General features: G+C 40.4%; 3 protein-coding genes and 1 long non-coding RNA gene across 11 annotated transcripts; 2 read left to right on the forward strand and 2 right to left on the reverse strand.

The window, feature by feature from the left end:
* Positions 1-25,033: 25,033 nt before the first annotated feature.
* On the forward strand, positions 25,034-52,303 carry LOC309662239 (uncharacterized protein; the record flags this gene model as incomplete). The annotated part of the gene is made up of 3 exons (XM_082464713.1): positions 25,034-25,100; positions 41,798-46,682; positions 48,396-52,303. The coding sequence occupies 2 exons, from the start codon at positions 25,034-25,036 to the stop codon at positions 42,703-42,705; spliced, it is 975 nt and encodes a 324-aa protein (XP_082320839.1). The 3' UTR covers positions 42,706-46,682; positions 48,396-52,303.
* Positions 41,112-209,260, forward strand: SPATS2L (spermatogenesis associated serine rich 2 like). 6 transcript variants are annotated; one of them, XM_082467156.1, is made up of 13 exons: positions 41,112-41,340; positions 63,698-63,746; positions 124,306-124,366; positions 148,060-148,168; positions 151,379-151,428; positions 153,842-154,088; positions 171,630-171,836; positions 173,182-173,317; positions 192,875-192,933; positions 199,503-199,612; positions 202,275-202,377; positions 205,059-205,279; positions 208,356-209,260. In XM_082467156.1, the coding sequence occupies exons 3-13, from the start codon at positions 124,328-124,330 to the stop codon at positions 208,749-208,751; spliced, it is 1,677 nt and encodes a 558-aa protein (XP_082323282.1). In that variant the 5' UTR covers positions 41,112-41,340; positions 63,698-63,746; positions 124,306-124,327; the 3' UTR covers positions 208,752-209,260. The 6 variants fall into 6 exon arrangements, with proteins under 6 accessions (XP_082323282.1, XP_082323286.1, XP_082323281.1 ...); XM_082467155.1 differs by lacking the exon at positions 41,112-41,340 and adding an exon at positions 41,575-41,667; XM_082467158.1 differs by lacking the exon at positions 41,112-41,340 and adding an exon at positions 134,064-134,259.
* Positions 98,775-140,361, reverse strand: LOC309663381 (uncharacterized protein; the record flags this gene model as incomplete). Of its 3 annotated transcripts, none has more annotated exons than XR_014265220.1 (3): positions 98,775-113,229; positions 114,195-114,336; positions 114,645-114,998. XR_014265220.1 is itself a non-coding variant. In XM_082467377.1 (3 exons), 3 exons carry the CDS (start codon positions 135,357-135,359, stop codon positions 113,189-113,191), a joined length of 288 nt encoding a protein of 95 aa, XP_082323503.1. In that variant the 3' UTR covers positions 98,775-113,188. The 3 variants fall into 3 exon arrangements, 2 of the variants coding, with proteins under 2 accessions (XP_082323503.1, XP_082323502.1); XM_082467377.1 differs by lacking the exon at positions 114,645-114,998 and adding an exon at positions 135,255-140,361; XM_082467376.1 differs by lacking the exon at positions 114,645-114,998 and adding an exon at positions 114,478-114,639.
* LOC309663440 lies at positions 205,706-208,365 on the reverse strand. Its single transcript, XR_014265276.1, has 2 exons — positions 207,571-208,365; positions 205,706-206,100 (listed from the first exon to the last, which is right to left on the reverse strand). It is a non-coding gene; the product is annotated as an uncharacterized lncRNA (long non-coding RNA).
* Positions 209,261-217,377: the final 8,117 nt, after the last annotated feature.

Here is a 217,377-nt window from a genome sequence, read left to right on the forward strand (position 1 = left end):
CCTTGTGGGATAGTTACTGAAGGTAAACTCTTCAGTCTCATCTCATCTTTATGCCTTGCACAGTCCTCAGCACCCTACTTTGCTTCTGGTAAGTTCTTTATAAATATAAACAATATAATGAGAATGTGTATTTGCCATGCAAAAGCCAACTAACACTTACTAAGCAACTACTAAGTAACCAGCACTGTGCTATCCCTCTGAAAGGACATGATCTCCAACAAGGAGGGATTTATTTAAACGTTAGAGAAATGAGAGTTACTTATACCTGGGGCAACCAGATATTTTGCATAGAGGCCATTAGTGAGCTACCTTCAGCTTCTGTTAGTGTCTTCTCCAGCTTAGTGCAAAGACAAATACTAGAAATTGTTCAAAATAAGGGATACAATATTATGTAATACATGGTTTTTATAAATATCACTGCAGTGTACTGAGAAATATTGATTTATGTATAGGCAAGTAAGACAGTAAATATAACTTAACTAACAAAATACTTCTGTTTTAGTAAAAACCATATCTATTAAGAATGAGGGCTTTAAGCTGATTTTAAAGTTCATTTGTAAAAAAATAAGCAAGAATAGCAGGGGAAAATCTTTTAAAAAGGATCAGTTGTAGGGGAGCTGTAGTTGAATCAGTTATTAAAATATGTTACCAAGCCTCTATAATTAAAATTGCGTGGTATTGGCACATGAAAAGAGGGAAAAACCCATGGAAAGGAATAGAAAATGCAGAAATAGACTCAATTGCATATGAGATTATAATGTATGATAAACTTGACGTCTTAAATCAGTGAGGGGAAAATGTATGTTTTAGTCAACGGTTAGGAATAATTGGAGAATTACAAGGAATAATGTAAAATTGGATCCATTCCTCATACCAAACACCAGGATAAATTTCAGATGGATAGGAGACTTAAATGTAAAAAAGTAAAGAGAGTTCCCTGACAGTCCATTGGTTAGGACTCAGCACTTTCACTGCCATGGCCCGGGTTCAGTCCCTAGTCGGGGAACTAAGATCCTGCAAGCCGTGCCACACAGCCAAAATAAATAAATTTTTTAAAATGGTAAAATTTATTTTAAAAAGTAAAGCCGTATAATAACTAGAAGAAAACAACATGAGTGAATTTAAAATCTGGGGGTGGGGAAAACTTTCTTAACTGGAACTCAAATAACCAGAGCAGTAGGGAAAGATTGATGTATTTGACTATATAAAACAAAAATAACTTTTAAATGGCAAAAATACACTGTAAGCAAAGTATGAAGACAAATGACAAAGTTGGAAAAAAATTTGATATCACAAAGGGTTAATATCCCTACTACATTTGATGACATAAAGGAATCATTGTCAAATCTCTAGGTGGTTATGTTTTTGAAAAATAGTCTTTATTGTTTAGAGATACTTATTCAAATATTTATGGATAAATTATAGGCTGTCTTGGATTTGCTTCAGAATAATCAAGAGGAAGGAGGACAGCATAGATGAAATTAGTCTGGCCATGAATTGAAAATTGTTGAAGTTGGATGAAAAAGTACATAAAGGCTTATTCTACCATGATCTCTCCTTTTGTAGACATTTCAAATTTTCCATACTTAAAAGATAAAATATTTTCCAGAAAATATTTATCTAAAGCACACAGTTAGCTTCAAAAAACTTTTATCAGAGTCATGCTCGATTACATGTGTGTAAACATGTATGGAGTAAAAGAACAGGGTCTCGCACATTTGGCCTAATAAATCCTTGTCTATTGTATTTTTAAAACAAAGGTCATCACTTTCATCACTATGGCTAACTAGATGCTCTGAGGGACCCTCTTGCTGCTAAATCCTCTTGAAAGCACACTGAGACATGACTGGCTTCACAAGAGACAGGGGATATGTTCAGAGATCTTTCTCCCCCCAGATCACCTGAGAGTAGAAGTAGCAGGAGCTGGGGCAGCTGGAAGGGACAGGGTTACTGAGGCTGGTTGGACAAAACATGGCCCACTGTGGCAAGAGTAAAAGGAACTTGAGACTCCTTGTGCTAGCCAAGACCCCCAGGGAGGCTGAAGTGGTCCCCTGCACAGAGCCCGAGGCCACCAGCAGAAGTGAACCATATCTGGGGAAACACAGCCATGCCCATTTGTTTATATATTGCCTGTGGCTACTTTTTGCTACAAGAGCAACTTTTAATAGTTACAACAGAGACCATTAAGCCCACAAAACCTTAAACATTTGTCATCTGGCCCTTCAAGAGGAAGTTTCCCAAGCTGCTTTAGATCCTTAAAAGTGACATCAATCTCTACTACCACCCCCAGAGAAGCAGTTTCAGAGGCCTCCACTTTGCCTTCCCCACAGGCAAAAGATCCAATATGGGAAGTATCGTAATTGCCATGCATAGGAATTCTAACTATACATTCTGAGACCAAAGAAATGACTATGGACAGGTGAGTCCATGGACCCAGGAGACCCGCTGTAAGTTGACTTTGGCCAGGGCTTCATTCATTACCTGGCCTTACTGTTCTCCATGCTAATAGGCCATGATGACACCTATCCAATAGTCCTAGGAATATTTGGGTACTGCCCTTTCCCAAATATACAGTTACCAGAGTAAATGGCCATAGGTCCCTGTGGGGAAGCTCTGGGCTAGTCACTACCACGTATACTCGCCATGGCGTACTTAGTTCTTCCTCCTGGAGACCTGGTCTTCTCGTCACTTTCTAGGTTCTAAGTTTGAAAACTGGTGCACGTACAGAAATTAAGCAAAAGATTATGACTTTTTACTGGGGCTACTACCCTTAGTCTTTTGTTCCTTTATCTTTGTTTATTTTCTGACAGTAAAAACTGAGTAGTACCCTTGTCAGCTGCCCATCTATTTCGCGTCTAAGAATGCCATGTTCTATTACCCTTCTCTGTAAGTCTTTGTAGGGTAGTCTCCTTTGGCTGTCCCTCCAATCTAGCCAGTCATTACAATAATTGTGTCCATCTGGCTTCTTTTATGAGAGCCCTTCGTCAGCTACCAGGGAAGCCCTCTGTTTTCATACCAAGCTTTTCAAATTACTTGTTCATCACTTACAGTGTTTCATCACTTTTTTCTAGGGCATCAACAGTAGCAATAGCCATCCAATCTCATTGCCCTTAAAGTTACCATTTCCCCACATACTTCTCAGCTGCCTGTTATGTCACACCAGCTAATGTTCTACACCCCACCAGTACACCATCCCAATTCACCTCTGGTGAGAATGTTAACCATGGCTCGCCACCTTGGGCCAGGTACTGTATTTACTCCTCCTACCTCAGTGATGGGGACCTCATCGCCAGTAAGTAGGTTATGATCCAGCTTCAAAATCTCATCTTATCATCCATTTTCTCCAACCACTCCTGGTACCACAGCTGTCTCAGATTGGGTTACCTTTGCAGGAGAAATGGGAGCTATATAGGAAAGGAACAAACAGATATATGGAAATTATAGCTAGTGTTCCTGTTCTTGAGTGGGTGGCAGATTTCTGTTGTTTATCGTATTATCTGGTAATTTACATATATTCACATACAAACTTTTGGGTATATCTAACAACATTTTTTAATGGTAAGAAGGCAAAAAAATGCATTGCTTATTAATTGTTTATATTGCATAACATGTCATGCTACCATAATTAGAAAATTATGAAAAAACATTACTGTATTTAAAATTTTTCTTTTAGGCTTCCAAACACTTTAAAACAGTATATGTGTTATTCTGTTGTTGTTCAAAGTATATATGGTCTGTTGGAATTAACTAAGAATAGTGGTAGTTCATTATCTTTGTCACTTTTTAATGTAATTTTGGTAATTAATTTGAATAGAAAAATGACTCAACTTTTAATAATATAGTCTGCTTAGCTTTTAACTGATTAATGTTTTAAGTCTCCATTTTGAGGTACAGATAGAGATTGATATATCTCTATAAGAAGTCATGATCTTAACAGGATTCTGATATAACTCTCAATGTAATAAAGGACAGTTTCCTAGGCTAAGTTCTAATAAATTGTGCTGATCTTGCTTCACTAAGTTTCACTTATCTATAAACTTTGTTGCAATATTAATGTAATGATTCTCAATTCTTTCTTAAATATTGAAAAGATTTTGCATGGACCAAAGTTATCAACAAAAATCTTGGATAACTGTCTTTTGTTTTTTAAGCAAGGAGGTAAATGATTATATCTATGTTTTGTAAAAATAACCTTTCTGTTCCATGGATAATAAATGGGAAAGAAGAGTGTAGGGAAGGAAGGAGAGAAGCCATGGAGAACCCTTACCAAAGTCAAAGTGAAAAACAGTTGTGTCTAAATCAGACGGTGACAGTGATAATGGAACCAAGAAACCATTTGGATATATCCTGGGGAAGTACTTGGTGGTCAATTTGATATAGAGATAAAGGACAAGGACTAGTCAAAGGTGACTCAAGCTTCTAGTCAGGTGGACTGGGTGGAAATAGTGCCATCAGCACAGTTTGGTAATCAATGATGAATTGATAGGTTTGGCAAGGAAAAGATTAACTCGAGTTTTAGCCATATTGATTGTGAGAAGTCTATCAGGCATAGAGGAAGAGCCAACAGGAATTATCAAGCAAGGACATTTGCCAAAGGAATGTAAGATTTTTTAACCCTTTAAAAAATTTTTCTCTGCCATTACCTGAGTTATGCCTTTCTTATTTCCCTAGAGGAAACCAGACAGATCTCTTAGACCTGTAGGAAGGAAGAATAGACAGCCATACAGGTAGCCTGAGCTAGAAGCAGCCCTAAGCCAATCCTAGTACCATGTGCAGGTCCATAGAGGTCTAATATGGGACTGAATTTTTTCGATACTATTTTAGACTTTACTCTTTTTAAAATCATAGTACAAAACACTTTCAAAATTAGGAAAATTCCAAATTTTTATAAGTTTTTATTACATAGCTCCTACTAAAAACAAATGATTATGTACTGAAAACCACACAACCCATAATTTCCAGTTGGGCCGATACAGAAATAATCAACATATAACAACAGGCCTACCAGTTATCAATATACAACATCATACCAACCAGTCCTTTTATAAATGGGATGTATAAAGCATTAGCAGCAGGCCTACACTGGGATTTCTTTTTTTTTTTTTTTTTTTTTTTTTAGTTGAGCTTAGCTTACCTTTAAATAGATTTGCATTGGGAGAAAGGTAAAACTTTCTCAAGTATAACACTACTTAATTCAACACAAGTCATTAGTGGTGGGAGGTTTCTCTGGAGAGACTTTTTATATTCCAGTAACACATTAAAAAAAAAAGTTTAATACTAAGCTATTTCTCTGAAATTTTCATATTCTAGTAAAGTTTTTAATGTGTCTTTGGGTTTAATAAAAATGTCACTGAATGGTGTTGCCTCCTCAGAGCTGTTCTCACCTCTGGGATTAGTTTTTCGTCATCTACTCTCAGGTGATGGTGTTTCACTTTGATAGCTATCCCTGCAATTTTGTTATGATACCACCAGATGGTGATAAAAATAATATTGTGACCAAAGGTAGGGGCTGCACCCCAAGGATGCAAGATGGGCAGGAAATTAATTGATTAAGAGACACATCCTCTCCACCAGTGATTTTAGCTATTGTAGTCACCACAACACAAATACATTGTTGTGGGCAAGTCTTAAGTGAATGAATTTTTTCTTCTGGACCTTCAACTTTCTCATCCAACCTTTTACCACCCTAAGTACTTCTTCCATCTTCTGGCCCATCTATCAGTACCTGTCTCTGTTCCCTCAACAGCAACCACAATATCTGTCCATTTGTTAGGTACCAGATTTCTCAAATATTATTTCCATTATTCCACATATCAATCTGTGAGGTAAGTATTGTTATCACCCTTTCACTGATGATAATAATGAGGGGAAACTGAGGATCCAAGAGATTAAATAACTTGTTCATGGTAGTCCAACTTACTGGAAATTTTATTAAAATTGGAAATTTTTTATTGAGGTATAATTGACATATTATATCAGTTTCAGGTATATAACATAATTTGATTTGATATTTGTATATATTGCAAAATGATCACCATAATAAATCTAATTAACATCCATCACCACACATACTTAGAAAAATTTTTTCTTGTGATGAAAACTTTTAAGATCTATTCTCTCAGCAACTTCAAATATGCAATACAGTGTTATTAACTATAGTCTCCATGCTGTACATTACATTCTCAGGATTTATTTTACTTTATAACTGGAAATTTGTATGTTTTGACCCCCTTTATCCATTTTTCCCACCTCCCCTCTCCCTACGTCTAACAACCACCAGCCTGTTCTCGGAATATATCTATGAGCTCAGTGCCTTTTATATTTTTTATTTTGTTTTAGATTCCACATATAAGTGCAATCATACAGTATTTGTCTCTCTCTCTCTGTCTGACTTATTTCACTTAGCGTAATGCCCTCAAGGTCCATCCATGTTGTCACAAATGACAGGATTTCATTCTTTTTACAGCTGAATATATTCCATTGTGTGTACATATCACATTTTCTTTATCCATTCATCCATCGATGGACATTTAGGTTGTTTCCATGTGTTGGTTATTGGAAATAATGCTCCAATGAACATGGGGGGTGGGTGCATATATCTTTTCAAACAAAATTTCAAATTTTGTTTTCTTCAAATAAATATCCAGAAGTGTAATGCTGAGTCATATGATAGTTCTATTTTTAATGTTTTGAGAAACCTCTATACTCCAAGACATTGGAAATTTTAAAACCAGGTCTAACTCTAAAAATTCAGCTATTGCAATACGTTGACCTCATATGTTATCTGCTTAGACTCTTCGAAGGTCTTTAGCTAAAGGGAATCTTTTTGAAAAAAATCAAATTTTTGATATGGAAGAGTTTGGGGGAACTAGAAGTTCTCAGAGGATGTAGGTTCTTTAGCTATTGGACCTATTAAACCCCCAGACAACATGTTTGCCTACTTGATTCAATTCAGCAAACAGTGATGTGAGGCCTCTATGTGCTAGACACAGTGCTCATTGTTATAGGAGAAACAAAGATAAAATGAAACCAAGTTCTATCTCCCAAGAAGCTCATATTTCTCTCTATCTTGGTCTATCAAACATCACTGGATGACATGCTATCGTAACAGAAGAATTAGGTTTAATGAAAGTAGCAACAACCTATGGTTTATCAGTTGTAGGCTAATACATAGCACAGGACTTGTTTGGACCTATTCCAAGTCTATACATTTAACATAGCATCAAGGACTGCCTTGAATGGCAGAGGAAGCGCATGAGTGAGAAGGAGGAACAGTTGGCAATCTCCTATTTATTTTTAAGACCATTAGAGTTTTATGGATCACTTATCTGTTGTAGTAGACATTTTTAAAATTTATCGTCATCCCTTCCTTGAAGAATCTACCCCTTCCTTACACGGTGAGATCCCAATGGAGTTATTAATCTCAACACAGCCCTGTCTCCATTGCCCATAGGAATAAGTGCATGACTCCTCAGATCATCCAATCATGTCCCTTAAGGCATTGTGATTGGGCCAGAGATGTGCCTGTGCCCCAAGTAGAGCCTATCAGAATCCATTTTTGGGGATTGATACATGGACAGCAGGAGAAGCTATTTTTTCCACTGTGATTTCTAACCACAGACTGAAATTGCCCACCATGTGGAAAGAGTGTACAAGTGGCATAAAGCCAGGCAAAGACAAGCAGTGCGAAGACATGGAGAGAGTAACAGGACCCTGATGACATCATTTGAATTCTTGGATATATTTCTTAAACTTTCAGTTATAGGAAACAAACACACATAGACATAAGCAAAACATATTGTAGGTACTCATTTTTTCAGGGTTTTGTTTGTTTGATGTAACTGCAAGTTTAAGAAGCAGTATGAGAAGTTAGGTTGAAAGTATAAGAAGTTAGATTGAGTATCTGTTTCTTGGACCCAAGAGTCCTGACTTTAAAAAGAGAAAAAATCTATAATATCCTTAAACCCTGCAGTGAGTGGCGCTGCAGCCTTAAATCTCTGAGGGTAACGAGATGCAAAGTAGAGGGCCTGGTGTAGATGCCCTGCTCTTCATTTGCTGTGCCCAGAAGAACACCTCTCTTGGGTATGAGTTCACTGTGTTTCCCAGGTCTCTTCCAAACAGATCTGGAGCAATCCCTGCCACTCTCCTTCAGTATCAAGGATGTTACTGAAAGCAGCATCTTGGAATCCTAAGCAACCAAGGCAGCCTTCCCCTCCCTATTAGCAATTTGAACGGTTTGCCCTCAGGTCTTGGGACTTGACCATTTTTCTTTGCTCTGACTCCCTGCAGGTGCTGAGCAATGAATTGAGATCACTGATCTAAGGTTTCTACCTCCACAAAGAGAAATATTTTCTCATTCCTCTTTGTGATGAATAAATAGACTTCCAACTATGAATAATCTGAAAATAAGCATTTTACGGGCCCTCACTGACCATTGTTAAATTGGTAAGTGATTAATCAATTTCAGTTACCTGGCAAGATGGGAGGATGAGGTCTGGAAATCATCGTCATGGCTGATAGGTGGTCTGTTGGGCTCTGGTCTGGAATTCAGCTACTGAAAACGCATGCAAAAAGTAGCTGAGGTTTCAGCCTCACAAGCTCTGATAATTTACCGCTAAAAATAAACATGTGCTCAAGAGACAAATACTATGTCAACACTCCCAGAAAGATTTTTCAGCATCTGCATACAGAAGCTGCCATCCAATACCCAGGGAAGCTGAGGGCACAGCACACAAAGAATGCTTTATCTTTGGGGGGAGCCAGCATCTGCTGAGCTTGAAGGAAAGGCAGGACAAAGAGTTGCTTCTCTTGTTCAGGCAGGGAAATGAAACGTGATTCATTGTTCTGTCTTAAGCAGTCGCACGTTTACTGTTCCATAACCGTGCTAAATATTGTAGTTTGCCTTTCATCAGAAACATGTCCATCCTCAGCATTGGTGTCAGGCTGCAAAATACTTCTTGGAAGCAGAGTCATCAACACACCTCGTTCTCACTGAGTGTGCCATGTCCAGCATATTACCTGGCACTTAGTGTGTGCTTAATAATTTGTATTTTCCCCCCAGTTTTCCATTAATACTGTCTACTTTATGTAAATATGATTTGTGAAAATCAGAACCTCGTAGGCTGCTAAATTAGGACACGAATACTGTAAAATCAAAGGACTCTTTACTGCAGGATGATTTTAAACTGAAAGTTGCCTCTTTTGGGGTGCATTTAAAATGCACAGTTCATATACAACTTTTCAGTGATACTTTGAGGATGTAAGAAACAGGGCACACATTTGTGTGGGCCATTTTGCTTCCATTTGGATTTGTGAAGGAAGGGCTAGAAGGGAGAACTGACCAAAAGAACAGCCGTTTCTTGAAATAGGAAGTTGAAAACTTAAAAAGCTTTTAACTTAAAATTAGGTTTGGGGATTATCTGAGGTCTTCAAATATTCATACAAATTGTATTCTTCATTATCACAGGTCATAGGAGAGAATGTGCAGTGCATAAGAATTTACTGCCCAGCGTTGTGACAGGAAAACCTCCAGAATCATCAATTCATAGGTGTATGGGGTTTGAATATGAATTTTTGCCATAGATCACACACTCATCGTGATGGGGAGTTCCTCTGGCTGAGCTGTGTGAGACACAGAGACCCCTGCCAACATGAGGAGGGCTGGGGAGTCATATGTGGAAGGGAAAGAACTGTGTGCTACTTGATATCCTGCTTTCTTCACTTGTCTGGTAGTCTGGAAGCCTAAACTTGCGCCCCAATGTAGATCAGCCTTCCTGGGATAGACTAGCCTCCCAGTTGAGCCCAGTTCCTTGTCAGCCCACCCCTGCCCTAGGCCGTGGTTATTCACATCTGTACTAGACATCATCATAATGAAATCCTCACTCCAGACCTAGACTTGTGTCTCTATGCGTGTCTTTCTAAATTTAGCAGATGGTTTAGTTTCTTTTCTCTTGCTTTGAGTTTGTTTATGATTCTGTGATTTTATACTGTTCCACATAACATTATTTGAGGAAGACTGAGGTTTTTCATGGTTTCTGACGACCTGAGGTCTGATTCTTGCTTTCAGCAGTTACTGAGTAACTAATATTTCTGACTACCAGCTAGCTCCTTCCCATTCTTGCTTCCCACATCAGAATTAATGAAAAACCATCACCTAATTCTAGTGTTCAGTAAGTCTCTCATGGGGACTAAATGTCAGAAGCCCAGAATTTTAGAAACAATCCTGACTAATTAAATCCATAGGCTTGAGCAAGTCCTGGAGTCTAGGACTCTTGTGATGGTTAATTTTATGTATCAACTTGGCTGGGCCACAATGTCCAGATAGGTGGTCAAATGTTACTCTGGATGCTTCTGTGAAAGTGCTTTTGCACTTTGTACTTGTGGACTTTGTACTTGTGGACTTGTGGACTTTGTATAAAGCAGATTGCCCTCTGTAGTGTAGGTGGGCCTCATCCAATCAGTTGAAGTCCTGAATAGAACAAAAAGACTTGCTCCCTGGAGCAAAAAAGAGTTCTGCAGCAGACAGACAGCCTTTAGATTTGAAATGCAACATCAGCTCATATCTGGGTCTCCAGTCTGCTGGGACTTGCCAGCCTCTATACTCATGTCCTTAATCTCTCTCGCTCGCGCGCCCTCTCTCTCTCTCTCTTTTTAAGTTTATTGGTTCTGTTTCTCTGGAAAACACTGACTAATACAACATTCTTTTTTTCCATTTTACATTATGGAAAAAATTGAATCCATTCTACAGACATCATGGCTGCTATGATGAGCTAAAGAAATAATATGTGCAAAAGAGATTTGGAATAAATAAAGCACTGAACAAACACAGGATTTTTTTCAGTACACCTTGAACTCAAGAATTTATAGTAAATCAGCAATTTACTTAAAGATGAGCACCAGAAATTTCTTCTGCAAACAGCCCTTGCATGAATTTCTAACCTTGGATCAGGTCTCCACCAGCAGGCTCAGACAAGTCTGACCCAAGTATGGCCTCAAGGGCCTCAAAAAAAGTGGTGCTGTTTTAAGGTGAAAGTCAAGGTTGTTCTCCCTGTGTCATTAACCCAGTTCTTAGTGGGAGGGTGGTCCTAACTTGTCTCTAACAGGTCCTCACTCGCTTTACCAGGGTACACAGAAGTTTTCCCGGTGACCTCTGATTTCATGTACACTTTACTCACTAAGACCAGACTGATGACACAGTGACCTCTTTGTTCATTCATTTTTTTAAAAAAACTATTCCTCCAACAAGGCTTTATAGAAAATCCATCATGTGCCACACACTGAGCGTCCAAAGATGATGAAGACAAGATCCCTGTCTAAAACAATGTCGGAGAACCTCCCAATATTTTCACACCACAAGTAAACCACTTTTTCAACTTCAAGCTTAATATCTTTTATAAGGCGGTCATTTTTTCCTTATGCATGGAAGCAATTGCTGTGTTTGTTATATGTTTGCTCCTTTTACCAGGGACATAAGATAATCGGCGATGAGCAGAGGACTAGTATAATTAATGGGTCAACAGTTTCATCCATTTACCTGATAACCAGCCTTGGACCCAAAATCCAATCTCATAATTCAAACAACTGAGCTGATGCCTCAAGTCTACATATTGACATTTTTCAGTCCCATAGTTGACAAAGTATGTGTTAAACGCTTGCATGCCATGAGTAGACCACAAAATACATCTTTGTTCTCCCGCCCAACTTGGCTCTCTGGGTGCTAATGCCTTTCTGTCCTCTGGGATCCCACACCTTGCCTGGTCATTCTTCGTGGTGACCTTTGCCCTCACCCATCACCACTGGTCTCCATTTATAGGTCCCGCTTCCCACCCACCCTGCCTCCGCCCCCAGCTGAGAAACTTTACAGATTTGCCAGATTCTGCCGGCTTGTTCCCTGTCCTAGTCTACACTGTTCCATTTTAATTCAATTTCAAGCCCTGACAAGAAGCTAGGCCAACTGTTTTCTTTTTATTATATTTGAAGTAAATATTTGATTTTCCAGCAAATTCTTTGTTATTGTCTACTGTATTAAAATCTTCAATATTATTTTTCTTTTCAGCTTAGTGAGCAATCTTTTTATTTCATCCTTTGACGTTAATATTACACAATATAGAAAAATACCCAATCATAAGTGTTAGCTCAATGAATTTTCAAAATGTGAACATATCTGGTGTGTAGCCAGCACCCAGATTAAAAGATAAAACATTATCAGCACCCCAGAAGAAGTCCCCCTTGTATCCCATTCCAGTCACTACCTCTCCCTAAAAGTAACCACTATCTTGGCTTGTCTGTTTTTTTTAATTGTATGTAAACAGACTCAAATAATATTACAATGGCCTTGGACATGTGCCACTCAGATCTCCCTTTAGGAGAGAACCTGCAGGGAGGAGTGCAGTGAGCCGAATTTACACCAAGACCATGCTTTCCCTAGGCTGCACCCAGCCAATGACTTAGCAGGGTGGGAGTACCAGAGCCAAGCTATTTCTGCTCAAAGCAGGACCCTCTCATGGCAAGCTGTACTCTAGGGAGCCCTATCTGCCTGGCAGTCTTACAGTCTGAGTCTCTTCTTACCAATCCTCCTTCCTTCCCCTCTCCTTTCACAGGTGTCACAGGTGTCATTGTACCATGACAGCTCACCCTGCCTATATTTCCACCCTCTCTTCCCTTTATTTCACACATTGTATCTCTTGGACTTTGATTCCATTTTGGCATCTGCTTCCTAGAGGACCTGAACTGACACGTTTTTGTGTCTGGCTTCTTTCACTTAACATTATATATGCTGATTCACCCATGAGCAATCTTTTTTAAAAAACCTAATTATGTACCAACAAGGCTATTAAAATTATATATATACATATCGTATAACTCGCTGTAGTCTCTTTCTCATCTTTGTGATTGAATCTACTCTCCCAACTGCCAGTCTCCTTGAAACTCAGTCAAATCTCACTGCAGCTCTAACACAGCCTGAAGTGCACCTCTGATAAGAACATGTCCCAGAATCAGCTCACAGATTACTAACGACTCATTCATTCATATAACAAATATACATTAATACCTACACTGTGCTAGACACCAGGAGAGGTACTCCTTGACAGGTCAAATAAATTTCAAGTTCAGTAGCCTGGCATTTGAGGGCCCTACAGTGTGGTTCCAGCCTCCTTTTCAGGTGTATCTTCACATACCACACACTCACCCTCAAAGACATTATTTTCCACGTTCCAAGGATTCCTTAGGACTTCTCACTTGGACCAGTCTCAACCTCCAGGCGGGTACGGGCAGGACTGGAATCCCTCCCTGTTTGCAACACCAAAGGGAGAGACAAGCTTTGACTTCAGCCCTCAGGCAGCACTTGTGATGCTGATAATATTGGAAAAAGGCCTTGGGAAAGAATGGGGAAAGCTCTGGGCTGAGAACAGAGAGAGCAGAGTTCAAGACCCTATTCTTCCTATTATTGCCTTTGTGATTTGAACTAGTCACTTAATCTTTCTGAGCCTCATTTGTATAATAAAGAGATCAAACTAGATTGATCTAAAATCCCTTATGGCCCTAGTGAAGACTCCAACCTAAATGATTAAAGAGAGAAGATGACGAGACAGTACTGGTACGTTAGACTGCATAATGAACTACAGCATTTACTGAATGGTTCAGTTAACTTTCATTTTGTCACTTACTTGGATATAATCTTCTGCACTGCCTTGCCCCAAATACTTGGTAACCCTGATCTCCATCTGGTACCTATTCTGTGGGCATTTCAGGAACTTTCATTTCCTGTATTCAAGTCTGGACTCTTTGAGAGCCCTAATTTCACTTTGGAAGGGAGTAAAACTGGCCCAACATTTCTGAACTTAGAAAAGCTGAACATTCTATGATCCATTTGTGTCATAAACATGTTCACACACAAACACCCATAAAGTCCAATTTCATTAATATGTAACAGCTGTTCTGCGTAGTAATAACTTTGATTTTTTTTAACTTGTAGGTTTATGCAATTGAATCTTTATACCATTTTGTATGAGTCTAACATTTTTAATTGGAAGAAGCAAATATTCATAATTCCAAGACTGCAAGGTTAATCATTTTAATAATATTCTTTTGGTTAGAATTTCTGCCAATGATCTAAAAATAGTTAAAGAAGTTCTTTTACTTTTATTTTAAATATGAATTCCTTTTGACTTAATCATCTGTCATCTAAGGCTCCTAGCTTCTCTCTGAATTGAATTCTATGCATGGATTTGCAATGCCTGAAAATAGTAGTAGTTAAAATTGTGAATATCAACAACATACACACAACTATGCTCAAGTTAAAATGCCTACCATTAATGCATGTGATTATGTAATATTTTAAGCACTTAATAGCACTTAAAAGATTTTGTCTTCATATAGCTCTAATTTTCCCTTGAGTTTTAATTCCGTTTTCCAAGCATATTTACTTACTCTTTTAAAAATGGCTAGAGAAAGCCAAGATAAATATGTGACCAGAAATTTAATAAGTTTCTTTAAGTTTATTATACAACAGGGAAAGAAAGGAAACAAACATTTATTATGTGTATATACGCTAACTTTTATGCTAGGTACTTTCATACATTTTCTCTCTTTTAATTATAGATAACAGCTTATAGTAAAACAAAGGAAAAGTAATGAACTTTGAGGATATAACAGAAGTCTGATGATTCTTCATGAATTCATGAAGATTTTTTTTTTTTTTTTAAAGGTTTGCATTTTTTTTTTAAATTTATTTATCTATGGCTGTGCTGGATCTTCGTTTCTGCGCGAGGGCCTTCTCCAGTTGCGGCAAGCGGGGGCCACTCTTCATCGCGGTGGGCGGGCCTCTCACTATCGTGGCCTCTCTTGTTGCGGAGCACAGGCTCCAGACGCGCAGGCTCAGTAGTTGTGGCTCACGGGCCCAGTTGCTCCGCGGCATGTGGGATCTTCCCAGACCAGGGCTCGAACCCGTGTCCCCTGCATTGGCAGGCAGACTCTCAACCACTGTGTCACCAGGGAAGCCCCCATGAAGATTTTTTTAAGGCCTTATTCACTTATTTATTTATAATTGAAGTATAGTTGTACAATATTATGTTAGTTTCAGGTGTATAACATAATGATTTGACACTTAAATATATTACAAAATGATCACCGTAAGTCTAGTAACCATTGGTCACCATACAAAGTTATTACAGTATTATCGACTGTATTCTTCATGCTCAATATTACATCCCTGTGACTCATTCATTTTGTAACTGGAAGTTTGCACCGCTTAATCTTTCTCATCTATTTTTCCCCTCTCAAGTTCTCTCTGGCAAACACCAAATTACTCTCTTTATCTATGAGTCTGTTTCTGTTTTGTTTTGTTTGTTCATTTGTTTTGTGTTTTAGATACCACATATAAGGGAAATCATATGGTATTTGTCTTTTTCTGCCTCTTTTCACTTAGCATAATATACTCTAGATCCATCCATGTTGTTGCAAATGACAAGATTTCATTCCTTTTTATGACTGAGTAATATTCTATTGTGTGTCTGTATACAAACTATATATATATACACACACACACTATATATATATATATATATACACTCTATATACTATATATATTATATATATCAGATCTTCTTTATCCATTCATCTGTCAATAGACATGTTGCTTCCATATCTTGGCTATGATAAACAATATTGCAATGAACATAGGAATGCATAAGTCTTTTCAAATTAGTGTTTTTGTTTCTTTGAGTAAATACCCAGAAGTGGAATTGCTAGACTGTATGGTGGTTCTATTTTTAATTTTTTGAGGAATCTCCATACTGCTTTCCACAGTGGCTGCACCAATATATATTCCCACCAAGAGTGCACAAGGGTTCCTTTTCTCCACATCCTTGCCAACACTTATTTGTTGTCTTTTTTTTTTTAATTAATTAATCAATTTATTTATTTTTGTCTGCATTGGGTCTTTGTTGTGGTGTGCGGGCTTCTCATTGTTGTGGCTTCTCTTGTTGTGGAGCACGGGTTCTAGGCACGTGGACTTCAGTAGTTGTGGCACGTGGGCTCAGTAGTTGTGGCTTGCAGGCTCTAGAGCACAGGCTCAGTAGTTGTGGCGCACGGACTTAGTTGCTCCGCGGCATGTGGGATCTTCGCAGACCAGGGCTCGAACCCATGTCCCCTGCATTGGCAGGCAGATTCTTAACCACTGTGCCACCAGGGAAGCCCTGTTGTCTTTTCGATAATAGCAATTCTGACAGGTTTGAGGTGATATCTCACTATGGTTTTGATTTGCATTTCCTTGATGATTAGTGAAGTTGAGCATCTTCTCATGTGTCTGTTAGCTATCTTTATGTCTTCTTTGGAAAAAGTCTATTCAGGTTGTCTACCCACTTTCTAATTGGAATTATTTGGTTTTTTGATATTGAGTTCTATGAGTTCCTTACACATTTTAGGTATTAACCCTGTATGGAATATATAATTTGCAAATATCTTTTCCCATTCAGTAGGCTACCTTTTCATTTTGTTGGATGGTTTCCTTCCCTTTGCAGAAGGTTTTCAATGCCTAATTAAAGGTCAAGTTGAATGATGAGTATTTATTTGAACTCCCTAAAAACATTACCTCTAGTGTATAATTAAAATAAAACCTCCTGGGCTACCCTGGATAACTAAAAATGTGTTCAGCATTTTGACTCTCTATTTCTCCTATTCTGTCATGTTAATTCAATATTAAAATTACATTTTATTTAGTCCTCCCTTTGTTCAGCTTATTTTCTAGGAAACCTGAGAACAGATTTGCATTAGGTGTGATATGTTCTTCTTTGAGTGTTACAAAAATGGATTTCATTTCATTGATATCTAATAGACTCCATTGACATAAAGTAAGACATTTTTAGGTTCCTTCCAATTCAAGTTTTGAATTCTTAATGAGTCTGTAGCAAAAATAGCAATTAAAAAAGTAATAGCACTTTGAAAATAAAAACAAAAATAAACAAATGGGACCTGATTAAACTTAAAAGCTTTTGCATAGCAAAGGAAACCGTAAATGAGATGAAAACACAACCCTCAGAATGGGAGAAAATATTTGCAAATGAAGCAATGGACAAAGTATTAATCTCCAAAATATACGAACAGCTCATGGAGCTCAATATCAAAAAAAAAAAACCCAATTAAAAAATGGGCGGAAGACCTAAATAGACATTTCACCAAAGAAGACATATGGATGGCCAAGAGGCACATGAAAAGATGCTCAGCATCACTAATTATTAGAGAAATATAAATCAAAACTACAATGAAGTATCACCTCACACTGGTCAGAATGGCCATTATCAAAAAATCTACAAACAATAAATGCTGGAGAGGTGTGGAGAAAAGGGAACGCTCTTGCACTGCTGGTGGGAATGTAAATTGATACAGCCACTATAGAGAACACTATGGAAGTTCCTTAAAAAACTAAAAATAGAACTACCATATGACCCAGCAATCCCACTACTGGGCATATACCCTGAGAAAACCATAATTCAAAAGGACACATGCACCACAATGTTCATTGCAGCACTATTTACAATAGCCAGGACATGGAAACAGCCGAAATGTCCAATGACAGACAAATGGATAAAGAAGATGTGGTACATATATACAATGGAATATTACTCAGCCATAAAAAGTAACGAAATTGGGTCATTTGTAGAGATGTGGATGGACCTAGAGTCTGTCATACAGAGTGAAGTAAGCCAGAAAGAGAAAAACAAATATCATATATTAATGCATATATGTGGAATCTAGAAAAATGGTACAGATGAACCTATTTGCAGGGCAGGAATAGAGACATAGATGTAGAGAATGGACATGTGCACACAGCACGGGGGGGACGGGGAGGATGGGACGAATTGGGAGATTAGGTTTGACATAAATACACTACCATGTGTAAAATAGATAGCTAGTGAGAACCTGTTGTACAGTACAGGGAGCTCAGCTCTGTGCTCTGTGATGACCTAGATGAGTGGGATGGGAGGGTAGGAGGGGGGTCCAAGAGGGAGGGGATATAGGTATACATATAGCTGATTCACTTCATTGTACAGCAGAAACGAACACAACATTGTAAAGCAATTATACTCCAATAAAAAAAAAATTGATCATCAGAATTTGAAACTCAAAAAAATAAAATAAAATAAAATTATCTGTGTAAGTGATGTTCCCCCCCCCAAAAATAGAAAACACAGATAAGCCAAGAGGAGAAAACAAAAATCATCTGTTAACCTCTTGGCAAATATCTTTTTTCTATGATTAGATACATAGAGAATACTTTTGTTTTATTAATAAAATGTTCTCTTACTGTAAAAAAAAAAGTAATAGCACTTAAGTAGATCCATTTGTACCTTAAAATTGTGCTGAAATTGACCAAGCATGTCACCATAAAATAGAAATTATTAGTGGGTTAAAACCTCTTTTATCCTGATTGGCAATGAATAGTTACCAAGATAAAAGACTTTTTTTTTTTTTTAATTTTTATTTATTTATTTATTCATTGATGGCTGTGTTGGGTCTTCGTTTCTGTGCAAGGGCTTTCTCTAGTTGCAGCAAGCGGGGGCCACTCTTCATTGCGGTGCGCGGGCCTCTCTCTATCGCGGCCTCTCTTGTTGCGGAGCACAGGCTCCAGACGCGCAGGCTCAGTAATTGTGGCTCACGGGCCCAGTTGCTCCGCGGTATGTGGGATCTTCCCAGACCAGGGCTCGAACCCGTGTCCCCTGCATTGGCAGGCAGATTCTCAACCACTGCGCCACCAGGGAAGCCCGAGATAAAAGACTTTTAAAAATCCTTCCTTGTAAGGAAAAAACAAAACAAACCCTGCCCCTTCTAGGAGCAATTTGTGGAAGGCATAGTATAAGAAGGTATTCTTTAATTATCCATAAATAGAAAAACATGGATAAAAGATGAATAAATATTTTCAAATATTAAAATATACAATAGCAATGTCAGTGGCTTTTTTATTGATTGAAAGTTGGCATTATGAGAAATTGATGCATACCGTTTAGTTTACTAAAGTGGAAATTTAATAAATGGGATTCAAGTGACTCATAAGATTTATGTTATTAATAACAGTTATTGACATTTGGGAGGAAAGAACCATCACATTAGTTTCTCATTTGATTTTCCAAGAGCCCAGTAAGTTCTCTATCATCATCACCATTCCCTTTTTACAGTTGATACTGATGTTAGAGGCAGGCCAAGAAAAGAGTGGCTGGTAACTGATTTTAAACTCCCTGTTGGCCCCATTTTCCAAGAGGTTTAATTGGGGGCATCAGATGGACACGATTATATACTTTTGTTATATCTCACCTACATTCAACTCCTGTTAGCTTAACCAAACTGAAGAAATTGTGTAGATTATAGGCCAGTGCTTCTCAAACTTTAATCCACATAAAAATCACCTAGAAAGCTTGCTAAAACACAGACTCTCAGGCCCAAACTCCAAAGATTCTGATTCAGTAGGTCTAGGTGAGACCTGAGAACCTACATTTTAACAAGTTCTCAGGTGACGCTCTTGCTGTCAGTCCATGGTCCACTATTTTTTTTTTTTTTTGAAGTATAGTTGATTTACAATGTTGTGTTAGTTTCTGGTGTACAGCAAAGTGATTCAGTTATATATATATATATACTTTTTCATATTCTTTTCCATTATGGTTTATTATAGGATATTGAATATAGTCCCCTGTGCTATACAGTAGGACCTTGTTGCTTATCTATTTTATACATAGTAGTTTGTATCTACTAATCCCAAACTCCTAATTTATCACCTCCGACTCCCTTTCCCCTTTGGTAACCATAAGTTTGTTTTCTATGTCTGTGAGTCTGTTTCTGTTTTGTAAATAAGTTAATCTGTGTCATACTTTAGATTCCACATGTAAGTGATATCATTGTATTTGTCTTTCTCTTTCTGACTTACTTCACTTAGTATGATAATCTCTAGGTCCAACCATGTTGCTGCAAATGGCATTATTTCATTCTTTTTTATGGCCGAATAGTATTCCATTGTATATATGTACCACATCTTCTTTATTCATTCATCTACTGATGGATATTTAGGTTGCTTCCATATCTTGGCTATTGTAAATAGTGCTGCTATGAACATTGTGGTGTATGTATCTTTTTGAATTATAGTTTTCTCCAGATATATGCCCAGAAATGGGATTGCTGGATCATATGGCAACTCTAATCTTAGTTTTTTAAGGAATGGCCATACTGTTTTTCATAGAGACTGTACCAATTTATGTTCCCACCAACAGTGCAGGAGGGTTCCCTTTTCCCATGGTCCACTCTTTGAGTTATACTGTTATATGCTACTGGTTTTATTTAATGTAGTGCCTAATAAAGGAATAGATTGCTAGAGCCATAAGGAGATATCCAACAGGTCAGCAATAATGGCTTTAATGCTAACAGGGCCATTTGGTGTGAGTGTGAGCTGCACAACTCTAAAGTGTGTGACTTACACAGGCTACAATCTGTACAACTGTCAACCTCATCCTTAAGTACTAAATGTATGTGTTCTAGAAGGAAGAGTGGGAATGGAAGAGGAAGGAAAGAAACAGTATTGTTTTGACCATTGGGTTTTTGCAATCTCCCAGATCCAGGAATATTATCATAACCTGTCCAATCAGGCTGCTTCAGGGGCAGAAAGTTTATCTAAGGAGAAAATCTTGGATCAGCTTTGGAAGCCAGGTACTAGACATTAAATGTTTGTGTCCCCCCACAAACTCATATGTTGAAACCTAGTTCCCAATGTGATGGTATTAGGCGGTGGAGCTTTTGGGAGATGCTTAGGTCATGAGGGTGGAGCTCTCATGAATGGGATTTGTGCCCTTATAAGAAGTGACTTGTAAGAGCTCCCTAGCCCCTTCTGCTATGTGAAGACATAGCAAAAAGACAGCCATCTATGAACCAGAAAGCAGGCTCTCATCAGACATCAAATCTGCTGGCACATTGATCTTAGACTTCCAGCCTCCAGAAACTATGAGAAATAAATTTCTGTTGTTTATCAGCCACTCGGTCTATGGTATTTTGTTTAGTGGCGAAAGAATCTGGGGAGTCTTGAAGTTCATGTAGTACTATTTGGAGTCCAGAGGACAAAAGCCATCAAAAAGATGGGAAGAAGATCATTCAACCCATTTTTTTTCCCCCGGAGCACCTGGTTACTTCGGTGGCACGGGGACCCTGAAAGCATTGGGAGACAGTATCAAGGCGCCGTCAGCAAGGACACCAGCAGCAGAAGCAGTGAAAACCTGTCTCCTCCAAGTGGCTGGCAAACAAATGCCTCCCTCACCAACCTCACAAAGGCAGGGTCAGAAGAACTGAGCAACTCTGAGATACCACCCAAGGACTCCCAGGAAGGGGCAGGGGGAGTTCAGGGAGATTCCATTGGAGGATGGGGCTGAGATCTGGGAGCAGTGCAAGTGGGGACTCAAAAGCTTGACAAATATTATTAATAAATGCAGTTTCCCTCGTGCTCACAGGCTAGTGAGTTCCAAGGACATTCAAAGGAAAGAAATTTAAAAATTACAGTAATCGTAAGAATACAGATCACAAGCATTCCCTCTTGTGATGGGAGTAACTTTATTATTTTACTATTAGTCACACACCATGAGTAATTCGCTTTTCTAATTGATCTCTGCTGCATGTAAACTGGCAATTCAACTACCACTTCCCTTTGCTACCAGGTTTTGACACCGGATACAAACCCACATCTCTGAGTATGAAAGCATCAGATGAGCAGGTTTTGCTGAACTCAAATTCACTGACTTGTCGGAACCATCCTCTCTTCCTCCTCCCAGCATTCATTCCTTGGCCCATAAAGTCCACTTCTTTGAAAGTAATGGGAAGAGAATGTCTGTCTTCATTTCACCTCAAGGAAGGAGGAGTGATGTATCTAACTGATGAATTTGGGGAAAGGAACAGAACTGTTCTTAACTTAGTTCTTTCTGCTTTTGGTATGGTGAGTCCGCAGGAAAAACAAATTATCCTCTTCTGCCAAGAAGGGGCTTGCCTTCCATGGGGGAGAATCTTATACTTGTGTCGGGGAGCTGAGTAGGTAGTCTAGTTCAAAACCGCTCAGCTGCTGTTTCAAACCACATTCTCCCATCGGGGTCCCAAAACAAAAAAACAGATGGCACGGTCAAATGAGGATAATTTGAAGAGGGTATATTTACAAAGGGACAATGTACAAAGATGGGAGCAGAGTATAGGAAAAGTGCAAGGGATTGTGCCAGCACAGAGCTCCCCAACGTGGGTGGCCATCCTCCAATCTGTTGAGGGGCTGAAGAGAACAATAAGACAAAATGTTGAATTTGCTCTCTGCATGAGCTGAACATTGGTCTTCTCTTGCCCTTGGTGTTCCTGGTTCTCAGGCCTTCAGACCCAGACTGGAATCTACCACATTGGTTCTCCAGCTCTCAGGCCTTAAAACAACACCACTGGCTTTCCTGGTTCTCCAGCTTGCAGACAGCAGATTGTGGGATTTCTCAGGCTCCATAATCACATGAGACCATACCTTATAATAAATCCCACCCCCACCCCCCATCTATTGGTTTTGTCTCTTTAGAGAATTCCGACTGATACAAATATGCTAGGGGAGTCCCACTCACATCATCTTGCCATTTTGGCGCTGCCCATTTCAAGGCGTGCTACTCAATGGCATCTAACTGAAAGAAATTGCAACTCTTTGATGGATTTCTCAGACCAATAGAATCTACTTGACTTGCATACTGAGTCGCTGAAAGTGCAGACAGATAGTGGGTTCTGCTTGAACCCCTCAGTCAATGACTGATAGAGTTGAAGGACAACTGTCTCAGCCCCTTGCTCCTCAGGAATAATTCCAAGGCATCTTCTACACTATCTCCCAGAGTTCCCCAGTAGGATTGAGTCCTAGGTGTCCACGATGGCAATATGCTTGATAGTACACACTTTATTAGGCTCCTTGCCCTTCCTCGTCTCATTTCCCCATTGTTCTACCTGTACTTCTAAGGATTACCTCCCAATAAACTATTTTACTCAAGTCTTTGATTCAGGTCTGCTCTGGGTGCACCCAAACTACACCAGTAGTACATACAGGGTGAAAAGAATCAATAAATAACTGACTATGGGAGTCTAAGCATACTATTTAGAAACATAGAGGACAGCACCAGAAGAAAGAAGTAAAACGATTCAAAGTGATTGCTCTGGGGAGGGGTTTTGGGAAAAGGCTTGGGAAACAGGTGGGTAAGAAACAGCTGGTGTTTGTTAAAACTTTGTAATATTATTTGACTATTTGATACATGTACAAGTATCTCTTTTATGAAGATAAAAGATAATATTAAAACATGCTTTTGACTTACTATCTGAATAGAGCAGCAGGGGAGTAAAAGAAAAATAAAGAAATATAGGCTGATTAAGCTGGAGGAAGAAAGAAATTTCCTTGGGAAAAATGGGATCTTAGTAGTCAGGCTAGAAAGATATGAAGAGAAAAATAATACACTAGAGGCCAGACAATCTATAAAGTATGGAAAGTCTAACCTGTTATAAATATGGGAGTATAAAACAAGGTGATGTTTTAGTCATGGCTAGCCCTTGAGAGGCTGATGGGATCCAAAAGAAATGTGAAAGATAAAGACTCAAGATTTCAGGGAGCAAACTAGAATGGCATTCCTTGAGAGAATTCAGATGCAAGAAGTACTGAACAGCATTCCCTTAAAGCCATAAATAGGATGCCCATAAAAATGCAAACTGGGAAGTACCCCTTGGAGAATGAAATGGCTCTACCAAGTGGTAACAGAAAACTTGGACAACTTGGAGAGAAAATGTGTGAGAAAATCAACATAGAATATACAAAACATTGTTAGGTAGGTGAATTTCACAGTGATCCAGTTATTGCAGCATGAATCCAGAAACTGCCTGTTTTATGAGAGAACACATTCCAAAAATTCAAGAAGTAAGAGGTTCTGCTTCTAGAAATAGGTGAGTAAGCCCCTATGAGACCATAGATGATAATTATAAACTCCAGGAAAAATATAATAAATAACAATCTGAAGGTTAGAGAGTGAATAAAAGAAGATAGATTTTGGAAGGGAGAAAATGCTTGGAAGAAGAGAATGGAATACGGTGAATTTTCCATTGTTATGGCTTTTAGCCCAGGGATAGGCTGCAGTTGGCACCTTGCAGAGCAGCTAGAACTCTGATAGAAAACTCAAAGTTATTCTGCCCTAAAGAACCAGAAAACAGAGTGTAGAGAAATACAGCTGCAAGAAAATAACAGAATTATCCCAGAAAGTGTTTAGATAGATGGAGTTAATACTCTACACACATCTCTGCCAGGCCCCTCAAGTCTAGATAACAATAAAAGAACTGAACTGAGAATTGAACTGCCACCGAAGGAACAGAGTTTGAACTTTGAGTCTAGCCAAGTCAATTGCCTGATAAACCAAACCCAGATGAGCAAAAACAAAAGAGTCAACACTCTTCAGAAGAATTATTACAATCTAGTCTCTACAATGTAATACTCACAATGTCTAGGATACAGCCAAATACACCCAACATATAAAAACCAGGAAATTGTGACTCAGTCTCAAGAGGAAACAACAATCAATACAGACCAAACCCAAAATGATTCAGAAATTAGAATTAGGAGACAAGAGTTTTAAAGCAGCGATTAAACTATTTACAGATTGAAGAAGCTCAGCAAAGTCAAGCAAAATAAATATAAGGAAAACCATACCCAGATGAGAAAACCCACACCCAGCACATGATAATCAAACTGCTAAAAAGTAGAAAATAAAAGTCTCAAAAGCAGCCTGAGATAATTACCACATTTCATCTAGATTATTGCTAACTTTGTATCTGAAACAATGCAGGACAGAATACAGTGGAGTGACATATTTAAGGTGCTGAAAAAAAATTTATATCCAGTGGAAATATCCTTCAAGAATAAAGATGAAATCAAAACATTTTCAGATTTAAGAAAAGGAAGCTAAAACGATTCATCATCAGAAGTCCTGTACTACAAGAAATACAAAGAACATTCTTCAGGCTGAAGGAAATGATACTAGATGGAAACTTGGATCCTCAGGAAGGAATAAAGAGCATTGGAAATAGCAAAGAGCTGGGTAATTATAAAATCCTATTTTTTCTTCAACCTTTAAGAATTCATACAGTTTAGAGCAAAAGTTACAACACTGTCTTGCGGGACTTATACTATATGGAGATGCAATAAATAGGGCCATTATAGCATAAGGAAAAAGGGGGTAAATGCAAGCTCTATGATTGCACAGTTTCCTCATTTTACATAAAATAATAAAGAATAACCTAAGAGGGTCATAAAAAGTTAAGAATGATATTGTAATTGCTAGAGAAATTAGTTAAAACATTTAATGCAAAGAAGTATAGCGAAACAGCCAGTAGATAGATTAAAATGGAATTCTAAAATATATGTGATTCATCCAAAAGAAGGCATAAAAGGACAAATGGAGGAACAAATCAACCACAAGAACAAACATAAAATGAATAACAAAATGGTAGCATAAATCCAACCATATCAATATAAGCAATTCAATGGAGAAAGGAGTCTTTTCAATAAAAGACACTGGAATAACTGCATTATCCATATGCGGAAAAAATTGACCCTTAGCTCACACTGTACACAATTATTAATTTGCAATGGATCATAGATGTAAATATATAAGCTAAAATCATAATGCTTTAGAAGAGAATCCAGGAAACTGGATCCATGATTTGGGGAGAGGCAACATTTTCTTAGGATGCGAAAACAATCACTGCTTTGGAAAAATGATAAATTAGACTTCACCAAAAACAAAGACTTCTGCTCATTAGAAGACAGTGTTAAGGAAAAGAATAGATAAGCCACAAACTAGGACAAAACTGAGATTTATTTAGCAGAGGACTATTTATAAGGGTGTAATAAGGATATAGAGGAACCAAGAGAGATAGTGCCAGACCAGAGCTGGTAACAACAGACGGCAGGGGACAGTTACCAGAAACCACAAAAAGAGACTCATATAGAAAAGGTCGCCTTGAGAGGAGCTGTGATCTTCAGAATGCAGAGCAGTGACCTTTGGTCGAGGGACACAGCCAGCCTAAGGCAGTCCCATAGGATGGGAGCCAGGGGCATAAATAGCCTAATATTACTCTCCTCCATCTCTTCCACCTTTCACGATGGTTCCTTCTTGACCGAACCCAATCAGAAGACAAGGACAGGAAAGCTGATTGATAGAATCATAGAGACACTGTCAGGACCCTGCCCACATCACCTTGGCATCTACATTCCCATGTGATTTTTGTCAAAATCACATTTCATCATTTTTATCATATGATTACATAGGAATTGCCAACAAGACCATTCCAGAAGTTCCTACACACACGGTCAGATCCCTGGCAACTCTCACCTCCCTGGCTCCTTCAGCTCTCTCACAGTACCCATCACAAGTGTAGGGATTCCAGAAAGCACACTGTCTGGCACAGCCCATGCATGGTGCCTAACAAGACTCCCTCCTGAGAAAGCTTGGAGTGACTTCCACACCCACAGCCTACAGCTGAAGATTTCCTTACCCCTCCTCACCATGCTTTTTAACCCTCCACCTGATTATCTGCCAGGGTGGAGTGGACCAAGCAGATATCTATGTTTGCCAGTGATGTTTGAGAGGGGTTCTGGAATTGTAACCAACTGACTGGACTCAAATATGAATGTGAAATAGAGTAGAAGAGAATCAGGTAACTGGTAGTATTTGGACCGGAAAGCAGCTAAATCACCAACATAATAGAGCATCAGAATAAGGTTAGATACTAATTTCTGAGGAGATTTAAAAAAATTAGATTTGCTCAAGGTCATCTGTTTCTTGAACCAATTTTTAGTTTTTCAGGAGACCTGCTGAGGCGTTGTGCTTTATCCTCATAACCCTGAGGAAACCTGAGCAGATCTCAGTTCCTTGCAGCCTTAAGCTACCCCATTGTATCTTTCTTTCAGTTAAGTGACAGCCATAAAAGAAAAAGGAAACGTATTTCCTCACACAGTGGAACAGTCTTGAAGTAATCAAGTGAAGTTTGGTCCAGCAGCTCAATTACATCACCAAGAACTTTTCTCATTGAATATCCCTTCGGCCATCTACAGTGTTGGCTTCATTTCCAAGTTTCAGATAGAAGTTTTCCTCTCCTGGTGGCAGCAAGTTCAGTCCTTACAATTTTACAATCCAGTGCTTGGAGGAATAGAGAAGAAACTTCTGGTAGTTTCCACACGTCTTGAGAGTCACTCTCACTGAACCAACTCGTGCAATATTCCCATCTGTGAACCAATCTCAAGGGCCAGGAGCATTGAAAGAGCTAATTGGTCAATGTTCTACAGCTGAAGTTAGAGGTGGGCTCAGTTTTTATGGAACTTCATGACTTCCCAAAGACACTGGGGGCTATGAAGAAAGGGATAGCAGAAAATGAATGCTTGGAAGTAACACAATATCTACATATGTCCACTACCTAGCCTAAACGGCTACCCAAATATATACCTCTTCTATTGGCTTATTGAGCCCTAGCATTCCAACCTTAAAAAGTCCTTTGGTTAAGGCTTGGTCCTCTGCTAATGTGCAAGTATCCCTGCTAACATAATACATTCAGGCATAATCATCAATCATGAGCAGGTTTAGATTTGTGGAAGGGAGAGAGCACTCGAAAGCATGAGAGGCTTCAATACCTAAAAAGGAGAAGAAACTACCAGAAGGAGAAGTGAAGAAGAAACTTAGGATGCTAATGACAAATTGTGTCTCATTTTTTAAAAGTGGATACTTTTTTAATGGTCAAAATTATTTCCCAATACCCACAATAAGGTTCCTCGCAGCTTCACTGAGCAGGTTGAGGATGTCCATTTGTCATCTCCAGCCCGAGAATGGCTTTAGGAATTCACAGACCACTCTAGATATTTGAGTCATTTTTTATTAAACTCTGGTGGGCCATTCCAAAGAAGGAAGATGGGTTTGTCCCAGGACTTCTCTCTATTAAACTGAAATAAACAAGATCTGTAATCAGCCATCTTCTTCCTGCCTCCTAATAAAATACACAGACATACACATACTGTTAAAAGTATTCCATTCTCTCCTGGGTCAAAATCCATACAGAAAAGATGCTTCATGCAATAATCCTGGAGGCCCCCTAATGTGCCAGTTCAGAGTTATGAGCGTTTTAATGAGGCACCAATGAGGTACATTTATCCCTAGTTCCTGCCTACCCTGCTTCCCATTACTCTTCTCCCACCCTGAAAGGCCTAGGAACAATCTGGATCAAAGCAAGCTAATAGAACTCAAACTTGATAAGCTGATAAGCCAATAGGACACAAGACATAAATGTCGACTTATTCCTTTACTATAAAAATTTAAAAGTTGGTCCTACTGTATAGCACAGGGAACTCTATTCAATATCCTGTGATAAACCATAATGGAAAAGAATATGAAAAGAGTGTATATATATATATATGTGTATATATATATATATGTATAACTGAATCACTTTGCTGTACAGTAGAAATTAGCACCACACTGTAAATCAACTATACTTCAATAAAATAAATTTTTAAAAATTTAAAAGTTGAGATACCTTGAAAATAGAATAAGTAAAGAGTATGTTTTTAAAAACTAGGCAAACAGTTTGGGCTGTTGGCACATTATTATTATTATTATTATTATTATTATTATTATTATTATTATTATTATTTTGGTTGCAGGGGTTCTTAGTTGCAGCTTGCGGGCTTCTTAGATGTGGCTCATGGGCTCCTTAGTCGTGGCATGAGAACTCCTAGTCTCGGCCTGCATGTGGGATCTAGTTCCCTGACCAGGGATCGACCCCCCATCTCCCGCACTGGAAGGCAGATTTCCTAACCACTGCAACACCAGGGAAGTCCCTGGCACATTATTTTTGATTTAAAAATTTTAAAGTATAGGCTTCCACTGATTTACAATAAGGACAGACTGCCTTATAGTTTGTTTAAATGTATATGTGTTTCAACAAATTAAATATCCACATGGAAAACAATGAACTTCAATTCATAGCTCCCACCATATACAAAAATTAACTCAAGATGGATCATAGACCTAATTATAAAATCTAAAATTATAAAATTTCTGGAAGAAAATATAAGCTATTTTTGTGACTACTGTTTAGGCAAAGATTTCTTGAATGTGATACCAAATGCACACTCCATAAAAGAACAAAATGAACTTCACCAAAATTAAACATTTCTGCTCTTCAAAAGACACAGTTAAGGGAATAAACAGACAAGCCATGGACTGGGAGAAAATATTTGCAAACTATATATATATATGATAAAGAACTTATATTCAGAATATATAAAGAACTCACAATAACACATTTTTCAAATGGGCAAAGGAAGTGAACACTTTACCAAAGAAGATATATGGATGGCAAATAAGCTCATGAAAAGATACTCAACATCATTAGTCAATAGGAAAATGCAAATTAAGACCACGGTGAGATACCACTTCACATTTATCAGAATGGCTAAAATTAAAGCCACTGACCATACCAAATGTTACTGAGGATGTGGAAGAATTAGAACATCACAGACTGCTAGTGGGAAAGTAAAATAGTACAAAACATTAGGAAAAGTTTGGCAGTTTCTTATAAAGTCAAACATATACCTACTATATAATATAGTTATTCCATTCTTATTTATTTACCCAAAGGAAATGAAAGGATATGCCATATGAAGACTTTCCCACAAATGATTCATAGCAGCTTTATTTGTAATAGCTAAAAATATAAACAACACAAAGGTCCATCAACAGGTAATAAACAAATGGTGATATACCAACATAACAGAATACTATTTAGCAATAAAAGGGTATGAACTATTGATACATGAGGCATAAGAACAATTAAAATAATTATGCTGAGCAAAATAAGCCAGCCCAAAAAAAGAGCATATAAAATATGAGATAATTTACATAAAATTATAGAAAATGGAAACTAGTATAGTGACAGAAATTGGATCACTGGTTGTCTGGCAGTGGGAAGGGGTAGGGAAGACAGAAGGAGGGTTCACAGAGGGGCACAAAGAAGAAAAATTTGGGGGTTATGCCTTTGTTCTGCATCTTGACTGTGGTAAAAAGTATACGCATGTTAAAACATCAAATTGTACACTTTAAATATGTGCAATTTACTGTATACCAATTGTACCTCAGTAATATATTAAATAAATAAATGAAATTTAAATATACGTTTGTTGAAAATATCCAGCCATATTGTCATTTGACAATATTTGCTGAACCCTCCATGCACTGAGGCTATAAAAATAGGCATGAGTTGTAACTCCTATACTCTAAAGGCTTTTGAAGTTGTTGGAGAGTTCTAATTTTGGACTTGTGGAATGGAATTGTTTGTGGGACATAATTACATAGATTTAGGATCTAGAAGTCTAGAGCCAAGGACAGAGCTGTGAGCCGAAGATAAAGATACTGGAGTTATTATTTGTACAGAGCAAATGAAATTACTTATATGGAGGAGGTCATCTAGAAATAGAGTAGAGACTCAGGAGTGAAAATACTGAGGACAGAACACTGGGAGTACCAACATTTAAGAGGCAGGAGAAGGAAGATGCCCTAGTGTGAGACCGGACAGAGACCATCCCAGAGCTTGAATGAGCTCAGAGTGATAGCACAGGGAAGTAGAGTGTTCACACAAGGAGGACAGTGTCAGATCACTCGAGGAGGCCAGGGAAGATAAGGAGTAGACACTGTCAACTGATTTTGGCAAATAGAAAGTCTCTAGTGACCTTGCTGGAGAGAGACACTCCGTGTGTCATTGCAGAGAAAAAGTCAGACACCAGTGCTGTAATAGTCTCACCTTTCAGTTTGGTTATTATAAAGGAGGCAGAAAAGAAGCAGTTGGACATTTGAATCGTCCCTTCTCAGGATGTTACAGCACACTGGGGCACTGGAGCACTGAAAAGATGACGTCTGTATGTCTAGACTTCTAGCTTTTATTTCTCTGCTTTTTCTTTTCCCCAGATAAACACAGTCATACTCCTAATTTTGATCAGAATTCATGGCAGTCATCACTTCATTATTCTTTTTCCCCTTCACTCAAACCCCTAGGTCACTTATTTCTTTCTAGCTCCGTCTCTCTACTTCATGCTGTTAGAAACAGTGGTCCATGTCCACCATTGCCACTTCCTCACACTCCCTCTGCTTCTCACCATCTTCAGGCATCCAGAAATTTGGTTCTGATATGATGGGGGGTGGGCAGGGAATGGGTTGTCCTGTCAGATCAGGGGTAGCCTAGAGAGTTTGGTCGCCAAGCTGTGAGAAGCTAAATGTGGTTTGATTTTCCAGCCGAGAACTATACTGAAATGTCTGAACTCTTCACAACCAATGCTCTTTACTCTTTAGTACAATGACCTACCTGTTCCCTTGCCCTGAGATGGCCCTTTTCTGCTCACAGCTGCAAGCACTTGATCACTATCTGTAGACCATCTGTTCTCCTGCTCGTGGCTTACGGGCAAAAGGGGATCCTTGGTGGAAGCCTTTCAGATTTGGATTTAAGTAGCTCTCTTTCAGAGAAGTTGACTTTGAGTAGGGTTGTTAGTTTAGGTTTTTTTTTTTTTTTAAAATTAATTAATTAATTAATTAATTAGTTTATTTTTGGCTGCGTAGGGTCTTCATTGCTGCGCACGGGCTTCTCATTGCGGTGGTTTCTCTTGTTGCGGAGCACAGGCTCTAGGCGTGTGGGGTTCAGTAGTTGTGGCACATGGGCTCAGTAGTTGTGGCACACGGGCTTAGTTGCTCCGCGGCATGTGGGATCTTCCCGGACCAGAGATTGAACCCGTGTCCCCTGCACTGGCAGGCGGATTCCTAACCACTGAGCCACCAGGGAAGTCCCATTAGTTTAGGTTTTATCTTATGTCCTAGTCTCAGGAACTGTGCTTCCTCACCTTGTACTAGAATTTTTGGAACAAAATCCCCTCTGCTTCCTATTCCTGAGTACCTGGCTTATTAGCTGGCTATATCAGACAGGATTTCAATCGGTACGGAAACACATCTGGTCTGAGGTGAGCGGATCGTCACCTTACTTATACTGCAGCATCTTCCCCCCTTCTCCTCCTTGTCCAATCAGTCATCATCTCTGGGATATGCCCCTGCATCCAAGCCTTTCATCCCCAGTTTGGTAACTAGATTGGTACCTTCCAGAATTTCTCCTCTTTGTGGCCTCCTTGGCTCAGAATCATTTCTGGCTATAAGTCTTCAGTCTTAGACTTCATCTTAGAAAATCTGTTTTCTTGACTTTCTCCTTCACCTGCCCTGTCAGGCACTCATTCTCATTAGTAGCATCTGCAGGCTCCATCCTGAGACTACTCATAAACAAGCTTGTTTATCTCCAGGGATTTGATGGAGCAAGCTTATGCTGGCTTGATAGAGCCAACTGTAAAATATAAATATATATTAAGATCAAATAAACATAAATATAAATATATAATGTTGTCAAACTGTTGGTACCTTGAAATTGGCCATGGTAGGAGTATTTGTAATATGGAAATTGGCAAATGCTACAATTGGGGCCTTTTCCCCTTCTTAAAGGTGGTTTACTAGCACACCATTGCTTGTTCCTCCCCATAATTGCCCCTGCAGAATTGCGCACGCGTATGCACACACGCACGCACGCAGTGGACAGCTCTAGTTCCAGATCCGCCAGATTTCAGTCTACCTTAGCCTCCAGCTGCAGAGAACCCTTTCATACCCACCTACATCCAGGGATTTGACTTTTTTTTTGCTACTTTAAAACATTCACTTTTAACATTTAATAATGGAATATATATTTTGAAAATACCTTCGGGACCTTAAACTAGACGTATCCAAAACTACTGACCACACTATTTGAGAATGCTAATGTAGTACATCTGTGTCTTCAGAATGCATTTAATCACATGGAGGAGTCATTTGTGGGGGGAACCTACCTACTATGATGTTTCAGTATAGGGAATTCATATATCAGTATCATAGATGACTCATCACAGAATATTAACGTCTGTGAACTTCATAGTGGAAGAAAGAGGACCAGTTAATTATTACAGTTATTTCAGAGAGGCTGGTACAAACTGTGCGGCGATAAAACTGCATGAGCCAACCAAAATATCAAGTTGTCTGCCTTTGACAAGATTCTTGTAAGATCATGCTGTTACTTCATATTGATCTGGGGTTCTGTTACATATTTCTTCCATTAATAGCAATGAAAAATAAATTATTACTTATCATTGCAGTATTGTAGTAAATAAAACCATTCAAAACACGGGAGGAAAACAATAATAAAAAGGATGTTGAAAGGCTGGGGACCACTAGACTATGAATTTTTAAAGAGCATGCCAATTTTTTATTTTAAAAGAGCTAATATTTAGTTGCTATAAACACAGAGAGGTTGCTAGTTTAGTGGCTAGACACACAGGCTCTGGAGACAGACTGCCTGGATTTGTATTGGAGCTTTGTCACTTACTATATGATTTGGGGCAAGTTACTATCTTTGTGCCTCAAGTTTCTCACCTGTAAAATGGAAATAAAAGCACCTACCTCACATGATCGTTGTGAAACCAAAATGAAATAGCACATAAGGTGCTTAGAATGGTGTCTGACATGTAGTAATTAATTAATTAATTAATATTTGCTCCGTGTTCATTATTTATGCTATTTCTGGAGTGCTTACAATGTGCCAGGAGCTGTACTGCATGCTTCATATTCAATCTCCTATAACCCTTTGAGGTAAAACTTAAACCCATTGTATGAGTAAGGAAGCAGACTCTCAGCGAAATGATGTAACTTTTCCAAGGTCTCGTGGCCAGTAAGTGAAAGACCTTGGCTTGATGTATTTTAGGAGTTTTCATTTAAATGATAGAAAGATGTAAAACCACAGCTTGTATTGGAATCCAAGCCACCCGGATATTTAGTATTCTATTGGGAAATGCTTCCTTCATAGTCAACCAAACCCTTGCATGCTGTGGCATAAACTATTCTGGTTCTGTCTTCAGCAGAGACAGGAAAGTTCATGGACATCCCTGTGTTTCCACTTGAAGACTGTTACTAAGTTGCCCTTCTGACTTGGTTCTGTGTTCTCTTGGTTTTAAAAACACACAACTCCCATAGGCCTTCCTCATGAACTCTATTTATTAACCATAGAATAATCTCCACAGAAGTATTTCCATTTTCTCTAACTGTAATTTTTAACTTAGACTTTAAATCTAAAGTTCATTATTAATGTAAGTAGGGCGCAGTATCCTCTGGCTGAACTTGCTTCACTCATGAAGTAGCTGCATGTAAGGACTCCCCCATTTTGGACTTCCTTATTCCACCATCCCATCTGTAAGCTTCTATCCACAATGTGTCACAATATACTTAATAAGGATTTTAAAATGTTTCAAGTTTTCATGTCACTTTGTTTCACAGGGCTGAGTCTATATTCACTTATACTTAGTTGTGCAATCAGGAAGACGAATGGCAGTGTGGACCGGCGCTCTTTACAAGATAGATGTTGTTATTCATTCAGTCACCTTGTCTGGGTCAGGCACTGTGCTAGACACAGGAACAAAAGACATGGTCCCTGCTCACAGCTAGTGCTGAAGTCTCATCAGGGAGATAAATGCCCAATTACCTAATTATTACATTAGAGAAATGCACAGGAATCAACAGGAACCCAGGGAAAAGGGCAGGAAGACAGCATGGAATGCAGAGGTGCGGAGTCTGATAAAAAAATCCTAGGTAACTAGTCAGAGAGCCAGGCTCTGACCCCACTTTTACTATTAACTTCATTATTATGCCATCAGTTGTTGTTGAATTGTCCTTGCTGCCCTGCCCTGAAAAAAAAAAAAAGAAAGAAAAAAGAGAAAAAAGATACGTTGGGGTCATAAGCCCCAGTAGCTCAGGATGTGATCTCATTTGGAGATAGGGTCTTTAATATGAGGTCAGTAGGGTGAGTCCTAATCCAATATGGTTGGTGTCCTTCTAAAAAGGGGAAATTTGGACATAAAGACAGATGCATATGGAGGGAAGCCAATGTGAAGAGACACAGGGAGAAGTCAGCCATCTATAAGCCAAAGAGAAAGGCCTGGAACAGATCCTTCCCTCACAGCCCTCGGAGGAATCAACGCTGCTGACACCATGATTTCAGACTTTTAGCCTCTGGAGTGTGAGACAATAAATTCCTGTTGTAAGCCACCCACCTCGTCTGTGCTACTTTGTTATGGAAGTCCTAGCAAACTAATGCACCATTTCCTTGTTACCAGCATACCCCCACGTCTCAGGTTCCACGCCAGGCAAGGCCAGTCCCACATGTGTGAAGATCTGGGCAAAAGTGCTCAGAGTACAACCAACAAGAAAAATGCCTGAATCTGCCTTTGGCTCATTCCTATGCTGTGACCCAGAGGAATCGCGAGATTTCTTTAAATAGTGTGTTTGGGTTTACAACAAGTTTCCTTTGTCCTCTCTGGTGTGGTATCCAAAAGCGGCACCGGTGGGCTTTTGTTTATAAGGTAAGTAATATACAATAATATGGGGAATTTTAGAGTGCAAGCTATATCCGAGAAATAAAATAAAACTTTCAAGTAACACATCAACAAGGCATTACTTAAAATAAATGGTTAACAGACATACAAGATGTTCCATCACTACTAATCAAACTTGTGACAGAACTACTCTTGGTCAACAGAAAATGCTAATACACATCAGAGAACGAATGAATGAAGGCATCCTGAATTAGTGACAGCCTGTACACCTGTAACACACACTGGGGCCATTTGTCTTCCTGCTGGCACAACTAAGGTTGAATGAACCTCAAATTATCTTCCTAGAATACACAGTGACATGTAACCTTTAAAACCAAAAAAAAAAAAAAAAAAAAAAAAAGAACCCCTTCTATTAGGTATATATTCATTTCAGCTTCTGAGAAGAGAAGGTTTTTAACCTAAAAAAAATCTGAAGAAGTGAAAAGATTACCTAATATTTAGCGCCTGTATAGACTGAGAAAGTTCAGCCAAGGGACATTATTTGTTTTTTGTGTTTCCAACATGTTTTGCCCTCAGGCTGGCAAGGTTATCCTTTCTCTTCTCACCCCAAGTTTTCCTCTTTCCTGGAAAATTTCCAAGCAGAACCCTGGTTCCAGATCATAACCACTCAATCTGCTGCCATTGGAACTCCACGGGAGTGACTCATGCCTTTGGATTTGCCTCAGCAAGTCTTCAACAAGTCTTTGTTCCTCTGCCCATCCATCTCTCAACCTCTCGGCGTTGGCCAGGGTCCACAATGGGCTTTTTTTTCAGTCTCTCTTGACTTCTGTCCTTGTACTTTTCAAAGAAATTGTAATTATAAAAATGATATACAAAGGGAAAAAGAGAAGTATACAAAGTTAAAAATGGAAGAGCCCTACCCCAGCGGTTACCAATGTCAACAGTGTGCATATCCTTTAAGATACGTAGATTTCCACCCTCCTTCCCCTCTTTTTAGAGTACGTACTGTACATATTGTTCTGACTTGCTGTTATCACGCAAAAATATATCATGAACATTATTCCATGTCAACACATGCATAGCTCCCTGGTTTTTAAGTTATTTATTATTCCACAGTGTACATACACTCCATTTTTTTAACAATTCCTCTATTCATAAATGTTGAGGTGGAGTCTAACTTTTTTTCCTCCTGCAAATAATACTATAATATTTGTATTATAGTATTTACATGTATATAGACATACATGTAAATATATTTCTGCACACTTAGTATTTCTGTAGGATAGACTACTTGTAGTGGAAATGCATGGTCAGAATATATATGCATTTTTAATATTTACAGATACTGCAAATTGCTTTCCAGAAATGTTTATCAATTCATACTATAGTCAGTTGAGTATGAGAGTTGTTATTTTTTTATACACACTCACAAACACCTTATAGTAAAACACTTCTTTGCCAATCTAACAAGTAAAAACTGCTGTCTTGTTCTTATTTACACTCTGATCATTGATGAGGTTGAATATGTTTCCATATGCTTATTGGCACCTATTCCTTCTTTTGAAAAATTACCTCTTCATATCCTGTGTTCATTTTCTTATTTTGCTGCTTCTCTTTTTTGTATTGATTTCTAGAAGCTATTTGTTATTTCGCAAATTAACTCTTTCCTATTGTGTATATATGTTGCATATATTTTCTCCCATTAGTTAATATTGTTTATGGTACCCGTCACTGTATAGAAATGTTTGGGTTGTTTATTTGTTTTGTAGTCAAATCTGTTTAATCTTTTCTGGGGTTTTCATCATGATATTTCTAACTAGTTTTATTAAGATAACCAATACTGTAAAAGAGTTTCCTACATTTTCTTCTAGTATTTTATAGTTTCCTTTGTTTAGGTTATTAATCCATCGGGAATGTTTTCTGGAATCTGGAATAAGATAGCATATTAGTTATGCTTAACTCATCAGAAGGCTGCTTTTTTCACTCAGATAACATTTCAATGTGTGTGTTCAACAAGTAAATACCATAGAGTGACTCAGAGATTCAGGCTCCCTCCATCCTGTGTTTCTACCCTCCTCTAGGTAAGGAGTCAGCAAATTACCACCCCCAGGACACGTACACCCACTGCCTGTTTTTGTAAATAAAGTGTTATTGGAACACAACCATGTCCATTTGTTTACAAAGTGCTTATGACTACTTTAAAACAGCAGATAGTTATGACAGAGACCTCATGATCCACAAAACCTAAAATATTCACCATATGGCCCTTTATAGAAAAAGTTTGCTGACTCCTGCTCTGGAGTCTCAGAACCCTTCGTTTCCATATGGCAGACGGAGACTGAGAGATCATGCAGGAGGTTTTCCACGGTTGGGGACTGACGGTGGAGCACAAAACTTTCATCTACATTACACTGGGCGCAATTCAGTCTCACGGCCTCACCTCACTACACAGGAGGTTGAGAAATGTGAATGAGTCGTGCACCAGGGAGAAAAGAGGAACAGAGTTGTGGAATTATTAGCCATTCTCTGCCACAGTATGCCCTGCAATTATTTGTTTCTTTTTTCCTCCCTACTTGTTATCAGAATAGGCTAGATTATACTGCAGAAACAAACAACCCCTAAATCTCAGTGGCTTAAAACAACAAGGTTTATTTCTCACTCGTACTCCTGTCCAGGAAGGGAAGGTCAGCAGGGGTGGCATTGCTCATTATCGTCACGCACTGCAGTCCAGTGGAGCAGTCACTCCCCGGCACCTTGCTGATTGCAGTGCTACAGGGGAAAATAGAACGTGGTGATACACACACTAGCTGTTAACGTCTGCCCAGAGCTGATTTCATTGGCCGAAGCAAGTCGCAGAGCTACCCTGTACTTCAGTATGCTGGGGACACGCAATCCTACCATACGCTTTCAAGAAAGCAGAGCTGGAATATTTGTAAACAGCTCTAATGAACACCACGCTCACACACACAGAACACATTCAACTCCTCCCAAAGGGAGATCCCCCAGATTGTACCCAGTCCCTGCACCTAGCCAAAGTCAAGGATCTCTAGATGAAAGGCCTTCCAGTAGGTCTGGATAGCGGCCTGGAGCCCAGCGGTCAGTGGTCCAGAGCCTAGCAACTAAGAATCACTCTCTGTCTCCATCCTTATTCGGATGCCAAAATTCTGATGCAGACAATTGACCATGGCCTAAAACTGGCTTCTGGGATCTGAGCTGCTTCCATGAATGTGAACCCTGCTCTGAATGGCCATGGCTAGAGAATCAGGACAATCTAGGAGATGGAAAATAGGAAATATGGCATTTTGCTGAAATCTTTCAAGGAAGAGGTCAGCCTCATTGCAGGATATGCATTGTTCCCCCATGCTTACAATTAAGCACATCAGATAAAGGGTGTAAGTGACAATATGGAGGAAAGCAGTAGACACAGATTAAAAATACCTATATGGAAATATTATAATATACAAACTAACATACTTTTTTCATCTCTCAGAAAATGTCTACTCTTACGATTCTTGTTTGTTTGCTGAAGAAAAGACGTTCACTTTTCCATTTAGCTTAGAAAATGGTAAAATGAGATTCACGGATTATAATCATAGAGAATCATTTTGAAAAAGAGTCACATTAGCATTATACAGATAACCTTCTGATCAAAATTTCAAATAACGTAATTTTTTGAATAAATTCTCAATATCTGGTGCCAGCACCAATACATATTTTTTTCATATTTTATTTCTTTGGATTTTTATATCTCCATGTAATTATAGGAATGTAATTCATATATTTTAAAAATCCTTTATGCTTAACGCATCAAAATACTGCTTTGTTAGTTATTTGATGTCCAAGAAATTTTTACATGCTTATTGAATAAACCCTCTCTCCGAGAAAGTTTTCACTTTTTTTTCCCTAAGAGTAAATTAATTTGAACAGCAAAAGGTTTAAGTTTTATTTGAAACTCACTGTGTATAAACTTTTAAAAGTCTGATTTCTTTTGCTAGGTCCCTTAATAACCCTTGAAAGTTGTAATTATTTTCTTTAGTTACTTTATAATTGTCTTTTCCTGGACTGGGCCTCCACTCCATTCCCAGTAGAAAATTAGTTTTAGTCTAGTTTGTGGTACAGTGGCTACTACTATACATCCATTCTCCATTTATTTATTTTTCATCAAATTCAATGCTTTAATATTTTCACTCTCAATGTACACACCAGTTATTCTTGTGGTTACTACCTACTTACTGGGAAGTAGCCCTTAAAGGTAAAAGGCCATGTATGGGCTTCTGAAAACCCTTTCTTCCCTCTGGGCATATTCAGGTCTTGAAGGCTTTCTTCTTTCAGTCTTTACTAAACAAATTAGATTTGGAGTCCTAGGAAGTAATGAAGTGGTAGAAGAAAGGAACGAAGAATGAGTTCCATGTTCTTTCCAAAGCCCTTCCTAGGAAAACAATAATTTATTACTCATTTTGGAATTCTGATTATGAGGAGAAACTCCCCAAAACTTAAGTGAATTATTTTGCCAGAGGACCTAAAAAGTGCATCAAATTCCAAGTCAAATTGTTACAAGTTTGTTACAGATTGTGTAGGTTCAAACCCTCCCTCTAACATTTCTCCTCTCCGTGCCTCAGTTTCTTTATCTATAAAAAAAGTTCAAAAATACTACCTACCTGATTGGACTGTTTAAAGGATTAAATAAGTTAATACTTATAAAGCACTTACAAATATTTTAAAATAAATTATATGACCCATACACCCATCCAGTGCAACAAGAACCGCCACCACAAGTCACAAAAGAAAATAGGTTCCCTGGCTTTCGGCTCCTTTATCCCTTATTAGGGCTGTGCTTTGTCCACAGGGGCACACTATGTTAGAACATTTGAACTTTACCAGAAAGGTGTTTGTATCTAATTTCAAATTATGAATTCCTGAACATCGGATGATATACCATTCTGCTATACACTCAGGGGCCCCTTAGAGTTTGGAGCGTGAGAGGCGTTAAGTAACTCCGTCCTGCGTATTTGCAAGGGGCTTTGACATCCAAGGAGCCGCTGAGAAACAGTTATTGGTATTGAGAAAAAGGGAGGTTAAGTCACCCTGAAAAAAAACAAAACAAAACTGGAGAGCTGCCTGCATTTCACTCTACTGCCTCTGGAAGAGGTGTGTTATCTAAAGTGCTTCCATCATGAATAATGATTGAGAAACTGCCTTTACTCTCCCGACTACTGTACTCCCAGGCAGAAATCCATGGGCTGGTGCCCACGGTGTCTATCTGGAACTTGGTTATCACACACGTTTAGAGCAACCCGTCCTGCAGCCTGAAAGGCAGCGAAAGGGAGGAGCCGGAATACTCCCGGTTAGCCGCGTTTCTAAGGTCAGACCCAACCAAACCCAGTACTTTTTCCGCGTCTGGTTCTTCAGGTCATTTCGGAATCGGCTACCTTTGTTTACATTTTGAGCTTGGCTCAGCACCAGAAAGCATCCGTGCTTTCTAAAAATAGAAGCATCTTGCATTTGTAGACGGTGCTGGGGGGAGCAAAGTTCATTCTCCTGGGTACGGGAGGACGCCTCTCCTGCAACACGTGCGGGGCGTGGCAAAACCTTTGAATAACAGGGGCCGTTTAAGTGAGGCGGGGGTTCGGGGAAAGGCGAGGAGGTTGGTGTGGGGCAAGCAAAGCGCGGAAGCAGTACGGGGATTCTTCTAGAAAGTGGGGTGGGAAAGGAGCTAGGGAGGGCGTGTGGAGGGAAGGGATCTGTGTCAGAACGTGCGTGTGAGCGGATACAAAACCCGAGAGAGGCGTGAGCAGCGCTGTGTGTGCGAGCGGGAGCGAGGGGCGCCGGCTCGGGGTGTGTGCGCCTGGGTGAGTGACACCGAGGGGCGGGCTGGCCGGCCGGCCGGCGGGTGGGGGCAGCCTACGAGGGGCGGGAGTGTCCCTGCGTGGAGCGGGCCGACCCGGAGTTGTGTCAGTGAAGGAATCTAGCCCGGGGGCCGAACCGGCTGCGCCCTCCGCCGCGAGCGCCGGCTGCGCGGGGCGAGCTCCGGCCGGCGCGCGGCCCAGGCAGCGGCTCCTGCTCCGCCCGCCCTCCGCGCCGCAGGGGCCGCCACCGTCGCCGCGCCTCCACCGGCGACCGCGCCCCCGATCCCTGTTCCCCTGCCCGGGACGGAGCGGCCGGCGCTCGGCACAGAGGTAAGCCCGGAATCCCCGGCCGCCGCCGCCGCCTCCTGGGACACCCTCCCCGCCAGCCCGCCGGGCCCGGGCCGGGACGCGGGGCTCGGGCGGACGCGGCGGGGCCTGCGCGGCCGGGACGGTGGCTGAGCCCGGGCCGCGCGATCCGCAGCCTGGGCCGCCCAGCCCCAGCCGCCTCCCGAGGCGCTGGGTGTGGCCCCCCGCTCGGCGCCGACGCGGGCTGGCCGCGCGGACCGGACGCGGAGGTCGCCGTCCTTCCTTTCTCGGGCCGGCGCGGGCGAGCTAGCCGGCGGGCGGGAGGAGGCGCCGGGTGCGGCGCACATTCGCGCGCCCGGGGCGAGCGTGTGGCCGCCGCGCTCCGACGTGGACCCGCCCGCCCCGGATCTGAATCGGCCGCGGTCCCTCGCCTGCCCTCCCCCGCGCGAGCGTCCCCTTCCACCCGCCTGGCGGACGGAGACCCACCCCTTCCCGCCGCCCTCCCGCTCCGAGCCGCCTCCGCCGGCAGCGTCTCGCCCTCGATCGCCGCCCGGCCCGGGGGCCGCGGGTCCGGGGAAACCCGCGCCCCTTGGGCGCCAGGCGGGAGCAGGATGCGGCGACCCCCGGTGCCGGCAAAGTCGCTGCAGTTGCCCGCGGCGTGACAGGAGTAGATGCCGAGCGACCCGGCCGCGGGACGAAGCGGTCGCGCTGCCGCGTCTGGGCGGGCGGACCCGGAGTCGGCCGACAGCGGCCCGAGCCCAAGACAGCGGTGGCTCCGGAGATGCGAGAGGGTCTTCCCGCTCTCTCCACACGCTCGACTTTTCCGAGTCTTGGAAGATCGGCCCCGCTCTCTCCCACTCTGTTCGGCAGTTAATACTTACTGCAGACGTAGGAGGTGAAGGGCTGAGACTTTACCTGGACGGGGATGCGACTGAAACCTCCCATCTTCTCAACTGGAGGTTTCCACCTCTTGGGGGTTTGGTGTGTGTGTTTGTGAACTTCCTGAGCCTTCAATTCCCAGCAGTCCGGGTTTTAGCAGATGCCAAGCTTTTGGAGACCTGACATGTAAAGATTCTTTCTGTGCAGCATTTTCCTTTGAGTGTATTACAGAATCTGTAGCTTGAGAGCTAGTGAAAAACCTTGAACTTCAAACACAGTCTCTTTCTTTACATAAAATATTATGTGTAATATTTTTCACTTGCTTATTTACATTTAAAAAAATGTTACATGAAAAACTTTTACCAATCCTCTTGCAAGTAAGAAAAGAACGACTCTGAAATTTTAGAACCTATGCAGAGGAAGAGGCTTTATGCCAGTATTTAAAAGAGTAAGGTCGTGTAACCTTTATGACCGGTTTAGTTTGCCTTCAAGGAACGATTCATTGCCATTATGATTGATTTTGTTATCTAGAGATAAAGCAGATGTGCAATATGGCAGGGAAAAGAAGGGACAGGAAGTCAGAAATTGCTTCATTCTGGAAAAGAAATAAAGAATATTCAAGTAACAAATACAGTGACTTTGAAAGATACTCTGAAAGTGAAGTCTACAGTTGCTTTCTGGATAAAGTATTTGATTGGCCTTATAAAATTGTATCAACCAGAAAGCAGTGTGTTGTATGGGTGGGGGCAGTTTTTATCAAGTAATTGTAGTGTTTTTAAAAAATCTGTGTATGAAAATATTTGTTGGAGCTCTAAGTGAGGAAGAATCAACTTTGGGAATGATTTTCTATTTGGACAAGGCAAATACTGCTGCAGTCTCTAATTAGAGTTTTGGATTAAACTCAAGCTTTGTTAAAATCTATTTTATGGGGCAGCAGAACAAAAAATATGTCCGATTCTTTGTGTGGCTTTAAAAATACACACACACACACACACACACACACACACACACACACACACGACTAGCTCCAAAGGGTAATTTGCATAAAAATACAATCACTTGAATGCAGGGAATATTTAAGAGGATAGTAAAAAAAACTCCACATCTGGGGAAGGAGTATATTAATTGGAAATTTTCTTTCTTTCTTTAATCCTTGCCTCTGAAAATATTAAATAATTTTCTAGGAATCAACTTAGTTTAAAGTACTTACTTAGGCAAAATGATCAAGACTCCTTTTGTATTCATTTTGTTTTAGGGAGCCCCTTAATGAAAGCCTTCAGTTGACTGTTTCTGTGCTTGCACTTATTTTCAAGTGGCCTTTGTGGGGATAGGTGTCTGTGGGCTTGTGAGGCTGCTTGGGCAACCTCTGTAATGACCAGGAAAAGAAAATGCTTAGGCCACACCATTTCAGTCTTTGATGCGCTGCCAATAGGAAGCATCTCAAAGACCTGCTTTGCCGTGCAAATGGAAATACTTTCCATCAGAAGTTAAGCTTTAGAAATGTTTCATTTTTGGTTCTAAGTTTTATCAGTTTCTCAGCCTCTGATCATAGAGTTGTGCTGTTGTTATCAATGAACATTCATTTATGGCTTTTGTGTTGAAGGCACCTAGGTGGTCTTCTTTTCATCCTGTTTACCTTTACACAGCTTTAATCAGTGTCTTATGAGGCAGGACAAGAACTTTTGGTTACAGTTTGATAAATGGAAGAAGTTGAGGTTGCTCATGGTAAGATCTAAGCTGCTACCACCTGTCTCGCCATGTGATTAGAGTGGAGTGGGTTTTGTATTAGACAGATACTGCTTACTCACTGCTCCCTTGTGCTTCTTTCCCAGTCATCTTCTGTAGACCCTTTACTGTTACTTGACTGTGATAATTGAATCAGATGGCTGTTATAATTTTTGTACACAGAACAGTTGCTTTCACAAGCATGACATAGGACATGAGGGCAGATACATAATATGGGCAGATTTAAGTGATGGAGTCTATTTATTGATCTCTGAATGATCGTGCATAATTCAGCCAATCAATTCATTCCATCACTGTTCTGTCTTAGAGTGTAATCACACAATTAGAATGTGATTTTCACGATAGAAACAGTTAAAAACCCGGTACACATAATTATAGAAGAAAAACAAACTTTTCTTTTTTCTTCCATTTTTTTGAAGTAGTCTGCTATGAAGGTGTTATTTCCTTGACACATCAAAATGGCTAATTTGGAGTTGTGATGCTTGTTATGTAAATAGGCCATATGTTGAATTTCTATAGAAGTTTATTCGTTCAGTGTTGTGATAATGGATAGGATTCCCTAAGTACCATAACTAAGAAAAATAATCTGTGAGGATGCGTTTCTGTCTACTATTTATATTCTTCCCATTATTTTTGTTTAACAGCTAGAGTTTTTATTTTCTAATAAAAATATTCTTAAATGTGATGGTGTTATTTACCCTTATACATACAAATCTTTCTCTCTAGTCCTGACACAAACTCTATTCTCATTTATGCACCTGTTTAATAGTTTTCACGGTTGATGTCCTGTTGTTAGGCCAGCGGCTGCATGCCTATCAACTTTTTATATCCTCTGCTAAACCTCTTCCTTTCACACTGAAAAGACTTTTCTTTCCTTCATACTGTTAGCGTTCTCTTCATCACCCAGACTGCAGACCTAGGAACCATCCCTGACTCTTCTCTCTCTCTCGTTCATTCCATTAGTAAAATCGGGCACGAAGTCCTGTTAACTCTTCCTTTGTAAGAGTTTTTCCGAGCCAGCTCCCACATTTCCTTGGCATTCCTCACTCCCCACACCCCGATAGCCCAGGCCCTCGGCCCTCCCTATTCTAGGATGATTATAATCTGCTACATCCCGTCTCTCTGTAATTGAGTTCTCCCCATGCTTCGCACTTCATCATATCAACCTTCCTAAAGTCTCTTCTCCTTAGAATTCTTATCCAAGGATTGTCTCACAGGAAGTCTGAGTTGTACTCAGATTTGTCTGATTCCAAAGCTAGTGCTCTTTCCACTAGTTCAAATTCTTTTTATGCCCCCTCCCCCTCCCACCACCTTTGGTCCAACGTCTCAACCTGGTTTTTATTTTTTTTTAATTAATTAATTTATTTATTTTTGGCTGCGTTGGGTCTTCGTTGCTGCGCGCAGGCTTTCTCTAGTTGCAGTGAGCGGGGGCTACTCTGCATTGCTGTGCGCGGGCTTCTCATTGCGGTGGCTTCTCCTGTTGTGAAGCATGGGCTCTAGGCGCACAGGCTTCAGCAGTTGTGGTGCACAGGCTCAGTAGTTGTGGCTCGCGGCCTCTAGAGCACAGGCTCAGTAGTTGGGGTGCACGAGCTTAGTTGCTCTGCGACATGTGGGATCTTCCCGGGCCAGGGCTCGAACCTGTGTCCCCTGCATTGGCAGGCGGATTCTTAACCACTGTGCCACCAGGGAAGCCCCTCAACCTGGTTTGAATATACCTCACTCTTGCCCAAATTTTACTTACCAACCTTATTTTCTACTTTTCTAACGTGAACCTTCTATTCCTACTAATTGGATCTCACTGTCCTTCTAAGATGACTTTGTACCCTTTTGTTCATGCTCTCCCTTTTAGAATGTCTTTTCCTTTTTCCTCTGACCTAAGCACAATCTCCAAGTTAAGTCTGCTTGCCCTAATCATGTTACTCTCATTGGATTCTTCCTCTTCTGCCCTTTTGTCTACATCATTCTTTAGACCAATAGATACTCTCTTATACGATTGTGTTCACAATTCTTGCTTTCCCAACAAGATTGCAAGTCCCTGGAGGGCACTGATGTACCTTGTATGCTATCTTTGAACCATCTACAAGCTTTGGGCATAGCAAGCCCTTGATAAGTAGACCTATAGAATCAATAAACTAGAAAGGTGAATTTGTTTTTTTAAAGATGGGCTTTGATATTGCCTGTGTACTGCTCATCGTCATGTCTTCAGAGCCTAGCTTGCAGCTTGACACCTAGTCATGACCTCAATAAATATTTGTTAACAGAGAAATTAATGTTGACATTGGATGAAAGGGACAAGAGTTTGAAGGAGGTGCCTGTCGAGGAGTTTTTCCCCCATTTTTCTTCAGTGGTTCTAATCAGCCTCTCCATTCATCAGCTGTGAGGATTCTGAGGCCTTGGCATTTTCCAGAGTTGAGGTACTGATGGAGGCTGGCAGTTGTGAGTTAGAATTAAGGAGGCTGTCATTATTTTAAGGTGGAGTAATGGGTCCCATTAGTTAGCAAAAATGAAAGGATTGAGGCCTTATGCCAGTATTTTATACGTAAAACAATTAGAGTTATCAGTTTTATAAATATTCAACTTATCGGCTCCAAAATCCAAGACTGTATTGCAGAGCTACCCAACTTTTTCATTTAAAAGCTTCTTGTACATTAAAAAAATAAATCATCTGGGGATCCATCTAGGGATGAAAAGTGAGGTAGGGAAAAATTGCCACACCCATCCTATTGTATTCAGGACAAAATTCAGTTCTTTCAACTTTTAATAAGTCTCACTTTGTACAAGGCACTGTTTCTGCCGGGAAGGAGTTTATAGTCCAGCAGGAGAAATAACACATGTATCTCAGAAACAAAGGTCTAAGAGAGCTCAGAAGGGAAAATTTCCTTCAGGTTGGAGGGCGATGGGGACCTTCCTAGAGTGACAGTTATTTGAGCTGATTATTGAAAGGCTTTGGGTCAGATTTCAATAGCTATTATTGGGAATATAGAGATGAGGGAAGGGCAGCAGGGTTGGGAGGAACACAGGCGAGGCATTCCACGGTGTTTTGACTCTAACATCAGTCCTCTAATATACTACCACTGCTTCAAAAGCTGAAATACCACTAGGACTCTCCTGGGTACTGGTGGTCTGCAATGTTCAGTAATGAAACTTAAAGGAGATACGGAGACCTGAAATAGGTACTTTGGTGCCAAGTGCTGAACTGACCATGACATAAAGTGCAAAATAAGTCTTGTAAGCAGTATAACTGGTGCGTTTCTGGGTAGCATCCAACTGGCTTAGAATGCTTGAAGAGGTCTCGTGCAGTATGGAAACACCACTGAAGATGGAAACTTTCATAGTAATGTAAATAGGAAGAGGTCAGCACTGATTGTGGTCCCAAGTAGCCAGCCATCTGTGGGACACTGCCCAGTGATCCTAGCAGAGCTCAGTAAATGAGTAAACATACTGTTATGGTTCCCAGATTCTGATTCTGTGTAACTACTCCATGGATTGTAAAACTAGGACCGATGGGTGTGAGTTTCAGGGAGACAGATTTGGGGTCAGTATAAGGCAGGTGGTCCTGTTATGAATTGTGCTAGTTCACGAGGTGGTAAGACCCCATGATTAAATGTATTTAATGTCTCAATACATGCATCGTCTCTGTTCTTCCTCAAAGCAGTGCTACTGCCCCCCTCCCCCCCATTTTAACGACAGGCAATACTGAAGCCTAGGAAGGTTGAGTAGTGAGTACATTGTACAGCAGGTGTCAGCCCAGGCAGTTTGAGGGCAGCGACTGAATATGTACTGGATGAAGAAAGGAGGCAAACGTCAGATGGCCATTAGGATTTTTAAGGGCCCTTCCTAACGCTAGAATTGAGTCTTTAGTTCTCCTTTCGGGATCAAGACGCTAATTGTTGCCAAGCACTAATTCATTAACAGCAGCACCCAATTCCTAGAAATTCAGAACAAAGTGAATACAATCATCGTCATCACCATGATGGCCACCACTTAGTGATCATCTCATTTAAACCTAACAGCTATCTTGCAAGGTAGGGATTATGTATCCTTTTAAGGAGGGGGCTCTAGGAAGTTACATAGCTTGATCAATCTGCAGAGTTGATCGGTGGCTTTTTTCTTACACCACCCTTTAGGGTAATTCGTGGTGATACGGGAAATATTTACCTATCAGTTAGGCACAGACACCGACCAATCAGAGAGACCACCAGCTATATACCACGCTGTGGCTCTTCCCAGTGATGAACGTCCCCTGAGGTGATGTTGAGGCCAAGTCCAAAGGGATGTGAAAGATTTGGTAATATACCAAGACCACACGTCTGGAGCTCCAGAAAACTAGTGACTTTTTTCTGTGTTCAGCGTTTATCCGATTTTATACATGATGTGTAGTACTATTAAAGAAAAAAAGCCTTCACCTGTAATTATATTTCACATATATTTCTAAATAAAGAAAAGTAGTTTTGCAATGGTCACGTTGTATCTTCCTTATAAATGGCAGGGCCTTCTTCCTCATTCCTTTTCTACCTTTTACTTTCCTCCAGTCAGAGGCTCATCTGTCTGGACACCATCCCCTCTTGCTTCCTCAGGCATCTTGCTCCGTGATCTCGCTTTCCTTCAGGGTCTCAACCAGCCTTCTCCCTCGTCGCATAAGCATTCATAAGCCTTTTCGTTCTTTAATAACAAGAGAAGTCAAACAAAACCCCTGCGGCCCCTTCCCTGTCGGTCTGGTCACGTTGCATCTCCCTCCTGGGCTGAGAAGGCAGCTCCTTGAAGAACAGGTCTTCACACTACACCCCCACCTCCCCAGCCCTCTACAGCCCTGTCCTCTCGTAATGGCCACGTCTGTCCTGCAGACCGCCAGATTCATTGGCCAGGAGTCTCTGGTGTTACTGACCACTACTCCTTGAAACCTTGCCCACCTGTTTTCTGAGTCATTCCTTTCCTGATGTCTTTCCTGTTGCCCAACTGCTCTGCATTAGACTTCTCTGCTGGTTCCTCTCCTCCTCCCAGACCTCGGTACCCTCTAGGGTTCCCCTTTCAACACTCTGCTCACCTCTTCTTTTCTTCTGCTACCACCTATATGCCATCAATTCCTAAATCTGCAACTCTGAACTCTTCTGACATCTGCTGCAGGTGTCTTAAACTCAGGGAGTTCAGAACTCTACTTCTGCAGCCAGCATATTCCTTCTGGGTTCTCTACCTCAATTGATGAAACCCACTTGACCAAGTTTAAACTCCGGGAGCTGTTCTAGGATCTCACTCTTTCTCAACCCTTACTTTTCATTGATGACTAAGCTGTGTAAAAACTGTCTTCTCAAACCCTTGAATCTGCGCTCACCTCTCTAGGCCATTACCACCACGACTGCCTAGGTTCAGGCCCTCATCACTCTCTTGAGGGTTACTGCAGTAGCCTTGTAACTAGTCTCCCTGCCTTCTGCCTGGCCTGCTTCCAACCCCTTCCCCACACTGCCGCCTTTCTAAAAGGCAAATTTGATCATGGACTCTCTGCTGCTTCAAATCTTTCAGCGGAGTCACTGTTTCTCCAGGATAAAACCTAAGCTCCCTAGCCTGGCACAAAAGCTCCTTTGTGATGTGGGCTCTCCCCTCGGGTGTGTATCAGAGTCTTCTCTGATGACCCTGGTCCCCACTGACTACCTCTGCCCACAGCAGCCCTACTAAAGGAAATGAGTTGTTACAGGAGAGAAACGAGAGGAGGGATGGGAGCAGAGAAGAGATTGAAGAACTGTGCTGTCCAGTACCATGGCCACTAGCTGCCTGTGGCTGCCGAGCACTTGAGATGCTCCTAGTCCAAACTGAGATGTGTTATGAGTGTGAAATACACCACGGGTTCAGACTTGGTATGCAAAGAGGAATGCCAAATAGCTCGTGAACAAATTTTATTGATTACATGCTGAGACAGTAACATTTTGGATATAATGGGTTAAATAAAATATATTATTACAAGTAATTTCACGTTTCTCTTTATCTTATTTTTTTTTAACATGGCTACTAGGAAATTTTGAACTACCTGTGTGGCTCGCATAATAGTCGTATTGGACAGCATCGTTATAGAACATCTCCTTGTTCCCAGGAGATGCATCCTGTGTGAGCCAAGCCCAGGAGCTTTTTGAATGACTAAGTCAGCCCTACAGGTATAGAGAAGCAGCAGCTGCTCAGTTTCTTAAATCCACAGATATTAAAGTGCTTTAGATAAGATTCAGAATCAGAGAGACAGATTGTGAAAACTACAACCAGGAGTCCTTCATACGGTGTGCGCGGGGCTAAAATCACGAGTCTGGCACATCTGTCTTGCCAGGCCCACCCAGTCACCATCAGGAGAGGGAAACAGGGATACTGTGTGCTACAGGGAGGACTTGAGGTAGACGGGAGGAGCAAGGGCAGGGCGAGTGGAGTCCCGGGAAGCCTCTTGCTTGTGAGGTACAGACAAAACACCAAGAGCCACGCCTAGGTCTCTGAGATTCCCCCATCCTGCCACGGACCCTTTCCCAGTGGGAGAAGTCCCAGGTCCTCCACTGTCTTGAGCCTCAATAATATGTACACGATAAAGCCATTGTGCATCAAACAAAATGACGTGCCCAACAACTAGTACTCCTCAGTTATGCCTTAAGATACTGAGGACAGCAGTCTGTGGATCATTTGGCCCAGAAGGCTTGAGGAAGGTACACGGGCTGTCACAAGGACCCAGAAGATAATATGTCCTAAGAGATATGCAGACCTTTGTTTTCAAGTGGAAAAGCCAACCAGTGATGGGAAAGCAGAGCTTACCAGGATGGGGCAGGAGGGAGAAACCTGGAGGTGAGGGGAAGAAACCATGACTATCACGGGAAAAATTCAGCGGAATCAGGTGCCGGTGACTCTGATAGGCAGTGGGACTCAGCGCCTCTCTCCTGGTGGTTTATGTGCTGTGTCCTGTTGAGCCCTTTGGTTCTGAGAAGAATGCCCCTGGGCAGTTGTTTTGATTTGCTTTTACATATTAGGCATTAGTATAAGATTCTGGTAGGAGGAAAGGTTCTTATGCTAAAAATAAAAGTTTGAAAGTCATACCTGTACAGAGACTGGCCTGAGAAAGTGGTGACCACCCTGCTGTGGTGATTGCTCCCCCAGTTGCAGGATCTGGGACCAGTTCGGGCGCTTGGCAGGAGCTACAACTCCTTTCCACCTGCACCCGAGTGACTCTCCATTGGGTTGACCATGCAGTCTGTCTGGCCTTACCTGGGAAGCCAGAACTGTCTCATTCTTGGGTACCACATTTTCACTTTGTGCCCCAGGTTCTCTCTCACATTTCCAAGTCCCTGATTTGAGGTCTTGTGTAGGAATCTCACATTGCCTTGGGTAAGGATCCCATCACATATCTCCAAGCCTTCTTAAGCCAGTAGTCTTGCCTCTGAGCTACAAGCCCTAGAGTAAGCGTTTTGCTGGTCCCTTTCGAGCTTCTACTAACACCTGCCAGCAATGGGCAGGAAACTCAGCTAGTTTAATAGGTATTTGTGGAATTGAAGAGCTTGCCTGGATACTGGCTGTTCCCTGATTCCAGACCCCTGACACCAGACACTGTTTGGCTGCCCCACTGGTCTCTGGGTCCCATTTGTACCACATGTGCAACTTGGGAGGGGAAGGGGAAGGCAAGTATAGGGCTGATTTTCCTAAATGATGGTACATCCGCTTCTTTGTTCCCTGTGAGAAGGCTGGTCTTAAGTGTGGGCAAGAAAGGTGGCTGCCTTTATGGTGTGATTTCAGAATTCATTCTATTCAAAAGGGCTTTGCAAATATCAACACTCTCTCTTTCCTGCTCTCTAATATGCAAAAGCCTACATGATAAGAACTCTATTCTCTTTCCTAAGACCAGTATGGTTTAGAAGAGAAGGAAAACAGATTTGATTTGATAGTTGAAAAGCCTGGTTCTGACTCATGTAATTGGCTGGCTGTAATGAACTTGAGCCAATTATTTAATCTTCCTGAACCTCAGTTTTCTCATTTATGGAGTGAAATTAATAATACCTACTTGCCTTGTTATGATTTTTTTTTTAATTTGTTTTATTTATTTATTTTTGGCTGCATTGGGTCTTCGTTGCTGCGCGCGGGCTTTTCTCTAGTTGCGGCGAGCGGGGGCTACTCTTCGTTGCAGGGCGCGGGCTTCCCGTTGCGGTGGCTTCTCTTGTTGCCGAGCACGGGCTCTAGGCGTGCGGGCTTCAGTAGTTGTGGCACGTGGGATCAGTAGTTGTGGCTTGCGGGTTCAGTAGTTGTGGCTTGCGGGCTCTAGAGCACAGGCTCAGTAGTTGTGGCTCACGGGCTTAGTTGCTCCGCGGCATGTGGGATCTTCTCGGACCAGGGCTCGAACCCGTGTTCCCTGCATTGGCAGGCAGATTCTTAACCACTGCGCCACCAGGGAAGCCCTGTTATGATTTTTTACGACTAAATAAAACAAGGTATAAAGTGCCCAGCATCAGGGCCTAAAATGCAATGCTATGAAAGTGGTAACTTAAACTGGTCAGACATGTGCTCCTTAGACTGAATGATTTTATAGACCCTTCCCTGCGACTGATAAGAAGGAGATAAGAAACCTGGGCCAGGAGGGCCAGAATTCAGCCATCCCTGGGTGAAAAAGGACCAGAAGGAAGTTGCCTTCACATTCTGCTTAAGGCCCATCCTGCCTAATGGTTTGCATTTGTGAAAATATTCGTCTGGGATTATGAATACAACATGAAGCCATGGAAAAAAAGGCATGTTTACATCCTCTGCCAGGGTAATATAAGAATAAACAAAGCAAGTTTTTGAGTCTCTGAATAGTCAGGTGCACTGCCATCAAAATAAACTTTTTTTTTTTTTTAAAGAAATTCACGTTCTTTTATTTATTTATTTATTTATTTATGGCTGTGTTGGGTCTTCGTTTCTGTGTGAGGGCTTTCTCTAGTTGCGGCAAGTGGGGGCCACTCTTCATCGTGGTGCGCGGGCCTCTCACTGTCGCGGCCTCTCCCGTTGTGGAGCACAGGCTCCAGACGCGCAGGCTCAGTAATTGTGGCTCACGGGCCCAGTTGCTCCGTGGCATGTGGGATCTTCCCAGACCAGGGCTCGAACCCGTGTCCCCTGCATTGGCAGGCAGATTCTCAACCACTGCGCCACCAGGGAAGCCCAAAATAAACTTTTATTTCTATTCTTTGCTGATAAATTATAGATAAAGGAAGCCACTCAAATACCCTGAAAAGGAAGATTCATATACAAATTAGATACCAGGGACAGATTTCACACTTACTTTGTAGGAGCCATTCTTTCCTTAACTGTGGGTGTTTGGGAAGTTCTTTTATTGTAGCCTTTGTTGCTTACAAGAAAGGGGGAAAAGCTTTAGTATACTCAGGAGAGAATGGTTTTGATTGGAGGCAGTGTTGTTCTCAGTGAGGGCTCACTTTCCTATATTGTAGTGCTTGCTAATACATAACCGAGAAAACCCATAAACAGCAGTAAGATAGTCTGATCTGACATACTGCCACTTATGATCGACCTGTGTTTATTACAGGAACGTGGGCAGTCCTATAATTTTTAAAGGGGAAAGTGGAAGATGTTATGCTGGCTACTGTGACTGCTACTGTCCTGATCTAGAAGGTCTTTGTCCTTTCTCATTCATTTCTCCTGTGACGTCTGAATGGTGGACTGGATTCAGTACATGCAGGGGGCTGCCAGTGACTTCCTGGGCTCTTGATGTAATCTCGATCGCCCCACTGCAATACCACAGCCTCAGTATAGTGTCATATTCAACCTGAGAATACTCAAGGAGAGAGTATAAACCTACTACCTCTAAAATTAAAAATAAAAGCATGAAAAATAGTATTTAGTGCTGGTTTGTGGCACTGAATATATAAACTCATTTATTGTTCTGGTAGTCCCAGAGCAAGAACTGTTGCAGTTGCAATGGGCGATATCAACTAAGGTTGTCATGACAACATTAATTTATCATTTCCAAACTTTGGTAGGATTTCACCTTCTGAATCTCCTGGATTGTCTTTAAATTTATAGTTATTTCTCATTTATTAAGGCGAGGCATATTTAGCTATTGCTTACATAAATGCACTGAGTATCTTCATGAAATTTACTGATGTGAAATTAGAAGCATAGAAGGTGGGCACTGGAAAGAGATAGTGGATGCTGTGGTCTGATGGTCCCCCCAGAAGCAGGAATCCCTTCCACAGTATCCCAGTCAGCCAGCTGCCGTTCGAACCCTGCCAGGAATGAGGTGGTCACAGTTTTGTGACACTGAGGACCGCTGCCCACGGTAGCCTGCAGTGCTCCTAGATCTTGAGCCCCTTTAGATTTGGACCTTGTCTCACTTGTGGTTGGACCAATACTCATTATCACGCACATCAGATACTGAAATCTGCCTCCCTGTAGCTTCCCTGTTCATCTCCTATCGCCCTTCGGAGTGCCACAGGATAGTCACGCACCTGAGTGTGGTAGGTCTTCACATATTTGACCATCGCTATTGTATCTCTTGTTCGAAGTCTTCTCTTTTCAGGCTTACGTGGTCCCAGTTCTTTTGGCTGAGATTCGCCATCCTGTTAACACTCTGGTCGCCCGCCACTCTGCCTGTGCCATTTTAGAAGCGAGGCATCTTGAACTCAACACCCTGCTCCTGAGTTCTCTGAGTGGCGGAGGACACACGGCTACAGCTAACTCCCCATCCAGGGCACCTCCTTTTGCTGATCTAGTCAGATCCTGTGTTGGCCTCCATTTTAAATGAGGGGCAGCACGTTGTTAGTTTATATCCAAAGTCAAATAAAACTTCCCAGTCTCTTTCTGGACAACCCCTACAAAGCCAGCTCTCCCGTATTCTGTATCCGTGCAGTTAACCTTGGGAACACACGTAGGGGACTTTACCTTTATTCTCGTTACATTTTGTCCCTTTTCGGCAAATCATTTTTCCTCTCCATCAAGACAATTTTGAATTCTAATTTCTAAAAGTTCAGTATCTCAGTGGTACATTTTTCACTTATTTGTCAATTACACTTTTTGAGAAAGGTACTTCCTCTGTCATTGATAAAATGTGGACCAAGACAGGCCAAAGAGAGAGCCCTGTGACTTTCTACAAGAGACTTCTTGACATCCATACATGAATTTTGTTAGCTGTTTTTTGTTGTTTGAACTAGTTTGATCATCTCGCACTCGTGTTTACTTTCTTGCCCCCAAGCTGTCTAAGAGGATACAGTTAGGAAAGACTTAGTCAGATGCCTTAGTGACACTATCCTTATTGATCCACTTATTGCCAATCATAGAACTATATTACGAAATGAAACGAGATGAATTGGAGTAACTTTTAGATTGCATTCATTTTTCTTTTGAAAAGTTTACTAAAAAACATATGTAAATATTTTTAATTTATTAAGAAATAATTTTGTAAAGTAAATTCATACTTCACCTATAATTTCAATTCACATGAACTTGTTTGGTTCAAAGGAATTGCTTTTTTGTGTATCATTCAGTTCTCTTTATGGAATCATTGCTTTGGAAACTAATTGGTGGTGGGATAGGAAATCACTCCTTAGGTGATACTAGGTGTCACTCCAGCACATCATTATACTCACATCTCCTGGGACAGACAGTAATCAGGCTGAATCATGTCCAAATAGCATGCTGGAGTCTATGTAAATGGCTCCATGACAGTTTCACTAACTGTGACCATGACAGAGAATGCACTGATGGCATCGTGTCACTAATGGATGTGTTTTCTCTAAATGGAAAATCCTGTATTATTCAAAGAGGGTTTTTTTCCTTCTCACACAAACTCTTTGACTTTTATATTAATATCAAATGTCTGTAACTTATACATATGGTGTTTGTGTACTATGTTTTGTTTTACTAATGTACAAAATAGTCTTTTACACGCTTTTTACCTTGGACTCGATGGAAAGAAAAAATAATTTGAAAGAATAGTAGCACGAGGAACTCAAATCTGTAATAAGTCAAGGAATAAACTCTTGCTTCATGAAAATACTACTCTTTGGTACTGCTTTAGATTTTACAAAATACTCTCACAAGTTTTTTTTTGAAAAACGTTTTTGCTGACTGTAAAAATAATTGCATACTCGTTGAATTTGGAAAAAAATACTGAAATGGATAAAAGAGAGTTAAAAGTCAGCTAAAATTTCACCACCCAGAGATTGTCATTGTTAGTATCTGGTGTGTTTTCCTTCCAGACATGGATGTATGTGCGATTGTGAGTATGTGCATACGTGTGTGTGTGTGTGTGTGTGTGTGTGTGTGTGTGTGTGTGTTTAAACTAGCTTCATGGTGGACCTAGGCAGTTTGTACTGAGCAATCAGTGTGACATAGTAGTTAAAAGTGCTTTGGAATCAGACACTTGGAGATTTCAGTCCTGGCTATGCTACTCATGTAGTGACTGTAAATTGCTTAAACTATCAAAACTTCAATTTCTACTTCTATAAAATAGGGATAATAATAGTATGTATCTAGTAGGTTTATTGTAAGAATTAATAAAATAATGAATGTAAAGTACATAGCATGGTGCATGCCTCATAGTAAATGCTCAGTAAATGTGAGCTATTATTGTTATTATACAGGTTTTCTTGTCTGTTTTCCTCACTTAAATTCTAGGGTAGCAATTTCTCTTGTCAAAAAACATTATTTGAGAAATATTTGGAATGACTGCATACATTTCAATATATGAATATACCTTAATGTAATCATTTCCCTATGCTTAGACCATTTCCAGTTCTTTGCTGTCATAAAGAGCACCACAGTTAATGTCCTTTACATTTTTTTTGTGCGTAGACAACAAAATGAATTACTAATGGCATTTTACAGAGAGGCAGAAATAAATGATCAATTCTTTAGTATCTCCTTAATATGCCAGGTTATATGCTTGGTTTTTTAATCTCAAAATTCTCATTTAACTCTTCCACAACCCCGTTGAGGTACATCTGTTACCCCTATTTTTGGATGAAAAAGCTCTGAGGGGAGACAAGTAGTTTGCCCAAGGTCACAGAGATAGTGGTGGTAGAGATGGTATTTGAAGCCAGCTGTCTGATTTCAAAGCTTAAGCTTTTCCATTCTGGCAGGCAGTTCATGCCTATCTTTTTAAGGCTGGCGGAATGAATAGTTACCATTGTGCTTTTCACAAAATGTCACTTGGTGCCACATAAAAGATAGGACACTTGGCTGGAACTTTTGGCTTACTCAATATAGTACCTCTTGTGTGCGTATGTTCTTATATGTTTTGGAATCAAGCCTCATTAAAATAAGGTGCTAACTAAAGGAAATCAAACATTGGTATGATTATTTAATGAAAGCAAACCTCAGGGAAGAAAACATTTATTTAGTCAAAAACACAAAAGTCATCTTTGTTTTAGTTGGAGGGACTAGGCCAGAATTACTTATCTCCCTAGGAATCAGAGTATTTCACACAAATCAGTATAGGAATTAAACAATAACAGCCAAAGTAAATTGATGCTGTCAAAAGGGATTATAAGTTTCATTACTTGTATATTAGGGGTTGAAAGGAAAAATCTTTAGCCTTAGTTGTAAGATGCTACATCAGGAAAGGGCTGTAACAATTGCTGTAGGTATAAGTATAGGTATAGGGGAGACATAACATTTACTGGGACAAACCCCCAAAGAATTATTTGGTGAACTGACAGGTTGTCTTTAAAAAGTCAGCCATTCGGAACATTTATCTTGGCAGCTCTCAAATCTGACTCACAGCGTGTAGTGTGGCAGTCAATTTTTGAAGGAAAAACGCATAATTAATATGAAAATCAAGGTATAAGGTATTGCCAGTCAGTACCCAACACACAGTTTCTTAGAACAAAGGAGCAATTGAAGTTGTCTTTTAATAGGGTAATCCTGGTTTGTCATTTTGTAGGTTTCAGTTCTTAGTAAAAATGAAAGAAAAAAAAAACCCTAGTAGTAATATTTCCCATCCAAGAGCTACTTTGTTGCAGAGCTTATACCCAACTCTTGTCTAGTCAAGAAAGTTATCTTTGGTTTTTGAGTTCTTGAATTTTCATAGCCCTTGAGCTTACACATTTGCCTTAGAAGTGTCCCAATTTTCCTTCAGTCATTTTAGTTCTTACAAGGGAGAAACGGTGTCCGTCGTAGCCCAATGACTAAGAAGGTTTGTATCGACACAGCACGCCCACCAGCTTGGCCCGTGGAGAGTATGTGCCCCAACGTGGTTTGCAGGTGGGAAGGGCCCAGCGAGTTCAGTTTGGGCTTGCTGCACAGCTAGTGAGTAGCTAGAACTGTGCACAAGACGATGGGCTGTGAATCTGTGGATTGGATCCGAGATGTGGCTCCATCCAGCGCTCGCTCCGTAGCTGTCTAACGCTGGGCAAAGTGCTTTACTGTCTCTGAGCCTCGGCTCGCTCTGCTCTCACACAGAGATAATGACTCCTGCACAAAGGTCATAGGGAGGATTAAATGCATTGAGCAAACCGGTGGGTGAACTCAAAAGTGCTTTCATGGTTAGCTCCCAAGTTATTAATTAATGGCCACAGGTCATGCCTCCCAAGGAGAAGCCGATTTACCATTTAAAATATTTTCAAATGAATAATGGGAATATTTGTAAAATATATGTAAAAAGACACCACTCCTGGGGCTAACCTCACCAGACCCTCCCTCCTAACTCTTTGCTTATACTCTATCCAATAATAAAGGGACAGGCCCTTTCTCTGCCCAGGAAGCCCCCAGTGCCCAGCGAGCTTGGCATCTCTCAGAGCTTAACTACTCACTCCCGTGGCACATCCCTCGATGAGGGAAGGAAGCCCTTGGCATCAGTAGGTGGTTCCTTTGAACACAGTACAGACCTTTATAAAAATAGCCATTTAGGTCTATTTTGTTGTTCCAAGATAGAAGCAAAACTTGTATATTTGATGCATTATTTTAGCTTTCAACTAAAAAAAGGCTCACAATGAAAGACTATCAGATAGAAAAGCATATTCCAACAGGATTGCATTATAAACAATTATAGGAAACTCTTTGATTATTAAAGCAATCATTTTGCCAAAGGGGAGAATGAAAGAGAAGACGTTAGGAATTTTGACACTGGACATCACGCATACTTTTCTGAAGTCTCCTGTGGTTTCCCCCCAGCCCTGGTAATGTAGGCAAGGGCTCAGAAACTGCTTTTAAGTCTGGCTGCCAGAGAGTCAATCCCACCCCAGGGGCTGCGCTCATTCCCTTTCCCCCGGGGCTGCTGCCGGCTAAACTTCCTGCCCTTTCTTGCCTCCCAGGTGGTCGTGGTGGCCCTTTCTCTCTGTCCTTTAAAAGGACAGGATTTGTTCATTGGCCACCCCAGCTTGGGCTCACAGTAGGACCCTTATGAAGGTGCTTCAGGTACTTAATGACTGAAATGTCTCCGTGGCATTCCTCGGAGATTGGCGGGGTGTGGGTAAACCAAGTGCTGGATGTTTTATACAAACCTCCACGAACACTTAGCAGTAGGGAGCCAACAGAGGGCCCGCGGAGCCCTGGACTCCTTGAGCCGGCTAGCTGGGAATGCTAACACTGCTTGCCATACTCATCTTGAATCAATTTCTAAATTTTGTTTCTCCTTCTATGCAGGAAACTATTCTGAATTTCCCTTATTTGCTTTGGTACCGCATTTCATTTAGCTCATTTCTTTATCAGCTATTTTTTGAGCGTCTGCTCTGTACTAGGCAAAGTGAGAGGAACGAAAAGCAATCAAACATTGAAAAGGAGAGAACAGTTCACACCTCAGGTAGAAAGCAAGATATGCCTCCAGGGTTGAGAGAGAGGGAGAGGTTAAGTACGTAATGATTTTTTTTTTTTTTTGAGCTGTACTTTCTACAATAAATTGTACTGCCTAAAAATCTATACCAGTATTCATTTATGTAGCAAATCCCATTGTAATGAGAAGTCCTGTTATCTATGACTGGGACAAGCATCATTTAGAACACAATTTCAGGGCAGCAGAAGACTTTGGACAGTCCCTTGGAGTGAGTTGAAATGGAATTTGACCTATATATCAAGCTTTTCCTTGATATTTTTCATTTCCATGTGTCAACAAATACTTGCCTTGATATTAAAGCCAGTTGAATCCATATTTCTTGCTGTAGTCAGGTACAGCAACATATAACCAAGGGCAACATACCCCCACCAGCCATATTTTGTTAAGTACATGTATTTTATCATAAACCTACTTGACTGAACTACTTGCACATGAATAGGATGAAAATATCAACATAACTACCATTAAAAAAAAAGAAAAGCCAGAGAATCTCTGATCTAGTCCCTTGCCCTTCCTTTAAGCAATCCCATAATTTATTTTGCTCACTTTCATCATAAGGAATGACAATATGGAAAAGATCTTGATTGTGGTAGCTGTGGTTTCTTTCTCTTTTCTCTAAAGGGTTCACTGTAACCCATTCTCCCAACTCCCATGCCAACTGGAGGATTTCTGAACACAGCCTCAAAGTGGCAAATACCAGTAAACCCAAGAGTCTCAGACTGTAGGAATCTAATCAATGGATGAAAGGGAGAGTGAGGTGGAAGCCTCTTACTTACTCTTTTTCTGAACTTTTAATTGTTAGAAAATTTCTGAAAATTACGTAGTAAAACCTCAGTGTTTCCGTAAACAAATGGCCTGAAGCATCAATTTATAAACACCAACAAATTTATTTACTGTTATCAGAAGAGCCTAACTTCTCTTGACTGTGTACTATAAATGGAAGAGTGACTGTCATTTAGTGGGCTCCTACTCTGTGCTAAGCATTTACAATATCTCACCTCTAGTAGTCAAAATGATGCTTTAAGCATGTATTATTATTTCCATTTCATGTTCAACTTCGGCCGCTGAGTAACTTATCTGAGGGCACCAAGCTAGAAAGGGTATAAGCAGGGATTTGAACCCAAGTTTGTCTGATTCCAAAGCCTTTTCACTTTTTACATCAGGTATCTTGAGAGTGTCAAAAGATTTTTTTTTTTCAAATTGTTAAAGTTACACGTTCTCATTATAGGAAGTTTGGAAAGCAGACAGAATTATAAAGAAGAAAAAAATCACTCATAATTCTTCACCCCGGCGATGATCGCTACTAAAATTTTATTTTATTTTTCTTTCTAGGCTTAAGAAAGCTATAATTTATAATTTATATATCCAAGAGTTCCTCAGAGTGGTCATCCTTGAAGTTTATTCATGTTTTCTAACAGTGTTGCCATTGCTTAAAACATTTTTGGAGCCAATTTAGGAACTAAATTCTCTGTAGACGCCCATGCACTGGGTACTTTGGTAGAGACATAGCAAAGAGGGTGTATCCGTTACCTAAATACCTGTCAAAATAATACATTTTTATGTTCTACCTTTTTGTGCCTTCTAAAATTATATGCTGCAAATATCTGACCATCCTGTAAAGAATACCGTCATTGCCCTCTCTAAGAACCATAAACATCTTCTGTGACTTCAATTGTGGTAGGAGATGGAATTTACCAAAATGCTACTTCCTCCCATGTCAAAGATTGATGGACATTTTGGGTTATGTTTAAAAGTCTTTATTAAAAATTAAATCAATAAATGTTTAATGTCTCATTTGACAACTCATGTTATTTGTTACATTGTCCACACAACAATGTTTCCTTTTTGTGGTACATACAGAAAATCAAAGAATTGTTTTTGTCAAAAGTTTGAAAAGCACATTTTAAAATCAATTTCTTTTTAATGGAAGTATTATACTCACTGAATTATTTCCCTCCAAGGAGTTTCTGTAAAAGCAAATATATCTTAAGTGTGATGTAAAGTCGGTAGCATCTTCTGTCGAAGTGCTTCGCAAAGAAGCAGGCACGCATGCGCACTCACACACACATACATAAAAGATCGCTATCAAAATGGCCATTGGTATACTTTATCAAAGTGAAGAAAGTCAAGTAATTAAGTGCCAGCTGAGTTCTCATCTCTTTGGTTTATTGCACACGACACTATTACTTTCAGAAAACAAACCTAACCCTCAGCTCAAGCATCTCCCTGGTTGTCTGGCTTCTGCCTTATTTTTCACAGACATTCTTATCTGCCCCATAAGGTTAGCATGGCACCCCCTTCCCAGATTGCTGGGCACCTGGGACACCGGGACCCTGGGTCCTAAGATTGGTGCAGAGTTCTTCGGGGCCACACCCAGGGCTCCGATGGCGGCCCACCGGGCATGCGCAGGTGTCCTAAGGGCTGCCGTCTTCCCTGGTCTTCCGATTGCCGAGATTTCCTGTGGCAAGACTTCATCGTGCTCTCAGAGCTCATTACAAAGTGTAGGCTTTGTCTTGTGTTTTAATCCTGGGCACTATTCACAGTGCCTGGCATTGTGTTCAGTCAGTGTGTTAGAGTAATGAAGGGTTACAATATATTCTCGCAAAAATGGACTGTTCGGAGGAAAGGTAGTCTGATTACAAGAGAGTCAGAATAGAATGGTGGATTCGAATCTCAGGGCTTAAGAGCCTCTAGGTCAGTCCTCTCACTTAAAGATGAAAACCGGAGAGGTCAGCTGACTTGGAAAAGGTCACCTAGAGAGGTGGCGCCAAGCCAGGCACAGCATCCAGCGTCCTGAGGTCCTGTCCCGTCCTTCCCGGTGCTCCCTCCTTCCCTCGTTCCCCGGTTGTTTCCTGGAGGTTGAGCTGACTTTGCAGGATCAGTGACCAGAGCATTTGAAGCCCCACGCGGTGTTTAACAGAGCAACGGATGCAGAGGGATTCTCAGGGAACACTTGAAGAGATTGTTGACTTACTGAGTGATTGCCTGGTTGACTTAGGAGCCCAGCACCTGTCTCTGTGCCTAAGTGGTTACTAGCTGAATGGTGAGTTCCCTGGGCTTGTGTGGATATTACAGGCTATGTTTTGGAAAGGAGATCATTACAGAAACAATAATAATAATAATAACAGTAACATTTATTTGTGATAAATTAGGCAGGATATCCCTGTGGTTTAGAGTCTAGGCCCTGTGGTCAGATGGTCACAGAATCCCAGCTCCATCACTTGCCTTGTATATTTTTATGAGACAGGTGCTTTCACCTTTTGGTGCCTCATTTGCTATATCTGCAAAATGCCAGTGGTAATAGTGCCTACCTCAGAGTATCGAAGAGTTACCCCTTTGAAGCCCTAGAACAACGCCAAGCACTTTATAAGAAAGTAATAAATGTTAGCTGTTGTGGTTATTAAAATATCACTACTGTGTGTGCCAAATTCATTGCACAAATTATATACTATCCAGTCTTCCCAACATCTCTGTGAGGAAGCTACTATTATTGATATTGTCCCCCATTTTACAGTTGAGTAAACTGAGGCTTTAAGTCACAGGTAAGACCCAATTCCTTGTCTGCCTGACTCCAGAGCCTGTGCTTGGGTGTGGGTGTGAGGGAGATGAGTGGTGTGGCTTTGAAATGTGAGATCTGACTTCCCAAATTTCTTTTTTTCCTAGAGCACTCCAGACCCTGACCACTGTCAGGAATATCTCCGCGGATTCCCAGGTAAGTAGAGATGATCCCTCCCTTCTCTGTGTCCTCCTGCTGCCCACATGGCTGGCTGCCCCTGCGCCTGCAGCTGACTCCCACGGGTCTTGTCACAGTCTGTCAGCCTTTCAGGATTTTAGCACCAGAGTGCTCCTGTATAGGTGTACAGACCGAAGAGACAAGTCGCTTATGATGGGGTGGGGGACGGGGGATGAGGGATGGGGGATGGAGGCAAGGAGCAGAGGACTGAAAGCAATCCTCCCCCACCCACCTGTGCCTTCTCCACCTACATCACCTACATCGACGTTTCTATGGATTTCTGTAGTTTTATGCATGCGAAATACCTCAAAGTACCAGCGGAAAAAAGCCTTTATTTCTAGAGATCGTTGTGTTGTAGAAAGGAATTATGGTTAAGAGTGGTGGGCTCTGGGGCCAGACTACTTGGCTTTCCCTCCTTGAAGTGATAACCATTTTTGCTGCTGTTGGAGAACTTGGGCCAGTGAATCTGGAAGTCTGGCTCGCAGTTGTCAGTGCTCACTCAGCGTTGAGTGGGAGTGGAAGGACACAGACTTTTGAGCCAGGCAGCCTGGCTTTGCATCTTGCTTCTGCTGCCTAGTAATTGTACGGTGTCTGCATGTCACCTGCCTCTCTGAGCCTCAGTTTCCTTCCCTTTATTATGGGGATGATTATACCCATCTTGCAGAGTTGTTGGGATATTTCTAGCTCATGTATGTAAAGTGGACTATGTAAGATTGACATTCAGTTAAATGGTAATTATTATTGTTATCAGTTATTGGTATTTGACTGGGTTCATCACAAGTATTTGTTGGAGGGGAAGCATGTTGTTCTTTTTCATTCCTCATACTTTACAAAAATATTTTTATTTTTATTTTTTCCCCCCAGCAGTCTTGCTTGTTTAAAGTAATTTGCTTAGCAAGCCATTTTTCACTGTGAAAAGATCATCTCTGGTCTAGATCCTGTCAAATGATTGTAAATTCCAAATTGAAGTAGTCCAAAATAATGAGGTCTTATTGCACCTGGATGTTTCCATGAATGTTTAAACTTGATTCTTTTTACATAACCCTGAAACTTCAGTAGTAAGATGACTGTAACTTTTTGAAAAGAGCCATTAACGTTGGTGGGAGTTGGTTGTTTTCCGTGAATGCAATAGAATACTTTACTTCCTCATATCTGAAATCTGAATCACCACGAAAACATTTTCTTTATTGTTGTTCAAAGAGAATTATTATGGCAACTACTGGTGGATTCCTCCTCTCTCTGTCTCTCTCTGTCTCTGTCTCTGTCTCTCTCTCTCTCTCACACACACACACCCCTTAGTTTTTCTTTCACACACACACACACACACACACAGCTTAGTTTTTCTTTCCATTAGGCAACTGAAGAGTTACTATGTAAATTCTGGCAGCCTTCTCCCCATCAGACAAGCAAGGGCACAATCAATTCCTGTTTTCTTGGAACGTACCAGATAATCAGAAACTCTGATTATTCTGCTGGAAGGCAACAAACAGCTTGATGGAAAGATGTACCAACTGAAAACAATTCTGATCATATTTTTGTCAGGAGAATGAGATGCCTCCAGCTGTCTGTCACTAATTATATTAGAGGTAGAAAGCAGGAATGTTTTGGCCTGCGAAAGATTACGGTTGTCTCATGCTGGAACACCAGTTTTACTGGCTGCTTATCCCAGAACAGTGACATTGGACGTCCATTCTGTAACTCATCTTGCCAGTCAGTCATAGTCTCAAACACATGTCACGTGAGCACACTTAAGGAATTTTCTAATTATAGTTCAAAGGCTTTACTTTTATCTTTTTACGCTCATTCTGCAGACATCACTGATTGAAATGATTTCTCCCTCAGCATAATCCTATTGCCGGCAGTCACAAAAGAACAGGGAGATGGCAAATGAAACCCACAGTAACTGAAGAGGTGTCCGAATTCAATTAGGAAGCGACCTCTCCCATGTGGACGCATAAGGCATATAAATCCATTTTAATTGTGAGCTGTGGTACTTATCTGGTCATGTTTATTTTGGATGCAAGTGCCAAAGCTGGATTTAGACCAGAACTCCAGATCTTCAAGCTCTAATGACTAATTTGGGTATCCATCGAATCCCTTAATTCATTTCTTAATTAGTTCTCCCAGAATTAGAGTTGCTTGGTTACAATCATTTCCACAAAATTTTCCAATAAAAACAAACCGTACGTAGATTTTTTTCCCCCTTTGGTTCACACATTTGCCCTGGTCTTAAAGAACTATTCTTCTTGTTATCGAAATTATAACAACGACAACAACAAAACTAACATGTTGCCAGGCAGTAGAGTGTGAACTGAGGCACCAGGAACCGGTTTGATTCCCAACTCAACTACTTACAGCCATGGAACCTGGGTCAAGTTACTTTCCCTCTCTGGGCTTCAGTTTCCTTTTGTAAAATGGGAAGGATAATAGTACCTATCTCATAGGGTTGTTTTAAGGATTAAAAAGGCATTGCATGTAAGAACTAATATGTAGACAGTGCCTGGCATTATAATAGATGCTAGTTGTTATGTTTTTTGTCAATAAGACAGTGGGAGACTGAGGAGCAGATTTGCTGGTGCCACAATGTTGTCATCTAAGTATGTCCCATTTATGTAGTCCATTTGGAGGTCACTCATGATGGTAGTGAAACATTGGAGACTCTGAGGTTGGAATTAATCTCTATTGTTTGTATTTGTACTCCTCAGTTTAGCTCAGGATTAACATTTTTGGCTTTCCATGCTTGATCAATATGAGTGCTAACTTGAAACCTTTTGGCGCAAAGTTGCTTTAAAATTTGAATGAACATTTTGTTCTCGCAGTAGACACAATATTGGCCCTCATTAAAAGGAAAAATGCAATTACAATATGTAAAAAATATATATGTGGCGGGGAGAGGAGATTTGGGGGTATTGGCTTCAGTTAATTCATTGGAAATTTTCAAACTATTTTTTAACAGAGTTAAATGCATTTAATGTCTTGGTTCAAATTTAGTCAGTGTGCAGGAGTGAAAGTCTAGGGAAAGATAAATCTAGTAACTTAATGAACTTTCCTCATGGCTACATAAGAGTTAGTTTATATTAAAATTGATTTCCAAGTGATTCACTAGAATTACCTTTCTTAACTTTTTTTTTTTTTTTAGAAACTAAGGTCCGATCCAGCAATTCCACTCTCATGCGTGCACAGGTGTGCACTTGTCTGTGTATTCAAGAGAAATATACACTTGTGTACATCCAGAGATGTGTAAATTTATTTGTATTCATCTCAAATTAGAAACACAGACTATCCATCAATAGTAGAATGGATGAATGAACTGTGGTGTAATCATAAGGAATTATGATTTCTATAACTATAGAGTGGAATATTATACAGCAATGAAAAAAGAATAAATTAGTGCTACACACAAGAAGAGGGATACATCTTAAGACATAATGTTAAAAGAAAGAAGATACAAAGTATACATAGTAATCTTATTTCATTTATGTAAAGTGTGAAAACAGACAAAACTAAACTCTGTTGCTAAGGGTTACAGACATAAGTGGCCAGGAATTTATTACTAAAAGAATCAGGATAGTGGTTCCCTCTAAGGGGCATGCTGGGGGAGAGAGAGGAGTGGCGGGGCTCCTGTGAGTGCTGGCAATGTTTGGTTTTTGACAGGGGCTGGCAGTTGCATGGGTAATATACAGTATATACATCAAACATTAATGTTTCATGTGCTTTTCTGGTTGTGGGTTAGAGTTCATAATTTTAAAAGTTTTTAAAAAGGCAAAATAAACTCTTTCCAACCCAGGTTGGTTTATCCTTGTCCTGCATAGTTTTAGGCCAAGAGATTCCTGTGATTATAAGTGGCTCTAGAAGTAAACTACTGCCTCACTGCCTGGCAAAGTGGCCTCCAAAATAGGATATGCACCCACAGGGAGCTCTTGAGAAGATTCATTTGGTTGAGAAAGACTTTGATTAGAATTTTCATTTACATTCATTTTATTATCATGAAACATTATTATAACAGATGGTGACTATATTGGCACTGGCATCATTCCTGGGTCCACGTGTCAAATGGTCGAGTATCACCTGGAGGGAGGGAGGTGAGGCCTCCTCTTCACAGTGGCTTCCCCTCTGGCTCATCTGCTTTGGTTATTTTGTGGAATATATCATGCCTGGCCAACTGTATTTACAAATTCCATGTTTTAGTTTTAACAAACCCTCACAGAGTCTTAAAAGGATTCTACAAAGAATTCCCATAAATTGAAGATAATTTTAATATTGCAAGCAACAAGAAAATGTCGAAGTTTAACATGAACTCTGTCAGCCCTGTTATGAGGTAATGACAGTGCTCGTCTAATCCGATCTTGCAAGAAGCTGGCCACCAAAATTCTAAATTATCTGGAAGACGTACAGATTTATATCCACTGTGGTTAATTAGTCATGAATCTCGTCCTGGGTGTATTTGACTTGAGACATCATGGTTAGCAAAATAGTACATCAATTCTGTCATTCTTTTCTATCTTTTTATGTTTTATAACGTGTATACAATAATACATGTATATGAATCGTAACAAACGATTATATATAGTTAGTACAATAATACATATATATGAATCGTAAACAGCCAAACTTTTTTTGTTCAAACATGTAAGATGAAAATACCTTGGACACCACTGCCTTGTAGTTCAAAGGCTACTCCCTGCTAATAGTTAAAATGTGTAGAAGGTAAACTTACTATCCGTGTCAAAAAGAGGCACTTCTTTGTCTTAATGTTTTTATTGCCAAATATCATCATAAGGCAATAGTTTATATTTTTTACTTTGTTAAGGCTTTCCCCAAGCCCTTGGTTTGGAGTTGGGTAGGAAAAAATGAAAAGATGTATATACTCAGAATAGCTCTGTTTTTCTGTTTTGCTTATATTCCCTGTAAGATTCCTTTATGATTACATATATACATACACACCGAGGTGCAGTGGGAAGGGTGCTTGACCGGCATTCAGGAGACCTGGTTCTAAGCCTAGCTCTGCCACTTGCCAGCAATCAGGCCACAGCACAGAGGCAGTACCCTCTCTGAGCTGTCCTTGCCTTTTCTCTCTCCTGAGGGGATAATAGCAACCCTTCCCTGACCCTGACAGTGATCACATGGGAGAGCATCTGTAAAATGGAGTTTCCTACAAACAGAAGGAATTAAGGTCCTGTCCCTTCTACTTCACCTTTAACAAAACGTAGCTTCTTATTAAAGTACTAACGTCCTTAACCTACAAGGCTCTTTTGATTGGAAGCTACAGAAACTGACTGGCTAGCTTAAACCAAAACAGAATTATGTTTGAATTGTTTTATTGGCAGGATCCTGGGGCATCTATAGCATTGAAGGGATGGTAGAACCTTCAAACTGCACGAAGGGCCACCACCAGGGAAGGCCTTGCAGACTCGACATAGGGCATTGTGGTCTCTTCTCTAAGGCATTGCTGTCAGTGTGATGGAGCGCTGATGATGTCTACCTGCTGGGGTTCATAGTTCAAAGTCTGAGGCTCCAAGAAGAGGGAACCTAATTTATCCAACTTAGGTTGATGACCGCCTTTTGACCAGTCAGCCTCAGGTGAGGGGAAAAGGTCACATAGGATAGACAAGCTTCCTGGGAGCTCTAGCCCTGCATGTCTGGGCCATCTCAGGAAATCAGGCATCCCTGTGAGCTTCTGCCTACCGCTGGTATTAATGTTTCTATAGTTGCTAATGACTCAACTCTCTTTAAGGGGTTTGAATAAAAGGAATCAAAGAAATTTAAATACGGAAGTATATATGAGCATTTTCTTCAGTAAATGTCAATGCACCTAACTGAGTCTGGGCTTCTCATAGTTTTCTTGAGGTGAACACTGAAGTTGAAATCACTTTCATTAGATGTTGAAAATTCTCTGTAGGTCCTAAGGGGTCCTTCTGCCCAGGCTGCTTCTCTAAGGTTTGACTCCACTTCTACCTTTAGCTACTGCTTTACCTCTGGTTAGAAAGAAGGCATTAAATGAATTTTAGGATTCCTAATGCCAATGCTGTCTTCACTGACAGCCTGACTTGACCTAAAATTTTATGCCAATGTGGAAAGAAAGTAAGAGAGGTACACAAGAGACTGTGTACCACAGGCAAGTCATCATACCACTAAAGGACCTTAATTTTCTCTTGTGACCCTATTAAAGTATATTTGAATATATCACAGCCATTTCTAGACAGACGTATCCAGCTGTTCCTCACACCAGCGGGTATTTGATACATAGCATTTGTTCTACCAGGGCTCAAGCAATTACTTATAATATTTTAATAATGGAAATGATGAAAATGTTTATATCCCTGAAAAATCGATGCATATCTTCCAAAACAAGTTAAATATTGCTGTCAAATATTGGCCTGGCAAGTCCTAAATAGAGTATCGTCCCGTTTGGAACATTCACTATATAGCTATAACGAGTGCAGAAATTCTTTGTTTTTAAAGCACATACACATAATGTGATAACCAAATTTTATGTTGTTAACAGACAGTGAAGTATCTTTATGTAAAAAGAAAAGTTCTTTCTTAGAGAAAGAGTACCACCGAAGAAAGAGAAGTGGTAACAACAATCATTATTTTACCCAGTCTCCATTTTCCCAAGTGCTGAGTTGTAATGTAATCTGTGGTTTATACTTTTTAAACCAACTCTCAATAGATTGCCAACCTAGTGCCTCACACTGGTTAGGTTATAAGGATGATTTATTATTTGTCAGATTTTAAGTGCTGACCCATGAAATGTTAAACTTGTATTGGCAGCTGTTGTCCAAAGGTTTCCAGGTGTCCTGACTAATGTTTTGAAAGACCAGCATTAGCAATAAATCACAGCATACATAATTTTTCAATAAAGTAGTGGAAAGGATTTTGCCTTCTAGGTCCTCTAAGCTTTGGTATTTGGAAGTTACTTAAATGGGAAATTAAAGTAAAGGGGTAAAACATTCTCAGGCTTTAACTCTTGAATTTTGGGCCAGCCATAGTCAATAGCTAAAGCATCTTGGTAGCTTTGTTCTCCTAACCCTGAGATCTCTTGGCTCTGGGAACTAACGAAGTGCCAAGCATAGGCCTAATTGCATTCCTAGTTACTGAGACAAAAATCTCAAAGGAATTTTCCTTTTCTTTCAAAGGAGTACCTTGAGCATGAACATTTTCTGGAATAGCAAAATTGTTTATAAGACTTCTGCAAAGCTTTCTGAAAAGAGAGCTTGAAGAGGGCTCTGGCAGCCAGTTAAGAGGCGTGCAGTTGCTCACCTAGAGCGACAAAGAGTTAGGGAGAGGAAATCAACAAGTAGGAGAGGGGGCTTCCCTGGTGGCGCAGTGGTTGAGAGTCTGCCTGCCAATGCAGGGGACGCGGGTTCGAGCCCTGGTCTGGGAAGATCCCACATGCCACGGAGCAACTGGGCCTGTGAGCCACAACTACTGAGTCTGCGCGTCTGGAGCCTGTGCTCCGCAACAAGAGAGGCCGCGACAGTGAGAAGCCTGCGCACCGCGATGAAGAGTGGCCCCCGCTTGCCACAACTAGAGAAAGCCCTCGCACAGAAACGAAGACCCAACACAGCCAAAAATAAATAAATAAATAAATAAATAAATTAATTAATTAAAAAAAAAAAAAAAAAAAAACAAGTAGGAGAGGGCTTCCCTGGTGGCACAGTGGTTGAGAATCTGCCTGCTAATGCAGGGGACACGGGTTCGAGCCCTGGTCTGGGAGGATCCCACATGCCGCGGAGCAACTAGGCCCATGAGCCACAGTTACTGAGCCTGCGCGTCTGGAGCCTGTGATCTGCAACAAGAGAGGCCGCGATGGTGAGAGGCCCGCGCACCGCGATGAAGAGTGGCCCCTGCTCGCCACAACTAGAGAAAGCCCTGGCACACAAACGAAGACCCAACACAGCCATAAACAAATAAATAAATAAATAAATAAAATTTAAAAAAAGAGTTCAGAATTTAGCAAGTTCATTTAAAAAAAAAAAAGAAAAACAAGTAGGAGAGATGTGGCTTTGTCCTCTAAGCTTGCTCTCTGCTAACGAGCTGATGTTCTCTTTTCTTCTTCTTTCTCTATGGTCTGCTCAAAGATTTAGCAAAATGGTGCATGATATATTCAGGTAGCCCCATGGTAGACCACCGGCTGACTGTAAGTTCTGTTCACTAGTATTCCCAGTGCTGTGACTACTGCTTGATACATAAGAAATGTTCCATTAGTATTTGTTGAATGAAGGAATATATTCAGGTAGGTCTTTCTGTGATCTGTATATTGGTGATTTATATATTGGGCCAGATATACTCTGGGCCACATTACTTCTGATCAAGGAATCAGTATCCAAATTTAGTAGACTGGGACCTTCCAGTATGATGGAGAATAAGGGCTTGGAGAAAGCAAAACTTGGAACAACCTGAATACTCAGCAATATAAAAGGAACTGATACAACCTTCCAGGAGGCTTAATTTACTCCAGAAGTTAGCATATCCAGTGAAAAGTTTTAGCTTATCACAGTTTTTCTTAATGTAAATAGGTTTGCAGAGTTCTTACCATACTGACAGTATCAGTTTCAACTTTATAGAATTTTGCTTTTAATACATCAGTTGGCAAGCACCCAGTGCCAAGACCAAGGGTTAGCTCGCTGCTTCACTTCCTTCCTCCAAGCTGCAACTTCTCTCGCAACGCCAGGCAGCTGTCTCCCAAATGTATGCTGTCAGTAATGTAGGAAACCAGATGACCGAAAGAGGGTAAATCAGCACAAATTTATCGTCAGAGCTGAGAGAAAGAACCTCAAAATGAATGCTCTGCTGACTGTGGGTCAGAAATGTTATCTTTGTATCTCAAGGACAGGACGTTTTTGTTTTTTTGGCTGTGTTGGGTCTTCATTGCTGCGCGCGGGCTTTCTCTAGCTGCGGCGAGCAGGGGCTACTCTTTGTTGTGGTGGCTTCTCTTGTTGCGGAGCACGGGCTCTAGGCACACGGGCTTCAATAGTCGTGGCCTGTGGGCTCAGTAGTTGTGGCTTGCGGGCTCTAGGGTGCGGGCTCAGTAGTTGTGGCGCACGGGCTTAGTTGTTCCGTGGCACGTGGGATCTTCCCGGACCAGGGCTCAAACCCATGTCCCCTACATTGGCAGGCGAAGTCTTAACCACTGCGCCACCAGGGAAGTCCCTCAAGGATAGAACATTTAATATAGATTTGGGTACAAAGTACACATCACCCTCCAGGCATGCTCAACTGTGTCAACCGGAAAACTATTCTTTAGGGTTTACAATTTCCCCTTTTTCCTAAATTAAAAAATGCTAATGTGAACTCTTGACTCTCAACAACACGTTATTATTGTATATAGGGCAAAGAGTAAATAAGACACTTGCCTAATGACAAAACAGTTCATTTTAACTCAGCAAGCTGGGAGTAATATCAGCTTGTTTTCTTTTTTCCATGCTTCTTTGTGGAAATAGGCCACGATCATTTTTATTCCATCATTCTTCATTACCTTATAGCAGGCTTCCTGTTTATGCTATCAAGAGCTGTTTTTAAAGACCCTTGAGGGGTCTTTCACCTATAGTACCCCTTTAGAATATCTGAGAGTTTGGAAATATAGAAACTTCTCTTAATGAAATATGCTTAATGGTCTGTGCAGAGTATTGCAATATTTACACCTAGTTCAGGTAATGTAAATTATATTTAATTAGTCATTCTGGGAAAGTAGTAGATATTTTAGAATAGATTCAGTACCTAGAACCCACTGTTTGCCTATTATGTATAGTACTTTAGATAAAATTCTATGAGTAGTATTTATAGATTAAAAAAAGTATTTGCAGTAGCATAAAGCCAGTTCTTAGGGACTCATAATAATGTGAAGAACATGTCATGTTGGGGCATGAAAAGCATCCATGTGGGACAGACTTTTATAAAAATTCTTTGTAAACTTTAAAGTGCTATACAAATGTAATCATTATTTTTACATTTGTGACATGCAGAACTTCTGGGCTGAATGACAGTCCATCAGTTTGTGTTTTCATGCTGAATATGTTCCTGTTTCAAGTGAGATTTCCTTTTTCACATGTAACCCTTGTGTCAGAGACTCCCTGAGTTCCTTAATTGGGTTCCTTCACATTGTACTTGACTTTTGAACCCTCCAGACCACACTTGTGCCAGGAGAAGCACTCTTCATATGATGCTTTAGAAGGTGGCGTGATTTCTAGGAAGGAACCTCAACCTGCATCACAACTGCAATCTATAGATGACGGCTAAGAGCCCCACCGTGGTCATCTCCCAGTCCCTCCTGGGCACTGGAATAGGACTGAGAAATCACTCATTCCTGGCCTTATATGGCCCCCTTTATGGGCCTCTGACATGCCTACTTTTCCAGAACTTCTCTGCCATGACACTCTGCTGCTTTGGTATCTTCTGCAGGCTGGTCCTTTTTCGGTAGTTATTCCAGCCACCTGCGTTTTCTTTCTGCCATCCCCGTGTCTTGGTCGGTCTCTCTGTTCCTCTCTGTCCTCCCAACACCACCTTCTCTGCGCTTCAGCCTTCTTTTTTGCCCCCATGGCTGCAAGAAACTAGAAACAAGAAAATGTGTCCTGGTAGTATTCCTCTGCCCATTTCCCACTGCCCTCTTCCCTGGGTGAAATTGCTCTTTTCTCCAGCACTCCAGCGTTGCCAGCTGCATCTTTGTTCTTCTCTCTTGCCCGAGAGCTCGTGTGGCGTGGGCGCAGGGGTGGGGGGAGGGCTGGCCGGGGGGGCACAGCCCCTTTCTCCACGGCTCTCGAAGTGCACCCAGGACCAGGCCATGGGAAACAGACACCCCGACAGTCACCATGGGCTATACAAATATTACTTCCATTTAGCCTGACCTTTCATTGTGCTCCAAAATGACTGAAAATACTTAAATGGTACGCAGTGTGTTTCCGGAAACAAAAATAAATGGGGTTCTTTTAAGAAGACACACTTGAACTTTTGCCCTTTTCTTCCTTTTTGAGTCATTGTATCCAGTTCAAGGTTTCCTTTTAGCATGTCTTTTCCTTTGGTGAGAAATTGCTAATTTCTCTACTGATAGAATTATGAATCATAGAAGCAATGTAAAGATAAGGATTCCTCATCTGGCATTAAAACACTTAGCTCTGGGAATTGAGTCTTGTGAACATTTCTTAAGTGCTGACTGTGTGGCAGGCACCCGCAGACTGACTGACTAATTCTGTAACCGCGTTAATGTACTATTTCAACTAATCCTCACAGCGGCCTTGTGAGGCGGGTAGTATTGTTATTTGTCTGTGTTTTAGGATGTAGACACTGAGGCATAGTGAAAACAAGTTAGTTGCCCAAGTTCACACAGTTAGCATGGGCAGGGCCTGGACTTGAACCTCGGGGGTCTGCCTCAGTGCCCACGTTCTCAACTACTGAACTAGCTGCCTAAATGCCTTGAGTGCATCATGTAACCCCTGGGAGCCTGATTCGTCATCTCTGCGGTGGTACTAGTTACACCTACCTTACTAAATTGTGGGGAGGATCAAATGAAATGATTATTTGAAAGGGCCCAGTGTAGATTGTGAAATGCTAAAACATCAGGGTTAATTTTGGGCTGTCGATAAGATATTTTCTATTAGGTGGGTCTTATTGTTGAATCTGGCCCTTGCTCCTTGGATATACTGCTGGTTCAGATGAAACACTGCGTGTTTGTTTTGAGGGTTTTTTTGAAATTTCAGAAAACCCCAGGTTTCACAATGAAAATGATCCTTTTATTCCTAAATGGTAGCATCTGGGAGTATTTAGAGCATAGGCAAAACTCAGCGTAACCCTTTTAACATGCCAAGTAAGTTCAATGACATTCGTTCCCTTTAACCCCTTTAACATTAATGTAGCACTTAACACCCCTCCCTTTTTTTCTAAATCACGCAAAATTAATTTTCTTCCAAGTCTTCTGTTTACTACATACCGAGTACTTGTCATGAAGGGTCCTTCAGTGTATAGCATGGGGTCTGGGACCATGCTTTTCAGCACACAGCCCTGAAATAGGAGATATCAGGCAAGATTTAGGCCAATGGAAGAGAGGTGGAAATCGAGTCTAAAGATGAGGATTTAGAAAGACCATGGGCTGGGACTTCCCTGGTGGCGCAGTGGTTAAGAATCTGCCTGCTAATGCAGGGGACACGGGTTTGAGCCCTGGTCCAGGAAGATCCCACATGCCACGGAGCAACTAAGCCCGTACACCACAACTACTGAGCCTGCGCTCTAGAGCCTGTGAGCCACAACTACGGAGACTGCATGCCACTACTACTGAAGCCTGCGTGCCTAGAGGCCATACTCTGCAACAAGAGAAGTCACTGCAGTGAGAAGCCCGCGCACTGCAATAAAGAGTAGCCCCCGCTCACCACAACTAGAGAAAGCCCACATGCAGCAATGAAGACCCAACACAGCCAAAAATAAATAAATAAACTAAATAAATTTATTTAAAAAAAAAACAAACAATGGATCTCCATTTCCTTATTAAAAAAAAAATAGAAAGACCACGGGCTGAAAAACCCCATGTTTCAAAATGTGGGACAGGACACCAGAGCCAGACCCCCGAGAGGTCTGATGGGTGGTGCTGGAAGAGAAGGAGGACTTGGGAAGAAGCAGAAAGAGGAGACTCAGAAGGACAAGCCGAGCAGGAGACGGGTGTTTCCTGCAGCTGGTCCAGGGGAGATGGAAGCTTCCCTCCTCCCCGTGATGCCTGGCCTGGCTTTCCCTGCTCTCAGGCCCCACTGTGTGTTTTTGGGTCTCATAGTGTTCTCACAAGTCAAGATGCTGGAGATCTGTGTATTTACAGTCCCTTGGGAGAAGTGAATCCCCAAAGGCCTGAATTTTTGTGATTTGTTGGAGCTCTCATACATCCTAGAAATGTAGTTCTTCCTGGTTTCTTATGAGACTTGCATTTCATACCTAAGGCATGCCGTTTGGAGGGTCTTCCAGGCAGGAGTCATGATCATAATGAGTTATTTTTTCCTCTTTTCTGTATAAGAACAATATCCTTGCCATTCAGTTTTCAAATATAGCAAGCAGTCATGGTAGAAGAATATCCTTATGTTAGGAAAGAAGTTGGCAGCCTCAGTGATGTGAAAATGTCCAATTTAGAAGATACTTTTAAAAAGAAAAGCTGCTTTAAGTCCTTTTTGGAACCAGGTAGAATAAAAATGAATAACTAAAAAATTTAAAGTACAGTGTGCAGTCTGACAACACACTCTACTTCCTCTCTTTAGTCTTGTAGGTACTTGTCAATTTTGCCTGAACTTCAGGTGTTGTTTTTATCATTTCCTTAAAATGTCAAACTGCAAACTGGTTCTGCCATCTAATTGGGAGCATAACTTGGATGATAGATTTTCTAGCTGATGCATGTAATCAGTGCACCACAAGAATGTTGCCAGAGACTAAACATCTAGAATTTCTTTAAGAATATTGGTAAGTGTGTAAAAGGAGTACTTACACAGGAGGGGAAAAAAAGCATCAAATTCCAAAGAAAGAGTCAAAATGGAGTGTATAAGTCAGCCATGACTGGAGGTATATAAAGAGAGAGCTTCTAGTAGAAACAATTATCTAATTGATTAAGGTGTTTGCAGTTAACACTCATCAGAATTATAGATAATAGCACATCTATTACACTTCACCAACCCAAGCCTATATGGTTTCTCTTCATGAAGTGCTGAACTGATCAGAACACTTGATATGCATGTAACTCAAGTAAATTATTGACTCAATTTGAGGAGGCAATATGTATTTTTAAAAAACCTTTTAAAATGTGTTCACTGTTTTGTCACAGAAGGTTTATTTCTAGGAATTTATGCTAAGGAAATAATTAAAGATACGTGCAAAGGTTTTGGCCACAAAGGTGTTAATCACACCATTGCTCGTAATAGGGTAAATAGGAAATTGCTTACATGTACAACAATAACAGATTAGTTAAATATATTATGTTACAAATAGTGAAATACTGTTCAGCTACTATAGATGATATAGATAAATACTGATAATGAAAAGATGTTCATCATATATTGTTAAGTGATAAAATCCTATTATTAAAAAAAATAAGTATGCACAGAATGATCACATTTTGGTAATATATGGATATATTCTTAGAAAATGACCTGGAAATATATTTAAGGGTTTTTAAAGTGGTTCTCTGGGTAGTAAGATCTATGAGCATTTCAAATGTTCTTCTTTTTTGTGTGTCTTTAATTTCCTTCTCTAAACGTATACTGCTTTTCTAATAAGAAAGAACCAACAAAGTTTATTTTTAATTGAAAAAAGGAAAATATGAGTCAAGCCATATGAAAATGCTGGGTTCTAGAGACCTCATGTCATGCTTTTCAGGAGAATGTATTTGTAAACATACTTCAGCTGAATATGCCATGATTTGAGAACAGTAACTGCTGTTTCCTGCACCTGATTTAGCAGAGATTATTAGCTTTCTTCCTAATCTCTGCAAAACGAAGGAACTCAACTTATTAGACCATCTCTGGGGTTTCTTCCTACTCCCAAATGCTAGGTCTATACCTTCTTGGTTTGTTCAGAGAAACTGCTGAGTGGGGGACTTCCTGCATTTTTCATAATTACAAGCTGCCATGTGATGAAAGTGTATTAATAAGAAGGATTCATCTTATTATTTGTAGTACATTCAAACCAGCCCACTCTGAAAGATTTTTCTTGATTCTGTCTTCTGATGCTTTGGAGAGAGACCTTCAAATGATCTAGTTTTTCCATCACTTGTTGATTACCCTAGTTTTGAATGTTTGGGGAGAGCTTACGGTGAGGGTCACATTGCAGGGAACTGCTCAGTGTTTCAGGGGAACTTCAGCAGTAGGTGGGAAGCAGTTGAAGGAAAGAGTGACAGAGAATTAACTTACACTAGAAAATAAAAGTCCCGCCAGCTGTTAACCCTTACAACCCCTCAGCCTCTTCCTTTGGTATCAAGGAAGGCCTCTGTATGTCCATACACCCTGGGCCTGGTTTAGCTCAGTGAGGCGAGATGTCATATATTTTTCTCATTAATCACTCTTGGCAGATGTCATGGTATTACAATCAGTTCCTCCTACGTGTAAAAATACAATTTCAGAATGAGTTCACAGTCAACATAGAGGTAAATTACAGTACACATCTGGTAGGTTGACTTCTTAATTCTGTAACTTCTGAATGGAAGTTGGTGGAAAGAATATTGTGCCACGAGTTAGGAAAGAAAACTGTATTTTGATCCTGGTTCTTCCATGAACTTGTAGAACCTTAGAGTTTTTTTAGGTCCAAGTTTTTCTCCTCTGTAGAGTGAGAGGGCTGAATTCAGTGATTTTCAAGCTTCCTTCCAGTTGTGAAATTATATGAAAATGATTTACAGAGGCCATTTATTGTTGCCTACATGACTCTAGACCAAAGGCAGGGTGTCTGTTAACAATCCAGCCTTGTGACTCCTCAGTCTCTTATCTCCCTCGGTGCAATAAACGCTGTTTTCTTGTTTATCTTGCTTTTCTTGTGCCACACTAAATAATTTCAGAGAGCATCTCATTTTGACATGCTGTATATCCTCTAATGTAGGATGTGTCTTTGTGACTAGTGAAAAAAAATTCTTAATAGCAGCTGCTTCTCTCGTTTTTAAAGCTATCGCCTGAGAACTAAATGTCAATTCAAAGATTCCCATATTTGTTATCATTTCTAACCTAACCTATAGAATTCTAAGGCATAATTTGGAACAGAAAAATTCCTGCCTTGAGACAGTGAACTCATAAATATGTAGTACGATTTATCCCTATAATTTAAGAAGAGATTAGGATATTTAACATTTTTAGCAACACTTTTTTTTTCAGTAACTACACTGAATATGCAAAATTGGGCTGCTGCACATGTTTGCTGATCCTGCACTTTTAATTGTAGATACCATATTTTAAGATTGAGTAATGATTTCAAATGAATCTACTATAAAAGGAGAATCAGGTTACCCTAATGAAAGATTTTATAAATCAAACACTTGTGTGTTTTTACTTTCTCTCTAATTTGTAGACTCCTTTACATATATAGAATCTCTGTTTTCTACAGTGAGCACAGAAAACCCAACCGAAACAGGCCACAGAGGAGACTACCAATTGCCTCTCCGATACCCTTTCTTTCCTTCTTCCTTAGTAGCACACTCTGGTTTTATTCAAGGGCATAACGTGCCCAGCCAAAAGACTGCATTTCCTAGCCTCCCTTGCAGTTAGGGGTAGCCAATGGAGAAGTCGTTAGATGGGACTTTCAGGAAACCTCTTTGGCGGGGGTTGACTGGGCTGTGTATTCTTGACTCTTGCTTCCTCTGTGTTCTTTTGTGTACTCTCCTCTCTGAGCTCGTGTTCACAAGATGGCTGAGGCAGCTTTAGTTCCATCATCCTCTTCCATTCAAGCCTAGCAGAAAGAAAGTCCAATTTCCTAACAGCCTTAAGCAAAGCCCTGGATTGGCTTCTCTTTGGCCTGAGTGCCCATTCGGGGTTTTGTCGAACCCATAACTGAGACATATGGAATGATGTGCTGATGGGTTCATCCTGGGTCATATACCTCACTCCCCACCCTTTCTGGAGGTAGCAAAATGGAGCTTTCGTGGCCAGGAGAAGTGGGAGTGAGTAGATACTGGATGATGACCAAACCACAAATATCTACCCCACCAAATTTGCCAGTTTCTTCTCTGAGTTCTGGTCTCTAATAATGAGGTAGATGATCATTTGGTTTGCAGAGTTACACTGAATAATGATTTGGTCTTTGGGTTCACTTATGGTAAATGAAATTGAAGTCTCAAGGCCATACCATAAATCCAGATTAAATATCAAAATATATATCTTTTAGTTTTCCAGATTAATGTCTTGCAATAAGCCATATTAACTTCCCTTTTTCATTACCACCCTATTTATGGCCTTCTAAAAGGGTAGAATCAAAGTTTGCCAAAAAAATTTTTAGACCCCAAATAATTGTATTTTCCAACACAGCTCGTTGAAGCAGCAGAGGACATTGTCTCCAAACATAAAGTTATATAACAAGTTAGAGCTAAATGAAATTTAAAATGACTTGTGATAAACCCTGAAAAAGTGGTACTTTAAAATAGTAATGTCAGCAAGCTGCCTATTATGTAAACCATAATACCAGCGCTCTGAGTTTAGGTGGAGGAGTTACTGGGCAATGACAAAAAATATCGTGGTCTGCTGTTTTGTATGAGTGAACATGTAGATGTGATTTGGAAGTGATTTACTGCATGATGGGACACGGTATGCCACAAGACAGATGACTATGGCCACAGTTCTGAAAATGTTGAGATGGCTTTCAATTAGCTTTGGACAAGGCTGCTTCTTGCAGAAGCCAGTATTAATTTTTCTGAATGCCTCCTAACTTTTCAGCAGAAGGGCCAATCATGTCAATCCTTTGAAGCTGCTGGAAACATCACTGGAGGCTGGATTGCAGAATGCTCTCTTGCAGTGTCCAGGGGACTGGCTACCTGGGCCGAAGATAGTAGGAACAAGAGTGTGGCCCCTGTAGTTTAGAGACCTCGGTTTGACATTGGCCCCTCCACGTGTACCAGTAGATGACTTAAGCTCTTGGAGCCTCGATTTCCTCATTTGTAAAATGGGGGTATTTGAGAATCTAGTGAGAAAAGACATGTAAAGCTTCTAGCCCAGTACCTCAGACCTGTCCTAAGTGTTCAATAAATGTTAACTATTTTTCTGTTTTCAGAGTTGCCCCTTGAAAAGAGGGAGGAGTGTTGAGTTTTTCACTCTTTTCTTTTCTCTTGAGTTTCATTAAGAAAAGAAGAAAAGGGGCTTCCCTGGTGGCGCAGCGGTTGAGAGTCTGCCTGCTAATGCAGGGGACACGGGTTCGAGCCCTGGTCTGGGAGGATCCCACATGCCGCGGAGCGACTGGGCCCGTGAGCCACAATTACTGAGCCTGCGCGTCTGGAGCCTGTGCTCCGCGGCGGGAGAGGCCGCGATGGTGAGAGGCCCGCGCACCGCGATGAAGAGTGGCCCCCGCTTGCCGCGACTGGAGAAAGCCCTAGCACAGAAACGAAGACCCAACATAGCAATCAATCCATCAATCAATCAATCAATAAAAAAATAAATCTTTAAAAAAAAGAAAAGAAGAAAAGTGTGACAGTAAAGCAGTTGAGTTTGGGTTAGCTGCACCTGACAATGCTTTTACTTTGTTATATGGAAAAATAGAGTGGATACGGGCATATCGTAAGTGCCTTAGAGTCCTGTCCTGTACTTTTGATGCAAGTTTGTTGAAAACAGCCTTTTTGGAAGGATGATGTCATTGCATCACATCCAGGAATGGCAACCACCTGCTGTGGGAGCTGCAAGGACCCCGAGAAGTCAGTGAAGCCTCAGGCTGCATGGCACCATGTCAGAGACCCCTGAGACTCTGTCTGTCATTTTGGATCTGCTGGGAAGAGCGAGCATCTCAGAATAACAGTCTGGTGCAGTTCTTACAATGAGGGAACTGCAGCCTGGAAAGGAAAAGTAACTCAAAGGCTACATGAAGAGTCAGGGACACAGGCAGGACCTTAAACCCAAGGTTCCTGATGTCCAGGTCAAGGAAATGATGACAGTAGTCCCTAGACTTTCCTGGGTATCCTCAAAACCTCTCCTTCTGGTCTTTTGCTAATTGCTAGGCTCATCCAACCGCTGAAGGACAGGAATTCATTCCTTTCAGCCAGTTCAGTTCGTTAGACGCCACCTTACTCCCTCCGCAAACGTCAACATCTGTAGATCTTCCTATTGTGGCCACTCAATCTGCCACTAATGGAGCCACACCTCCTGCCTAGGGGTCTAAGGGTAGCCCGCATCCTCAGCTTTGAATGGAAGCAGGGCTGGAGGCCTCATACGTGCTGTCCAGGCTTCCTCCTCAGCCCCTTGTTTTCAGCCCGGTGCCTCACACTGTCCTTTGTAACGTCTGGTCTCCAGCCTCTTGGGTTCAGTCCCACAGGGCTGGGGAGGGATGGTTGCTGGGCTGCTCTGAGTGGGGTGGATCTGTCCCCCTTAGCCTTCCTGGGGGTTCTTTGGGGCCCAACTAGGTGGCTTCTCCTTTGTATTCTTCTCACTTGCCTCTGCTGAGTCAGGTACCACTCCTCTGTTTGCTTTCTATCTTTCAGAATTGTTGTGTCTCAGCCATTTTTGTCTCCTCTCCCATTTGCTGTCCTTTGGGGCTTATACCTTGTTTATTTCTTTCTCTCTTTTTTTTTTTTTTTAAAGATTTGGTGAGGGAGTAAGCAGATATTTCAGTGGAGCAAAGTTAAGATTCTTTTTTTTTTTTTTTTTTAAATTTATTTCTTTATTTTTGGGTGTGTTGGGTCTTCGTTTCTGCGCGAGGGCTTTCTCCAGTTGCGGCAAGCGGGGGGCCACTCTTCATCGCGGTGCGCGGGCCTCTCACTATCGCGGCCTCTCTTGTTGCGGAGCACAGGCTCCAGACGCGCAGGCTCAGCAACTGTGGCTCACGGGCCCAGTTGCTCCGCGGCATGTGGGATCTTCCCAGACCAGGGCTCGAACCCGTGTCCCCTGCATTGGCAGGCGGACTCTCAACCACTGCGCCACCAGGGAAGCCCCTATTTCTTTCTCTCTTAATACAAGGTTTTAATGTGGACCCAAAGCCGAGTGGATAGTGACTGACCAGGGCTGAGTGCAGTTAATTTTTTTTTTTGGACTGTTGAGGACCTTGGCCTTCAGCAATACATAGAATGAGTTAAGGAAATCTCAGTTCTCGGGTGTAAGGAGTTATGCTCAGCAAAGAGTGCACCATATGTTCCTTCACTGCCGAGAACCTTCCGAAAAACAAATCTTATCAGGTTTTGTGTTATCACCAAAAGTTAATCTCCCAGCATGGTTCCCAATCACGTTTATGAAAGTGTTTTGAAAATGAAATGCGCCACTATGAAGTCAATGGCTAGAAATCAATGAGAACTGCCCAGGGAGAGGCTTGTTTGTATTTTTCTTCTGTAGCTGAACACTTGCTGGGAGGAAGCGCAGAACATCTCTCGGTGTTTGTGTTTTTAGATGCACCAACCAGCAATGGGAAGCTTTCATCCGACTGTGTACATACCTGCCATGCAGAGGAAGAAGTGTTTGTTAAGTGAATAAACTTAATGTATGGTAGACGATTTTGTGACTACAGAACGTGTTTGCAATAATAACAGTGAAGGCAAGACGCTTTTCAAGATCCTGAGAAAATTAAATGAATGGCACATATTTTATTTTACCAGGGACTAAAATTTTCCATTAAAAAATAAATATATTAGCCTGTCAGTAACTTTTATCCAACACCTGATGTATTTTAGTTAGTATTCCATTATTCCTGGTGTTCTGACATGCATAATTGTTACCAAAGGGATTCTCTAATATTGTATTCAGAATCCATGATGGATTTACATAGCCTTAAACTGAAAGAGGAGGCATGAAAAGTTTTGTATTCACTCCTCCCCACACCATCCCTGTAGTGAGGGATTATAAATTGAGTTTTATTTTGATATAAGACATTTCAGCCTTGTGAAAACATAGCTAACAAGAATGTAGACCTTCAGAATGGCCATCATCAAAAAATCTACAAACAATAAATGCTGGAGAGGGTGTGGAGAAAAGGGAACCCTCTTGCACTGTTGGTGGGAATGTGAATTGATACAGCCACTATGGAGAACAGTATGGAGGTTCCTTAAAAATCTAAAAATAGAACTACCATATGACCCAGCAGTCCCACTACTGGGCATATACCCTGAGAAAACCATAATTCAAAAAGATACATGCACCCCAATGTTCATTGCAGCACTATTTACAATAGCCAGGACATGGAAGCAACCTAAGTGTCCATCGACAGATGAATGGATAAAGAAGATGTGGCACATATATACAATGGAATATTACTCAGCCATAAAAAGAAACGAAATTGAGTTATTTGTAGTGAGGTGGATGGACCTAGAGTCTGTCATACAGAGTGAAGTTAAGTCAGAAAGAGAAAAACAAATACCGTATGCTAACACATATATATGGAATCTAAAAAAAAAAAAAAAAGGTTCTGATGAACCTAGGGGCAGGACAGGATTAAAGACGCAGATGTATAGAATGGACTTGAGGACACGGGGAGGGGGAAGGGTAAGCTGGGACAAAGTGAGAGAGTAGCACTGACATATATACACTACCAAATGTAAAATAACTAGTGGGAAGCAGCCGCATAGCACAGGGAGATCAGCTGGGTGCTTTGTGACCACCTAGAGGGGTGGGATAGGGAGGGTGGGAGGGAGACACAAGAGGGAGGAGATATGGGGATATATGTATACATATAGCTGATTCACTTTGTTGTACAGCAGAAACTAACACAACATTGTAAAGCAATTATCCTCCAATAAAGATGTAAAAAAAAAGTAATAAATGGCTGTAAGAATTCAAAAAAAAAAAAAAAAAAGAATGTAGACCTTAGTGTAAAGTGGTCCTGTGGACTTCATTCAGGGAGTACTGTATTCTAGAAATACCTGAGGAGTTTGGTTAGAAATCCCTGCCCTTTGACAGAGTTCTTTAAGAGGGGGGATCTAGTTCAGTATTGTTCAATTAATGGTTGCTTTCTATTGCCTTATAATGGATTAAGAATGTTCATATCTCTTCTCCAGTCTATTTGGCCACCTTTTTGGTTTGGGTCATTGCCCGTTTCAGTGTACATCTCAGTTTCATGTTTATGTGCTTGAAGGAAGAACCAGAGACGGAGGCACTCCTGTGTCTGCACCTCTTGCCTAGATGACATTACAATGCCTCATGGTTTACAACCCAAAGAGGTGCACGCTGCATCTGTATTCTGATTTTGTTTTCTTGTGTGAGCAAAACTCAGGATTTAAAGATGATAGAGAAGGACGTACACTTAAAGATGTAAAATAAGTTTTGCAAGGTCTATATAAAGTACAGAACATTTTGGTTTTGATGCCACTGTATAACCAGCAGAAGTTTAAGAAAAATAAACACAAGCAAGCAATGTTTCCCTCTCTCTCTCTTAAACATCCTCCCAGATAACAGGTTTAACTAGTATTTTCCCCCACTATATTGATCAGTTTCTCTGGCCTTGTGCAGATACAGCTACAGAACGCTCTTGTGAACCTGCTGCCTTTTTTTTTTTTTTAAGCCTTTAGCTTTAGAATAGCTGGATTTCATGGCAGGGGGCCTCAGCCTCTGTTCCTGAAGGCTCTTTTCCTCCCACTCCCTTGGAGAGGGAAGCATGATTAATTTCTCCCCTTCCCTTTTGATTATAGGAAAAATCGGGTGCACGGTAACTTAGTGCCGGCACACCTGAATTCAGGGGGCAGCTCCCGAGACAATTGCTCTCTTGTTCCCAAGTCTCCTGGGCCTGGGGAGCATTGAGGGCAAAAGGGTAATGAATTCATCTAGGTGGTGATAAGAGCTACATTCCAAGAGGATTAACAGCACAAAAACCCCTATTCTAGGAGGAAAAAAAAAACACAGAAAAAGCGGGGTTGGGGGGAACACCCACATTGACACACAAACATAGCTGCACAGGGAGCTTTTTAGTGAGTGCTCAAAGCCTCATTCCAATTTTAGCTGTCAAAAACCTGAGCTACACTGACAAGAGCATCTACATGTTGTACATGACAGGGACAGTCTTTAAAATGCTGGGAGCATTCTTGTTCAAACGAAGGGGATTGTTTGGTCGTAGTCTTCGCTTTGCCCTAAGAATTACATCTGGCCCCTATCAACTACCTCCTTGATCAAATCGCAGAAACATTTTCAAAATACCTTGATTTCAGACTTTTCAATCTAGAGGAGCGGGGGGTTGGGGGTGGGGAGGAAATGTCCATGTAATTTGCTAACCACATCTGAGAACGGTTCTGCTAATGGAAATTTGGCCATGTAAACTTTCCTAAAACAGCACCAGCACTGCATTGAAATTTAGGATCTTGAGTGTGCAACTCAAGTGGAGGTCCCTCATATGTGTTTGGATGGATATATTTGGTGAGACGTAAAGGCAGCATCATTTCTGTCTGCTCATCAAGGGCCAGAACCAGCCCACACACATCTGCCTAGCTTTTCCTCACTGCCTGTTAGGAAAATAAACCTCTCATTTTTCAAAAGAAGTCACTGCCCCTAAAGAGGAAAACCAGAGCACATGGCTGTGGTGCCTGGATCTTCTTATCCTCTTCCAAGAGGCCTTCACCATCCCCCACCCCCAACAGCTGCCAGACCCCAAATTTTCAGACTTTAAATCTCAACACCCTTTGTCTTACTGCATCCCTTCTTTAACAAAGAAATCTGACTTAGTTTAGCTGATCCCTAAAGAAATAATTCGGAAGGTGTTTGCCACTCAGACACATTGTTCTTGAGAAATAAACACGTAATCAACTGTTATGGAAGCAGTGACTTTTACAAGTACCGTGCTAGAGTCTAAAACAGAAATGTACCACACTATTGTAGGAAACGACAGCTTTTACATTTTCTTGGCCACGCTCTGGTTTTGTCTCCATTTGAGAACATTCCACAAATATCAAAATGGGCCTTTGGTAAAGACGCCCGATCCACATTTTGCATGTCTGAATCCGTTGGAAATGTACCCTCTTGATGTCATTCAGACTTAATGAAGTTAAACATTTGCCAAGTGAGTTTGTTTTTGAGAGGAGTCGCTTCAGGAAGGCATGTTGGAGCAGACCGAAGCTTAGCTGACCGTGAATAAGTGTTTGCCTACGTCTGTCATTTTATAAACACTGTGAATCATTAGCTCAGACCCCCTCTTTTATCCCAAAGAGGAAAAGATGCACTGGCTAACACCGTGCATTTTAGTGAAGGCTCTTTGTTCTTAGTAGAAACGGATATTGATGTTCCTCACCTGCATGCCATGAGATGACTTCAGCTTTAGCTCGAGACGCTGGCAATGGAGCTATAGGGCTGGTGCAGTTAACCAGCCCCAGTAGAGTTGCATGTGGCCACCTCCCTCTTGCTTACCTGCCTCACTGCCGTGCCTCTGAGATCCTCACCAAAGTGGGAGGCTATTTAGTGCCAAGGATTCTTTTTTTTTTTTTAACATCTTTATTGGAGTATAATTGCTTTACATTGTTGTCTTAGTTTCTGCTGTATAACAAAGTGAATCAGCTATACGTATACTTATATCTCCATATCTCCTCCTTATACTTATATCTCCATATCTCCTCCCTCTTGCGTCTCCCTCCCACCCTCCCTATCCCACCCCTCTAGGTGGTCACAAAGCACCAAGCTGATCTCCCTGTGTTATGCGGCTGCTTCCCACTAGCTATCTATTTTACATTTGGTAGTGTATATATGTCCATGCCACTCTCTCACTTTGTCCCAGCTTACCCTTCCCCCTCCGCGCATCCTCAAGTCCGTTCTCTACGTCTGTGTCTTTAATCCTGTCCTGCCCCTAGGTTCTTCAGGACCTTTTTTTTTTTTTAGATTCCATATATATGTGTTAGCATACGGTATTTGTTTTTCTCTTTCTGACTTAACTTCACTCTGTATGACAGACTCTAGGTGCATCCACTTCACTACAGATAACTCAATTTCGTTTTTTTATGGCTGAGTAATATTCCATTGCATATATGTACCACATCTTCTTTATCCATTCACCTGTCAATGGACACTTAGGTTGCTTCCACCCCTGGCTATTGTAAATAGTGCTGCAATGAACATTGTAGTGCCAAGGATTCTTGTTAATGTCCTTTCTTCGCATCTTGGGGGGGTAGTTTGTAGAAAATACAAATAGCTTTTAACTGTCTGTACATGTATTTTAATGCACTTTCTGGTATACACAAGAAGATGCTTTTGTGTTTAAGAGAAAATAGCCATAAGTTTGTTAGTTATTTGCTGTGACTGAAGAAACCAGATTTCAGCAACAAAGGCAGCACCTTTGACGTCTTGCCAGGGTTGTGTTTTGTAGCTAAACATGACATTTAGGAAATGTCAGCCGTGAATGGCTTTTTAAAAAACTGTAGTAAAGTATGGTTGGATATACGTACAATCCCTGATTTACAAGAACTTGACAAACAAGTTTCCAGGAGACATAAAAGGCTGCCCCTCTTCCACCTCTCCCCTCTCGGGATCCCTTTCATTTCTCCTCTTTGCCCTTCCACTCCCTCCCTCCCGTCCCCTCAATGCCAGAGCCATTTCAGCACTGCCATGGAAACTGCCCGTGGAAAAACTTGGCTCCTCTGCAAAAACTGTCATTTCTAAAGTGGAAGAAGAAGCTGAACACAATGGGCACAGTTGGCCTTGACCCCAGAGACAACTCCTGGGCAGGACCATGTGGACACCCCAATATTTTTTCTAATGTGGTAGGAGTCTTTTAAATACCATTTACTTTTATTCATTTGGACTTACAAGTATCCCTTTTTTAAAAAAAAAAATGTCCAGATGTCTGTGAGAGAAATGAAGAAAATAACCTCCGTTCATTTGTATGTTTGTGTGAACTGGGTCAAGCTACAGTGGCCACACACACAAACACACAGCTCTCACGTATGCTTAGTGCTTTATATCTCACTGTTTACAAAGGGTTTCCCCACACGCATCTGTTCTTCACAGCTGCTTTGCAAATGGTGAGACTGGGGCTCAGAGAGCTTGAAATATTTGAGGTGCTGCAAGCAGGACTTTAGAAACTGCAAATTTAAATTCAGATTGAGTTCTCCTTGCCTTCCATATCCCGTTGTGTGTGTCAGTATTTCTATACATGTCTGGGTTTTGTAGGTACACACACATGATCACATCTCTGCCTTTTTAAATAGTGAAGCAGACACGTTTGCAGATGATCAGCAAACAATTCAGAGAAGCTCAAACCATCTCTGACCTCGATATTCTGCTATTTTATGAGATCCTTATACCTGGAGGGTGAAAATTAGATGACGGGGTTTTATTTCATAAGCATTAGAGATTGAGAGTACAGCGTGTACCTATAAAACACACTTACAGCTGAGTGTTAAGATTTTACAACTTGACTTAGAAATATCTATGTAATGGTTGATTAAATAATAAAACTCATGAATTATATCTCTGTTTACAGGCCTAATTCCAACCCTGATAGTATATTTACATCTGTGGTTTTGAATTACTTATAGTAAGTCAGTCCACTCTCAGTAAATGGGTATTATTTGTAGCTACAAAGTATATTTGAATTCCATACCCTAGAGCCAGGTTCATTAGATATTTTCCTGTGATAACCTTTCTGATCAGGGCCTAAGTAACACAATTCTGAAACTGAAAATGATATACATGCATAAAAGTACACTATACAGGTCAATTTATAGTAATAATAATGTTGGCTCTAAACAAATTGTCTCACTAGCAGTGAACATACAATGGGAGCGTCATAAGAGATGAACTAATGCCACTTCCTGAGATAGAAAATTCTCACATTTTACATAAAACCAGAAGTAAAAATGGTTCCAAGAAAAAACCATGTGTTAAGAATTCTAAGAGTTTAGCTTAGAAGGAGGGAAAAAAATTGGTTTATCACAAACATTGCTATTTTTCCTCCCAAAGTATACAAACAGTTTCCCTTCTCTGCCTTCATGATGTCATGCTCTGAATAAGAAATGATGAAGGAAATGGAATTATACAAATGAAAGATAAATGTACCAATTAGATTTAATAGGAAATGAAAATCTGAAAACAAACTTGGTAAATATCTAATAAAAGCTTAAGGATCATGGAATTATTATTTGCTAGAATCTTGTTCTTGATTAGAATTGTGTAAAGTTCTACCTGAATATTTCTTGAAAACTATAATGTATCATCTTCTAACATTCTTGACAGATGTTGTAAGTTTTTCCATTCACTTTTATTGTATGGCCAGGTTTTTGTTTTTTGTTTTTTTTTGATGTATGTTGACCCTTGTAATCTGCCTCACTGTGATGGGTTACTACTATTCCTGATGGCGATTTCATTGGCAGAATCTATAGAATTATGCTTTGGGCTCTGCCGCGGTCTTTAGCGCTGCTACTTAAGTGAGACCACTGAAAAATGAAGCCAAGCCTAGAGTGTGTTGAAAAGACTTGCCCTGTCTGAACAGGGCAGGAGTTTGCAGGCTGTGACTCCCTTACCCTCTCACTTTCTTTGGAGGCAGGGAGACAGTAACAGACACCAGCAGTTTCTGCCTAAAAACCTGGCAAGGAGGAAAAGCAACTATGTAACTGATGTGAGTTATTTTATTAAATGCCTCTTTTCTTCGTTTAAACAGGATTTGAAAAGCCAACCCAGACCGAATTACTTTTTCCATACTTTAATACACCCTGGATAAATTTTAAAGCACAGGTTGTATTTTATATAATAAGAATAGGGAAACTTTATTCCTATTTCGCGTGAAATGACAAGTACGGTGACTTGGTTTGGATCCATTTACATTCAAGTAGACCATCATCACGTTAACCGTGAACTAGCACTGGGTTTTAAAGTCTTTGTAGTTAATTTGAAGGCATCAATATATGTACAGGAGCAGTACCTGTCTCAAAGTGCACTGCAGACATCATCTTTGAGAAATGACAAGGATAATCAGTTTGTCTTCATAGCTTAAGGCACCTGAGCACACAGAGCCTGGGAGAGACTTGCTTAACCACTGAGACAAGGAAACTGCCCTCGTGTCAAGCAGCTAATGTTCTGTCACTTGCCAGACATTCCTGCTAAAGATTCATGTTCTGAAATGTTCATGAACCAACTAGACACACAAACTATGTGGTCTGGATTAAATAATATCTGCCTGAAAGGAAAGAAGTGAAGTTAGCCAGAAGGCCAGATGGCAGCTGTATTTTCTGCAGAACTCTATTTGGAAAGTGAGCTTTATGTAATTTTTGGTCATTTCTTACCATCTTAGGAGACCACTTTCAGAATGAGTCATTGAGGGATAAAGCACACAGGTTTTGAAAAAATGAGCTGCACAGACATAGGCATGTCATATAACCTGTCCACAGAATTATAGCTATTTGGTGAAAATGCTTGGATTTCTTTCTCTTCCAGCATTGTTATGACCTACTCCTCTATCCTATCTTTTTCACTATTCAGCAGGCTAAATTACTCCAGAGCTAAACTCCGTAGTTTACAATACTGTGGAGTTCACATAAAGGAAAAATGTGGCTGAAAAGGTCATGGACTTATTACTAGTGTTGTCTTTGACTAGATTGTTCACCCAAGTGCAGAAAACCAGCAGTTCTCAACTGCATACACACAAACATGATGCTTCCTTTCTTTTTGAGGCAGAGTGCCATTTCTAAATTGCATCTTCCAGCAAACTAGGTACCTTGGACTCATGAAGATTTAGTTCATGTTCTGTGTTTAAGAATTTTACTTTGAGGTTGTAGGGTGAGCCCCAAGCTTTTAAATAGAAGCAAAAAAACATCAACTCACACTGGGATTACTTAGACCATAACAATTCAGGTTAGAGAAAAATTTCAAGAAATCAATTAAGGTCGTTCATTTTCCAAATGGTGGGATCATCTCTAGGCATATTTAGTTTCTTCTCTTTCTTCCTCCGTATCTCATTGGTTACCAATGCTTGATTCCTATTCCTTCTAATGGACTTTTAGTTTCATACTTTTTTTCCATTATTACCTTCATTCCTCTAGTCAGACTCTCACGGTCTCTCATTCTAGACTGTTCAGAGCTGCTCCGACCAAATCCAAATTTTGTTCCATCGAATAGCAGCCTAATTCCAGTGTAATCTTCATAAAACATTGAAACCATGATGATGTTGAAAATCATTCAATAGTATCCTATTTTGTTCTACAGCACTTAGATCCAGATGATCTCTGCCTAGATTTCATGGTTCAGGATAACCTGCTGCCTTCTGTCTTCTCTTTCTCATCTAATAACTGACTTTATTTCCTGCTACTCTACAATGTACTGGTGCTCAAGCCTCTATCCCATTTCTGTGATGTCTGTTCTTGGAATAAGGTATTCCAAGATAAGTCTCACTTGGGATACCCCTCCCTTTCTCCTTCTAGCTTGATAAACACCCACTCATTATCTCCTCCCCATTCATTTGAACACATACTGACTGAGCACCTGCCATCAAGTTGAAAATCACCTTACAGTGAATGCACGGTGAGGAGTACAAGGCTGTGTGAAACAGGGTCGCACTGTACTGCTTGGGTCTGTCTGGACTGCTACAGACCTCCACATCCTTCTCTTCTGAACTTCTAAGTACTTAAAGTCTAGACTAGAAGGCAACGGAGTGGAGTGCTCAAAATAACCCCATGGTACAGGAAGAATCTCTTGGAACTTATATTTACATTTTTTCATATCTCTAAAAATGCCAATTTTAGAGTATTTTTATAAAGTATATTTAGTACAAAGATACATGTGTAACATTTACAAATAAATAATATACGTATGTTGGGGTCCATTTTACTAATACAGTGAATGATCAAAAAATATATAAAGCCTCAAATTCAGGACAATTTCATCGGGGTTTTAGGAGGTCAGCAAACTGGCCCACCCAGGTCCATTCATTCTCTCATTCAAAAATTGTTTACTCATCCCCTACAGCGTGCCAGGCAGTTGGAGAGAGAAATCAGGCAAGATCAAAATGTCAGCTGTATTTCTGAAAAAAGCTCACTGGAAAATGTGGCTTTAGATCAGGGCCAGGATTGTTTGCTAATATTTCACCCCTGGGGTTAGCAGGCAAGTCACAGGTAAAGTGGGTGGGCAATTATAGCCCCTTTTCTACCTCCCTCCTCCCCAGCCAGGGGCTGCACCCAAGAGCAGGTGAGAAGGCCAGAGGCTCCTAACAGAGGAGAGGGGGAGGGATGGAGTGGGGCAGGCTCAGTTTATTCTTTCAAATATGCCTATGAGATAGGCCACTCCTTCTTGGGGGAAGGAAAGGAGGTAGCAGGTGGAGAGAGGTCTCTCCTCATAAATATGCCACTGTTGCTTCAGCTTTTATGATCTCCTAATAAGTAAGATTTCCTGTTCTTTCAAATGTATCTCCCTAGAAAAGAGCACTCGCCTCTTTTACCAAAAGAACAAGCAAAACACATAAACCTGTTGACCAGATTTTGAATTGTGTACTTGAAGGCCTAAGATATGCCATTATGCGGCCCTGCCCCAGAGTTCATTACACAGAAAAGAGTGCTCTGTGTGTGTGTGTGTTTCTTTGAAAAGAATGTGTGGCTGTCAGTCTCATCTAGATACATCATACAACTCCTTTCCGAGCTCCACTCGCCCATTCCCCACCATGCACACAGCATGCCGCCCCGACCCAAGCTGTTCCTACTATTAAATTTTGCAGTCTCTGGCACATTGTGGAAGGGAAGACATAGGTCAAGGCATGTGGTCATGAGAAACAAAGAAAAGAGAAACAAAAGCTTGTTGCTTCTCATTGCTCATAAGCGGAAAACAATTTTGTGTCATTCTCGAGAGAGAGAGAGAGAAGCCTTGGAAGCATATCTGGTCCCTGGCTGAGGGACTTAGTTGAGGTCACTGAGTCCATCTGCACTCCTTCTTGCCTGCCCTCATAGGGCAGAACTCTAACATGACATTCTAGAAGATTAAAATCTGTCCAGTTTTTAAACATCTACAGAGAAAGATTTCACAACTGCCCTCAATAACTAATTGAGATGATTAACCGTAGGCTCAGAGAACACCTCCCTCAAAACTTCAAGGCTTTCTTGCTTCAATTTAAAATGGTTTCCTTTTCATAGTGGAAGGGACAGTTTATCACCATCCTCTGTCTGATGCAGTGATATTCAGCTGACCACTAGATTGATGACTGAATAAGCCAATCATAGACCTACTTTTGTTTACCTTGAGTCATCTATGTGGTACCTCTCGGTATCCTTTCCAGTTTTCTGTATTTCACTTTAGTTGTGGAAACTAAATATAAGGATGATATGATGTTTTCTGTGTGCTTCCATGTGTTTCTCCCAAGTATTCAGCTTTAAAAACACAATGCTAATTCAGAACCAGCTCTTTACCTGTCCCTTCGGATTTCTTTGTGGTATTAGGACATTTATACCTAAGTCTTTAGGCTATGGAAACCTTTTTAATGCAAAAATATGAATGCTGGAAATTTCAGGAAGGTCAGTTCAGGAAATTTTTTGACTAAATATTAGTTAGGGTTCCGACTTGGCTGCTGCGATAAACACCAAACGACAGTGACTTAAAAAACTTGAAAGTTGATTTCTCCTTTATGAACAGTCTAAGTGTACAGGCTGAAGTGGAGGCTTCACAGTGATGGGGACCAGTCTTACTATATTGTTACGCTGTCCTCCTGTCTTTGTGGCTTCCATTTCAAGATCTTGTACACTTTAGCCAGCAAGAAGGGGACAAGAGGAAGTGGAAAGCACAGCCCTTCTTTTTAAGAGTACAGCCCAGAAGTTGTGTGTGTCCCTTCCATTCACATCCCGTTGGCCAGAACGTAGCTACATGAACACACTGAGCTGCAAGGGAGGCTGGAAATTGTTTCCTTGAGCTGGTTGGTCATATTCCTAAGTAGGACTTAGAAGTTCTATTACTAGAGGAAGAAGGAGAGAATGGATGTGGGAGACAACAGTTAGCTCTGCCTCTGGTTTGGTAGAGCTAGCCTAGAGAAACGTGCTTTGACCATGATGTCAACTAGGGAATTTGTAAGCAACGTAGAAAATACCTAAGGATATAAAGGAGAGAATCTTGCTCTGCAGTAGAAGCCCAAACTCTTGGATAAGCCTGGTGTTGCAACCTTATGGATTTCAGGCCTGGGGTTAACAATAAGGCATACCTCTCCTGCTACTAGGAAAGAAATTGAAGCTAAATTCCAGAAATGTCTTGTACTACTGTATAACTGAATTAAAATAGATTATCTAGGTTGAATTTAAATAGATTATCTAGGTGAAGTTTCCAGACTAAATAGCTTCAATATAAAACCCAGATCACACATTGCTTCCTTACTGTGACTTAAGGCTCCAAAAGCCATGCTGCCCTATCGCCCCTCGATCCAAATCATCCTATTAGTCTAAGATAGTGCTACACTTCTCCGAAAGGGGCAGTACCATATACTTGAGCCCTGTCGTGGTAAAAATAAAACTTTTAAAATCCTAGTAAATGAAAATTTTAAGTTAAAAAAATTGTACTACTGCTACCACCCCACTGTAAGATCTGCATTATTTTAAGAATGTTCTAGGAAAATAATGGTGAAAAGACACTTCGCTGACTACAGTGCTATACATGTTCCATCTGGGACTCGCATGTCATATTTGCTTACTTGATTAGCCAGGCGCTTTTTCCTGTTAGTGTTCACATTCATCTTTTTCAAATGTAACCCTGGTTTTCATCTCAACCTGACAAGACCAACCTGGATTTTGACAGTCACACGGATTTTTATCTATTTAAACTGCTAGAAGCAAAATCTGATTTTTGTCCCTGGCTTTTGTTATTAAGAAAAGTAATAAAAACCGAGGCGGAATTAGATCAGGGCCATCCATTATTTTAACCAGGAACAAAAAAGAAATATACGGCTCTACCTAAGTATTGGATTAATTTAAGTATACAGCGGATGTTAAAAATTGCGTTTAAAATGTGTTTCTCAGCTGATGATGTATTCGGTATACGAATCTTAACATCTTCATCGCTTATTGTAGAAATAATAATATAATAATAATAAAAACTCTCATTTGTTGAGTGTTTAGTGTGTATCTGCCCTGTGCCAATTTCTGTGGTCAAAGCTTAAGCCTTGAATCGGTCCCACCCAAACTGCTTGGCCGCTACACAGCAGAGGTAAGGGATACTGGGCAGCTTCGGGTGGAAGATAAACAATAGGTTCTACTTCAGTATTATTATTCCTGTTTGTATAGGTGGTGCATTCTCAACAGGGGCTGTATTTCCCTCATGAGGGGGGAAATTGGTTCTTGGGGCTTAAAAAAATCAGATGTTATGGCTGAAGTTGGAGTGTGAGGGAGATGTGACTATGGGATAGTCAGAGAGTTGCTACCATGCTGGCTTTGAAGACGGAGGGAGGGGACATGAGCTCTGGAATGTGGAGAGACTACAGAATCTGGAAAAGACAGGGAAACAGATCCTCCTCTGCAGCTACAGAACTGTAGGATAATAAATGTGTGTTGTTTGAAGCCACTGAGTTTGTGCTAATTTGTTCCAGCTGCAGTAGAAAATGAATACGCTCAGTTTCCTCTCCTGTTCACTGAGAAGAATAGAATGATCTATGTCACAGGTTTGTTGTAAGCACTAAATAAAATCATTTGTGAGTGGTACTTAGCATAGGGAACATAGTGACATATGCTGGCTTTGACAGTACTCAGGCAGGCAAGGTTTGCACCGTCAGTGCACTTTCCCATGTTGAGGTTGCCGAGAGACTTCTTTCTCTGATTATTTCAGTGACAACAGTCAAGCCTCAAACTGGCCCTATTATTTTAAGGAGACTTTGTAGACTTCTCAGATTCATCATGTATTGATTTTATTTTATGTTTTTAACTTTTATTCAAGTATAGTTGATTTACAGTGTTGTGGTGATTTCTGCTGTATAGCAAAGTAACTCAGTTATGTGTGTGTGTGTGTGTGTGTGTGTGTGTGTGTGTGTGTGTGTGTGTGTGTATTTGGTTGGCCAAAAAGTTCGTTCGGGTTTTGTGTACGCTATGCAAAAACCGAATGAACTTTTTGGCCAACCCAATATACTTTTTCATATTCCTTTCCATTTGGGTTTATCACAGGATATTGAATATAGTTCCCTGTGCTATACAGTAGGACCTTGTTGTTTATCCATCCTATATACACTAGTTTGCATCTGCTAATCCCAAACTCCCAAACCTTCCTTCCTCCACCCCCCTTCCCCTCGGCAACCACAAGTCTGTACTCTGTCTGTGGGTCTGTTTCTGTTTCGTAGATAGGTTCATTTGTGTTGTATTTTAGATTCCACATATAAGTGATATCATATGTATTTGTCTTTCTGACTTACTTCACTTAGTAGGATAACCTCTTGTTCTATCCATGTTGCTGCAAATGGCATTATTTCATTCTTTTTTATGGCTGAGTAATATTCCATTGTATGTATGTACCACATCTTCTTTATCCATTCATCTGTCAGTGGACATTTAGGTTGTTCCCATGTCTTTCTTTGCTCTTGAAAATAGTGCTGCTATGAACATAGGGGTGCATTATCTTTTCAAATTATAGTTTTGTCTGGGTATATGCCCAGGAGTGGGATTGCTGGAGCATATGGCAACTCAATTTTTAGGTTTTTGAGGAATCTCCATATTGTTTTCCATAATGGCTGCACCAATTTACATTCCCACCAACAGTGCAAGAGGGTTCCCTTTTCTCCACACCCTCTCCAGCATTTATTGTTTGTAGACTTTTTAATGATGGCCATTCTGACTGGTGTGAAATGGTACCTCGTTGCAGTTTTGATTTGCATGTCTCTAGTAATTAGCAGTGATGAGCATCCTTCATGTGCCTCTTGCATCTGTATGTCTTCTTTGGAGAAATGTCTATTTAGGTCTTCTGCCCATTTTTTGATTGGGTTGTTTGTTTTTTTGTTATTGAGTTGTATGGGCTGTTTGTGTATTTTGGAAATTAAGCCCATGTCAGTCTCATAATTTTCAAATATTTTCTCCCAGTCCACAGGTTATTTTTTCATTTTGTTTATGACTTCCTTTGCTGTACAGAAGCTTGTAAGTTTGATTAGGTCCCGTTTGTTTGTTTTTGCTTTTATTTCTATTGCCCTGGGAGACTGACCGAAGAAAACCATCATGTATTTATTTTATATTTCAACCGTGGGATGTTTCTTTCAGTGCCTTCCAGGTACCACCAACTCTTAGATCCTTCCTCTAGGCAATTCTCCCCCCATTCTCTTCCCCTCTTCTGCTCTGTCTGAAACCTTGGTGGGGTGTATGGAGAAGGAAATTTCCAGCAATAGCAGGGAGGAGAAAAGGGCCAGCTGCCCAGCACCCCAGTGAGGGAGGGGGAGCCCCAAGTGGGCTGCCATTCCAGAGGGGCACTCCAAGTTAGAGCCTGCCTGGGCTGAGAAGAATGAACTCAGATGCATTGTTTTCTTTTTTTAACTTAAGGACAATGTGTGTGTGTGTGTGTGTGTTCATTCTTGTTTTTTTTAATGACAAAATTCCGCTGAAAATGAGAATCTTCACAGTGTAGCATTCACTGACTTGCTTCATTAAGTCAATTGGGTTGAGCCTGGTGTAAATGAAGTGAAGGCCACAGGTTTTTCTCTCTTTGTTGAGTCGATTATTTTCACAGAGGACAGCTTTTGCATTATCACAGGAAAAGAAACCAATGGAATTGTATTCCTACTACTTAAAGTGCTAAAACTATGTGTGTTTACATATGTTATCTTTCAATCCTCATAGCATCACTGTGAAATAGATATTATTACTCTCACTCCCCGCTGAGGAAGGGCGAGTATCCTCACAATATCACTATGAAATAGATAAATAGATATCATGACCCCCAATTCCAGCTGAGGCCCCAGGGACTCAGGGAGGGTGGCGGCTGTACTGGTTTGGCTGGGACAGCGATGTGACTGCTGCGTGGGGCTGCTGCGAGCTGGTTGCCTAGGCAGGACCTTTCCATTGAGGCCATGTTTCAAAGCCTAGTTTTTAGCCTTGGAGGGCCACACATTGGACTTTTTTCTGTGAGCTCAGAGATGCTCAGACTCTATAGTGATATACTCAGGCTAACACAGTTTTTCTATGGACGATGGATCAAGCAGAAAGCTTATGTCTTTATCATTAGGGCATTTGTTCTTTCTAAAGACCAGGACATCCTCTTTGCAAAATCAAGGGCTCACAGTCTTCTCTTGCCCTTAACGCCAATCTGATCCCCTCAGTGCCCCCGAGTTCTTTAAGAAATACGCATCCGGCCATTTCACTCCCTTGCTGTGACCCTTCAGGGACTCCTTGCTCCCCTCAGGATAAAGTTGAGGCTCCATTACTTATGTCACAGGCCTCTCTCTCTTTGGATTCATCACTCCTCCCTTCACTCAGTGTTAGGGATACTGAACACCCCCGTCAGCCTTGAATCTTTTTTGTATCTGTGCTTTGGTGTATTTTGGTCCCTCTGCTGAGATCATGTTCTTCCCCTTTTTTTCCTCTTCACTGTACCCCATTCATCTGGCTAATTCAGGGGTCAGCTTAGCTCTAACATCCAACTGGAAGCTTCCCTTGATCCTCCTAATCTCGGTAATTTGCTCCCACCCTCTACCCCCAAGTCAAAGTGATCTAATAAAACCTTGTACTTCCTCTATAATAGCTTGTGTTGACTTGTGTCCTGTTTATTTGTCTGGTAACCCTCACCAGAATCTGAGTGACCACATCTACTCAGTTCTCTGAGGCCAGGGTCCATATTTCACTCACTATTACTCTTCTACCTAGTACTTGGCACAAGCCTATGTATACAGGAAGTGCTCAATAAAATTTTCTTGAATGAATAGAGAATGGAAGACCTATGTTGAAGTCTTGGCCTTGCCACTTTCTAGTGTGCCACTTTTGACAAGTTCTTTACATGCTTAGGGCCTCAGTTGCCTCATTTTTAAAAAGAGAAATTTCATTGAGATGATATGAAGTTCTTTCCAAACATGAACATATTGGGATTCTAATGCAACTCATTAGCCATCCAGAAAACATAAATCAACAGTCAGTCGTATCTTGCAAATGATAAGTTGGGAGCATTGCCATGGAATTCATTTCTTTAACGTGGATTGATTATTTCACTTCATCTACTTATATACATTAATGGTCAATAGATTCATACCTGTACTTGTGTTGATATTTACCCCCTTAACTCAAGGGTTTATTTTCTGCCGGATACTCTTCATTTATGCCGATAAGCACATCCAAAAGGAGCCTTTTAAGCCTGAGAAAATGATACATTTTGTTTATGTCTACTTTTTTGTTCTTATGTCCATCTGTTTTTACCTAGAGAGGGACTTAATGAAATCTTCTGCCGTACTAATAATTTCAATTGAAGGTAATTAAATAAACCATTATATGAGAAAAACGGTATCAAATAAGAAAAAACTGCAAATTTTGCTGATTATTCATGAAATTGAGTTGGTAATGGATATAATACCGTATATTAATGGTGTGGAATATTTGATATGAAAATAAAAGGAAAAAAGAGAACTACTAACATGCCAGCAGTAAGAGTACGAATGTGAAATATAAATCATTATAATAGCTCACACATGATGTCTGCTAGGTTATCCCTGAAGAGGGAATCCACACCAAACTACAAGATTGCATCTGAGATTACAGATTTTGGAGGTTGCTTCCTTCTACATTCCTAACGCTTATTATCATACGTATCAGAATCTTACCATGTCTCAAGTACTTCTTGCTACTAAATTAAACATGCTTAGATATTTCGTTAATATATTACATGTAATAATCTGAAGTAGTAATTTACTAAGAGTTTCTATAGGTGCAATTAATTTTTCCCAAAATTTGCTCTGTTTCCTGGTAATTATGACTAATTCAAGACTTAAAAATAGACTGAATTTTTTTCAAAAATTACTTCTTAACCTTACTACGAAGTCTTGCACAATTCAATGTTATTGAAATGATATACCTGCTGGGTTAAAACAGCAGTATCATCAGTATTCTAAGTAAACTCACTACAAATGGATTTTATTTTCTGTTTTTAACTGAAAGTTATCTTGCCCAATGCAGAATTTCTTTTATCTTTGGACAAAACTGTATTTGGCTTAGGTTATAGGCTAATTACCATTAGGGTTCTTTTCCTCTCTCTCCATTACTTTTATGTATTGTTGCTTATTTAGCAATCCATGATGATCTTTGACCTCCTGACTCAGCAAAGCCTGCTTCCAGTCAGGTGGCCATGACCTTGTGTGGACAGAGCACAGTCTGTTAGCAGCACATCAAGAAAACACCAAAGACAAATGGATTTGTTGTTTCTTTACTGACAAGTTAACTCTGAGCTCAAATCATAACCGGTAAAAATGATTTAAAGACTCAAATACTTGGTACAGAAACCTTGATGAAAATCTATACTTTTCAAGAAAATAAGAGTATATCTTTATTTCATATGGAAGATAAATTGTGGTGGTTTATTTGGGACAGCTTTTGCATTTTATTATAGACTACTTAAACTACTTTGCAAAAAGTAGGTTAGAGAAATTAAGAAAGTAATGCTTATATTTACATGTCCTAGTATTGGAAGTGAATTCCAATTTTTATGCTAAACATGGGGTATACGGATAAGTAAATTAAAGTTCAAATCCTGAAAGTTACTCATTATGTTGATAATCAACTGAATATTATAAATTTGGCCATATTCTTTTAAAATGTTAATTATTTCCATCGTTAAGGTCAGTGATTCTTAATGGTGGGTGGTAAGGGTCTATTTTATAAACAATGTAGTACTTTTTCTCGTAGCTCTGATTTTTTAAATTACTATCCTTAATTTGATATTTCCAATAGCATTATAGGAAAATAAGAAAGGTTTTCATTATCAAAAGATTGAGAAACCCATTTTAACTAATGTGCAGTTAAGAAAAGGTTGGTCCATGGCATAATTTTTGACAGGCAAGAAACAGAAGGAAAATGAGTTGTTCTCACTGAGCAGAAATCCAGACATTCTTGGGGAGGCAGAAGGGTACATATCTAAAGACCCAAGAAAGGACACACAGTTGGAGAAGTTAAAAGGAAGAAAGAAGGAATACAGTGCCCAGAAGAGTCCTTTGTACATAGTAAGCACTCAATAAGTAGTTTTGAGTGAATAAATGAACTTAGACCACCCAACCATATGAAGCAATGATCTAATTTACTTCTGATATAGCATACAAAAGTGACACAAAGGTAGTTAGTAGGAGTGAGGAGAGACTTAAACTCTTTGGGCATCACTAGAAGTCTTATTCATGTTTAAATGAAGACAAATCTCAGATACCAATTTACCTAACTGACATTTTCATTTTTAGAAAGGTAAAGAAAATGAAGGAAACTTCTATTTAGGGATCAAATTTTAACCAAGAAGAGATTGCTTGGTGAAATAGAAGTGGAAGGAATGTGTATCCATTTATTCAACAAATATTTACTGGATGTCTGCTATGTGCCAAGCACTCGGAAGACTATAGCCGTGATGTCATCTTAGCTTTTGTGATAACCAAGGAGCAGGTTATGTACATACAGCAGACTTTAGGAGGGAAATTTCAAATAGTCAAAGAAGTAGATGTGATTCCATAGTCTGAGACCCTAAAAGAGGAGATGACAAAGGAGATGAGAAACCCAATCCTTAAGTTCAGATTAGGGCCCTTTCTATGTGTTCCCGAGACTCCTCAAAACTCTCTTCTCAAATCCAGTATCAGGCTGGGTCATAATTCCCCTGCGCTCATCTCTATTTAGTCTGAAGCTTTAAGCTTCAAGACAGCGGGGCTGCATCTATCATGTTTATCTTTGTATCCCAGCAAATAGGACAGTCCCTGACACATAGCTTACACATGCCCAATAAATTATGTATACATACACACCCACAATTCATTATATATATAATGAATTAAGCAATAAATAGTGATGAAATTCTGATAATATAATCATGAATATTTTCCCAAATTATCAGAGATAATGTATACACCCACACACACATTCCAAGTCTAACAATTCACAATTTTTTGAATGATTTGAATTAGAGGTTTGAAAGTTCTAAATAATGAGGAAAATAAATGGCTGTGGCTGCGAAGGGCATGCTCAAATTAACTCAAAATATAAAAGACCATTTCAAGAAGAACGCAAGGAGAGGCAAATAACTGAGAATACCAGAGAGAGAGATAATCCCATTAGAATTGTGTCAGGAGGCCTAAAGTCCAGAGTGAGCTGAAGTATGTAAAAAATTCTAAAAACAACAAAAGAGACTTAAAAAGCTGGCAAGGAACAATTCTACAGAAAATGACGGTGACAAAATAAGCCAGACATAGAAAACTGGAATGCTTGTGATGTTCAGTATTGTGCCCATTTTTGCTAATGACATAGTTATAATTTCTGTCAAGACTAGAATACTATTTTTATTGTAGACTTTTTGTTTTACTTTTGTAGAAAAAAGAACAAGAAAGGGATAGGACCTCTGATGAGAAAAACAAAAGACTATTCATCTCTTCTTATTTTTGCCTTTTAATTGAGGATCATGATTTCCCACCTGGTAGGGTAGAACAAAATGTGAACAAGAGGGAATTGAGGCCCACAGCAGCATAACACTAGATCCTTAGCTGTTTGGCATGGATTGGGGTCTCCTGGCCCAGACTGTATCCACAAGCCTGAGAACACTCATGCCTGTGACTGTCCCACTCCAGCCAGCCACAGTGGAGGCATTTCAACGAAGGGAAAAGTCCCCAAAAGCCTGGAGACTGACAAAAAAGAGAAAATATAAAATCCCAGCAGAATTCTAAAATTTATTCTGAAACTTTTTGAGAACACTCAGAAAAGAAAGAGGTAATCATTAGGCACCAAAAGGAAGTGAAGCAGGACTAAATGATTTTCCTCTTCAATAGAATAACTAGAATGCAGGATGAAGAAAATGTGGTAGATTCAGTGTGTATAAATTTCATCAAGGCAGTTTTCACAATATCTTATGATTCTATTAGGATTTGATGGAGAAATATGAACTGAATAACAGAATAGTCAAGTGGATTCACAGCTAGGTTTGCATAACCAAACCCAAGGAGTTCTAAAGAATGGGTCCATGTGATCTCAGGGGTGATCTATAGACATCTACTTGTGTTTTTCTCTAGATCTCTCTGTATCAGCGATGTGAATGATGATGACTCTGATGGAGATAATACAAATAAGAGACATCTTTTGAATTCTTAAGTGTCAAACACTTTTCTATTACTCTATGTGTATTCGTTTATTTAATCCTTACAACAAGGAAGCTGCACAGCCTCTTAGATAGCCTCATCCACCAGCAAGAAGAACTACAGGTCTGCAGCCTGTGGAAGGAAAACCACATTCACAGAAAGATAGACAAAATGAAAAGGCAGAGGACTTTGTACCAGATAAAGGAACAAGAGAAAACCCCAGAAAAACAACTAAATGAAGTGGATATAGGCAACCTTCCAGAAAAAGAATTCAGAATAATGATAGTGAAGATGATCCAGGACCTCAGAAAAAGAATGGAGGCAAAGATCAAGAATATGGAAGAAATGTTTAACAAAGACCTAGAAGAATTAAAGAACAAACACCTAGAAGAATTAAAGAACAAACAAACAGAGATGAACAATAACTGAAATGAAAAATACACTAGAAGGAATCAATAGCAGAATAACTGAGGCAGAAGAACGGATGAGAGACCTGGAAGACAGAATGATGGAATTCACTGCCACGGAACAGAATAAAGAAAAAAGAATGAAAAGAAATGAAGACAGCCTAAGAGACCTCTGGGAAAACATTAAACGCAACAACATTCACATTATAGGGGTCCCAGAAGGAGAAGAGAGAAAGAAAGGACCCAAGAAAATATTTGAAGAGATTATAGTTGAAAACTTCCCTAACACAGGAAAGGAACTAGCCACCCAAGTCCAGGAAGCGCAGAGAGCCCCAGGCAGGATAAACCCAAGGAGAAACACGCCGAGACACATAGTAATCAAACAGGCAAAAATTAAAGCCAAAGAAAAATTATTGAAAGCAACAGGGGAAAAATGACAAATAACATACAAGGGAACTCCCATAAGGTTAACAGCTGATTTCTCAGTAGAAACTCTACAAGCCAGAAGGGAGTGGGATGATATAATTAAAGTGATGAAAGGGAAGAACCTACAACCAAGATTACTCTACCAGGCAAGGATCTCATTCAGATTTGATGGAGAAATCAAAATTTTTACAGACAAGCAAAAGCTAAGAGAATTCAGTACCACCAAACCAGCTTTAAAACAAATGCTAAAGGAACTTCTCTAAGTGGGAAACACAAGAGAAGAAAAAGACCTACAAAAACGAACCCCAAAAAATTAAGAAAATGGTAATAGGAACATACATATCGATAATTACCTTAAACGTGAATGGATTAAATGCTCCAACCAAAAGACACAGGCTTGCTGAATGGATACAAAAACAAGACCTATATATATGCTGTCTACAGGAGACCCACTTCAGACCTAGGGACACATACAGACTGAAAGTGAGGGGATGCAAAAAGATATTCCATGCAAATGGAAATCACAAGAAAGCTGGAGTAGCAATACTCATATCAGATAAAATAGACTTTAAAATAAAGAATGTTACAAGAGACAAGGAAAGACACTATGTAATGATCAAGGGATCAATCCAAGAAGAAGATATAACAATTATAAATATATATGCACCCAACATAGGAGCACCTCAATACATAAGGCAACTGCTAACAGCTATAAAAGAGGAAATCGACAGTAACACAATAATAGTGGGGGACTTTAACACCTCACTTACACCAATGGACAGATCATCCAGACAGAAAATTAATAAGGAAACACAAGCTTTAAATGACACAATAGACCAGATAGATTTAATTGATATTTATGGGACATTCCATCCAAAAACAGCAGCCTGTCTTCTCAAGTGCACGTGGAACATTCTCCATGATAGATCTTGGGTCACAAATCAAGCCTCAGTAAATTTAAGGAAATTGAAATCATATCAAGCATCTTTTCCGACCACAATGTTATGAGATTAGAAACCAATTATGGGGGGAAAAAACGTAAAAAACACAAACACATGGAGACTAAACAATACATTACTAAATAACCAAGAGATCACTGAAGAAATCAAAGAGGAAATCAAAAAATACCTAGAGACAAATGACAATGAAAACACGACGATCCAAAACCTATGGGATGAAGCAAAAGCAGTTCTAAGAGGAAAGTTTATAGCAATACATGCCTACCTCAAGAAACAAGAAAAATCTCAAATAAACAATCTAACCTTACACCTAAAGGAACTAGAGAAAGAAGAACAAACAAAACCCAAAGTTAGTAGAAGGAAAGAAATCATAAAGATCAGAGCAGAAATAAATGAAATAGAAACAAAGAAAACAGTAGCAAAGATCAATAAAACTAAAAGCTGGATCTTTGAGAAGATAAAAAAATTGATAAACCTTTAGCTAGATTCATCAAGAAAAAGAGGGAGAGGAATCAAATCAATAAAATTAGAAATGAAAAAGGAGAAGTTACAACGGACACCGCAGAAATACAAAGCATCCTAAGAGACTACTACAAGCAACTCTATGCCAATAAAATGGACAACCTGGAAGAAATGGACAAATTCTTCGAAAGGTATAACCTTCCAAGACTGAACCAGGAAGAAACAGAAAATATGAACAGACCAATCACAAGTCATGAAATTGAAACTGTGATTAAAAATCTTCCAACAAACAAAAGTCCAGGACCAGATGGCTTCACAGGTGAATTCTATCAAACATTTAGAGAAGAGCTAACACCTATCCTTCTCAAACTCTTCCAAAAAATTGCAGAGGAAGGAACACTCCAAAACTCATTGTATGAGGCCACCATCACCCTAATATCAAAACCAGACAAAGATACTGTAAACAAAGAAAATTACAGACCAAAATGACTGATGACTATAGATGCAAAAATCCTCAAGAAAATACTAGCAAACAGAATCCAACAACACATTAAAAGGATCATACACCATGATCAAGTGGGATTGATCCCAGGGATGCAAGGATTCTTCAATATACGCTAATCAGTCAATGTGATACACCATATTAACAAATTGAAGAATAAAAACCATATGATCATCTCAATAGATGCAGAAAAAGCTTTTGACAAAATTTAACAGCCATTTATGGTAAAAACTCTCCAGAAGGTGGGCATAGAGGGAACCTACCTCAACATAGTAAAGGCCATATACGACAGACCCACAGCAAACATCATTCTCAATGGTGAAGAACTGAAAGCATTTCCTCTAAGGTCAGGAACAAGACAAGGATGTGCACTCTCGCCACTATTATTCAACATAGTTTTGGAAGTCCTAGCCATGGCAATCAGAGAAGAAAAGAAATAAAAGGAATACAAATTGGAAAAGAAGAAGTAAAACTGTCACTCTTTGCAGATGACATGATACTATACATAGAGAATCCTAAAGATGCCACCAGAAAACTACTAGGGCTAATCAATGAATTTGTTAAAGTTGCAGGATACAAAATCAATGCACAGAAATCTCTTGCATTCCTGTATACTAATAACGAAAGATCAGAAAGAGAAATTAAGGAAACAATCCCATTCACTATTGCAACAAGAAGAATAAAATACCTAGGAATAAACCTACCTATGGAGACAAAAGACCTGTATGCAGAAAACTATAAGGCACTGATGAAAGAAATCAAAGATGACACAAGCAGATGGAGAGATACACCATGTTCTTGGATTGGAGGAATCGATATTGTGAAAATTGACTATACTACCCAAAGTAATCTACAGATTCAATCAATACCTATCAAATTGCCAATGGCATTTTTTACAGAACTAGAACAAAAAAATCTTAAAATTTGTATGGAGACACAAAAGACCCCGAATAGCCAAAGCAATCTTGAGGGGAAAAAATGGAGCTCGAAGAATCAGACTCCCTGATTTCAGACTATACTATAAAGCTACAGTCATCAAGACAATATGGTACTGGCACAAAAACAGAAATACAGATCAATGGAACAGGATAGGAAGCCCAGAGATAAACCCACACACCTATGGTCAACTAATCTATGACAAAGGAGGCAAGGATATACAATGGAGAAAAGACAGTCTCTTCAATAAGTGGTGCTGGGAAAACTGGACAGCTACATGTAAAAGAATGCAATTAGAACACTCCCTAACACCATACACAAAAATAAACTCAAAATGGATTAAAGACCTAAATGTAAGACCAGACACTATAAAACTCTTAGAGGAAAACATATGAAGAACACTCTTTGACATAAATCACAGCAAGATCTTTTTTGATCCACCTCCTAGAGTAATGGAAATAAAAATAAAAGAAACAAATGGGACCTAATCCTTACAACAATCCCTATGCAGTTGCTATATTTATCTACACTTTACAAATGAGTAACACAGAGGGTTGAAGTAACTTCCTCAAGGTCACACCGTTCTTAGGTGGCAGAGCTGACATTCAAGCCCAGACTGTTTAATTAGTGGCATAAGTTACATAAATGATATCCATCAAATTGTGGATGACCAGAGTGAAATGTGTAGCTAAAATTGTAAAGTTATAGATTTGGTATCCAGAAAAAGAAATAAGAAACTCTAATAGACTGGAAAAATTAGCCAAATGAATAAAGATAAAATTGAGTCAAATATAAACTCATACACTTAAGTTCCAAATAAATCAACTGCAAAAGTAAAGATTGGGGAGATGGGACTTACAAATAGATCAAATGAGGAAGTCTTGGGAGTTTCATTTAATATAGGCTCATTATGACCAATGGACAGTGTGATTATCAACAAAATGCAATCTTAGAACAAAATCTAAAAACATTGTTCTTCTTCCCATTAATAATTTTCCACCCCATTTGACTTTTTTTTTTTAACCAAGTCAGCTTTACATTTTTTATTCTAATTCTAGGGAATACTAAGGTTTGTAATTTAGAATGAACCCGCTAAATAATTTTCAGACGATTCCCTTTATTTTCATTGAACCAAAATGATGGCAGCAGACTAGTGGAATAAGCACAAGCTTGGGAGTCAGTCCCAGAGGCTGAGTCCCCTCCTTGCTGTTGACTGACTCTGGGACCTTGGCCTTAACGTCTGTACGCCTAGTTCCCTCATCTAGAAAATGGTGATAATAATGCCTACCTTTGCAGGAGCATCCTGAGGACTCAGGGACATAGACATAAAGAGATAAAATCATCCAGCGTGGAGCCCGAGGGGGTTTCATTTGGTTCACTGTTGTAGCCCCATCATGTAGGCCAGTGCCTGGCACAGAGGAGGCGCTCAGAGGTGTTTGCTAAGTGAATACTGAATGAATGAATGAGTGAATGAACGTGTTCAGTAGAGGATAGTTCTTACTAAAGGCGTGGCAGTGTTTTCAGATGTGAGAAGTCTTTGTAAAGCAAGAAATTGATTATTCACAGGTTTGAAGAAGGGGAATGCTTTGTCAGAGCTAAATTTACTTTTTCCCATCATGTAGCGTAGCTTCAGGATTTTTTGAAAACTAAAGTAAAACTGTGACCATTAGGTCGTCTTTGTAGCGTTTCTTCAGTCCTTACACCATTCTTCCATGAGGTATCTAGAAAGGTCTCATTCTGCCTAGTCAGATATTGTTTGAAAGCTTGAAATGAAAAATGAAACCAAGTTAAGTCTGGCTGGTAGCCATTCAGAAAGAGATTTTTTTTTTTTAAGTAGATTAATTTTCAAAGACATTTTTCCTCTTTAAGACTTCCTTGTTTTTAAAGAAGCATTTAGTAAAACAACAGGAATGTCTTTTCAGTGTCTGGTTATCTCTTTTTCAAGACTGAGTTTGGTAAATTACATAATATTAGCTGTTGGTCATCTTCCAGGTAAAAAATAAAACCAAATGAAGTCTTTAATGTAATTTATGAGTTTCTCTCCTAGAGCTAAGTGAAACTCAGCTTCATAGCTTTTATTTGTTTTGGGGCCTTTAATATTAGTCAGATTAAAGCTTATGTTTTTATAAAACTGTAAGGACAAAGAATTATGTTAAAATAGCTAAAAAAACAAAAAAAAAATCTTCAGTGTTTGATTCAGCATGTCAAGAATAACAGAGACTATAGGGTCTGGTTTCAGAACCTTGTAACCAAAAATGACAGTGTGGTGGGATGGGGAGTTGGTGTGGTGTTGGATGAGCAGGAACTCTCGCATTCGCTAAAAGGAGAACGAAAGAAGGATGTTAACTCTTTGCTGTATTATGAACAGGACAAGTGTATAATTGAAACCAAACCATTAACACCTTTTCACATACTGCCTTCTGATGTCATCTAATTACTTACTGCCTGCTAACCTTATCTCCCTCAGGAGCCGATCTTAAAATTACACTGCGTTGCAATTAGTTAACACATTGCACCTAGTCAAGGCACATAGTGGACGCCCAGTAAATATTTGTTGAATGACTTCTGTGCACTATGCAGGTGGGTTTTCTTTCTGATCTCATGCATGACTTACTTGTTTCCACCAGAGAGGTTTCAGTTTTGCTCTTTCTCTTACCGGAAATGCCATTACCATCATTGGCAACACTGCCTCAATGCAGTGCAAAAGAACACCTCCTCCTAGAAGCCTTCTCTGATTAACCCACCTGAACTAAAGCCATCTCACCCATCGAGAAGCCCCTTTTATAAATATGGTTGTAGTCATTTCAGAATGATTTAAGATTCTTATTTCTCTTGGCTCTGACATCCCCCATGCCCCACAATATACACGCATCAAGAATAGGCATTGAGTCTTATATCCCACAGGGACACACACAGGGACACCCCTGCACATGCAATGTCCACCTATGGAAAGCACACTCAAAGGACGTGTTCTACAGCTAGGTAATGAAATTTTTAACATTAGTGTACAAAACCAGACAACCCTGATTGCTTGTCTCTATCGGTCTGCCAAGAATGGGTATAAATGGAATCAAGGCTGTGAGAGATGGATCTTTTTCATCAGACAAGTGATCAAAACCTAATACATTTACACCTCAAAATTGCTTTAAAGGAGATTGGATGACTAACAGAAAGTCTTCCAAAGGGAAATAATATATGGTATTGTATTTAATTGAGAGACCTGTACAATATTTGAACTTCTGTACAAAAACCAGTTTCGATTCATTCAATCTTTAGAAAAATGATTTGGAAGAGATTAAACTACATATTGCTATGGCTTGTAGACCATCATAAGCCTTTGGTACCTTCCAAACTTCCCCCAATGTGAGTTGAGCCATAGGTCAGGCTGGGACTCAGAGCAAGGTGTATGCTTTCAGGCAGGCCTTTGATTGCTGTAAACTAAAGGGCTAAGCAGACAGGTCGTGAGAAGGTTTACAAAGAACCTATAGAGTGCATAAGGGTGTCAACAGCAATAAAAATCCTATCTATAGGTGGAGTTACAGGGTATATATTGGTGAGGTTAGTGGTTAAATGTGTTTAGCTTTGGGTTGGAAACCACTTTTTTCCCCTCATATTCCACAGGAAAGATAAATTTTCGGCCTATCTCTTTCAGACAGAGCATAGGCTTTGGTGCAGGGGAACTAGAGGGCTAGCCTAGTGACCTGATTATCCTGAATACAAGGCTCTGAGTTAAGATATAAAATAAGTAGGAGACGTTGGGGAGGTTACTTGGTTAAAGACATGGGCTACGTGGGGTCCGATACAGGAGGATGTAGAGGGCTTCAGCGCTCATGATTCGACCTTGACTCTGAGAATGACTGAAACACTGCTGGGTTGGACATATGGGGGGAGGAGGAGAAGGAGTGGATTGGAGGGTGTGTAAAGTGACGTGGCTAGAGCAGCATTTGACAATGCTGGTTTTAATGGTGGCATTTAAAGTGATACTCCAGTACTAGATGTTGAAACCTGGGGAATAAATTATTGAAGACTCACTGAAACCAAGAAAGGAAAAATAAAATGAGAGGACATTCACTCCTCTTTTTCCACATGTCTTTATTGAACATTTAAAAGGTCAAAGGCACTCTCCTAGGTACTTTGGAAAAGGGAAAGGAGAAGTGGAATTGATCAGAGACAGGCTTTTTAAAAGGAAGAAATTCTTTTTGTGATTCATTAAATCTATTAATATCTCATATATTTGAAGCACTTTAAAAACAGTTATTAATTTCCCAAAAACAGCATATATTTCAGGTGACGAATTTCTATTTTTTTATTATAGCTAGAAATTGAAATAAAATTCACTAAGGCAGTGAATATAACCTCTAGAATTTTGACCATATCATAAAATGGCCAAAATGAGTTTTTTTATCTGTGATTGCGTTAGAATAAATTCAAGGGCATTAAAATCATGTTAATTCTCTCTTTTTATCCATCTTGATACAATTACCTGAAATCAGCACATAGGAAAGGAGGTTTTGTAATTTTTAGGCTGTTCTGTTATTAGCTCTAAGACTTTATTTGAACTTTGTTCTTTCCATGTTATAACTGCTTATTGTCTTCTAAAGACAAGTACCTTAGCTGTGAACTTGGTCACTAGAGCACTGACCACATCTGGTAACCACAAGGCAGGAAACCGTGACCTGGCATGGGTTTCTGAGCCATTCTACAAGGAAGAGGTATTATAGTCTTGGATTCACTTTTGCCTGTGCTGAAATTTGAAGAACATGATAAACCCATGGCCCTGAGGACACTTAGCCCTGGAAGTCTCTATCCCTCTCAGCAGTGCTGCAGTCAGGCCTCAGCCTTGGACTGCCATCCACACCTCTCTAGAATTGCCCTAGGCTTCCCTTAAGGTGGCAGTGTCCATGTTGAGGGAAAGGTGTATCCAGGTGAGGGCAACTTGTGGCCAGAAGGTTGTGTTTCAAGGGCCAGTTCCATCACTGGCTAGATGCATGACCATAACTTCTTCCGCCTTAGTTTCTCACCTGCAAAATGAGGATGGAGGGGAAAGCAACCACATAAGCTATGGAGGAATCGAATGAGATTATTTATTTATATTTATTTTATAGCACGTAATGTGTGCTAAGCACTGTTTTAATCGCTTTACAAATATGAACTCATTTCATCCAAATTACTACCCCATGAGGTAGTTACTATAATCATTCTCAGTTTACCTATGAGGAAATGAAGATGTAGAGAGGTTGAATAACTTGCTCAAATCCCCAGACCAGTAAGAGGCAGAGTTGAGATTCAGACTTGGCAAATTGTAATTACTTATTTTCTATCATAAGAGGATAAGGAAGAATCTGAATAGCAGAAATGGGCAGTGGTTCCTGTTTGCCATCATTTGGGGGCCCAAGATCCTGTGTGGTGGTGACAGAGGCACAGTAATTAATGCAGATGTCTCTGCCACAGGGCTGGCTATAGGGGCTCCCGGGCTAACTGCCTGTGGGTGGTTAGTGAGATGGTGGGTGAGAGGCCTGACCCTAAAGAGAAATAGTGCCTTTCTAAGAACATGTTGAATTTACGAGTTAATTTTTTTTAAGTATCAAACCAGCAAACAAACATAGATAGGACTAAGGTGCCTGTAGGTGGCATAGGCCTGACAGGCCTTCTCCATTCTGCCCCCCAATGGTTATCCCCACTCCCATGCTCCTCACACTAGCTTTTCTCTGGTGAAATTCACCGTGAAAACTTCATTCCTTTGGGTGAGGGTATGACCCCTAATAAAATGTATATACCCCTGGACACAGTAGTACATTATTCATTTAGTGTAAAATTAGCCAGCAGATGCCTGGTCTAGAACCAGGAACAGGTTTTAGAATGGGGAGGGGAGAGAGTAAGGCTCAGGGTGCAGTGCTAGGAATGTTTGCTAATTGATTGATCTGCCTGTACTGGTGTCACTGGAAGATTAGAAGCCCTTAGCTGACTCCCATTCTCAGGAACTGACCTTTGGAACGATGACTTCGGTCCCAGCCCATACTGTCTCTTAGCCTCCGGGGCAGTCCGTGTAAAGTTCTCAAGTTCAGTCTTACAGCTATGCGTTCCCCAAGAGGAGAAGAATGAAGAACTGGGCATTCGCTACCAGGGGCCTGAAGGCAAAAGCACAGGGCAGTTTTACAAAAAGGAAACAAGTATTTTCGAAGTAGGTGAGTCCCTCCGAGCCTCAGGTGGCCTCAGCCACCAGCCCACCCCTCGGCCACACCCAGGATCCTGCTACCTACCCCACCTACCCTACTCCACCTGCCTCGCTGTTGAGATGACTTAACTGGTCGCAGTAAAAGCAAGTTGATAAAGGTGGCCAGTTCCGGGACAGGGCTTATCTGTCTATTCTGTCTATCGAGAAAGGCAGTCAAGAAGTGCACTGGAAGCCCTGATTTGGAACTCCAGGACATCTTACCAAGTGAGTCGAGGTGGATTTTGTTGGAAAGGTTTAGAAGCAGTAGTACTGGGTGGAGGGAGGAGGCGTGAGAGGGGCCGGCTGCCTGTAGTTCTCTTCTGCCTCAGTTGCCTGGCACTGCTCTCCCAGCAAACGCCAGTGCCTGTAAGTTAGAACATCACAGACTGTTTTGATTCAGCCAGTGCCAGTGACGGACGTTTCAAGGAAGTAGGAGGGACCTGACTTGCTCTAATACTTTGAGAAAACCATTAAATGTTTACTCGGAGGGTTCTGGCTTAATGAACCAGGAATATTGTGAGTTCCTTAGAACAGAGGTTTTTGAAACCAGAATATCCTCAGGAGAGACGGTGGCTTCCTTTACCAGGTGTTTATTCCATGACAGATGAGCGCGCTTGCCCAGAGTTGGCTGTGAACGTAGAGCTTTAGTTTGCCAGGTTTTGTCAGGATTTCTCTTGCCAGGCCAGAGCTATAGTGCAGAACCACAGTGCATGTTTTCTTTGGAGATGAATATCAGTGTTTTCCTTCAAAATATGCTGTAAAAACTTTAAAAAAATATACAGCCTCCACTTCCAGCCCACCCCCTCTAACTGTGAGCCCACCTCTAACCCTCTGGTGAGCCCAGTCTCTGGGGTGAGACTGGCTAGCCGGGCAGATCACAGCACCAGCATTGCTCTGCCCCGAGCCTTGAAGCAGGTCAATTCCAAGTCTAATTTCCTGAGTCCACACGCTGATTTCCTTCCCCACCTCCTCTTTTCTGTGTTTTTGCTTGTATATCTGTCTCCATCAGAGGGTTTAAGCTCCTTTGGGGGCAGGAACCCTGGAGTCAGGAGGTCCAAGTTCAGATCTCAGCTCAGGCACTTACTGGCAGTGTGACTTGAGTAGCTCATCTCTCTGTGCTGGCATTTCTTTTTCTATAAAACGAGGGCTGACATACTCCATAAGGTCTTTATGAGAATTAAATGAGTTCATACATGGAAGGTGCCGGGTATACAGCAAGAGTTGCATAAGTGGTATTTTGTAACCATTGCCAGCATTCCCCATAGAGCCCAGCACATTGTAGGTGTTTAGTAAATGTTTGTCACATACTAATAAAAAACATTGCCCTTTGTGTAGGATTTGCCATAGCTGGTTGAAGAGCTGGGGGAAAAGAAAAAAAAGAAAGAAGGCATGGTATTTCCTTTTCAACATTTGGGGAGTTGGTATGAGGTAGTTTGGTGCTCAGGGGTGTGAAGGAGAACTGTGCTTAGTCTTTTGTCTAAATCCCTCTGGAGTTTGGGATTTGTTCTGCGGGCGGGCAGTAGGGGATGGTGGGCAAGGCGGTGTGATCTGTGGGGAGAGAGCCTATTATGGCATGCTTGGAGAGAGTGGAATTTATTCTTCCGAACCTTGTAACGCTGGCCACTTCACCTTTCCCGAGGCATCTCTGAGGATAGGCCTGTTTTAAAGACTTGAGCTGACATCATCGCATCTTAAAAGAACTGAGCATAATTGAATTGCTGATACAAGTGGGTACTTGCCTCGGCCCCGGGTCACCCACATCTCTATGGAAACACATGTTTGCTTGAAAGCCCAGCAATCAGAAGCAGAGCCTTCCAGGAGCCAACATCGGGTCACTTTTAGAAAAAGGCATTTATTTATATTCTCGGGCTGTCAGAGACCTATGCAATGAAATAATTTCAAATTAAATAGAGAAATCAGGCCACAGATGAATGCTAATAGAGCCTGCCATGCGCCCTCCCCCTGTGCTCACGGTGCCTGAGATCTGCACGTTTATTTTAGCTGTCCTTTGCTCTTTTCCGCCCATTTGCATTCTGCTGCCTTGGGGAGGTGGTTTGGCACTTTATGCAAAAATGGTTAATCTTCATTCATACTCGTGTGCCGGTTCTAAAATGGAAACTGCAAAGCCGGGCCCGGCCGACTCTGTGTGTGCAGCGTGTCCAAGGGTGCACAGTCCGGATGACTCTGCTTCCTACACAAGCGCTCGGGGCTGTTGAGTCAAGACATTCTCTCATAAAGGTCTGAAACTTGCATCAGCACATCTTGCCCTAGATGTGCTCAAGTGATATCCTAAGTGATTGGAAGCTTTTATCTGCCTCTGGAAGCAGGATTTTTCAAGCAAGTATTGACTGTTAATGACCTGTTTAAAGAAAACATTCAATTTTCTTTCTTCCCCCCACAAAGAACTTAGTAGGCAGTGACATTTCTAAACCAAAGGCTAATGCTGCTTTTCAAAAGGGGCAGAGACAGGGCTTTTAAATGTGAAATTTTTTTTCCTGACATTTGCCCTTAAAATGCTTTTCAATGAAGTTGTTCTAACAGTGGGTTTAGTACACTGAAGTGTCTTTGAATAAAAATGCAACCTTGAGATTTTTTTTTCCCCCTTCAAATTAAACAAAAAAGTTTAGGTAAGAGTCTTCATATGAAATTCATATTTCAGTCACTATTCTCTGTTTCATTGTTTATGTGTCTTCATTCCCAATAATTAAAGCAACTTTCCTCCAAGGAGCAAGGCACTGCACAAGAACCTTTATTAAACTGTGGGAATTAAACCACAGAAGAAAGAGCTAAAGTACTTAGATTACGAGAGACCTCAGTAATTACAAGACCAGGTAAGGAACAGCTAAGGTAGGAGTGAAAGGGAAGAGGACACAAAATGGAAGACAGAGAAGATTAGGCAATGGACGAGTTAAGCAACAGAAAACCTATATGACGTTATTGATACATTTAGGCAAAGTCCCAGTTTTATAGAGGGAGCATTGTTTCCCTCTCCAGCTGGCATGTAAGTGCCCTTGACTGTGCTTAGGGGACTGGACAGTTAGTCCTTGACCATTATAAAGGTGATCTTTACAGAGAAATAGCCTAGTACATGGGACACAGCACCCACGTCTTTTTTTTTTTTTTTTTTTTAAGGTGAATTTTCAGCTTTCAGCTACCCTGGCTACTAAGTGCTTGCATCACCCCCAGGGCCCTTACAGACTTGAATACCTGAGAGCTGAAAAGGACCACAGAGGTCCTGTGCTCTGACGGCTAGAGAAGATGCCACCCCAAAATACGGCAGTGGTGGTTCAGGACATGGTACCCCAAATATGCCGCTTTGGCGTATTGATTATTGTGAGGTGTGGGCACTTGAAAAACAGCAAATGCAGGAAGAGGCTTTCTCTGAACTCCCCTTTTCTGCTTAAAGACAGATCGTCCAAAAGGTGCTCAGTTGTCATAAATTCCCTCCCCGGGAGTTTCACCAACCAGGGAGGATGTTGACTTCCGTCACAGGAGGGGAGACTAGAGAATGGACACCACACTCAGCAGACTTTGTCACAAGCTACCATACCTCCATCTGTTCTTCTAAGGGCTCATTCGTCTTTCCTAAAAGTCATTTACTCTCCCCTCTGCTTTTCCTGTTAAGATGGTATTTAATCCTGAATTCTAGGCCACCTCGGGGGAGTTCTTCATTTTTCCCTGAGTATCTCCCATGTGTATGTGAGATATACATGTTAATAAACATCTGTTTGTTTTTCACGTATTCATCTTTTATTGCAGGGGTCCCAGCTAAGAACTCAAAGGGTAGAGGGAAACTTATTTTTCTTCCCCTACAACTCCAATCTCTTTTTCTGCAACTGAATACCTGAGGCCCTCATGCTATACTCTGACAATCTAGAACCTTTACTCAGATGTTCCATCAGGACAAATGGTGGCCCACATAGACAGATGTGCAGGCTTCCCCAAGCTCTCTGTCCAAATTTCCCTGTCCTGTTTCCCATTCTCTCAGAGCACCACTCTCTGCTAAGGGCCAAATGATGGCAGTAGAGAATGAAATAAATTAATGTGTGAAATTGCACCTTCTTCCAGAAGTGGTAGTAATCCATAAGCTGAGTAAAAATGTAGACACCTCTTAAGAAGTTTCCCCAGGTTAGGAGTTGGCTCTCTGGGAGACTGTGGGACGCTCTGTTTTGACCGAGAGGCTTTTTGCTGCTTCTCCAATCACATGGCATAATTGACTTCCTCCCCGCAAGATCAGTCCCGATTCTTCCTCTCTGAGGCAGCCGTGAGAAAATGTCTCAGGGATCTATGTGATCACAACACTGTCTAGGCTGTACCAAAATCAAATACAGAGACACTTTAATTACTTTAACTTAGAAAGATGGAGTAGTTAAACATTAGACCCTGGAATGTCGTGGAGCCTCTGGGCAACATTGCAGAACCAGGAAAGCAGCTTGTTGGTCAAGGGCCCACTAAATGAAGCTTCTAACATTCTCATCTGAGGCAGAAGCCGCAGGAAAACAGCCATCTCTTTATAACAGGTACATTCCCTCCCATTCCTGTGAGAGTCTAGTGCTTTGCTCTGCAGTCTGTGTGCCCTGCGAATGTACAAAGCATACATCACATGCCTGCCCGGCTGGAGAAGGCAGCGCCTGGGACCGGTTTTATTCTCCTTGCAGAGTTCTTACTGCAGTTCATATACAGTGAGCCCCATGACTTGTTATGATACTTTTGAGGTGTTATCAGCACAATGGCTCTGGGCTCCAGAGCTTCAGACTGCCTGGGGTTGAGTCCTGGCCCTGCCGCTTACTGTGGGACCCTGGGTTGGTTACTGAATCTCTGTGCCTCAGCTTTCACGTGTATGAAATGAAGATAATCACAGTTTCTACTTTATGGGGGTATGAGGGTTAAATGGATAAATATGTGTCAAGCACTTAGCAGAGTGCCTGGCACAATCTAAGTGCTCCATACTATTACTATTATTATTATTAATATGTTGGTGAAAAGACCATTCCCTAAAGAAACTAGCTCCCCACCCATTTATCTATCCAGGCATCTGGAGAATCTGTTTGTTGCGTGTGGTGATTGGGATCAAGGAAGTGGCCCATTCTTAATATTCCCAGGCCAGAGACTATAAAGCAGTGGTTCTCACAGTTTGGTTTGCGTGGGTCTGAATGCCCTGGAGGGCGGGTTAGAGCACTGACTGCTGTGCCCCCCTCCCAGAGCTTCCGATCCAGTCCTTCTGGAGAGGGGCAGAGGATTTACATTTCTTACAAGTTCCCAGATGCTGCTGTTGCTGCTTCTCTGGGAATCCCACTTTAAGAGCCACTGCTCTAGGACAGCAGTTTCCAGTAGAAGTATGATGTAAGCAACATAGGCCATTTAAAATTTTCTAGTAGTAACATTAAAAAAGTAAAAAGAAATGGGTGAAGTTAATTTTAATGTTATATTTTATTTAACTCACCATGTCAAATATTATCATTTCAACACACAATTGACATAAAAATCTATTGAGACAGTTTACATTCCTTTTCTGTAGCAAGCCTTTGAAATCCAGGATGTATTTTACGCTCCCAGGACATTCTGGTTCAGACCAGCCGCATTCAAATCTGACTTTGCAAGAAAATGACCCGAGGAAGTTTCTTTTTTCTGGCCTCCATCTCCCCCGCCCCATACCAACTGGCATTCTCTATTTTTATGTTTTTTATATATCATGGGAAAACTTTGAATAAATGACCTTGAAAAAAATTGTTAAAATCATTATTTTAAATTTTTTCTTATGTATTTCCTCTGGCTCTCTGAATTCTTTTCAAGAAAAGTGATATGACACCTGAGAACAGGAAAGGCAGTCTAAGAGCAGTAATAGGTTTCAGAGAAACAAAAGTGAAACTTTATTACTGTCTACATAGTGAAACAGGAGGGAAAACGGAGATTGGTAAATCAGAAAGCAACTGGCATTTCAATATACTGTTTTAACTTTTTATAGTTTATATGATTGCATGAGAAATATAAACATATACATATCTTTTTTAAACTCCAAGTTTGGTAGTTGATCAGATTGTGGTACATATTAAACTTCTCTGAATTGTATTAATTAGAAATACTGAAACAAATGTATGTGCCGGAATTTGCACTATTCAGGTGTATTTTTCATAAAGAATATTTCTCTTTTTTACAAACTAATAGATTTTCTGACTAGCATTAATGCATATTAAGATCTTTGCATAAGTAAGCTCAGTTTGATGGTAACTATAGTTGTGGATTATTAATTTTACACTGGAGATGTGTATAGATGATATATTGGTGATAAATGGTGAAATGCTTTTCTTTGGGATTGACATCTTTTCTAATAAGTTTTTGACTATGGAACATATATCTAAACTGAGGTGAGAGATCAATCTGAGATTTCATAAATAAAATTTCAGTCAACAGTTTCCTTGATCTTTATTTTTCTCTAGGATATATGTAAAACTTAGTTGATGTATATGTATATTTGTAATGTTATTACTGAAAACTGAGGTGTAATTATAGGGAAAAAATTTCAAACAATACCTAAGCTATTAAAATGTTGCACCAATATCAGGACTTGTATTTCTGGCTTTCTTCATTTTCTATTGATTATTTATATGCATGGGACATGTATGTGTGGATTTGAATAGTTAGGCCCCAGTAATTGGTCTGTTCTAAGAAGAATTGTAGTGATAATAGGAATTAGAAACCAGGTTCTTCCCCAAGAAGTCAGAGATCGTTGTACCTTTCTTATGGAGTTAAAGCTCTCGAGATCAAGCTATGTTAGAGATAGACCATCAAGCATGGTGACCAAGCGTGTTGAGAAGGAAATAGGAGGTCCGTTGGCCCCAAACATGTCAACTCACTCACAGCATCAAAGGCTTCTCGGGTTAACCCAGGGGGTCTGCAACTTTGAGGGATGGAGTTTCAAGTTGCTGAACTCTGGGCCTGTCATTTAGGAGAAGGTGACAATATATTGTTTCTTAGAGGAAAAGTTCCTTAACTATTTAAGTTGAACGGTTAAGATTCAGATTAAGTGGATCTGGCTGTCCCGATATAGTTCATAGCAGAGAACAGAATCCCAGAAGAATAGGGGCACAGCACAGTTTCATTTTCCTAGGGGCGAGGGAGTCAGAGGAAAGGTAATGGGCATGTGATGCCATGCCAGGGCGAGGTGTGCTTCTGAATATTCTGGAAGGGCTAGTGCCAATCTGAGGTGTGGACACTCAGGAAGGACCTTTGACACTGAAGGTCAACCTTGTCCCTGTTGTTTCTCCTTATCAATAGAACCCAATTTAACTATCTAGCCACTTAAATTCTTAATCCTTAAGGCAAATCAGATTTATTTTCTATTTATATTGAAATCTTTCATTTAGTTTCCATAACCGGAGCTGTAGCTGATTTCCCAATCTCTCTGTTACATACCAGCCAGCGGAAAGCCTTGATGTGCAAAGGCCATAGGAATCCAGCTGGAAGGAATTGCCTGTAGAGATAGCACACAGGGGGGAAAAAAAAGAGTAAAATGGACAAAAAAGAGCTCCCTACAAATTATTTTTATCTTATCTTCCCATCTGAGAAACCTGTAATAGCCCCATTCTACTCTCACAGCCAGCCTTTTCCTTCCACAAAAAAAATAATATTGTAATCAATCTTACTGGCATCACAACCAAAGAAGAGTCTTCCTTGACTTAGACGCCAAAGCAATGAGAAAGGGAGTTGCCAAGGAAATATATATATTCCTATGAATCTAGCTCACCATTCAGTTACTGCCACTTACTCAGATCTCAGAAATTTTCTGTCCTCTGTGGAATTCCTCCCTGATTTCTCTATAGATTATAACACTTCAGCTTTAGAAAATGCTGCACACCCAAATCCTAGACATCAAAGCAAAACAAAAACAAAACGCTTTTTCTATCAGATTTCACACATCTATAATGGCAGGAGTAGATGTGTCCAGAAGATGTAGCTAATCCAGTCTAATGAGAGGAATTGTGGCTCAGATCCATCTTAACAAATTGCCCCAAGTGCTGCTGTCTCCTTTGAGCCTTCCTCACTCCATAGCTGCAGCCTGTGTCTCTTTCTCTGTCTTCCCCATCCTCATTCTCTCACACACGTACATACACTGTCACATGTAGAAAAATCTATGTATATGCAGTGTATGTTTACATAATGCCAGAACTTCCATTTGAATAAGAAAATCAACCATTCAAATGTCTTCAGATATCATGCTTATAGACTATCTTGCAGGCATTGTGATGACTGATCAAAGGTTTCACATCTATGGCTTGTAAACAAAAACACCTGATTATTTGTCCTTAATACTTCACATACCATCTCTAGTCACTGTTATGGATAATCAGAAAATAATCCTAATGTCTTTTACTAGTAACTCTCAGGGGCAAGAATAATGAGAATGAAATTCAGACATTATTTGCCAGCTAGCATTATTTACTTTCTCCCTTATGCCAAGGCAGAGGATATAGAATTTATCATTGGGAAGAGTTATTTAAATGGAAGGTGTATCCAGTGGGATGGGCACTCTTTGCAGAGTATATGGGAAGGAGCTGTCTTACTGGGGGTTGAGTATGCAGGGTCTCCCCTGCCACCGTGCCCAAATGCATGTATCAGTGGCAATGTCATTTGGAAACTTGTAAAAATAAAATTGTACTGTTTCTAATATTTAATAATATAGTAGATAATAGTATGTGGACTCCTATTTGAGTGGCAATAGAGTTAAGATTACATATTGCCAAGCTGTCATCCTAAATCAACAAAAGGTAATGGATCTGAATTTATGCTTTATTTAAGACCTAGGCTTAAAAGAAAACGGTGGGGAGAAATCAGAGAATTTTTGCAAGTTATCCCTGAAATGTATCAATTCTAGATACACTCTTTGTAGCCAAAGTCAAAAAGGATATAAGAAAGAGTTTCAGTGGTTCTTGATTGACAAAAAGCATTAAACATGCAAATAGGTAATATATTGATATCTCGGCCTGTCGAGCTGCTAACTTCTGAACCAATCTGTTTGCCCATTGTAAGTCATTTATGCTCTATTTCAAAAAGAGATTGAAACTATTAAAGACTTAAGGTGTAGGTTCTATAATAATGGTAAAAGATTTAGACCAGATGAGAAGAAGAAAAACACCACAGCTTGATATTAAGAATACAGATCTTCTCATAGTGGGCTACTTTTCAAAGAAGATTGGACACCAAAGGCCAAAAACCTAAAGAATTTAGGAAAACAGAAGGGTTATGGGCAGTTTTAAGAGTACATTTGAGACTACAGATCATGAATTTATGGTCATTAAAAATATGATACAGGTATATATGTGTTGATCTGGAAGAATGTTCATATATTGATAAGTGAAAACACAAGTTTAAAAACTATTATGTGTTTCTTATGTTTTAATCTGGAACCATTTCTCTTGTTTCTTCCTGGAGTGTTTTGGTGTAGTTACATACATGCAGGAAAGACTCAATCAATGTTTGCTATATTGACTAGAGACTAATAAAAACATTGAAACAGTAAAGATTGTGATGACAATGCTTAGTTAAAATAGGTACACTTTTCCTCCTCTCACCGCTTTTGACCACCTTTCTTTTACATAATAAGAAACACAGTTTAGGTGCATACCCATCTGTGTTTGTCATTTTCCATGTTGGTACAATATGAATAAAATATTTTACATTGTTGTCTGGAGTTATCATAACATGCTTTTAGAGCATATCTAAGACAAGTGCTTAGCTTGAAAGTATTTTTATATTCTAAATTGGTATTTATGATTATGGCTGAATGAAATTGTTTACTCTAGTGGAAGAGAGCATAAAAATAACACATTGAGAAATCAATTTTAAAACTTTAAAGGTAATCATTTTTTTTTCCCCTTCTTGGTAGGGCTTATTCCACTAGAAGCAAGATGGCTGAGCTCAATACTCATGTGAATGTCAAGGAAAAGGTAAGATATAGTTATATATTGGCTTGCAGTATCCAAACTGGATACTGTAGTCTCTAGCTAGTAAAAACTCAATTATAATGGAAGGAGGGAAAAATGGTTTGGGAGAATACATAGTAAGCTTGACACACGAGAAAACCATTCCACAGAATCATAAGTAGCATTTACTAAATGGGTGTTATGCATATTATATTCATTTTCTCATTTAGTCTTGACTATAACGCCATGTAGTTATTTTCATTTTACAGAGGATGGAATTGAGACACAGAGAAGGTAAGTACTTTGCCTGAGGTCACATAGCTAGGAGGGAACAGAGCTGGGATTTGAACCCAGCAGTGCCATTCTACAGTTCATACTCTTAACCACCATGCTGGGTTCCATCTAAGAGTGGGGGTATTATGCTACATCTCCAGAAACAGCCTCGTAGAGATATCCAAGGCGTTCCCTAGTGGTCGTGCTGGGTAGCCTTTACAGTTTCTTTCGACGCTGAGGGTTCATGACTCTGAAAATCCCCCCTCCTCATTATTTGTTGGAGGCTGATTGTACTTCAGAGCCCTTCCAAGTCTTGTCCTCCCCTGTGAATTTTCTCCACTTAGGGTCACAACCCCTCCCTTGCCGTATATGCTCCCTTGCACTGTGAGCTCTTAAATGATCATACACTGTAGATTCCATGAGACCAGGGAGTTAAATTTGTCCAAACCACTCGTCTGGCACCAGGGGAGCTGAGGCCCTAGAAGGGGTTTGTCCATGGTCGCACAGCAGAGCCTCACCTGGAACTCACTCCAGCCTTCCCCAGGGCCACCTCCCGCCTCCATTAGGCTAACTGCTTGAGGGCTGGAGTTTGTCTTTCATCTCTTTGTATCCCCACGGTGCCTAAAACCCTGAGTGAAGGATGAGAGAAGTAACATTACTGGAACCCTCAGTAATTTTTCCTTCCTTTAGCCAAGATGTATCAGACTCCTGTTTTGTCCCAAACACTGTTCTGGATGGTGACGATGCGGCACTGAGCGTGTAGATGAGTTTCCTGCTCCCGTGGAGCTTGTTTTTTAAGGCAGGGAAACAGAAAGTAAACACAAGAACGTATAAATGAACACGATCATTTCATATAGTGATGTCTACGATGAGGAAAATACAGCAGGGCGGCACGGGCAGGTGGCTACTTTAGATGGGGTTGGTCAGGGCAGCCCTCTCAGAGGAGGTGATATTTGAGCTGAGATAGAGAAAACAGGAAAGAAACACCATGCAGTGATCCAAGGACAGAGCATTCCAGGTAGATAAGCAGAAGCAGGTGCCTGAGGAAGACTAACGTTCATCGTGTTTGAAGAGCAAATGGTTGAGTGGCCGGTGTGGCCAGAGTGTGGTAGGCAGAGGGATGGTGATGGGAGATGAGGGCAGAGAGTACGCCAGCCACCAGAATTGGTAGAATACTGACTCTTCACCTGTTTCCTCAACCTCCACAGCATCCAGGGGTGGAAGCCAGGGTTTCACAAAGTTAGATGAAAAAAAAAATGAATTTTCATCTTTACTCATATCTAAATGAAATTTAGCATTTCCTTCCATCATGAATATAGGCAAGGGAGAAAAGCAATCCACAGGAGTAGTGGGAGTACCTGTGACTTTCACAACTAGAAATCACAGGTGTCTTCATATCAAATTACATTTGTTGCAGATATCCTGAAAAGCTGTTTGTTCATCACTACTTCAAAATTACTGTAATTACAGAACCTGCCGCTATATTGTGTTATTTGATGTTGACAGAGAAGCACGTACATTACTGTAGCATAAAATTTTTTATTAATATTTTAATGTTATTTCAATATGAGTGGTTTCCTCTGTAATCATGTATGTTTTATTTAAACATTATTCTGAGAGGGACCCCCGAGGCTTCACCAGACTGCCAAAGGGGGTCTGTGCCCCAAAAGGTTTAGAAGCTGAGACAGAAACATGTAGAGTTTTATTCAAAGGGCAAAAGAAGCCATTGAAAGGAATTAAGCAGGAACATGACTTGGTATGGTATATTTTTAAAACCTCCCCCAGCTTTGCCAGCTGCTGTACTACTTATTTTATAGATCTTCATATTAAATAACTTTTCTGTTTGATGAAGACACAGAGGCTTGAGATAAAGTGATTTGGTCAAAGTCAGACTCTCAGGGAATATGAAAGAGCAAGGATTCAAACTCAGCTCTGTCTGGTTCTAAAGCTCACGCTCTTTCCACTGTATTACTGCTTCCAGAGTTTTCCACCAAAATAACCCCAGGGCTCAGAAGAACAAACTTGCTACTTTGGGACATGGTCAAAACCAACTTCCACATATAATTTCTTTGGAGTCTTCTGTGTGATTTTAAAAATGGATGCAATTTTTTTTTTTTTTTTAACTTTGGGTTTATTTATTTAATTATTTATTTATCTATGGCTGTATTGGGTCTTCGCTTCTGTGCGAGGGCTTTCTCTAGTTGCGGCAAGTGGGGGCCACTCTTCATCGCGGTGCGCGGGCCTCTCATTATCGTGGCCTCTCTTGTTGCGGAGCACAGGCTCCAGACGCGCAGGCTCAGTAATTGTGGCTCACGGGCCTAGTTGCTCCATGGCATGTGGGATCTTCCCAGACCAGGGCTTGAACCCGCGTCCCCTGCATTGGCAGGCAGATTCTCAACCACTGCGCCACCAGGGAAGCCCTGGATGCAATTTTTTTATCCATTGTATTCCGTAATATATTCCATATATTATATTAATACAGAATTGTTTTCACTTATTGACCATTGAGCAAACAGTAGCAGAAGTCTGGGCCCTTTTACATTGTGGCTTCATATTCTCTGTGACTCACAGTCATACACTCGGGTGAGACCATGTGTTCCCAGTTTGAGAAGCTGGGTCTGGCACCACAGTGCTGACCAAATATTGGCCCCTTTCCAAATATCTGTTGATGGATGGGTTGAACAGCTGCTAAAGCTGGGTTATGGGAAGGAAAAGCACTTGAAAGAATCAGAGTCATAGTCATTGATTCCCTGCAAAACATGGCCAGTGGACAGACCAGTATGGTAGGCTCAGCAGATAAGAGTGTCTTATTCAAAACAGAGGTGGCCTCAAGCCAAAATGGGGAAGGAGGCCGATCAGTGATCTCACAGACCACAGAGGTTCAGGGTGAATGCTCCGTGCATGGGCTCAGGCAACACATTCATCCACTTGTCCTGACCAGTGTCACATACACGTAGGGAGAGTAACAGGAGATGGTGTTTCTGCCATTGCACTTCAGTAACTTATCAAAATGTTGGCATCGTTTTGAAAGAGGGTGATGTTTAAGTTGTAAATATTATCCATCTGCATGACAATGGAAGTAAAGCTCCTCTAACTCAGTTAGTAAATTCCATCTTCTCGTATCAAAAGGTTAATAGATTTCTCAGCTCAATAAAATAAATCATAATAAACAACGGAAAATTCTGATCATTTGTAATTTTACATTGATTTATTTTCGTACTTTTATTTCCTTTAGTGATTAGCTTTTATGGCCTTTTTATGATTAGTTTGTTTCCCAATCTGTCACACAGCAATGACATTTTAGTTCTGAAAATTAAGAATAATAACTGTTATGTCTTAAGTTATAAATTATAAGCTTTTAGAGATGTGAGAACAGATCCGTGTGGTGTTTTTATACACTAGCCAGTCAAGCACTGTGGGAAATTAAATACTTAGTAAAAGTCTTGCAGTGAAGTGAGTTCATCAGTTATCTCTAGTGGGTCCACTATTGGATGAATTGGAAAGGAAGAGGTGCTTTGGTGAGAGAATCATTTCTGTCCTCATGCAGCCTAACTTAAGGTCTCATATCCAAGACAACTGAAATTGACAGTTGATACTCTTTATGCCTCTTTTAAAGTATCTCTATATTATTGGACTATATAACTGAAAGGATTTAAATTGGAAATATACTTGAAGTCAAAGTTTGATCTCCTTAGGAGTGTGACATCCATCCTCTGTGTGAGCTCACCCTGTTTACATTTCCACCTTTATCAGTAGCCACTTCTCTACCCTCCCTTCAACACAGCCATCCTGACCATGAATGTTTCTGCTTCCAGGCCTTTGCAAAGGTAGTTTCCTCTCTCTGGGACATCCTCCACGGGGACCCGACCCTCACTCACCTCCCTTTTAGGAAGCCTTTCAGATGGCTCCTTTCTCTGCCCTCCTGCCCCTCCTGAATTATTGGCCCTTCTTCTGTTCTCCTTTGTGCTTCAGTGAGGCTCTCTGCCTTCTGCCTCCATACCATGATGGTTAGTGGTCTGTCTCCCCAAGGGATATTGTGTGCTCCTTGGGGGCAGGCACTGGGCCTTTCTCATCTTCGTACTCTTGGGTTTGACACCTAGTTGACCCCAGTTCGAGTTAGATAAATGAATGGATAACAAATGAATGAGCACGCCTGCTTGAATCGTTACGTTCTTTAGGGACAAATTTCCCATTCACGATATTTTGCAAAACCTCAAGCCTTCTTGAAAACTGAAATGTAGGTTAATGGAAGTGTCATCTCATTTTAGTACTCTCTTTGCTATTAAATAAAGTTTTAAATTGCTTCTAAAAACAAGCTTAGGTTACTTAGGTTGACTACCTGTGGTTCTGCAGAAAAGCAGCATCTTTATGAGATGGTTATCAAATACTGGTTGTCTCAGGTAGGTTTTGCCAATAACAGATGAGGTCCTTTGGTGAGTAACCAGTCATATCCCACTGTACCCCCTCCAAAAAAAAGAGAAAAAAATCTCCATATCTCATTTTATTAAGGAAAGATACCAGAACAAAATCTTCAGGCTAATCAGGGATCCTATATTTAGGGCCAGTTCAATTTCTACAGCTCTTTTCTAAGTAACGTGTTTTTTTTTTTAAAGAAATTTAACTCTAGAACCTCATAGATGAGTTAAGGATAGGGCTCAGTAGTGACTATTACATTATTCTCATGTGAAGCACTAGGGTACCAAGCTAAATTGACTTATAAAGTTTTAGATGTAATTCTCAACTGAGTAAGAAAGGATTATTGGAACTGGCATGCACAAAATAACATTTTCAGTCAGATATTTTCATGCATTATTATAAATCAGTTTAAATAGAGTACAATTTGGTGATGGAAAGCCAAGGGGATCCTTGTTTGTAAAACGGAATTACAAAGGAGTTACAAAATAATATTTGCTGAATGTCTAGTTATGGTCTGATAACTAATTCCAACAAAAAGTGATCCTTAAGCCACTGTAGGGAACCAAGTATGCTTGGGAAGTGATCTCCAGCAAGGTAAAGTCATGGAAAGAGCTTGGAGTTTGGAGACGGTAGCAGAGATAAGTAGCTCCCTGATTACTAGCTGAGCAGCCTAGAGCAAGTCACTTAACTTTTCTGGGCCTCAGTTTTCTAATCTGTAGATTGGACATGAAAACAAAACCTACCTGACAAAATCATCAAATACAGTAATAAAAGTAGAGCTGCTTTATGAGCTCTTAATCCTATAAACTATAAAGGATCTGGGGGAGCTCATCTGTGTATTTTACTATTAAAAAATGGAAAAGGAGCCCGAGTTAATGTTTTTGTTAGTAACTCAAAACATAAATTCACATAGAACTGAGATTAGAAAGAAAACACAATAAAAAGCCCACATGAGAAAAAGAACATAAAACTGGACTTGACTTTCTCAAACTTTTATAGCTATTGCTGAGCCTCACAAAAAATAAGTGGGATTAGAAAATATGATGATATGGAAATGGGGAATCACTTAGTCTATAATATCCTCGCGGCAATGTGCCACTTATTATGAATAGCTTTTTGAGCTGTTACAGTTATGGAGGTAAATTGGGTTGTAAACAATAATCATATAGACTCATTAAAATGGAGGAGGAGGACTAGACAGGGGCAGAGGAGCCTTTTGTCCACAGTGGGAGCAGGGAGGGGCCCTCTCAACGTTTGTGCAGGTGACTGACATAGACTCTGTGTCCTGGAGTCTGTCCTCAACAGGTGGACAGAGGTCCCATTTTATTTTATTTTTTCCTGTAACTGTCTTGACTTACGTTTTATAAAGTACCAAAATATGGTTCAAATCTTTGTGTGGGGGAGTACTGTCAGAAAAACCCAAGAGTTTGATGAAAGAGATTTTTAACAGGATCAGAGAAAGTACAAAAGAAACCCATCATCAAGCATCTTTAAAATATTAACTCCATTTAATAGTGAACTCATTTTACGGGATGTGGGACAAGTTTTAATGATATGCAGTTGTTTTTAAAGACCAAACCATGCAAGCTTTGGAGCGAATCTGAATTTCATAATTCTGTACGAGTGTTTAGGTCAGTTTAGCCCAGCCCTTGGATTCAAACAGCAAAAACACAAACCACACACACAGCTTTTAGGTTTCACCGTGAATAGGTTCTTGTCATCATTTTCTCATAGGAAAGGGCCATTAAATTTCCCTTTCAAAGAACGGAGAAACGTTGACAATAGTTATTGCCTAATGCTTATGTACAGAACTGCTGTTATTGTTGCTTGGCAACTAGAAGAGATCTGACAAGGAGTCTAAAGGAATTGAATGAATAAATGGAAATGTCAGCATCAGTTTCTGCAGATAAGAAGAAATTTACTATTGTAGGATTAGCATCACATTGTTTTTCTTCCCAAGCTACACAATCGGAATTCACAGTGTTTCTGTTCTGCTTCTCCTGCCCTCCCGCCCCCCCTGCTTCCAGCCTTTCATCACAGCCCCTTTTGCACTCTGGCTGAGAGTTACATACAAGGTAGAGGGTTAATGCTAAACAATACAAGAGCATGTCAAAATCAAAACCTTTGGCGACAGGAAAAAAGTTACCTCTGTTGGCAATTCCTTGGAATTTATGTGTACTTTACCAATATTCTAGCTATTTTTCACAATGATCCTTCACATTAAATTATCCAATTTTTACAAATTTTTAAAAAAATGATAAAGCTGCAATGGTTTCTTCTCTTCTGACCTTGAGCATTAAAAATCTGTCCAGATGGATTAGATAGGTAGTTAGGTAGATTGATTGAGTCACCACTTAACAGTATACTGCTTGTATTATTATTACTATTATTAAAACCACTTTTTCTCTGTGATTTATCCACAACTTGATTACAAGCTCCTTATAAGCACAAATAGATTTTTAATTTATTTGTGTACTCAATAGCTCCTATAATAGTAATATCATAGAATTTATGCCCCCAAAATACTTGTTAATCAATATTTAGTCAAATAACTGAGCCAAGATTCTATAACGGTGATTCTCAGCCAGTAGGAAGAAAGGAGAAGGAAGTGAGCGTGCCTCCCTGTGTCGGGACAAGCATTAGAATGTCAGTAGGGAAAAGACGGGAGTAATTAGAAAAAGCATATTTGTGTTCTTTTGAGTCTCCAAGAGCAGAGGCCAAGGTGGGATTAGATGATTAAGAGGTGCCTTGGGGGTGGGAAGCAGTGGAGGCAGGTGCTTGTAAAAGAGAAAGGGGAGGAAGGATGTGCAGGCAGGGAGAGTCTACAGACTGCCAAGCATGCAGGTCTGCCATAGTTGAAAGAAGAAGGAGAAGGAAAAAAAATTGGGTAAGAAGAGTCTCCCTGGGCAGTGCAGTTCTAAAAAGGTTTGTGCAGGTCAATGGGGAGTCTTCATTCCCCGGCTGGGGAACTCCCATATCCCTCAGAAATGAGCTTTCACTAGCACCCCCTACCTGAGCCATTGACTGGGTACATCCTGGGTGGAGTGTGGCTTGGGTGGACCCAGAGGGGCGGTAGCTAGGCTGTCAGTCAACTCTGTTTCCCACAGAGGGAGATTTCTGTGCCACCACAATATTTGAGAGTATAACAAAATTTTATGTTTAAAAAGGAAATTGAAATATCTATTTTGGAATTCAATCATATAAGAGAAAAGCATGAGATTTTTAAAATTTTTAATAAAAATTTCAAGAACCTCTGTTAATTAATAAATTAAAGTACAAACTCTAGAATTTCCCTTCCCTTAGCAAGATGAACCATACTGCCACTAGTATAGGGGGTCGTCTTAACTTCTAGGGCAAAGGATAATTTAGGAGTCTTATTTTCTATCAGAAGTGTACTCTATTTCTAACCACATTTAAGGAAACAAAGGGACGCATTAATTTTACTGAAAAACTGCGTGTCCTTTGGTACAATGTGGAACCTCACCGGGCTTCAGTTTCCTTATCTGCCAAATGAGGGGTCTCTTTTATGTAGAGGATCTCCAGAATCCTTTCCAGCTCTAATATTGGATGAATCCATGGTCTTTTCCACCTCACAGGCCCCATAAAAGACTGAAAAGGCGACTGTACCACGGATCAGAGAACCTGGGGGCAGCCTTAGTCCTGATACAAATCAACTGCCTCAATTTGAATGTGGTACACAACCTCTCCATACTCAGTTCCTTGTTTAAAAAAAAAAAATTTGATTAAACTATTTATAAGGTACATTTATGGTTCACTGGTATGTCATTTCTGATGCCTCCCTGTGTACAGACCCTTCAGAACTCTGCTGCTCAGTTCTTGAAGATAACTATCAACAAAAATGTACTGAAATGATGATTGAGGAGCAATGATATACTTTAAAGTTAACGTTTTTCTTTTTTTAATTGTGGTAAGAGTGTTTAACAGGAGATTATTCTCTTTAAGTGTTCACTGTGGTGTTGTTAACTCTAGCACAGTGTTGCCCAGCAGATGTCTAGAACTTAATTAAACTGCATAACTGAAACTTTATACCATTGAACAACAACTCCCCATTTCCTTTTACCCCAGCCCCTGACAACCACTGTTCTTACTCTCTGCTTCTGTGAGTTTGACTATGTTAGATACCTCCTATAAGTGGAATCATGCAGTATTTGTCCTGTGTCTGGCTTATTTCACTTAGCATAATGTCCTCAAGGTTTATCTGTGTTGTTGCATGTGAGAGGATTTCCTTCTTTTTAAGGCTGAATAGTATTCCATTGTATGTATATACCACATTTTCTTTACCTACTCATCCATCGATGGACATTTGTTCATGCTTGTTTGATGTTTTTATTGGCTCAAGTTGTAATTGTAGCTATTCAACTAAGGTTGAATCCACAAACTAGTTTTAACCCTTTTTACTGCCTTTAGAGTAAAAGCAAACAAGCTCATAAAATCATTGGGAAAACAAGATCCGGTCAAACAGATCATAATGTTTACTGATGTTTAAATCACCATGTTTTTTAAATTGGTCGGACCTGTTAAAATAAAAAAATGGTATGTAGGTGAACAACAACACTTCCCCTAAGGAGAGAGCATGTTCCTGGTTTCCATGGTGGTGAGATGGCCTCCTTCCTTCATGCCACAGTGAAGAAGTACCCAAGATTGGTATAATTTAGAGATTAACCAAACTCCTTTGTTCTGGTATTGACTAAGAGGTAACTAACTCCCTTATTTGGTATTGATTAAAGGGTAATAGTGACTTGTACCTTCATGGTACTCTTTATCTGAAGAGTTCTGTGAATGAGCAGGGGGGAAAAACCCACAGGGAGAGCAGATGTCAATAATTAGCTTCCCCCCTCAAGTGAAGACCTTAAGTTCCAAAGTAAGTGAGGAAATATTTTTACTGAATATTCTAAGTTAGAAGCAGAAGATAAATTAAAAATATCTTACTGTTCTGATTAAAATGCCAAAAACAAAATGCCTTGTAAAAATAAAATTCCCTTTTTCTTTTTGTCTTCACTAATAAATCCAGATATGGATTTCATCAGAGAAAATAGCTCAACAGAACATTTACCTAAGTCCTAATACTGTGTGGGTATAAAAGGCTGGCTGAAAATAGACTTCCAATGGATTCAGAGGCTCACCCTATTCTAAATTATGTGCAGGTCTAACTGGTAGTTCTGGGAAAATATGAAGAAGAATAAAGCACAGTTATGGAGAATGTGCAGGTATACACTGAATAATTTTCATTTAGTAGTGTAACTGTTACATTAATTTGCTTTTTTCCCCGCCCTCAAATGCTCAGTGACTTGAGAAAGTATAGACTCTGAATTGATGGAAAGAAGTCTGGGTTGTTGTTGCTTTAACCCTTTGAGCCAGATTGTATTCTTCAACGGCTATAAAATATCTCCCCCATTAAGAGGTGGGGTCTGAGCCCCTCCCCTTAACATTGGGTAGGCTTTTGGAACTGGTTGACCAGGATAGTGGAAGGAAGTGACTCTCTCTGGCTTTCATAGTGGGTGATTGAGCTTCCTCTTCACTAGTTGGGACACTTGTGTTGGAACTCTGGGCAGCCATGTAAACAATCTGACTGTTCTCAGGCCACCATGCTTTGAGGAAGCCCAGACTAGCCCATAAGGACCACATAGAGAAGACCTGAGAATAGTACATGAAGAGAGAGATGGCCAGCCAGACCTCAGCTGCACCTCCCCCCCGCTATACCAACTGCTCTCTCTGTCTGCATGAAAGACCCCAAGGTAAACCCACTCAGCCGAACTCCTCTTGAACTCCTGACCCGTAGAAACGTTGAAAAATTACAATTGATTGTTGTTTTAAGCCACAGAGTTTTGGGGTGACTTGTTATGCAGCAATAAATAACTGAAATACCCTCTCAAAAATTAAAACTGTTCAAACTAGAACTGATATTTTTAAAATGACGATGTTGCCTAAATAATACAGAGGCGTGGATGTTTACATGCAGGTAAATTAGTTAATAGGTGAGCAGTTATACCTAAAAAGAGGTCTGTCCTAGTAGCCACCTTCTTTTCTCTTCTTTCCACACTATCCCTTAGCTTCCAAGCCTTCCCTTATATCTCTCACTTGCGGTTTTCAATTCAGAGTGGACATTAGAACCACTAGGAAAACTTCAAAAAATAGTGAATGTCCAGGCCCATATTTAATTGTTTGAGGTGGGACCCGGATGTAGGTACATTTTAAAACTCACCAGGTGATTTCCAGTTTGCAGCCAGGGCTGAGAACCACTGTTAGATGCTGATAATGCCCAACTCTGTACCCCTGGCTCAGTTCTTCCTTGGAGCTGCAGATTCATAGATTCGACTGTTCTCTAGATGTCTGGACATGGATGCCTCCCAGCCCCCTCAAGCAGAAGGTTCCATTTTCACCACTACTTCTTTTCTCAGGAAATGACACCGCTATCGACAAAAATGCTCAAGCCAGACACCCGGGAGTCATCCAGATTCCTTCATCTTCCGTCTTCCTCATTCCTCGCAACACAAATCAGTCACTTCCCCCCAAGTAATTTGTGAGTCATTCTCTCCACTGCTCCATCTTGGTCTACTTTCTCTCCCCTCGATACTGTATTAGAATCCTACCTGGCATCCATTCGCTCTCCTCCAACTCATCCACATAGAAACCACAGTGACCTTCTTAAATACGCAAATACCGCACTCCTCCTCTGAGTAGGTCCCTCCAATGGCTACCTTTAGGATAAGGCACAGAATCATAAGATGGCTTGCAGAGCCTTGCACACTTTGCCTCATGCCTTTTTGATAGAGCTTCATCTGAAATCCCATTCCTTCTAACGTTTAATGCTCCAACAATCCTGGGTCTTCATTCCTTTGAACGTGCTTCCAGTCACTCAGTCCTGTCCGTGAGTAGATGCTGTATACTCTTCCTGGAATATTCCATCTCCTCTCCCCTTTCCCTCTCCTGGCTTGGTCTTATTACCCTTCATTCTCAGTGTAAACAAACTTCCGTCCTCAGATGGGGCTTCCCTGATTCTCTGGGTTAGGGTAGGTCCCCCTGTTACAGGTGCCCAACTCATCTTTACCTCCCCTTCTGTAACACTCATCAAACATCTGCCTTCTTAGACTATAAGCTCCAAAGCAGGTCAGGGAATGTATCTGTCACTGCTACACTCCAGCCTCTAGCATAGTCTGTTCATTGTGACTGAATGAATGAATGAATAAACAAGTGAATGTGGATTAAGAGAGCAGTATCAACTCTGAGGGAAGTTCTTGTGGTGATACTCTGGCCTCTGTACTTGGCTCTGGCCCATCTAAATTCAGATCAACAATTTGGATAAGATACCGATGATGGCAACTAATGTTTTAAATGATATAAAATTGGAAGGAATGGCTAATGCATTCCCTGTTTTTGATGGCAGAAAGCAAGGTTCTAAAAGCTAACAGCTGGCTGGAGTGATGGGTCAGAACTTACAGACTGAAATTTAATAAAGGTGAATGCAATATCCTACCATTGCATTCTAGTCACTATACAAGTATAGGATGGGGAACTCTTGTCACAGAAACAATCCAGGGTGTGTTACTAACATAGTAAGCTCTGTTTGAACCGGTAATTGATGAGGGCCCTGAAAGTGCTAATGCCATCTTAGATTCCTTTAATGGTAAGTAGGGCCCCACCAAGACAGGTGCAGGTCCCACAATCCTCTGCTCTGATCCAAACACCTCTGGAACAATGTACTTCATTTATAGGACCACATTTCACCAGGATGCACTCAGAGGAGCTCGACCAGGGTGGTGAAAGCTTGGGAAGCACAGCTTATGAAAAACAGAAGAGCATAACTTTACTCCGTAGGAGATGGAATTATGAGGAACACATTCGTTCCTTGAAAAAAACAAAAAATGAAGGGCTGGTCTTTAGGGAAAAGATTACACCAGAAGGCAGAACCAGGACCAAGGACTGGCAACATCTAACATCCCCTCTCTGGCCACATTCTTATCATTGACCTCTCTTATCCTCTCGTTCTGTTGAGCATCTGCTCTGTGTTCTCAACAGGATCTCTTGTCCCTTAGTCTCTCCCTAGTCTCCCAATTCATCATCCCCCTTCATTGCCCACAGATACCTTGATCATCTACCTTATGATTCTCAGCCGCCGTATCCCCGAGTCCTAGGATCTACCACAATGTTTCTTAGAGTTCATAACCTTGGATCATTCCTTTTGTCTGCTTCTACCTCTGGCTTGTTGAGGAAAGCCACACCAGTTGGCTCCATGACAAATCTGTGCCATCCGGCATTAGTGGCCCTTCAGTCCAGCTCGGCCCTCTTTCATTCATCTAGGCCATTTCCTATCACATTCCCATAAGGCAGCTCTAAACCTTTTCCCACATTTTAGCCCTAAGGCAAACTCTAAAACTCTCACTCAGAGGAAATACATTCCTTCAATTTTCCTCCTCACGATCTCAAATTTCTTCTCTATCTTCACTCTACCTTTCTCTCCTTTCTTCCTTCCTCAGAATTCTGAGAAAGAGAAAGAATCTGCCTTCCCTTCCAAAGCTTACCTTTCCACATGGATTTTGATACCATTTTCTTTCATTTCCTCTGGGACTTTGTTTCATAATTTATCTCCTGTCTTTCCTCTCTTCAAATTCTTTCTCACTGCCAGCTCCATTCTCCCGTCAGTCAACACACTCAGGCACTTTGTGGAGATGAATTGTGTGATGATTGTTTTAAGATGGATTGGAGAGAGCAGAAACCAAGCCAGAGAGTCCAATTAGAAGGCTTTTTCCAGAGTCCAGGTGAAAGGCAAAGGGAACCTGTCCAGGGTAGTGAAAGAAAAAATAGAGAACAGGTGAGACTCAGAGAGGATTTTGTTGTCAGAATGACCTTGAGTTAGTTGTTATTTATGACGTTGCCTTATTTTCCTATGGTTTTGTCAGCTCCTTGAGGGCAAATACTGTGTCAGATTCATCTCACAGATTCATCTCACTTTCTATCATGATATCTGGCTTTGAATGAATGGTTAGAATTCCCTCAAAATGTGTGTGTCAGGGGGAGTTTGGGGGAGGGAGAGCCGCACTCTGGAAGGTATATTTTTTTAAAAAGAGGATAGTTATTGAGACAGGGAAAGATGGCTCCATATTAGGAGGAAGAAAAAAGTAGACTTTGTTCCTCAATGTGTGGTCTGTTGTAGTATTTTCCCATTGCTGTGACAAATGGGATTTGCTATTACAAATCGCCACAAACGTAGTGGCTTAAAATACCACAAATTTACTATCTTACAGTTATGGAGATCAGAAGTCTGAATGGGTCTCATTGGGCTAAAACCAAGGTGTCAGCAGGGTTACATTCCTTTCTGGAGGCTCTAGGGGAGAATTCGTTTTCTTGCCTTTTTCAGCTTCTAGAAGCTGCCTGCATTTCTTGGCTCGTGGCCTCCTTTCATCTTCAAACCCAGCAATGGCTGGTCAGGTCTTTCTCACAGTGAGTCAGTCGGACACTCTCTTCTTCCTCCTTCTACTTATAAGGACCCTCATGATTATGTTGGGTCCACTGAGATAATCCAGATAATCTCCCCTTCTCAAGGTGATTTGATTAACAACCTTAATTCTATCTGCAGCCTTAATTTGCCAGTAGCCTAACATATTCACAGGTTCCTGGGGATTAGGGGGTGGTTGGCTTTGGGGGCTATTATTCTGTCACCACATCCTTGGACAAGCGACGTCTCCATCACCTGGTAACTTATTAGAAATGCACTCTCGGGCTCCACCCCAAGCCTCTGAATCAGAATCTGCATTCTAATCAGATCCCCAGGTGAATATACTTTAAAGTTTGAGGAGCCACTACTTGACTATCTGTAAGATTCTCTCAACTTTAAACTTCCCACGATTCTGTGAAAACTGCATTTTTTTTCCACTTTCAAATCTTCATTATTCCTTCTAATCCTGGTTTCCTGCCAAAAAAAAAAGTTAATTTTGATTTATATGCCTGGTGTTAATTCCCCAAAAGCCAGCCAAGTAGAACATGACAAGACTTCTTGCATATTTTTTACTGGCAGAAAGTAGATGTTAGAAAAGGCAATTAAATTATAGAATTATCCATGATGCAAAGGTACTGGTCTGCAAAGAATATTTTCTTCCCCAAGAAGATTCATAGGCGAACTGCCTTCATTAGAGTGTAGATAATATTAGTGGCCCAGCAAGCGAAGCGAAACGTACACACGTGAGCTGTTTTTAAGGCATCTCTGAACGGCTCAGCATTTGAGAAATGTGACCAAAGCTGATTATAAAATTCCTTTCAGAGCTGCAGGAACGGCAACCCATAAATAACTCTGGTTCTCACTGGTGCAAAAAGGAGGTTGCAGGCTGTTTGACTGCTGTCCTTCTTGTAGGGGATAAGATTAAGCTCACCTCCAAGATTACAAGGTCCTCAAGGCTGGGACCAGCAGTGCCTGGGACCTAGGTGGCACTTCATACATATTTGGGCTTGAATACTTTTTACTACCATATAATATGTTAAGCTGCATTACAGAGATGCACTGGAAAAAAACCCTGGATAAATAAAAGTAATATTTCAATGATCATCTTACTAGACTCCCTACTTCCTTTTGTTCATTCATCTATCTGAACATTTATGAATCATCTACTGAATGCCACCCATTGTTCTAGGCCCTGTAGATATACAGCTATGATCCCTGTCATTTACAAACTCACATTCCAGTGGGGCAGATAGTCATATAAGTAAATAATTAGGGCAACATGAGTGCTAGATGAGGTCTGTGAACAAGGCTCGTGGGCCTCTCTTCTCTGAAATGTCATTCCCATTCTATCGGGATTTATCTTTAAAATCGCCCATTTTTCCCCTTTGCCAGTTGGATTAGTAATCTGGCTTTATTACTTTTATTTTCAGCCTTAGTTACTAATGTTGCCTCTAGGCACTCGCTACTTGTTCTAGAAAATGAAACCTCTCCGACTAGTGCAAGTGAAAAAGAGGTTACTCTAAAGATGTGGTAAGGACTCATGGGACTTCAGGACAAGTTAAAGAAGCAGGAAAGCCAGGAAGTAAGGCAGCTCCAAATGGCCCCTCTTCATCTCCATTCTGTCTTCTCTCCCTTTGTGTGGAATAGTCCAGACGCCAAGGCAGAGAATCTGATTAGCCCACTTTGTCTTTTCAGACCTGACTGCTGCGTCATTGTCACTATACTCTGCTTCCTTCATATCACTCACTTAGCACGAGTTGCAATTGTATATTTTTTTCATTTGTGTATTTTACATCTGTTTTCCTCTCTAGGTTTGGTAGTGACTGTGTCTGTTTTATTACTGCTGTCTCCAGCCACTAGTGCAGTGCCTGACCATAGTAGGCATTTAGTAAATAAATAAATGAAAGAATGAGACTTGGGCAGGAGGTGGGGGTGGGGTGGGGGGAGTCTGGGAGCGTGTGCTGTTAACCACCCTAGTGACGGGCTTCCTTGTGGTGCCACTCAACTTGCAGGAGAGAAAGAGCCTTGGGTCCACTGACTGCTCAGCAAGGCTGAAGAGGAAGGTTCTAAAGAAGGGAAGTAAATGGGGGATCTCCCCCAAATAAGTCTTGGCCAACACTCTAGACATACATTCTTTCCATTTCAAAGACACACCAACCTTTATACCTAGAGAGACCCTTCTCCTTCATGGCCCAATGTAAATGCTCCCACCCTTTCCTTTTTAAAATTTATTGAGCAGCTAATATATGCCAAATTCTATATCAGACACTTTACATGCATCATCTCTTTTCATTTTTACTGAGACTCTAGCAGGTCATATCCTCATTTTACAGCTACAGAACCAAGTTTCAACAATTTAAGCAGCTCATCCTAGGTCAAAGAACTAGCATACAGCAGACCCAAGATTAGAAAATAGGTCTGTTTAATTCCAAAGCTTCTTCTGCGACATTTGGCTGTTTCCTCTATATTCTCCCCTCCTTGGGCAAACTTAACTGCTCCCTTCTCTGTGATACTACAGCCTTTTTCGTAGAGGCAGCACAGCGTTTTACATGCTTTCAGGTGTGGACGGTTCTGGATCCACTGCTACACTGTCCGTCTTAGGGCAGGGACTGCAGCTGGCTCCCTTTTGTGTCCTCAGTGCCTGTTACCTTGTGGAGGCTCAACCAATACCTGTCTGCTGGGCTGAGCTTTGGAAGGATAGGCAGTTACTATGCTATTTGTATTTTTAAAACTCCACAAAATACCATGAGTATCTTATTATACAGAAGTCTCATAAATATTCTTCCCATCTCTATTATTGAAAATTAAAGAACATATGTCTATTCTCCATAACCATATAATGTTTAGGTCATATCACAGTCTACAGAGACTCACCTGCCTGTTATTGTGGTTGGTAAATACAGAGTGATGGGATGGTCCAAACACTGGCAGAATATTCCTTTGACTCAAAAGAGCAGCCTGAATAAGGACCTACTGTATAGCACAGGGAACTCTACTCAATACTCTGTAATGGCATATATGGGAAAAGAATCTAAAAAAGAGTGGATATATGTATAACTGATTCACTTTGCTGTACACCTGAAACTAACACAACGTTATCAACTCAACTATACTCCAATGAAAAAAAAATGGTTTTAGAGGGTAGAGAATGAAGGAGAGCTTTATAGCGTATTTATATACAATTAGCAAAACCTCACTGTAGCACAATTTCACATATGAATTAATGGAAAAGTAATAAAAATATTAGCATGACATGTCAAAAAATAAAGAGCAGCCTGGTATAGGTACAAATTGGCATTCTCTCATTCAACAAATAGTTATTAAATACCTACTATGTGCACATTGTTAGTCACTCGGGGTGAGCATGGTGACAATGCAAAGATGACTGAGAGGAGGGTTTTGCCCACATGTTGCTCACCGTTTAGAAGACACACCTTACACAGACACTTAGGCTGTGACGTAGAAGATGCTAAGGTTAGGAGACACCCACTAATAAGGTCTGTGAGAACTGAAAGGAGACAGAGATGACTTACAGCAGGGATGGTTGAGACGGACTTCACGGAACACATGGCGTTTCAGCTGGAGTGTAAGATTTGGGCAAGTGCACACATCTCAGGTCAAGGGCAAAGCTCACACAGAAGTAGGGGGCCAACAATGGGCTTGCGCTTATGTATAAAGGGCAGAGCAAGAGGGGCACTTGGAAAAGCAAGTGGGTGCCCAGTTGTTGATGGCCTTGAATGCCAGGTTGTAGACATTTAACTTTACTCTTAAGGAAGGTGGGGAAATAGTCATGATTATACTTGAAGAAGAGTAGTCTGGCGACAGCCTTGGGGTGAATTTGCAGGGGAGAGACCAGAAGCAGAGGGAGCTGTTATTTTCTGTTTATTTGATAATACTGGGTCTTTACTGATCACACAGCTGTGTAGGTGGATTGAAAACTTCTGTCAGAACCATTTTTTGAAACTCAGACATAGTCTAAGTGACTCATCAGTAAGCCAAGAAGAATTTCTAAAGAGTCATCATAGACAGGCTCAAGAAATGTGCAGCGTGAATGAGGAAATCTAACAGCTCTTAAACCAGACAAGTCAGGTCCAGGGGAGGTAGGTTAATGTGGGAAGCTGAAATCAAACAGCGTCCGTGAAAGCCACACTGCCTTGCTGCTTAGTGCAGGCAAAATGCCAGCAGGGCGGGCCTGAGGCAGAATGGGGCAAAACCTGCCAAGCCAGATAGAAAGCCCCAGAGAGAGGAGAGAAAGGGAGATTAGAATGCTGACGTTAAATCAAAACAATTTTTTAAATGTTTATTTTTTATTGACGTATAGTTGATGTACAGTATAAGTTACAGGTGTAAAATACAGTGAGTCACAATTTTTAAAGGTTATACTGCATTTAGAATTATTAAAAAAATATTGGCTATATTCCCCACGTTGTACAGTATATCCTTGTAGCTTATTTTATACGTAATGGTTTGTAGCTCTTAATCCCCTACTCTTATCTTGCCCTTCCCTTCTTCCCTCTTCCCACTGGTAACCACTAGTTTGTTCTCTATATCTGTGTCCACTTCTTTTTTGTTATATTCACTAATTTGTTGTATTTTTTAGATTCCACATGTAAGTGACATCATATAGTATCTGTCTTTCTCTGTCTGACTTATTTCACTTGGCATTGTACCCTCCAAGTCCATGCATGTTGCTACAAATGGCAAAATCACATTCTTTTTTATGACTCAGTAGTATCCCATTATATATATATGTGTATGTGTATATATGTATATCTCACATCTTCCTTATCCATTCATCTGCTGATGGACACTTAGGTTGTATCCATATCTTGGCAATTGTAAATGCTTCTATGAACACTGGGGCACATGTTTTCTTTTCGAATTAGTGTTTTTGTTTTTTTCGGATATATACCCATGAGTGGAATTACTGGGTCATATTATAATTCTGTTTTTAGTTTTTTGAGAAACCTCCATACTGTTTTCCATAGTGGCTGCACCAATTTACATTCTCACCAACAGTGTACAAGGGTTCCCCTTTCTCCACATCCTTGCCAACATTTGTTGTTTGTGTTCTTTTTGATGATAGCCATTCTGACAAGTGTGAGGTGATATGTCATTGTGGTTTTGACTTGCATTTCCGTGATGATTAGGGATGTTAAGCATCTCTTCATGTGCCTGTTGGCCATCTGCATTTCCTCTTTGGAAAAATGTCTATTCAGTTCTTCTGCCCATTTTTTAATCAGGTTGTTTGTTTTTCTCTGGAGTTGTGTAAGCTGTTTATATATGTTGAATATTAACCCTTATTGGTCATATCATTTGCAGATATTTTCTCCCATTCAGTAGGTTGTCTTTTCATTTTATCAATGGTTTCCTTTGCTGTGCAAAAACTTTTAAAATCAAAACAACTTCTGATGTGCAAAAGGAAGATTTCTCAATAGCAAATTGAATTTGCCAAACTAGATTTAAATTAGTAAAAGCAAAACAGGGGAATGTGATTTGGGAAAGGTAAAGCAGTTGCTAAATGAACCACTAACTAGCGGGCCATATTGTCACCCGACATCCTGCGCCGCTGCCTGGTTGACCCCGCTGGAACGCACTGTTTATGGCATGAGAACCCTTGAGGGATGCACTCATGTGCAGCTGCAAACAGTGGGCTTCGGGGTGAAGCTGCAGCAACAGACTCACCAGCTTGGGCTGTGGCAGTGAAGTAAAGGCCTTGTGTCTGAAGCATCGCCACCAAAGACAGCCTCTGCAAAACAGCCACTGCAGGCGTGAATTTTATGAGTTCTCCGCGTGCAAACTACCATTAGTCACGCATTGATTGATCCATTGCTCCAGGAGCTTCATTTCCAAATGCAAAGGCAGCTTTTCAGCACAAACTCACTATAACACTGCCTTTGTCATCCACTCCTTATATTTTAAACCTCCTTCATAAGGAGGTTTTTTTTAGATTTAAATGCTTAGACCCCTGTGACTGCTACATCTTGAATAGTGACACTGTGAGGTTCCTGTATTTTTATGCATGCATATGATTGCCTGGGTTTCTCCATCTTTCTCAAACACATTTTCATAGAAGAATAAATGTAGTGAATTTATAAATAAAAAGGTGGAGAAACAATACTACTCCCTTCACATTAGCCAAGTACTGTGATCAAAGCGGAAACTTGGCCCAGAAATTCACTAGAATTCAACATTAGTATGGAATATCTAAGAATAGGCAGAAATTATTTTTTTCCTTTTTTTTTCTCTTTTCTTTAAAACTCGACATTCCTGTTTTAATTGTGTCTTCCTCCAGGAGTTATATGCAATATTCATAGTTATATTTGATATCAGAACTCAGTTATTGACAATTTTCTAAGGATATGTTCAGTGCTAGGGTATATAAAGTGACAAGGATAGATGTTTTCTATATCCTACCGTGGTTGATTTTTTTTTTTTTTTCTTTTAAAGAGGGACAGGCAAGAGTAGTATAAACATCTAAAGAAGAAGTATCTGTAAGCTCAGGTTTATATTATATTTTGCCTTAACATAATAAAATAAATTATGTTTTGCAGAGGAGAGACTGGAAACAGGGCAAACTATTTTATGTTTATTCCATACTTCTAGGTCTTTACTGATCACACAACTGTGTAGGTGGATCGAAAACTTTTTTTTTTTTAATTGAAGTATAGTTGATTTACAGCGTTATATTAGTTTCAGATATACAGCATAGTGTTCAGTATTTTTACATATTATACTCCATTAAAAGTTATTACAAGATAATGGCTATGATTCCCTGTGCTGTACAATATATCCTTGTTGCTTATCTATTTTTTTCATAGTAGTTTGTATCTCTTAACTCCATGCCCCAATCTTGCCCCTCCCTGCTTCCCTCTCTCCACCAGTAACCACTATTTTGTTTTCTATATCTGTGAGTCTGTTTCTGTTTTACTATATACATTCATTTGTTTTATTTTGTAGATTCCACATATAAGTGATATCATATGTGTTCTCTGTCTGACTTGTTTCACTAAGCATAATATTCTCTAGGTTCATCCATGTTGCTGTTAATTAATATTTAGAAGGGCATGACTGATGTGGTAATAATGATGGTAATTATTATTAAGAAATTTTATATAATACTAACCAATCATAGTGGCTTGAAATGCTAGAATTTTATTTAAAAGAACTACATTAGAAGGACAACACGTAATGTTTATACATAACTCCAGCGCACTGGTGCCTGCTAGGCCAATTGTATTTAGTTTTGGACATGCATTGTTAATGATTCTCCCGGGTCAATGCAGGTGTTTTTGTTCTTGTTTTTCTCCCCATCTTGGCTTCTCTTAAAAAAAAAAAAGATAAATGGGGAGATTTGGGTCAAAGGGTATAAACTTTCAGTTACAAGATTAATAAGTTCTGGGGATCTAATGCACAGTATGGTGATTGTATACTGAATCATATACTTGAGAGTAGATCTTAAATGTTCTCACCACAAAAAAGAAGTGGTAATTATCTAATGGGATGGAGGTATTAGCTAATGCTATGGTGGTAATCATTTTGCAGTATATAAATGTATCAAATCAACATACTGTACACCTTAACTTACATATAACTTAAATATAATGATATATAAATATACATTTATCGACATATAAAATGTGTATATGACAAGGATAAATTAGAGAGAGAGAGAGAAAAGAGAGAGAGCTATCTTTCTAACATGATGAATGAATAAGAAAGGACAACACAAAAGGATGGTTGAGGGATGCTCACAAGACCTAAGTCTTTTGCAAAGCCTTGTAGGCTGCGTGATCTGGTCCCTGCCCGCCTCTGGCCTCATCTTTGTATTTTGGAAGCCTCAGCCTCTGCCTCCCTCTATACTCCCTCACCTGTAACTTGCTCCTCATTCATGCTGTTCCTTCTGCCTAAGATGCATTTCCTCTTAACCTCCCACCCATCGCTTCTCCCCTGTCCTTCAGATGTCAGCATACCTATATAAAGTCGTCTCCCTGTCCTATGATTTATAGCATTTATCACAGCATATAAGTATGTATTTATTTGTGTGATCATTTGAACAATATGTGTATCCCCCTCTAGTCTATAAGTTACAGGAAGTTTGGTGCCTTGTCACACAATAGACATTCAAAAATTATTCACTGAAAGGATTTTTAAACAGAGCAAGAGAAGAAGTGAGAAAGAACTTAGATTTGAAGAAGTTAATAATATTTTTTAAAATAGAGGCTAGAAAAACTAAAAACCGTAGAGAACAAAATCAAAGGACTCTTGTCACATATATACAACTGTGTGTGTGTGTGTGTGTGTGTGTGTGTGTGTGGAGTCCTTGACAATACCTACATATGTAGCATTTCTGAATGTCAAGATTCAAAGCCAGCTTTCTATAATGTCAGAACCTCTCCAAGTTATAAACCCATATCTTGTGCTGTTTTCTCATTATAATCTAAATACTCTTACATGTAGATCGATATGGAGTAGGCTGTCTATTTTCTAACATAATTAGGAAATAGGCTATGCTGCTTAATTGAGTGTTCTGGGCAATAGAATCACATTACACATTATCGTACACATATATCCATAGTCCATGAATCTGATTACAATAAATTGCATGTAACTCTAAAACTCAATTTAACCATTGATGAAAACATGTAAGGATTGTGCAGTGCTTTTGTGGTCGTCATTATGGATGCTACTGACCTTGGCCCCATGTAGTACTCTCATGTTTGTCAGTAGTGGCTGCAGTAATCCCCTTGAGAAGAAGCTGGGTGAGCCAGGTTTTGCTGAAGTGGATAGAGCGTCCTGTAGTAATTGCAAGTTCTGTGAGATGAAGGTCAATTAATTCTATTAGGCAAGAAGAAAGAGTGCAAACATGTGCAAAATTTGATTAATTTGAATTTTATAGGTCATTAAAAATTGAATATCAACTTAACTTGTTGAAATCCTCAGCTCTCATATATGTATTTACTTTTACTGTTTTCAATGTTTGATTTTCAGAAGTGTGTTGGGGAACGTTTTCCGTATTATGGCTAAGATTGCTATTTCAAAAATACAATGCCCCACATTTTATATCTCTATAAAAATTAATGGAGTTTCACAACACGCTTCTGTGAACCTCACTATGACTGTCTCCACTGTGCAGATCAGAGAAGCTGAGGCATGAGGCTATTTCTGTAAATTTTCCAAAGATCCACCCTGAGCCCACGGAGAAGAGAGCCTGAGACAGAAAACTATCTGTGTCCTCACTGAAAGTACACCTTGGGTGCATTTGGAGTCTTGGGGGTAGGTTGGTGGGGGGAGTAGGTTGCAAAACCAGAGTTGGCTTTTCCCACGTGCTACTCCAGTCCTAACAAGGACGTCTCTGTAGAAATGTGTATTCAGGTAACGAGGCTATCAAGGTGATCACCAGCATTAATTTTTAGTGGTCTGAAATGCCTTGAGTATGCTTGATGGCAAGAAGGTAGATTAGCTGGCTTTTCAAGGCCTTTCTAACAGTTATTATTCTATCCAGTGAGAGAATAATATGGATGAAAAATATTCAAAATGTTTACCTTTCTCTTTCTTTTCCTCTCCTTTGCAGATCTATGCGGTTCGATCAGTTGTTCCCAACAAAAGCAATAATGAAATAGTTCTGGTGCTACAACAGTTTGATTTTAATGTAGATAAAGCAGTGCAGGCCTTCGTGGATGGTAAGTATACATGTCCCCTGAACCTGAAGATGTTAGAACTAGATATTCCATATATTCTGTATCTTTTTCCTTGAATGCATTGAATACCAATTATTCACTAATACTTTAATTTTCATTAAAATGTGCTAGGTTTTAAAAACACATCTACATATTAAGAGCAGAATTTGGAAGTTCTTTTTTCCTCATTGGGGAAAAAAAAAAGTCAGACTGTAGAGAGTTTGCAAAGGATACCTATTATAATGCTACTAATTCAATTGTCAACCAGTCTGTCCAATTTGTTACTAAACATGTCCTTTATTTGATGGTGCCCTTGTTAATGGAGGATTATGTACTTTACTCCTGATCTGGGAAGCCTTCTCAACTCTTCAACCAGCATAGTTCTACTTGGCCTTACGACTGGAATCCTTGAACTTGATGCTTATGTAGCCTGAGAGGACTGGTTTAGTCTTTAATATCCTTAGTTTATGATTTTGAGGTTACCTAATTAATCAGAATATCAGTTCATCTTATCTACCTCTAGAACTTTTTGCTGTCTAAAAAAGTTTGTTTTTTTGGACAGCCCATTGCCAGTGACGGTATAGAATCTAAAGTCTCAGAAATGTATTTATTCTATAAATGTATAACCTACTGCTTTAGGTTTCCTATAAATTATGGGAAATTCTTCTCTCCTACTCAAATTAAAGTTCCATTTATGTACAGAGATCTCATACCTTTCCTTAGTTATCATATGTCTTCTGTCCCAGCATTAGTTTCTGTTTTGTCAGTATGGACTAACTAAACATAATCTGACCGAAAGGTCAGGGAAGACCTATCAGCACATTCCTCGGGTTTACCCTAGTTACACTTTATTTGTTAAGGACAGTTTGATGTACTTCCTTTCCTAGGAGTAGAATAATCTTCCTAAGTTCCTACATATAGTACAGTTGCATCTCAGGCAAGGTCTTGGAACCAGTCAACAAACTCATATTCCGATATCTGCAGTCAGGGTTTAGGGTCCTAATTGAATTAAAAATGATTATCATTCAAAATAGACCTGCAAGCAGACCCACGGTGCATAACTTTTCTGACTGTTTTTCCTGCTTCATGTACCAGAATCTTTACTCACCAGATATAAATACAGAGAATGTGATTATTACTCCACCTTTGCAGCATTTAGTGCAGTTTGTCTCAAGAAAAAATTGGGGGAAACATGCATATCCTGGCTCAGATAAACTCTTTTCAGGTTTCACTTGCCAACATCACTCACATGGAAAAAAGCTTTAGGAAAGGAAAAAGGTTATTATCCCCATGCCTCCCCAGCCTCAGTTGGATTGAGGCCCCGACATTCTCCATCATGAAAGTTTTTATTACAGAGTGACCCCTGATGAGTTGCACAGACACTCAGTAACTGAGGGACTGTCATCAAATCCAATCATATTTAAATGGAGCACCATGCTTGTCCTTGACATTTTCACCTTGTTGGTATTGAGGTCTCGTTTTTAAAGACTCATCGATTGCTGAGAAACCTCATATCACTTTGGATGGGGACCACTCAGAAAACTTGTTTAAAAATCACTGAAAATCAGAAATAATTGTTAAGAATCATTTACGAGGCACACTAAAAGCACTCTTTCTGAGCGGCTTAAAAAACTTCAAGCAGTTTCAGTATAATTAAAGTTTAATAACAACGATTCCAAAACTGTCTGTAAACATGGTTATTTCTTCTTCAGAATTACCCTGTAAAAGCTTGTTGTGCAAATTGCAAATAGAATTTATGTCAAACTATGCAAATTAGAGGAATAATTGAATATTGCAGTTGAAAGCAGTAAGCAACTCACCTCCTTCCTCTGATTAAAAAGAACAGTATTTAACATTTTTTTAAATTTAATTTTATCTGGAAAACTGAAGTTGAGCTATAAGTAAGAACTACCCTAATGATTATTAGCCACCGGTGTGACTTACGAAGTAACCTAGTGAAAGTGACTTCCTAAAGTTCTTCAAAAGGAAAATACTGTGAAACGTTAATTCTCTGGGCAAATTAGAAAAAGACCAGCCCAGTTAATAAAAAGACTGAATTATAGCTTACTTTTAAGTGCAGTCTTATTATTTCAAGTACATGTAACGCAAAAGGCCTAAGAGGGGCATTGAACTGGAAATTCTGAATGGATAGGAATAATTAGCCTTTCTGAACGTTAGTCCAAACACTATGGCCTTCTACTTATCAAACAGTAACAGTAGACTCAATAATTGGGGCCCTACTAATTTGAAATTTGTTATAAAGACCGGCCTGAAGTTTATCTTTGTTTAGCCAACACACTCATTGTAGAGAACTATTAGTATAATGAGACTGTATGAGAATGCTTAAAATTGTTAAAAGGATGCATTTAAGAGCTACTCTTTTAGAAGCACCTATTTAAATGAGAACAACTGGTCTACTCATTACCAATAACTTATTGTTGAAATTACCCCCAGCGTAGTTGGAATGAGTGAAGAACTTACTTAGACTACATGAAGATACTCACTGTAGCTGACCAGTGGTTAAGCATTTCTTTTAAAATGTTTTCTAATTTAATCAAGTTAGGCTTGTCCTCTGCATCTGAGCAATGCCACGTATGCATGTGAATGGCATTGACAGAACCGAGGACTCAACTTATTTGATGAGCTTCTTTTGTTTCAAAGTGGAACCTTGCAAAGACTGCATCCCATCCCTATTCACAGTGACGAGAGCAAAGCTAACATCAGATCATCTGTCCTTCTTATCACCCTGCAAGTTGTGAACATAATGAGTAGAGGCAGAAAATGAGCAGGAATAGCCAAACAAAAAGTTAGGATTCACATGGTTAATAATATTCAAAATCTCATGTTTAGCCCGGAAGATTAGAGGTATTTTGATTCATATATCAAAAAGAACAATTTTAATTCTACCTATGGCAATGAAGCTATCAGAAAATTCTCAAGATATATTTCATTTTCTCTAAGACAACATAATGATAAAACAAAGTAAGCTTCATGTAGTGGGGCTTAATACTTTGATAAAACCAAGGTCATGCGGTGAATTTAATGAAAATCTGGAAATAAAAAATGAAACTGGCATTTTTATTAAGGTAGGATGTATCAAAACAAATGAAAAAGCTGAAAAAAAAATCGCTACCAAGATGGAAAGACAGAGATGAATTTTGTGTGGTGCTTTATTATGTGAATGCATGTTGAAGATTCTTTGTCTTTGTCTAGGCAGTGCAATTCAAGTTCTAAAAGAATGGAATATGACAGGAAAAAAGAAGGTAAGATTGATATTGATTGTACATTAGTAACATCTTCCATCAGAACCTTCATGGTTGTTATCATTTTAACAAGGCTGCCAATTTTGTGCTTCTTTCAAATATGTTAATATGTACACCCAGGAAGCTTCCAGATTCACGACTCTCTTACATTACCTGCCACCCTCCCTACTAATGCCCTTGTTTTCTGTTCAAGTGTTTTTAACCACCAGGTGTGCTTTAGAAATCCCAGAGTTTTCTTTTTAAGTATTAAGGCGAGCCCAACCGGAGAATTCAAAGGATTCTAGACATTAACTTGCCTGAACGTATCCTGTAGCACAAAGGAAAAAATTAAGGAGTGTTTTAAAGATACTTGAAAAGCCCTAAATATATTTTCACATGTTTTTCCAGCTGAGAGAATCTGTCCAGGGCTGCCCCGAGATACTTTTTTCCTGAGTTCTAATAAGCTAGATTTTTAATAAAGGAAGAAAAAAAGAAAGCGCCTTAAAGCCACAGTAAGTAAGGGACCTGTTTTCCCTTCTTTCGAACCCTGACAGACTGACTGCTCCTTGAGAACAGAGGGGAGATTTTACTCTGCCCCTCTCAAGTTATTTTGCTTTCTTGTCTAGTCACACAGTCTCGACTTCTGGGCACACGTGCGGTATGCAGCGCACACACTGGCCTCTGTCTCCAGAACATGCCTTTCTGGTCTTGTGAGTGTTTACAGGCACTCACTAGCTCCAGTGAGGTGCTGCTTCCTTCTTGTTCTTGGCCTGTAACCTGTTTCGTGACTTTCACAAAAAGTCTGCTTCTCTTTTCAAAGTAACTGCCCCGCCCATTCCCACTATTCCCAGAGAAGCCTTGTGTTTTGGGAATCCCAGGATACACCCTTCCCACTGAGGGAAGATCACAGGCCTGTGGCACAGGTTTTAAACAAACACAAAAAAGCAGTATTGCTTTCCTAAAATCCCAAGATTACTGAAATTACTGGAATGATCCTTTCCTCCTTTTTCTCCTCCTAGCTTAATGGAGAATAAGAAGAATTATGAAAAAATTTTTTAACCTTTGTATGCCACCATCTTTGACAATCTCTGCTTGTCTTTAATCATAGCTTCCCAGGCTTCTATGTGAGATGAAGACAATTTGCAGGTGATTGAAAGGCAGTATTTATACTTACCTGGAAGAATTTCAGATGAGTGGTTTGGGTATGAAATTTCTCTGATGTGAAAAATAGAGCAGACAGCAGCTGCAGACCCAACTCATTACTAAGCCTCCCTCTTAGAGGTTCAGTGGGAAGACTGTCTCCCCAGCCCAGGAGACGCAGGGCTTGTGTGGGAATAAGTGCCCCTGGGCCTTCCTTCACCCGGTCAGTGCACTTTTCTCCCCTGGAGGAGCCCTTACTCAGGGGCATGATCGTGGCTTCAAAGGAAAAGAAGGAGAGTGGGGAGGAGAATCAAGAGAAAACTGTTTCTTTTTACTTCTTTTCCGAATGCGTTGAAGAACAAAGCCGGGCTGATGTTTAGCTGGTGGGACACTGATGCAACAGGCGGGACAGAGTCTGCCCTGATGGGCCCCATGTCTGTTCTCATTGGCTGAGGCTTGCACCAAGGTCTAAACATTTTCAATTATCTAGAATGCAGGGTTGTGTTATTTTGAACTAAATGTAATTGAAGTCTTGTAATGCTGTTCAGGTAGCAGCCAAGAGATCCAGATACAGCTAGCTGCACGATGCGAATCCAGGTGGACCCACGTGGGTTCGGCGTTCCTTTGTAGCAGTTGTCCACTGCAGCTTAAGTATTCATGGGGATGATTCCCGGACAGTGACAGCAAGCCAGGGATCTCCTGGTTGGTTGGTGCCTTTTCCTAGACCCAACCTGGACTTTGGGGATCTGACTCTACTTCCTCCTTTTGCAGGGACTTGCCTGCCTCTTTTGTACCAGGCCTCCCCCTGCCTCTCTTCCCCCCCCCAAGAGGATCAGAACCTTAGTGTCTTCCCTGAGCCCCCCCCCCCACCACCACCGCATCGTCTCTTTAGGAAATCAGACCTCTTCTCCAATAGCACAATAGCTGAATTCAAGTTCTTCCAGGGCAGTTATCACAAAACTCTACTGTATGACCATTCAGATATGTAGCAACTCAAGGTGCTCAAATAATGTGTCAGCTATTGAAGCCATTTCCTGCTGCTGTTTTCCTTTTAAAGAAAACTTTTTGTTTACTATGCTTACGAGGTAAAAGTTTATACAGCTCATTGTAGGGAAGAAGATATTTACATTAACTTGGGTAGTTAATAAAGACATAGGTGTTGTCACCCATTCTATTAGAAGAGCCAGAAAACAAAAAAAGGGGTAACATATCTTATTTTGGTCTCTTGGGTTCACCTTCTATTTCAAGGGTGTGAGCTGAATAATCTTATCTTCTCATTTGTTTCTCATTCTAGAACAATAAGAGAAAAAGAAGCAAGTCCAAGCAGCATCAAGGCAACAAAGATGCTAAAGACAAGGCAGAGAGGCCCGAAGCAGGGCCAGTGCAGCCACCGCCGCCAGAGATACAGAATGGCCACGTGAACGGCTGTGAGAAGGACAGCTCGTCCACTGATTCTGCCAGTGAAAAACCAGCCCTCGCCCCCCGTGAGAAAAAGATCTCAATACTCGAGGAACCTTCAAAGGCACTCCGCGGGGTCACAGGTCAGTTATTCTTAAGTAAAGTTGCTTAGGAAGACATAGAAGAAAAGGATGCCAAGGGACCCACGGGGACAGTCATTGCTACTGTTGATGTTGTTGGAAGGGAGAGATTGTTCTTTTATGGTGTCCACAGATTCAAGCGGTCTTCTCGCAGGATGGTGGAGGCGGGGAGGAAGGTGACAAGGCTAAAGAAGAAGTGTGCAATCTAGCCCTGCACTAAGTCAGAGAGTTTTTTTTATCTAAAAAGTATAGTTCTAGTCTGTATTGGGATCATCAGGAAAAAGGAAATTCCAGTTTAAAGAAATTTTCTTTGTAGACACTTTTGCTGGGATAAGGGAGGGATAATTGGTGACCAAAGGAAATGTTATTAAAGTGTAGGCCAAGTTATTTTAACTCCTGGTATTTTGTATTATGTGATAGAATATATATCCCAGGGTGTTAGAATCTGGAATGTTAATTACTTGTGCTATAGCTGTATATTCATTACTCAACAAAAGACTACTTAATCAACTGTATGACCTTGGGGGCATCATTTCATCTCTAGTGTCCCACTTCTTTTCTGCAAAATGAGACAGCTGTACAGGAATCTACTAGATCAGTGGTCTTCAATACTGTCTGACCCAATGCTCCATTTTTATATCAAATACTAAAATAAAATTCATAGATAATATAATCTACCTAGAAACAAAATGTCAATAATATAAAAACATAAGAAGTTCAAGAACAGCTAAAATAGAAGGCCTAATAAAGTGGCCAGATGTTCACACCCAATTATAATGAATCACTTTGCACTTAAAAGAAGGGAAACAGTAGTCAACTGGGTAACATGAACACTGTTTCTTTATATGTGATATGTGAAGTAAGAACTAAATAAGTATATTTTTATGTAGACATGGGATCACTGTGAATTCAGCTGCTACAAATACAGACTGACAAGTGCTGATTGTCAACTCAAATAATGTGACTGCCCATGTGATTGGCCATGGGATTTTCCAAATGGTGAAAAACTCTTGGTAAAGTTCTGAACACCAAAGAGTACAATTTTCTCTTAATTTCCACAGTAGTTGAACCCTAGAAATCGAAGTAAACCCTGGAAGTCCATAGGAAAACTGTACAAAAAATACTTGGGTTTACATGTCATGTGTCTAGGAGGATGTGAGAAAGTTCAGGTCACAGGGCAGTTCTTCGTTGTGTGGGATTCCTGTGATTGTGAGTCATTTAGCATCCTGCCCCCAACACCCACCCATACACAATCATTTAGATAAATTTTAAAAGTGCCCTGTTTTTCAAAATGCCTCCTAAGAAAAACCAAGGATGAATAAGACAGGGACCCTACTTGAGAAGAGTTTAGTCTAGCAGAAAAGACAAGTGCAAACAGAAAAATCACATGGTAACCAGTATTGAATCAGGGATACCATGAGGAAGCATTAAATAACTGACACCATATGACACACAAGGAAGTTTTTTAATTGCTCACAAAGCTCTAATTTTCTTCCATAAACACATTACCTAACAACACTATTAATAGTGCTATAATTCAGATAATCCTTACTACACAATGATTTCTTAAAAACAAACAACGAAAATAACCTACTTCTATTTAGAATCTGGATTTTCCAGTAATCTTTTAATTCAGCTTTTCCTCTGCCTACAATTTTGAGAATGTTTTGATTTATAGTCAGGGCAGGAGAAAGAAATTAAATAATCGAGTGGCACATTCCCAACTTTGCTTGTGATTTGCCTTCACACCAATTATTTCAAAATCTAATTACTCAAGTTGCTGTTGTGATATCAATCATACACTAAAAGCCCAGCACATATAGTTGTTCATTTACTTATAATTTATATCTTCTTCCTAAAACAATTTCACTAACTCTATCAAGTATATGACCTTAGAGCAAATGCAGTATTGAACCGCTTCACTTCACAGTGGATAGCTGCCTTGAAAGTTAAGTACCCATCAGACGAGTTCTCTGTACCAGGGGGCTTTTGTGAACCCTATCATGAAACTTTTGGTGAAGAATACTTTATTGCACAAAGAGCCATCCCAATATCCCTTTGGTTTTATAAGCTTAGCATGAAGGCATCGAGGTATGTCAGTATTGTTTGTTAATAACTAATAATACAAATCTATCACTCATGTAAATTTTTCTGTTAAAGAATAAAATGATGATAATGGAAGGTTATTAGATGTTTTTGCAAAAGGAAGGGAATCCTCCTGGTTGACCATTCATCAGCAGCTCACTTATTGTGATCATAAATTTTAAAACGAATTTATAACTAGTTAAATTTTCCTTCCCAAAGATAATGAAGGTTCATCAGGAAGTTGATGCCACAACTGTCAAATGACTCTGAAATGCTTATTCAGTCTATCAGAAATCCTGAGACCTCTGCTAGACATTTCACAGATGAGTGTTGGGTCTGGGGCATTCCGCACCCCATTTTGAGTAGACCTTTGGAACTGGAAAGGATGGGAATGATTCCTTACTCCCTTCACTTTATAGCTGAGGAAACCAAGGCCCTTGCGTCGAGAAACTGAGAAGACCCACACCCGGGGGTAACTCTCTTTGGTTAGCAGAAGCCTGACTCAAATCGATGCAATTTTATGCACATGTTCGAGAGTTATTGCTAAAACCACAGGCTCCCTTACTCCTAAAAGATGTATAATTGAAAAATTAGGAAAAAGTAATCATAACAAAGCTAGATAATATTCTGTACTTGAGTGAGTTCGAAGTATGAGCCTAAAAGAAATCTCCAGTCTGCTAGTGGTAGAGCATTTATCAAGTTCTCCAATAATGAAACTGCCTCAGGAAAGCCTGCTCTGAATGCCCAGCTGGGCAGCAGGCTGTGAACATGTGGAATGCATGTTTTATCTTTTTATAACACCTTGACATTCAAGATCTCTCTTTTTAAAAGTTTTTAAAAGGATCATTTTCTGGTAGGAGAAAAGTTAGCTTTAAGATATATGCAGGTGGTTCCAGGGTGTTAGTGTGACTTCCCACATGAAAAATAACCACCCAAAGCATCATCGTTTCAGGCTGTAAATATAGTACTGTCGAGTGGGACAACACTGCATGTCAGCATGTAGCTTTGAAGTTGGGGAGTTTGATTTAAACTTAGTACAAAATTACTTTTTTAAGCCTTGGAGTAGTTTTTTCTGTATTTCAGAATTTTTAATAACAGCTCAAATTAGATCTTTTACATAATCCAATCAAGATCATCTGCGTCCAAGTACAAACTCAGACAAGGAGTAGATCAAGATTTACTTTTACCAAATGTAATGCCAAGGATCATTTTTATTTCTAAGGCTCCATCTAAATGACTAAAGCACGTTATAACCTTAGGGTTCGGTCATCTTAAATGTTGCCCCTGCTGTATTTTTCTTAAGGCTCAGATTGCTGAAATGTATAGGTGCTTATCACCGTATGGGCCAGAATAGGAATTCAGATCCCTGTGTTGTCTTTCTCCCTCTGGACACAATTCCCATCCAATAGGAAAGGAGCAGGATTATGGGCCACCAACTGGCTCCGTTGAGATAAACTTGGGGGCGGGGCTTTCCCTGTCTTCAGCTCCTCTTCCCAGCAGGCTTCCTTTATATCCTCTCATCTTGTCAAGCATCCTGGGAAGCCAGCTCTTCTGTTACCTGTTACTTGTCTCTAACAGAAGGCCCCAGGCAGTGTTCACTGACCTCCACAAACCAGACTTCGCCGTCTGCCCTGTAGTGGAGGACAAGAGCAGCTCCATCGTTTTACCTTTGCAGTGCAGATTCTGTGTTTGGCATGCCTCTGGCACAGACCTGCTTTCTCACTCTCTAGGTGAACTGAACCAAATGTGAGAGAAAAGGTCCTGTTATTTTAGAATGTTGGCTGCTTGTCCTTCATTTGTGCTTCTTATTAAAAAGCAACAACAACAACAGACTGTTTTACAATATTTTTATGGTGTGAGATTCCCTATAGGATTTCCAAGCAGATTTTTTAATGCTGTTGTTGGCCCTAGCTACAAGATTATCTCCGCTGCTTTTCTAAACCCTATATTGGACCAGAGGATTAGAAAAGATCAACAAGAAAGCAGCTTGCCGAGAACATTAATAGAAAAGCCAAACGTGTATATTCCAGGATTTCAGCCGTGCCAGCTCTCAGATGGAAGCAACATAATATCATAGCTAAGAACCAGGGCTTTAGCATTAAACATGTTTGGATTCAAATCTTGGCCTTGTCACTTACTAGGTGTGTGACCCTGGACAAGCTAACCACTCTGTGTTTCTATCTTCACCTACAAAATATTCTACTTTACAAGATTGTGGTGAGCAGTAAATGAGATACATAAAGTGATCAGCACAGCATCTGGCACAAAGTCAACCCTCAAATCATTTCTTTATCTATCCAGGAAATATTTTAAGCATCTAACATGCGCCAGGAATTCTTCTAGAGGAAGTAAACAAAATTAAAAAGTTTTTGCCCTCATGGAGAGATGCATAGTAAATCAGAATACAGCTGAATGATTATAGATTATAGTAGATGTTGTGAAGGCAGCAAGTAGGAGAAAGACTGGGGCAGGAAGGGAAGTGTGGGTAGCAACTTCAGATAAGGCCATACGTGACATGAGTGAATGAAGAGGAGATATGGACGCTGAGACACTGAGGCTGAGGACGCCCCCTGTTCACATTCTCTCACATCAAGCTATCTTGGTCTGAACAGCCAATGTTTTATTTAAACTTTAATTAAGGATTATTTTAGCTGAAGCCCTTGTAGAGTTATAACCATTGGTTTTTAATTAAAGATATAGTACTTTATTAGTATATATAGCTGACATTAAGTACTGTCATGTGAACAGGCGTTTTGAAGCTTATAGTTTAGAGCACATTTATCATTATTCTCGCTCTATTACTTTGGCATCAGATCCTTGGTGTTAACTCTCATTTGTAGTTGTGTGTTGTTCAGTCTCAACATCTGCTTCCAGCAGCACTGTGTCTGAACTGTTCAGGTAGTATTAGAGGTGGCCTTACATTGTGTTTTCAATGGCTTAGGCCTCTGCTTCCTTTCTGTGTGTGTGATAAAGCAGAAAGAGATGGAGACAGACATAGGATGTATCGACCCGAGGACACAGGATATTAAAACCCCTCAGGTGTTTTTCTGTTACCTGGGTACGGTGAAATCCAGAGCCCTCTCCCTTCTCTTTCTCAGTTGAAAACTACTTTTGCTGCATCCTTACAGCAAAACCACAAACCTACTCATCTCTGAATAGTTGATACCTTCGTAACTTCCCACTCAAACCTTGTTACGGCAGTTTCAGTTAAAAACAGACTTAATTAAATGGAATGCACTCCTTGCAAAGAATAAAAGGCCTTCCTTTTTCTTAATTTTGAACAAAGATCTAAATGGTTCTATCAAAATGCTATGAGAATTAAGCCTGTTTTTCAGAGAAATAAGTCTGCGAAACAAATCAAGTTAACATGCCTACCTTGTGTCATTGACAGCTTATTAATCCATCGACTTTGTTATCTATTATCTTTTAATGTAAATAAACCTGTAAAGGTATTAATGACGTATGGGACCTTGTAAAGACAATGTAAATTAAACTAAAAGATTGGTTTCCAATTAGAAAGTTTCCAGCTTTTATGCGCTCTGAGCTGATCAAGTCTTATAGAACGTGAATAAAATAATAAAGTCTATCTGTATTTGATAAAGAAGTTATGAAAAGGCAGAACTGACTGACATTATGTCTTCTGAATAAACCTGTTTTGGTCTCTGTTCCAAAGTTATTGGTTCCTCTGAATTTCTGTTAATTAGCCTGTCATGTAGAGATAGAAGGATGATGAAAAATGCAAATTAAGGTGTACAATAATTGTAATGTGAAAAGGGTTTTCTTGGGGGCCTCTGCTGCTCTAGGTGTCCACTCATTAATCTCCTGGCATTCACTCTGTTCCCCTCTAAATCATTCTCTATCCTGTAATCTTTTCAGATAACATATGTTTGAACTCTTAAGATAAAGACCAAAAATCTTACCCTCTCCTGCAAGCCCAGCATATTCTGGCCCCCGTGTCCCATTCCAGCCTCATTGCACAGCATGTTCATCCTTGCTCTCTGCTTCAGCCGTACTGGTCTCCTCTGAGTCCCATGTACTGGCCGTGTATAGCAGTCAGGTTCAAGTCAGGAGACAGAAGCCACACTGGTTATTTGGATGGGAGGAATGTAATAGGAAGAATTGCTAACTAAAACTGTAGGAGGTAGCTAACTACTAAAAGGGGTAAGTAAGGACCCTCAGGGGTCTAGATGTGTCAAGAGAGCAGTTACTATCTCCAGGAAGGCTGGACAATAAAGGAACTAGTGCTGGGAGAGTCCCCCAGTCTAAAACTGAGACTGACCTCATCAAACAAGGTGTGTGGCTACCCAGAGGAACGAACACACATGCCGCCTTGCGGTGGCAAGAAATCTTGGCATAGGGCCTGGCCCAAGCTGTTCTGTAGAAGAATCCCACCATTGCCATAGAGTGTAGATAGACTGGAACTGCGCAAAGCCACTATCAGGGCGGGGGAGCCAGGGAACATGGCATGAGAGTGCAGCTGGAGCTCCTCTGCATGGCTGCTGGCTCCTGTGGTGAATAATAATAACAATGAAGGACCAGAACCTAGATGGGAAGTGTATTTCTGTCTTCATCGCCTTGCGGGGCCCCTTTGTTGCCCTCTACTGACAAAGCTAACATTCTGCCAGTTGGCAAAAGAGAATTGTTTACAGGGTCCAGCTCCAGTATCACAAAGTAGGGCAAAGAAGAGTGGATTTGGAGTTGAGAGACAATAACTTGATAACTGCCTCAAATACTGTCTCTGCCTGGAATGTACTTGCCTGCCCTCTTCATCTGATTAGTTTTTCATGCAATTTCAGGTGAGCTTAGTTGTTACTTCCATGGAGAATTCATTCTTGATATCCCTAAGTCAAATACTCCAATTGAGGATTTCATATACTGTGTACTTTTCTTTCATAACACTTAACACAGCTGTAATTCTACATTTGTTTGTGTGGTGGTTTGATTTATATGTCTTCCTATGAGACTGCAAGTTCTATAAAGATGGGAACCACAAATGTCTTTCACCACTGTTGTGTTTTTGGCTTCTAGAACAATAACTGGACATGATAGGAACTCAAACAAGCCTTTTTCATGGTTGTGTTGAATTATTAATGATAAAATATGTGGATAAGTGTAGGTTAATTTAAAAGTTTAAGTTGCTGTGCTGCTTTTTAAAGATAATTATGGATTTTGTATTTCTGGTTTTAAAAGGCATTTATATTAATTGGAGAGATATGAAAAATGCAGTAAGGTTTAAGGGAAAAATATTCTACCTCCCAGAAAAAAACACTGTTAAATTCCATTTCAGAATGTTTTAAATGCACAGATATATAGGGGTTGTTTTTACAAATATTATATAGCGGGTGAACTTTTGTATTCTGCTTTTTACTTAACATGACATTATAAACATTACCTCATCATTGTATGTTCTTTAAAAACATGACCTTAATGGCTGCAATTTGCCATGTTTATTTTAATTATTCCCAAAATGTTGTCCATGTGCATTGTTTCCATTTGTTTGCTATTATAAATGATGCTGTAGCAAACATTTCTTGTATATAAATCCTTATGAACAATTATGATTTTTTCCTTGGCATATTTTCTTAGAAGTGGAATTATTGAGCTCAAAGGATATGGATACTTTTTAAGTGCTTAATATATTGCTGTCCAGAAAGATTGCACTAATCTCATTGTTTTTATTTGTAAAACTGATTAGTAGAAAGATGGAACATTTTTAAGATGTTTAATTTACATTTCTTCTTTCGTGAGTATTTAAGAACACTAAGATCAATGATTAAAGAACTACCAATTACTTTATTATTGGTTATCATAAAACACTATTGAATTCACTTAAGTATTGATACTTTTAAGAGAATGGTAATGCTTTAAGTAACACAGATATTAGCAATTTTAGGCATTATTTTATAACAACAAAATTAGTTTTTGTTTATCGGTTTTTTCTAGATAGAACTACTTTACAATACTAAGTTAATTGTCATCAAATGATGTGATTTACTGAAATTACATTTGTATAGGAGACTATGAAATCATCTTAACTCAATGGGTTAAAATAATTGTTTTAGAACTACTCTGTATTTAAGACATCCTTTAAATTTAGATTTGAATTCTGCATATACTTCCTTCAGTCTACTTTTAAGTACATGAGGCTTTCACTAAAAAGTAGAAGCTAAAGAGAAAAAGGAGTTTTCAGAAACTTTCAAATTGAACACATACATGGCTGTACATATATTATGAAAATCTTTGAATCTAAGTTCACGTATTTCTCCCAAAAGGAAGATTTGTTTTCTCTGGTGCTGTTAACAAAAAACAACCACCACAGTTCATGTTTTGCTCTGTAAAATAAATCAAGTCAAGGACAAGTCCAATATGTAAGTTGATACTGAGATTTAGTAACTGGAAAATTGATAGTTCTCAGTATTGGCAAGAGTTAAGTGTGAGAACAATTGCATGCATTACAGCTGAATGTCAGTGGGTCCAAGTGACTGGAAAATAATTTGGCAAAGCATATCAAGAATTTTTTAAGAAAAAGAAAGGCATGAATTTATATCTTCTTCATCATAAACCCCACTGAATTATAGTAAAGGATTTTTAAATATAGAAATCCACAATAATGAAGAAAAGGGAAAAGAGGGCCTCAATTTCTAGAGGAAGGAAAGAAGGTGGAAGAGGATTGACTGATGAAGCAGAGTATGGGAAGCTGCGGCATAGAATTTTCAGAGGGAGAGAGCTTTGGGAGGGAGGAGGCTGACTGCCTGTCAGAAAATGGGGAAACTCTGGATTTGGAGTCAGCAGATAGGATGTGGGGCAAACTTAAGAAAAGAAATATAAAACAGGGTAATTAAATAAAGGTATTTTAAGGAACAGTCTACTATCCCCTTACCTACTTCCATTCCAGCTTGTTTTATAAGATGCCTAACATTTGCCTTCAAGGCAAAAGGCAGGGTGGGGGGAGCAGAGAGTGATATGCTGGTATTTTAATGACTTATTAGAACAAAATACAAAACTCTTTAGAGGAAAATAACAAAATCCAATGTTTCTCAATGTGTCATCCACAATATTCAGTATCCAGTTTAAAAAATTACTAGACATGGGAAGAAGAAAATGTGACCTATAGTGAAGGAAAAGATTAGTCATAAGAAGCAGACCCATAGACAACCCAGATGTTGGAATCAGCAGATAAGGATTATAAATATGTTTTAAAATTTTACCAAAAAAAGGTGAAGAGAGGAGAATTTTAGGAGAGATAATAAGAATAAAATGGAAATCCTAGAACTAAAAAGTACAATAACTGAATTTTTTTGAAAGTCATCAGATGCCTTTGGCAGCAATTTGGACAGTAAAGACTAAAGGATCAGTGAACTTGAAGACAGGTCAGAAGAAATCATCCAAACTTAAGAACAGGGACTTCCTTGGAGGTCCAGTGGTTAAGACTCCATGCTTCCACTGCATGCGGCATGGGTTCGATCCCTGGTCGGGGAACTAAGATTAATTAATTAGTTAATTAAAAATAAAAATAAACAAACTGAAGAACAGAGAAAAAGATTAAAAGAAAAAACAAAACAGCAACAAAAAGCAGAGCCTCGGTGACTGAAGGGACAGTATCAAGCAGTCTCACAGATATGCAATAGGAATCTCAGAAGAAAGAAAGAAGAGAATGGAGGGAGGCCGCTTATGAAGAAACAATGGCCACAGTTTTTCCAAACTCAGCATAAAACAACAACCCACATATCCAAAAAGCTCAGCAAAATCCAAGCAGAGTAAACGATAGAAAATCACACCAAAGCATATCATAGTCAAACTGCTGAAAGTCAAAAGTGAAGACAAAAATCTTAAAAGCAGCCAGGGGAAAAAAAGACACATTGCAAACAGGAAACAACAAAAAGAATAAAGGTTGACTTCTCATCAGAAACAATATGGGCCAGAAAACTCTAGAATGAAATCTGTAATGTAATGGGAATACCTGCCAATACAGAATTGTATATCTAGTGAAAATATCCTTCAAAAAGGACGATAAAGCTAAGATAATTTCAGATAAACAAAAGCTGAAAGAATTCATCAACAGCAGACTTGCACTACAAAACAAGCTGAAAGATATTCTTTAAGCTGAAAGTAAATGATACCAAATTGAAATTTGGATCTGCTGGAAGAAATGAAAACTACTGAAAATGGTAAATATATGGATAAAAAGAAAAGGTTTTTTTCCTCTTATTTTTTTAAAAAAAACAATTGACTGTGTAAAGCAAAAACAGTAACAATGTATTGTGAGGTTTACAACAAATATAGAGGTAAAATATATGACTATAAATATACAATTGATAGGAGTGGGTAAGTGGAATTATACTATTGTATGGTTGTTACATTATATAAAAGGCAGTATAATATTGATTCAAAGGACACTGTAATAAATTAATGATACATACTGTAATCCTTGGAACAGTCTCCGAAGACAAAGAATGAAGAGGTACCACAAAAAAAGATAAGACTAACTATTACTTGAAAACAAATTCACCTAAAAGAAGTAAGGAAAAAGATCAAAGAAATAAAGAATAGACACAACTCAAAATGGTAAACATAACCCAGTAATACCAAAAATTACATTAAATGGAGATGGACTAAAAACTCGAATTAAAATGCAGAGATTGGCAGCCTGGATAAAGTAGCAAGACCCAACTATATGCTGATTACAAGAGATGCACTTTACATAGAAAGAGAGACAGGCCAAAAGTTAAAGGAGAAAGGAAAAGATATACTATCCAAAAGGTAAGCATAATAAAGTTGGTGAGGCTATATTAACACCAAAGAAGATTTCAATACAAGGAATATTACCAGAGATAATTAGTATCTTTTCATAATAATAAATTGATCAATTCCTTGTAAGACATAACAACCCTAACTTTACATGCACCTAACAACAAAGCTTCCAGACCCATGAAGCAGCAATTGATAGAACTAAAGAAAGGGAGAAATCCACAATAGTTATGGGTTTTATCACCATTTTCTACGCAACTGATAGAGCAAGTATATTAAAAATCAGTAAGAGTGTAAAAGATTTGAACAATATTATCAACCAACTTGACCTAATTGACATTTGTAGTACACTACACCCAACAACTTCAAGAGCACATGGCATTTTCACCAAAATAGACCAATCACTGGACCATAAAATAAGTTTCAAAGCAAAACTTAAGTATTGAAATCTTTAGAGTATGCTCTTTGACCAAAAATAGAAGTAAATTAACAATTAATAGCAATAAGATATCTAGAAAATTTCCAAAAATTCAGAAGTTAATCAGCCTTCTAAATAATTCATTGGTCAGGAATTCCCTGGCGGTCCAGTGCTTAGGACTCCCGCTTTCATTGCTGAGGGCCCAGGTTCAATCCCTGGTTAGGGAACTAAGATCCCTCAAGCTACACTGTGCGGCCAAAATAAATAAATAAAAATAAATAAATAATCCATTGGTCAAAGAAAAAAATTCACAAGAGATACTAGAAAATATTTTGAACTACATCATAATGAAAATACAATAACCCAATTACCAATATCGGTAATGAAATTGACACTGACCCCTCATTCATTTAAAGACTAACAACAAACAGGATATTATAAGCAACTTTATGCCAAAAAGTGAAATGGACAAATTTCTTAAAAAAATATGAATTACTAAAATGTACGTAAGAAATAGAAAATTTGAATAACCCAAAACCTATCAAAGCAATTGGTAATTAAAATTACAGGCCCAGATTGCTTCACCAGTGAACTCTTAAAAACATTTAAGAAAGAAATAATAGCAATCTTTTTTTTTTTTTTTTTTTAGTCTTTATTTATTTATTTATTTATGGCTGTGTTGGGTCTTCGTTTCTGTGCGAGGGCTTTCTCTAGTTGTGGCAAGTGGGGGCCACTCTTCATCGCAGTGCGCGGGCCTCTCACTATCGTGGCCTCTCTTGTTGCGGAGCACAGGCTCCAGACGCGCAGGCTCAGTAGTTGTGGCTCACGGGCCTAGTTGCTCCGCGGCATGTGGGATCTTCCCAGACCAGGACTCGAACCCGTGTCCCCTGCATTGGCAGGCAGATTCTCAACCACTGCGCCACCAGGGAAGCCCAATAATAGCAATCTTAAACATATTTTTATTTTCTGAAATAGTTTAGAAATAGAAGGAAGGGAGCACTTTTCAGCTCTTTTAATGAGGCCAGCATAACCTTATCAAAACCTGACAAAAATCATTACAAGAAAAATTTAGGAACCATATTGCTCATGAGTAAAAGAGCAAAATCCTCAACAAAATATTAGCAAACTGAAGTAAGCAATATATAAACCCAAGATAATACACCATGACCAGGGTACTTTTTTCCAGGAATGCAATATTGATTTAGCATTTAAAAACCAATCAATGTAATTTACTGCATTAACAAATCAAAGAGAACAACAGCATGATCATCTCAGATCACTTGACAAAATAAAAACTCCCAGAATATAAGAGAATTTACTGATAAACATATGAAAAATATACTATACAGCTAATATAATACTTGATAATAAAATATTGAGTGTAGTTTTCCTAAGATCAAGAACAATGCAAGGATGATTATTTGACAGTGTACTAGGATTCCTACCCAGCCCAATAAGGCAAGGAAAGATTGGAAAGGAAGAAATTAAACTTCATTTACAGATGTCATTATTGCCCATGTAGAAAATTTTAAGAAAGCTACAAAACAAAACAAAACAAAAAACGAATAAGGAAAGTAGCAAGGTGTTTTAGGGTCAAGTTCAAATATATAAAAAGTTAATTTGGGGCTTCCCTGGTGGCGCAGTGGTTGAGAATCTGCCTGCCAATGCAGGGGACGCGGGTTCGAGCCCTGGTCTGGGAAGATCCCACATGCCGCAGAGCAACTCGGCCCGTGAGCCACAACTACTGAGCCTGCGCGTCTTGAGCCTGTGCTCCGCAACGAGAGAGGCCGCGATAGTGAGAGACCCGTGCACCACGATGAAGAGTGGCCCCCGCTTGCCACAACTAGAGAAAGCCCTCGCACAGAAACGAAGACCCAACACAGCCATACATACATACATACATACATACATAAAAAGAATGTAAGCAGACAAGAATATCATTAAAAAAAAAATTTAAAAATAATAGTAGTTTAAAAAAAAAAAGTTAATTTGTATTTCTGCATTCTAGCAACCAGCAGTTGGGAAATGAAATTTAAAAAAAGTTATATGCAGTGACATTTTGCATGTCATCTAAAATACCTAGGAATAAATTTAACTAAAGATGTACAAGACACTACAAACTTTAAAACAATGCTGAGACAAATTAAAGAAAACCTAAAAAAATGGGAAGATATATCACGTTCAGTGATCAAAAGATGCAAGATTGTTAAGATACCAGTTACCTCTAAATTGATTTATAGATTCAATGCAAAATCTCATCAGATTTTTTTTGTAGAAATACACATATTGAAATGCAAAGGGCCTAAGATCTTGAAACAGTCTTGAAAAAGAAGAGCAAAGTTGGAGGACATTCATTACCTGATATTAAGACTCATTATATAGTAATTAGTAAATAAGGTGGTGTGGTATCGGGGTGAGGAGAAACAGATCAGTGGAATAGAATAGAGTTCAGAAATAGAATACATATATACAGTCAATTGATTTTCAACAAAGGTGCCAAGACAGTACAGTGGGGAAAGGTCAACTCAGATTTATCATGCTGGAGTCTTATATTACTTTTTCAATTTTATATACTAGTTGTTAAGGGCAGAGAGACTATGTCCCGTTTACCTCCTCCCGTTTACCTCCTGTGAATTAGCCAAGGCAAGCACATAGTGAGTGGGCACTCCATACAGGTCTGTTGAGTTAAATTGAATCAGAAACCAGAACCATACTCAAGAAGTTATATAAATATTGGGATTTGATAAGTATTTTTAATAAAAGGAAGGCTTAGGTAATAGATTCAAAAACACATAAGCTTCTAGGAGCAATTTTTTAAATACATGGACAAGAATTAAATTAGAATGTATACAATTTTTATTGAAATCTGGGCAGATTGGGTGTTTCCAGAGAGAACTTTTCTTTCCAAGATGTAGCTACTTTGGTTCAAGTATTTGATGACTATAGGATAAAGACACAGCCAGAGACTCATATCAAACTAGGCTCCCTACAATTGGAAAGGCCCCAGGCATGCACAGTACCAAAGTAATGCTGATTCAATCATTCATGCATCCATTCAGTATTCATCATATACTCACAAGGCACCAAGCATGTAATGATGAACAAGATAATACATCACTGTCTCCACTTTCTCATGTAGAAATTGCAGAGGATATTTTAAGGTTTCAGTAAAATCAATACTCTCTTAGTCTAGAGAGACCAACAATCTCGTGCTTCTTTTGGTGTATATTAGTGCTTTTCAATAGAAATATAATGTGAGCTATATATGTAATTTTAAATTTTCTAGTAGACACATTAAAGAAGTAAAAAAGAAGCAGGTGAATTAAATTGAGTAATATATCTTATCTAACAACATTCCCAAAATCATTTTGACATGTGATCAATATTTTTTTTAATTATCAAAGGAATATTTTTAATTCTTCTTTTTTTGTACTGAGTCTTCAAATTTCAGTGTGTAATTTACACTTACAGCCAACTTGATTCAGACAAGCCATATTTCGAGTGTTCAACAGCCACATGTGGCTAGTGGCTACCTTAATGCACGGTGATATGAATCAACTCCAAGTCAACTATAGTCTATTGAAGTTTACAAGTGGATTCCAGAAAGGTAGAAAACTGATGGTACTTCTAGCCCATAATGTTAGAGGAAAATCACTGTATCCAGGAAAGAACTCTGGTTTTTCTGTTGCTAGAAATATCTCTGAACTCTGGTTATTCTGTTGCTAGAAATATCCGGATTTGTGGTCAAGATGAACCTAATTCTATTATGGTTCTATAACTCTCCACCAATTTTCATCTGAAAGAGTCCTAGAGTTTTACTATATTTGGAGACCGATCTGTACAGCCAGTGTGCAAATATATCCAAGTAGTCTTTGAGAATTCAGATCTTTCCAGCATTCAATGACCTCACCAATGAGACAGCTTTTCAGGACCTAAAAAAATACTACTACTCAAATTTCTCAATAAATAGTTTTTGGATGAATGATGAAATGAACCAGTAACCCACATATCAGTTCTCTGATACACAAACAAAATATTTTCAGCTCTAGGTTAATGAGCCCAAGCTCATTTGCGTGCTTGTCTTCCATTTAAAATGTTTTTGCATTCAACAGAATAATATTTTCCTCTGTTCTAAGGTCATTATTTCCACTAGGCTATAATAGAAATCCCCTTATTTTCAAGAATAACAGTAATTTACTATACTATGTACAATGAGCTGTATTTTAGATTCTCAATTTATAATATTTCATCAAGCCTGAATCTCAGCTATGATTTAGAGAGGGAGTGAGGTTGAACCAGCCTATAGTTAATTACTTTTAACAAAACATTTATAGATTCATCAAAAAATTAGTTTTTCGAGACTTCCCTGGTGGTCCAGTGGTTAAGACTGCATGCTTCCACTGCAGGGGGGGCACAGCTTCAATGCCTGGTCAGGGAACTAAGATCCCACATGCCACGGGGCACGGACAAAAAAAAAAAAATTACTTTTTCATCTTTCACAGTAGAGTTTCTCCTGGTGGGTGGTAGTACCTAGGTACCACCCATCTCCACCCCAACAGAAATACCTAGGAAGTTGAATCCTGGATCTACTTCTGAAACGAAATCTCTGGAGGAGGTGTTGGGGAATTTGCATTTGCAGTAAGTACTAGGGGAAAACTCATGCACACTAAAGTTTGACAACTACTGCTCTACAGGGAAGTTCCAAACTTTAGTATAACTAAAGATAAAATTGTATACTACCATTTAAATGTTTTATTACTGGAGGAAATGATGTTTTCAGTACTTATTTACTTTGTTCACCACCTGGGCTGAACATTTCATTGGATGCTGTAACTTCCCTTTAAGTAAATTTTAAAGGGCACTCTTTGTTCAGCCCATAAAAACATATGCTGTGCCTTTTTGATATATAGGTAGTAAATGATGGGTTCAACTAAAGTCAAATTTACCCATCATAAATGGGCAAATGTCTAAAATCAAATTGAAGAGGACCAGATCGTATTCTTTTGTACTTTCCAAGTGTAGTCTCTGTAATGTTTGTGACAGTGTCAGGAAAGGTATTCTTTGTTTCTTGTTTTTTACCTATGAAATCATTTTAAGAGTACTTTAATTCAGTCACAATTCTACAGATAGCTATTGAGCTAGACACAAGTACTGGAGCTTCAAAAACGAATATGATTTTAGCACCTGCCTTCAAGCGCGTCATAGCCTCTGCAAGGAAGGGACAGACATGGAAACCCTGTGTTAGAGTATAATGCACTAAGTTTTTACGAGGCATCACGGAGTAGAGAGAAGTGAGGCAGGGTGACTATCTGAAAGGGGGCTGGGCGTCACAGAGATGACGTTGTGCTCTGTTTTGATATAAGCTGCAGTTGGCCAGAGAAGTGCAGTCATTCCTACAGGGTCATCCAGACATCGGGAAGATCATAATGTGCCAAACCTGCACTCTTTCCACTACACCCAGCTTTCTCTAAGAACCTGACCTGCAAAAGCATGCCGGCTTCCCCTTTTCTCACACCCAAAGCTCTCTCTGGTTGTGAGTAAGATGTTAATGGTGATACATTTCCTTTTCAGGCCACTAAGGTGCCATTTAATTCACTCCAGCAATAACTAAATAGGAACCTACCTTTAAAAGACGCCGAAAGCAATGCGCTGCTTAATTTATTGCCACATCTGTTAAAGCTCCAGAGAGAATCTGACTCCCTAGATTTTAAATATAGTTGAGTTACTGTGATGATGTTTCCTGATTTAATCCTTCCATAAATTAGATGAAATGATCATAGAACCTGTTGTCACTACATTCTTGCCCTATCTCCAGTCACTCTTCTGCCTTCATTAATTCTGAATAAAATACCACAAGACATTGATGTAGCACTTGGAGATGGGAGGGCTATGTTTTTATAGCCTCAATATGAAATCATACTTAAAGACGCCTAAGCCTTTACTGAATGGGGGAAAACAAACTGTTCACCTCATGTAAGGCTCCTAATGACCTTCCTGGGTGGTTATGGGTGAGGAAACTAAGGCTCAGAGATAAGTGGCTCGCCTGGGGTCACTCTGCAAGTAATTACTGGAGCCAAAACACCCACCCAGCTCTTGTAACTCCAAGTACAAGGTTCTTTCCAGTATATCCTTTCATCTCCTGGGGCATCTATTAAAACAGTTTCTTGACTTTGCAGTGAAAGGCACTATTGCCAACATGTAAACAAAAACAAAAATCGCGGCATCCCCCATCACTTTATCATCAGTGTTTTTAGTTTATCACTTCACAGTCATTATTTGGTGTTTTCTTACAGAAGGCAACAGACCACTGCAACAGAAACTATCCTTAGATGGGAACCCCAAACCTATACATGGAACACCAGAGGGGTCAGATGGCCTACACTGGTCAGCTGAGCAGCCTTGTAACCCAAGCAAGCCTAAGGCAAAAACTTCTCCTGTTAAGTCCAATGCCCCTGCAGCTCATCTTGAAATAAAGCCAGATGAGTTGGCAAAGAAAAGAGGTAAAGTGATTTCTTTTGCACAAATGATTCAACATATTTTGTACACACAGAGGAGTACCCGAATGACAGAACTTTCCAAAAGATGCTGCTTAGTGAAGAGAGATACACATGAAATTGCATTTCTTTCTGTGAGCCACGTAGATTGAAAGCCAGATGTGATTCCTTCATTGTTAATTAAAGGTCTTGAATGTTTAAGCGGAATTATATCCCCTTTTTCTGCCCCTCTGTGGCCGTTCTTCTCTTTGTAGGCATGGATAAATTTGCACCACAAATACTTTCTCCCCTTACATCCTGTAAAGCAAATGTTAATGCAGGAACTCTTTTAGCAATGTGAAGGCTGAATGTTTCCCCAATATGTGAGTTTGTAAGTGCTGAACTTGCACTGAATGAAGATGAGTTTAGAGGCTGCTGTGTCTTCTTCTGATATGACCTTCCTCACGTAAATTCAGTTCTGTATTAGGACTTGCAGACATTATACACTGAAAGCGGGTTTTATATTTGACACATTATATTTTTATCACTTTCTGAGCTTTGATATACTTTACACATAACTGGTATTAAAAATGAAAGGGGCTAAATCACTTCCTTTCTGATTGCCAGAAGATTAAATAATACTCTTCTCGTTCAGCCTCAGTTGCATCTGATTTCCTTGGCTTGGGTTTGATTATACCTTCTCACTTTTCTTGAGAGAGATTTCTTTCTTCTAAGAAACATGCCCTTGTTGGGATAAGTACAATTTGCCTGTTTGCTCTGCACTGTCTGTAAACCCTAGCGACAGTTTCAGGAAATCAGGCAAGATTGGCACCCACAGAGCTGCTTTAAGTGCTGCTGCTATAATTACAGGCCTGGCTCAGGACTGATGGGGCCAGAGCCAGGTACCTGGCAGCGATGCTCTGTCCTCTCTCTAGCTCATTTGTACCTCTCTCAACCTCTCTGTCATTTTCCTCTTCCAAAAGCCCTGCTGGCTTTAAACCACGCAGAGTGGTGTCTATAGAGAGAGCCAGCAGCACAAATGGTCTTTAGACATATCAGATTCTAAGAAACTACAGTTTGCAATAGAACATAATGCCCTTTCCAAAGGGCAGAGGAGACACATGTGCCCCAAATGGCCCATCCAGAGAGCCCACTGGTGAGATCCCAGCTGTCTCAGGGGCCACACAACCACCCAGTCTGGGTTATAAACATTCTCTTAAAGGAACTTTTTTTTCCATTGAAAAACAAAAGACAAATCTCTCTCTTTTTATTGGAAGGGGGTGAGTTAGTTGCTTTTGTTGTTGTTGTTTAGCTCAAAAATAAAAAAATAAAGTGCTCGCTTTAACATGCTTTCTCTTGACGTTAATTTTAGGCCCAAATATTGAGAAATCGGTGAAGGATTTGCAACGCTGCACTGTGTCTCTAACTAGATATCGCGTCATGATCAAGGAGGAAGTGGATAGTTCAGTGAAGAAGATCAAAGCTGCCTTTGCTGAATTACACAACTGGTGAGTAATTTGACTTAGAAACTATAAATTTATGGCACTTCAGCTATTCCTATAGGTAGAGACATCAGATGGAAAATGTTGTTTATTTAATCCATAAACATCACAGAACAACACTTCAGCAGATTTTCTTAAGCCCTGCAGACAGATGCATATATCTTGGGAATAAAAAAGATGAGAAAATGTTGGAATAAAGAGAAACCCGATAGACATAATTCATTGGAGTTTGAAGTTGGCCCAAAAGTATATGAATGATGTAGAACACAACCTCAACAAAGAACAAAACGTCAAAAATGATATTTTTGACAAATCTTTGGAAGGTTAACATCATGAATGCTACTCAGAAGAAAATACTTTCCAGCCTGATATCATCATAAAATAAGAAAAACTCCCTTAACAAAACTGAGAAACGTCTTACGTAAGCTTAGTGATAGAACCCCATTCTTGGGTATCTTTAAGACTGGAATTAAGAAATGGTACACCAGTGTGGTTTTGGTCCTGCCCTGCCCTGCTCTGCAACGGATTTTGATGGAAGACATTTCTTTCAGCCCTATGCTTTTGCTCATGTCCACAACTGGAATGAAATACCTCTTAGTAAAAAGGTTAAGTTATTATCAGCAGAAAAATGTTACCAGTGTATCCATCAGGACGCTTTCACTATCAAGTGACAGAAATTCAAGTCACACTAGTTAATGAGAAAAGAGGATTTATTGACTGATGTACATGAAAATTCCAAGAGATTCCTTTAGGCAAATTTGGTTCTAAGCCCAATATGTTATCAGGATTCAATTTTTCTGTCTCTGCCTCCTTTCCTCTTGCAATGTCTCCCACAATCTCCTGGTTCTTCTTATTCTTGGCTTCATTCTTAGGTACTGTCTCCATGTAGCAGCCAAGATGACACGCTGGCAGCTCCAAGCTTTCATAATCTTTAGCCCCTGTGATCTGAGAGAGGGCTTCGTTTCCAGTAGTTCCAACAAAAAGTCCAAAAGGCCTAATTCCCATTAGCTGGGTTGGGTCATGTATCTGTCAGTAAACCAGTCCCTGTGGCTAGAGCAACAGAGGTTTCCCACTAGCCAGGCTGGAGTCATGTGCCTACCACAGAGTTAGTTAGTTCATGAACTCCATGAACTGAGACTTGAAGAGCCATGGTTCCCAGGAGAAAACATGGTGTTAAAGAAGAAAATATAGAACAAAGAAAACACATGTCCACAATGCCCAGGCTCACATAACACGTTCCCTATATTGGCGTCCTGTGATTCTAGAATTTGATCACATCTTCCGCATATTCTTCCCATTCTAAGTCCTTTCCTTGACACTGATGTGCTTTTTTGCTGATTGTAGAGTTGCGTAAAACTAAGGATTACGCCGAGCGCTAACCTAATCTAAAATTCTTGAACTTTAAACCATCTGCTACATATAATGTGAGATTCCAAGAGTGCATAAGACACCAGGGACTTGAAAGAAAGCCATCTCCTTCAGCTATTCAGTGAGGAATCATTTACCCTCCACCCAGTCACACCATCTCAACCTTCGCGGAACACTTCTCTGTTTGATCAGATTATAACCTCACTAATTGTTCAAAGCAAACTCCGAGAATGCGTTTGAAAGTACTTGGAGACGGTAAAGATGCTATCCAAATAAAAGGTGTTATTATTATCATCATCATCATTGGTTTTTAAATTTTACAGTTACATGACTTTTACAATTTATCCTTAAGCTACCGGAATATATAAAAGCACACTCAACATCCAGGCCTGTTCTCGAGAGCCGGAGTCAGCCCACTTCACCTGTAAAGGGCCAGCTAGTAAAAATCTTGAGCTTTACGGGGTAAGGTCTGAGTGCACCTACTCAGGCCTGCTGTGGTGGCGTGGAAGCAGCCAGAGATCGTGCAGAGAGGCAGTGGGCCATCTCTGGCTCATGGGGGTCGTAGTTTGCCAGCCTCTGTCTGGAGGCATTAGTGAGCTGCTCACAGAAGACCACTCTGTCTTGTCCTTTTGTGTGGCGTTTTAGAATAAACTCTTCCTCTGAGGCCCCTGTATGATACCTTCCAACTGAGTGACTCACACACTAATTGACAAAGTGTAGCAATGACCTCAAATTACCTCTCTCCTCCAGCTGCTCTGAATACTTTTATTTTTTATTTTATTTTATTTCCTTAGTAAAATGAACATCACATGGCTCACGAGACATCTTGAGATTTAGAACAGATTCTTTGAGTGCTTTACTCCTCAAGAGCTGGAAGTGTGAGGCCAGGAAGGTCAGCACCCAGGGAAGTTGTGTATCTTGTCTCTGCTTGTAATTCATTTTGTGTTTTAAACTGATGTGAAGGATCACTTCTGAATGAGCCCTGCCAAGCAATACGGCTGTTTAAAAGTCACCTACTTGACAGAATGGAACTTTTCCTCCGAACTGAAGAAGAAAAAATTTAGATCAGCTATATTCTATTGCTGCAAAATGAGAAAACACCACCACTTGTTTTCTGACCTAACCCTCCATTAAAATGATCCCAAAATAATTACATAAATGCTAACTTAAAAATAAAACTATTTTTTATCAACCATTTACATGCATTTATGCCAGAGGGAAAAACTTTGCCTCTGTTCCAATTAAGTCTGCAGCCCAGGCAACAGCGTGATGTACTTGAATTAAGCCTCTCTCTAATTTTCTGAGGAGCAAAGGATGGATTTTAGGGATTGTGGTGCTCTTGAAAAAGAGCGGGTCACAGAATCGAAGAAGGCAGCTTAAATGCTTAAAAAATGAAGCTTTCCCAGTGGTGGTGAAATCACAAACTCTAGGCACTAGAGAGGATTTTGAATACAGCCCTATTCATTTAATAGAATGGAAACCTCAGGGTAACATCGTAAAGTATATCCAGATTTGGAGGATGTGGAGTCCTCTGGAAATTTCCAGAAAGAGTGCTGGTTCTGAGGCAGATGTTGACTCATCTGGTGCACAGGCGACAGGGAGGTGGCATACATCCCCCTGCAGGTTCTCCTCCCTTTCCTCGGGGCCACCCCATTCTCTCACCTAAGCACTCAATAGGCGGTGCGTGTAGTTTAGATATATAGACACTCTTGGTAAAAAAATTCTCCAGATTCACTTTGCTACCAAAGCACCAACTTCAGGAGGTGAATCCTGCGTGACTAAATTCCCCCCAGATCCCGCTGGAATTCATGGGAATGATGATCGTGTGAGGTTGGGAGAAAGCCCTTGTTTGCATATGCTCAGTACTGAGTGAGCGGATATCTGAGTGAAATGAAGGAAATGCTTGTCCTTCCTAATCTGGCTGTGAAGAATATTTTGCTCAATATGTTACTGAAGAAAACCATTAAGTAGCTAAATTATAATATCAGAGTTGGCACTTAACCAGGACACAGTTACACAGGGCCAAATGACCATTAGATGACTCCTTCTCATTTTTCCAGAAAGAATTGGGGATTTAAGAGGGGAACAAAGATGACACAATGCCCTCACAGTATGTCTTCACAGAAAATAAATTTTGCAACATGAGCGTCTATGTGAAAAGTCACATCAGGAACTAACATGAAACAGCTGGTTTCTTTCCTATATGATTGGCCCCTACCACAACTGGAAAATATTCATCCTTTCGAATCATAGCTGCCAGGTTTAATTGCTTTGTGTGCAAACTAGTCTAGCTTCTCACCACAAATCTGTGTGTGTGCATGGCCAAGTTGATGTTGACGGCTTCAAATGAGCAATAAAACATTAAATTCAAAAAACATTGAGGAAGGAGAGTAATACTTGATAGTTTTTCCATATGCTGGGGGAGAAAGGATTCCAAAATAGAGCTGTAAAAATTGTTAGGTGCTATTGTCAATTTAACGTCTAATTAAAAGCACTCCTAAAGAAGACAGAAGATGGTAACAAGTCAGAGGGTTAGGGTGTGTGCTGGGGTAATGGGGGCTGGAGGAGATAATATTTTTAGGCTGCTTTGCTTTCAAAAAGGAAAGGGACATCAGTCAAAGCATGCCTTCTGTAAAAAAGGGGCCAGAAGTGTTCCTGGACCCTGTCGGTGTTTATTTTCTCTTGAAGCAGTGCCAGGAAATTGGAAGTGGGTCAGGAGTTTCCCAGCTCTCCCGACCCGAAGCCCTCCCCCACCTCCCCTTTCTCTGCCGACCTACCCTCCATCTTGGAGTTTCCTCCCTTCCAGCAAAGGCAGGTGAGCCTCCTACTGCCCCCTACAGGCTAGGGGCTCCTCCCCGTGACCCCACTCACTACGCCATAGGACCTTGTAGCAGACTCCCTGTATCCTTTTCCTTTCCTTCCTTTTAACGACTGAAACTCGTTTTCGTGTAATGGTAACCTCATCCTTTTGATGACCATGTGTCATTCCATCCCAAAGTGACAGATTTGCATGTTAACCAAAGTTGACAGTCTGTTGAGACTCTCCACCAGCCAAAAGAATAACTCTAAAAGTGAGAATTGCAGGTTCAAGAAAAAGCAATTTTGAGATAAGTATTATCTTCTTCTGCATCCCTCAAATCCCACTCCAGAGGAGGGCTCTTTATCTGCTACTAAAGCCCTGTTGGTATCCAAGCAGAATCACACACAGACCACCAGGTGGTCAGCAGGGTGGCGCCACACACAGACCAGATATCATTGCTGTGACATTTTAAATATTGTGTCTTTTTCTGGAATATAAACTCGAGAAGACCTCCCGAAGAAGAAATTGCCAGTGGGGCTCTTGCATTTCAGAACAAGCCAAGCAACAATCTGTCCCATATTCCCACTTTACTGTTCCTTGGGTACCCAAATAATATCAAATTCTTGGAGCGTGCAGCCTTGGAACTACTTCAGTTTGAGTCCAAATAAGACCATTTTTCTTCACTTTCGCAGATTGATCACATAGCAGGATTCTTTCTTTGTTGGTTGTTTCCTCCCTCCCCCCAAAATTCCCTAAACTTTTAGCTGCTTTTTTTTTAATACCTGGCTTTCCATACAATGCTAAAAGCCTGGTTTTTCTGTGCTCTTTGGGTTTTTTGTTTGTTCTCTTTATGAGTAACTGAACGTTGACTGAAAGATGATGTCTGTAAATTAATATGTACTTCTCTCCATACCAAAGTGTATATGTCTGCACTGTAATTACACACTCTCAGAGCTCTGTGGTCATCCTTTGCCTCGGTACCACCCGGAGAGATGCTGATTTCACTGGGCATAAGTGAACCCAGAAAGAGGGTTTTTTTGTTTTTAAAGAACCCCAGGTGATTCTCTTGTGCATCTGCGGTTGAAAACCATGGATTGAGAATCCTGCAGAGGAGGTGATATGTCTGGAGCTAGAGCAGTGTTTGCAGCCAGCTGAATTTGCCCCCCAGGAGACAGTTGGCATGTCTGGAAATATTTTGGGTTATCACAGCTGTGGAGAGGTAGTGCTACTGGCATATAGTAGGCAGAGGCCAGGGACGCCACTCCTTATCCTCGTATGCACAGGACGGCATCCCCCGCTCCACCACCACCCCCAACAAAGAATGATCTGGTCCAAGGTATCGGTAAGGCTGAGAAAGCCTGGGTGAGAGGAAAGGGAGAGGAAGATTGCACAGCCCTTCTGCATGGTCTGCTGTAGCTCGTGAGCGGGGGATGGAGAGCCCTCCCTTTGCAACACACCTGAGTGCCTCTCTGCCCCTCCCCCAGCCGCCCTCCTACGCACCACTGCAGACCCGAGGGGGGAGATTTCCTTTACATGCCCAGATCAGGTACGTACCCCAGAACACAGCCATAGTGTCTTCTCTTTTCACATCAGTGCAGTCGCAAGATATTTTTTCCCATACTTCCTGAAACATAAACCTTCTAGCTACACATTTTAAAGGTCAAATTACATTTTTGTTTCCTTAAGACCAGCAAAAACAATTACACTGAAGTGTAGAAAATTGAGGGCTTTGCTTCTTTGTCTATTTTTCATTGCGGAATTCAAGTCAGTCCTTAGGAGAAAATGGAAAAATTAAGAACGGAAGGCTGTAGCTGGTGACAGGCCATCACTTTCCTTCACCATTCTGTCTCTACCTGAGTCTTTTTTCTCATTTTGCAATAAAACCAAATATCACAGTGGGGACTGGGATTAGGTTGAAGATCTGAGGCACGTGAAGATAAATACAGAGGGGAATTGTTCCATTAAGTGTCTCTTTGGGGGATTATTATTTTCCTCGGGCTTTAGTCAAGCAGCAGTATTACTTGGTGTTCCTGGCTATACATGGTATATATCCACCTACTCTGATGCCAGTGACATCTTCAGGTGCGCCTGCTCTTGTGCTATTTAAATTGAATGACAACAGAAGGTTTTTGTTTTTGTTTCTGTTTTTGATTTTGTTTTGGCCGTACTGTGCCACTTGCAGGATCTTAGTTCCCCGACCAGAGATAGAACCCAGGCCCCCTGCAGTGGAAGTGTGGAGTCCTAACCACTGAACCGCCAGGGAGTTCCCAGCAGAAGGTCTTTTTGCAATCTTATGGGGCCGTAGGGGTTGGGCAAATACTTGTCGACCATTGAATTACCCTCTCATAATTAGGAGAATATTGAAATTATGACGGTCTGTCTACTCTGATAGGTAAGTACCGGGAATATGTGCATTAGGCGAAACAGGTCCTAGAATCAGATCTGTGTCACAGAGTAGGTGCTGTGAAAACAAGCAAACTGGGTTTTTGAGTTCAGTCATGTGTGTGTAGGGTGTGGGTGTAAGCGTGAGTGATGAGTTGAGCCTCCTTTGTAAAACCACGTGGCTGAAACAGTAAGCATTCTGAGCATGCCCACGAGCATCGAGTGTCTGGAGCAGTGTGTTGGCCAGTAATAAAGTGATGCTTTTCTCTGTGCCATTCAACAAGGGATGTTTACCACGGGATTACCAGTAGGAGAGCTGATGTTAGGAACCTTTGCAGCCACTTAGTATTGTCATGTGATAACTTCACCAAGACTTCGGTTCCCTATTACAGTATCAACAACGTGTTAAATGATTGCTAGATTTTGCCAGCTCCTTAGCCTATACACGAGACGCAGGCAAAATCAAGAGTTTAACGTTACACTTTTTTATGGTTTTTAAAAGAAATTTAATACAAGGTCTCTACGTCCTTCTGCTCTGGAAAGGAATACATACTTCCCATTGATCAAAACCTATTGCAAACAGAACTTTCTGACTAATCTCTTTTCTTCTCAACAGATGGTTTTTCTAAGTGCCCACCTGCTAGTGACTTGTACTGTACAGTAGAAATTAAACAAACCCATTCCTTCTCCCAACACCCAATATTGGAGATTATGCCAGCATATTAAAAGAACACACATTATTGAGATGAACGTATACCTGCAAAGGATATCAAGAGACAATAATAGAAGAGGCTAATAAATATATTTATGCCTCAAGAGAGCCATATGTATGGGCTTTGGTCCCTGTCCTAGCTGACAAACTGCCCAAAATGGCTCTTTTTCCTTACTCTGCGCCAGTCCAATAAACAGAAATCAGCTCCAGGTCCCATTCTGAAATCATGAAAAGGGTAAATACCTTATGCCAGGGAGGAACTCAAGGTCCCTGTGACTCTGGGTCTATGGCAAGTCCCCATGGTACAGGGCATTTCAAATCTTGCCTTGTTTGTGACTATGTGTCATTCTAAATAAGGGTAACTCGCTCTTTGGAGGTGAAAGCTTCTCTTTTCCTATTTTCTTTCCTCCCCAAGGTTTTTCTCTGCATTAGATGTTTCCCCAGGGCCACTGCAAGGACCTAGTGAATCAGTCGACATGAAGGAAGAGCAGGCTGATAAATACAGAAAGTACAGAACTGGCCTTTTCAGTTTGGTGTAGTCCCCAGGAAACTAGCATAAATAGCGCCTTGTATTAATAGCTTTTCTGAGCTCCATGTGTGATTACCTCTATACGTCATGTCAGTGGTACACTTAGCGTTGGGAGACAGCTTTCCTTCACTGTAGCCTTCTTGCAGAGTAATAAACCCACAAGAAGAGCTGGAGGATAAGAAGTTGATTCTGATTTCAGCTTGAAATCTGAAAAGATCTCTGAATCTTTTCAGCAAATGAAGGCTACCTGTCAAACCAGCTTCGTAACATGCTCCTGAATAGGAATTGTTAGTTTTCATCATAGAACAGAAATATAAAAAGGAATTAACCAAATTGTTCTAACTACACAATCCCAGAAGGAAAGTATGTATCATTTGTGTGTGTGTGTTTTGAATTTACAGTATAATCCATTTTCACTGAGAAAATAAGACAAATTTGTTCCTATATATCAGTAGAAATATAAATACATTATAGTTTGAGAAGTAGAATATCCTAGATCACAATTTCAGAATGGATCTTGGAGCTTATTTCTATTTATTAGACTAGTGCAGTGTGAGATTCTGTAGTCTCTTAGAGTGAGACCAAGGAGAAATTTTGGACAATTTGTCAGCTAGGACAGAAACCAAGTGTACAAAAACTGTACCTGAGGCCAATATAATAGAATAGCCAATTCCATATATGTATGTTACACTATCCTTCCAGTGACTGTGACCTTTGATTCTTAGTAGGCCATATTCAGACAAAAGTGACATTTTCCAAGGTTTATTAACAACATAATTAGGAGGCATGGGGTGTAGATTTAGACAGAATAGGGTTTAAATCTCATCTCTATGTATTCTAGCTCTGAATATGGTTGAGTTTCTTAACTTCTACTCAGCTACAAAACAGGTGTACTGTTGTCACTTTCTAGGGGTTTTGTGAAGATTCATGGACAAGATATGCACTTCTCAGATTGTTCTAGAAAATCTCTTGCCTGACCCATGATAGAAGTTCAATCTAGGCTGGTTCTCTTCTCTTCCAGATAAGCATTTAGTAAATGTCTTTCCCTCTCTACCAAGACCCTGGGAGGAAGTTAATCTGTTCCACCTTTCTGTTTATTTAGTTATGCAGTAGATGCCAGCTGTAAGATATGGATATTTCATCACAGCTTTTTACTGTTTACTGCCTGATGAAGAGAGAAGTAAGGCAAAGGGACCCCTGATTCTGAATGGCCACAGTTGTCACCACGTCAGCCCTCTTTCCCCTTTCCCGTCTTGCCATGCCTTCTCTCTACCTTCCCTTCCCCTCTCTTCATTCATCCACCCAATAGAGCCCAGGGGCTAATGGGTGAAGACAGAAGCAAGTGTGTAATGCACGATGGCAAATACTGCAGTGGAGCTGGGCGTGGAGGAGGGGAAATCAACACTGGCTGGCTGGTTAGGGAAGGGTCCACCGCAGAGGTGACATTTGAGCTGGTCTTTGAGGGGAGACTAGGAATTTGTCAGCCTGAGACAGAAGAAAGGATTCCATGCAGAAGAAACAACACAAGGAACCAGAAATAAGACGGACCACAGCGTGCTCTAGGAGGAGTGCATTCCCTTGGTCTCACTCCATCAATAAATGAATTTTGAGCACATCCCTCTCAAACCAGAAAATTTATTTATAAATCATATATGTGTGCTGTGGTTAATCTGTATACTAAAGATTAGGAAAGTCTACTTTTTAGAATAAACAGTAAGTACATGGGACTTTCCTAGTGGTCCAGTGATTTAAGACTCCACGCTCCCAATGCAGGGGGCACGGGTTCGATCCCTGGTCGGGGAACTAAGATCCCCCATGCCGCATGGCACAGCCAAAAGAAAAAAAAAAGTAAGTACATACAGTTTACTGTTTTCTTTGTTCCCCCCATTTGGGAAGCCACTGGCTAGGTCAGGTCCTAAAGAGGAGGGGTAGCAAGTGAGCCTGGAGATGCTGGCTGATGAGAGCCTTTTGGCCCAAACCAAGAAGTCCACATTCTCTCCCCTCCCCTCTTCACAGGAGAGCTAAGGAATTCAGGAGACCCCAGGATGCCAGAGCAGTGGAGGCTAGGCCTGGCTGCCTTGGGTTGGAAGTGGGCCGGCATTTCTATGACTTTTTGTGCCACATCAGTCTTCTCTAGTTTCTGTTCCTAAGTTATTCAGGTTCAGTCACGATGATGGCTTCTGCATAGACGCCCCCCATCACCCAAAATTGGAGGGAAAGGCAACAGTGTTCAGAGTGGTTGTCTCTATTTTGGGTATGAAACAAAGAGAGATTTTGCCTTGTTTTATTTTGAAATTTGTTTTATTTTATCCTGATTTCTACATTTCCCAGTTTTTTTAATGAGGTAAATGGAGAAGAATGTTACTTCCTTCATTGGTACCCTTGTGCTATAAGACAGTCAATACCCACAGGTAGAAGTTTGCTTTCTTTTCCGTACATGTAGTTTGGTGGTTTTTTATTTTTTTAAAAAGGAGATGGTGGTAAGTCATATCACTTTTATACCTATAGAAACTGAAATACAGGTAAGTTACTTTCCCTGAATAGTGATCTCCATGGAAAGAAACAAAACTAAAAAGTAATCAGCAAAGATAAGAAATTACATTATTAAGCAAAATATATGTAAAATTCTAAATAGAGGTATGCAAGGAATACAGATTTATCAGGTGAACATGTGATGTTGTGGGATTTGTAGAATTTGCAGGATTTTGTAACTGTGATGTCATTTTTTAAATTCCAAGAAGAAAAAGGACTCCCTGTCTGTGTTTGTTTGTTTTTTCAATTAACTGTGTCGTCCGTGAGGAAATCCAGGATTTTACAAGTGTTGGGAGTTAGTCCTTATGCTACATTTGTTCGTGTCTCATTCCAGAAACACACCTCGGACAGTGTGATGACATATTCATTAACTGTAATTTAAATCATTGTCGAATTCCAATATAAAATATGCAGACTAAGAGATATTAACATTAACAAGTTATATTACCTCTGATTAAAGAAATAGACAGAAAATGGGCTCAACCTGATTGGCAAATTGAGTGCACTTGCCACATTCACTGGCAGCCAGAGGGGTGTAACTCTGCTGTATATGTTAACAGTGATTCATGCTTAGAGACGCTCTGTTACCCTGAGAGTCATGATTACTAGGCAGCTTCAAAGAGTTGTGTCCCAACCCCAGCTGACAGGCTGTAGACATGTATGTTGGGTTTTATATGTTTATCACGTAACGCTATGGAATTCAAGAAATCTTTAGATCAATTTGTCAATCACTGCTGCATTCAGAAAAAGAATTCCAATTATAAGAAGAACGCAAGTTGTTGTGAAACCGAAATGCAAAAGTGTACAGAGTAGAAGGTAACGGACCAAGGAATCCCAACAAAAAAAAAAAAAATAAATGAGCATAGCCAGCTACTTGATAATGAGCCTGAGGTAAATTGGCAAGTGGAGTTGGGTAGGAGAGAGATTTCTGGGGTAGACTCGGGAGGACGTGATCACGTGGGAAGTGAAGGAAGAGGAGTGGTGGAAACTGGTGGGTAGTGAGAGCAGTAACCAGCAGACAGGCGTAGGAGTGGGGACGGGATGGACGTGCGGGGGAGGAAGAATAGTTCCCTCTGCCCTTCTGGGTTCTTGGCTGAGACCCTGTAATAAAAGACAGGTTAACAAGAGAGAAACAAACAGAAGTTGATTAACATGTACGCCTCATGTACACATGGGAGAGACCCAGGGAAAAATGAAGAACTCCCCAAGGTGGCCTGGAACTCAGGATTAAATACCATCTTCATAGGGAAAGGGGAGAGGGGGTGTAGGCCTCTGAGGGGAGAGTAAATGACTTTTAGGAAAGATGAATGGGTCCTTAGAAGAACAGGTGGAGGTATGATAGCTTGTGACAGAGTCGGCTGAGTGTGGTGTCCATTCTCTAGTCTCCCCTCCTGTGACGAAAGTCAACATCCTCCCTGGTTGGTGAAACTTCTGGAGAAGGAATTTATGACAACTGAGTTCCTTTTAGACAATCTGTCTTTAAGCAGAAAAGGGGAGTTCGGAGAAAGCCTGTCCCTGCATTTGCTGTTTTTCACGTGCCCACAGCTCACAATGATCAGTATACCAAAGTGCCATATTTGGGGTGGCATATTCTGCTAGTCTTCAGGGAGCAGAACAGAGAAAGGAGGAACGGGGCATTGACAGCCATGCAAGAGCATGGGCGCCATTTGTAGGCACCTGTCATGTTAGGGCTGCCCGTCCTTCTGACCCTAAGAATAGAGAACCAGACACAGTCTTGATGTATTTGTGCCCGTCATGCCAGGGACACCTTTGTTGACAGCAACAATAGTTGAGAAATGGGTGGGTCGAAACCCCTGACTAGTTTTGCCCTGGGCCCAAGAATTCCTGGTAATACTTGGGAGATTAGACTAGAAATGGTACCCATGGTAACAGTAGAGTACACCCTAAGTATATAAAGGGAGTTTTTCTGCCCTCCACCTGGTGGGCACAGTCCTCTCAGCCAGGGCAAGGGATGTAGATGCCTAAACTCCTGGGCAGTACCGGTGGCCTCTTCCTTCAGTACCCGCTCCCAGCTCAGGATCCACATAGCGGCCCCTGGGTGCTACTAGGCTGCCAGGCGTTCAGCTGGCATTCCTCCCATGGTCACAGTTCTTAGTCCTGATGCAGTAGTAAGGAGCAGAGCCCTCAGTGGGGAGAAATGTTTGTACATTACCCTTTCTCTTTAGTGAAAGAAATAGAAATTCTTTAAACAGGAAGTCTGGCTTTATGGCTTATCACTCATTCGCATGCTTTTTTTTTTAAATTTTTTTTATTTTTGGCTGTGTTGGGTCTTCGTTGCTGTGCGCAGGCTTTCTCTAGTTGCAACGAGTGGGGGCTACTCTTTGTTGCCGTGCGCAGGCTTCTCATTGCGGTGGCTTCTCTTGTTGCAGAGCACGGGCTCTAGGCATGCAGGCTTCAGTAGTTGTGGCTCGCAGGCTCAGTAGTTGTGGCTCACGGGCTCTAGAGCGCAGGCTCCGTAGTTGTGACGCAAGGGCTTAGTTGCTCTGCGGCATGTGGGATCTTCCCGGACCAGGGCTCGAACCCGTGTCCCCTGCATTGGCAGGCGGCTTCTTAACCACTGCGCCACCAGGGAAGCCCTCATTCGCATGCTTTAAGCTGTTTGTTACAGGCCAGGAGGGGTGAAACATCCCCTTGGCATTCGGTAGAATCCTTCCTCCCCAGCAATCTCCACATTCTCTTTCTCTCTAATGGACCGGCGGTCTGGAGGCTCTGCCCTGTGATCGTCCTGCCAGCAAGCGCGGGGCTCTGTCTGTTTCCTGAGGCTTTCCACCTGCTTTGTTCTGCTTGGCAGCCGAGGAGTTAAGGAAGCTCCGCACCGAAGCACTTCGTCCACCAGAAGGTCCTGAAGCAAAATCGTCTGGGATCAGATAGTCGCAGGCCGTTTCTCTCACTATGGCCTCCCTGAGGCCAGCTCAGGAAGATGAAATGTAGCCTAGTTTTAACTCTCTAACGTCTGACTCTGGCTGCTGTTGCAGATTGATCTCGTTCAGCTCCTATTGAAATCCTACTTTCATTCCTCAGTATCCGCCAGAAGCTTCTGCTCTCCAGCTTCTCACCCACTGACAGTCCTGTGGCCGCTCCCCATCACGGCATCTTTATTTATGAAGCACACCAGACTCGACGTGGCTCCTTCGAGCTGCCAAATGAAGCCGTTTTGTCTCTCAGTGTCTTGTCTCCACATTTAAAGAAGAGTCTTTCACAGAGCAGAAAATGATAAATCTATTCCTGCTAAAGTGCCTTTCTGATTCTTTTTATTATTGTTATTATTAGTCCTCTATAGAAAGGAATCAAGACAGTGGAAACATTTTTATAAAATGACACTTTATCTCTGTGATTAACAATATAATAAACCATAAAGGCTCTGCCATGGTCATCTCCCTCTCCTTACACCTTATTGCTTTAATAATAAAAGCTTTTTTATGGCAAGAGAATAAAATTTTACTATCCAGGCAGTTTAGATAAAATGAAAAGATGTGTTTTTGGAAGGATAAAGGGCACATCTGAAACATGTGAGGTCAGCATGGGTTTTATGTGAGCTCAGTTTATGTAGAACACGTTTGATGTGTCTTCAGTCTGATGCCCTCCTGAGGACTTTATCCAGCCATTTAGAGAACTTTCAGTGGTCAGCGAAAAGCCGATTAAAGAGTTCTGTGTTTCTATCAAGTACAGAGGATCACCGTTGAAAAGCAAAAATGCCCCAAACCTGAATTGCAGATGATTAGTGGGGGAAAGTACAAATTTCAGTAATTTATTACCATCCCAATTTGCAAACAGAATCGTTAACTACGTGTCTTGATTCTGAGCCAAACCCTGTGTGGTTTAGTGAATATCGTTGTACTTTTATTCATAAGCTTATGTCTCAAATGATTAGATTCTGTCAGTGACAAAAGTTATATAAATTTTTGCATAAAGATGATTTATATGCAAGCACTACAGTTTACCAATTAAGGAGTTTCATTATTGTTATGCCACAGGAAAATAAATATGCTGTCTTCCCTTCCATTCATCACTGTCAAGCAGTTTTTGTCGAGCAGCCCACCATAGTTGAAGAGCGTAACGTTGAACAGAAGTTTTCTAAAACTCTGTCAGAGCTTCTCTGAAGAAGGGATGATTAAGCAGAGACCTGAAGGAAGCCTCAAAGTGAAGGAGATGAAGAAAGGCAGGGCTGGGGAGGAGAGCTGCCCTCTAGCAGTGGGAAGGGCACGTGCCAAGGCCCTGTGGTGAGGGGGAATTAGAGCTCATACCTCCTGGGGTGTTGGGAAACTTCAATGAGATCGTTCCAGTGAGGCACTGGTGCTCTCCCTGATGGCGTCGCACAGTAAGCACTCAGGAGATGTTAGTTACGAGCAGCTCTCATTTTGAGGCTGTCTACACAGTGCTATCTCAAAAGCCTGCATGTGACCTTTCTGCTTCTCCAGTCGAAATGGGGACAGTGACACTGCCTGTGATTTTTCTGTGACTCGTCTCCTCCCTCTGTGCCATTCCTCCCTCCTGCCCTCCATATCTGCTAACTCCCTACTGGGTTTTGCCCAGCACCCTCCTCTTTTATCCAGCCTGCAGAGTTGTTCTGCATCAGGCAGCACTTCAGTGCGTATCTCTGTCCTGGGGTCTCTTAAGAAGATTCAGTGGGACCTGTAAATGGCACTGATGAAGTTACTCAGGAAGCTGGGTGTGACCCCCGGCACCGCGGGCATTTAGAAGGTGTGAGACACAGGGAATTCCCTGGCGGTACAGTGGTTAGGACTCTCTCTGCTCTCACTGCCGAGGGCACACGTTCGATCCTTGGTCAGGGAACTAAGATCTCGCAAGCCACGCGGTGCGGCCCAAAAAGGTGTTAGACGCGGCCTTTCCTCTTGGACCTTTCTTTGGTCTGGCTCTCAGCTTGCTGTGATGCTGGTTCCTCACTGTCTGACAGCCCGCCAGAGGACCGGCCGGCCTCCGCTACTTCATCCTCTTCATCTTCCACATCCTCTTCCCTTAGTATTCCCTTCCACAAGCCTGCTGCCTTGAAAGGAAAAAAAAAAAAAATCCAGCGAAACTCGGAGGTGCACCTTATTGAGATTCTCACGGGAGGTCCTGGGGCGCTGCCTCGAGCTACCACCTTGACGCTGGTTTGCATCCAGTTCATGAGTTCTGAGCAAGGTCCTGACTCAGCAGAGATCCCTTGGATTGCTTTTATGCATGAGTTTTGAAAGCAGTCATACATAGCAGTGCTTGAATTACTAAGATGCTTGAGGACAGTCTTTTGCTGAAATACCCAGAGGACTGGAAGCATGGTTTGATGCCAACTTCAGAGGCTTTTCACATCCTCCAGTGGGCATTAAGCAGATTAACAATTTATTGTGTATAGCCTTCATCCCTCCTGTTGCTAGCCCAGGAGGCCGAAACTAACCATTGTGTGAATAGCCACAGTGTTTAATGTGTTAGACCTGGGGATACGGATTGCACCCCAAATGTCCATCTTGTAAACTCTCTGGGCACATAATTATATTAACAAGTTTAATCAACAAAAATGCACTATAATCTTGTAGCTGGTAAAGAAATGAGCAAAGGCCCCTTCCTACACCATCCTCCTCATCCAGCACACACAGAGGCTGCAGGGTCCGTGGCCTTGTTTGGGGACTGAGGGCGTGGGAACTACATGAGGCTGTCTTGGCACTCTCACTGCGGTCTGCCCCCTCCTGCCCCCTGAAGTCTAAAGATACCCCATCTTGTATCACGTGCATGTGTTTGCTTTGGTTGTGCACCTTGCATGCTCTCAAATCCTGGAGACTCTAATTACAGCCTTCTGGTTGATGGAGGGTGGGGAATCCTAATTTCTTCCTCCTGCCGTCATCATTTTCTTCCCTCTCCATCTGTTTTACACTATTTCCCCAGCAAGTTCGGCAGGTCCTCTCACCCTCTTCCTCTCAGCTCACCCAAAAGAATGGAGGCTCCAATGGCAGGAATCTTTTTTTTTTTTTTTTTTTTTTTTTATCCACAGCTGTATTCCCAGCTCCACCCTCACCTGGCACGTGGCAGGCACTCAGCAAATATTTGTCCAGTGGATGAATGTTTTGTCAGTCTCTCCAGAGACTGGAGTCTTCTAGTGCTCTTCGTGACATGTTCTGTACCGTCACCCCACACTTGTGCAACCTGGCTTCACTCCGTTGATTAAGAGAATGGAGCAAGTCTCACCTGACCTGTAGCCCATAAGTCAGCGGAGTCCCAGCCCCTTGGACTCCCGTTTCATGTCCGCTGGAAGTCAAAAGACCTCTCTAAGATTTGTGCCAGTTCAGGGAGGCAGGTGACGCCCAGCATTCTCATGCTCACTCTGCCTTCAGACCGTTGCTCTTCCCATTCCTCAGCCCTGCACTGACCCAGACGTGAAACCCAGCCACTCCCTGTGTGTGTGTGTATGTGTGTGCACCCACACACATTCAGACCGTCCACACCAAGCGTGGTGAGGGTCTGGACGTCCCAAGCAAGGCTCACATCACACGCCTGACAGCGGACACCTCACAGTAGCATATGTGGTCCTCCTGCTTCTGGAAGCTCCTTTGGTCACCCCACTACTGGTGATTTCTCCCAGCCTCTTCACCCTACACAGCTCCCAGCCTTCTGGCTGACTCTCTCTCTTTTCACCTCCTTTTCTATAGGGAATAAAAATTCAAAACATTTTCTCAGGCAGAATAGCTTAGCCGTGTTGTTATAATTTGGGCTCCTGACTCCAAATCTCTAGGTTCTCACCTTATCTCCCCACCAGCTTATCCATTAGCCTTGTTTTTCTAAACTAACATAGATCTGCCCTCTCCAATCGCTTGTGGCTACGTTTGTGAACTTGACAGGAAAGCTAAGTATACCTCATAATCACAGGAGCACAAGCCTATTGACTTAACTCAGCATTTTGTACAATTAACGAATATATGCTGGTTTATGAATAGATGATCTCCGGAAAGAAACGCAAGAAGCTGGTGACAGTGGAGACCTCCAGGGAGGGGGACTGAGTAAACTGGGACAGAGTTTGGATAGAGACTTCCTTCTCGCTGTACACCTTTCTGTATCGTGTATTTCCTGTGTTTAAAACACACTGACATCATATGTGTTTAATGTCAATAAATAAGGTACAATTCTCTTGATGTGCCAGTTACACCAAAGTGGTTATAGCCAGTGACCTAAAGCCACATGCGTCATGGGCAGAGCTGATGTCTCTGCTTGATGGATTAGGCTTCGAGCCCAATTCTGGAGAATTTGCCGTCCCTTGTTCACGTCAGCTCTTTCCATTAGGATTTCCTGGTTGGAAAGAGCCAAGCTCTTCAGCACATAGTCCTTACTCTCCAAGCATTTAGGTTACATCATTTGGATGAGGAGGCCCAAACTCCTAGAGATACACCCAGGAGCCACTTCGTACCTTGACAAATACTACAAAATATTTCCTCTTAAGGGGAAATAGATTTTCAACACACTTTAAATTTTAAGAATACATCTGATGGAGAAAAAAATGTACATCTGTTGGAACAATCTGAGTAGTAATAAATAAGGATGTTTTAAGGATAATAATTGCAGTGTATTGAAGCACATTAAATATGAGTTCACAATTAAACTATACAAACAAGCAAAAATAAAATTCTCATTGGTTACTTTTGGAGGAACCAACTATCGTTTTGAAAACTGATAAATAAAAAGAGAGAACCAAGCATTTACCCTGCCTATGCAAACTGTACTTCATGATAACCAAATAGTTGATAAAGGAAAATTTCTTTTTATGGAAGTTTTCAGTAAATAAACCAAGGAGTGAGAGAATCTGAATATCCTCATTTCTCAAACCCTCTTGATCTAGGCAGTGATCACCATAGCTGCTAATATCATGAAAAATAGAGATGTTCTTTGTATTTCCTGTACATGTATTTTGAGATGTATAAAGTTGAGTACCTTCAGGTTTAATTTTTTTTCAGGAGGAGTATTTATAAGTGTGTCCTGTCATGTGTCTGCTGATGGAAGTACATAACATAATTTCTCCTGAAATAAAAAACAAATCTGAATTTAATCAAATTTCTGTATCTCATAACAAATTTATAGAAAATATAAAGGAATGGGTTAAATAATACCATGGCCGTGGAGTCGCAAAATTCAGACCTTGGACAACTCTACAGGACCTGGTTTCTTTAACAAAGGAATTGCAAGGGAGGAAAAAGAAGAAAGAGAGATGGGAGGGAATGTATAGATTAAAACAGATTTAAGAGACAGTCAACAAATTGTCACGAACAGACCTTATTTAGATCCTGGTTCAAACAAACTGTTTAAAAAAAATGTATGGGGCAATTAGGAAATTTTGAATATTGAGTAGATATCTGATAACATTAAATTATTGTTCATGTTTTTAGGTATTATAGTAATACTATGGTTATATTCCCCAAAAGTCCTTATCTTTGAGATACCTATATTGAAATACTATGGTTGAAATGAAAATTTTAAAAATCTGGCATCTGTGCTTATTTACACATAAAAATCTGTGAAAGGATACATAAGGGATTTGTGATGATGTGTTGATTCTGGAAGGGGAGCAAGGAGTCAGGATGGGAGAGAAATGAACTTTTGGACAGAAAATTATTACTTTTGCAGGTAATACCTTTTCAAAGGACTAACAAAAAATATATTAAATATAATGGGAAAAAAGTTAACCTTGAAAGGCTTATTTGGGGGAATGAGAAGGCATAGACTCATTATAGAGCATGTGGATGGATTGAGCCAGAACCATATTTCTCAAAGTGGGTCCTAGGACCCTCTGCATCAGCATTGGGCCCACCTCTCTCCCTCCCAGCCCAAATCTGGGAGAGTGAAGCACAGAGACATTTGAGAATTACAGGCCTTGATAACCTGGGTGCCACCTTTTAAATACTTATTATATTGTTTTGGAACTTCAAAAATTCATAGGGCAAAAATACTCCCAAATTGAAATTCAAAGCAGTGCAATTCTGAAAGTCTGAAAAGGCTTTTTTTTTTAGATTTGCTGACAATGATTTAATCAGCAGATGTCACTATGTAACACTGAGAGCATCCCTTCCATGTTGCCTCGTTTTTGGAAAGGCAGAGTCTGCTGCTGGCAATGTAACATAGAAATATTTATGGTAATCTTGTATTTTGTTTAATGAAAATAATTTTTCTTTTACTTCCAGTGCTTATTAAAAGTTTATCTTTGATTAAGCATTCTTTGCTTTTGTTTCTGTTTTTTTCCCCCAGCATCATTGACAAAGAAGTTTCATTAATGGCAGAAATGGATAAAGTTAAAGAAGAAGCCAGTAAGTAGACACATGGTTGTTTGATTAGGAGCCTCCCAATCAGAAGTAACCCATAGGTCAGATTGACAATGATATAGATTCTGAGTGGGGTCCAAAAGGATGGAGTAGTAGCACCCACTGAGCGGAGGGCAGAATAGGCATGCAGCAAAGAATAGGTGCCAGTTGAGTTTATTTAAAGTCCAGGGAGACTTTCGTGCCTATAGAGGACTACTTATAGTTAATTGGGTTTAAAATGACATTGAATGTAGTATTAAATTTTAAAACATAAGTTTTTATGCCTTCGCAACTTACAAATCTTGCTATACTACTTATACAATCCTTTTCACTTGTTCTTTCAACTAACTCAAGTTTACCAAATTAAGTTCCCCGAAAAAAATGTGTTCTATTTGAAAGTTACTTCAATTCCCCTTAACATTTTGAATTACATTTGTAAATTTAACATATCTTATTTTTTTCAAGCACTTCGGATACCTGACAAGGCAAACTCACAAACCTAACCAGCAAAGTATTCCAAGCTCTTAAGCAACTCTTATAAGATTAATAATTCAAACTTAGAGATGTACTAAATGAAGTTCTCTTAAAACACTCCAATTCTGTTTACAAACTCAGCCAAATTCGCTAACACCTGCCAACTTAACACCTCAGAAGAAAACCAGTTACGTGTTTGAAATCACAAGTGAGCTTGCGTAATATACAGAATACTCTCTATTTAAATAATGAACACACGCAGACAATCTTGATCATTGCAAAACTTTTTCTGAATTTAACACAAAATATTAGTACTCTGGGTTTGATTTATTTTACTATTTTTATACCTATTTCTAAACCTTTCCACTGCTGTAAAGTTACCCAACAGCCATTAGGGTGGATTTGCCATCTCAAATAGGCTGAGGTTCATGGGTTGGAAATTTCAACTGAGACAAGATTGCTCAGTCAGATTCAACGCAAGTGTACATGCTGATCCCTATTTTATTTTTAAATTCATTTGCTATGTTACTGGGAGCCCTGAGACCTTTTTTTTTTTTTTTTTTTTTTCCTAAGAGCATATTTTTCAGCTGGGATTTAGTTTTACAATCCGTATCTCCTAGTTATTTTAAGTTCTTCATCCTTACCCAAATCTTATCTCATAAATTGGATAAATGGCAGTCTGCACCCCTAGCCAGGTTTCAGCTAAATTCCTTTACTTTTGACTTCAGTGCTTTCCTTTTTATCGGTGAAGGATCAGACCAGATTCTTCATTCTTTTAATATTGTTCTTGCCTGGCCCTTGGCCATAAATTCAGTAGTTATTTTATGGAAAATAGCTATCATTATTTTTTTTTTTAATTTTTATTTTTTAGCACCTTTAATTATTATTTATTTATTTATTTATTTTTGGGCTGTGTTGGGTCTTCGTTTCTGTGCGAGGGCTTCCTCTAGCTGCGGCAAGCGGGGGCCACTCTTCATCGCGGTGCGCGGGCCTCTCATTATCGTGGCCTCTCTTGTTGTGGAGCACAGGCTCCAGACGCGCAGGCTCAGCAGTTGTGGCTCACGGGCCAAGTTGCTCCGCGGCATGTGGGATCTTCCCAGACCAGGGCTCGAACCCGTGTCCCCTGCATTAGCAGGCAGATTCTCAACCACTGCACCACCAGGGAAGCCCTATCATTATTTTTGTTACACAGTTTTTCCAAATAATTTTAAACAACGTTTTAGAATCTAAAATACAGTAGGTTTTATTAAATAAAACTAAATGTGATCCAGGGTTAAGCTGTGGAATATTTAGATGGTTAACACAATCCCTTTGACTGTGAAATTATTTTATTTTATTGAAATTTGTTGATTTCTTCAGTAGCAGTAGATTACCCCATGACTTGGGATCTTCCCTGTTTCTCAGGTACAGCTTATTTTCCCTTTTCAGTTTCATATCCTAATGATAAAAATGTAACAGCCAACACAAACACAAATGTTTCTTTAGCACCAAATAGAAAGTTACTAGCACATCACTTTCTCAGAGGTTAACAGAGTGCCTCAGATTTCAAGTGCTCATTCTTCCTTCTTGGGACAGTAGTATTCAGTCCCAAGACCTGTGGAATTTGGGCATCTCTGGAGAGCATCCCCATTTTTAAAACTCATTCAATCCGTAAACATTGACTGTGTGCTTCCTTATGTGCTAAGCACTGGCAGAGAGAGGGACAAACCAGCAAACAGATAAATCTGGGACCTGCACTCATGGAGCTTTCAGGCTAGCTGAAACGGCTAGCTTGGTTGACAGAGTTCCCCTAACTTCAGGAATCGGTCCTGGTTTAGAAATGCCCAGCGCCCTGGGGAAACCAATTTGCTTACCTTGGAGGTGAACAGAAATGAAATCAAATCCAGGTTCCACCCATTTACTGGCTGTGTGACATTGAACTATTTTGTGAATTTCTCAAAGTCAGGTTCCTAATCAGCAAAGAGGGCATAAGAAGAGTGTCTATATCAAATACTTATTAGCACAGTGCCTGACACGGTGTGTATAAAAAGGGAAAAGCTCATCTTAGTAGAGAGGTTAGTCCAACCCCTCAGAAAACAGAGGTCAGAGGGGTTATGCAGCCTCTCTCAGGTGACACGCCTATGTCAACCATAAGTCTTCTCCATCGATAGAAAGAACCATTGAATTTCTCCCCACAAAGTGCTGAACTGTCTTTACAACCACCATTTTGAGCTTCCTTATCTATGGTCTCAATAGTATTTTCCACGTTTTCCATTTCCTGCACATGATATAAACCATATATCCCCAATTATAACATAAGCTCCTATATCCCTCATGGTACCTAACACAAAGCTGAGAAGACTGTGGGTACTTCATTGTATTTCTTAAAAGAATTATTGTAATTAATTCAGTATCTACAGGCTGTGGGATCCAATATTAGTGAACGTGAACGTAATTGCAACAAGAGGGAGGTATATTCTAGATAAATATATCTCACTTTAATAATAGTATTTGTGGGCTTCCCTGGTGGTGCAGTGGTTAAGAATCCACCTGCCAATGCAGGGGGACATGGGTTCGAGCCCTGGTCTGGGAAGATCCCACCTGCCGCGGAGCAACTAAGTCTGTGTGCCACAACTACTGAGCCTGCGCTCTAGAGCCCGGGAGCCACAACTACTGAGCCGACGTGCCACAACTACTGAAGCCCACGCACCTAGAGCCCGTGCTCCACAACGAGAGAAGCCACCACGATGAGAAGCCCGCGCAGTGCAAGGAAGAGTAGCCCCCGCTCGTCGCAACTAGAGAAGGCCCGCGCGCAGCAACGAAGACCCAGTGCAGCCAAAAATAAAATAAATAAAATATATAAATTTTTTTTTTTTAATTTTAAAAAAATAATAGTATTTGTAGTTAGGGTTTTTTAGGGTACTATTCGAAACAGTTCACATAGGTTATTTCATTCCGTTCCACAATAACCCTGTGAGGGGTATATGATTATTACATTTTATAGATGAAGAAAGTAAGGATGCTGTCGTGCTATGATCTCAAACTTTGCCTGCCCAGGGAATTGGAGGCCTAGACAGGTGTGTTCTCAGAGTGTCAAATTTACTAGAGGTGGGAAGAAAACATTACTTTATACTAACAGGAACATAGATCTATTATGAAGTAAAATGCAAAATTCACAAGAATTTTTAAGGAATTAAAAGGATTTTAAAGAACCTTTGTGCTTGAAGAGCTACTTGGGCCCCAGCTCCTGGCCCCCCACCCCCCAGGATTTCAGGTATACCCTCTGCTAAGACATATTATTCGAGAAGCCCTAAAATTTTCCATGGTTCAAGTAATAAGAGCAAGCTTCTAATGTGTTCCAGAAACTTGAAGGAAATTATAAATCCTACTGAGCGAATGGATTTCAGCATACCAGATACTGTTTATAAAACTACATAAATAATACTAATCGAGGGTTGAATGCAGTGAAAATCTAAAGCCATATGGGACTGTCTCCCTCTACAAATTTCCAAAAGGATGGTGCTTTCAAAACATACTTACTATTCTATTTTAAATTATAGGATCAATGAATTTTAGGAACTGATCTGTTTTGGTTTTGCTTTCTGTTTCTGTGATTGATGTTTTTGAGGTGAAAATGTTGGCTTCCCCCCAGAGAATATTGGCTTTTGATCTCAAGTTTTAGGACTTTTTCATAATGAAAGTCTTTGAAATGTTAATGAGACTATATGTAAAACTCATCCCAACACTTGCTGATGCAAAGTATTCATTCCCATGCACATTTGCATGATTGTAAACTCAGAATTTATTGGTGATCTTGCACCTGCATTTCTATTTTAGGGCCCATTTATATCTGTTTCTACAAAATCTTTTGTTTGGTATGAATGCCCAAGTTCTACTTAATCAAAAAGAACAATTACCCCTAATTGTCATCAGTCCCACAAATGATCTGTTAAGAAAAGTCAGATCTGTTTATCCATGTATCACTCAGGGTCTGTTGACCCCTTTACTAGCTGCTCATCAAAGCTGGGCCCTCAGAATTCTTATTTATCTTACTTTGCAAGAGGAAAGTACCTCATTTCATCTTCCTACTCAAGAATCATGTTCTCATTCTCCAGGCTTTAGTCCCATCCATATGTTGAATTATAATGGGAAATAAATAATCAGTCAAAGGTATGAGTCCTAGATATTCTCAAGTGGCCCCTGTAGAAAAGGAACTTCTGCCTTTCTTTGCATATTCCTTTTAAGTAATGCATTGATTCATTCTTTGCATATTCCTTTTAAGTAATGCGTTGATCCATTCGCTGGAATCCTTCATTCAGCAAACATATTGGGCACCCACTGTGTACCAGGCCCTAGGTATCCTGGACACAAAGAACTAAATGTGCAGTTTTTGCCAGGACTAGAGATGCCTGCTGTAGCCAGAAGTAACAATATTTTAAGAGCAACCAGAAACCCAGCTTTTGAATGGAATCACTTAACTTTCAAGTGTGGGTGATTTATTTGTAAAAGTAATGTGTGGACCAAACAAAAATATATGTACCCTGTCACTGAAAGTGATAGCTGGCCACCTTTATGTGACCTCTGGTCTGACTGGGTAACCTGGGACATCACTCAGTAATACATTTTCTACGTTCAGATGAAAATTCCTTTCGCTCCCATCATCAGGACAAGTTTTTCACTAGCTTCTCTGTACTCTGAAATGCTACCAGGCACAATTCAGTCTCTGCCCAGCTACCTGGAATTGTAAATGGGAGGCAGGGGGCGTCCCGGTAAATAATCAAAGCATGATTAGAGTAGTTTGGCAGATGGTTAGGCTTTATGAGTTATAGATTAGTTATTTTATTGACATCTCAACATTGGTATCAGCACAGAAAGATATTTCTCATCCTGTCTGAGGAATGGCTTATGGTTTTCAGGAAATCTTAACTCTTGATTGATTCTGAACTTCTTTTGGGGCTTTTGAAGCGACTATTTTTGACATTTATAAATTAAGAACTCTTAAAATCAGAAAGCACCTTGTTTGGGCATTGTGCTGTGAATCTGGTCTAATAAAGCAGTTGACCCTTGTTCAGCCTAGAATGGAATGTGAATTCCATGTGCATATCGTATTAGTTAGATGGACTTTTCTTTTGTTATAACTCAAAATCTTTGTCCAAAAGAAATGAAGGCAATTCATATGTGACTGGAATGAGAGAACTACAAATCTTATCTATTATGAAATCAAACTTCTTGTTTAAATCTCACCCAATGTATTTGTATTCATTGCCTTTGAGCTCCATGGTCTTTTGGGAAACACACACACACACACACACACACACAAATTAACCTGTGGGCTCCTACATCTACCTGAACCTTTAGTAGTTCATCTGACAGGTGTGTGAAATGTGATGCCGAGAATTCCCTTGTGACTTCGTTGCATGTGCAGATGCTAAAGAGTGCACGTGAATTCAGCTTAAGCAAGCTTTGACTCACCCTTGAAATTTTTCCATTGTAGACACTTATAACAAAAACTCTGGTCTACAACTTCTCTCTGGTTGCAAAATGGAAACATATCTGCAGAGTAGCAAAAGCAGAGGCATTTTTTAGCTCACAAAAAGCTAATAAAGGAAAACTTTTATGTCATCTTTCAATAACACAGCTAGTTGCCCTAAATGAATATGTGTTAAAGTTCAGAGGGTCTGATGTTGTCAGAATTTAATAGTACAGCACATACAGAATAATGGTTTTTGCTTAGTGGACTCAGTGTCTTTGCAATATCATTCAGATAGGATTTTAATGTTTTTTTTTTCTTCTTGGAGATAGTTGCTCTGAGTAATGCACAAATCTAAAAGTCCAAACTAAGTGAGTGAGATCAGATGCCAGTGGGGAAAATGAAGAAGATTGTGGGTGTACAGTGAATCAGAAAGGACCGTGTTTGGTTTGGGGCTTGGTGGATAAAGACATAAGGAAATGAGTGGTTGGTGATGAGCGCCAAGAGCCAACCCACCTCAGTGACCAACTCAGAAAACAGCCACGGCCCAACGAAGCGATCAGTCTGCGGAGAGAGAACTGATCCAAGAAATTAGGTCGTTTAATATGTTTACATCTTTGGCCTTAATGTATTATTCCTTCTTATCTGGCAGTGGAAATCCTGACTGCTCGTCAAAAGAAAGCAGAAGAACTAAAGAGACTTACTGATCTAGCCAGTCAGATGGCAGAGATGCAGCTGGCCGAACTCAGGGCAGAAATTAAGGTCAGTTCTAAAATACCACAGCCTGAACCCTGAGCCAGAGTTCCGATCCCCTTTATGTTTGTTCTGCATCCATAGAGCGCTGCTCTCTGAGGACCTAACATCAGACACCCAGCTGTCTTTCACAGGGTTGAAATCGAGAATACAGAAGGGTTAAAGAACCACCTAATCACTGTATTTAAGTATACTATGTGTTGAAGGGCTATATCATTACAGAGGAGAAGGACAAGCTATTTTTTTAGCCAGTGGAACTGACCCAAATAAAATGTATTCAACCGTAAATTATAGCTGGGAAGGGGGACATTATTTTCACCATATGTAATTTATGCATATGTATATAAACACACACACATGTGAACACACACTAAGTATGAACTTAGTATAACAGTAGGGATTCTAAAGAATGTACAATATGTGGAGACTTCGTTCCTATATCCTTTTCTAGCTTACTTGCCCTTTTATTAAGAATACCACATACAAATACGTATTTAGTGGATTTCTTCAGTTGCACGCAACAGAAGCTGACCCTGGCTAACCTCAAGAACAAGGAGAACTGGAAAGGATATGAGGGTAGCTCACCAAAGCAGAGTGTGCTCTGAAGATGCCAGGTTATAATTGGGCAGAAATGTTGGCAGCAGTAATTACCAGACACTCTTCAGGGCACCATCAGAGTGAGTGACCTCCAGATGCCATCACCCCTTGGGCCACCCCACTGGATTCAAATCCCAAACAGAGAGATTCTGATTGGCCTCCACTTGGGTCACATCCACCATTTGACCAAGACAGGTCTTGATTGAAAGACCCACCAACGCTGTGAATCTTGGAAACTGCATTGGGGTACAGTTACCAGAAGGAGAAATTGTTACCAAAAAGGCAAAAACAAGTATCTACAACAAAATAGGAAGTTACAGTTTATAAATTTTCCCTTATCCTCATTTCCCCAATACACTAAACATACACACATGCACACGCACTTCAGCTTCTGACCGACTTCTAGGGAACTAGCGTACTTTGAAGTCATATTTGTTGCTAGCTTTATAAGTAGGATTGTCTGCTCATCCCAGCATAACACTGGTTGGGTATGGTAGAAAGTGGCAAGTGACTTTGGTCCCCTCCATCGTGGTTAGGCATAAAAGAGAGCCCCGTGGGGATGAGGACTTCCCCTGAAGGTCCTGAGACGTTCTAGAGGTCTTTCCCTTCTCACCTGCTCTCCTGGTCTTTGTTGCCTCCAGCCAGTCAATTGCAGTGGCCTCCTGACTAGTCTTTCTGCATCCACTGTCTCCCTCCAGCCTGGTCATTCACCCTGAGACCAGAGTTATTAGAGCAGGTCTGGTCTCCCCCACTATGGTCTCCTCTTCCCTTCAAACTAAAATCCACCACTGGACTCCAGTATATATTTATTATGGCCAGTGCTAATTAGTTTCAGTAGAACAAAACCCTTCGTCTTGTGGACACAGATGCACTTCTGATGTCACAGATGTTCCCTGGTCCCAAAGGAGATTAGAATGGAGAATGGGGCTGGTTGGCAGAACCCATCTTGATACCCAGAAAAACATCCTAGAAAGCAAAACAGACAAACACACACTTGTTTTGATAAATATGAAGTTGCCAGCTTCCTGGTCTACTGAAATCCACTCATCTTCCAAGTTTCACTTCTACCTATCAAAATCCCACTCTTCGTAAAATGGTTGATAGCACAGGCTTTGGAGTGCAACAGTCCTGCTCTTGCAACCTTGGATAAATTACATATTCTCTTAGATTCTTAGAACCTCCATTCCCCCTCTGTAAATTACAGTTAATGATAGTACTGACTTCATAATAATGTGATCAGATGAAAGTGAGATTATCTGTTAAGAATTTGGCCCATGTCTGGTAAGTGTTCAATATTTTTTTAATGTTCCAGCTCAAATGCTTCCTCTTACATAACTCGTTACCCATTCCCCTCAGTAGGAAATAATTTCTTCCTCTTTCACATTCCTAAAGCACCTACTACATTCTACGTTATATTGTATTTTGTGGTATCTGTCTCTCTTGCCATGTGGTAAACTCCCTGGTAGATCACAGAGGGACTGACTCATAGTTATTTCTGTATTGCTCACTCTGTCATCTACCCATAGATCTTAATTTTAAATGAACTGAAAAATAATCTCTTTCCCACTTCCTTTAACAGCACTTGAAATTCTACCATTCAAGATAATGGTTTCTAGTTATCGATACTGAAGGCTTTTTGGACTTCCTGGTACCCTATTAAAATGGAGACGGACGTCTAGGAAGGATGACATGCTTCTCATGAGGAATGATACCTTAGGAGGCCATTGGCCAGATTAGGAAGACTGCCAGAAGGCAATCCCGTAACTTACAATAGGACAGAAAGTGCTAGAAGGAGGGCGTGGGCTGCTAAAAGGTTTAAGTAGATGAATCCAGACACACATTTTGCCTGTACAGACAGGACCCACACGTGTTTCCCAGAAGAAGGTGATCGTGCTCCAGGCAGGTCAAAACCAAGCCTGCTTTAACAGAGCCTCCCAGTGACAGAACAGAGCTGGCATGCTTCCCCACCTGGGGATGCTTTCACATCATCAGTGGTGGCGGGAGAGCAGAGAATGGGTCAGCAGCATGCCTCAGTCATTTCTGTAATCATGGGGCTCCTGTCTCTTCCCTACAGCACTTTGTCAGCGAGCGTAAATATGATGAAGAGCTTGGGAAAGCTGCCCGGTTCTCCTGTGACATTGAACAGCTAAAGGCCCAAATCATGCTCTGTGGAGAAAGTGAGTTTTGCATACTTGCTAAATAATTCTGTGTGCATAAGCCTGGTGCTATTTGGAGTTGATATCAGAAATGTCAGGTGTGCGGTCCCCCAGGGGGGCTGAAGTGAGGTCTAAAGAGATTTAATGATCTAAGGTCATGACACAAGTCGCTAAAAATGTCAAGATCTGAACTTCGAGTCTTCAAATGCCACTGCCCATCAGTAAATCCCCAGGATTTATTAAGCGGAACAGAACAGGTCAACTAGTTTATACCTTTTGCACACTTTTCTTAAGCACTGCCAGATCAACTGCCTCTCTGATTTCAAACAGCCTGGTTCTATAGAGACCTGTTACAGGGAGAGAGAGTCTCCCTAACGAGTCTGAGAACAATGGGCTACTGTCGTGAAGGGCCCAGCTGTCGTGTGTGTGTGTGTGTGTGTGTGTGTGTGCACGCACGCGTGTGTGTGTGCGCGTGTGTGTGTGTGTGTCACACACGCTGCCCAGCAGTGCCTGACTGAGCCTCTCCCTTAATTAGAGCAGTTAACATGCAACAAAATTGGCTGGTCCTTTTTCCCCTGCTCCAGCCCACCCACCAGGGGAGGTGGGAATGAGCACTAAAGTGGCTTCAAGGACGCCACAAGGAGGAAGGAACGACTGGTGAAGGACATGGAATATCTACCGCCTCGTAGTGAGCTGAAAAATTGAGATTTGGCTTCACTTTTTTTTTTTTCAAAGTGGAAATTGCATTTTTTTCTGAGTGTAAAAAATATAAGCTTGGTCTAAAAATTACAAACTATATAAAATAGAACATGACATTACTTTTGTGGCTCCATCACACTTTTTATGCACATATAATCTACTGTGTAAATTATATAGTATACTTAATTATACTACATCATTTACTATACTATACCATATACATATATAGTAAGAGAATTTGCTTTTATCATTTCACAATATATGGCTGACATTTTTCCATGTCAATATATTTAACCCGTAATTTATTTAAATATAATTGGCATAATCAGTCCCTTGATTGTGGACATTTAGGTTGCTTCCAGTTTTTCACCATTAAAATAACACTGCTGTGAGCATCCTTGCTCACATATCTTTGGCAATTATCTGAATTTTTGACTGCATTTCTTTTAAATTATTTTTTTTCTATACACTCCCTCCCTTATGAATCTACCCCACTTGCCATTCTCCATCCCCAGATTTTGCCTCATCTCTAAAAACCCAGACTATCTGATTCACAGTTGGAAATTTAACTGCCCATCCTAGTTTCCACTCCAGCCTGATAATGGGCAAGACCCTGATGCCAAGTGATTCTGCCACCATCTGAGGAGGGGAGGGCGGTGCAGCGTCACCTGCTCTCCTCCAGAGCACTCCAGTGCCATCTAGTGGGAGGAACCATCCCTTACCAAATCCCAGGTGTCCACATGGGAAGCCAGCCTCCCTTGTTGGAGACAAGAGTCCTTGAAAGGCCCTTTTCTTCTCAGCTTTGTTGAGAGCACATGGAAAGCCCACAGCTACTGAACCGGAAATAGTAATGACCCCTATGAAAGTGAATCTAGTTAGCAAAGAGCCACTAAAATCCCCTCGTCATGTTTGGACAGTCCCCGACGTGCCATCACACCTTACCTGTAAAATGAAGGGACTAGAGATACATCCCTGTCCTTTCCATTTCTAATGTTCTGTGATCCCTACTCACACTCCAAACCCTCAGGAAGAATGCTAGGATTAAGTCTGATCCAACACAGGTAGCAGAGAAAATTGCTTTTAAAAACTGGTGACAATTTTTTAAGATTCAGAGGTCTTGCTGTCCAGACTGGCAGTCAAATTCTGGTGAACTATGAGAGGAAAGTCATGATTATATCCTTCAGTTGATTCCCTCTGGCCCTGATTCAGCATAATCACACAGAAACATCCCATCAAAAACCACCCCTTTCAAAACCAGCGGGAAGGGTGATAATAAAAATTGAACAGACCTGTCCGAGCCCTGCCGGGGATCTGTCTGATTAGCCTGTGTGGACTTTAGCACTGGAATTGTTGCAGATTTGCAGTGGGGCTGTAGAAAATGGAGTTGATAAAAGGCCAGATAATGTAACTCTAATGGAATATAGAAGATGCTTTGGGACATCTTTTGGGCCGGCAGGCCTGGCCGTAAGGTCAGGGGATATATACCACCCCGGGGTGACAAAATTCCTGACACTTGGCATCACCCCATTCTGAAGCTCTCAAAATATTGTGGCTCTGACTGGCCAAGTGTCCGTGTACCTCTAGGTTTTTCTGCATCTCTGCAACACCAGCTGGTCTAGGGATATGACAAGAACGGCAAGAACAGGTTTGGTAATGGGCAACCCAAGAGGCAGAGTACCTTTGTGGACAGGGCTGAGAGGGCACTTCGGGGTTTCATTATCCCTCTTCCCTTGGTGGTTCTTGACCTAAGGCATAATATTAGAGGTGCTCAGATCTGTCTCATTCCCTACAAATGTCTCCCAACCTGAATGATTACGCTATTCAGTGATTCTCACAGAAGACATGTGGTGGTCTCCAAGCACCTAGGTGCTTTTTCAAACGATACCTTTCCAAAAAAAAAAAAACCAAAAACTTAATGTTTTTATGACGCTCCTGCCAACTTCTCCATCTCCTAATGGGTTACTGAGGCACAGCCCCTAACACCAAGTGCTTTCTTGTTGCAGTTACACATCCAAAGAACAACTATTCCTCAAGAACTCCCTGCAGCTCCCTGCTGCCACTGCTCAACGCTCACGCGACCACCTCTGGGAAACAGAGTAACTTTACCAGAAAATCATCCAATCACAACAAGCCCTCCGAGGGTAAAGCAGCAAACCCCAAAATGGCGAGCAACCTTCCCAGCACCGCTGACAGCTCTCACCAGGCTGTGCCGGCTAATAAGCAGGTAAACTGCTCCAGGGAGGCCACCTTGCCCTGCTTCCAGGAGTCCCGCAGACCCTAGTGCATTGCCTGGGCAAGAAACCACTCGCTTGCAGAGGAAGAAAACAGCCACCACTGGTCACACCCAGGCTCCGCCCACCCCCAGCAGCACCCCGACCTCCAGAGCCTCCATCTATCTGCCTGTCCGGCCTCCCAGGGCTCCCCCGGTCCATCCGGTCCCCATTTCATAGGCGCTGTCCCCTGTGGAGGAAGTGGTCTTCACACACCTGACAGCATCAGCAAAAAGTCCACCTAAATGAGCCGGTGCTTCTCATGCCTTGAGTGCCACCCAGGTCCTCGTAACTGGCCCGCATGTGGAAGGGACTCACACAGACATGGGAACAAGATTCAGAACCTGGCCACTGACACCATTAGTGAGAAGAAATCCAGCTTGTTTTTTGTTTTTAATTTTTATTTATTTATTTATTTATGGCTGTGTTGGGTCTTCGTTTCTGTGCGAGGGCTTTCTCTAGTTGCGGCAAGTGGGGGCCACTCTTCATCGCGGTGCGCGGGCCTCTCACTATCGCGGCCTCTCTCGTTGCGGAGCACAGGCTCCAGACGCGCAGGCTCAGTAGTTGTGGCTCACGGGCCTCGTTGCTCCGCGGCATGTGGGATCTTCCCAGACCAGGGCTCGAACCCGTGTCCCCTGCATTGGCAGGCAGACTCTCAACCACTGCGCCACCAGGGAAGCCCCAGCATGTTTTTTATGATCCTTTAACTCCCATTTATGTCTAGTTTTTCTGTAAGAGGCCAAAGTTAGTTCAAACTGCTCTTTCTTCTCTTGGGCTTTCAGTAAAGAGAATACATTTCAAAATGACATTATTAATTCTTATCTACTATGACCCTTTAAAATAGAAGTATCCAAAGGACAGTCTTCTCTCCTTCTGCTTCTCCACTATATCCTTGAGAAGTGATTTCCTCCTTATCATTAGAGAATGACCAAGAAATGGGATTTGGTGATTCAGAAGCTGGGAATGCTATAAAGACATTTTTCATGAGCTCTCAGAAAGAGAGCTTGAATAAAGAGACTTTTTTTTTTAAGCATTCCAAAATGCTGGTTTTCTAACAAGTGCCCTGTTGGATTTTGTGGTCTTGGTCTTTTAGAATTCTCATTAGTGACTCTGACAGGCATTTCTCTGGCCCCAAATGTCTTCATGAACTTTAAAATAGCACTTGGACAAGGAGTATTTCATACAGTCATAGATTCAAAATCATAATCAAATCTGTTTCACTTGTCTAAATACAGCTTCATAGCTTTTTTCTTTGCTTGTTATTAAACCCCCTGCTAAAATTAAGTCTGAATTTCTCTGTCACAATTTTTTTAAAAGCAAAGGGGGCCAGATTAAATGCTGTCCACATAGATACTTCTTCAGTTCACTGTTTCATCATTTTCAGCAAAGCATTTCAGGTGATGGCCTGTTTAACCTTAAACATATATCTGAGCCTGAGAAGGGCCCTTGTGCTGGGTCCTGTGCTTTAGCATAAACCCTCGTGGCCCTCCCCCAGCCGTGGCTGGGGCCCACGGCCCTCCCTACCAAGATGTGACTACCCAGAATCTACACTCTCCCTTCTGGAAAGTGCTCCAAATACTCGAGATCCTGGAATTTTATTCCCAGATAGCCCCAAGCCTACTCCCAGGGTCTGTTTGGACTACTTCCCTGGATGCGTCACCTTGAGGGCCGAGCTGACCACACTACCAGTTTGCACACCCCTAGGTCCAAAGGGCGATTATTTGTGGAGGTGGAGACGCCGCTTAGGTGAGCAGGCTGGAGTGTCCACATTCCTGTGGGCACGGCCCCTCACAATGTGGGATGGAGCCAGAGGTAGGAAGAGACAATATTCAGACACATGGTACGTGGGCCTCTGCCTTTGTACTCTTGCCCTGGGCCCTGAGTTACTAGGGGCGCTTCTGCCCTAAACCAATACCATCCAGTCACAATGCACAAATTAAGAACTTGATATATTTGTAACTCAAAAAATTACACATTTTAGTAATAGAGGTTTGATTTTCAAAAAAAGGTCTGTGTTCATGTAACAACCTGCTTATGAATCTTATCTGGAGGGAATATGTGAAGTGGGAATGGCTCCACCACTTTCTAACTGTAGACCTTGGGCAAGTCCCTTAAACTCCTTATATTCATTGATAAAATGAAGCGCATCATAGAAGCTCTCTTAAAAGGTGATGGCAATGACAGATGAGGTGGCACAAGGTCAAGTGCCTCGTTTGGTGCCTGGCACACTTAAGCACTACATTACCTGTTGGCTGTTATTGACCTCAAGGAGTTCAGAAATCTTTCCCTTGTATGAAGACACACAGGCTAACCCACTGCTTCCTTTTTACTTATCCATTTATGTTCTTGGTTGCTGATTTGTTGAGGGTTGCCAGTTTTTCAGTCTGATGCTTCAAAATTCATTAGCTGAGAACTGCAAAAAGTTTAGAAAAAGAATTAATTATCTCTTTGAAAATACACATCACCTCTACATCTCACCAAGATCTACCAGAGACACCCCATCCCTGTATTTACCCAAGATAAGATTTCTGAACTATGGTATTTGTTTTGAAATAGAAAAGCTGCTTCAGAGACAAAAAATGACAAACAGAATTTTATGTTTTTCTTTATATATGTCATGAGAATTCATATACATAGTCTATAGAGAATGTCCCAGAAATGTTTATGGTAGAGAATCATCGTTTCCCTGCTTCTGTGTTACATTTCATTCTGTTTTATTTCAGGCATACTTTATGGGGCTTATTTGGCCTGGTTCTGGAATTGTCTCTCTTACACTTCTGTAACCTCTCTTTCAACATCAGAAATTTTATTTTCTTGGAGTTCCATTTACAAGACAGTCCGCTGTTCTTTTAAGCTCGAGGATTCTAGCAGCTTGACCTCATTTGCATGTTGTCACATTCTTCTGGGGTGTAAAAAAGCTTACCTGTGACCTAGAGATTTGGTTTCCCTGATGTCTACTGATGTCATCTGAGGTTTGTTGGCATCTAATACTTACCTCTTTTTTTTTTTTTTTTTTTTTTTTTTTGGTAGAATGGGTCTTCTAGCCAAAGACGAAGATTTAATCCGCAGTATCACAACAACAGGTTAAATGGGTCTGCGAAGCCCCAGGGCAGTGGTAACGAAGCCGATCCGATGGGGAAGGGCAACAACCGCCATGAACACAGAAGACAGCCACACAACGGCTTCCGTCCCAAAAACAAAGGCGGCGCCAAAAACCAAGAGGCCTCTTTGGGAACCAAGACCCCCGAGGCCGCAGCCCATCCGGAAAAGCCCCGACGAAGGCAGCACGCTGCAGACAACTCAGAAGCCAGGCCTTTCCGGGGAAACGTCTCCAGGGTTTCACAGTGCAATCTCTGCCCCACGAGAATAGAAGTTTCCACAGATGCCGCGGTTCTCTCCGTCCCAGCTGTGACGTTGGTGGCCTGAGCTAGGAGAGAAGAAAAAAAAAAAAAGCTGTTTTCATTCAGTTTTGGTTCCCTGCCCGAGGTGCTGACCCAATTCGCTGCCAAAAGAGAGTCAATCCGAATATACAAACCCTGTACGGCTGTGTCATCCTCTCTTAATCATTTTTACTAATTCTAGTAATCAGCTCTAGCTTGCTTCATAACTTTCATGGCTTTGCTTGATCTGTTGGCGCTTTTTCTCATCCAGACATTGCAGCATTTTAGCCAGGCGGTATTTACTCATTTGTTAGGAAAATCAAGATGTGGCTAAAGATCAGAGGCTCAGTAGCAACCTATGTTGTAGCAGTGATGTCAGTCCATTGATCGTCTTTAGAGAGTTAATGTCGAAAACAAAGTTCTTATTGATCAGACAAACATGATCTGCTGAAGACACATGCGCTTTTCTAGAGTTTAACATCTGGTGTTTTTCTGAAAAAAATATATATACATATATTGCTTTATTTGAAACAAATTAAAATATGCTGCATTTGACACCTGGCTTGTTTTTCTTCTTTTTAATTTATGCCCACTTTATCATCCAGTGTACTAGGTAGTACTTTCAAGAAAACTTTAGAGACTAGAAGTTGTGGCACAGAGCTCTGTACAATACTGTTTTTCTCGGGACGGGTAACCTTTTGGAAAAAACAATGGCCCTGCCAGTACGTTACACACATATAGATGGATGTGCACCCCGATCATCTTAGACACAACATGGTAGTTTGGAAACCTTCGTTGCAAGTAATATAAACCTTAGCCTCGTTTAAACAATAAAGCAAATGTATTGGTTTAGTGGCTGAAAAGCCCAGTATCAAAGTATGCCTTGGGTCCAAATGCATCAGGACTCTAGCTCCTTCCTCCTGGTTATCTCAGCTCTCCCTTCCTCCTTAGGCTGACACTGTGTTCAGAATGGTGGCAAATAGCTGCCTCCTAAGAGTCATGTCCATCCCCACACTGTCCGGAAGAAAAGAGAAGCTCTCCAGGTAGCGTCCACGTGGAGCAAGGGTCTTTCTCAAAAGTCCCAGCGGGGGCTTCCCTGGTGGCGCAGTGGTTGAGAATCTGCCTGCCAATGCAGGGTACACGGGTTCGAGCCCTGGTCTGGGAAGATCCCACATGCCACGGAGCAAATGGGCCCGTGAGCCACAATTACTGAGCCTGCGCGCCTGGAGCCTGTGCTCCATAATGAGAGAGGCCGCGACAGTGAAAGGCCCGCGCACCGCGATGAAGAGTGGCCCCCGCTTGCCGCAACTAGAGAAAGCCCTCGCACAGAAACGAAGACCCAACACAGCCAAAAATAAATAAATAAATAAATAAATAAATAAATAAATAAATAAAGTCCCAGCGAGGGTCTTGCATATCATTGGCCCAGACTGCTGGTAGGCTTGTCCCTCAACCAATCAGCAAATGACATGTGCTAATTAGCATAGACTAATCAGAGCCCACCCCCAAGCTGGCTTGTGGCCAGCTGCCCAGAAGCAAAGGGGCTGTGTGGAGCCGGGCTCCTGTTACCTGAGGAAGGGAGAAGGGATACCGGGGGCCCACACCCCGAGTAGCCCCAAGTCCCCTGTCTTGGAGGGCAAGGCAGCTCAGTCTGGCCACTGCTTCCATCGAAATTCCATGTGTCCTACAGATTTGTTGGCCTCTTTCAAGTTCAAATGCTTATTTTCAACTCAAAGTTAACATTTTTTTCTGGCAGCTCAGGTTCAGTGGTTCTCTGCCACAGAGCAGCCCCGAGCACCTGAGCCTGCCCACCACGCAAGCGTCCGTTTCTTCTTTTGCCAAGTGCAGGGAGGATGTTTGCTGTCTCTGGAGAGAACCTTCTGAGGTCTCTGGGTGTACCCAGAGATTTAATAGGAATTCTATTTTATTTTTGAATTTATTTTTTTTATACAGCATGTTCTTATTAGTTATCTATTTTATACATATTAGTGTATATCTGTCAATCCCAATCTCCCAATTCATCACACCACCACCCCCCGGCCACTTTCCCCCCTTGGTGTCCATATCTTTGTTCTCTACTTCTGTGTCTCTATTTCTGCCCTGCAAACCGGTTCATCTGTACCATTTTTCTAGGTTTAATAGGAATTTTAAATGTTAAGTCACATTCCAGGAAGGAAGGAAGGTTTGTTCGTTCAAATAAGAAAGATAAATGTTCAGGACTGCAATCTCCGTTTATTCCATCTGAGGCCCTGGATTTATATTTTATAAGACAGGAGGACTTTGCACAAATTTTGTGTACCAAGATTTGGCTCACCACGGAAAAATGTCAGTTTAAATGTAACAGCTTTAAAGATGAGTCAAATGATTCTTGCAACAGGAAAATGACGGGTTTGCCAGGTCAGGAGCACACCTGCCTTTGTCAGGGTGGACACTCCACCCTCAGCCTTGACGCACCCATCATGCTGTTTTTGGGGTTAAGAAAGCTCAGCCACATTCCTAAGCATGTAGCAAACACTCCGGGTCAGTGAAAAGAAACAAAAAAGAACGCTAAGAAATATTCAGACCTGTTTACATTTTTTTCCTAGATTTTTGCCTTTCTTGTAGACCCTGGGCGTGTAAGCATTCACAATGTGCATCTTTGAAAAGGTAATTTCAATGTTTTAGTGCCAGCGTCAGTCCATTGAAATACTATATTACATATCTTCATCTGTTCTGGTGGAATCATTGGTGTGATCCTAGAAATCTGGGTTGAATTCTGCCATTCTTTTAAGATATTTTAAACTTCTTCAAAAAAAAAATCCACGGGCTATGGGCACTCTAATCTCTCTACTTAATGCACAGTAGCCAGAAGAATAGACTCTTTTCTCTTAAACACTTCTCTAGTAGAGGTTAAACCATTTTGAGACCTGTGAAGACTGAATAACTTCAAAACTCACCTACATTGTACCACCAAGACTCCATCCATTAAAGGCAAACCTCCCTGTTGGGTTCCCAATTACATTCCAAATTTACATTTCGTTTGAGAATCTCTACATACTCCAGCTCTGTGCCGTTGAGCCTATTCTAGGGGTGCTGAGTACAGCAAAGATCAGAAGGTTAAACACAAGTTGGTGCAAAATTCACCCACAATAAAGGCCATACAAGAGTTTGTGGGGAAGAAATAAGAAACCCATACTATATCCAATTTAGAGCTCAGTTCAATTCTGCTGGCATCAGAAAACGAGATTTTAATTTAACATTATCAGGGAAGCAACATCAAATGAGGTTAGTGGGGAAAGTTAGCAGAGGAAAGCTAACTCTGCTTTGCAGAATAGCTGTAGATTTTTAGACATGCAGATTAGACATGAAGATTTTTACTGAAGTCAGAGATTTGGGAATTCTGACTCTGAAAGCCTCCATCTCGATTTAACCATGAGAAAAGGGAATCCAAGGCCTGGACAGTTCTTTTCCTAGGGCAAGGCGGGGGTGGGGTGAGGTGAGGGGCAGGGAGAAGGGAGAACAACGGAGACAGCTAGGGAGATACCTGAATTCAACAGTACCTCTGACTAAGCTTCCTCCTTCCCTGCATCCCTCCCTTTTGATGCTGTATCCTACGCTCTGTTTAGAGTGCCCTCTTGTGGCTGGAGATGGTAACATTTTCATTTCTCAGCAGACATTCTCGTGGCAGCATCCATAAAATATGTAATGGCACCTTTTTTTAACCACACTTGCTTCAGAGCCTATACCTAAAATTCAGGCACAGGTGGGCTAGGATTCCAGATTGCCCCCAGGTGCCAAAAAAATGAAGCGAAGGAGAAAGAGTCACTCCCAAATTTCCTAAACAAACCATAAAATAGCAAAAGATAATAATAATAAATAATAATTATTCAACTGATTAATACATTGCTCTTGCATTTTCCTGAAAGCACTGAGCCATCTTAACTGATCTAATTTGGTGAGAAAAAATATTAAGAGTGGCTAGGTCCCAGGATTTCCCTTGTTAGCTCAAGAATTTGAGGCACAATTTTAATACTATTCATTGCAAACTGTTAAAAGGATTTTTTTCATCCTATTCCCAACAAACCTTTATAACTCCTAAAGGAGTTTTCTGTCTGTTCTTTGTTTCCAAGAACCAAGTCCCCAAGCCTTGGAGGCAGATCAGCCCAAACCAGAGTTTAATCTCATTACAGCAGCCCCTCAGGCAAAGGAACTCCCATCTGTACCCAGTCATGCTATCTGAGAAACACACAAGTTTCTCACAAATTGTTTTTGGTGATGGATTTTCAGAAGCCCTCTTGTTTGTGAACTCTACAGCTCAGAAGAGTTTTCAGTGCTACCACTAAGTTCAAGTTTCACAGGAGAAATTACCGCACACAGTTTTTAGAGAATACATAAATTCAATGGCAAATTTATTTGCCTGAGATAGTATGTAGATTCTGGCAAAAAAAAAAATGTATTTCAGAACCATAACTGGAACCAGGACAAAAGACTCTGTACAGAAAATAAGTGTAAAAAAGCACTTCCTGGAGTGGTCACACCCCCTGCGCCCAGAATGGAGCCCGCGTTTCTGCAGAGCTGGAATTCCTGGCTCGGGGTCTCTTCCCTCCACCGTCACTGAACTGCCCCGGAGCCCGAGGGGAGGGCAGCCTCACTGAGGCTGCAGGCTCTGGAGGGGCCTCAGCAGCCGAAGCTGCAACAGCCCAGGAGACCACAGGCCAGGCAGACAGCAGAAGCAAGAACTACAATCCTGCAGCCTGTGGAACAAAAACCATATTCACAGAAAGATAGACAAGATGAAAAGGCAGAGGGCTATGTACCAGATGAAGGAACAAGATAAAACCCCAGAAAAACAGCTAAATGAAGTGGAGATAGGCAACCTTCCAGAAAAATAATTCAGAATAATGATAGTGAAGATGATGCAGGACCTCGGAAAAAGAATGGAGGAAAAGATCGAGAAGATGCAAGAAATGTTTAACAAAGACCTAGAAGAATTAGAGAACAAACAAACAGAGATGAACAATACAATAACTGAAATGAAAACTACACTAGAAGGAATCAATAGCAGAATAACTGAGGCAGAAGAATGAATAAGTGACCTGGAAGACAGAATGGTGGACCTCACTGCTGTGAAACAGAATAAAGAAAAAAGAATGAAAAGAAATGAAGACAGCCTAAGAGACCTCTGGGACAACATTAAACACAACAACATTCACATTATAGGGGTCCCAGAAGGAGAAGAGAGAGAGAAAGGACCCGAGAAAATATTTGAAGAGATTATAGTCCAAAACTTCCCTAACATGGGAAAGGAAGTAGCCACCCAAATCAAGGAAGCGCAGAGAGTCCCATACAGGATAAACCCAAGGAGAAACACGCCGAGACACATAGAACTCAAATTGACAAAAATTAAACACAAAGAAAAATTATTGAAAGCAGCCAGGGAAAAATGACAAATAACATACAAGGGAACTCCCATAAGGTTAACAGCTGATTTCTCAGCAGAAACTCTACAAGCCAGAAGGCACTGGAATTATATACTTAAAGTGATGAAAGGGAAGAACCTACAACCAAGATTACTCTACCCAGCAAGGATCTCATTCAGATTCGATGGAGAAATCAAAAGCTTTACAAACAAGCAAAAGCTAAGAGAATTCAGCACCACCAAACCAGCTCTACAACCAATGCTAAAGGAACTTCTCTAGGCAGGAAACACAAAAGAAGAAAAGGACCTACAAAAACAAACCCAAAACAATTAAGAAAATGGTCATAGGAACATACATATTGATAATTACCTTAAATGTGAATGGATTAAATGCTCCAACAAAAAGACACAGACTTGCTGAATGGGTACAAAAACAAGACCCATATATATGCTGTCTAAAAGAGACTCACTTCAGACCTAGGGACACATACAGACTGAAAGTGAGGGGATGGAGAAAGATATTCCATGCAAATGGAAATCAAAAGAAAGCTGGAGTAGCAATACTCATATCAGATAAAATAGACTTTAAAATAAAGAATGTTGCAAGAGACAAGGAGGGCACTACATAATGATCAAGGGATCAATCCAAGAAGAAGATATAACAATTAAAAATATATATGCACTCAACATAGGAGCACCTCAATATATAAGGCAACTGCTAACAGCTATAAAAGAGGAAATCGACAGTAACACAATAATAGTGGGGGACTTTAACACCTCACTTACACCAATTGACAGATCATCCAGACAAAAAATTAATAAGGAAACAGAAGCTTTAAATGACACAATAGACCAGATAAATTTAATTGATATTTATAGGACTAGCCATCCAAAAAGAGCAGATTACACTTTCTTCTCAAGTGCACACGAAACATTCTCCAGGATAGATCACATCTTGGGTCACAAATCAAGCCTCAGTAAATTTAAGAAAATTGAAATCATATCAAGCATCTTTTCTGACCACGATGCTATGAGATTAGAAATGAACTACAGGTAAAAAAACGTAAAGAACACAAACACATGGAGCTAAACAATACGTTACTAAATAACCAAGAGATCACTGAAGAAATCAAAGAGGAAATCAAAAAATACCTAGAGACAAATGACAATGAAAACATGACGATCCAAAACCTATGGGATGCAGCAAAAGCAGTTCTAAGAGGGAAGTTTATAGCAATACAAGCCTACCTCAAGAAACAAGAAAAATCTCAAATAAACAATCTAACCTTACACCTAAATGAACTAGAGAAAGAAGAAAAAACAAAACCCAAAATTAGGAGAAGGAAAGAAATCATAAAGATCAGAGCAGAAATAAATGAAATAGAAACAAAGAAAACAATAGCAAAGATCAATAAAACTAAAAGCTGGTTCTTTGAGAAGATAAAAAAAATTGATAAACCATTAGCCAGACTCATCAAGAAAAAGAGGGAGAGGACTCAAATCAATAAAATTAGAAATGAAAAAGGAGAAGTTACAACAGACACTGCAGAAATACAGAGAATCCTAAGAGACTACTACAAGCAACTCTATGCCAATAAAATGGATAACCTGGAAGAAATGGACAAATTCTTAGAAAGGTATAACCTTCCAAGACTGAACCAGGAAGAAATAGAAAATATGAACAGACCAATCAAAGTCATGAAATTGAAACTGTGATTAAAAATCTTCCAACAAACAAAAGTCCAGGACCAGATGGCTTCACAGATGAATTCTATCAAACATTTAGAAAAGAGCTAACACCCATCCGTCTCAAACTCTTCCAAAAAATTGCGGAGGAAGGAACACTCCCAAACTCATTCTATGAGACCACCATCACCCTGATACCAAAACCAGACAAAGATACTGTAAAAAAAGAAAATTACAGACCAATATCACTGATGAATATAGATGCAAAAATCCTCAACAAAATACTAGCAAATAGAATCCAACAACACATTAAAAGGATCATACAACATGATCAAGTGGAATTGATCCCAGGGATGCAAGGATTCTTCAATATACGTAAATCAATTAATGTGATACACCATATTAACAAATTGAAGAATAAAAACCATATGATCATCTCAATAGATGCAGAAAAAGCTTCTGAGAAAATATAACACACATTTATGATAAAAACTCTCCAGGGCGTGGGCATAGAGGGAAGCTACCTCAACATAATAAAGGCCATATACGACAAACCCACAGCAAACATCATTTTCAATGGTGAAAAACTGAAAGCATTTCCTCTAAGATCAGGAACAAGACAAGGATGTCCACGCTCACCACTATTATTCAACATAGATTTGGAAGTCCTAGCCACAGCAATCAGAGAAGAAAAAGAAATAAAAGGAATACAAATTGGAAAAGAAGAAGTAAAACTGTCACTGTTTGCAGATGACATGATACTATACATAGAGAATCCTAAAGATGCCACCTTAACTACTAGAGCTAATCAATGAATTTGGTAAAGTTGCAGGATACAAAATCAATGCACAGAAATCTCTTGCATTCCTATACACTAATGATGAAAAATCTGAAAGAGAAATTAAGGAAACACTCCCATTTACCATTGCAACAGAAAGAATAAAATACCTAGGAATAAACCTACCTATGGAGACAAAAGACCTGTATGCAGAAAACTATAAGACACTGATAAAAGAAATCAAAGATGACACAAACAGAGGGAGAGATATACCATGTTCTTGGATTGGAAGAATCAATATTGTGGAAATGACTATACTACCCAAAGCAATCTACAGATTCAAGGCAATCCCTATCAAATTACCAATGGCATTTTTTACAGAACTAGAACAAAAATCTTAAAATTTGTATGGAGACACAAAAGACCCCGAATAGCCAAAGCGGTCTTGAGGGAAAAAAACGGAGCTGGAGGAATCAGACTCCGTGACTTCAGACTATACTACAAAGCTACAGTCATCAAGACAATATGGTACTGGCACAAAAACAGAAATATAGATCAATGGAACAGGATAGAAAGCCCAGAGATAAACCCACGCACCTATGGTCAACTCATCTATGACAAAGGAGGCAAAGATATACAGTGGAGAAAAGACAGTCTCTTCAATAATTGGTGCTGGGAAAACTGGACAGCTACATGTAAAAGAATGCAATTAGAACACTCCCTAACACCATACACAAAAATAAACTCAAAATGGATTTGAGACCTAAATGTAAGACTGGACACTATAAAACTCTTAGAGGAAAACATAGG

The sequence above is a fragment of the Balaenoptera physalus genome, assembly GCF_965194825.1.
Source record: "Balaenoptera physalus genome assembly, chromosome: 6".
NCBI classification, from domain to species: Eukaryota; Metazoa; Chordata; class Mammalia; order Artiodactyla; family Balaenopteridae; genus Balaenoptera; species Balaenoptera physalus.

What these genes read in the sequence shown, in the direction of transcription:
- SPATS2L (XM_082467156.1), top strand. Translation starts at nt 124,328, where the DNA reads ATGGCTGAGCTCAATACTCATGTGAATGTCAAGGAAAAG. An exon ending in TAAAGTTAAAGAAGAAGCCA is followed by an intron (nt 192,934 to 199,502) that starts GTAAGTAGACAC and finishes CTTATCTGGCAG; the next exon opens with TGGAAATCCTGACTGCTCGT. An exon ending in AATCATGCTCTGTGGAGAAA is followed by an intron (nt 202,378 to 205,058) that starts GTGAGTTTTGCA and finishes TTCTTGTTGCAG; the next exon opens with TTACACATCCAAAGAACAAC.